This window comes from Somniosus microcephalus, chromosome 15 (assembly GCF_052327205.1).
Source record: "Somniosus microcephalus isolate GS21.2 chromosome 15, FLI_Smic_1.0, whole genome shotgun sequence".
NCBI lineage: Eukaryota > Metazoa > Chordata > Chondrichthyes > Squaliformes > Somniosidae > Somniosus > Somniosus microcephalus.
Window position 1 is genome coordinate 88,378,399 of NC_141001.1, and position 288,358 is coordinate 88,666,756.

The following is a 288,358-nucleotide window of genomic DNA, read 5'->3' on the forward strand; positions in this document are numbered from 1 at the left end:
ATCGCAGGCAAGGCCCCAGGTTCTCTACGGCCTCCCTGGACAGTAAACACACAGTAAACCACTATCGTACAGGACACTCTCCGTGGGCTGTATTAAAGAACAAAAAGACCTGCCCAGGCAGTGGGAAGGTTTCTTGAGAACTTCAATGGTCTGCTCAATGAGGGCTGTAGTTGAGCCATGGATCTAATTGTAGTGCAGTTCGGCAGTGAGTGTAGGATCTTGTAAGAAATCATAAGCCAATTTTGCAGGGAATAGCCCTTGTCCCCAAGCAGCCAGCCTCTCACTTGCTGTGGAGCCGAAGCGTGGGAGATGGAGGATGGGGGCAAGATAAAAGTATCATAGCAGCTGCAAGGAAAGTAGCCACAGACCTGCATGATGCGCTGTTAGTGATCACATGCCAATTGTATATTAATGGAGTGGAAGCCCTTGTGATTCTTGATGCAGCGGGATCATGTGAAGGAGCCCCGAAGGATGACATGGATGCGTCAATGACGCTGTGGATTTGGGAGAAACCTGTAATCTGTGAACCCCAGAACCCTGTCCTGCTGCTTCTGGTTGTCCTGGGGAAAAATGACGAAAGTGTTTGTTCTAGCAAACATGGCATCAATCACCTGCTTAACGTAAGCATGCACTGCAGATTGACTGATATTGCTGATATCCTGTATGGCAACTTGGAAGGAGCTGGAGGCAAAGAAGTTGAGAGCTGTAGTGACCTTGACTGCAACAGGCAATGCAGCACTAGCTGTGGGATTTGGTTGTAGGTTTTGTTCAGGTGGTACAGCTCTATGACAGCCTCCCTAGATAAGCATAGCCTCCTTGAGTACTGCTCCTCAGGGAACTGCAGGTATGTTGTCCTAGACGTATACACTCATTTATGAGACTAAAGATTCATGCAAGCATGCTTCCCTCGATTTGGTTTCCCTGCTTGCTCTTTCCTCCTGCAGCTGCTCCTCTTCTTTATCCTCCAGCCAGAGTGGAATTACCAAAAGGACTTGCATGATGAAAAAAATGAAATGCCAGAAGTCCTTTAAGAGTTCAGAACATTGTATAACCACTACAAGTATTTAAAAATAGTCAAAGTAGAATCTAAACACTATCTAATACAAGCAAAATATCTCCCAGAACTTTACAGCTTTTTAGAAGATCCCTTTTGATACCACCGGAAATGGCTGTCTCCCAACTAGTAGCGCCCAGGGTTTGTGGAAATGTTGAGGAAGTGGCAGTAGCAATGCAGCTAGAGATTGAAAATGGTGCCTTAAGTGTTTTTGACTTTGATTTGCATATATTAATGAGGCACCTGCCTGTTTCCAGAGGGAGCTCTGACTGTCTAAATCAAGATCTGCCCAAAAATGGAGATGCTAAGAAACCAGTTGTGGTGTATGTAACCTGTTCCACCTTAAGAGAACTTAAACCTGTTCCACCTTAAGAGATGTACTACTTTCTCTGGCTGCTGTATACGTAATACCGGTGGTGACCACCGGTATATAAGCACTGTGTAGTAAGATTGTATTTAGTATAGTCCTGACCTCCAACCAGTAAAGACCTGTTGAACTTTAATCTTGTAGTCTGTGTGTTATTAATTACAACTAGAACACACAGACTTTACAGTGGTGACGAGTCAGATTCTTACCCTGCGGCAGTTATATCCACGGCGGCTTCGTCCACAGAATGGACGTCGAAGAGAGGCTTCCACCCTCATCACCCTGCTGGAAGACACGTCGCGCGGCAGACATCGAGAAACCAGAGTGCAGAAGACATCCTGAACTCGAAGCCTTCATCAGCGGCTGTCAGCTATCTTCTTTCTACCTCGGTAGTGGGTAAGCCGGGCAGCGACGCGAACAGAAAGTCGGCCGCGTTGGCTGTACAGACGGGGAGGGAAGACGGAGGAATAAGGGCGGTGAGATCGATCGCGACCGGAGATAAGGGCCGGGCCACATTCGGGCCGAAAGGCGCAGCGCGGGGACATCGATCGCGGCTGGTGATAAGGGCCGGGCCGCATTCGGGCTAAAAAGGCGCAGCGTCTGGGGGCAACTGAAGGCACGAGAGCCGCGGTGAAGCGGAGACAGCGTCGGGGGACGGGTGAAGACCGCCAAGCGCGGGAAAACCGCCATTTTGTAGGCGGAGGACGAAGACAAGAGCGCGGAAGCCGCCATCTTGGATAAAAATAAAAATTAATTAAATTGCAACGATGCCTAAACATGGGAACATTAATACCTTTGATAGCGACATCGAAGATTGGGCTATGTATGTAGAACGCATACAAAATTATTGTAAAGCAAATAAAATCCCAGATGAAGAGAAAGCACTAACATTATTAAACTTAATGGGTGCAAAGACATACGGGCAATTGAAACACCTTTTATCACCAGATGAACCGGCGGATAAGACGTTCGAGGAGATTGTTACTGTCCTGAAAAATCACCTAAACCCCACGCCGCTGATGCTAGCGGAACGATTTAAATTTTACAGCAGAAGGCAGCTGAAGGATGAAAGCAATGCTGAATATTTAATGGAATTGCGTAAGCTAGCAAAGTACTGTCAATTTGGAACGAGACTGACAGAGGCGCTACGAGATAAATTTGTGTGTGGTTTATTAAAAGAAGATACACAAAAGCGATTGCTCGAGGAGAATGAGCTGACGCTTGAGAAAGCGGTCACTATGGCAGCAGCACACGAAGCCGCAGCGAGAGGCACGGCAGTAATGCAGCTATGGTCACCGGAACTCAGTACAAATAAATTGGGTTTGAGTACTGTAAAATGTTATTGTTGCGGAAAGACAACGCACGATCAGAACCAGTGTTGGTTTAAAAACCAAGAATACAGAACGTGTGGCAGGCTTGGCCACATAGCTAAAGTATGCCGGTCAGGAAAGAAGACCAGCAACAAAAAGTCACCGCAAGGAAAATACATAAAGGTACACAAGGTGACAAAGAACAGTTCGACCGAACAGAAGTCAGATTCAGACGCTAGCAGTAATGAACTGGGTAGCTTAAGAGTACACAACGTTGGTAAGGATGCAGATCTCCAGACAATTTGGGTCACCCTTCAGATAGCAGGAGTCCAAGTAAAGATGGAATTGGACACTGGATCGGCATTGACGGTCATGAATAAGAAAGATTACAAAAGGTTATTCCAACATATTCCCCTCCGGGATACGGAGATTATATTGAAAACATACACGGGGCAAAGAGTGTACCCCATCGGAAAGATAGAGGTAAAGGTGGTCCACAAGGGCGAAGAAAGCCAAGTAATGGACTTATATGTGCTACCTGAAGGAGGTCCACCACTACTGGGACGGGAGTGGATTAGGAAAATGAATATGGACTGGCACTCCTTGAAGGCACTAACGGTAGATTCCGGGGAAACAGATGTCAAACCTAAACGATTGTCCAGAATATTGGATGATGCTAAAGAGGTGTTCCAGCAGGGACTGGGAACACTGAGAGGAATTACGGCAAACATCAAGATTGATGAACATGCACACCCAAAATTTTTTAAAGCCAGACCGGTACCCTATGCAATACGACCTGCTGTAGAAGCGGAACTGGAAGCGCTAGAACATTCAGGTGTACTGTCTAAGGTAGATTGGAGTGAGTGGGCTACGCCCATTGTTCCCGTTACAAAACGTCCTTCGAGCAACAAGCCAGGAGAACCAGGGAAGGTTCACATCTGTGGAGATTTCAAAATCACCGTTAATCCGGTGCTTCACACGGTGCAGTATCCGCTTCCGCGGATTGAGGATATTTTTGCTTCGTTGTCTGGCGGGAAACACTTCACCAAGATAGACCTGGCGCAGGCGTACTTGCAGATGGAGGTTGAAGAAGAGTCACGCCAATACCTCACGATCAACACGCATCGAGGTTTGTACCGGTACAATAGGCTGGTTTTTGGAGTGGCATCGGCTCCAGCAATTTGGCAGAGGGCCATGGAGCAGGTATTACAGGGAATTCCAGGCACACAATGTTACCTGGATGATATTCTGATTACAGGTGATGGTGATGAAGAACACCTCGCAAACTTGGAACTGGTGCTCAACAGACTGAAAGAGTATGGACTTAGAGTTAATCGGCAGAAATGTGAGTTCTTCCAGAAGCGGATCTCGTACTGTGGTCATGTCATTGACCGGGAGGGGCTTCATAAGTCTCCTGACAAGATAGAGGCAGTTGTAAAGGCTCCCGCTCCGGATAATGTCTCTCAGTTGAGGTCGTTTCTAGGATTGATTAACTATTACCATAAATTTCTACCAAATCTATCCATGGTACTGCACCCGCTAAACGCTCTTTTACAGAAGGGGGTACCATGGGAATGGAGCGAAAACTGTAAGAAGGCATTTCGCAAAAGCAAAGAATTGATCACCTCAGAGGAAGTGTTGGCTCACTTCAACCCGACACTGCCTATTCGGTTGGCTTGTGATGCTTCTCCATATGGTATTGGGGCAGTACTCTCACACAAGTTGCCAAATGGCACGGAAAGGCCAGTCGCGTTTGCATCCAGATCATTGACCTCCGCTGAGCGCAACTATGCGCAGATCGATAGGGAGGCTCTCAGCCTTGTATGGGGAGTGAAGAAGTTTAATCATTACCTGCAGGGCCAAAAATTCACACTTCTGACAGACCATCAGCTGTTGGTATCCATTTTTAACCCTAAGAAGGGTGTTTCAGTGATGACAGCACAGCGTCTCCAGAAATGGTCCCTTTTCCTAGGGGCACATCAATATCAAATAGAATTCAAAGGTACGAAGCAGCATGGCAATGCTGATGGGCTGTTGCGCCTGCCATTACCTGAAGAAGAAGAAATGACGAAAGTTGACCCTGTTGAGTTATTTCATTTGACCATCATCGAGTGTTTACCAGTCACCAATGCAAGTATTGAAAGAGAAACCAGGAACGACCCGACACTGTCCAGAGTCTACGAGGTGACAGTGAAAGGATGGCCAACACGTGGTGATCCTCTGTTACCGGCATTCTCGGCAAGGCGAGACCAGCTGTCCGTCTGCCATGGTACTTTGATGTACGGGACAAGAGTGATTATTCCTCCCAAGTTAAGGGAAAGAGTTCTAAAAGAACTGCATGAAGGTCATCTGGGGGGAGTTAAGATGAAAAGTCTTGCTAGGGCTTATGTATGGTGGCCGGGTATTGACCAACAGATAGAGGAGTTGACGAAAAGCTGCGCTGGGTGCCAAAAAGTGCAAAATGCACCTCCGATCGCACCACTACACCCATGGGAATGGCCTTCAGCCCCATGGCAACGCGTACATATTGACTTTGCTGGTCCATTCATGGACTCCATGTTCCTAATTGCGGTGGACGCACATTCCAAATGGCCAGAAGTGATCAAGATGAATACCACTACTTCAGAAAAGACAATTGCGGTGTTAAGAACAATATTCGCAAGGAACGGATTGCCAGAATAGATCTGTTCGGACAACGGACCACAGTTCGTGTCGGAAGAATTCCAAAAATTCTTAAAGAAGAATGGGGTGAAACATTATACCTCTGCCCCATATCATCCGGCGACAAACGGGTTGGCCGAGAGATTTGTCCAAACATTCAAAAAGGCAATAAAGGCCATGAACGATGACCAGATTCCGCTGCAGCACAAGGTGGACAATTTCCTAATGGCGTATCGAAACACCGCTCATGCAGTGACTAACCAAAGTCCTGCCATGATGTTTTATAACAGGAGGTTGCGGTCCAGGTTGGACTTGTTAAAACCAAATGTGCGGAGGGAAGTGGAAAACAAACAGTTCCGGCATATTAATAACAAGTCCACTCGAAGTTTCGAAGTAGGACAACCAGTGTTGGCAAGGGGCTATGGAAACAAAAAATGGCAGTCCGGAACAATTCGGGCCAGACAAGGACCTCTGATGTACACAGTAGATATTGGTAACAATGTGATAAGGCGTCATGCGGATCAACTGGTAGAATCAAGAGCAAGGGTCGAACCCATGGTTGCGACAGAGACAACTGTGGAAGACGTTAATGAACCTGAAGCATCTACCTCGGCAGGGACTGTACCTGATGATGACGTCCAATACATAGGAAACCAACAAGAAGAGTCACCTCAGCAACAAGAATCAGAGACCACTGAAAGGCGTTATCCAGACCGAATCAGAAGGCCTCCTGAGACTGAACCTTTGAACTGTTTATACCTGAAGTTATATATGTATATATGTTATGATGTTATGTTAAATGGGGATATGACTATTAAGCTAAAAAGGGAGGATTGTGGTGTATGTAACCTGTTCCACCTTAAGAGAACTTAAGCCTGTTCCACCTTAAGAGATGTACTACTTTCTCTGGCTGCTGTATACGTAATACCGGTGCTGACCACCGGTATATAAGCACTGTGTAGTAAGATTGTATTTAGTATAGTCCTGACCTCCAACCAGTAAAGACCTGTTGAACTTTAATCTTGTAGTCTGTGTGTTATTAATTACAACTAGAACACACAGACTTTACAGTGGTAAGTCAGTGGGGTGGATTTTAACTTACACTGCCGGGCAGAAAACTGGCGGTGGCAGATTGGCTGCCTATTATACACTCCACCCGATTTTCCTTTCCGTTGAATTCAATTTTGGTTCCGCTACCATCCATTTTTAGGCGTAAATAGGCATTAGCGAGATGGAAATTGGCCCCAGGAAGTCAAGACCACATGTAGTTTTCAGGTGAGGCAGGCTTTGACATCAAGCGATAATTGGACCAGGTGTATGCCGGATGTAATTCAGTTCCCATTTTAAACTTATGCATTCTGTCCTTACTTTTGTATATTTCATTTTATGCTATTAGTTACAGTTAAATAGCAAAGCCTAATACAAGCAAAATATCTCCCAAAACTTGCAGCTTTTTAGCTGAGAGCAGCTGAGCCAGGGCCCCTTTAGTACAGGGGATTTATTTGATGAGTGCATTTGGATTGTTCAGCCATTACTATAGCTCATGCAGCAAAGTCTATTGTTTTCAAAAGAGTAGCTTGTTTGCTTGTGTGGGTTAGTTCAAAGCATTTGCATTTTTACATTGACAAATCCTAACAATGATCTAATAGATCATACTGCCCACTGCGTAAATGTCTGAAATGCCATGTTTTCAATGTAAGACTGTAGCAAATACAGTGTTGAACAGCTATCCATGTTTTTGTTTAAACTTTAATGGATTTTTTTTGCAATCACGATTGTAGTTTTAGAAGAACAACATAATAACAAAATATGTTAACATAGTTCTTTCCTCTTACTTTTTTTTAATTGTGTGCTCCGAAGAATAGTTTTATTTCACACAGATGGATCCAGTGTAAAGCTACCTCTGTACACCAGCAATGTGTCTCAGCCCCAACCTCAGACGAGCACCCCGAGTGCAGGGTTGTTCAATCTTTTTTATCTTCGTGGGTTGCATAGGTGCATACAATGGAGCGACAGGAGTCACCTATAAAGTTTAAATCCATGTTCTTCTAATATGCATATACAGGTAGACTATCCTTTATCCGCACTTCCGAAAACCTCTAAGTTTTTTCGTGGAGCGTAAGTCGTGCGCACGACATGACCCGAGTGGCGCCAAACATGACAGGAGTGGTCCGGGAGCTCTGCCTTTCCCTGTGAGCAGGGCAGAGGGTCACAGAGTTCCCTCCTGGGTAGGAGATTGCAGGCCGAGCCGGGCAGTGTGAAGGAGGTACCGGGAGAGTGAACCCAACAATACAGCAGCCCGTCCGATAGCTGCAGCGGCCCGTCCAATAGTCTTTTCTTCCCCCCCCCCCCCCCGACCTGATTTGTGGGCCAGCTTAGTGTAGGAGTCAGCCGATATCCGGCTTTCCCACAACTGGCGGCGGCAGTCGAGCCCCAGACCCCCGCTAAGTCAAGGAATTCAGATACGGAGCAGGGGGAGCCGGAAACCTCGATCTAACGGCAGAAATCAGCAGCCGTTTTGTTAGGTTTTTTTTCTTCCCCTAGCATTTTTTTTAAACAGTCAGGCTGTGGAAAGAGTCTCTGTAGCTTAGCAACAGCTTCAGAGATGCTTCCAAGGCAGGGCCCGAGTGTTTACAAGCTGTTGCTAAGCAACAGTGTTTGTTGTCAGATACGGAGATGAAAACCTTCTGAAATCCGAAAACCGAAACACAGCTGGTCCCAAGGTTTTCGGATAAAGGATAGTCTACCTGTACTGTTAACAGATCTTGATGTTCTGATTGAAGATTTCTGCACCAATGAGGCAATGCTGTTAAGAACAGCTCTCAAACTCCAAGCGCACAAAATTCAAGTAGGACAAACCAACAAGAAATATATGCACATATAGGGCTGAGTTTCGAGATGGACTGCCAGGTCTCGGGAGCTGCATGTTGCACACAGGCCACAATTTGGACATCCCTGCCCTAATGCATCAGAGTGAGATTTTTCCGTTCCCCACACCAGCCATCCTGCAGCCACTCTAAGTGATGTGGATACTTTAGTGCCAACTAGTGCTGAATAAGGGATTTTTGTTGTTGCTGTGGACCGATGCACGAAAGCCCTGCAATTGAGGTATTGGCTTTACATTCTTGTGAGCCTTTGGCAAGTGCTTGCTGTAACTAAGAATAACTCACTAGTGCTGCACAGCCTACCTGCAAAAAAATTATACAACAAACCTTATACCAAGACAAAGCCCAATTTCCAGCATGCACCGCTCCACTGCATTCCCATTGATTCCCAATGGCAGCTGATGCTATCATGAGTATCAGAACAATGACTGTCCGGAGGCATTCTGAAATGTCGCTGCAGTACAAGCAAAATTGGACACGTGTCCATTTGTAACTCATAAGTTTCCTTTTAGTTTTCTTTTCCTCAGTTCCCTGGCCTCCTTGAACAATGCATAACTTGTAGTTGAGAGTGGTAAGTTGGCCTGCTCATAAGCTTCCATCAATGTTGCACTGAGCCACCACTATCGGGTGCACGAGAGAATGGCAATGGAGGATAAAGAATCTAGGGAAGAGATAGAAGAGGCATTACTACACATATTTAATAATTCGTTAGAAAAAGGTGTAGTGCCAGAAGACTGGCGGATAGCTAATGTAATACCTATATTCAAGAAGGGGGATAGAACATGTCCAGGGAATTATAGACCAGTCAGCTTAACATCGGTGGTAGGAAAAATAATGGAATCCCTACTAAAGGAGAAAATAGAAGAACATCTAGCAACCAAAAATACAATAAGGGAGTCAGCATGGATTTCAAAAGGGGAAGTCTTGCTTGACCAACCTCATTGCATTTTTTGAAGAGGTGACAGAGAGAGTAGACAATGGTAATGCAGTCGATGTAATTTATCTAGATCTTCAAAAGGCATTCAATAAGGTACCCCATAATAGACTGATGAACAAGGCCAGGGAATGTGGAGTCAAGAGCCAAGTAGCAGAATGGATAGCCAGTTGGCTTCAAGACAGAAAGCAGAGAGTTGGAGTAAAGGGTAGCTATTCACAGTGGCAGAAGGTGGGTAGTGGTGTTCCACAAGGATCAGTGCTGGGACCACTGTTGTTTACAATTTACATTAATGATTTAGACTTTGGAATCAAAAACACAATTTCTAAATTTGTGGAGGACACCAAATTGGGAGGGAATAGTCAATACTGAGGAGGACTGCAACAAATTACAGGAGGACGTTAATAAACTTGCAGAATGGGCATATAATTGGCAAATGAAGTTCAACACAGATAAATGTGAGATATTACATTTTGGTAGGAATAATAGGGAGGTCACATTACTTGGAGGATGCGAGTCTAGGTGGGGTAGAGGAACAAAGGGATCTCGGAGTACAAATACACAAATCACTAAAAGTTGCAACACAGGTTAGTAAGGCCATAAAAAAAGCAAACCAAGCACTAGGGTTTATTTCTAGAGGGCTAGAATTGAAAAGTAGGGAAGTTATTGCTAAACCTGTATTGAACCTTGGTTAGACCACACTTAGAGTACTGCGTACAGTTCTGGTCGCCATATTATAAAAAGGATATAGAGGCACTGGAGAGGGTGCAGAGAAGATTTACAAGGATGATACCAGAAATACATATCAGGAAAGGATGAACAGGCTGGGTCTCTTTACTCTTGATAAAGAAGGCTGAGGAGTGACCTAATAGAGGTCTTTAAAATTATGAAAGGTTTTGATAGAGTGGATACAGAGAGAATGTTTCCACTTGTGGGGAAGAGCATAACTAGAGGCCAGCAATAGAAGATAGTCACCAAGAAATCCAATGGGGAATTCAGAAGAAACGTCTTTGCCCAAAGAGTGGTGAGAATGTGGAACTCGCTACCACAGGGAGTGGTTGAAGCGAATAGTATAGATGCATTTAAGGGGAGGTTAGACAAGCATATGAGGGAGAAGGGAATACAGAGTTAGGCTGATAGATTTAGATGAGGAAAGATGGGAGGAGGCTCGAGTGGAGCATAAACGCCGGCATAGACTGGTTGGGCTGAATGACCTGTTTCTGTGCTGAATATCCCATGTAATTCTACAATTCCTCCCACCGCATGGCACCTGATATTCACACTGAAAAGCATCTGTGATTGGGATCTCAAAAGTGTGGGCATGGTGCCCGTGTAACCAACTGGCCTGATGCAGTTCATTGGTACCCCAGTGCATTGCAGCATTCAGCCCTATTCTTTTTAACTTTTAACCATACCAGTCACACAAGACTCATATGTATGCTGCATAAATAGTATACTACATATGAAGTTTTTGAATACCATATTTATTGCACTTGTGAAAGACATCATAGAATCTTAGAATATTACACTTCAGAAGATCATTCAGCCCATCAAATTGCCACTAAATAATGTGATACCCAAAATTGTAACAGTACCCCAACTGTGGCTGAATTAAGGTCTCATACAAGTTAAACATTACCTCCTTTGTTTTGTATTCTATGCCTCTGGATTCTGTTTGGATTTCTATTATTGCCTTAGCTACTTTAATGATCTATGTGTTTTCACAATGAGATCCCTATACGCGATGTAAAACTTTACCATTTAGGACGTATGGGTCTGAAAATTTGCAGCCATTCTGGCTATCTTAGGTAAGAGAATGGTTGAAGGCCAGAGGTTAGATGAGGTGCCAGATACCAGTTTCCCAATCAGTTTTCACGGGGCCTTAAGAACATAGGATTTAAGAGCAGGAGTTGGCCATACGGCTCCTCGAGCCTGCTCCACCATTCAATAAGATCATGGCTGATCATCGACCTCAACTCCACTTTCCCGCCCAATCTCCATATCCCTTGATTCCCCTAGAGTCCAAAAATCTATCGATCTCAGCCTTGAATATACTCAAAGACTCAGCATCCACAGCCCTCTGGGGCAGAGAATTCCAAAGATTCCCAACCCTCTGAGTGAAGAAGTTCCTCATCATCTCGGTCTTAAATGGCCTACCCCTTATCCTGAGACGATGTCCCCAAGTTCTAGACACTCCAGCCAGGGGAAACAACCTCTCAGCATCTACCCTGTCAATCCCCATCAGAATCTTGTATGTTCCAATGAGATCACCTCTCATTCTTTTAAACTCCAGAGAGTATAGGCCCATTCTGCACAATCTCTCATCATAGGACAGCCCTCTCATCCTAGGAATCAATCTAGTGAACCTTCATTGCACCGCCTCCAAGGTAAGTATATCCTTCCTTAGATAAGGAGACCAAAACTGTGCACAGTACTTCAGGTATGGTCTCACCAAGGCCGTGTACAATTGTAGCAAGACTTCCTTACTCTTATACTCCAATCCCCTTGCAATAAAGGCCAACATGCCATTTGCCTTCCTTATTGCTTGCTGTACCTGCATGCTAGCTTTCTGTGTTTCTTGCACGAGGACACCCAAATCTCTCTGAACACCAACATTTAAAAGTTTCTCACCATTTAAAAAATATTGTTTTTTTATTCTTCCTACCAAAGTGAATAACCTCACATTTCCCCACATCTGCCACCTTACTGCCCTACCCACCTAGCTTTGTATCATCAGCACTCTTGGATATATTACACTCGACCCCTTCATCTAGGTCATTAATATAGACTGTAGATAGCTGAGGCCCCAGCACTGATCCTTGTGGCACTTCACTAGTTACAGCCTGCCAACCTGAAAAAGAGCCGTTTATCCCTACTCTCTGTTTTCTGTCCATTAACCAATCCTCTATCCATGCTACTATATTACCCCCAACCCCATGAGCCCTTATCTTGTGTAATAACCTTTTATGTGGCACCTTAGCAAATGCCTTTTGAAAATCCAAATATACTACATCCAGTGGTTCCCCTTTATCTACCCTGCTAGTTACATCCTCAAAAAACTCTAATAAATTTGTCAAACACGATTTCCCTTTCATAAAACCATGTTGACTCTGCCTAATCATGCTATAATTTTCTAAGTGCCCTGATACCACTTCCTTAACAATGGATTTCAGCATTTTCCCGACGACTGATGTTAGGCTAACTGGCCTGTAGTTCCCTGTTTTCTTTCTCCGCCTTTCTTGAATAGAGGTGTTATATTTGCTCCCTTCCAATCCGCTGGGACTGTTCTAAAATCTAGGGAAATTTTGGAAGATCAAAATTAGGGTTGCAAAGGGGTGGAAAGTTTCCGGTGAATTTCCGGAAATTTTCCACGGGAAGTTTAGCTTGGGAATTTTGCCCAAAAAAGCACATGCTAGCATAATATTGTTTTTTTTGTATTTCTTTCTTTTTTTTCCCACAGGTCCTCTCTTAAAATTACTAACAGAGATGGAATCTTAATTATTAAGGAATTTCTTAATCAATATATGTTTATCTTCTTACTTGGCTTGTTTTAATAATTACAAGTTTTGTGTGTGACTGTGAACAAATGTGTCCTGATTGGTTGGATGAGTGGATGAGCGATTAGCTCCCTCTATTTGTAATATTTGCATATCGAATTGTGATTGGCCTGCAGGCATCTGTAAGACTGCTATCGTTTTTTTAAGATCCAGGTTAGGGGTCCTGAGGGAAGTCATTTTGATTTCTGCTGATGTTGTGATGATGCAGTAAGTAAATCAGACTTTATACCAAATAAACCAGTTACTTGTTGAACTCTGTTGTCCTTCAATTTAAAATATACAAAATAATACACTATTGGTGATGTAGCGTCGTGTGTGTACAGGTTATGCTTCCATCACATGGAGCATCAGCAAAAATGTACTCACCCTGTTGCAATCGTGCTGATCGACCGCAGTTCGACACAGAGATGAATGCCCTTTATTTCTCTGCATAGAACAATGCCATGTTTACCGTCGGATGTGTGGAAGCATTTTACCCCAGGCATTAAAGATGGAAAGACTGTGTACATGTGCAAACACTGTAGAAAGCCATATGTAAAGAATGCCACAAAGATGCAGCAGCATTTATCCAAATACAACAACTTCACTCAAAGCTCACAGCAGTCAGCCCAGAGTTCCTCTGCTTCCATTCAAGAAGATGATGGTTCTCATTCAGCATCAGGCTCCTTATCATCAGCAACTCTTGGCCCACTTGGAAGGTTCTTTGATACAATGGATAACCATAGCCAGAAGAATGCAAATGAGTGCCTTGCTCGAGCTGTATATGCAACAGGCTAACCCCTCATGCTCACAGCCAATGTGTACTGGAAGAGATTTTTCAATGTTATTCGCCCTGCATACTGTCCTCCCACCAGACATGCTTTGTCTACTTATTTGCTGGAGGCTGAGTATAACAGAGTCCAAGGAAAGCTGAAAGAAACGATAGCGATGGCAGACTGTGTTGCAGTTATCTCAGATGGGTGGTCAAATGTATGAGGGGAGGGCATCATAAACGACATCGTCTCCACTCCTCTCCCAGTGTTCTTCAAGAGCACAGACACGAAGGACAACAGACACATACATTGCTGATGAGCTGAAAGCGGTCATCAACGATCTTGGATCACAAAAGGTCTTTGCAGTAGTTACTGACAGTGCTGCGAATATGAAGGCTGCTTGGGCTCAAGTGGAGGAGGCCTACCCTCATATTACGTCTATTGGGTGCGCAGCTCATGGGCTTAACCTGCTCCTCAAGGACATCATGGGTTTGAGAACCATGGAAGCACTGTACAAGAGAGCCAAGCAAGTTGTTAAGTATGTCAGGGGAAAACAGGTAGTTGCAGCAACCTACAACTCCAAGCAAATGACAAAGAACAAGAACACCACACTGAAGCTGCCCAACAACACTAGATGGGGTGGTGTTGTCATAATGTACAACAGCCTTCTGGAGGGTAAGGAGTCGCTGCAAGAAATGGCAATATCCCAGTCTGGGGATATGGAAACCACCATCAAGAAAATACTGCTGGATGATGTGTTTTGGGAGAGAGTGGTTAGCAGCCTTAAACTACTCTCACCAGTAGCATCTGCAATTGCTCAGATTGAAGGAGATGACGCTGTCTTGTCAGATGTTCTCAGGCTTTTTACTGATTTAAAAGAACAAATCAGCATTGCCCTACCCACATCCCTGCTGCTCAAAGCAGAGGAGAAGGCAATTGTTCAATTCATACAGACGCGTCAAGAATTTTGTGTCAAGCCGATTCATGCTGCAGCATACATGCTGGACCCAAAGCATGTTGGGAGACCAATACTTTCTGGAGAACAGATCAACAGCGCTTACAGTGTGATTTCTACCCCCTCACACCATCGCAATCTGGATGTGGGCAAAGTTCTGGGAAGTCTGGCAAAGTTCTCTACCAAGCAAGGTCTTTGGAATGGGGATGGGATATGGGAATCATGCAAGCATATCAGTGCACATACCTGGTGGAAGGGACTTTGTGCATCTGAGGCCCTGTCACCTATTGCATCGGTGATACTCCAAATCCCACCTTCATCAGCGGCCTCTGAACGAAACTGGTCACTTTTTGGGAATACGCATACAAAGGTGCGCAACAGGCTGACTAACAAGAGAGTGGAGAAACTGGTGGCTATCCGGGCGAACCTACAACTTATTGAGCCAGATACAGAAGTGTCCACCACACAGCTAGACACTGACACAGAGGAGGAAATGGACACATCAGAGAATCAGGAGGAGCAATGAGGAGTAGAAGACTCAAAGGGACAAAATAAGGACAAATTACAGGCTAAATAAGCTGACGCTCTTTTTATTTTATTTTAGATGGGTCTTTTTTGTGGGGGTTCAATAAAGTTCAAAATTATAACCTAAATAAAGTTTTGAAAGCCTGTTTTTATTTGTATGGAACAGTATGTCTATTTTGACGACAAAGATAATATAAGGGTCAGAGACAAAAACCATCTGTGCAAAAAAACTCAAAATTCCCATAAATTCCCGAAAATTCCCATGGAAAGTTTCCTCTTTTAAAAATTTCCAGAATTTTGCAACCCTAATCAAAATCAATGCATCCACTATCTCTTCAGTCACCTCTTTTAGAACTCTAGGATGTAGGCCGTCAGGTCGAGGGGATTTGTCGGTTTTTAGTCCCATTAGTTTCTCTAGTACTTTTTCTCTACTTATATTAATTACATTAAATTCCTCACCCTCATTAGACCCTTGGTGCCCCACCATTTTTGGTATGCATTTTGTATCTTCTAATGTGAAGACAGATACAAAATATTTGTTTAATGTTTCTGCCATTTCCTTATTCCCCATAATAATTTCTCCTGTCTCAGCCTCTAAGGAACCAACATTTACTTTTGCTACTCTCTTCCTTTTTACATACTTGTAGAAGCTCTTACAATCTGCTTTTATATTTCTTGCTAGTTTTTTGTCATATTCTATTTTTTCCCTTTTTATAAATTTTTTGGTCATCCTTTGCTGGTTTCTGAAACTCTCCCAATCCTCAGGCTTACTACTATTCTTCGCGACATTATAAGTTTCTTCTTTCAATCTAATGCTATCCTTAACTTCTTTGGTTAGCCACGGATGGATCACTTTTTCCGTGGTGTTTTTGTTTCTCAATGGAATGTATTTTTGTTGAGAATTATGAAACATTTCTTTAAATGTTAGCCACTGCTTATCTACCGCCATATATTTAATTTATTTTTCCAATCTACCTTAGCCAACTCGCCCCATACTTATGTAATTGGATTTATTTAAGTTTAAGACACTAGTTTTGGACTTCAGCAAGTCACTACCGAATTTAATGTGAAATTCTATCATATTATGATCACTCTACCCTAGAGGATCCTTTACTATGAGATTGCTAATTAACCCTGTCTCATTACACAATACAAGATCTAAAATAGCCTGTTCCTTGGTTGGTTCCATGACGTATTGTTCTAGGAAACTGTCCCGAATGTATTCCATGAACTTGTCCTCCAGACTACCTTTGCCAATTTGATTAGTCCAGTCTATATGAAGATTAAAGTCCCCCACGATTATTGCATTACCTTTGTTGCAAGCTCCTACTATTTCTAGATTCATATTCTGTCCAACGGTATAGCTTCTGTTAGGGGGCCTAGATACTACTCCCACCTGGTTATTCCTTATCTCCACCCATACTGATTCTACTTCCTGATCTTCCGAGCCAAGATACTTTCTCTCTACTGTCCTTATGTCATCCTTTATTATCAGGGCTACCCACCTCCCCACCCCCCCACCTCCTTTTCCATTCTGCCAGTCTTTTGGAAACGTCAAGTACCCTGGAACATTTAGTTCCCAACCTTGGTCACCTTGCAACCACGTCACTGTAATGGCTATTGGATCAAACCCATTTATCTGTATTTGTGCCACTAATTCATCTATCTTGTCACAAATGCTTCGTGCATTCAGATAAATAGTCTTTAATGTAATTTTTTTTTACCATTATTCCCTGCTTTGGCCTTATTCTCTGCTGCACTGCTACCATTAAACTCTCTGTCCGTTCCTGTCACACTCTGCTTATTTTTATCCAAATCGCTACACTGCTCTATTGCCTTGACCGTTCTCTCTAGATTGCTACATTTCCCCTCACCTGACCCCTCCTCCCTTTTTTATTTTAAAGCCCTATCTACAGACCTAGTTATTCGATTCGTCAGGATGCTGGTCCCAGCTCGGTTTTAGTGGAGCCCATCCCGACGGAACAGCTCCCTCTTTCCCCAGTACTGGTGCCAGTGTCCCATGAATTGAAACCCCTTCTTCCCACACCACTCTTTGAGCCACGTATTTAACTCTCTGATCTGCTTGACCCTATGCCAATTTTCGCGTGGCTCAAGTAGTAATCCAGAGATTATTACCCTTGAAGTTCTGCTTATTAATTTAGACCCTAGCTTCTCAAGCTACCTCAGCAGAACCTCATTCTTAATTCTACCCATGTCGTTGATTCCTACATGGATCACAACTGGATCCGAGCAGGCAACAAAGCCTTCGGGACTCTCTTTCGCGGCTGCAGAGAACAATATCTATCCCCCTGACTATACTATCCCCTACCACTACCCTTTCTTCTCCCCCCACTTGGATGGCCCCTTGTACCACTGTGCTGTGGTCAGTTTACCCATCCTTCCTGCAGTCCTTTTCCTCATCCATACAGGTAGCAAGTATCTTGTACCTGTTGGACAAGGTCAAGGGTGGAGGCTCCTCCATCACTACATCCTGGGTCCCCATACCTGCCTGACTCGCAGTCACACCCTCCACTGACCACTGACGAACTCTAAAGTATTACTTAACCTAAAGGGTGTGACTGCCTCCTGGAACAAAGTGCTACCACTGCTTTAATTCAGGTCCGCTCTTTATCCTCTTGCCACTGCTTTAATTCAGGTCTATTCTCGGGTCGCTCTTTATCCTCTCGCCGCTGCCGCTGCTTTAATTCAGCTCCGCTCTCGGGCTGCTCTTTACCCTCTCGCCGCTGCTTTAATTCAGGTCCGCTCTCGGGCCGCTCTTTATCCTCTTGCTGCTGCCATTGCTTTAATTCAGGTCCACACTCGGGCCGCTCTTTATCCTCTCGCCCTGCTTTAATTCAGGTCTGCTCTTTATCCTCTCACCGCTGCCTTAATTCAGGTCCACCCTCGGGCCGTTCTTTATCCTCTCGCCTTGTTTGGGCTAGAACCTCCATCCATCCCAAACAAGGATACAGACATCAGCGGGATTGTGGCTGGTGAAAAGGAACTACCATCTCCGAGGCCAGGGGTTCCCTCATCCTCAGCCTGAGAATCCACTGCCAGGGTAGAATAAATGAAGGCAGATGTACTGGCCTGCTGGCCAGCATATGTTTGACCCTCCTAGGGGTCCTTAACCCCTAAAGATCTTTAAAAAGAATTTAGAAAACAGCTTGGTACCTCTTTCCCCGGGATTCCTGGCCTCCACTGGTGGGTGCCCGAGATGCATCCCTAATGCTATTGACATTTAAATGAACAAACTTCTCCTGACCCACCGGCCAGAACCAGAGGTTCCTGGTAGGTGTATTGCGCCACTTAGGCTGAGATGCCACTGCAGCAGATTTTCGGGGCCTGTTTCCTCTCATTCTTACTTCCAAAATGTATTACTTCACAATTTTTTACACTGAATTCCATCAGCCTCCTATCTGCTATCCTGAAAGCCTGTCTATATTCTCCTGCACAATCAGATTGTTTTTCCCAATCTTCAATTGCGCATACCACCCAATTTGGTTTCATTAGCTGGTTTTAATATTGTTTCACAATTCCTATTTTAACAGATAACAGTAACAGTATAACACATGAATGTTATCACTCACAACTATGATACGTGTCAGTTGAGCAATCTTCTTCACTCAAGATTTAAGCATTGTATTCATAATCTGGATCTGTTTATAATTTAAGAAGACTGAAACTAGTTTTTAGTTGGTAAATGGAATAAAAAGGGTATCTGTTCTTTCTGAAGGATCGCTTGACTTTGTTCTTTACAGAAAATTAGATCAGTTAACGCATTTTAAAGCATTAAATCACCAAGAGTGGCTTGGCAGCACCACTACTGAGTGAGCTGGCCAAGTCCTGAAGGACATAGCTGTCAGACTGGGCCTGTGGCTGGTGATGAGAGAGCCAACACGAGGGAAAAACCTACTTGACTTTGTCCTCACCAATCTATCTTCCGCAGACGCATCTGTCCATGACAGTATTGGTCGGAGTGACCACCACACAAGCCTTGTGGAAACTAAGTCCAGTCTTCACACTGAGGACACCCTCCATCTTGTTGTGTGGCATTACCACCGTGCTAAATGGGATAGATTCAGAACAGATCTAGCAGCTCAAAACTGGGCATCCATGAGGCACTGTGGGCCATCAGCAGCAGAATTGTATTCCTCCACAATCTGTAACCCCATGGCCCGGCATATTCCTCATTCTACCATTACCACCAAGCTCAATGAGGAGTGTAGAAGAGGAAGCCAGGAGCAGCACCAGGCGTGCCTAAAAATGAGGTGCCAACCTGGGGAAGCAGCAACTCAGGACTACATGCATGCTAAACAGCAGAAGCAGCATGCTATAAACAGGACTAAGCCATCCCACAATCAATAGATGAGATCAAAGCTCTGCAGTCCTGCCACATCCATAGAGTCATAACAGCACAGAAGGAGGCCATTCGGCCCATCGAGTCTGTGCCGGCTCTCTGTAGAGCAATCCAGTCAGTCCCATTCCCCCGCTCTATCCCTGTAGCCCTGCAAGTTTATTTCCCTCAAGTGCCTATCCAGTCTCCCCTTGAAAACATTGAGTGTCTCCGCTTCCACCACTTCCGTCAGTAGCGAATTCCAGGTCATCACCACTCGCTGCGTAAAAAAGTTTTTCCTCACATCCCCCCCTGTATCTCTTGCCCAAAACCTTAAATCTGTGTCCCCTCGTCCGTGTACCATCAACTAGTGGGAACAGCCTTTCCCCGTCTAGCCTATCCAAACCCATCATAATCTTGTACACCTCAACCTCCTTTGCTCTAATGAAAACGAATCCAGCTTCTCCAACCTGTCCTTGTAACTAAGATCACCATCCTCGGAACCATTCTGGTAAATCTCTTCTGCACCCTCTCAAGGGCCTTCACATCCTTCCTAAAGTGTGGTGACCAGAACTGGACGCAATACTCCAGTTGTGGCCGAACCAGCACTTTATAAAGGTTCAGCATAACTTCTCTACTTTTGTACTCAATACCTCTATTTATGAAGCCCAAGATCCCATATGCTTTGTTAAGCACTCTCTCAATATGTCCTGCCACCTTCAGGGACTTATGCACATTAACTCCCAGGTCCCTCTGTCCCTGCACACTCTTTAAAACTGTGCCATTAAGTATATATTGCCTCTCCCTGTTCCTTCTGCCAAAATGCATCACCTCACACTTCTCTGTATTAAATTCCATCTGCCACATGTCTGCCCATTCTGCTAGCCTTTCTATGTCCTGTTGCAGTCGATTGATATCATCATCACTGTTTGCCACACCCCCAAGTTTAGTGTCATCGGCATATTTAGAAATTCTACTCTGTATTTCAATATCCAGGTCATTTATATATCAAAAAAAAAGTGGCCCCAGCACTGACCCTTGGGGAACACCACTGTCTACCATCCTCCAGTCTGAAAAACAGCCATTTACCACAACTTACTGTTTTCTGTCCTTAAGCCAATTCCTTATCCAAGCTGCCACTGACCCACCTATTCCATGAGCCTCAATTTTGTTAACCAGCCTTCTATATGGTACTTTGTCAAACACCTTCCAAAAATCCATGTAGACAACATCCATTGCATTCCCTTCATCAATCCTCTTTGTTACTTCATCAAAAAATTCAATTAGATTAGTCAAACACAATCTGCCTTTTACAAATCTGTGTTGGCCCTCCTTAATTTTTTCCTTGATTATTGTTTCTAAAACTTTACCCACCACTGATGTTAAACTGACTGGCCTGTAGTCTAGGATTGTCTTTACACCCTTCCTTGAACAATGGTGTCACATTTCCACTTTCCAATCCTTAGGCATCTCCCCCGCATCTAGGGAAGATTGGAAAGTTATGGCAAGCCCTTCCGTTATCTCCTCCCCCAATTCCTTAGCAACCTGGGATGCAAGCCATCTGGACCAGGCGGCTTGTACACTCTAAGCATACCCAGCCTTTCTAATATATCCTGTCTATTAATTTTCACCCCTTCCATTTCTTCTACCTTTTCCACTTCTACCGATATTTTGTCAGCATCCACCTCCTTAGTAAACACCGATACATAGTGCTCATTGAGTATCCTAGCCTTGCCCTGCACCTCTAAGCATATATCACCTTCTTTGTCTCTAATAGACCCCACCCCGCCTCTTACTACCCGCTTATTGTTTACATGCTGGTAGAAGATTTTTGGGTTCCCTTTTATGTTAACCGCCATTCTACTCTCATATTCTCTCTTTGCCAATCTTATTTTCATCTTCATATCCCCGCTCAACTTATTGTATTTGGTCTGGTTCTCCCTTGAAAAATTCACCTGACATGCATCTTACACCCTCTTTTTTTGTTTCATCATCTTCTCTATCTCTCTCGTCATGCAAGGAGCCCTTGCTTTGGTTCCCTTACCCTTCCCTCTTGTTGGAATGTGCCTAGCCTGTACTTGGAACATCTCCTCCTTAAAGGTCACCCATTGTTCCGTTACAGTTTTTCCTGTCAGTCTTTGGTTCCATTTTACCCTGGCTAGATCCTTTTGCATTCCATTGAAGTTAGCCCTATTCCAGTTTAGAAGTTCCATTCTAGATTGTTCCTTGCTCCTCTCAATTGCTAATCTACATCTTGTGATACGATGGTCACTCGTAGCCAAGTGTTCTCCCACAGACACTTGGTCGACCTGGCCCATCTCATTCCCAAGCACCAGATCCAGCAATGTCTCCTTCTTAGTTGGGCCAAGAACATACTGGTCAAGGAAATTCTCCTGAACACATTTCAGAAATTCCTCCCCCTCCTTTCCCTTTACCCTAGCATTATCCCAATCGATATTTGGGTAATTAAAGTCCCCCAATATCACCACTCTATAGCTCTTGCATATCTTTGCGATTTACCTGCAGATTTGCTCCTCTACCTCCCTCTCACTATTTGGAGGCCTATAGAATACCCCCAATAGCGTGATCATACCCTTTTTGCTCCTCAACTCTAACCAAATGGATTCTACATAGATACATAGAGATAGGAACAGGAGTAGGCCATTCGGCCCTTCGAGCCTGCTCCGCCATTCAATGAGATCATGGCTGATCTTCGTCTGAGATCATAGCTGATCTTACCAGTTCAGTACCCCGTCCCCGCCTTTTCTCCGTAACCCTTAATCCCCTTAGCCTTCAGAAATATATCCAATTCTCTCTTGAAAATATTTATTGAATTAGCCTTCACAGCCCTCTGTGGCAGGGAATTCCACAGGCTCACCACTCTTTGAGTGAAGAAATTCTTCCTCATCTCTGTTTTAAATGATTTGCCCGCTATTTTTAGACTGTGGCCCCTGGTTCTGTGCTCCCCGGCCATTGGAAACATTCTCTCTGAATTCAGCCTGTCCAGGCCTGCCATAATTTTATATGTTTCGATGAGATCCCCTCTCAATCTTCTAAACTCCAGTGAGTACAAGCCCAAACTATTTAATCTCTCTTCGTAGGTCATTCCCGCCATTCCAGGTATCAGCCTGGTGAATCGCCGTTGCACTCTTTCCATGGCAAGAACATCCTTCCGCAGATGGGGCGACCAAAACTGTACACAATACTCCAGATGCGGTCTCACCAGCACCTTGTACAGCTGTAGTAAGGTATCCCTATTCCTATACTCGAACCCCCTTGATATGAAGGCCAACATACCATTTGCCTTCTTAATCGCCTGTTGCACCTGCATGCTCTCCTTCAGTGACTGGTGCACAAGAACACCCAGGTCCCTCTGCACTTCCCCATCTCCCAATCTATTGCCATTTAGATAATAATCTACCCTCCTGTTTTTACCCCCAAAGTGGATAACCTCGCATTTATCCACATTATAGTGCATCTGCCACGTATCCGCCCATTCCCCCAACCTGTCCAAATCACACTGTAGCCTCCTGACATCCTCATCAGAGCCCACCCCTCCTCCTAGTTTAGTGTCGTCAGCGAATTTGGAAATATTGCATCCAATTCCCTGATCCAGATCATTTATATATATTGTGAACAGCTGGGGTCCCAGGACAGATCCTTGCGGCACCCCGCTGGTCACTGCCTGCCACTCCGAAAACGAGCCGTTTATTCCAACTCTCTGTTTTCTATCCGCCAGCCAGTTCTCTATCCACGTTAATACTTTGCCCCCAATCCCATGAGCCTTAATTTTGCATGATAATCTTTTGTGTGGAACCTTATCGAAGGCTTTCTGGAAGTCAAGGTACACCACATCCACTGGCTCTCCCCCATCTATTCTACCAGTTACCTCCTCAAAAAATTCCAGCAGATTAGTCAAACACGATTTACCCTTTGTAAATCCATGTTGACTCTGTCCGATCCTTTCCCCATTTGTCAAGTGCTCCGCTATTTTATCCTTAATAATGGACTCTAGCATTTTGCCCACAACCGATGTAAAGCTTACTGGTCTATAATTCCCTGCTTTCTCTCTACCCCCCTTTTTAAATATTGGGGTAACATTAGCTACCCTCCAATCCACGGGTACTGTTCCCGAGTCAATGGAGTTCCGGAAGATGATCCTTAGAGCATCTGCTATCTCCAGGGCCACCTCCTTAAGTACCCTAGGATGTAGTTTATCAGGCCCTGGGGATTTGTCGGCCTTCAGTCCCCTCAACTTACCCAACACCATATCCCTAGAGATACTAATTTCTGTCAGCTCCTCCCTCTCATTAGTCCCTATGTTTGCCGATATTCCTGGGAGGTTATTTGTGTCCTCCTTTGTGAATACAGAACCAAAGTATGAGTTTAATTGGTCTGCCATTTCCTTATTCTCCATTATATATTCTCCCGAATCGGACTGCAAGGGACCGACTTGGGATTTTACCAGTCTTTTCCTCCTGATATACCGATAAAAGCTTTTGCAGTCTGTCTTTATGTTTGCTGCAAGTTTACTTTCGTATTCTATTTTCCCCTTCCTGATTAATCCCTTTGTCCTCTTCTGCTGTATCCTGTACTGCCCCCAATCTTCCGGTCTGGTGCTTTTTTTTGCCAGTTGATATGCCCTTTTTTTTGATTTTATGCTGTCCCTAATTTCCCTCGTTATCCACGGTTGAGTCACCTTTTTAGGTTTATTTTTATGCCAAACCGGTATAAACATGTTCTGGAATTCTTCCATTCTATCTTTGAATGCTTGCCATTGTCTATCCACTGTCAATCCCCCCAGAAACACCACCCAATCAATCTTACCCAATTCCCGTCTCATACCCTCGTAATTCCCTTTATTTAAGTTCTGGACCTTAGTCTCTGATTCAATTTCCTCACTCTCCATCTCGACTGAGAGCTCGATCATATTATGATCGCTCTGACCCAAGGGGCCTCGTACAAGAAGATTGGTGATAAGTCCCTTCTCATTGCACAATACCCAGTCTAAAATGGCCTGATCTCGAGTCGGCTCCTCGACATATTGGTCCAGATAACCGTCCCGAAAACATTCCAGGAATTCCTCCTCCTCAGAATTTTTACTAATTTGGGTAGTCCAATCAATATGTAAATTAAAGTCACCCATGATGACAGCTGTGCTCTTATCGCACGCTTCTCTAATTTCCCTTTTTATGCCTTCCCTCACCTCCATATTACTATTTGGAGGCCTATATATCACACCCACTAACGTTTTCCTCCCCTTGCTATTTCTCATTTCTACCCATACAGATTCCGTTTCATCCGAGTTAATATCCTTCCTTTCCATTGCATTAATCCCCTCCTTGTCCCCTCAAGAACATCCTCCCTTTCCAACACTACAATGTCTTCCTTAATCAGCAGTACCACCCCACCTCCCTTTATTCCTTCCCTATCTTTTTGAACACCGTGTACCCTTGAATATTAAGTACCTAATCCTCACCATTTTTAAGCCACGTTTCCGTTATTGCCACATCATATTGCCACACGGCTAATTGTGCTTGTAGCTCACCAACCTTATTCATCACACTTTGAGTGTTTACGTACATGCATTCTAAACCCATTTTTGAATTTTTTGTAGTCTTTCTTAGTCTGCTCCTATCTAATATGGTACTACTTCTGCCTCCAGCACGACCTTCCCCTCCAGTGCCATCCAACACTCACTCTTCCATGCACCCCATTTCTCCCCTCCATTCCTACATGCTGGTGCCCATCCCCCTGCCAAGCTAGTTTAAACCCTCCCCAACAGCACAAGCAAACCTCCCCGCAAGAATATTGGTCCCGGCTCTGTTGAGGTGTAACCCATCTGGCTTGTACAGGTCCCACCTTCCCCAGAAATGGTCCCAATGCCTCAGGAATCTAAAGCCCTCCCTCCTGCACCATCTCTCCAGCCACGCGTTCATCAGTTCTTTCCTCCTATTCCTGTATTCACAAGCACGTGGCACCGGGAGTAATCCGGAGATTACTACCTTGGAGGTCCTGCTTTTTAATCTCTTTCCTAGCTCCCTATAGTCTGCCTGCAGGACCTCATCCCTCTATCTGCCTATGTTGTTGGTACTGATATGGACAATGACCTCTGGCTATTCACCCTCCCCCCTCAGAGTGTCCTGCAGCCACTCAGTGACATCCTTGACCCTGGCACCAGGGAGGCAACATACCATCCTGGAGTCATGTCTGCATCCACAGAAACGCCTATCTGTTCCCCTAACCAATAAATCCCCTATCACTATTGCTCTTCCACTTATCTTCTCTCCCCCCACTGTGCAGCTGAGCCACCCGTGGTGCCGTGGCCTTGGCTCTAGCTGCTCTCCCCAGAGAAGCCATCAATCCCACCAGTTTCCAGAACTGTGAACCGGTTAGCAAGCGAGATGCACTCTGGGGATTCCTGCCTGGTCCTCCTTCTCTGTCTGGTGGTTACCCATTCCCTCTCTGCCTGCACATTCTGAGGCTGTGGGGTGACCACTTCTAGAAACGTGCTTTCCAAGTATTTCTCAGCCTCGCAGATGCACTGTAGTGACTCCAGCTGCCGCTTAAGCTCCAAAACCCAGAGCTCGAGTTGCTGCAGTTGGCAACACTTCCTGCATACCTGGTCGTCCAGGCCACAAGAAGCGTCCAGGATATCGCATATGGCACAGGATGTGCAAATCACGGGACTGAGCTGCCCTGCCTCTATTTACCAGACTACAGAGGTAATTTAGCAGAAATAAACTTAACAAGAAACACTCAACAGCTACCCACCAATCCGCACCTCCCTCTATTAGAGAGGCTATGAACTACTTAGCCGAAATATACTGAAAACAGAACAAAAACAAGCTTACCACAAATACTCACCATAGTATAAAATTTAGAGCCAGACCTTTCAGGAGTGAAATTAGAAAACACTTCTATACACAAAGGGTGGTAGTAAGTTTGGAACATTCTTCTGCAAACAGCAATTGATGCTAGATCAATTGTTAATTTTAAATCAGAGATTGGCAGCTTTTTATTAACCAAGGGATATGGGTCAAAGGCGGGTATATGGAGTTAGGTTACAAATCAGCCATGATCTCATTGAATAACGGAACAGGCTGGAGGGGCTAAATGGCCTACTGCTGTTCTTTATGTTCCGTTTGGGAGAGGTGGATTTTCCAACAGGAGTTACTACATAGCCATTAGGAGTAGGAACACCAGCCATTTTTCGTTCTCTCTCTCTTTCCCTCCCTGGATTAAGGATCGAGAGGGCTGAGTTGTTACCCGGGTGAAATCAGTGAAAGGACCGAACCCTTGCAACGTTTCAATGCACCTGTCAGAGCCAATACTGGGCGCGCTCTGACTTGAGGCCCGATGTCACCACCCGCCCTTGCACAGAGTCCTGCCCCCAAACGCCGCGCCGATAGGCTAGCTAACGCGGCAGGCCGGATTTTGATTGGCTGCCCTAGGCGTCAATCTAAGCAACCTCTACCGGCGGGTTTCTGGCGAATTTAAATTGGACCAATTAGAAAACCGCTTACGGATGTCGTTAGCGACCAATCGGGCTAGGCGTTGTTTGTGGGGTGAGCGATAGAAATTTCAAATGCGCTCTTACATTAACGGTTTAGAGAAACGGCGAAAGGTTGGTTTCTGAAAAAAAAACGTTGCGAAGCTCCCTCTGGACACGGGCCGGACGGCGACATCAATAGTGGATGCGATCGCTGAGCCCTAACCGGATAGGTAAGCTCCAGTGATCGGCGGGGGAAGCTTGGTGTGTATATCAATATTTATTATCTGAAACGTAATGAAGAAAGGTGAACTCCATTTTCCCTCCTGTTGAAGCGGGCTGTGAACACAATGAAGCCCGAAGCCGGTTCTGGGCCCGGATTCCCTGTCCTTTCTCCGCAGTCACGAGTAGCGGAGAAGCGTCGTAGCTTCTTGCAGCGATTGCGTTGTTTAGCGCGCAGGGAGGGTGAGTGGGTTTGGGCTTGTGTTTGCGGGGGGGTTGATATTTACACCGCCGTTTAAGTGTCTTTGGGCGGTTTGTGTTTCGGGGGTGGGGAAGGAAGGGGGCGCCGGTTCTGACAGCGGTGGTTATTGGACGGTTTATTTTTTTATTTACACACACACACACACACACACCGACGGCAGCTGAATTACCGGAGGAAATGATGGTTGAACGACCCCCGGGGGTTGGGGGCTAATGGCCGGGGGCGGATGGAGGGGGGAAGAGTGGCTGGATGCCGGAGCTGGGACTGTTCAATCGGTGAATGTGTGTGTGAGAGAGAGAGAGAGCCCCAGCCCTCGGCGCCTCCCTTTAACCGGAGACTTCTAACTGCTGTGTTGGTGCCACCGGGCGGACCGGCCTCTGAGGCCTTGGCCGCTGTGCGCGGACGGACGTTCGCTGCGTCAGGTCACCGGGCTGGCGGAAAGGGAAGCTGTGGCGGCCTCTCCCCCTGACGGTGTGCTGTTATGGGTGGGTTTGGAGCGACCTGCCCGGCTCGTTGACACTGCTTTCCTGCTGTTTTGTATCTTCCCAACCGCGGCGGTTTCCTTTTTGTGGGCGGCTCTTTTATTGTTTAATAAAAGGCCAGGATCAGGAGAGTCAGACTTGCGTGTTGCCAGACCTGCTCCTGGCTAACAGCAACGCAGTCAACGCCGTTTCCAACGTTTTTTATATATACAATGGTTCAGTTTCTCGCGATCACTTTTTTTTTAAAAACATGTTTACATTGTAGCCAGGTAGTTCTTGCCGCATCTCCGCCTGCCCATTGGTATTGGTAATTCATATTTTGACAGCCGGATAGGAATGTGACAAAAGGCGATGCATTTTAAATGCCTCCTGCACAGATCTGATTGGTGTAAACTGCAGCCGCTTTCCATTTTTATTTGCACTTGTTTTGGATTATGTTGCTTTATGTTGCTTTTTTATTGTATGGTTAAACAAGAGGTGAGCGACGTTTGCTCGGGGTCTAGGTCTGTGTTTGGTCGACATGAGCTTTCCTCTGATGAAACTTTTTGGGGAAATTCCTTGATTGTATCGGCTTTAACAGATAAATATTGAAATGAGGATCAAGCTTTGATGCATAAATGATAACTTAACCGGTTAGACTTTTTCTTTTAAAGCGATTTCATTAATGGGCTGGATTTTGTTCTGAGCAGTGAACGAAATGTTGCTAGCTGTCGGTTGGACTTTCACTTGCCCATAAGCTTTCTATGGGCTATTACACGGAAAGTTCCTGCCAACCAGCCATCCAAAAAGCGCAGCGCCCTCTACATCTGGGACCTGTGTGAACAGGACAAGCAACTGTGTGGCTCTTTAACGAATGAGATTGAAGAATTGTTAATGTGCAGGGCATGAACCAGGAAGTGTATGTTGGGATGTAGATTTCAATGTCAAATCAGGTACAGAAAGTGCAGAAGGAAAGAAAGCTTGGATTAAGAGAAATAAGAGACAGTTTAAAAAAGAAATCTCCAACAACAAATGAAGGAATGAGACTCTACACTTGTAAAAGTAGATTTTCAGTGCCTAAGAGGTTGTTTGGCAGTAATTAAGACTTATCACGATGCTAAAAGATACTTAGACTGGAATGGACAAGCCCTAACCGTGACAATTTTAGTCTGTATCTAATGAGGTAAGTACAGCAACTTGATGCTGTTCAATAGATTTGAATGGTGTCAGACAGCGAGATTCTGTGTTTGGGAAGCTTTTGGAGGAACATTGCACCTCGGATAGCAGCTTCCCGATTTCCACGTTTAACAGTGCATGTGTGTTCGCAGGAAGTTGCTGTTGGATTTGCGCACAAATTACGGTGAGCGCCATTAACCTCACTGTTAATTTTTATAGCAAAATCTGTCCCATTTTCAGTTCTGTAGATCAGTAGTTAACACTATTCAGAACCAAAACTGCTGTTTTGCGGCAGGATGCATGAAATGGATGCTACATACAATGATGTTGCATGTTGTGTGGAAAGGCGAGGCTTGTCCAAGTACACAGGAATGCAAAACCCTTATTCACTTGACCTTTTTTAGGTTCGTGTTTGATTTAATAAAAAAAAATAAAAAAAATTTCTGGTCGTGAATGTTAGCCAGATTTGAAATTGTGCGCAACTAAAACAAATGAATATGTAGTTTCTCGTACACAATTTAAATTTCCCACCCTCGTGGGCAATAACGTTACTTGTTTTCCCTATGCTTTATTTCTGATGGGAAGGCATTGTGCATGTGTATTTCAATATGCTTCTAATTATTTTTGGATTAAGTATTAAAATGCAACTTCTATCACATTTTGATTCTGCTGTGAGGGTCGTCTCTTTTTCTATTCTGATTTTAGTAGTAAATAAGCAAGTGCTAGGCTAGATGTTTAACAACTTAGTGTTAGGGGGACTAAATACGTGGGGTTACGGAGATAGGGTGGGATATATGTTGGTGTAGGGGTTACGGGGATAGGGTGGGATATGTGTCGGTGCAGGCTCGATGGGCCGAAATGGCCTCTATCTGCACTGATTTCTGTGAAATCTGTGAAAACCAAAAGCATTGTACTGTGCTAATACATTTTTTAAGCTTCTTGTTTCATCATGTTTTCTTAAAAAATTTAATACTTGCTATCAATTATCTTTTAAAGAAGCCATGAACCTTGAATATTATATAAAAACACAATTACAGCTTTATATTTGGGTAAATAAGGAATTGTGCAGAATTTCTATATTAAAGTTCACTTGTGTAATGTGTTGGAATACTGTGCTGCTGATGGAACTGCACTAGTCCACAAAATAATGTGTTGGCAAATTTCATCTTGATGAACTAAATGTTACTGAACTCTGTTGTCTTTACTGGACACTTTCTTTATATATGCAACAGTTCCCTCTTGGTTTCTAGCCCACTATCATATTGGCCCAGAAATTCAGGTCGGGGGCTTCCTGCGGGTGCAAGCTCCCGACCTGCACTTACCTAGCGCGCCGGCCGTTGAGGCCTGGGCCTGCGTGCATTTGTGGCCCGCTCCAGCTCCCGGCGCGCTGTGCTTGCGTGATCCAGCGGCGTAGTTAGTGCGATGCGTCGGCTGGGATCACGTGAGCACTGGGCAACCATTCGGAGGATGGAAAAGTCCATTCATGAGTTTGACAGAAAGAACTGTCAAACTCATGAAAACTCTAGGCGCCCAAAACAGTACTTAACCTTAAACTAAATTTGAAAAAAAATCTCACTGTTTAAATCAACTATAAATAACTATTTTAAACAATAATTTAAATTTTTGAAAAAAATAATTTTATAAAAAATCGGGGCTAAAAATACACTTACCTTACTGTAAAGTATTTAAAAATAATAAACCTGTGGAAAAAATGTTCTAATTTTAATTAATTGACCACTTACCTTTTAAAATGAAGTCCTTACGTCTGCTTTTTAAATGTGCAAAATGTAGAGGCCTTCACGCACAGGCAAACCTGTATATTTAAAAAAAAAGGCGGAAGTTCAACGCGCACGCGCAGACTCCTGCGCGCACACGTTCGACCTCTGAACCCCTTTGTTCAGAGGATCGGAAATGCCGGCTTCCCGCACATGCGTAGTGCATGCAAGAAACCGGCACTTCCATCGGGTCCACGCGTGGGTACTCCGTCCGTACTCATGCGTTGGGACCCGAATTTCTGGGCCAATGTGTACAACTGGCGCGGCCACCCCCTAAAGGAACCATGTACCACCCTGCAAACATTTGAGAGATTTCATAAATTCCAGTGTTACTGTTCAAGCTTTCTCTCAACACCTTTATCTTGTGCTCACAGTAAAAAGATGGTTCCCATAAGTACACCAAGACCACTGTGACATGCAACCGAAGACATTATAGTGGCTATCATTTAAAATTATTCTTTTTAATCAAGTTCGTCACAAAGAACAATCGACATGTGGAATGGACTGCCAGTTACAGTAGTGGAGATAAAAGTCCTGGACCATTTAAGAAACAAATGCAGCAATTGGGTGGGAGGGGGTGGACTGGACTGTAGGTTCTTTCTGGATGGATCAATAAAGATGGGCTGAATGGCCTTCCTAATTGCAAGTATTTTGTGATCTTGAGTGGCTTACTCACAAATTAGGAATGTTACATATTTAACAACATAGTTACATTTCCCCATTAAAAGTGTATTTTGCCATTTAATACCTTCAATAAAATTTTTACTTCCATAAGCCTGGGTTTTTAACTGGGTATATTAACCATACGACTATTCGAAAGAGCTTTCACCCACATCTGTATCGTTTTCAGAACACCAACTTGCATTTATATAGTGCCTGTAACATAGTAAAACGTCCCACGACTCTTCACAGGAATGTAATCAGACAAAAATTTGACACTGAGCCAAAACTATTAGGACATGACTAAACGCTTAGTCAAAGAGAGAGGTTTTCAGCAGCGTCTTAAAGGGAGAGAGAGAGAGAGAGGAAAGCGGATTGGAGAGAGAATTCCAGAGCTTGGGGCCTAGATGGCTGAAGGCACAGTCACCAATGGTGGAACGAAGGAAGTGGAGGTGGTTACAGAGATGGGGAGGTACGAGACCATTGAAGGATTGAAACACAAGGATGAGAATTTTAAATTGGAGGTGTTGGTGGACTGGGAGCCAGTGTAGGTTAGTGAGCCCAAGGGTGATGTGTGAAAGGGATTTGAGATGGGCAGCAGAGTTCAAGTTTAAGGAGGGTGGAAGATGGGCGGCCTGCTTGGAGAGCATTGGAATAGTTGAGTCTGGAGATAACAGAAGCATGGATGAGGGCAGATGCAGTGGTGGGCTATGTTAGAGGTGGAAGTAGGCTGTCTTTGTGATGATGATGCAGTGGGGTTGGAAGCTTCGCCCCGGGTCAAATAGGATGCCGAGATTGACAACAGTCTGGTTCAACCAGACAGTGGCTAGGGAGGGAGAGTGGAGTCGGTGACTAGAGAACCGAGATTATGACGGAGAATTCCCAATGTTTAATTGGAGGAAATTTTGGCTCATCTAAGACTGGATGTTTGACACGCAGTCTGACAACACAAAGTGGGGGAGTGTGTGCGGGGGAGGTTTGCGATAGGTAGTGATGAGCTCGAGCTGGGTATCGTCTGCATACTTGAACCTGACCTTGTCTTTGGATAATCTTGCTGAGGGGTAGCATGTAGAGGAGAAATAGGGGGTGGTTGATTGCCCCTGGAGTACCCCAAGAATCTATGGTGCGGGGGCAGGAAGAGGAGCCATTGCGGGAGATTCTCTGGCTATGACTGGACAGGTGAGAGTGGAACCAAGTGTGGGCATTCCCACTCAACTGGACAACTGAGAGGCATTTGGAGGAGGATAGTGTGGTCAACCGTGTCAAAAGGCTGCAGACAGTTTGAGAAGGATGAGAAGTGATAGTGCAGTACGATCACAGTCACAGCAATGTAATTTGCGACTTTAGAACTTTCCAACGTGAAGCCTGTGCAGCCATATTTTACGGTTGCCTCGTCATGTGAAGATTTGAGTTTCTTTGCTTTTTCCAAAAGACTTTAAAACAAACTGGCACTTGAATTCTGCAAGTTTTGTTTTTATTTACTTGGTGACAGGATGGGGGTGATCATGCTGGCAAGATTGCATTTATTTCTCATCCTTAGTTGCCATGAGATGAGGTTGGATCATCTCCTTGCTACAGTTCTTGTGATGCTAGAATATTGGCCCAGCAGTGATGAAAGAATGGTGACTACCCAGACTGGAACTTGAAGTTGATGGTATTCCTGTGATGTTGCCTGTCTAAAGAGCTGGGGAGGTGCTGTTAAAGTAATCTTGGTGAGTGTCTGCAGTACACCCTGTAGATAATACACCCGCATTGGACTAATCAGTCATCTGCAAACTCATTTTTAATGTGGAAGCAAGTCATCCTCGGTTCCGAGGGACTGCCTAAGAAGAGAAGATGATAATACTGCAGCCCAAATGTGTTTGGGTGTATAAGAGGTGGATATTGATTTCAGTGGATGGGATGCCAATTAGATGGACTGCTATGTCCTGAATGGTCTTGTGCTTCTTGAGTGTTACAGCTGCACTTATCCATGTGTGTGGTGAGTTATAGAACTTGAGCCTTCTAGATAGTAGAGACATTGAGGGCTCAGGAGTAATGTTCCCTTTAACTGGTCCATTCACATTTTCGCACATGCGCGGTTTCTTCCCTGTAGAAGCCAGTGAGCGGCTTGCGTGGGACCTCCAGATCTCTGCGCAGCTTAGCGGGAACGTTGGTCAAGAGGTGAACCGGCCACGTTAGTGATTTTTTTTAGGAGACCACCACAACAACAACAACAACAACTTGTATTTATATAGCGCCTTTAAGGTAGTAAAACGTCCCAAGGCACTGCTCAGGAGTATTGTAAGACACAAAATTTGATACCGAGCCACATAGGATAAATTAGGGCAGGTGACCAAAAGCTTGGTGAAAGAGGTAGGTTTTAAGGAGTGTCTTAAAGGAGGAAAGAGAGGTAGCGAGATGGACAGGGGATGGGGCTGAAGGAGATTGGAGATAGGAAGCATTTAATGAAGTAGCTAATGAACAATTAACCCCTCTGCCTCCCAGAAGAGGGATTTGATAACCCATGCTTCTGAGTTGTACTCCCCAGATAAGGTTGTAAGCACCTTTTTATCGGTAAAATTGTCTTAATTTCAATAAAACCAATTATTTAGAGAAGTGTTTCGGTCTTGGTTTAATCTTGCCTCTTGTACCCTAAAAAAGTTAAATTCTAGTGGTCGGGGCTTGGACCACTCGTTGTAAAGTACCCGGCCCCTCTCCTCTTGTAGCTATGGTGTTGATGGGGCTGACCCACTTAAGCTTCTAGCCATGGAGACTTCCATGATATTGACGGTGGGAGACTTGGCATTGATGGGGCTGTTGAAGGTCAGGGAGAGGTTATTGCAACGCGTTGGAGAATATCATTGACTGGCACTTGCGTGGTACAAATTCTGCTGCTCATAGACAATACCTGTGATTGCAGTTCTCAAGTCCTCGAACATGTTCGAACACCTCCCAAATCCGTGCCCATCTTTCCCACAATTCCATGTTTGAATCCCTCCAATCAGGTTTCCGCCCTTGTCACAGTACAGAAATGGCTCTCCTCAAAGTCACAAATGACATCCTTTGTGACTGTGACGAAGGTAAACTATCCCTCCTCATCCTTCTTGACTTATCTGCAGCCTTTGACACGGTTGACCACTCCATCCTTCTCCAACGCCTTTCCACCGTCGTCCAGCTGGGTGGGACTGCATTCACCTGGTTCCACTCTTATCTAGCAATCCTAATCCTGCATTGGTACCTCTGGTGTCCCCCAAGGATCTATCCTTGGCCCCCTCCTATTTCTCATCTACATGTTGCCTCTTGGCGACATCATATAAAAACATAGCATCCGTTTCCACATGTACACTGACGACACCCAGCTCTACCTCACTACCTCTTCTCTTAACCACTCCATGGTGTCTAAATTGTCAGACTCCTGGTCCCACAAGCAGTTCTGGATGAGCAAAAATGTTCTCCATTGGGGAGACTGAAGCCATTGTTTTTGGTCCCCGCCACAAACTCCGTTCCCTAGCCACTGACTCCATCCCACTTGTTAACATCTGTCTGAGGCTGAACCACACTGTTTGCAACCTTGGTGTCATATTTATAGAGTCTTAACGGCACAGAAGGAGACCATTCGGCCCATCTAGTCCATGCCAGCTCTCTGTAGAGCAATCCAGTCAGTCCCATTCCCCCGCTCTATCCCTGTAGCCCTGCAAGTTTATTTCCCTCAAGTGCCTATCCAGTCTCCCCTTGAAAACATTGAGTGTCTCCGCTTCCACCACTTCTGTCGGCAGCGAGTTCCAGGTCCTCCCCACTCGCTGCGTAAAAAAGTTTTCCCTCGCATCCCCCCTGTATCTCTTGCCCAAAACCTAAAATCTGTGTCCTCTGGTCCTTGTACCGTCAACTCTTGGGAACAGCCTTTCCCCGTTTAGCCTAGCCAAACCCGTCATAATCCTTGACCCTGACATGAGCTTCCAACTACATATCCGCAGCATAACAAAGACCGCCTACTTTCACCTCCGGAACATCGCCCATCTCTGCCCCTGCCTCAGCTCATCCGCTGCTGAAACCCTCGTCCATGCCTTTGGTACCTTTAGAGTTGACTATTCCAGCGCACTCCTGGCTGGCCTCCCACATTCCACCCTACGTAAACTTGGGCCATCCAAAACTCAACTGCCTGTGTCCTAACTCGCACCAAATCCCGTTCGCCCATCACCCCTGTGCTCACTGACCTACATTGGCTCCTGGTTAAGCAGCGCCTTGATTTCAAAATTCTCATCCTTGTTTTCAAATCCCTCCATGGCCTTGCCCCTTCCTATCTCTGATCTCCTTCAGCCCCACAACCCCCCCCCCCCCCCCCCGAGATATCTGCGCTTCTCTAATGCTGCCCTCTTGAGCATCCCTGATTTATAATTGCTCAAACTTTGGTGGCTGTGCCTTCTGTTGCCTGGGCCCTAAGCTCTGGAATTCCCTGCCTAAACCTGTCCACCTTGCTACCTCTCTTTCCTCCTTTAAGACACTCCTTAAAAACCTACCTTTGACCAAGCAGTTACCCCACTATTCAAAAAAGGTGGTAGAGAAAAAGCAGGGAATTATAGACCGGTAATCCTGACATCAGTAGTGGGGAAAATGCTGGAGTCCGTTATAAAAGATGTAATAGCAGAGCACTTGGAAAGCAGTGACGGGATCGGACAAAGTCAACATGGATTTATAAAAGGTAAATCGTGCTTGACTAATCTACTGGAATTTTTTGAGGATATAACTGGTAAAATAGATAAGGGAGAACCAGTGGATGTGGTGTATTTGGACTTTCAGAAGGCTTTCGATAAGGTCCCGCATAAGAGATTAGCGTGCAAAATTAAGGCACATGGGATTGGGGGCAAGGTATTGACTTGGACAGAGAACTGGTTGGCAGACAGAAAGCAAAGAGTTGGAATAAACGGGTCGTTTTCCGAGTGGCAGGCAGTGACTAGTGGGGTACCGCAAGGATCGGTCCTAGGACCCCAGCTGTTCACAATATATATTAATGATCTGGACGAGGGAATTGGATGTAATATCTCCAAATTTGCAGACGACACAAAGTTGGGTGGGTGGGTATACTGTGAGGAGGATGTCGTGAAACTCCAGTACGATTTGGGCAGAAACATGGCAAATGCACTATAATGTGGATAAATGTGAGGTTATCCACTTTGGTGGCAAAAACAGGAAGGCAGATTATTATTTGAATGGCAATAGATTGGGAGAAGGGGAAGTGCAGAGAGACCTGGGTGTTCTTGTGCACCAGTCGCTGAAGGCAAGCATGCAGGTGCAGCAGGCGGTTAAGAAGGCAAATGGTATGTTGGCCTTCGTAGCAAGAGGGTTCGAGTACAGGAACAAGGATGTCTTGCTGCAGTTGTGTAGGGCCTTGGTGAGACTGCACCTTGAGTATTGTGTGCAGTTTTGGTTGCCTTATCTGAGGAAGGATGTTCTTGCCATGGAGGGAGTGCAGCGAAGATTCACCAGGCTGATGCCTGGGATGGCAGGAATGACGTATGAGGAGAGATTGTGTCGATTGGGCTTATACTCACTGGAGTTTAGAAGATTTGAGAGGGGATCTCATCGAAACCTATAAAATTCTGTCAGGCCTGGACAGACTAGATGCAGGAAGGATGTTCCCGATGGCCGGGGAGTCCAGAACCAGGGGTCATAGTCTAAGGATAAGGGGTAAGCCATTTAGGACTGAGATGAGGAGGAATTTCTTCACCCAGAGAGTGGTGAACCTGTGGAATTCTCTGCCACAGAGGGCGGTGGAGGCCAGTTCATTAAATATATTCAAGAAGGAGTTGGATATATTTCTTAAGGCTAAAGGGATATGGGGAGAAGGCAGGGACAAGGTACTGAATTTGGATGATCAGCCATGATCTCATTGAATGGCGGAGCAGGCTCGAGGGGCCGAATGGCCTACTCCTGCTCCTATCCTATCTTCTAAGCTTTTGGTCACCTGCCCTAATTTATCCTTCTGTGGATTGGTGTCAAATTTTTGTCTTAAAATACTCCTGTGCAGCGCCTTGGGACGTTTTACTACGTTAAAGGTGCTATATAAATACAAGTAGTTGTTTTAATCAACCAAAAATGTTCAATGAAATGCATTTCTCTTAGTCACTTTATTGCTGCTGAAGTTTAAAACAAAAGAAGTTTTTGAGGCTTAAAGAATTTTTAAAATAAAAATGTAACTACATGAGCTTTTGAGCATTGAGGCAATTTTTGTTTATGGAAATGTTGATTTAAAGATTGTATGTTAAGAAATTCTCGTAGTACACTAAAGGATAAGTTTTCTGTTTCTGTGCTCCTGGTACATCTTTGGGCCACGTTAGTGAAATGCACATTTTTGTATGATTCTTTGTTAATTAATTTTAAGTGGGAATTTTTACCTTTTTTAAATGCTTTAAGGCAAGAATGTAAGACCAAAGCCAGTAAACAATGGTCACAGCAGGGTGGGGGAGATGGAATACTTGAGGCACAAAAAGGGCAGCGGACAGGTTGGGGAGGTTTGGGTCCCATTCTTCTGGGTCGCTCCCTCTCAAGACGGCACCTCCCCAATATCCCTTCAACTCCGCCCTCATGCTCAGAAACCCCTTTGTAGCCTTGCTTTCGCTCTACCTTTCCCTTTTGGTGCACTCAATCCCTAGATCACATTCAGTGTTCTTTGACCCCAGAGCCTCCCTCTCCAGATTTCCTGTTAGCCTGCTGTGCCGTCCTAGACCCTGAAGCACCCCTTGAAAATACTGCTGTGATCTGAGACCCCCATCCAGTACTGCCAGAATCAGTCCCCACCTTCTGGATTCTTCCAGATCCCCGAGCTGCCCCAATGCTGACAAGTCCGTGTCCTCTGTAGTATCATGTGCATAACGCCCCTGTTCTTTATATTTAAAAAAATCCTCTGGCTCCTTCTGAGTAATGTCATAAAAGATCTGCTAGTAACTATATAAATTGCTTCTGGTTGCTTAAAATGGGTACCAGCTACTGCAGAAGTAAACTGTTTCAAGCCAGTTACAGTATATAGTTATATTTTAAACTTCTGATCTGTGGTTTGACTGAGAATGTGTTGCATAAAAGTACATGTAGAATTGAGAACTCGTACTGCTTTGCAGTTGTCCTGCAACTGGATCACACAGGAATCAGATCATGGTGGATTTTGTGGCTAAATGGAGGAGGTGGGGGGGAGGAATGTATAATAGGCTTTATCCCAGGGAACACAGTGGGAAGTCCGCTGGTGTTAATGCTGCAGTGAATGCTGTTTTGGATAGTAATGTTTGTTTATTTCTCCAGGTTGCTGTTTAGTGAGCACATTACCCAAGCACCATGGGGGATGAATGCGAGTGGATGAAATTGCCGATTGACCAGAAGTGTGAGCATAAGGTATGTGTAAGATGTTATTTTAAGTTGCAAGTATAATTGGAAAGATTGTTAGTAAATATTTGCAGAGGAATAATAGTAAATATTTGTAGAGGAATAATAATTAAAGCTCATCAACTTTAACCAGATCTGAGGTAAGTAATCTAGCACAAGTTTTCATTGAAAGCCATAAAAGTAAATGTTTACTGGGCTCCACATAACTTGGGAGCATCAAACTTTTATTTATATAGATAATTCATGGTTTGCTTTACCCACAGCATTTTGAGATACAGTATCTGTACACTTCACCCTAACTCTTGCAATTTGTTGGCTGTGCCATGCTAGTGAATCACAACAACAGAATTTTTGGGCATCCTTGATTGCTGCCGCCTCAGACATATAGCGCTACGTAATGGTGTTACTTTGATAAAGGTTTGTTTGCAGAGAAATTGGAGCTTTTTTGGTTACTGACTTGCCAAGTGGATGTAACTAAATGTAACAATCCAGTAATTTAAATTGCTGTTCATCTTCACTTGTTCATTTCCTGGGGCAAGTTAGATGGAACTCTTCAATCCAACAACCGCTTACATTTCTATAATGCCTTTAACATGGAAAGGCGATTTATATAAATGCAGACTGGAGTGGCAATAGATTGGAGTTAGAGAAGGGATTTGGTAATGAGGTGGGCTTGTTGGTTTTTCTTGTTTTGCCAGTTACCAGACCTTTTTTTTTAGGTTCCCAACCCCATTGTCTTTTCAAGGCAAAATGCTTGGTCTGTCCAATAACTGAAAATCTCCTGATTACTTCAGCCAGTGGTAATTGAAGCTAATGCTGAAGTTCCAGTGGAATTGTCAATTTGTTGGTTTGAAATAGAAAGTGAAAATTAACTGAGCTGCTCTATAAACCTTTGAGTGTTGGTGGGAAATGAGCAATTATCCTGCACTCTCAACAATGGAGCTTTTAAATGGTGCAGCCCTCTGTTAAAATCTTTGTACTGAAGAAGCTTCAAAACAGGTCAAAATAAAGTTGGGCTGAGTGAACTGCTCCGCTCCCCAAATGCTTAATTTTTAAAACACTTGGTAATATGCTAAAGAGATGAGAAGGTTTGATGTAATGTGTGCACCGAGTTATCTGATATTAGCATTTGAGGCACTGAGATCGATTGACCCTGGGCTGGCGGGGAAGAAGTTTTTTTCCTGATTGTTCTATATGATTTGCAAGCATGACTTTAATTGCCAATATAAACTGGAATTTTGTAATAGAACTTGGTCAAAGAAATTGGAACTAGGGAATTTCATACAAGATTGCTTTTTGAGCTGATTAAATCTAGGACTTCACTAAGGGTAACTCGCATTTAAATCTGGTCACAAGTTATCAGACATTTATTAAGCATGGATACAAAATTGGCTACGGGGCAGAGAGTAGTGGCGAACAGTTTTTAGACTGGAGGGAGGTATGCGAAGGTGTTCCCCATGAGTCAGTATTCGGACCACTGCTCTTTTGATCTATAATAATGACCTGGACTTGGGTATAAGGGGCATCATTTCAAAGTTTGCCGATGACATGAAACTTGGAAATACAGTAAACAGTGAGGAGGATGGTAACAGCCTTCAGGAGGGCATAGACAGACTGGTGAAATGGGCAGACACATGGCAGCTGAAATTTAATGCAGAAAAGTGTGAAGTGATGCATTTTGGTAGGAAGAAAGTGGAGAGGCAATGTGAACTAAATGGTACAATTTTAAAGGGGGTGCAGGAACAGAGACCTGGGTGTATGTACGCAAATCTTCAAAGGTAGCAGGACAAGTTCAAAATAAAGTTAGACAAGAAGGCTGTTAAATTTTTTTTTTTTTTTAATTAAATAAATAAATTTAAGAGTACAAAAGCAAGGAAGTAATGCTAAACCTTACACTGGTTAGGTCCCAGCTGGAGTACTGTGGGCACACTTTAGGAAGGATGTTGAAGCCTTAGAGAGGGTACTGAAGAGATTTGCTAGAATCGTACAAGGAATGAGGGACTCCTTACAACAAAGAAGGTTAAGAGGAGATTTGATAGTGGTGTTCAAAATCTTGAACGGTTTCGAAAGAGTAAGGTGAACCTATTTTTAGTGGCAGATGGGCTGGTAACCAGTGGACATAGATTTGAAGTGATTGGCAAAAGAACTAGAGGTGACATAAAACATTTTTTAACACAGCGAGTTGGATGGTACTTGAAGTGGAAACATTTGCTGAGCTATGGGAAAGAGCAGGGACCAAGGCATGATAGGCTGAATGGCCTCCTGTGCTGTATCATTCTAGATTAGTGATATCCGGATACGACTGAGCACACTGGATACAGCAAAGGCTATGGGCCCCGACAACATCCCAGCTATCGTGCTGAAGACTTGTGCTTCAGAACTAGCCGTGCCTCTAGCCAAGCTGTTCCAGTACAGCTACAACACTGGCATCTATCCGACAATGTGGAAAACTGCCCAGGTATGTCCTGTCCACAAAAAGCGGGACAAATCCAACCTGGCCAATTACTGCCCCATCAGTCTACTCAATCATCAGCAAAATGATGGAAGGTGTCATCGAAAGTGCTATCAAGCGGCACTTACTCACCAATAACCTGCTCACTGATGCCCAGTTTGGGTTCTGCGAAGACCACTCGGCTCCCGACCTCATTACAGCCTTGGTCTAAACATGGACAAAGGAGCTGAATTCCAGAGGTGAGATAAGAGTGACTGCCCTTGACATCAAGGCAGATTTGACCAAGTGTGGCATCAAGGAGCCCTAGTAAAACTGAAGTCAATGGGAATCGAAGGGAAAATGCTCCACTGGCTGGAGTCATACCTAGCACAAAGGAAGGTGGTTGAAGGTCAATCATCACAGCCCCAGGACATCGCTGCAGGAGTTCCTCAGGATAGTGTCCTAGGCCCAACCATCTTCAGCTGCTTCATCAATGACCTTCCCTCCAACATAAGGTCAGAAATGGGGATGTTCGCTGATGACTGCAGTGTGTTCAGTGCCATTCACAACTCCTCAAATAATGAAGCAGTCCATGCCTGCATGCAACAAGACCTGGACGACGTTCAGGCTTGGGCTGATAAGTGGCAGGTAACATTCGTGCCACAGAAGTGCCAGGCAATGACTATCTCCAACAAGCGAGCGTCTAACCACCTCCCCATGTCATTCAACGGCATTGCCATCGCCGAATCCCCCACTATCAACATCTGGGGGTCACCATTAACCAGAAACTTAACTGGACCAGCCACATAAATACTGTGGCAACAAGAGCAGGTCAAAGGCTAGGTATTCTGCGGCGAGTGTCTTCCCCTCCCTGACTCCCCTAAGCCTTTCCACCATCTACAAGGGACAAGTAAAGAGTGTGATGGAATACTCTCCACTTGCCTGGATGAGTGCAGCTCCAACAACACTCAAGAAGCTCGACACCATCCAGGACAAAGCAGCCAGCTTGATTGGCACCCCATCCACCACCTTAAATATTCACTTCCTCCACCACTGGCGTACTGTGGTTGCAGTGTGTACCATCTACAAGATGCACTGCAGCAACTCGCCAAGGCTTCGGCAGCACCTTCCAAACCTGTGACCTTTTCCACCTAGAAGGACAAGGGCAGCAGGTGCATGGAAACACCACCACCTCCAAGTTCCCTTGCAAGTAACACACCATCCTGACTTAGAAGTATGTCGCTGGGTCAAAATCCTGGAACTCCCTCCCTAACAACACCGTGGGAGTACCTTCACCACACTGACTGCAGCGGTTCAAGAAGGCGGCTCACCACCACCTTCTTGAGGGCAATTAAGGATGGGCAATCAATGCTGGCCTTGCCAGTGACTCCCACATCCCATAAAACGAATAAAAAAAATTAGTGATGATGTGATTTGGTAAGGACCAGGACTTTTTTTTTTGAAAAGGTAGAATTTAAAAGAATGAGATAAATTAAATGAAATTACAGGAAACTTTGTGATATCCGGCACCGACGGGACCGAGCTGTTGCCAATCTATCAAAACTGCTGGACATACCAGCGTTAATGTTGAAGCATACGGAGGTTTTCATCTCCGTATCTGACAACAAACACTGTTGCTTAGCAGCAGCTTCTAAACAGTCGGCCCGTACCTTGGCAGCGTCTCTGTAGCTTAGCAACAGCTTCAGAGAGACTTTCCAGAGCCTGACTGTTTGTTTGGAAAAAAAACCTAACAAAACGGCTCCTGATTTCTGCCAGTAGATCGAGGTTTCTGGACATACAACCTCCGGATAAACCAAAGTCTCCTGTAACTGGGAATATTGTTGAAAGATCTATAAAAATGGACCACCATTAAGAAAAAGATCTTTAAACTAATGAGTATCTAAGATGACAACTGTAGATTGGAAAAAATACCATTTGTTAACTGAGTTTTGCTGTATTAGGGCAAGACTAAGCCCCTGTGATTTTATTTGCAGTATTTAAAAGCTGATCAAAATCACACCAGATGGCCTGAAATTTCTGTTACCTATGCCACCCTATATGTAAATTTGAAACCTATTTCTATGAATTTGCCTGATGACTCTACAAGGTGTGAACTTTACCTGCTCCAGTTGTGCTGTCATGAGCTGTTTCAACGACTGTCTGATGAATTGGGAGTTCCAGTTGGAAAGTCTCGGGTTAATTTTGCGCACAATTTTGGGGACATTCGGTCAAAATGCTTTTTTTTAGTTGAATTAAGAAACAAATCGGCAGACAGTGGATGAACTATGAGTTTGAAAAGCTATATAAAGCTTATAGGGGAGGGGGCGAAAGGGAGGGGTGTGAAACTGTTGAGGGAATATAAGCATTTTGTGTAAGGGGTCAAAGATGATTTCTGACTGTCGAATGCTGGAAATCGCTGCTCATCCAAAATTAGACAAACAGTCTGACGACACAGGCAGTGGAGGGGTTGAGAACGGTGGTGGGGAAGGTAGAGCTGGGTGCTGTCAGCATACATGTGGAAACTGATGTCGCCAACATGCAAGGGATGAGACGGCCAAGGATAGATCCTTGGGGGATTCCAGAGATAATGGGTGGAAAGTACCCTCCTTATCTCTGTGTAATCTCCTTCAGCCACGCCCCCCCACCAACGGAGATATCTGCGCTCTTCTAATTTTGCCCTCTCGAGCATCCCTGATTATAGCCGCTCAAACATTGGTGGCTTCTGCTGCCTAGGCCCTAAGCTCTGGAATTCCCTGCCTAAACCTCTCCACCTCTCTTTCCTCCTTCAGATGCTCCTGGTCACCTGCCCCAATTTCTCCTTATGTGGCTGGTGTCAAATTCTTTGTCTTATAATACTCCTGTGAAGCGCCTTGGGACGTTTTACTACATTAAAGGCGTTCTATAAATCCTTGTTGTCGTTGCCGCCGCTGCCTAAATGTTGGAGACAGTGTCTATCAGATAGGTAAGAGTGGAACCAAGCGAGGGCAGTCCCATTGAGCAGGAGAACAGAGGAGAGGCATTGCAAGAAGATGGTGTGGTTGACTGTGTCAAAGGCTTCAGAAAATGAGGATGGCTTTTAATGCACCACAGCTGCAGAGGATGGCAGTTGTGACTTCAGTTGGGGCTCTTTCAGTGCTGTGGTGGCACATAAGCCTGATTACAGAGATTCAGATATATGGTATTAATGGAACGATATATGGTATTAATGGAACGATGGACAGGTATTTGGGAAGTGACGACATGTTCAAGGACTTTGGAGAGGAATTGGAGGTTGGTGATGGGGCGGTTTTAAAAAATATGCAAGTATCGATAAGTGACCATAAAGCTGTTTTTGTTGTAAAAACCAAACTGGTTCACTAATCTTTTTAAGGAAGGAAATCTGCTATCCTTTCCCAGCCTATGTGTGACTCCAGTGCCACACTAACGTGGTTGACTCTTAACTGCCCTCTGAAGTGGCCTAGCAAGCTATTCAGTTGCATGAAACTGCACCACCATCTCATGGCAACAAATGCAGGCCATGCCAGCAACACCCACATCCTGAGAATGAATAAAATAAGATTGCCAGGGCAGAGGATAGGAGGGGGGATAATGAATATGGTTTTGAAAGGGAGGGGCCAGTACCTGAGGAGAGTGAGCTATAGAATCTCTCTTAGCATGGGGGCCAGGAAGGGAAATTGAGTGGTTAGCAGTTTCATGGGAATGGGTCAAGGGAACAGGAGGCAAGTCTCTGAAAAGATGAGGGGAGATGGGAGAGAAACTAGAGAAAGATGGTGGGTTCTCGGTTAGGCCTGGGGGAGCCTTTGAGGAAGTTTGGCTTGCTGACGAGTGAAGGGGTGGGAAGTATGAGGTGCAGATAAATCTCAATCTTTGTGACAAGGAAGGCCATGAGCTCCTTGCACTTGTTAGAGGGGGCAAGGGAAGAGGTGTTTCAGAAGATGTTGGTAGTGGAGGGGAAAAAAAACCTGGGTTATCTGGTGGTTTTGGCAGCAGAGTCAGGCCTGATGTGGTCCAGCCAGATCTGGTGATGGATGGCTGAACCAGTTGTACACTAGAAAAACTCAACTCTGTGCCCCTTGGATGTGGATGTGGAGGAGGGAAGATCAGGTTCATACCAGGGGAATGATCAGGAATTGAGAGAGTGAAGATTTTATTGGGACCAGGGGCATCGAAGGTGGAGATGAGGAAGTCGTTGATGACCACTGCGGAAGTATTGTGCTGGATAGAAGGTGCAAGGCTAGGAAATTGGCAACTTGAAAGTGCAATTGTAAGTGACTTGGGAGAATTTTTTCCATGGGAAGATGCAGAAGGAAGTGGGGTTGGAAGGCAGTAGGGGATGTGGATGATTAGGAACACAAAGTGGCCAGAGATGGTCTCAACATTGATCGAGATGGCAAGAACGAGGTGGTGGTGATTATGGATGAGAGTTTCTATGGAGAGGTTTAGGGATGACAGGAGGGCAGTGAAATCAGAGGCAGGAGGGTGAGGTGAGTTGAGGTGAAGATTAAAATCAGAGGCTAAAGAGTTGTTCATGCAGAGGCTGAGAGGATATGATGAGATGCTTGGGGAAAGGTGAGGTAGAGAACAAGGATTTTAAAGAAGCAAGAGGGGTAGATCAAAGTGAGGTGAATAAAGAAGGTACTATAATGGTGGGGGAAGAGACCATGGTTTGATTTAGTGATGAGGGCCACAATGTTACTGTGGGTACATGGTATGGCAGAGATTAGGATGAATATATCCTTGTTGTAAACTGAGGACAGGGAGGAGGTTATATAAGTGTTCCAAGTTAAAGTCTGATACTCAGTTTGGATGAAGTTGACTTCTAGATGGAGTGGAGGCAGCTTGGAGCATCGATGAATCAATGTCCAGATTTGGAGAGGCAGTGAATCCAGGAGGTGTTCAAGAGGCAAAGCATCAGTCTGCATGCTGCTGTCTGTTCAGTGGAAAGTGGGCCAAGTAGAAGTGAAGAGATGATCATGAAAAGGTTGATCAGGGGTCCAGTGGAGTTGTCTAGTGGCCTTGGGTGTTTGGTGCCCTTCAGTGGGTGTCTGCAGAGGAGCAAGGGGTAATGGGAGTGAAACCCAAGAGCATTGAAGTCCAGGGAGCCATGGGAAGGTGGAAGGCAAGTGCACAAGGTCAGTGCAAATGAGGGAACTGGTCTGAGAAACGGCTGTATGGAGCACTCCAGATCGGGACCAGCGGTAGGGGATTGAGGAGCCGATCCAACCAGTACAGCGAAGGGTGATTGTGAGAGTTCTGATCTGAGTGGAGTCAGTGGCCATGGAAAGCAGTTAGGCATAGATCATTCAGCAAGGGAGCAGAATCCAGAGATCGTTAAGGGAACAGGAACAGATTAAAGCTAGTTCAGTGTAAGAGTGAAAAATTCCAAGCAGAACAGGTTAAAAAAAATAAAAATAAATGAAGAACCTTCGGAAGCAGACCAGGTACAGGAGTAAAGGCAGTCCAGCAGAAAATGTATGTGAGAAAACTTGTAATTAAAATCCTCAGAAACTGAAAAGTGTAATGTCAGGATGACGGGTTAGGGCGGGAGGAGGAGTGAGAAGGGAGCGGAAGAATGGAATGGTGCCTTCGAGGGAACCAGACTTTGACCACATTTTCTAATCTACATAAATTAACTGGATACTGAAACTAACAGTAAACTTGTCATTTGTTGACACTAAAATAAGGATAGTAGTAAAGAAAGGATACAAAAGGTAAGGGCTGCATGAAGGATAAGAGTAATTTTAATCGAGATAGGTTCAGTTATGCAATTGGACAGTCAAATACTGATGAATGTAAAATACTGAATCAAAAGCAATGTGGGTGGTCACCGACGAATGGAATAGAGTTAAGATAAAATCTTGGAAAGGGATCTGGAGCTAATAGATGCTTTAATGTGTGTGTGCGTCTTGAGTTTACAATTTAGTTGTCAGGCCCCACTGGAGGATTGTGTTCAGTTTCGTCACCAGGCTACCAAAAAAAGCACACGTGCATTGAAAAAGTACCTATAGCAACAAGACTGATTCCTGTGTAAGGGGATGAACTACAAGGGAAGATTAGAGACGCTTTAATGGGAAGGAGAACATGGGGAAATATTTTGTTCAAAGTACTGTCCCCTTGTATAATAGAAAGTAACAACAGATTTTTTACGAAGATATTTTCATTACTGATTATGATGTGGTTCCCATCTGCTGTGATAAAAAAAAGTGAAGAACTGTCAGGAGGGTCGGTAGCCAGGGGATACAGATTTAAGATAATTGGCAAAAAAGCCAGAGGGGCGATGGGATTTTTTTTACGTAACAGGTTATGATCTGGGATGCACTACTTGAAAGGGTGGTTGAAATAGATTCAGTGGTAACTTTCAAAAGGGAATTGGATATATACTTGAAATGGAGAAATTTGCATGGCTGTGGGGAACGAGCAGGGGAATGGGACTAATTGGATGGCTCTTCAAAGAGCCGGCACAGACAGGATGGACCAATACAGCATCTTCTGTGCTGTATGATTCTATGATTCAATCGTGGGGAGTGTCTTTGAGTGGTTCTATTGCAAAAAGGTGGGGTGCGAATGCGAGCAGGGGGATGGGACTGGACGGGTTGGTGGGAACAATGATCAGATCGACCAGCCTAATTGCTCCACATCAGGAAATAACATTACAGGAGCAGCCGAACGGCATTTTAAATGTTTTAAAGCAGTGAAATGGACAGTTATTTTGTACTAAAGAGATGTACTTTCAATACACTTTCCTCTTGTGCTTTGCAGTCTAAAAAACAGTTGAGGGGCCTCATTGAAATATTAAATGGTATAGATAAATTAAACAGATTACCTCTTCAAAGTGAAACAGTAAAGTAGATTTATAGAGAGCATAAATTAGTGCAAAATTTAAAAATTGATTTCAGGAAGGCCTTTTTAAAAATTAATGTTTGGAATGGCCTGCCGGTCAGTGTAGTACAAAAAAACATTGGGATTCAAGTTGGTAGTAATGTAAGCATTGGGAGATTAGAGGGTTGAATTTCAACGGACCAAATGACCTTTCCTGACCCATGTTCTTATGACCTGCTGGCAAGCACATGAATGTTGAGTGAGGATAGGATGCGAGTCAACAGTGATGCTCATGAAAAACTTGTGGAGTGGCCACTTGGGTGATGTACTGTCGTGCTCCTACAGGCTGTGGAACTATGGATAAAAGATAATGGGCCAGAGCTTCGGGTCTCCACGGGTGAGTACGCGCTGGGTCCTCGCGCATAGGCCCAATGAAAGTGGCGGTTTCGTGCCTGCACTGCGCATGCGCAGGAAGCCGGAACTTCCGTTCCCTTAAAGGAAGGGGTTCGCGGGTCGAACACGTGCATCGGAGAGGCCACGCGTACGCCTGGAACTCCTGTTTTTTTTCCCGGAAGGGTAAGTCTCCAGCAGCTACGCTTATAAAAAGCGGTCGCAAGACTTGCTTTTAACAAGGTAAGTGGTGAATTAAGTAAAATTAAAACATTTTTTCCACACGTTTATTATTTTTAAATACTTTAAAGAAAGATACGTTTATTTTTAGCCCCGTTAGAAACTAATTTTTTCAAAAATTTAAATTATTTAGTTATTTTAAAAATGTGATTTAAAATTTTTTTATTTGAAGTTTATGTTTTGTGGCTGAATTGTATTCAGATTTGACAGGTCAAATCTATGAATACAGATTCCCTGCTACCATTGGCTCTCCATGGCCCACATGATCCCAGGGGACACTTCGAACTAACTGCGCCCCTGGGATACGCAAGCGCTGCGCGCCGGCAGTTGGAGCAGGCCCAGGATCTGAATCCCACGCGGGCCCACAGCACAACGGCCGGCGCGCTAGGTAAGTGCAGCTCGGAGGCTTGCACCCGTGGGAAGCCTCCGACCCGAATTTCTGGATCGATGAGAAGGAGGTGGGTGGCAAGAGAAATGAGTACAATGTAGGTAATATTACTTATACTGTTGTGGATGCTAACTGAATATATGAAAACCAAAAATGTGTTTCAGGTCTGGAAAGCTAGATTGAATGGCTATGAAGAAGCTGCCAAGCTGTTTCAGAAGATTCAAGATGAAAAAAGCCCAGAATGGTCAAAATATTTAGGATTAATCAAAAAATTTGTAACGGATTCAAATGTAGTAGCTCAGCTGAAAGGACTGGAAGCAGCACTTGCCTATGTAGAAAATGCTCATGTAGCAGGAAGGTAAGTTCTTAAAAATCCACTGGAGTCGTTTTTAATCCTTAAATCGATAGTTTACAGAAACTCACTGCAAATGCATGCTTACAAATGTTTGAGTTACATATTTACTTGTATGAGATTTTGTTACTTGCATTTTGGGATTTTTGATATATCCTATTTAGGATGGGTTTGAACTTGGTAGATGAAACCAGCAGAATTAACCACATATTTAACCTATCGTGTCAACATACTTGCATAATGTGAGAGTTAAATTAGAGTATCAAAGGATGCAACCTCCAAGATATTTTGGAATAGTCCATATTCCTGCATCTGATGAATTTGTTGAACTTGTTAGCTACTTCCTGGCACTGTTCTATATGTGGAAAATGTTAATTCGAAGTGTTTCTTTCTTTGACAATGTTGAAGGCTTATCTAAGTTCAATTATAGTTAAGCGTACCAATGCCTTTTACAGTGGTCGGGTATCTTTTAAAATGTAATGTTTTAGCACGGCAGATCAAACACTGATCAACTTGTATTTTGTTTATTGATGTATTTTGCGGTAGGCATTACCTTTTCTGCTTGAAATAAACTGTTTGCCACACTATTTTCTGCGAGGGGAGGGGGTGGAGTGGAGAGAATCTTTGGTAACCCCATTACAAAGTGACTTGGGAAGTATGCCTTGTGGTTTCCAGTTGGACCTACTAGATATATTAAGGCTAAAGGGATATGGGGAGAAGGCAGGGACAGGGTACTGAATTTGGATGATCAGCCATGATCTCATTGAATGGCGGAGCAGGCTTGAGGGGCCGAATGGTCTACTCCTGCTCCTATCTTCTATGTTTCTATGTAAAGGTAGAATGTATTGTTGTGCTTTAAAGAAAGAAAGTACTTCCATTTATACAAGAATCTTTCAGCACCTCAGAATATTGCAAAGCACTTCCAAGTACCTTTTTGAAGTGTAGTCACTGTTGTAATGTAGGGAATGTGGCATCTAATTGGCACACTACAAAATCCCACCAGGAGCAATAAAATAAATGACCAAATAATCTTGTTTATTATGGTGTTGATTGAAGGATAAGTGTTGGACAGGATATGAGGGAACTTTCCTGCTCTTCTCTTGAATAGTGCATAGGTGTTTTATGTCCACCTGAGAGGACAGACTAAGTTTAACTTCTCATCAGAAAGTTGGACCTCTGTGTCTCAGCACTACCAATTGCAATTGTAAAGTTGTTTGGCTCCTTTTGAGAGTATCTAACTAATTATTGCCTCTTGTAATTTCAGAACGACTGGCGAAGTGGTGTCAGGAGTTGTAAATAAAGTATTTAACCAACCAAAAGCCAGAGCCAAGGAGCTGGGGATAGAAATATGTCTAATGTACATAGAACTAGAAAAGACAGAGCCTGTTCAAGAGGAGCTACTTAAAGGACTGGACAACAAAAACCCCAAGATTGTTGTAGCCTGCATAGAAACGATAAGGAAGGCACTTGGGTAACTATAGGATGTATTTTACTCTATGCTTTGGCTTATAACTGTAGAAATTTTTGTCCCAGGGAAAAGTGAACTTTTTTCTTGAAGGTACCCACTTGTTTAAAAGTCTTTAAATTCTCGTTAGTCTGCCTGTTGCCTTAAATCAGAAGTAGTCATTCTTTGCCTTAGTTCAATCGTGTGACATATAATATCTAGGGATAAATGATGTAAAATTGTTGCCAATCTAAACCACATTTTATCTGTCTTGATCAAAATCCAAGATAATTACACACACAATTTAACTTTTTCTATTTCTGTTTTAGTGAATTTGGTTCAAAAATAGTACCACTCAAGCCAATTGTCAAGGTCTTGCCAAAATTATTTGAATCTAGAGAAAAAGCGGTTCGAGATGAAGCCAAATTATTGGCAGTGGAAGTCTACAAGTGGATTCGTGATGCCTTGCGACCACCACTGCAAAGTATTAATTCTGTGCAGGTATATTGCATTCATGTATATTTTTTGTTAATTTTATACAGTAGCACTTATAATTGGTGCATCACAACAGCTCAATGTTGAAGGAGATCAGAATTCAGGCATTTTTTTTCCTCAGTTGAAAGAACTTGAAGAAGAATGGGTTAAATTGCCAACTACAGCTCCCAGACAGACCCGTTTTTTGCGCTCTCAACAAGATCTCAAAAGCAAGTTTGAGCAGCATCAAGCAGTAGGTGGCGATGAAGAAGGTCAGTGAAGTACATTGATCAAAGAAAATCTGAGTAAATTCATTACAAAACAAAGACTTGCATTTTATATAGGGCCTTTCACGACCACCTGATGTACCAAAGTGCTTTACAGCCAATGAAGTACTTTTTGAAGTGTAGTCACTGTTGTAATGTAGTATTTTGCTCAAATTCAGGATCTTTTTTAAGCCTTTCATGCTGCAGTTCTTGACTTTTCTAGACGAAACTGAAGCTTGGCACCAGTTTTATCAAAAGTTCCATTTGGTCAATAAAACACTAATCTAAGCTACACTGGTATAGCATCTAGGAACGATCTGGAAAGTGCATGATATGTAGATGTTTGGAAAAACCAGATCCGGCTCTGCTTTCCACTCAACAGCTTTCTGGCATTTAGTCTAGACTCACAGGTAAAGATAGGCCACATGGATACTAGTAGCTGGATATTGCTTATGGAATCACATTTCCTAAGTGTCTGCTTTTGAAAGATAGGATTCGGGAGAAGGAAATATTTGGCCAAGAGGAAACTATTTTTGATGTCCCAGGTGGCATATTTTCTTAATATGCGAGGACACCCAAATCTCTGAACACCAACATTTAAAAGTTTCTCACCATTTAAAAAATATTCTGTTTTTCTATTCTTCCTACCAAGTGAATAACCTCACATTTCCCTACATTATACTCCATCTGCCACCTTGCTGCTCTACCCACCTAGCTTTGTATCATCAGCACTCTTGGATATATTCCACTCTGTTCCTTCATCTAGGTCATTAATATAAATTGTAAATAGCTGAGGCCCCAGCAGTGACCCTTGTGGCATCTTTACAAGTAGCAGCCTGCCAACCTGAAAATGATTCGTTTATTCCTACTCCGTTTTCTGTCCGTTAACCAGCCCTCTATCCATCCATGCTAATATATTACCCCAAGCTCTTGAGCCCTTCTCTTGTGTAACAACCTTTCGTGTGCTACTTTATCGAATACCTTCTGAAAATCCAAATATACTACATCCAGTGGTTCCCCTTTATCTACCCTGCTAGTTACATCCTCAAAAAACTCTAAAATTTGTCAAACATGATTTCCCTTTCATAAAACCATGTTGACTCTGCCTAATCATGTTATGATTTTCTAAGTGATGAACAAAACTAAATTTATACTCGTAACTTTATACTGATGCATGTCTAAATTCAGCTTGGGTGCCAAGCATTTTTAATTTGTGTCGGAGAGTTTAGAAAACTTGTTACGCATTTGCGCCAGCCTAAACTTCGTGTTTGTTTGACAATGCAACCAAGATGGAGGCGGAAAGTGTAACGGACAACAACCAAGTAGTAAATTGTGAAGTTTCGGTTGGGGCAGAGGGTGTATTCAAGGCCAGATGTTCACTAGATTTGCCGTGACAAGTGGGGCTGTGTTTGGGTTGATAAAGGAGAAGAGTTAGAATGAGCTTTTGCAGGTACATGTATGTGTGCTAGGTCACTTTTTTTTAGGGGTGTGCACTTTCAGTGGAGGAAGGGTAGAGAAGTGTCTTGTTAGCTGTATCTGAGCAATTTTGCTGGAATGTGGGTAGAATTTTTGCTGTGATTTGGGGAGAGAGAATTTGTGCTTTAATATGAATAAAGGAAAATAGATAACTATTGGAAGGCTAACAAATGCAGAAAGTTTATTACCTTGAGTACTAAAATGGAGTACGCTAGCAGAGTGGTTATTTTACTGGAATAGTAATCCAAAGGCCCGGACTGATGATGCAGAGACGTGAGTTCAAATCCCACCATGGCAGTTGGGCAATTTTAAATTCAGTTGATTAAGTCAATCTGGAATAAAAAGCTAGTGTCAGTAATGGTGACCATGAAACTGCTAGATTGTTGTAAAACCCCATCTGGTTCACTAATGTCCTTGGGGAAGGAAATCTGCTGTCCTTACCTGGTCTGACCTATGACTCCAGACCCACAGCAATGTGGTTGCTCTCTGAAATGGCCGAGCAAGCCATTCGGTACTACAGTGGTTCAAGAAGGTGACTCACCACCACCTTCTCGAGGGCAATTGGGGATGGGCAATAAATGCTAGCCTTGCCAGCATGCCCACATTGTGAACGAATTAAAAAAAAAAAAAAAAGGCCCAGTCGCAGCTTAGACGACAGATTTGACGTAATCAAAAGATGCAATAAATTTTAGTGTAAAGATGCCGTATGCTTTTCTTCACAGATGATGAGGAAGGTGAAGCCCCTGTTGTGGATGCTTATGAACTTTTAGAGCCTGTTGAGATTCTTTTAAAGCTTCCTAAAGATTTCTATGATAAAATTGTAAGTAAACTCAAATTGCTGTCTACACTTCTACATTGTCAGAATTGTAGCTTCCTTCATCATTTAATAAGTGTAGTTTGAGTAATATGTGAGGGAGTATTTTTCATTACAGTTTCTATTGCTAATATTCATCTGTTTTATATAGTGTCAGAAATCTATACAATTACAGTATTTTACAATTTAAAACATTTTATCTATCAAGTAAACTCTATAGTTTGAGATCAGCAGAGTGATGGTGTTCAGTATTTTCTTTGTGGATTGATGTTTTACACTTTTACTCTAGTCACTCTGTAAAGGGCATTAACTTTTTTTGTAATGCAGCTACTTTTTCTCCAACTGCCCCCCATTGAATCTAGCAATACTAGAGGATCACTGATCTTTTCTAAATTGATAGTATTTTATCTCCACTCATTCTTTCATCTTGAGGGCTATGAGCACTTTATTCCTCCTGAAGTCAGGCAAAGGTTAAAAGACTACTCAGCCTGGAGTATCTAGTTTTGCAGAGGAATGAAAGCTGCAGCCTCTACAGTGTGGTTCAAATTGGGGACTGAGCAGATTTGGGGAACTGTTTGTGTCCTCCCACTTGGGGCTAATTCTCTTTCATGTGCACCTTGTAAATGGAGTCTAGTTGTAGTCTGCTTAGCAAATACGTTTTAAAAGATTTGGCAGGTTAGTAGATACAGTACTTTGCTTGAAATTAAATAAATTTATTGGTCACTATTTGTGATTTTAATATAGGTTATGGTTGAGGAATATTGCTTCAAACTAATTATTAAAAAAAAAAAAAAAAAATGCCTTGTAAAAGCGAATTACAAAGTGTTCAGAGATTTGTGAATTTATTGGATATCTGATCAGTTGGAGAGAATCCGTGTCAGCATTTTGTTTAAACTAACTGGGGAATTTTTGGACCAAGTAGTTCTGAATGTGTTGAACCTTGAAACTGTTCTAACAGTTCAGAAAGTTATAACTGCAAACTGCATCCAACAACAATCTGACATTGATAACTGGCTATCAGTACATCTTAACAAATTGATTACTTTTAATATGTTAGCTGTTAGCTGTGTACTGATCAAACTAAACTGGTGACTTTTTCCCCCTTTAATTAAAATAGGAGGCCAAAAAGTGGCAGGAGCGGAAAGAAGCCCTGGAAGCCCTTGAGGTGCTTGTGAAAATCCCGAAGCTAGAATCTGGAGATTATGCAGATGTTGTGAGAGCACTTAAAAAGGTAACTCTATACGTGGCAAACTTGATTCAGTCTTGTGACAAATTGTGCATAAATGTTAACTGTGCTTCAGTGTACAACATTTAACATTTCTGTTGTCAAAAACCACCTCTTGCCCATACAATTTCTACTTCCTTCACTCATGCTGGTTTATGGGCAAAGAAAAGGACTTATTTTAGAATCTTGGGCTCCATGCCAGTGAACTCTAGTTATTGAGCATGAATTTTGGAGAAGTAACATGATAGCCACAGTTTATTGGACTACGGTCCACCCACAGATGTGAGAATCATTAGTACATTTTTGTTCAAAGGTTGCCCTTTTAACTCTTAACTCTTTTTTCTAAGTGATTTTAAATAGTTTTTCAGTACCTTTTCAGGTCTTGCAAGCTCAACTTTGTATCCTGGGGAAATTTCTTTGGCAAGTCTGGTTTCTGCCAGGTGAATTTCAGCTGGTTGAGCAGCCTTATTTGGCATAGAAGTTCTTGTGGTGGGATTACAAATATTAGCTCAGTTTCACATTTTAACCTGTGGTAGGAGGTGTTGCTCCATACCATTTGGCACTTCAGTCTGTTAATTTTCTTTTGTTACATAAGATATACGGCACAGAAACAGGCCATTTGCCCCAGCCAGTCCTTGCCAGTGTTTATGCTCCACTTGAGCCTCCTCCCATCTTTCCTCATCTAAGTCTATCAGCATAACCCTCTATTACCTTCCTCACTTAAATGCATCTATACTATTGGCTTCAACCACTCCCTGTGGTAGCGAGTTCTACATTTGCACCACTCTTTGGGTAAAGAAGTTTCTTCTGAATTCCCTATTGGATTTCTTGGTGACTACCTTACATTGATGGCCTCTAGTTATGCTCTTCCCCACAAGTGGAAACATTCTCTCTCTATCCACTCTTATTAAAACCGTTCATAATTTTAAAGACATCTATTAGGTCACCCTTCAGCCTTTTTAAGAGAAAAGAGACCCAGCCTGTTTATCCTTTCCTGATGTGTATACCCTTGCATTTCTGGTGTCATCCTTGTAAATCTTCTCTGCACCCTATCCAGTGCCTCTATATCCTTTTTATAATATGGCGACCAGAACTGCACGCAGTACTCAAGTGTGGTCTAACCAAGGTTCAATACAAGTTTAGCATAACTTCACTACTTTTCAATTCTATCCCTCTAGAAATGAACCCTAGTGCTTGGTTTGCATTTTTAATAGCCTTGCTAACCTGTGGCACAACTTTTAGTGATTTGTGTATTTGTACTCCGAGATCCACTTGTTCCTCTACCCCTCCTAGACTTGCACCCTCCAAGTGATGTGACCTCCCTATTATTCCTACCAAAATGTAATACCTCACATTTGTCTGTTAGACTTCATTTGCCCATCCTGCAATTTTATTAATGTCCTCCTGTAATTTGTTGCAGTCCTCCTCAGTATTGAGTATTCTCCTCTCTCTCCTTTTTTCCCCCCCCCCCCCCCACCCAAAAAAAAAATTGGTGTCATCTGCAAATTTAGAAATTGTGTTTTTGATTCCAAAGTTTAAATTAATGTAAATTGTGAACAGCAGTGATCCAAGCACTGATCCTTGTGGAACACCACAACCCACCTTCTGCCACTGTGAATAGCTACCCTTTACTCCCACTCTCTGCTTTCTGTCTTGAAGCCAGCTAGCAATCCATTCTACTTGTCCCCTGACTCCGCATTCTCTGACCTTGTTCATCAGTTTATTATGGGGTACCTTATCGAAGGCCTTTTGAAAATCTAGATAAATTGCGTTGTCTACTGTTGCCTCCAAGAAATTCAATAAGGTTGGTCAAGTGAGATTTTCCCTTTTGAAACCCATGCTGACTATTCACTATTATACTTTTAGTTTCTAGATGTTCTTCTGTTCTCTCCTTTAATAGGGATTCCATTATTTTTCCTATCACCGATGTTAAGCTGACTGGTCTATAATTCCCTGGTCATGTTGTATCCCCCTTGAATATAGGTATTGCGTTAGCTATCTGCCAGTCTTCTGGCACTACACCTTTTTCTAACTAATTATTAAATATGTATAGTAATGCCTCTACTATCTCTTCCCTAGATTCTTTTAAAATGTGTGGATGCAATCCATCTAGACCAGGAGTTTTATCCTCTTTTTGAGTTTGATTAGTTTATTTAATATATCCCCTTTTTTATTTTAAATGCATTTATCTCATTACTCATCTCCTCATTCAATATCCTGTCCACCTGTTCTATCTCCCTGGTAAATACCAAAGCGAAATAATGATTTAATATTTCTGCCATCTCCCTATCGTTACCTGTGGTATTGTCCTGTCCATCCCTTAATGGCGCTATTCCCATCCCAACCTTTTTATTGATGTGCCTGTAAAATATTTTACTATTTTGTTTTATGCTCCTTGATAATTTAGTTTCATAGTTCCTCTGCCTTCCTAATTGTTTTTTGACTTCTCTCCTAATCCCTTCGTATTCTCTCTCATCATGCACTCCTCTGCTGTCTACGTACTTAATGTATGCCCCTTTCCTTATGTCTTTATTCATCCATGGAGTCTCATTAGTGTTTAGTTTGTTTCCTTTTTGCGGAATATATTTTTCCTGCACTGTTGAACACCGTTTTAAATGTTTCCCATTGTCGTTCTACATTGTTGTTTGCCAATATTGTTGCTCATTTTATCTTCCCAAGTTCTATTCTCAGCCCCTCAATCAGCTTTTCTCCAATCTATTAACTTGGTTTTTGTCATTATGTCCTTCTCTGTTGTCATCTTAAAGCATATTATGGTCACTATTGCCGATATGCTCCCCTACTTTTACTTCTCTTATCTGCTCTGGTTCATTCCCCATAACTAGATCCAATAGCGAATCCTCCCTTGGGCTTTTTACATATTGGGTTAGAAAGGAGTCCTGTAGACATTGTAGGAACTCCATTCCCTTTACCTACCTCTTCTGTCCAATTAATATCTGGGTAGTTGAAATCCCCTATGATTATTATCCTATGTTTTTACTAATTTCTCTAATTTGTCTGTAGTTCTTCCTCCACCTCCCTTCCACTATTAGGTGGTCTGTATACTACACCTAATTAGTGTGATTGATCCTTTATTATCTTTTATCTTTTCATATGGATTCTGTTTTTGTCTTGCTGATATCCATGTCCCTTTTTCCTACTGCCATTGTTATCCCTAATAAATACAGCTACTCCACCTCCCTTTTTTTTCTTTCTCTAGCTTTTCTAAATATGTTGTACCCTGCAATGTTTAATTCCCATTCCTGATTTTTCTGTAGCCATGTCTCAGTAATCCCTACTATGTCTGTTTCCTCCCAAAGCAAGATTGCCTCCAGCTCTCCTGTTTTATTTCAGACACTGTATTGCTGTACAGACAGTTTAACTCATTTTAATAGGATTTCTTCTCTCCTTGTTTAACCATTTTTTTAGACTCCTGTTCTATAACTCTTTGCTCCCTTGCTGTCAATGTCCTCCCTTACGTTATTCTTTCCAAAGCTCACTTTTCCTGTTTTGTTTATATTTAGGCTGCTTACGTTTCTTGTAGATCCCTCCCTCCTCCTTACTAGTTTAAAGCCTTTGCCACCTCCCTATTTACCCTTTCCACTAGGATATGGGTCCCATCCCGGTTCAGGTGGAGCCTGTCTCATCTTTCTTGCTTTTGCGCTTCCTTCCTTCTATGCCAATTTGCACGTGGCTCGGGCAGTAACCCAGAGATTGTTACCCTCGAGGTCCTGCTTTTTAATTTCGAGCCTATCCAACATGAACCATGACAACTGGATTTAGCCCCTCCCTTTCCAAGTTCCTCTCTAGCTGCCATGAGATATCTGTTACCCTGGTACCGGAAGGCAACACACCCTTTGGGATTCTCGTTCATGGCTGCAGAGGACGCTATCTTTCCCCCTAATTATAGAGCACCCCGGTACCTATTGGACAGGACCAGTGTCTGCGGGACCTCCTTCTCGACCCGCTACCCGGCTCCCTAACAGTCACACCCTCCCCTTCCTGAATTTGATTTCCTCTGCGGTGTGAATATATTTTGGGTAAACCTGTCCAGAAATTCCTCCCCCTCCCTTGTGTCGGTGTGTCTCCAACTCTCACTCCAGCTCCGTTACTCTGAGCCGGAGAGATTTGAGATGAAGACATCTCCTGCAGATGTGTTTGCTCGGGACTGTCGCTGTCCACAAACTCCCACATACTGCAGTCCAGACACACAACCTGCCATGCCATATCTTAGACTAGCCTTATTTTATTTTATTAGTCTTTATTCAACGACTATTTATAGTTATATTATAGTTTAACTAGTTAAGCTATAAATTTAATAAAGTTATAGTTTCCCGCACCTAGTTTAAAACACTATCCTAGGTTAGAGAGGAAAAGAAACCTTAATACTCTCCAACCAATCATCTACCTGCTGTCCTGTGACGTCACTCTTCGTTTTTTGGGGAAATTGTCGACGGTTCCGCCGCTCCTGATGTCTCCAATCAGGTCGGCGCTGTTTCCCCCCGCTGCTTTATTCTCCGCTCCTGGTGTCTCCTTGTGGGTAAGTTCACTGAGCCTAGGCATTGTGGGTACGTTCACTGATGCTGGGCATTGTGGGTAAGTTTCTGGCTTATTGCTCAATGATAAGTGCGTCCATCTCCCAATAGAGTCAAACTAAATGGATGGTCGTTTGCATTCCCTATTGGTGCCTGTTGCACACTGTCTTTTAAGCTTGGCCAAGGGCCACTCGACACTGCGCTTTTACCTCCTGGACAGACTTAGCTTCAATTTTGAGTATATCAACAAAGCTACAACATGGAGTTTTCCCTATATCTGTTCACTGCATTACTGCATATTTCTAAAAAGTGCAGATTTAAGGTATCAGGACCTCTGTCCATTGTTACTCTTTCAACCATTTGTGACCCATGCGGATCAGTAGGATAAGCTTTTCAAATGTGATCCCTCAAATACGAACGTATGAAAATAAAAGACCGGGCAAGTCCCAGCTGGTCCATTAAGCTTGCCCCATACAGTCATGGTGCAATTTATGCACACCATGATGCCCCACCTCCCAATCAGCCATCTAATCTCCTGGGAGAGGTATTTTCATCTTGGGTTAGAAGTAATCATGCTTGCTAGTAAATATATTGTCTTGTACAGTTCTGAATACTGAAGTTTTTTTTAATTTGAACTCTCCCTTCTAGGTTATTGGAAAGGACTCCAATGTACTGCTTGTGGCTCTGGGTGCAAAATGTCTTGCTGGTCTAGCTACTGGACTCCGGAAGAAGTTCCAGTCCTATGCTACACATGTAAGTTTCAAATAATGTGGAACTAATGAACAAATATTAACTTTGTTACATGTAGAAAATGTACACTGGAATTTTGCTTGCTTGTTATGCTACTGTACAAAGTGAGTTTTATTGCTGATTCCTTAGGATTGAGAAAGATGCTGATGAGTGGCATTGAGTTCTATGGCGTATTAATCTGTTTCTGATGATGTTTGATGGAGGAATGTTGGTTAGGACCCTAGAAGAGTTTCCTGCTCTTTGTATAGTGCCATGGGATCTTTAATATCCATCTGAACATGCATTTTCCAGTCAGATAGAGATTAGGAATTGATCTTGTGACTGACTTTCCTTCCACCCATCCCCACCAAATCTACTGTGCCTCCTCCTCTTCACCCTAGTGTCCCTCCTGCCACATTGGTTGAGATCAGCTGACTCCATATAAATCCAGAATTGAATTTGGAACCTTACTGGCTCAAAATGATGCATTTGATTCATTTTAAGTTGCATTATTTAAAAAAAAAAAGAAACTTTTTATTACTAATGTTCATAGTTCAAAACCTCTGAGTTGTGTATTATATGGATTTATTCAATCTTTTCAGGTGGTGTCAACGCTTCTGGAAAAGTTTAAAGAGAAGAAACCTCAAGTAGTTCAGGCTTTGCAAGAAGCTATTGATGCTGTTTTTCTCACAGTAAGCTCAGAATTGGTACTCGTTTGGAATTTTGCTTTTGAAGCGCTTGTGGCAAAATGTTTAAAAATTGATCATTTCAGTGGCAAATTAGACAAAATGTATATTACAGTTTGATGCTAAAATATAGCATATAATAGTGTCTGTAGAACTTATCTTTTGGTTGATCCCAAACTTTCTGAAAAATGTGACTGTTTGCTTTCTCTGCAACCCCCTCTTTTCTCCCCCCCCCCCCCCACCAAAAAAAAGGCTTTGGGTATGGCCATTGTTCCCTTTAAGTTGCAGGGCCGTGCAGTGCACTGGAGCTCCCTCATAGCAGGCTCACCGGCTTTTAAATGGGAAATACAGTGCATGTGCTGCATCTTGAATGGGCAGCGCAGCCCCTTAAAGGGACCGCGCACCCAACAAATTAACATAGATAGGAGTAGGCCATTCGGCCCCTCGAGCCTGTTCCGCCATTTAATGAGATCATCCAAATTCAGTACCCTGTTCCTGCTTTCTCCCCATATCCTAATCGATCCAATCTCTCATATATCATTCCTGCCATCCCAGGAATCAGTCTGGTGAATCTTCGCTGCACACTCTCCATGGCAAGAACATCCTTCCTCAAATAAGGCGACCAAAACTGCACACAATACTCAAGGTGTGGTCTCGCCAAGGCCCTGTACAACTGCAGCAAGACATCCTTGCTCCTGTACTCTCATCCTCTCACTATGAAGGCCAACATACCATTTGCCTTCTTAACCGCCTGCTGCACCCGCATGCTTACCTTCAGCGACTGGTGCACAAGGACACCCAGGCCTCGTTGCACTTCCCCTTCTCCCAATCTATTGCCGTTCAGATAATAATCTGTCTCCCTGTTTTTGCCACCGAAGTGGATAACCTCGCATTTATCCACATATAATCACCCAACCTGTCCAAATCATCCTGGAGTTTCTCGGCATCCTCCTCACAGCACACACGCCCACCCAGCTTTGTGTTGTCTGCAAACTTGGAGATATTACATCTAGTTCCCTCGTCTAGATCATTAATATATATTGTGAATAGCTGGGGCCCCTTGCACCAATCCCTGCGGTACCTCACTAGTCACTGCCTGCCACTCGGAAAAAGATCCGTTTATTCCAACTCTTTGCTTCCTGTCTGCCAACCAGTACCCAAGTCAATACCTTACCCCCAGTCCCATGTGCTTTAACTTTACACGCTAATCTCTTATGCGGGACCTTATCGAAAGCGTTCTGAAAGTCCAAATACATCACATCCACTGGTTCTCCCTTATCTATTCTACCAGTTACATCCTTGGATCTTATACCTAATTTCTCTTGTTAGCTATGGTTGAGTCACCTATGCCAAACAGGGATGAAAAAATTCTGTAGTTCATCCATGCGATCTTTAAATGTTTGCCATTGCCTATCCACTGTCAATCCATCCTAGCCAACTCGTGCCTCATACCATCGTAGTTCCTTTATTTAAATTCAGGACCCTAGTTTCTGAGTCAACTACTTCACTCTCCATTTAAATGAAGAATTCTATCATATTATGATCGCTCCTCCCCAAGGGCATTAAAGGCAACATTAGTTATGGCTGTCCAATTGGGTGTCACTGCAACATTAACTGGCTAACTGGATTCTCTTAGTCATAGACTTCTTCTCCATTATGTACTTGATATTGTCCCAAATTTAAAAAAAAATTATACTTCTGTGCAGTGTTATTTGGAGCTAGCCTAGATTGGGATTGAAAGTTTTATTAAAAAGAGTTGGGTCGTTTCAGTGCAATTCTAATTTAGAACTGTAATTACCAATTTAAGGCAACAAGCATGACTAATGTGGAAAATATTATGCCTATGCAGTAGGGTGCTTTTTCAGAATTTGGATCAATTAGCACCTTGCTCTAATGTGCTAATTGACCTTGAAGTGCTTGATCATGACTCTAAATGAAAAATGGGCTCTGTCTAACACTTGTGTGTCCACCTTGAGCATAGATTCAACCCCTAAAAATCCAAACTTCAAAGGTCCACTTACACAGAAAGTGTCATCTTCATTCCAGTATCAGTAGCTTTACAAATCCAAAAATTCCTACAGTACGGTGATCATGACATTCAAGTTTTGCTAGCATAGTGAAATCACTTGTCCATTGCATTTGCACCATCATAATTTTCATAGGTCGTTTAACTTAATTTTCAAAGTTTACAGCTGGTGTCTATATTAGAGCAGAACTCTAACACTAAATGTAGTGCTGTCTGCATTATTGAAATTACTATACTTGGTGCTAGTAAAAGGTATTCTGTTCACCAAATTCCATTCAAATTTGAGATGAGAGAAATATTCTACTAAAATGGGTTTTTAAGAATTTAATTGCAGTAATAAGTAATTATTTAACGATGCTTCGATTCAGACCACATTACAGAACCTAAGTGAGGATGTGCTGGCTGTAATGGATAACAAAAACCCATCAATCAAGCAACAAGCATCACTTTTCTTGGCAAGAAGTTTCCGTTGCTGTACTCCCTCCGCATTGCCAAAAGGTCTTTTAAAACCACTTTGTGCTGCATTGCTTAAGGTACGTAAGTGAGGATTGTGATGCTTATGGATCTACACCGTCAGATATGTGGTTTTGAATTTCTGTGTTTCCGGCTGCCTGTGTGCTAACTCGCACCAAGTCCCGTTCACCCATCACCCCTGTGCTCACTGACCTACGTTGGCTCCCGGTTAAGCAACGCCTCGATTTTCAAAATTCTCATCCTTGTTTTCAAATCCCTCCGTGACCTCTGCCCGCCCTATCTCTAATTTCCAACAGCTTCACGACCTCCCCCCCCCCCCGCCGAGATATCTGCGCTCCTCGAATTCTGGCCCCTTGAGCATCCCTGATTATAATTGCTCAACCATTGGTGGCCGTGCCTTCTGTTGCCGAGGCCCTCTGCTCTGGAATTCCCTGCCTAAACCTCTACCTATCGTTGCTCCTTTTAAGACGCTCCTTAAAACCTACCTCTTTGTCATCTGCCCTAATTTCTCCTTATGTGGCTCGGTGTCAAATTTTTGTCTTATAATGCTCCTGTGAAGCGCCTTGGGACGTTTTACTATGTTAAAGGTGCTATATAAATACAAGTTGTTGTTTCAAAACCTTGCTGTAATTGTTTGGTTAAGCAAACAAATGGAATGTTTTAATTCGAAAGATTAGTGAGCCTACAAGACTAATGCAATCTAATTCTTTACAGCAAATTAATGATTCTGCACTTGAGGTGAGGGATGCTGCCTTTGAAGCGCTAGGTACAGCTCTAAAGGTTGTTGGCGAGAAATTAATGAATCCTTTCCTCCTTGATGTTGATAAACTGAAACTTGACAAGGTGAGTCATTAAATAGGCGACTGAACTTGCAACTTGTTTTTCACATTTTGTAGTAAAAATCTTGTACAGGAAACTTTTTTTTATACGGGACCGACGTGGTGCCAGTTCATCAAAAATTCCAGATAACCAAAAGCTATAGTAAAAGATACGGAGCTGACAGCTCCGTATAAAGCAACAAACCCTGTTGCTTAGCAACAGGTTCAGAACAATGGCCACAAGTTCCAAGCGCCTCTGTAGCTTAGCAACAGCTGCAGCCACACCCTTGCACAGCAACAGATCGAGGAAGGCAAGTAATAAAACTTACTTGAACCTACTCCTGAATTTTGCCGGGTAACTGAGATTTCCGGTTATTTAGGTGCCGGTAAATCGAAAGTTTCTTGTATTCCAAAGATTAATTTCTAAACTAACATCAGATGTAAAACATTTGAAACATAGATAGGAGTAGGCCATTCAGCCCCTCGAGCCTTCTCCGCCATTTAATGAGATCACGGCTGATCATCCAAATTCAGTACCCGGTCCCTGCCTTCTCCCCATATCCCTTGATCCCTTTATCCTCAAGAAATATATCCGACTCCTTCTTGAATATATTTAATGAATTGGCCTCAACTGCCCTGTGTGACAGAGAATTCCACAGGTTCACCACTCTCTGTCCTAAATGGCTTACCCCTTATCCTTAGATTGTGACCCCTGGTTCTGGACTCCCCCGCCATCAGGAACATCCTTCCTGCATCTAGTCTGTCTAGTCCTGTTAGAATTTTATACGTTTCAATGAGATCCCCTCTCATTCTTCTAAACTCTAGCGAATATAAGCCTAATCGACCCAATCTCTCCTCATATGTCATTCCTGCCATCCCAGGTATCAGTCTGGTGAATCCGCTGCACTCTTTCCATGGCAAGAACATTGTTCCTCAGATAAGGCGAGCAAAACTGCACACGATACTCAAGGTGCGGTCTCACCAAGGCCCTGTACAACTGCAGCAAGACATCCTTGCTCCTGGACTCAAATCCTCTCGCTATGAAGGCCAACATACCATTTGCCTTCTTAACCGCCTGCTGCACCTGCATGCTTACCTTCAGCGACTGGTGCACAAGGAAACCCAGGTTTTGTTGCACTTCCCCTTTTCCCAATCTATTGCTGTTCAGATAATAATCTGTCTTCATGTTTTGGCCAGCGAAGTGGATAACCTCGCATTTATCCACATTGGGCAGATGCATGGCAAATGCAGTATAATCACCCAACCTGTCCAAATCGTACTGGAGTTTCTCTGCATCCTCCTCACAGCGCACACGCCCACCCAGGTTTGTGTCATCTGCAAACTTGGAGATATTACATCTAGTATATATATATATATATATTGTGAATAGCTGGGGTCCTAGCACCGATCCCTGCGGTACCCCACTAGTCATTGCCTGCCACTCGGAAAAAGAACCGTTTATTCCAACTCTTTGCTTCCCGTCTGCCAACCAGTTCTCTATCCAAGACAGTACCTTACCCCCAATCCCATGTGCTTTAACTTTACAAGCTAATCTCTTATGCGGGGCCTTATCGCAAGCCTTCTGAAAGTCCAAATACACCACATCCACTGGTTCTCCCTTATCTATTCTACCAGTTACATCCTCAAAAAATTCCAGTAGATTAGTCAAGCATGATTTACCTTTTGTAAATCCATGTTGACTTTGTCCGACCCTGTCACTGTTTTCAAGTGCTCTGCTATTACATCTTTTATAATGGACTCTAGCATTTTCCCCACTACCGATGTCAGCCTTATAATTCCCCATTTTCTCTCTACTACTCTTTTAAAATAGTGGGGTTACATTAGCTACCCTCCAATCCATGGGTACTGTTCCAGAGTATATCGAATTTTGGAAGATGACCAGCAATGCATCTACTATTTCTAGGGCCACTTCCTTAAGTACCCTAGGATGTAGATTATCAGGCCCTGGAGATTTATCGGCCTTCAATCCCGTCAATTTCCCTAACACCATTTCCCTACAAATACTGATTTCATTCAATTCCTCCCTCTCATTAGACCCTATGTTCCCCGACATCTCTGGGAGATTATTTGTGTCCTCCTTTGTGAAGACAGAACCAAAGTATGTATTTAATTGGTCTGCCATTTCTTTGTTCCCCATTATAAATTCCCCTGATTCTGACTGCAAGGGACCTACGCTTGACTTCAATATTTTTCTCTTCACATATCTATAGAAGCTTTTACAGTCAGTTTTTATGTTCCCTGCAAGCTTACTCTCATAATCTATTTTCCCCCTGTTAATGAATCCCTTTGTTGAATCCTAAACTGCTCCCAATCCTCAGGTTTGCTGCTTTTTCTGGCCAAATTTTATATGTCCTCTCCTTGGATCTAATGCTATCCCTAATTTCCCTTGTTAGCCACGGTTGAGTCACCTTTTTTGTTTTTTTATGCCAAACCGGGATGAACAAATTCTGTAGTTCATCCATGCGATCTTTAAATGTTTGCCATTGCCTATCCACCGTCAACCCTTTGAGTAACATTCCCTAATAAATCTTACCCAACTCGCGCCTTGTACCATCGTAGTTTCCTTTATTTAAATTCAGGACCCTAGTCTGAGTCAAGTACTTCACTCTCCATCTTAATGAAGAATTCGATCATATTATGATCGCTCCGCCCCAAGGGGCCTCGCACAACAAGATTGCTAATTAATCTTTTCTCATTACATAATACCCAGTCTAAGATGGCCTGATCTCTAGTTGGTTCCTCGACATATTGGTCCAGGAAACCATCCTGTATACACTCCAGGAATTCCTCCTCCACAGTATTGTTACTAATTTGGTTAGCCCAATCTATATGTAGATTAAAGTCACCCATGATAACTGCTGTGCCTTTATTGCACGCGTCTCTAATTTCCCGTTTAATGCCATTCCCAACCTCCGCATTACTGTTTGGGGGTCAGTATACAACTCCCATTAACGTTTTCTGCCCCTTGATATTTCACAGCTTTGCCCATACAGATTCCACATCATCAGAGCTAATATCCTTCCTTACTATTGTGTTAATCTCCTCTTTAACCAACACTTTGAAATTCTAATCTAATTTGTTTTCAATGGTTTACCTCTCTTAGAGAGATTTGGGGATGTGTGCAGTAACCCGTTCAGTTTTGTGCATTGAGGATATCTAATCTTGCTCTTCAATCAACGGCTATAGTTAGCCTCTGTGCGCGCACGTTTCAATGCAAAGCGCGTATTTAAATGCCTCCTTTTTTTACGCAGATTGTAGAAATATTCCATGCGGAGGCCCTGGGAAACACCTAATGGTGCCTGTCTCAATTCCTTTTTAGCACGTTCTTCATGCAGTCTATTCTAGGTGTTAGTATTTATTTGATAATTTCTTGCTTCCACAACTGTCACTGATTTAAATCTGATCTTTTCTTACATTTTGGGTAAAGAAAACAAAACAATTATATGTTTGCTTGCAGTTGACGCTTTTTTAAAATTTACGGGGAAAAAATGCTGCAAACTAGAAGGCCTACCTATAATATGAGCATTGCTACAATATATTTGGCTTTCCAACTGCCTCTTGCTATTCTAAAGTAATAAGCATGACTTCTACACTTAATTCCTTAAACATTTGCCCTAATTCAAAGGAACACTTTTTTTATTTAGAATTAATCAGGTATGTTCCAAATTCTATTGTTGTACCAATTTTTTTCCAAATGTTCTGCTAGGGCAAAAGAAGAATGTTGGTGTTTTAATTCCAAAAGATACTCTAAAAAAAATTTAATTAGTGAGTAAATAACAATTCAATAAACTAAAAAAAAATCTCTTGGGTTAAATAGATAAATAATTATGATAGGATCAGAGTCTAGAGTGATACGTATGGCATGCATGATGTGAACCTGCCTGGACTCGCGTGCCATGCAGGATGAATATATATGTATGAAGGTTACACTCCTCGAGCAGAAAGTTGCACAGCTTGAGAGTCAGTTGGACGCACTGCACCATTCGGGAGGGAGGAGGTTTTCTGGATTTATTCTAAGTTTTTTAAAATGTTAATGGAGAAAATATTGGGGTTTAAGATACACACATCTCCAGGATCTTACGGTTTCCACCCCAGAAGTAATAAAGAAATTATAAATGCATTAGTTATAATTTTGCAAGTGCTCTAGATTCAGGAATTGTGCCTTTTTTTTAGATTGAATTTACATTTGAAAATTTCCATTGTAAGGACGGAAGGAGCGAGAAACCAGATTACAGTACTATAGACCTATCTGTTTAATGTCAATTGTGGGGGAAGTTACTGGAACATGAGTTACTGAGCACTTGGACAAGTATGATCTTATCAAAGATTCAGCATGGTTTTCTGATGGATAGGTCATGTAGTTTAAGGTAGTCATGGAGAAGGACAAAGATGGATCGGAAATAAAGGTTCTAAATTGGGGGAAGGCTGATTTTAATATAAGGCAGGATCTGGCCAAAGTGGACTGGGATCAGCTACTTGTAGGAACATCCACATCAGAGCAGTGGGAGACTTTCAGAAAGGAAATAGAGAGAGTACAATGCCAACATGTTCCCATAAAGGTCAAGGTTGGGACCAACAAGCCCAGGGAACCCTTGATGTCAAAGGATATAAGAGAATGGATTAGGGAAAAAAAGGGAGACTTTTGGCAGATACAAAGGACTAAAAACAGTGGAAGCCCTAGAGGAGTATAGGAAGTACAGAGGGGTACTTAAAGAAATTAGGAGAACAAAGAGGGGGCATGAAAAAACACTGGCGGGCAAAATAAAGGAAAATCCCAAGGTGTTTTCTAAGTATATTAAGGGCAAGAGGATAACCAGGGAAAGAGTAGGGCCCATTAGGGACCAAAGTGGCAATCTGTGTGTAGAGCCGGAAGATGTGGGTGAAGTTTTAATAAATGAATATTTAGCATCTTGTGTTCACTATGGCGAAGGACGATGTAGGCATAGAAATCAGGCAGTGAGATTGTGATATACTTGAACAAGTTAGTATTGAGAGGGAGGAGGTGCTAGCGGTTTTAGCGGGCTTAAAAGTGGATAAATCCCCAGGCCCAGACGAAATGTATCCCAGGCTCCTGTGTGAGGCAAGGGAGGAGATTGCAGGGGCTCTGACACAAATTTTCAGAACCTCTCTGGCCACAGGGGAGGTGCCAGAGGACTGGAGGTCAGCTAACGTAGTACCATTATTCAAGAAGGGTAGTAGGGATAAACCAGGGAATTGCAGGCCAGTGAGCCTTGCACCAGTGGCAGGGAAATTATTGGAAAAAGTTCTGAGGGACATAATTAGTCTCCACTTGGAGAGGCAAGGATTAATCAACGATAGCCAGCATGGCTTTTTCAGGGGGGCGATCATGTCTAACCAATTTGATTGAATTTTTCGAGGGGGTGACTAGGTGTGTGGATGAGGGTAGTGCAGTTGATGTAGTCTACATGGACTTCAGTAAAGCTTTTGACAAAGTCCCGCATGGGAGACAGGTCAAGAAGGTAAGAGCCCATGGGATCCAGGGCAATTTGGCAGATTGGATCCAAAATTGGCTTAGTGGCAGGAGGCAGAGGGTGATGGTCGAAGGTTGTTTTTGTGACTGGAAGCCTGTGTCCAGTGGTGTACCGCAGGGATCGGTGCTGGGTCCTTTGTGGTTTGTAGTGTACATTAATGATTTAGATATGAATGTAGGAGGTATGATCAGTAAGTTTGCAGATGACACGAAAATTGGTGGAGTGGTAAATAGTGAGTAGGGAAGCCTCAGGCTACAGGACGATCTAGACGGGTTGGTCAGATGGGCAGAACAGTGGCAAATGGAATTTAACCCTGAAAAGTGTGAGGTGATGCATTTTGGGAGGACTAACAAGTCAAGGAATACACAATGAATGAATGGTAGGACCATAGGTAGGACAGAGGATCAGAGTGACCTTGGTGTGCATGTACATAGATCCCTGAAGGCAGCAGGACAGGTAGATAAGGTGGTTAAGAAGGCATATGGGATACTTGCCTTCATTAGCTGAGGCATAGAATATAATAGCAGGGAGGTTATGATGGAGCTGTATAAAATGCTAGTTAGGCCACAGCTGGAATACTGTGTGCAGTTCTGGTTGCCACACTATAGGAAGGATGTGATTGCATTGGAGCGGGTGCAGAGGAGATTCACCAGGATGTTACCTGGGCTGGAGCGCTTCAGCTATGAAGAGAGACTGGACAGGCTGGGGTTGTTTTCCTTGGAGCAGAGAAGGCTGAGGGGGGACCTGATTGTGTACAAAATTATGAGGGGCCTAGATAGTATTATGTCTGTGAATGATTGAGACATGGACAGCAGGAGTTGAACAAAACAAGTCTTTACTGATTGAAGTCAATCGGGAAACTGAAAACACAGAGGCTCACTAGCGCCTTTTATACAGGGGTGGTCACTGCCGGTACTGCAGTCTGAGACCAGTTATTCTCTTAAAGGTACATACACAACAATTCCTCCCCTTTTAGATAAACAGTACATAACATTCATTTAACAACTAAATGATAACATTCATTTAACAAAATGATAACTAATTACAATCACAATTACGGTTGCTAGATACATTGGTTAAGTTTAAGCAATTATAAGTTCAGTCTTTGAGGAGGCTTCCTGATTCTGTCTGGATAACGCCTCTTTGGGGTATCTGGTTCTTCTGGCAAGGTTGAGTCGGGATCAATGTCGTTGTTTGGTTCATCTGCTTCCAATATCACCGATTCTGTGGTAGCTGCAATTGGTACGTCGATTTCATTTCCAGGTGTATCAGATCGTGGTGTGGAGTTGACGTTTTCCAGTGACTCTAGAATCTGGTCAGCATGGCGTCTTACAATGCTCTCTCCAACGTCCACGGTATACATGAGAGGTCCTTGCCGTGTACAAATCGTTCCTGGCTGCCATTTCTCAGTGCGGTAGTCCCGGGCCAAAACTAGTTGACCTATCTTAAAACTCCTGGTCGGCCTTTCATTCATATTCTGAAACTGCCTGTTCTCCACATCTCTTCGGACGTTTGGCTTAACCAAATCCAAGCGGCATCGTAGTCTTTGATTGAAGAACATCATGGCTGGAGTTTGGTTGGTAACCGCATGTGTTGCATTCCGGTAGGCAAACAAGAAGTTATCCACCTTGTGTTGTAGGGGTATATCTTCATTACACATTGCCTTGATAGCCTTCTTGAATGTTTGAACAAACCTCTCGGCCAATCCATTAGTGGATGGATGATATGGGGCAGATGTGTAATGCTTAACACCATTGTTCTTTAAGAACCTCCAGAACACTTCAGAAACAAACTGTGGTCCATTGTCAGAGCAAATCTGTTCAGGCAGCCCATTCCTGGCGAATATGGTTCGTAAGACTGTGAGTTTTTTCCGTGGTGGTTGAGGACATTTTTATTACCTCTGGCCACTTTGTGCATCCACCGCAACTAAAAACATCGAGTCCATGAAGGGACCAGCAAAATCAATGTGCACCCTTTGCCATGGAGATGAGGGCCACTCCCATGGATGCAGAGGAGCTTGTGGTGGGGCGTTTTGGACCATCTGGCATCCTGCACAGCTCTTGGTCATCTCTTCGATTTCTCGATCGATTCCCGGCCACCACACAAACGCTCTGGCTAAGTTCTTCATTTTTACCCCACCCAGATGACCCTCCTGAAGCTCATTGAGCACTCTATCCGTCAACTTAGGTGGAATTACTACTCTGGATCCACACATCAAGGTTCCTCTGCACACTGACAGCTGTTCTCGGCGGGAATGCTGGCAGCAGTGGTTCGCCATGTGCTGGCCACCCCTTCACCGTTAAATCATAGACCCGTGATAGTGTCGGGTCATTCCGTGTTTCCTTTTCTATGTTTGCATTCGTCACGGAGACATTCGACTATGGTCGAGTGGAATAACTCCATTGGATCCACTGCAAGGTCGTCTTCTTCCACCGTCGGCAACGGTAGGTGTGACAATCCATCAGCATTCCCATGCTGTTTAGTTCCTTTGTACTCGATGTCATGTTGGTGTGCCCCTAGGAAAGGGGACCACCTCTGCAGCCGTTGTGCTGTCATTATCGGTACGCCCTCCTGAGGGTTGAAAATGGAGACAAGAGGTTGATGATCGGTTAGTAGAGTAAATTTTTGACCGTGCAGGTAGTGATTGAACTTCTTCACCCCCCACACCAGGCTGAGGGCCTCTCTGTCAATCTGGGCGTAGTTACGCTCGGCAGAAGTTAACGAGCGTGACGCAAAAGTTATCGGCCTCTCTAAACCATCAAGGAATTTATGTGACAGTACCGCCCCAATGCCGTAGGGAGACGCATCACACGCCAGTCTAATCGGCAGTGCTGGGTTGTAGTGAGCCAATACTTCTCTTGAAGTGATTAAGTCCTTACTCTTCTGAAAGGCCCGCTTACAATCATTGCTCCATTTCCATGCTACTCCCGTTCGTAGCAGGGCGTTCAGTGGGTGCAGAATTGTCGACAAATTTGGCAAAAACTTACGGTAGTAATTCACCAATCCGAGGAATGACCTCAGTTGCGACACATTTTCAGGCGCTGGGGCCTTAACAACCGCTTCAATTTTGTCAGGGGATTTGTGTAACCCCTCTTCATCAATCACGTGGCCACAATACGATATCTGTTTCTTAAAAAACTCGCACTTGGGGCGGTTGGCTCTTAGCCCATGTTCCCGTAGTCTAGTGAGCACCTGTTCTAGGTTGTTGAGGTGTTCACTGTCATCTTCACCACCTGTCGCTAGGATGTCGTCCAAGCAACACTGAGTCCCCGGAATCCCTTGCAGGACTTGTTCCATCGCTCTTTGCCATATCGCCGGAGCCGATGCTACTCCGAATACCAATCGATGATACTGGTAAAGACCTTTGTGAGTGTTTATCGTGAGATACTTCCTAGAGGATTCTTCAACCTCCATCTGCAAATATGCTTGTGCTAGGTCAATTTTTGTAAAACGCTTCCCTCCATACAGTGAGGCGAAGATGTCTTCTATCCTTGGAAGAGGATATTGTATGTGTGAAGGACTGGGTTCACCGTCGCCTTGAAATCCCCACAGATGCGAACCTTCCTTGGCTCCTCAGACTTATTGCTTAACGTTTTCTTCATGACAGGAACGATGGGTGTCGCCCACTCGCTCCAGTCGACCTTAGACAACACGCCTGCCTTCTCCAGATTCTCCAGCTCTGCCTCGACGGCTGGGCGAATTGCATATGGTACCGGTCTTGCTTTGAAAAACTTGGGAATTGCATTCTCTTTTTTATCGAGGCGGTTACGCCTTTAAGCGTGCCCAGTTCTTGTTGAAATACCTCTTTGGCATTAGCTAAGATTGTTGACAATCGTCCAGGAGTGACGTCGTCTTTTTTTCCGTCCACCGTCATTGCATGAATGGAGTGCCAATCTAAGCTTATCTTCCTGATCCATTCACGTCCCAATAACGGTGGTCCACCATTTTGCAGTATGTAGAGATACAATTTCCATATTTTCTTGCCGTTGTATTCGACAGGCACCCATATTTTTCCTCTGGGGTATACTTTTTGCCCGTATACGTCGTCAAGACGATGGATGTCTCTCGAGGGTATGTGTGAGAATAGCCACTCGTAGTCTTGTCGATTCATGACGGTTAGCGCTGATCCTGTATCCAATTCCATTTTAACTTGGGACCCTGCTATCGTGAGGGTGACCCAAATGGTTCGGTGATCCTCTTTTGCGATTACATTGTGAAGTTTGAGACACCTTAGTCTCCTGTTCCCGGATTCACTATCGCTCATCTGGTCTTCGGAACTACTGTCCGTCATCTTTTGTCCTTTCTTGTACGGTTCCTTAGTAGCCTTTTTGTTGTCACTGGTCTTCTTCCCAGACCTGCAAACTCGTGCAATGTGTCCCATCTTTCCGCATTGCCTGCATATTTTGTCTTTGGACCAGCAGTCCTTCTGGTCATGGTTAGTTCTGCCGCAGCGATAACATATTGCAAATCCCCGTGTCATTTCATGGGTGCCGTATTCCTGTGGCTTTTGTTGAATTTCCACAGCTCCCCTGGCTGCTGCTTCGTACGATACTGCCACGCCGAAAGCCTTATCTAGCGTCAGCTCTTTCTCTGAGAGTAACTTCTTCTGTGTTCCTTCACTCGGGAGTCCACAGACAAATTTGTCCTGTAGGGCATCTGCCAGTCCTGCTCCGAACTGGCAGTGCTTTGATAGCTTGTGTAGTTCCGTAAGGTACTCTGCATTGCTCTCATCTTTATGCTGAGTTCTCCTGTGGAATTTAAATCTTTGTGCTATCAACAGCGGTGCAGGGTTTAGGTGTCCTGTAGGACAGCAACAATTTCGTTAAAACTCTTCGCCTTCGGTTTGGCTGGAGTAATCAGGTCCCGCAATAGGCCGTACGTTCCAGCGCCCATTAAGTTTAGCAATACCGATGCCTTTTTCTCATCGGCTATTTCGTTTGCCTCGCAATATACCTCGACTCTTTCCACATACGTGGTCCAGTCCTCTATTGTATTATCAAAGGCAGTGATACAGCCAGTCTTCGGCATCTTGAAAATCTAAAATGGCGCCTCCCGCGCTTTGCCTTCTTCCCCGCTGTTGCTAGCGCTGCTTTCCGTGGTTCCCGTTGCAACCTGCAGCTGCTCGCGGTTTCTTGCGCGTTTTAATATTTTTTAAAATTATTTTTCCGTCGTGGAACAACCCTGTGGGACTCTTGCCTCCCTCTTCTCGGGTCTATACACAGCCCGGCTTCGTAGCACCGGCCGCGCCCTGTGTGCTCCACCCTCTCTCCTCTTCCCGACAACGCTGCTCAGCCCCGTTGCAAGCTACCCGCTCGAGTTCGCGAACGCCGCAGCCCAGGAAGGATCAGTGTACTACCTGCCACCAGCCCGATTAGCTGAAGCACCGTCGACAGGAATCAGGCCCCGCTTTCGACAGCTCCTCCAGCAATCTTCAACTCCGCTAACACAGGGGCGGATGCCCACGGTCGACGCCCGTTTCTACTGCTGCTTTCTTCCTTCTGGCCTCGACCTCTGCTCACTTTGCTGCAGGAATGGATCCCAGGAGGTGATGCAGACTGTAGGTAAGTTCGTATCTGCTCGTCGCCAGTATAATGTCCGTGAATGATTGAGACACGGACAGCAGGAGTTGAACAAAACAAGTCTTTACTGATTGAAGTCAATAGGGAAACTGAAAACACAGAGGCTCACTAGTGCCTTTTATACAGGGGTGGTTACTGCAGTCTGAGACCAGTTATTCTCTTAAAGGTACATACACAACAGATAGGGTAGATGGAAAGGAACTTTTCCCCTTAGTAGAGGGGTCAATAACCAGGGGGTATAGTTTCAAGGTAAAGGGCAGGAAGTTTAGTGGGGATGTGAGGAGAAACTTTTTCACCCAGAGGGTGGTTGGAATCTGGAACTCACTGCCTGAAAGGATGGTAGAGGCAGGAACCCTCAACATTCAAGAAGCATTTAGATGAGCACTTGAAATGCCATAGCGTACAAGACTACGGACCAAGTGCTGGAAAATGGGATTAGAATAGACAGGGCTTGATGGCCGGTGCGGACACGATGGGCCGAAGGGCCTCTTTCTGTGCTGTTTGAGTCTATGTCTGACTAATATAGATAAATTGTTTGAGTAAGCTATTGACATGGTCGAAAGGGGAGTATCATTGATCTCTATATGAACTTCCAGAAGGCATTTGATAAGGTTCCACATAAGAAATCTTTTAGCAAATCTACTTTTTTCTATGTAAAAGAGAGAGGGAGTTAATCACGGGGAAGTGTGAGGTCACCCACATTGGCTCCAAGAAAGAGAGATCAGAATATTCTCTTAATGGTGGGGGAACTAGGAACTGTAGGGAAGCAGTGATTTGGGTATTCATGTGCATAGTTTTCTAAAAGCTAGTGCACAAGTACAAAAAGTACTCAAAATGCTAATGCAATGTTGACTGTTTTCTTGAGGGGATTGGAATACTGAAGTGAAGTGATGCTTCAGTTGTACAGTGCCTTGGTCAGACTGGAGTATTGAGTTCAGGTTTGGATACCTAGGGGGAAAAATTTGGTAACTTCGCCCGGGCGCTACTCCTCCTCCTGTCTGGGGCGCTACCACTGAATATTGCGGCGCTACGTGCAACAGCACCACGCGCGTCGGCAGGTAGCTCTGCAGTATTGCAGGCCTCCCTCCCCTGATTTTAGCGGCGTGGCCTAGCGCTGCGTGCACTGGGGCCCTGCTGGAGTGCCGGGAAAGCTCAGCCCGAGGAGTGCCGGGCTGAGCAATCGCGGCTGGCGCCCCGAATGAAAGAGGGGAAGGGGGCAGGTACAGGCAGGTGACCAGAAAAAAAAAAAAATGGCAGCCCGACACCGCAGCTGCACAAATGCCACCCTGACCCTGATGGACATATCAGGGGCGGGTTGGAGGTGGGGACTGCTGCTTGTCTGGTCGATGTCCTGCCTCCAGCAATTTGTGGCCAACCCATGCTATTTTCCTTTGATTGACCTTGTTAAGCCTGCCCAGCAGGCAAATCAAGGGAAAGCCGGTTTTTACATTTTTGACAGATGAATTGTCATCGTTTTGACAGCTCTGTGAAGCTGTCAAACAGTGACGATCTCTGCAGTTTGATGAGGTCTTGCATGCAAGACCTCGTCAACCTTTTACAGAAATGAAATGTTGCATCTGAGAATGCATCGGCCATCACTCATCTTCAACACGGAGGTGCGAGACTCTCCGCATGGAAACCGACTGAAGCCTGCAGGAAGAAACAAAGGTAAGTACACCTTTAAAAACACTTGGCACTTACCTCAGATACTCTTGCACCCATCACTTTTGTACCCCCGCAGACCCAGTACTCACCTCGCTGGCGGGTTTTGGAGCCTTCAGGAAGCCCGCACTTGTGAGGGCAAAAAGGGGATAATCCTATTTTCTGCCTGTTAACAGGCAGTTAATAGGGTTTAATCCTTTCCTGACTCCAAGGAGACAAGACCCGGCACGGGACAGCTACCTGCCTCCTGGGAAGATGGCATGGAGGCGGGTTGAGGGCAGGTTTGCCACCCGCCCCCAAATTCTGCCATTTTCCCAGCAGTCCTGCCTCCCCAGGGCTGGCAAAATCACCCCCATCGTTCGGAGATCGGCCGCACCCCCTGACCTAAGTTTGCGGCCTGGGCGCTACCGACTAGCGCCGCTGCTAACCTCCTGCTGAATTTTGCTGGAGGCGTTAGCGACGTCACGCCCGGGCGCTTGGGGCTTTGCGCCCCTTTAGCACCTTCCGGGGGGTGCTAACGGGAGCTGCAAAGCAAAGTAATTCCCCCTCCCCCAATAACTCCTGAAAGATATTAGCCTTGTAGGGAGTACAGTGCAGATTCACCAGAATGAAATCGGGGCTCAAAGGGTTAAATTATAGGTTACATAAACTTTGTCTATATTCCCATGAGTTTAGAAGGTTGTGGGGTAATCTAATTGAGGTTTTTACAATTCTAGTGATAAAGGGATTCAGTCGGTAGATAGAGAAACTATTTCCTGTGGTGGGGGAATCCAGAACTTAATCTTAAAATTAGAGCAAGGCATTTAGGAGTGAGATCAGGAAGCACTTTGTCCACACAAAAGGTAATGGAAATCTGGAACACACTCTTTCTTCCATTTAATTCTTCATTTGATGTGCTAAAACTATTTGAGTTGTGCCGTTGTTTGGAATAGGGTCTTCTCTGGTGCTACATTGTGTATCTTAAACTTTGTGCTTCTTGATGTTGCAACGTAACTTGTCATTTCAGATTAAAGAATGTTCAGAAAAGGTAGAACTGGTTTATGGGAAAAAAGGTGGAGCTGGTGCATCAAAAGAAGTAAAGTCTGGACTGCCAGGGAAAGTTGGGCCATCTTCAAGCACTGGTGACAAAGTAGATGCTCCTACAACCAAAGCTGGTGGGCCATCAAAGAAAACTGCAGGCAAGGTAGGGTGTTTTAAAGGTTAGAATATGCTGTGTTTACTTGTACTAGCTATGTTAATTGTGTAATTAATTAAAATATATGTTGCACTTCTGATGTCCATGACATTTAGTGACTGTAACCAGATTTTGTGTATCTGCAAGAGTGCATCCTCATTTTGTACTCCTTATTGGATAGAGCTTGAATTTGAGTGTTTTATCTTGAATGCAGTAAACTTCAATGTGAAGAATGTGTCCATTTACTCTCTGCCATCCAGTTTTTATGTTTAAAAATGCTAGTGTAGTTTACAAGAACCTGTGTAGAATGAAGAAGATTCACCTTATTTAATTAACTAGCCATGCCTGCACCTCTGACTAGTGACTGTTAAATATGAAGGAATAGCTGAATATTTTAGTATTATGTTTAGTAATTTGTAACTGCTGCTTAAATAAACAAATTTAGCTATTTTAGGATGGCCTGTAGTTATTTAAGAATAATGTACCCTTTGTGTTCTGCAGCCTGTTGGGCCACCTAAAAAAGGTAAAGCAGCAGGGCCTGCTTCTACTGTAGGTGGGAAAGGAAGAAAAGGAGCAGAAGTTAAAGAGGTGGAGCCAGAGCTTACTGTAAGTATTAACTTCGGAATATATTTACACTTGAAATTTTGCTGCTTTGCCATAGATACTCTACAGTTTAACGTGGGAAAATGTTTTTAAATTTATGCAGAAAGCTAAATAGATTAAAGGTACTTTAATTGACAGTCGAATCCAATCTTGGTCAGATCTGGTCTCAAATGTTGCTTATTTTTGTTGCGGGGTAACTATTCTGTTCCACAAATAAGTAAAACTGCAAACTCTGGAAAGCGGATTCGGGGTTTGCTTTACAAGATCTGACAGTTATTTTACAAGGTCTAAGTGTGGCCAACAGCTGTGGGACTTTTGCTGTGGCCTCCAGGACCCTATTATGCTCACTGAAATGCAATTAAGAGCTGTACCTCAAAATCCTTTGGATATAGGGATTGGGACAGTGGGTCAAGAATGAGGTTACTGTATTTAGTTATCCTATTGACAACCAGAAACCGCTTTTGGAGTTGCCTTTTCTTGGAATGGGACTCTTGAACAAATGATTGCCAATAGGAAAGTTTTTAAGAGGCCCCAGCAAAAGACTTCCTGCTACACAGAAACGGGCCTATTCCTAGGAGTCCAATAGGAAATGAAGTACAGGATCCCAGGGCTAATGTACCCTCAATGCAGCAAATGGATATTGTCCAATGGACATGACTTAAGTTGGTTTTTATTTTGTGATGTGGTGTAGCATAGTACCAAAAAACAATGACTATTTTCATGATCGGTCTGTGACTGCACAGAATCAAAGTGCTGTACTTTAGACGAGTACTACACTAGACTTGTATTAGTTTGTGGTGATGTATTGTCATCCAGAGTTGTTCCCTTGTTTTTGTTTGTCCCCATAATCCAGGATTCTCAAAGGATTTCCAAAAATCTGCTCTCAATATTTTGACCGTTACAGTTAAAGTTGCTCCATCTCTTTTTTTTAAAGATTGAAGTGTGTGAAGAGAGAGCTGCAGCTGTGCTACCAGCCTCCTGCCTACAGCAACTCGACAGTAGCAATTGGAAGGAAAGGTTAGCCAGTATGGAGGAGTTCCAGAAGGTATCTAATATCAGTATTTAACAGACTTGAAATATGTTTTGTGTAAACTGGGGCAATGCCTAATTTTAACCAGGGCTTAATATTTGAAACAATGTAACCATTTGGTGAGAAATCAAGCTACATATTACAGGTAGACTATCCTTTATCCGAAAACCTTGGGACCAGCCGTGTTTCGGTTTTCGGAAAATTTCGGATTTCGGAAGGTATTTTATAAGACTGGGAAATTTGGCGGGGGTCAGGGTCCGCGGGGGGGTCGGTCGGGGTCCGCGGGGGGTCGTGCACACGACTTACGCTGACCCTCTGCTCAGCGTAAGTCGTGCGCCACTCTGGTCATGTCGTGCGCACGACTTACGCTGAACGAAAAAACCTTCTGTTTTCAGAGGGTTTCGGTTTTCGGAAGTTCGGACAAAAGGTAGTCTACCTATACTATGTATTAATGGATATAGTGTTGCCACTGTTCCATGTTCAGTTTTCACTTTTTTGAGCCTAACATGCTCGGCCTGCAATATGCCAACTTAACTAGTGATTTTGAAAACACTACTCTTCGCTTAAAATCATTTGGTGCAGGTGGCATTAGTTGCTAGTTAGTAAACAACTCCATTCATTAGTGCATTTATTACAAGAAAACTTCTGGATAATCTCCTACAAAGGCTTTATCTTTGACTAGTTTGAAAAATATGCAGTGACTGCTTGGCTGCTTACCTGATTGAAAGTGACAATTTTTATTTTGGATGTTGAATGATGGAACATAGAAAAATAGGAGCAGGAGTAGGCCATTCGGCCCTTCGAGCCTGCTCCGCCATTCAATATGATCATGGCTGATCTTCTATCTCAATACCATATTCCTGCTCTCTCCCCATACCCCTTGATGCCTTTTCCGTCTAGAAATCTATCTATCTCCTTCTTAAATATATTCAGTGACTTGGCCTCCACAGCCTTCTGTGGTAGAGAATTCCATAGGTTCACCACCCTCTGAGTGAAGAAATTTCTCCTTATCTTAGTCCTAAATGTCCGACCCCATATCCTGAGACTGTGACCCCTCGTTCTGGAGCCCCCAGCCAGGGGAAACATCCTCCCTGCATCCAGTCTGTCTAGCCCTGTCAGAATTTTATACGTTTCAATGAGATCCCCTCTCATTCTTCTAAACTCTCGTGAATACAGGCCTAGTCGACCCAATCTCTTCTCGTATGTCATTCCTGCCATCCCAGGAATCAGTCTGCTGAACCTTTGCTGCACTCCCTCTATGGCAAGTATATCCTTTCTTAGCTAAGGAGACCAAAACTGCACACAGTACTCCAGGTGTGGTCTTACCAAGACCCTGTATAACTGTAGTAAGACATCCTTGCTCCTGTACTCAATTCCTCTTGCAATGAAGGCCAACATACCATTTGCCTTCCTATCTGCTTGCTGCACCTGCATGTTTGCTCTCTGACTGGTGTACAAGGACACCCAGGTCCCTTTGTACATCAACATTTCCCAATCTATCACCATTTAAATAATGCTCTGCCTTTCTGTTTTTTATAACACAATGTTTGTAAAGTCTCCCAGTGGTAGTATGTTGGTGTTCCTTCATCTTTTTTGTAGTAGTTAATGGAAATTAGATTTGCTGTATAGTCAACATGTTTGTTCGGATGTTTGAAATTAAGTTTTAGGGACTCCGTGCCTCGTATTAAAAGCTGCACGTTACTTTAAAAATGCACACAATTTATTTGTAACTTGGCATACCCAATTACAACACTTGACAAGTTGTATCACATTATTTTGGGGATGGGTTATGGTGCAGAAGTTTAATAGAGGCAAATAAAGATGAAGATTCTGAATGGTGTGCATAATATTGAATAGGTTCCAAGTTTAATTATTGGAGGTGCGGTGTCATGACAAGCGCCCAGGTACATTTGCTGTGCTATTGCACAGTGGTTTGTGAGCTATGAATTTAATACTTTGCAGGAAGGATTAGGAGATAAAACCAGATTAGCAACATTGTTAAACAATTTGGCCCTTTTTAATTGGACACACAACTAATTTGTTTCTGTCTAGTCTATTACCAGTTTTGAAACAAACAAACATTCTAGATCAGAGATTTCCCAAACTGGTAGATGTGACTAAGTTATTGGGCTGTAACTCTAACTCTAACAGGTAATGCCTGCAATATGTATTGGCGCTGTAGCACTACCCACAACTCTCGGGCAGATCCCAACTTTGCTCTCTAAAGCTCAGGCATTTTCTGCTTAAAGGTATTTTCAATATTCTTCAAATGCTTCTTTCAGTTTAAGAAAAAATTGTTTGCCTTTTGGCTGATAACCTGTGCAGCATAAATTTGTCTTTTGAAGCGCTCATGAGGTATGGAATCCCCGCTGCCATAGGGAAATAAATAAATAGCAGCATGTCAGTGCCCTAACCACCCACCCTCGACTGCTTCAAAAATCCACTGTACTCCTGGCAATGTAACATCAGTGAAGTGGGAGTCGATTGGAGTAATTTACCAGCCAGTGAGTTCTAAATGATATGATTGAATTTTATATTAAAATCAAAAGTGTAAGGGAGTGGAATTAAAACGGCTAAAGTAACAGTATTCTGGGCTACCAGCTATATCTACACTACAATTAATTAAGCAAAATTTCTGTTTCTTCGAGGTGTGCGTAGGTTTGGTAGCTCAAAAAATGCTTACGGGTGATGTTTTGTAGGTAATTATTGTACATGAATATTTTTAGGATGAACACTTAATTTAGATGGCTACAATATTTTAGTACCCTCTAAGAATAATTGCTCATTTTGTAGATGCCACCATAAAACTGTGTTGTACTATTGGCCCAGAAATTCGGGTCGGGGGCTTCCCGCGGGTGTAAGCCCCCGACCTGCACTTAACTACCGCGCCGGCCGTTGTGCTGTGGGCCCGCGTGGGATTCAGATCCTGGGCCTGCTCCAACTGCTGGCGCGCAGTGCTTGGGTATCCCAGGGGCGCAGTTAGTTCGCTGTGTCCCCTGGGATCACGTGGGCAATGGTAGCAGGGAATGCTTCATTCATAAGTTTGACAGGAGGGCTGTCAAACTTAGAAATACTACGGGCCCCAAAGCATCACTAAATCTTCAAATACATTTTTTTTTTTAAATCACAACTTTTTTCCACAAAAATTTAATTTTAATTAATTCACCACTTACCTTGTAAAAAGCAGGCCTTGCGACTGCTTTTTAAATGTCTAACTTCTGCAGACTTACCCTCCCGGGAAAACCTGTATTTAAAAAAAAAACAAAAACGTAAGTTCGATGCGCACGTGTTCGACCTCTGAACCCCTTTCAGGGGAACGGAAGTGCCAGTTTCCCGCGCATGCGCAGTGCCTGCAGGAAACCGGCACTTCCATTGGGCTTACGGGTGAGTACCCCGTGCGTACTCGCCTGTGGAGACCCGAAGTTCTGGGCCAATATTTTGGTTACTTTTTTTTGAAATGTTAGAACGCTGTTTTCCCACCTTGTATGTCTAATCGGAAAAGCACCAAATGGGAATGATGAGTGTACTTTTGGTTGTATAAGACAAAGGATGCAGGACTGTTACAAATGGTAGTAGCAGGAATGTTACAAATGGTGGTAGAAACAATTTGAGCCAAAAAACTTAGTACAGAAGGTAAATATTTGCAAGCTTAAGATGGATGAGGAAGGCCACTTCGTGCTTTCTTTTGTTCAACCAGAAGGTTCCTACGATTTTCCTCTTTCTCTTCTTGACCCCCTCCCTGGGTTATAGCATTGAATTGTTAAATAATTCCTGGGATCTTGATTCCATGATTTACTGTGAAGTCCATTTCATGTGGTGTTCACTTTTTGTGGAAGAACTTCCTTACTTGAGTGTTAAATTTGCCTTTCATTGGCTTAAACCTAAATCCCCATGTCCTACTATTGCAATTTGGTTTGATGTAACTTTTGTTTGATTCTGTTTACTGTCTTGTATACCTCAAAGGTTGCCTCGTGGTTGTCACCTTTCAAAGCTGAAAATCCCAACTTTCTCTAGCCTTTCTTCATTTCACACGCCCCTCGCACGAGGAATCAGCCTTGGACTCTTCTCCTGAACTGCTTCTAGTATTTGAATATCTCCCTTGTGTTTCTGTGACCAGAACTAGACTCTGTATTCTGTGTGGTCTGACCAGAGCACTGTACAGTTTGACTATTGCCTCCTTTGGTTTGTAGTCTTTCAACTTCATCTGTGGTTATTTCAAGTCATTCATGGTGTATGTGTTGCCCATTTTTGTTTCTGTTCTATATGCAATTTGTATCTGCCATTGTTCTATCTATTTACATATTCTGTCCAATTCATTTTGTATTTTTTGAAGTGCCTCAATTATCTGCCCCTCTTAAATTTGCATAACCAAACTAACACATTTTTGAATCCAAATAATGTAAATCTGAAATGGTAGTAGTCCCAGTACCGATGCCTGGGGTTACCCCATTTAGAATTTTTTCTCGCCTCTTCCTCCCCGCCCCACTTTAATTTACCCTGATTACCCACTGTTTTGAGTTTAACTAGTAGATTTTCACATTGCCTTGACTGGATATTTTTTTAGTACATTGGTGACCTGCTTAATGTTCCTAGAAATATGTCTGGGCACTTTGTGGGAATTTTTGTTTCATAGTTCTGAATATTGCAACTAAGCAACTTGGGGCCGAGCCTTGGAAGATGTCTTGTTTTAAAGTATAACTTGTGCGTGTCTAGTTGAATTACCATTGGTGCTGATACCTTTTACATTCTGCAGGGAGTAGAAGTTACTGAGCAGAGAGAGATGCCTTGTCAGGCACTGGTGCGGATGCTAGCTAAAAAACCAGGCTGGAAGGAAACTAATTTCCAGGTATGATTACTTAAAATGCCCGCTGTATGTTGAATGAGTTGTGAATCTGTTTTTCTTTTTGGAAAATATTCGAGGAAGTATTTGAACTTTTTGGTGAATTAATGGAAGAGAAATGTCATACTGCAGAACATATATTTTTGTTTCTAATCTAGGCTGATACATAATTGCAGTACTGAGGGAGTGCTGCACTGCATGAGGTACTGTCATACAGAGATGTTCAAGCAAGGCCTTTGGCCTGCTCCCTCAGGTGGACACAAGATTTCCTGACACTGTAGAGCAGTGGAGTTCTCCCAGTGTCCTGGCCAACATTGCTCAAGTAACATTGCCAAAACCAATTATCTGTTGCAATTTAAACAAACCATGGCTGGCCTGTACTTCAACTCCATTTATCCACCTTTAATCCATATCCCTTGATACCTTTACCTAACAAAAGATCTGTGTTGAAATTTTCAGTTGACCGAGAGTTAGATTTCCATTACCCTTTAAAATCAGAGCCAGGCCATTCAAGAGAAGTTAGGAAATATTTCTTCAGAGTGGTAGAAGTGTGGAACTCTCTCCCACAAAAAGCAGATGTAAATAGTAAATTTAATAATTTTAAATGAGATTGATTTTTTTTTTTGCTAGACAAGGGTATAAAAGGATATGGAGCCATGGCAGGTGGATGGAGTTGAGATACAGACCAACCATGATCTCATTGAATGGCAGAATAGGTTTGAGCGGCTGACTAGCTTACTCCTGTTCCTATGTTCCTTTGTGGAATAAGTGCTTCCTAATTTCACTCCTAAATGGCCTAGCACTAATTTTAAGATTATGCTCGCCTGTTCTGGATTCTGCCACTAGAGGAAGTAGCTTCTCTACATCTACCCTATCGAATCTATATCATTTTAAAGACCTCAATTAGGTCATCCCATAGCATCTGTTTTGCACATGCTCTCCTGAAACCAGTAACTTGTTCCTACAGTTCCACAACTGGCAATCGTCCTCCAGTACTTTGCTCACGATGCTATTGTTCATTTGCGAGACACTATAGCTGGTGTTGGGCATTACAATTGCGCCCCTTACTGTCTCTGCTCAAAGCTGTCTAGTTGGTGGTGCTGGGTAGTAATCAGGAGCTGAAAGCCTAGCGCGCTCTCCCATTTTTCTCTTCTCTCCCCATCCCTTATCCATAAGTATTAATTTAGGTACTAAAAGATTACTGTCAGCTGTGAAACTTTGACTTTTACTGATGTATTTTGATAACTGAAACTATAAACAATTTCACTCTTTTTAGGTGATGCAAATGAAATTGTATATTGTTGCACTGATTGCCCAAAAAGGGAACTTTTCTAGAACATCTGCTGAGGTTGTGCTAGATGGGCTGGTTGACAAAATAGGAGATATCAAATGTGGCATGAAAGCAAAAGAAGCACTCACTGTGATAGCAGGAGCATGTTCCCTTCCCTGGACTGCTGAACAGGTTAGTAAAGACTGTAGTGTTCCTGACTAGTTTCAAGTAACTAATATAATCAAGTCAAAAGCAACATCAGAAATAAAAACAGAAAATGCTGGAAACACTTAGCAGGTCAGGCAACATCTGTGGAGAGAAAGAGAGTTAACGTTTCGGGCCAATAACCTTTCAATTGAATTGGGAGATGCTGCCGATGAACAGCTTTTAATCCAGTACAGAGCCACGGAAAAGGGCAAACACGAGAAGGGAAACCGAAATTGATGGTGAACAGTAAAAGAGACAAACGCATATCCCATCGGAGAGAAGAGCAGAACCTCCAAGGTGGGCATTCCTGGAAGAGAAGTGGCAGTGCATTAAACACTCAAACTAAAGCAAAATACTGTGGATTCTGGAAAATATAATTTGTGTATTGGGAGCTCCTTTTCAGCTGGAAACCTAGAAGGGGATGGGGCCAGAGTAAGAATAATCCCAGCTAGTATAGGACCCGAGTGAAGTTCGAATCAAGAACATACAGTTTAATTACTCTAGCTTTACAGGATCATTCACATACAAAGCTCCTGCTGAGCCACACTTCAATTCTTACTTAGCTGTGCAAGTTTTTCTTGGCATTGTTTCACCTAATTCTCAATTTCTGCTGCTTTCTCTGGTTATTAACGGTACACCTTGGGATAGAGTGGGGAATATTTCTTGACACTAAGTTATAATTTTTTTAAAGGGACATTGGCTAGTTTTCCTAATGGATGACCCCAAATCATAATTACTTGTGGGGAATGAACATTTAAAGAATAAGTAAGATTTAATGTTTAATACTCATACAAAAAGTTACATTTATATTGACTTTGTAATGTAAGTAATAGTTTACTTAAGTAAGATGATATTTAAATGCACATTTAAATGTAAATTGGATCTACTGTTAGCTGATTTAATGCGCAGAGTTGAAAATAAATCCCTGACAGTTATGTTTAAATTGTCTGCAGGTTGTTACTATGGCTTTTGCACAAAAAAATCCCAAAAATCAATCTGAAGTTCTAAACTGGTTGGCAAGCGCTATCAAGGAGTTTGGATTTGCTGGGTAAGTATCTTGAACTCTTAAGCTGCTTTGAGTAGATTTGCATTATGGCTGTTTCAACTGCTTGATCAATTTTTGAATTTTAGACTTGTCTGAGTACATTGTTCAATTTTTGAACACATCAAGTCAGATAATTGAATTTAACAATACTTTATAAAAAAATAAAAAAAAATTAAAAAATAAATAAATTATAGCTTTGCCTTAATATTGAGGCTATAAGTATTTTGATGGTACAGTATTACAATTCATTAGGAGCTTCAATAAGAAGGCTTTAATTCAAATATATGAAGTATTTGCGGAAAATCCTAACTTGTAGATTGCCAGTTCTCTTTTGGAATTGCTAAATCTTTTGTCAGTTTGTTAATTTTATTTTTTTTGCAGGCTAAATGTGAAGGCCTTCATCAGTAATGTGAAAACTGCTTTGGCTGCAACAAACCCTGTAAGTAGGGCTGTGTTCATGACCTGTTTTTTTTGTGTGTGTGTGTTGCAACACTTGCTTCTGAATTCTGACTCCTTCTACTATTTCTGTAGGCTGTACGAACATCTGCAGTCACTTTGTTGGGTGTGATGTACTTGTACATGGGAGCACCCTTACGAATGTTTTTTGAAGATGAGAAGCCAGCTTTGTTATCTCAAATTGATGCTGAGTTTGAGAAGGTAAATGTCACTTAACTATGGAGTCTTCCCATACTTGATATACTTGGTTTGCTGTCCTGCCTTATTCACTTGACTCTTATCTAAAGCAAGTTGAACACTCTTGATTGCAGCATACTAATTTAACATTGTGAATTAACATTGAGTTATTAACATGTTTTGTTTTTTGGTTAGATAATTAAACAAGCTGTTGTTTTAGTAGCAGCATCTAAAAGATCAACTAAATACTAACTTTAAAAAAAAATAGATTTGGGCTGTTCATAGGTCCTACATAGCATTTGCAAATCCTTTGTATTCACAGATGCAGGGGCAAACTCCTCCTGCTCCCGTTAGAAGAATTATTAAGCGTGATGCTGATGAAGATGAAGCAGCTGAAGAACAGGATGAGGAAGAAAATGGAAATGTTCAGGATCTCTTGCCAAGAACAGATATAAGGTCAGTTCATCATTATGAAGCTTCCTTTTTTTGCCATACTCCATTAGCTCTGGTCAAATTACATCTAGTAATCTGCTTCTTAAAGGCTTGATAGATTTTTATCCTGTTGATATCTGGGGTGGCTTTTCTGTGTGGATATAGATAACGTGAGGGGGAAGAACTTGATGCTAAGACATTCTAATTGAACTTTATTTTTAAATATACAGTGACAAGATTACTTCAGACCTTGTAGAAAAGCTGGGAGATAAAAACTGGAAGATCAGAAAGGAAGGATTGGATGAATTAAGTATAATTCTAAACGAGGCAAAACTTATTCAGCCAAATATTGGAGAACTTCCTGGAGTACTGAAAGGGCGGCTAAATGATTCAAATAAAATTCTGGTAAGTGGTCCGCCACGAGTAAATAATCATCTTGTCCATTGTGTTAGAAAGATGGATGTATTTGGCCATTATGAAGTTTAAAACCGACTGTTGTTAATTTTGCATTGAGTTTCCAACTTTCCAGCTATAATAATCTCCTGAGTTGGGAGGTTATTGTGATCATTTTGGAGTATTGCCTAAACAATCTTGAGAAACTTATTGTGTGGGGTAAGATGGGATAGACCTTTTCATTTTGAGCAGACTTGCTACTTTTTAAACTTGGGTGTAATATCTAGTGAAGATGTTCCTAACAAATATGCCAACTGTCTGTGGAGGTGCTGTTGGCTTGCCCTAATACTGCACCTGCTAAATCTGTAATTGGAGGGCAAGGGACCGATTTCTGTTAAACTTGCTGTAGAGGTAACCCAGTGCTGCAGGGAAGTCTTCCGGTTTTTCCCCGGATTCCCTCCATTCATTCCTGCCCTCAAGGTTGAGAATCCTGTACGGATGTCTTCTGATAGTTTCCAAAGTGACCACTATTCATGTAAGCTTGGACCTTCGGTAATTTGAGAGTAGGCTTCGCACATGTATACTTTCCTGGAATGATCACCGGATAAACAAGATTTTGAAATTAAATTTCTTGATCGAGAATAGAATATGCTCTTTGGATTGGCTTCTGCATTCTTCCAATAACCCTGCAAGTTTGTTGAGATGAAAAATATTTCAAGTTTACTACAGGAATCCAACAAGATGCAACATTTAAAATGTGCAGCATAAAAGAGAACTTTGACAATAACTGTATTGTTACTCTCTCCATGTGTAAACCATCTGTGTTCTCTGCATTTCTCCAGTGATGTTGCTGAGACATGTAACTTGGCAATGTGATGATGAGTACTTATCAGTGTGGATAAATTTTGATTTAAGTTAGAATATTAAACGCTGAATGAAACTGAAGTTGCAACAAAAGCTTGTGTTTTAGATCTTTTGAATGAAGGGCAACCTATATACTGTACTGTGGTAAATGCAGAGCTGTTTTAATATTGCCACTGAGGATTCAGAATGAACAATGACCTTAGCTGTAGATAGATTTCACATAAATGAATTTTTTTGTTGTTGCAAAAAGCTTCACAGATCTGAATTTGTTGCTTGATTCTCTTCAGGTTCAGCAAACGCTTATAATCTTACAGCTGATGGCCACGGCTATGGGGCCTAATATTCGGCAACATATAAAAATCCTGGGTATACCAATTATAACGGTGCTTGGTGACAGCAAGGTAAGAATTTAAAGATTAAATAAAAGCAGTTGTGATCATTCTGTTTCAAAATGCACTATGTTTATAACATTCACCAAAGTATTTTAGACCAGTTACATAGAATACACAGCACAGAAACAGGCCATTCTGCCTAACATTCCATGCTGGCGTTTATGCTCCACTCGAGCCTCCTCTCATCCTTTCTCAACTAACTCGATCAGCATTAACCCTTTATTCCCTTCTCCCTCATATGCTCATCTAGCCTCCCCTTAAATGCATCTGTACTATTTGTCTCAACCACTCCTGTGGTAACAAGTTCCACATTCTCGCCACTCTCTGGGTAAAGAAGTTTCTCTGAATTCCCTATTTGATTTCTTGGTGACTATCCTATATGGATGACAGAGTTTTACTCTTATATTCCTATATTGGGAATTGTTAATCATGTAATTATGTATATTTAGTGATAAAAGCTGCATGTATTATTGCATGACAAATAGTACATTGTAGGGACCAATTGTGTGACAACTCACCAGATAATTGAAATCCGGTTTATATTCTATGTTCACTTTATTTTTAATTTTGTTATTATACTTGCGTTCACATCACAACTTTGAAGTTGATAGAATTTATTTTGTTGCAGTTCAGGTTTCTGCCCACCACCCGCTATTACTGTTGCAATTCTGTTGTTAACCTGACTCAAATGCAAATTAATACTAATAATTTTGCAGCAATAATTTGCCTTTGCTGCAGGTTATGTTTACAGATTTTACATAAGCAAATTCTTAAGGTACTCCTTGTTTTTGCCAGAAAGATACAAATTACTGAACATACAATGATTTATTCTAGTATATAGCAAACTATTGGCAATCAATAGTGAACCTGGAATGAGAAATTACAACCATCTGTATGGCAGTCTCTGGCAGTGTGATTTACTCACTGCACTTTTTAAGAGAGCTTGTTTTTTCAACAGAATGTGGATCAGGTTTTCCAAACAGTTTCTCTTCCAACCAATTTGTATTAATCGTTGCAATTTCTCTGTCAATTTGTACTAGGTACTTTTTGCATGGTTAAAAACCTCAATGTCATGAACAAATAAAGGCCGTACAATATAGAAATGTCTTGGCTAATATTTATCCCTCAATCAGCATCGCTAAAACAGATTAACTGATTATCGCATTGCTGTTTGTGGGAGCTTGCTGTGTGCAAATTGGCTGCTGCGTTTCCTACATTACAACAGTGACTACACTTCAAAAATTACTTCATTGGCTGTAAAGTGCTTTGGGACGGCCTGAGGTCGTGAAAGGCGCTATATAAATGAAAGTCTTACTTTTTCTTTTCTCTTTATGCGATCTAAATCGATTTAAAATAAATGGGTTACCAATAGTGTTAAATAAAGCCAGTCAGTTAATCTATAATATGGCAACCAGAAATGTACGCTGTACTCAGTGTGGGCTAACCAAGGTTTGATACAAGTTTAACATAACTTCTCTACTTTTCAATTCTCTCCCTCTGGAAATAAACCCTAGTCCTTGGTTTGCTTTTGTTATGGCCTTATTAACCTGCATTGCTATTTTTAGTGATTTGTGGTATTTCTATTCTCGGATTCCTTTGCTTCTCTGCCCCATTTAGATTCTTATTTTCCAAGTACAGGAAACTTTGTGATATCTGGCACTGACGGGACCGGCGTGTTGCCGATCTATCAAAACTGCCGGACATACAAAGTTAATGTTGAAGCATACGGAGGTTTTCATCTCCGTATCTGACAATAAACACTGATGCTTAGCAACAGCTTCTAAAGTCGGCTGCAGCTGCAAGCGTCTCTAGCTGAAGCTGTTGCTATAGCTACAGACCTTGCAGTGGCTGACTTGGGGGGAAAAAAAGAACGAGATCTAAAAAAAAACTTACAGAAAATGGCTCCTGATTTTTGCCGTTGGATCGAGTATTCCGGACATACAACCTCCGGATAAACCAAAGTTTCCTGTAATATGTGACCTTATTTTTCTTAATAAAATGCAATACCTCACTTAGTGTTGAAATTCATTTGCCAATTATATACCCATTCTGCAAGTTTATTAATTGTTGTATCCATGTGTTAATGGAGACACGGAATGCAGGAGTTGGTTTACAGGTGTTTATTGAACAAAGTCTGGAGGTGAACTAAAAGATACAGGCTTATATAGCCCGAGCGGCCACTACCGGCATTACAGTACACAGGGGCTCTTAAAGGTACATACACCACAATTCCTCCCCTTTTAGACAGCCAGTACATAACATTTTAAGTAATCATTAATTAATATATTTACAAGAACAATAATCTACACATTTGCTGCAGTTAATCAATTATAACTCGGTCTCTCTGGAGGCTTCCTGACTCGGTCCGGATAACGCCTCGGTGGTGTAGTAGTTTTCGGTGGTGTAGTAGGTTCTTTTGGCAAGGTCGATTCGGCTTGAATGCCAGTGTCTGGTTCATCTGGTTCCAGTATCACCGGATCGGAGGTAGATACTATGGGTATCTCTGCTTCATCATTAGGCGTATAGAGTTGTGGAGTAGGTTGTCCTTTTTCGGATGTTTCTATGATCTGGTCAGCATGGCGCCTTATTATGCTTTCTCCAATGTCCACGGTATACATCAGCGGTCCTAGTCGTGTGCCAATAGTTCCAGGCTGCCATTTCTCGGTACGGTAGTCCCGGGCCAAAACTTGTTGACCTATCTGGAAGGTTCTAGTTGGCCTTTCATTCATGCCTTGAAATTGCCGGTTCTCTACGTCCCTTCTGATGTTTGGCTTGATCAAATCCAGCCGGCATCTTAGTCTTCTATTGAAAAACATCATGGCGGGAGTTTGGTTTGTAACCACGTGTTGCATTCCTGTATGCAAACAAGAAGTTATCTACCTTGTGTTGTAGATTTATGTCTTCTTTACCCATGGCCTTTATGGCCTTCTTGAAGGTCTGGACAAACCTTTCAGCTAATCCATTGGTGGCAGGATGGTATGGGGCGGACGTGTAGTGCTTAACCCCATTGTTTTTTTAAGATGTTCCTGAATTATTCGGACACAAATTGCGGTCCATTATCAGAACAGATCTGTTCAGGCAGCCCATTCCTGGCAAATATGGTCCTTAATACTGTGATGGTTTTTTCCGTGGTGGTGGAGGACATCTTTATTACCTCCGGCCACTTGGAGTGTGCATCAACCACGATTAAGAACATCGAGTCCATAAATGGACCAGCAAAGTTGATGTGTACCCTTTGCCATGGAGATGAGGGCCACTCCCATGGATGTAGAGGGGCTTGTGGTGGGGCGTTTTGGACCTTCTGGCATCCTAGACAGCTCTCGGTCATTTCTTCGATGTCTCCATCGATACCTGGCCACCACACAAACGTTCTGGCTAGGTTCTTCATTTTCACTCCACCCAGATGCCCCTCGTGAAGCTCCTTTAGCACTTTATCCTGGAGTTTGGGTGGAATCACCACTCTGGATCCACACATCAAGGTTCCTCGGCACACCGACAGCTGTTCTCTTTTTTGCGAGAATGCTGGCAACAGTGGTTCGCCATGTGCTGGCCATCCCTTCACCGTTAAATCGTAGACTCATGAGAGAGTCGGGTCATTTCTCGTTTCCTTTTCAATGGTAGAATTTGTTACTGGTAGACATTCCACTATGGTTGAGTGGAACATCTCCACTGGGTCCACTGTAGGTGCCTCTTCTACCGTTGGCAACGGTAGGCGCGATAAACCGTCAGCATTCCCATGCTGTTTTGATCTTTTGTATTCTATGTCATATTGGTGTGCCCCTAGGAAAAGGGACCACCTCTGTAGCCTTTGCGCTGTCATAATGGGAACGCCCTTTTTTAGGGTTGAATATGGAGACGAGGGGTTGGTCAGTCAACAAGGTAAATTTTTGTCCGTGTAGGTAATGGTTGAATTTCTTCACTCCCCATACCAGGCTGAGTGCTTCCCTGTCAATCTGGCCTTAGTTACGCTCAGCTGAGTTTAATGAGCGTGACGCAAAAGCTATCGGCCGCTCCGAGCCATCAGGGAATCTATGCGATAATACCGCTCCTACGCCGTAAGGGGATGCATCGCATGCCAGTCTGATTGGCAGTGATGGGTTGTAATGAGCCAACACTTCCTTGGACGTGATCAAGCCTTTGCATTTATGGAAGGCACGTTTACAGTCTTCGCTCCATTTCCAAATTACTCCCGTTTGTAGCAGTGCGTTAAGAGGGTGCAGAAGAGTTGACAAGTTCGGTAAAAATTTATGATAGTAATTTATCAATCCCAGGAACGACCTTAATTGTGAGACATTTTCAGGTGCTGGGGCTTTTATGACCGCTTCAATTTTTTCAGGTGACTTATGCAACCCTTCTTCGTTAATTATATGGCCACAATATGATATTTGTTTCTGGAAAAATTCGCACTTGGGGCGATTTGCTCGTAGGCCCCGTTCTCTCAGCCTAGTGAGCACCTGCTCCAAATTGGCAAGGTGCTCGTTGTCGTTTTCTCCTGTTACAAGGATGTCGCTGGAGCTGATGCTACTCCGAAAACCAGTCGATTGTACTGGTACAGGCCTTTGTGTGTGTTTATCGTGAGATACGTTTCCCTCCGGATAGTGAGGCGAAAATATCTTCTATCCTCGGAACTGTACCGTGTGAAGGACCGGGTTTACAGTCACCTTGAAGTCCCCACAGATGCAAATTTTTCTCTGTTCTTCAGATTTATCTTTATTCAACGTTTTCTTCATGACCGGGACGATGGGTGTTGCCCACTCGCTCCAATCTATCTTGGATAACACGCCTGCCTTTTCCAAATTCTCCAGCTCTGCTTCGACTGCTGGACGAATTGCGTATGGCACCGGCATTGCCTTAAAAAAAACTTGGGAATTGCCGCATCTTCCACTTTTATTGAGGCAGTGACGCCTTTCAAGGTTCCTAGTTCCTGTTGAAACACTTCTTTGGCGTTGGCCAAGATGTCTTTTAACCGTTCAGGTTTGACGTCATCATTTTTTTGCTTACTGGTCACCGTCAGTGCCTGAATGGAGTGCCAGTCTAAACGTATCTTCCTGATCCATTCACGTCCCAACAGCGGTGGACCACCATCTTGCAGAACGTATAAATACAATTTCTGTATTTCCTTGCCGTTGTATACAACAGGCACCCTTATTTTCCCTCTGGGGTATACTTTCTGCCCCGTATATGTCTTCAAGATAATGGATGTGTCTTTCAAAGGTATATGCGGAAATAGCCGCTCGTAATCCCGTCGACTTAAGACGGTCAGAGCTGATCCTGTATCTAGCTCCATTTTAACTGGGGACCCCGCTATCGTGAGGGTAACCCAAATGGTCTGGTAATCTTCTTTGGCAATTACATTATGTAATTTGAGACAGCTTAGTCTCTTGTTTCCGGAGTCGCTATCGCTCTTCTGGTCTTCGGAGCTACTGTCCGTCATCATTTGTACCTTTCTGTACTTTTCCTTATTGATTTTTTTTTCTGTCAGTGGATTTTTTGTTTCCAGATCGACATACACGTGCAATGTGTCCCATCTTTCCGCATTGCCTGCATGCTTTGTCCTTGAACCAGCAGTCCCTCTGGTCATGGGTGGATCTGCCGCAGCGATAGCATCTCTCAACCCCGTGTCATTTCATGGGTGCCGAAGTCCTGTGGCTTTTGCTGTATCTCTGCAGCTCCTCTTGCTGCTGCTTCGTATGATACAGCCACACTGAAAGCCTTGTCCAGTGTCAAATCTTTCTCAGAAAGTAGCCTTTTTTGTGTTCCTTCACTTAGGAGACCGCAGACGAATTTGTCTCGTAGAGAATCTGCCAGTCCTGCCCCGAATTGGCAGTGCTTTGATAGCTTTCTTAATTCGGTGAGGTAATCAGCGTTACTTTCATTCTTGTGCTGATTCCTCCTGAAGAATTTGAATCGTTCCGCTATCAGCAGCGGTGTTGGGTTTAAGTGCTCCTGTAGGGTATCAACAATCCCCTTAAAATTCTTGTCCATCGGTTTGGCTGGAGTGATTAAATTTCGTAACAGCCCGTATGTCCTTGCGCCCATCAGATTTAGAAGTACCAATGCCTTTTTATCATCCTCTACTTCATTCGCTGTGCAATATACCTCCACTCTTTCCACATATGTGGTCCAATCCTCTATATCACTATCGAAAGCAGTAATATTGCCAGTCTTAGGCATCCTGAAAATCAAAAATGGCACCTCCCGCGCTTTCCTTTCTTCCCTGCTGAGAAAAAATGGCGCCTCCCGCACTTTCCCGCCGCTGCTGACAACGCTGTTCTCCACAGTTTTTATTTACACAGATATTTTTTAATAGTTGGAGACTCATTCCCGCCGGACTCTCTGGGACTTTTCCCTCCCTCTGCTTGGTCCGAACGCCGACCTGCTTTGCAGCGCCGGCCGTCTCCCGAGTGCTCCACCCTCCGTCTGTTTGCCTCCGCCTTCCGACTCGCTGCTTGGCTCTGCTGCAGAGCCACCCGATCGAGCCCCAGCCCGCCGCCCAGGAAGGATTAGTGCAGTACCTGGCACCAGCCTGGCTAGCTGGTGAAACTGCAGTTTTTTTGTTGTTGTTTTTTTTTCTTCGACCTTCGTCTGAGGAATCGATCTCCTTGAGGTGCTGCCGAATTGCAGGTAAGTCCGTTTCCAATTCGTCGCCACTGTTGTATCTGTGTGTTAATGGAGACACGGAATGCAGGAGTTGGTTTACAGGTGTTTATTGAACAAAGTCTGGAGGTGAACTAAAAGATACAAGACACTATACAGGCTTATATAGCCCGAGTGGTCACTACCGGCATTACAGTACACAGGGGCTCTTAAAGGTACATACACCACAATTATGTTGTCTTGTAATTTGTTGCAGTCCTCCTCAGTATTGACTAGCCTCCCCCCCCCCCCCCCAAAAAAAAAAAAAATTGGTGTTCTCTGCAAATATAGAAATTGTGTTTGATAGCAAAGTCTAAATCATTGATATAAATTGTTAAGTGGTCCCAGCACTGACTGCTGTGGGACCTCACTTTCCATCTTCTGCCACTCTGAATAGGTCCCTTTGCCCCCTACTCTTTGCTTCCTATCTTGCAGCCAGCTAGCTATCCATACTGCTACTTGTCCCCTGACTCTGTATGCTCTGACCTATTCATTATTCTATTATGTGGTACCTTATCGAAGGCCGTTTCGAAATCTAGATAAATTACATCCACTGCATTACCCTTGTCTATTCTTTGTTACCTCATCAAAAAATTCAATGGCGTTGGTCAAGCAAGACTTGCCCTTTTGAAGTACATGCTGACTATTCATTATTGTATTTTTGGTTTCTAGATGTTTTACTATTTTCTCCTTTAGTAGGGATTCCATTAATTTTCCTACCACTGATGTTAAGCTGATTGGTTTATAGTTCCCTGAACATGTTCTACCTTGTGTATAGGCATATAATAACATTTGCTATCTGCCACTCCTATGGCACCGCACCCTTCTCTAATGAATTTTAAATATGTAATAGTGCCTCTGCTATCTCTTCTAGATTCTTTTAAAATGCATGGATGCAATCTGTATGGACCAGGGGTTATATCCTGAGCTTGATTAGTTTATTTAATATTTCTCTTATTTTAAATGCTGTTATATCCTTTCTAATCGCATCTTCTGATGTCATGTCCACCTGATCTGTGTACCTGGTAAATACTGAAGCAAAGTAATTTTTTAATATTTCTGCCATTTTGCTACTGCTGCCTGTGATTTTTATCCTGTCTATTTCTTAGTGGCCCTATTCCCATCCTGACTTTATTTCTGTGCCTGTAGAATATTTTATTATTTGTTTTAATGTTCCTTGATAATTCCATTTCATAGTCCTTCTTTGCCCTCCTCCTAATCTCTTCGTACTCTCCCTTGTCATGCTCTCCCCTGTTGTCCTGCACTTAGTGTATGCCTCTTTACATGCCATAATTTTTTCCCTCATGTCTTTATTCATCCATGGTGTTTCATTAGTATTTAGTTTGTTCTCGGTTTTTTTAGCGGAATATATTTTTCATGGACTCTATTCAACAGTTTTAAATGGTTGCCATTCTACATCATTGTTTGCTAATATTGCCCATTTTATTTTCCCAAGTTCTATTCTCAGCCCCACAAAATCTCCCTTTCTCCAATCTATTACTCTGGTCTTTGTCATACTGGTATATTTTTGAGATTAGTTTGAATGATGCATTTTAATAGCTGAAATATTTGAATTTTCCAATGATGGAAGCTTGTCATTTAAATCTATGAAATCAGTAACAATTTACATCAAGTAAATTGCTCCTTTTTCATTTTGCTTCTAAACCTGCCAATGCTTTCTGGATATTGCTAGCCTATTACATGGGTTGAGTTTGAGTCAGTTTGAGGTTTGCCCATTTCTAACAAGTATTTTCATGAGTTGCATTTCCTTTTTCGAGTTTATAGGCCAACTTTCTATTGGTGCAAAGGCGTTGGCTACTATTTGAGGGTCACTAAACACAAGTTGCAGAATTTATACCAGTTATGTTTGAGATCAGTTATTTTCAGGAAACAGTACTGTAGTTTGGCTAATTCTGAATGCAAGTTTGTACCATGACATGAAGGATTATTTGTTTCATCCAGATTAATGTTCGAGCGGCAGCTCTCACAACTTTGAATTCTTGGGTTGAGAAAACTGGTATGAAGGAATGGCTGGATGGCGAGGACCTTTCTGAGGAGCTGAAGAAGGAAAACCCTTTCCTCAGGCAGGAGGCAAGTTCAGGCTAGCTATTACCTTTTTTAATAAAACATTTATTTGACCAGAATACTTATTTTTTGTTTTCTGGTTAGTTGTTAGGTTGGCTGGCAGAGAAGTTACCAGCACTACGATCTGCGCCCTCTGACCTCATGCTTTGTTTGCCTCATCTGTATGCTTGCTTGGAAGACAGAAATGGCGATGTCCGAAAGAAGGCCCAAGATGCACTGCCAATTTTCATGATGCATCTTGGCTATGAAAAAATGGCTAAGGCTGCTGGCAAGTTAAAGGTATTGTATGCAATTCTTTAAAATGTAACTTGTGTGTATTTTCATGTGGGATTTATTCTGAAAATGCAACTCAACTGATCTAATACCCTTAGGCACTTGAACTTCTCAAAGAATCAGGTGGCCATGTCTTTCATTTCTGTCACTCATAAGCAGAGCTTTTGGGTAATTGAAACTGCTGCCTCTACTATTCCAATGCTCCCCTGGCTGACCTCCCACCTTGTACCCACCGTAAACTTGAGCTCATCCAAAACTCTGCTGTCCATATCCTAACTCACACCAAATCTTGCGCATCCCCGATTTTCATTGCTCCACCATTGGTGGCCGTGCCTTCAGCTGCCTAAGCCCCAAGTGCTGGAATTCCCTCCCTAAACCTCTCCGCCTCGCTACCTCTCCTTTTAAGATGCTCCTTAAACCTCTTTGACCAAGCTTTTGGTCACCATCCTAATATCTCCTTGCGTGGTTCCGTGTCAGATTTTTGTCTGATTACACTCCTGTGAAGAGTCGTGGGATGTTTTACTGTGTTAAAGGTGGTATATAAATGCAAGTTGTTGCTATTAAACTACCACAATCTAAATGTTTCTTGTAGGAATTCCTTTTTATGGGAGCCCATGTTCGATCCATCCTTTATGGTTCAGTTTCCAGATGGATCTAAGTTGGTGGGGGGGGAGGGAACAAATATGAATACTATCCTTTGAGTTTTGTGCCACGGCTCATTTCCTGCCATTAGCAGTAGTTCTGTTGCTGGCTCACTCGGGCAAGAAATATAGTTCAGTTAGATAGTTTAAGGTAATCCTTTCTTCAGGATCTTGGGTGTTCACCGTTCTGCTCAGTTAGCACAGAGAAGTTTCAAACTATATATTCATAGTAATTTTGTTTGAGCATCACCTGATGTTGCTTTGCACAGGGTCTGTGGATTTCATGAATACATGCACTTGAGATCAAAATTTATACATCTTGAGCGTCACTGTCAGTGATGAATAGCCACAAATGGCTATGTGTTGTGTACTGCAGTAGGTTCATGAATGGTTATGGCTGAAAAAATATCTGGGAAGATAGGTGGCATTGCTGAAAAAGTCAGAGCTTAAGTTAATTCCTTCATGAAATGATCTCCACACTAGAGAATTTCTTGGGAGATTGTGAAGGGGGTTTTGAAGAGATTAAATATGTAGTACTGATGCGTTGCCAGTTGGCGTCAGAATAACTTGCTGAAAATAACCAGAATGCCTTTTGGGATCATTGACCAGGAACTTGTAGAGGATTTCTGTGCAGTGCAGACAATACCACAGTGGTCTTTGTGGCACCAGTTGAGCGCTGTAATTCTTGAGTCAGTTATATTGGAATTTATTCCTCTAGTTTTAAAAAGTAACCTTATGACTTCTATAATATTTAAACTAAGTCTTATAAAAGGCTTTCAAAGATTGCTCAGCTGGTCGACCAGTGAAGCACTGATATGAAAGTTACCAAATGCTTCCCCTGTGGTGTACAGTAAATGGTCTCCATTAGTTGAGATCAGAAGTTCTGGTTATATATTTCTAATGTGTCATGACAGCAAGCACTTATTTCAAAACTAGAAACCGTTACAAAGAATTTGTTAACCTTTTGCTTTTGTTGAGATTTACTTCCATTTCATAGTTGAATTAAAGTTCAAATTTGGCTAATATCTTGGTTGATTTTTGCTCAGAGTACAGCAAGTCATCCAAATTTGGCTCTTAATACAATTTAAGTCATTTGAAATAGTTAATAGCAATGTTTTTCTGTCTTTTTTAAATATTTAAGTGTGAAATTCTGGGAGGAATGTAACTTGATCTTGTATTTTAATGAACATTCTGTTTTCTAGCCTCTCTGTCCCATCCGCTATTATTTTACATACTGTTAAATATGTTGTTTAGTTTGTAGTATCAGTATAACTATACACTGTACTTTCTTGCTTTCTACCTAAGCCTGCCTCAAAAGACCAAGTAATGGCAGCACTTGAGAAGGCCCAAGCCATCATGCCAGCTAAACCAGCAGCACCAGCTAAAGTGTCTTCAAAATCCAGTGCAGGTGCAGCCAGGCCACCTAGTGCAGGTAACAAACACTCGCTCCACCAATTACTTGTTGCTGAATTTAATAGTACTTTGTATTCCTATGCAAAATGTAACTTGATCTTGAATTTTAATGAACATTCTCTTTTCTAGCCTCTCTGCCCCATCCACTACTATTTTGCATACTGTTAAATATATTGTTTAGTGTGTAAACTCAATACATGCTTTTATTATTCCCTTGAAACACAGGGAATGACTTGTATGTATTGTGATGAATAGGATTTTTAATCAAAATTGCAATATCAGGAAGGGCCTTATTCTGATTTTTATAGCCATTAAACTTCATATTCTGTAGTTCAGTGCATGTCTTAAGCTTCCCAACCCCCGCCCCTATCATTTTTAAGAATATAAAAAAAATATCAAGAACAAGGAAAACTATTTGTCCTGTTGATCTCGCTCTAAGGCATCAGCTTTGTGTCCAACACCATTTTAAATTTTCCTGATTTTTATTCCACAACCTTGCCTAATAGATTACGTGTTTTCACCCTTTTGAATAATTGTGTTTCCCAAGATCGGTTCTTGTTAATAAATTTATTGGCTCTTGTCCTAGTTACCCTGAAGTAATATTGTGGGCCGCCTTATGCCACTTAAATACTTTGTTAACTTCAGTGAGGTTCCCCTTAATCTTCTGCATAGAGTTTAAGCTTCTCTAAATCTTTCCTTATTGCCTGTCTCCTTTGCAGTTGGGGTTGTTCTTGGTACTCCTCTGTGTACTCTCTGCAATGCATGTTATGCCCCTATTGAAATGTTTTGAGATTAGTCATTTAAACTGTCACCCCATTCTTCCTGTATCTAAACAGAATAAATATATCTAATTTGGTATAGCCTCTTCATTCAAATTTTGCAGTATGTTCTAAATATTTTGATTTGTTCAGGTTGCTGTACTATTAACTCGTGCATTAAACTGTTAACCGTATCATTTTATACATCTGTGTATCAACTTACTTTGCTAGCCTCCATGCGTGCACAGAGTGCAACCACAAATGATGATACAGATGTTGGTGTACTTAAAGCTGATAAGAAGATCAAAGCAATTGGAGCTACTGCCAAAGCCAAGGTAACTTTGTTTTTTAAATTAAATGTTGTATTAAGTATTTTTGGTTTTATTAATTGGGAGCCAGTTGACTTCCCCTGCTGGTGACTTCTTCCCCCTCCTCCCCTTCCTGCTCTTTCACGCACCCCCATGTTTCCCCCCGCCCCCCCCCCCCCCCCCCCCCCCCCACCAAACAAGAAAAAAAAACTGGTGTGTTGCGTTGCATGTTCCACTGTGGGAATCACTATGCTGTGGTGTGACTAGACTTTTGTCAAAGGCATTTGACAGAAGTTCCACAAAAAAGGCAATTAGTTAAACTTGAAGCATTAGAAATTCATGGTAAACAATGGGAATGGATAAGAAAGCGTAGAAATACCACAAATTCATTTTGTGGGGGGAGGAAGTACCGAGTAGGGTGCCCAAGTTTTACAAACTTTTACCAACGATCAGCTTTAAGTTCAATATTACAAACGCTAGAATTAGGACTGCGAGTGTTCTAATTGATACAAATTATCTAGATTCAGATAACTTGTTTTGACAGCCCCTTGAGATGCATCCCTTTTTTGATTTACCTTCAAGTTTTCCATTTAATGGATACTTTCAGTGGTCAATTGTACCCTCTTCCCTATGTAAACCTGTTTTTGATGCAATCTGTATTGTTTTTCATTTATATTCCATTAAAATCCATCTGCCTTTCTTTAGCCTATTTGTTTAATTGGCCTTGAGCTTGGACCAGTATTTTATGATCGTAAAACTAATTGGAACCTCATGATCCATTCCTGGAGGATTCTAGGTATTTAATTCCTTCTGTGAAAGCAGACCTCTACATATTAATTGAACCCAAAATGGCAGAATCTGGAATTTGCTCAGTCTTGAATACATTTAACATAACCACTATTTCCTGCTCTTACTCCATTTCCATTAAGGAGCTGTATAATTTGTTATACTGTTTTTAAAATAGCACCCTATGTGACTTAAAATGTGTTTGTACCCTAGTATCTACAATACTTTCCTGTAATAATTTTCTTATTAACTAACTTCTATTGATCTCTTACGGCTACTAGTGTAAGGTCTTAAATAGTTCGGTTTTCCTGCTGTTAGATTTTCTAGTTCTGCATCCCACTTGGTTTCAAGAACACACTTCAACCTACTTCCATGTAATGTGGCAGTGATCCTTATATATCTGCACGTGCTCTAGTTACTGAGCCTGAATCCACTTTCAACTCTTAACCTGCTGCTGGTGAGTGCAGTGATGAGGGAGCAGAAACTCTTAACTCCAAATCCAAATTGTAGGTGGAAGTTGAACTTCAATAAATGAAGATTCCAGTAATTATGCCTTTTTATCAGAAATAGGCATCCTGTTCCGTGAGATTTTATTGATATGAATCCACTGGCTTCACTTTTCCTCTTCCCCAAAAAACAGGTGGTTTGATCAGTTGATTTTGTACTTTATAGATACCAGTGTCTGAAGTGTTTTCCATTGTTAAACTTGTCCAAGATAGAGATAATTTTACAGGGAATAAATGGGCATGTTGTGACAAAATGTTAGTATTTTAAAATTTAATTGAAGCACATTTGTTCCCCTATTCATTACTTGTTGGATTTTCAAAATTCCTTCTTTTACTGTTAGGGAAAACAACATTGTTCACGCTAAACATTTAAGTTGCTAAGCGGGGTGGAGCACTCGTGTCTTAATTCCATTATTGTACCAAGTGTAATGTTATCCCATGCCTTAATTCCAAGTATGTTTTGTTTGTGCAAGGGTCAGTGGATGTAATGCTTTTGTTATGAATTGATCTTTACTTTTCCAGTCTGCACTTGGTAAGAAAGTGCCAAGTAAGCCAAATCTTAAGGATGATGATGATAAATCGGGACCAATCTTTATAATTACTCCCAATGCAAAAGAGCAAAGAATAAAGGATGAGCGAGCTTTAAAGGTGAGAGTTAGCACTATCTTTGTCTCCTTAATTTGAAGTTACTTTTAGGTATTGTACTTTAACAGTTCAAAATTACTTGCTCAAAATTACTTGCTCAGCTGTGTTGAACAGAATCGGCTTTGTAGAACATTCATGTGGATTGTTTTGGAACTCTTTTTTGCATGACTTACAAAATTCTACTTGGATATATGCCTAATAAAAGCTTACACCACTTGTTGAAATGTATGCTTGTTTACATTAGGTGTTGAAGTGGAACTTCACAACTCCCCGAGATGAGTATACAGAGCAGTTAAAAACTCAGATGTCTAGCTGTGTGGCTAAGTGGTTGCAAGATGAAATGTTTCATCCAGATTTTCATCATCACATTAAAGCTTTAATAGCCTTGCTGGAGGTAAGCAATTTATATTTTTTAAAAAAAAGCCTGATTTCAATATTAAATGTCAAGCCAAATTTTGAGTATATTTACATGCAACATTTGGAAGCTAGCTTAAATGTATTCATTTCAATTGGGGTTTGATCGGATGTTAAAGAACAACATTACAATGGCTTTCATTTTAAGGCTTTTTAAAGGAGTTGTGTTCAGGAATTGCCATTGTTCATTTTAGCATTGATTTGCTAACTTAAAAGGAAGGAAGTTTCTAGCAGATTAATGTTGCTTTTGTACCAGTACATAGTCATTTTAAATGTGCTCGTGCTGAGCAATGTGTAGATGTAGTTCCCATCTAAACTTAGCCTGAGCTAGTTTCGCAGTCACTTTTAGACCACCTCACTCCAGATCAGTCACTTGAGTTAGGAGGTGCTAAAGCAATCTTTCAAATTACTTGTTGGAATCTTTTTTTAATTACAGGAAACTGGTTTATCCGGAGGTTGTATGTCCGGAATACTCTATCTAATGGCAAAAATCAGGAGCCGTTTTCTAAGTTTTTTTAGTTCTTTTTTTCTCCTAGTCAGGCACTGCAAGGTCTGTAGCGATAGCAACAGCTTCAGCTAGAGACGCTTGCAGCTGCAGCCGACTCTTTAGAAGCTGTTGCTAAGCAACAGTGTTTGTTGTCAGATACGGAGATGAAAACCTCCGTATGCTTCAACATTAACTTTGTATGTCCGGCAGTTTTGATAGATCGGCAACACGCCGGTCCCGTCGGTGCCGGATATCACAAAGTTTCCTGTAAATACACTTTCTTCCCACTCCATTCCCCCCCCCCCCCCCCCCCTTTAGAAGGTGGTAATTTTTTGGTTACAGATTCATGGATGCTGCTGTGACTGATATTATCACCTAGTTCTCCATATCTGCCCCCTGGTTGAGTAATATATTTTTGAACTTTGCATGGGTTATTCCCAAAGCCTCGTTAACATCCATTAGCGGCAACCATGTAGGGAGCTGGCATTTTTTGAGTAATAAAAGTATTGTTGATGGTGCTTGTTAGAATGATCAGGTGCTGTGTGTTTGTTTCATGCAAATAGAGTATGTTGGCTTTGTTATAATTTGGGCTACATTTATTTTTTTCCTTGTGTTCACTGCAAAAGTCATTCAAGTATACTTAGTCGTCCAGAACAAAGTTAATTTTCAATGCCGGAGGTGTTGTTTGGCAGTAATTAAGGCTTATCAGGCTGTTAAAAGGGGTACTTTGACTGATATGGACAAGCCCATACTTTCTTTGGTGAGTTTAGTTCATATCTATCCTGCAAATACAAGAACTTCATGCCATTCAAAATGGGGAGCCAGACTGCGAGATGCCGTTTTTGTGCATTTCGGACAGCAACTTCTGGATTTTCACATTTAACTGCGCTCGTCTGAAGTTGCTGTCCAATTTGCACATAAATAATGGTGAGAGTCATTAGCCTTACTGTTAACTTTTACAGTAAATTCTGGCCCAATAATTCGGCCGTGTAAAGGAAGCTTTACTTTGTATTTGAATATGCTGTACTAGATCTGAAAATTTGTACTATATTCAGCATTGACTTTTCTCCCTTGAGCGCAAACATTCAAAGAAATATCTTTGGCAACTTGGTATAGATGAATGTGGTAATGGAGGGCTTCAGGAGGGAACAAACCACTTGGTTGTCGAAGAAGCTGCATTGAATGTTGAGGGGATTAAATATGCATAATGTTTCAGTTTGGCAAAGCCAAGTGAACAGGATCACCCTATGTTAAATGGTGCTTTAAAATGTAACTTATTTTCTCTTAGCATTTGGAAAATGAAACAGAGGGGACTGTTGCTTGCCTGGATCTCATTCTGAAGTGGCTAACCCTACGGTTTTTTGACACCAACACAACTGTATTGATGAAAGTCCTGGAGTACTTGAAACTAATATTTACAGTGCTGAGCAAAGAGGATTATCATTTAACTGAAAATGAGGCATCTTCGTTCATCCCGTACCTAATTAACAAGGTAAATTGCTGTGTAATTTTTAAATGGAATAAACCTCCATTGAAGATGGGCATTGATTAAAACAGTGATGAAGGATAAGGCTTTATAATGGTTTTGTCCGATAATGAAGTAGTCCATGTCCTCATGCAGCAGGACCTAGACAACATTCAGGCTTTGGCTGACGTGTGGTGCGAAAGTTACTTGCCACTTAAGTGCCAGGCAATGACTATCTCCAACAAACGAGAGTCTAACCACCTCCCCTTGACATTCAATTTGTATTACCATTGTTGAATCCCCCACCATCAACATCCTAGGGATCACCATTGACCAGAAACTTAACTGAACCAGCCACATAATTACTGTGGCTACAATAGCAGGTAAGAGGCTGGGTATTCTTGAGTGACTCACCTGACTCCACAGAGCCTTTCCACAACCTACAAGGCAGGAGTGTGATGGAATTACTTTCCACTTGCCTGGATGAGTGCAGCTTAACACTTGAAGCTCGAAGCTCAACACCATCCAGGACAAAGCCCGCTTGATTGGCACCCTATCCACACCTTAAACTTTCACTCCCTCCACCATCAGCGCACCATAGCTGCAGTGTGTACCATCTACAAGATGCACTGCAGCAACTCTCCAAGGCTTCTTCGACAACACCTCCGAAACCAGTGACCTCTACCACCTAGAAGGACAAGCAGCAGGTGCATGAGAACGCCACCACCTCCAAGTCACACACTATCCTGACTTGGAAAGATATTGGCATTCCTTCATCGTCTCTGGGTCAAAATCCTGGAACGCCCTACCTAACAGCACTGTGGGAGTACCTTCACCACACAACAACAACTTGCATTTATATAGCGCTTTTAATGTAGTAAAACATCCCAAGGCACTTCACACGGACTGCAGCGTTCAAGAAGGTGGCACACCCACCATCTCGAGGGCAATTGCAGATGGGTAATAAATAATGGTCTTGCCAATGACACCTGCATCCCGTGAATGAATAACAAAAATTAAAAATTCAACAGTTCTTGGGCAGGAGGGACCTGTTTAAGGTGGATCAGTTGCACCTTAACTGAGCTGGGTAAATGTCTTCGTGGGGAGGTTAACTAGTGCCCATCCCTCTGCCAAACTAATTTGGCAAGAGGGATGGGCACCAGGATAAAACATTTGAGAGGGGGGACAAATAGCACTGGTGTAAAGAATAGTTCAGAAATGGGAGGGATCAGGGGCAAATGTGGGAGGGATCAGGGGCAAATGTAAAGCAGTCTAAGATGGGTTTGGAGTGCAAGTGTGTAAATGCACATAACTAAAAGGGGTCTCATGATCTCAGTCAATTTGTCTTATTGTTTAATCTTTCTAAAGGTTCTTCCTTTGGAATTTGTGTCTTATCTCCCTGGTCCCTATCCTCCCTGGTACAATTGGTACTAGGCCTGGCCTTGTCCCCTTTCAATCATGAGGCCAGAGCTGTTCCGCTTCAGCCGGTCATTATCTCACTTTCATATAACACACTGCTCCATCCTGAGATGGATACCTTAACTAATTAATTTTATTCTATGTCTTTCTGTACTAATTAACTTTTAATTATCTTCACATAGTTCTGTTAAACAAACTCCCAATTCTACTGTAACATTGGTTATTAGTAATAATGGAAGAAACATAGGTTGGGCCTTCATTGGCCAAATTAAAGATACATTAATAAAGTCAAAACCCTAACTTACAAACAGACAGCTAGCCTGGCAGGGCAAGGCAATGCTATGCCTCATCTAATTTAACTGAAAACATTTTGTCTCAAAGTCTAATACAAGCCTCCAGAAAAACAAAACTTATGCAGTCCCAGTAAAACATAACTTGTACATTAACCCCTTGTCTCAAGCAGAAACACAATCATTTAAATACAGTATTATTTGCATCACAATTTTATCCGCATAACCATATACATTTTGGACGCCCCTGATTTCTAACAAAGAGTAGCTGTTATATTTGGGGTAAGTACTACAGAATCATTGGCACAATTTTTTTTAAAGGGCCAATCAGGTCCTTTGTAAAGGGGACTGATTTTCTGGTAATGCTTGCATTTTTGGCTAACACCCATGCCTGAACCCTCTGGCTAATGGCTGGTTAATGTAGGCATACTGGCTGCTTTGTATCAACTAGGCTGAGAATGCAGGGGCCATTTTTGGAGAAGATGGAAGTCCTGTCTGAAGTCCCCACAGAAACTACCAACAAAGGCTGAGACCTGCTGGATCCACGTCCTGATGCAATTTTTGGCACCTCCAAAGGACTTCCAGGGGACTTAACAGTGTGGCCATTAGCCCTGCAGATTAATAAAATATTTCTTTAACTCCAGTTGTTACTGGCCAGGATTGTATACTGACGACACTTTGGTTGCTGAGGTAGTTACTGACTTGCCTTTCTTTGACTGTCTAATAACCGTCTGGTCACACTCGTGCGGCACACTGAAGCTTTGTGCCGGCGACACCGACTGGAGGCGGCCGCTGTATGGTAACCGCCCCTCACTGCAGCTGTGTGATTGGCAGGTCAGTCTAGCCAATGACCTGCTTTTTGGGGGGGGGGGGGGGGGGGCCTTCACTTTGCACTGATTGGCCAGAGAACCCTGGTGTTGAGCCTGCAAATGCACGTCAATGGCTGGACAGGCCTGCCAATCACATGGCTGCCATTTGAGGTGTGGTTACCGCGCAGCTGCCTGCCTTGAGTCAGCGTCCCTGGCACTAAGCTTCAGTGTGCCACCCGTTTATTTAATTGCGCGGCCCAATCGAGGGCTGCACACACACGCACCTTAGGGGGAACAGTGGTAGTAACAGCGTAAAGTGCAAAGGGGGGAGAAATTCCTGAAATATGTATGAGAACAAGTTGTTGTCAGAAATATTTGTTTATTTTCTCCATGTTTAAAGGCTTTTCTGTCTTGGCGAAACTAAAAAAAAAAAAAAACCCAAATGGCTCCTTTTAACCTAAAGAGCGAGTTTGAATAGGACTGGTCGATGATTGTTGAAACGGAATATTTCTTTTTGAAAATTCATCATCTTTAATCTCCTAGTTAAACCAAGAGGTGCATGGAGTCAAACAATAGGTTACTTACTACACTTTGTTTAGATTAGCGGGATGGAGAATAGCCTGTGGATAATTTTTTTTTTCAATTTTAGGTTGGAGAACCAAAAGATCTCATTCGTAAAGATGTTCGATCCATTCTGAACATTATTTGCAAGGTCTATCCAGCTAGTAAAATGTTTAATTTTATTATGGAAGGACTGAAATCCAAAAATTCAAAACAACGAGCGGGTGAGTGTATATTATGCATTTTACTGTAGACGTTTTTTTTTTCCCCTATTCATTCCCCCTCCTTTTAAAACTGATGCTGAAGTAGGGTTCATGGGTTGCCAGCACCCATGTTTCTTCTTGAGCCTGGAGTGTTGGCAGTCTATTTCCCCACCAATGTGAATATCAAAGGGAGGGGAGGAAGAATATCCCAGCCAAAACTATTTGTGTCCAACCCCCCCCCCCCCACCCAGAAAAAAACAGGTGCCTCAGTGTGGTTCCTGGTCCATTTTATTTAAATTGCCTGGCCTCGTGAATCTTGACAGGGCGAGTCTCTTAAATTACTGGCACAGAGGAAGTTCTGTCCCCAGAGGGAGATGATGGCTTTTTGGGATACTTGAAGCTCGGTGGCAGGTGTAAATCGTACTAGCTAATTTTTGGTTAACTCTGCTGCTTTATTTTTCAGAATGTTTGGAAGAGCTGGGTGCTTTAATTGAAGTTTATGATTTGAATGTTTGCCAGCCAACTCCAGCCAAAGCGCTCAAAGAAATTGCAAGTCAGATTGGAGACCGAGACACGTCTGTCCGTAACGCTGCCTTAAATACAGTGGTTACTGTCTACAACATCTGTGGTGATCAAGTTTTTAAATTGATTGGGAATGTAAGTTTTTTTTGTTGCCAGTAGTGAGGAAGGACGTGAGTCTGGTTAAATAACTTCTACTGCTACTAAGTGCAGAAAGTAAAAACAAAATGGAAGTGAATGATGCAGTATTGTACAAATTTAAATGTTTCAAAATGAAACCAAATTTTTAATCAAAGCAATAAAGAAAGGTCAGTATGTACACTGTCCTACAAAAGAATATTTGCTCCCATCAGAAGTTCCAGCCATTGGGGTTTTGCCCCTGACTACACTATCATTATCTGGAGGGCGGGGTGCACGCAATTCTCAGATAGAGAAACCCCAGCATATATTCTGCTATAGCCCTTTATTATATGATGATTAGCAGTCCACCTCTGTGCCTTCTCTATCCCTTAATTCTTTTAATCATTGGCCCTCATGCCCAGCCTTAAGAATCTCCCTACCCATGATGCCACAAATCCTGACACTACTTGATTTTTCTACCCCATATGCCTACATTCAGCCAATATTTGTGATTTCAGCAGCCTTTTTTCATGTTTCTTGCTTAACTTTTAACTCCAGCTCCTATGCAGCATCAGATCTGCTATGTACACACTCCATCCATTCTGATCACTGCACTATATCTGGCTCCTTATTGGTGCACTGGAAAAGAGGTATTCTATCCACTTCTAACCATTTTTTGCACTGATCAATGATTTACCTTCCCACCCCAAACTACTTCCCTGGCCACTGTATCTACTGCTACTTCAAAGTGAATTGCTGCTGCCTTATTTTTCCAATTACTATCACTTATTTACTTTATGTCCTGCATCCTTAACCTCCAGTATCTGATTGTGGTGCCATTTGTGCACACTTGGTGAAGCACTTACTGGATGTTCTCATTAGTCACTCTCTCATTTACATACTATGTAATGAATGGAACTCACTACTCCCAGCCTAAAAGGTTCACTCTAGTTAGTGCATGTCTGAGATTTCCATTTATCAAAGTTAGCTCCATGATGCACTCCTTCTCCACAGTTTTCCACTCTATTAATGCTTGACTCTGAGTAGTAATTATAATCCAACACTCTTCATTGGCATGTTTTTAATATTTCCAGTTTTGACTGTTTAATTTCAGTATGCTGCACCATCTTGTCCACCTAATAAGATCCCCAAAAATTCTACCCCTTGCAGCTATTTGTTAGTAAATATGTAGAATAGGCCAAACTGAATATTAACCAGTCTGTTGAATAGTAGCTTTAATCAAGAGTGTATGTATGAATGATTTGTGGAATTATGCCAAGGATTCAGTGAGGATTGATAAAAGAACAAACTTGTGCATAAATACATCTGCAAATATTAGTGTCTTTTGCCCTCCAGATGTTATAATTAATTGGTTATGTAGCAAATAGGGTGGAAGACCAGTTGACCTGTTTTTAGTGTTGCTTTAGGCTAGGGCACCAGGCAAATGCTGTGCTCTTTAATTTAATGCCTGGGATTTTTTTAATGTCTAGCTATGGGTCTTCCATTTAATGTCTTATATCTTAAAAAGTGACAACAATGCAGCACACACTCAATACTGCATAGAAGTGTTGGCCTCAAAGTGTTCAAGTCCTGTAGTGGTGCTTGGAGTCCACAATTTTTGGACTCTGGAGAGCTAAGGCTCCGATCGTAACCACATCGCAACATAAACAGAGTGCATCGTAGAGTGGGGAGTTGAGAATTTGGTGAGCGGAGAAAGGAGCTGCACCTTTTTTAGCTAAATTATTTAAAATAAACCAAGGGAATTAATTACATAAAACTTTAAATATATAAAACAAGGTTAGATAGAGATAGTAGTACAGGATATGTGCAGCATCTGCAGCATGTGGGAGTTTGTGGTGAGCAGCATGACCCTCGGCAACCACATCTGCAGTAAGTGTCTGCAACTCATTGAACTTCGGCTCAGTTGATGAGCTCGAGTCCAAGGTGCAGACGTTGTGATGGAGGGGGAGAGTTACCTGGACATTTTGACTCGGGAGGCAGTCACACACCTTGGATTAGGCAGTGGTTTAGATTTGGTTAGTGGTCAGGGACAGGAAGATGTGACTGTGACTCGGGCAGGTAAGGGGACCGCAGATGATGTGGAGGAGCCTGAAGCATTTGGCGTTGTCCAGCAGTACGAGGTATTTGCTACCAATGTTCCCCCTAATTATAAATTTGGGTGCGGGGTCTCTAACGGGCTGTGCTACCCATTCAAAGTTTTGCGCATGTTCAAAATTTTACATTGGAAAAGCCAGTGGGTTGGAGGGTCGTGAATCTTTGGAATTCTCTTCCCCAGAGAGCTATGGAGGCTAGGTCATTGAATATATTTAAGGTGGAGATAGACAGATTTTTGAATGGGAAGGAAGTCCAGGGTTATGGGGAGCGGGCAGGGAAGTGGAGTTGAGGCCAAGATCAGATCAGCCATGAATGGCAGAGCAGGCTCGAGGGTCAAATGACCTACTCCTGCTCCTACATCTTATGTTCTATGTTCTCGGGAGTGCCGAAGGCTGTGTTGCCTACCCGGTGCCAGGGTTAAGGACACCTCCTTGTGGCTGGGGGAGGATCCAGTTGTTGTGGTCCACGTAGGAACCAACGACATAAATAGAACTAGTAATGATCTTCTGCTGAGGAGTTTGAGGTGGTAGGTACAAATTAAAAAACAGAACCTCAAAGGTAATAATCTCTGGATTACTACCTGAGCTACATGCAAATTGGCATAGGGATAAACCCATTAGAGGTCTAAATGCGTGGCTGAAAGAGTGGTGTGGGAGGCAAGGGTTTCCGCTCATGGGGAAAGAGGGAGCTGTTCGTTGGATGGACTCCACTTAAACTGAACTGGGACCAGTGTCCTGGTGAATCGAATAACTAAGGTGGTAGATAGGGCTTTAAACTAATAAGGGGGAGGGAGGGTTCAGATAAGCATAAATTTATAAGTCTGAAGAGAAAAGTCAAGGCTGTAGAGCAGAGCAGTGATTTGGGTAAAATCAAGCAGATTGTGTCAGGAAGGGACAGAGTTTAATAATGGTATTAGTGCATTAGTGACTAAGTGGAGTTGGTGTAGAATTTCAGCCATGATCTTTTGAACGGTAGAGCAGGCTCGATGGGCTGTATGGCCTTCTCCTGCTCCTATTTCTTACTGTCTCATAACTCCCAGGGCAAGAGTGCTACCAACTAAGCTTTGAAGAACTTTACCCCAGACCTCAAGTAGGTCGGATAGAATTCATGATATGGTTTGTACTTGTTCTGTGGAATGATTATGCTGGATGGGTTGATGACTTATTTTTGTTTGAAGATGGTACCTCCATTCACATTGTGCCTTATGACATCAAATCATCGTAGAAAATGTATATTTTTAGTGTTGGGCAGTTGAAAATCGCAAGTCAGTCCAAACTGATTAGGGTTTATTTAATCTTGGTAGAAGTGCCCAGTTTGTAACCCAGAAGTCTGATCAGGTATCAGTACACTTGATGAATTAATATTGGAGCAATGGATAAGATATCAGCAACAATTTGGGTTTTTCCTGAGGATGCTTCATTGCTCTTATTGGATGATTGGCTGCTGGCACAAGCGGGGCATTACAGTCTAGTCCCACAGTTTGTTTTTTGTCAACTTTCAAATGGTATCAACTTGACCAAATAGTTTTGAAGAGCATAACTGCTTTCATTTAGTGCTGATGGAGGTCTTCAAAATTTTCTCTTTCCTTCTCTGCTCCATACAGCCCTTCGCTATAGAAAGATTTATTTCTGTCCTTCCTACTATAAGTTTTTGCTTTTGAGTTGAACATTCTTAACTTGAGTCGTCATCATTGTTGACAACCTCAAGTTTGTTTGTACTGGTCGTAAGGTTCTTTGCAATGCCTATTCTAATTATTGTGCAGATTTTGTATTTATAAGTATCGGGTTATTTATACTCTAGACATTGAGTAATAAATTTATGGCAAGGAAAAGGCAATGGAACTGAATTTTGTGGATCTTTTTTCTTGGACTTCATCTCTGCTTTCTAATCCTAGCTTTCCGAGAAAGAGATGAGCATGTTAGAGGAAAGAATCAAACGATCTGCTAAGAAATCCTCAACAGTATCTTCAAAACAAGTGGAGGAGAAGACTCAGCGGCCACAAGGACTAAATCCAAATGCTACTGTGCCACGCAAGGGCTGTGAGGAAGTGCCATCCAAATTGAAGTATGCTTACAATCACTACTGTGTAATCTAAGTAGCAGTGTTTGCATGATCTGTCGGACTGAGTAATGGGGGTGATTACTAAGTGAGTGTGGTTTTAGGTCGATGTACCTTGGACAGAAAGCCAATCTAATAAGGAAAATCGAATGGCTGTTTGGCCTTTTCGGAGCTTTTAACAACTACGTGGCCTTCTCTACTTGAATAAACATACAAAGATGCCTCCAAGCAGCTGCAGTTTTGTCATTAGGCATGCATAGTTGTATGTTGCCCTCCATTAATCAGTTTTTAATGTAACATGATTTTTTTTATCCCCTTATTACTGCATAGATACTATGGATTTAAAGCTGCCTGCATGGTAAAGTTTAGCTCTCAATTACGATTCTTCAGATGTGATCCAAATTCATAAGTACTTAAGAATTAGGAGTAGGACTAGGCCATGAGGCCTTTCGAGCCTACCCCGCCATTCAATAAGATCATGGCTGATCTTCGACCTCGACTCCACTTTCCCGCCTGATCCCCATGTCCCTTGATTTCAAAAATCTATCTCTCAGCTTTGAATATACTCAGCGACTGAGCATCCACAGCCTTTGAGGTAGAGAATTCCAAAGATTCACAACCCTCTGAGTGAAGAAATTCCTCCTCATCTCAGTCTTAAATGGCTGACCCCTTATCCTGAGCCTATGCCCCCTGGTTCTAAATTCTCCAGCCAGGGGAAACAAGCACTCGGCATCTAAATTGTCAATTCCCCTCAGAATCTTCTATGTTTCAATGAGATCACCTCTCATTCTTCTAAACTCCAGAGAGTATAGACTCCTCTCTCCTCATAGGACAACTCTCTCAACCCAGGGATCAATCTAGTGAAATAACAGAAAATGCTGGAAACACTCAACAGGCCAGGCAGCATCTGTGGAGAGAAAAACAGAGTTAATGTTTCAGGTCTGTGACCCTTTGTCAGGCCTGAAACATTAACCTGTCTATATCCCTTTGCAGGCTCTTTGTGTCCTCCTCACAGCTTACTTTCCCACCTAGCTTTGTATCATCAGCAAACTTGGATAAATTGCACTTTGTCCCTTCTTCTAATTCATTAATATAGATTGTAAATAGCTGAGGCCCAAGCACTGATCCTTGCGGCACCCCTATAGTTACAGCCTGCTAACTGGAAAATGACGTGTTTATCTCTACTCTATTTTCTGTCAGTTAACCAATCCTCTACCACGCTAATATATTACTCCCAACCCCATGAGTCCTTATCTTGCATAGCAACCTTTTATGTGGCCCCTTATTGCATGCCTTTTGGAAATCCAAGTACACTACATCCACTGTTTCCCCTTATCTAACCTGTTAGTTATCTCCTCAAAACTCTAATAAATTTGTTAAACATGATTACCTTTCATAAAACCATGTTGACTCTGCACAATCATATTAAGATTTTCTAAGTGCCCTGTTACCACTTCCTTAATAATGGATTCCAGCATTTTCCTGATGACTGATGTCAGGCCAACTGGCCTGTAGTTCCCTGTTTTCTCTCCCTCCTTTCTTGAATAGTAAGGTTACATTTGGTACCTTCCAATCTGCTGAGAAGGTTCTAGAATCTAGGGAATTTTGGAAGGTCGCAACCAATGCATCCAGTATCTCCACAGCCACCTCTTTTAGAACCCTAGGATGTAGGCCATCACTCAGGGAATTTGTCGGCTTTTAATCCCATTAGTTCCTCGAGTACTTTTTCTCTACTGATATTAATTACTTCAAATTCCTCACTCTTATTAGCCTCTTGGTTCCCCACTATTTTTGGTATGCTTTTTGTGTCTTCTACTGTGAAGGCAGATACTAAATACAGGAAACTTTTTTTACTGGCACCTAAATAACCGGAAATCTCTTAACCGGCAAAATTCAGGAGTAGGTTCAGGTAAGTTTTACTTCATATTAGTGGCTGTGTAACTGGGGTTCCTGCACCTGTTGCCATGCAACAGGGACGCCTGGATCTGTGGCCGCGTAACTGGGGTTCCTGCACCTGTTGCCATGCAACAGAGACGCCTGGATCTGTGGCCGTGTATGGGGCTCTCGTACATTAGTAAGTATACCTCTCTGTGATCCGGACTTGTTGATCAACCGGCACCACGCCGGTCCCGGATAAGAGTTTCCTGTATTTGTTTAAAGTCTATGCTATTTCCTTATTCCCCATTATGATTTTTCCTGTCTCCGCCTCTAAGAGGTCAACGCTTACTTTTGCTACTCTTCCTTTTTATGAAGCTCTTAACAATCTGGTTTTTTTCTTGCTAGTTTACTCTCATTCTATTGTCTCGCTTTTAATTTTTTTTGTCATCCTTTGCTGGTTTCTAAAGCTCTCCCAATCCTCAGGCCTACTACTATTCTTCAGCATTATAAGCCTCTTCTTTTAATCTAATACTATTCTTAACTTCTTTAGTTAGCCACGAATGGATCACTTTTGCTGTGGGGTTTTTATTTCTGAGTGTAATGTATATTTGTTGAGAATTTGGAACATTCCTTTAAATGTTTGCCACTGCTTATCTACGGCTTAAAGCACCGCTAGAATTTAATCTGAAGTTACTGCTTCTCTTTCCAGCATTGACAAAGGTTAGGAGTGATTGTTCTACCGCATGGGTATCAAATAGGTCACCTTCTGGATCCCAGATCTGTCTTCTAGTCAGTGGGCGCTACTGAATTTACTGGCCACTACAAGAGGTCCACAATTACAAGGTGGAATGAATAATCCAGGCACTCTTTTTATTGCATTGACCTTATCAAGGAGAATGCTTCTGTCTTGTTGAGCTGAGGCATCTTGCACCTTTTATTCATGGTACTGTACATGAAGTATGATGAAATACGATTATTTTTCTTCATATAACTGAATATAAGTGGTCATCTGGTTTCCCACTACCTTAGTGTGTCCTTATTAAAGTTGCAAATTCTCCAATTTTCAGTTCTGACTTCTGTCTATGCAGGTAGGTCATTTTGTATTTAACTAGTGTTTGATGCTTTGCAGAAGCATTGAATTTTAGCAATAAATATCGAGACTCATTCTTGCTTTACATTCCCAATCATCTTAATTATGGATTTTTTAATGGAAGTCCTTGATAACCCAGTAATCTAGTAAAGGTATAAAGGTGGTTGGCTGGAGTTACCTTTGCATTGCACTGAAAGGAAAGTTTCATTTAGGATGTCATTGCTCATCCCTACCAGTTCAAAAAATGTTTGATTTGCTATTAGAATATATATTCATGTGAAAAGTAACTCTTATCTTGAGGTACGTGCTTTTTTTTTCTTTCTTCCCCACCCATTACTACCAGTTTTCTCCCCGACCTTTGAAACTGTTGATTTCTTGCCATGTTATGGTTCCATGGGGATTGGTTGACTTCAAGTACTTTGCAAAGAGGCAACCTTCTTGTCAGCCTTAACTGTATCTACAGGATATTAACTATGGCTGGATATGTTGGGTGGCGAAAATAGCAAATTGGCTTTTTCCCCCTTAACCTCCCTCCCAACCTAGAGGTGCTGATGCCAATTGTAGCACCCCAACTGTTGCTCTGGCTGAGATTACCCAATGCGGCACAAATCTGGATCAAACCTAGGACCTTCGTGGTTTGAAGGCGAGCACTTTTCATCCAAACATCTAGCACTTATACCACCTTTTTATGGCTTACAAGCATCATCTGCGGTAAGTGTCTGCGGCTCAAGGGAGGGAGAGAGTTACCTGGACCTTTTTGCTCCAGGAGGCAGCCACACCCCTTAGATTAAATACTTTAGAATTGACACGTGGTCAGGGACAGGAGGGTGTGACTGCGAGTGAGGCAGGTACAGGGATCCAGGAGGTAGTATTGCAGGAGCCTCGGTCCCTGCACTTGTCCAATAGATTCGAGGTTCTTGCAACCCTTGTGGACAATTGCGGGGAGGACGAGCAAATTGACCACGGCACCGTGGTACAGGAAGCCGTTCAAGTGGGGTGGGGGGAGTAAAAAAGGTGGATGTAGTAGGCAACAGTATAGTTAGGGGGATAGACACTCTTCTCTGCAGCCAGGAATATGAGTCCCAAAGGCTATGGTGCCAGGGTAAAGGACATCTCTGGGCTGGAGAAGAACTTTGAGTGGGAGGGGGAAGATCCAGTTGTCGTGGTCCACGTAGGTACCAACGACATAGGTAGGACAAAGAAAGAGGTTCTGCTGAGAGTTTGAGCAGCTAGGGGCTAAATTTAAAAAGAACCACAAAGGTCATAATTTCTGGATTATTACCGGAGCCACGAGCAAATTGACATAGGGTCCGTAGGATCAGGGCGATGAATGTGTGGGAGATTGGTGTGGGAGAAGTGGGTCTCAATTCGTGGGACACTGGCACCAGCACTGGGGAAAGAGAGCTGTTCCGTTGGGATGGACTACACCTGAACCATACTGGGACCAGAGTTCTAGCGAATCGAATAACTAGGGAGGTAGATAGGGCTTTAAACTAAATAAGGTGTGGTGGAGGGTTCACGGTGGAGAGAAATCTAGAATGCTAAAGAGAAAAGACAAGGAAGCAGTGCAGGAAGGTAAAGGTAACCAGATTGTGTCAGGAAGGGACAGAGCGTACAAACAAAGGCGTGCACTAACAAATAGGGTCCGGGTAAGAAAAAATGGTAAGACAAATAGGGCCACAGTGCAAAAAAAGTTAAGATTTCTAAAAATGTTAGACCAATCTCAAGGCACTTTATCTGAATGCACGAAGCATTCGTAATAAGGTAGACTAATTAACAGCGCAAATAGATGTAAATGGATATGATATAATTGCGATTACGGAGACATGGCTGCAGGGTGACCAAGGCTGGGAGCTGAATATTCTATATTTAGGAAGGACAGACAAAAAGGAAAAGGTGGTGGGATGGCGTTGTTAGTAAAGGATGAAATCGGAGCAACAGAGAGAAAGGATATTGACTCAGAAAATCAAGATGTAGAATCAGTTTGGGTGGAGCTAAGAAGCACCAAGGGGCAGAAAACATTGCTGGGAGTTGTCTATAGGCCTCCAAACAGCAGTGGTAATGTAGAGGATGGCATCAAACAAGAAATTAGAGATGCATGTAACAAGGGTACAACAGTAATACATAGAGACTGGCCAAACCAAATTAGCAATAATACTGTGGAGGATGAATTCCTGGAGTGTGTACGAGATGGTTTTTTTAGACCAGTATGTTGAGCCAACGAAGGAACAGGCTATCCTAGAATAAAGTATTGTGCAATGAGAAGGAATTAATAATCTTGTTGTGTGGGGTCCTTTAGGGAAGAGTGACCATAACGTGATAGAACTCTTCATTAAGATGAAAAGTGAAGAAGTCCAATCCGAAACTAGGGTCCTAAATCTAAACAAAGGAAACTACGAAGGTATGAAGAGTGAGTTGGCTATGATCTTGCTGCAGTTGTACAGGGCCTTGGTGAGACCGCACCTTGATTATTGTGTGCAGTTTTGGTCGCCTTATCTGAGGAAGGACGTTCTTGCCATGGAAGGAGTGCAGCGAAGATTCACCAGGCTGATACCTGGGATGGCAGGAATGACTTATGAGGAGAGATTGTGTCTATTGGGCTTATACTCACTGGAGTTTAGAAGATTGAGAGGATCTCATCGAAACCTATAAAATTCTGTCAGGCCTGGACAGACTAGATGCAGGAAGGATGTTTCTGATGGCCGGGGAGTCCAGAACCAGGGGTCATAGTCTAAGGATAAGGGGTAAGCCATTTAGGACGGAAATGAGGAGGAATTTCTTCACCCAGAGAGTGGTGAACCTGTGGAATTCTCTGCCACAGAGGGCGGTGGAGGCCAGTTCATTAAATATATTCAAGAAGGAGTTGGATATATTTCTTAAGGCTAAAGGGATATGGGGAGAAGGCAGGGACAGGGTACTGAATTTGTATGATCTCATTGAATGGCGGAGCAGGCTCGAGGGGCCGAATGGCCTACTCCTATCTTCTATGTTTCTATGATAGATTGGGGAGCTTCATTAAAAGGCATGACAGTGGATAGGCTAACATTTAAGGAACAAATGCCAGTGGATAGGCTAACATATTTAAGGAACAAATGCATGAATTGCAACAGTTATGCATTCCTTTCTGGCGCAAAAACACAAGGAAAAGCGGCCCAACCATGGCTAACAAAAGAAGTTAAGGATAGTATTAAATCCAAAGAGGAGTCATATAAAGTTGCCAGAAAAAGTAGCAAGCCTAAGGATTTGGAGCAGTTTAGAATTAAGCAAAAAAGGACCGAGATTGATTAAGAGGGGAAAAATAGAGTATGAGAGTAAATTTGCAAGGAACATAAAAGCTTCTACAAGTATGTAAAAAGAAAAAGATTAGTGAAGACAATGTAGGTCCCTTACAATCAGGAACGGGAGAATTTATAATGGGGAACAAGAAAATGGCAGAGCAATTAAACAAATACTTTGGTTCTGTCTTCACGGAAGAGGACAAACAACTTCCCAGAAATGCTAGGGAACCAAGGGTCTAGTGAGCAGGAGGAATGAAAGGAAATTGGTATTAGTAAAAAAAATAGTGCTGGAGAAATTCATGGGACTGAAAGCTGATAAATCCCCAGGGCCTGATAATCTGTATCCCAGAGTACTAAGAGGTAGCCATGGAAATAGTGGATGCATTGGTTGTCATCCCAAATTCTATAGATTATGGAACAGTTCCTGCAGATTGGAGGGTGGCAAATGTAACCCCACTATTTTAAAAAAAGGAGGGAGCGCGAAAATGAGGAACTACAGACCGGTTAGCCTAACATCAGTAGTAGGGAAAATGCTAGTCTATTATAAAGGATGTGATAACAGGACACTTTTTAAAAAAAAAAAAAAAAAAAAAAAATCTACAGGATTAGACAAAGTCAACATGGATTTATGAAAGGGAAATGGTGTTTGACAAACCTACTGGAGTTTTTTGAGGATGTAACTGGTAGAATAGATAAGGGAGAACCAGTGGATGTGATGTATTTGGATTTTCTGAAGGCCTTTGATAAAGTCCCACATAAGAGGTTAGTGTGCAAAATTAAAGCACATGGGATTGTGGGTAATATACTGGCATGGATTGAAAATTGGTTAACAGACAGGAAACAGAGTAGGAATAAATGGGTATTTTTCAGGGTGGCAGGCGGTGACTAGTGGGATACCGCAGGGATCAGTGCTTGGGCCCCAGCTATTCACAATATATATCAATGATTTGGATGAGGGAACCAAATGTAATATTTCCAAGTTTGCTGATGACACGAAACTAGGTGGGACAGTGAGTTGTGAGGAAGATGCAAAGAGGCTTCAAGGCGATTTAGATAAGTTGAGTGAGTGGGCAAATACATGACAGATGCAGTATAACGTGAATAAATGTGAAGTTATCCACTTCGGTAGGAAAAACAGAAAGGTAGTATTGTGTCTCAAGGGGTTTTATACCCTTACCTATATAACAATTAAGAAGGACTCCAGGGTGGAGAGTTTAGTTAACGGCCATTTTATTTACATGTGCTTCTTCACTCAATGCACTACATTTCCCATGGTGCATTGCAAATCACCTACGGTATCCCATGTGGGACAATTCTAATACACATCCAAAATACACAACATATTTCCTCCCCCTTAAAATAGAATGTCCACAAAACAGAATAACTGAAAATGACTATAACTTTGGAAGAGAAGGTAGACTGCCTCTACATTCCGCTAACCCTGGGGATTATTCTGCCCCATGCACTAACTGTAACTAAGGCGCTCTGGAGGCTGCCTTTCTCTTTGGGGGCAACGCCTACTCTCAGGAACAGGCTCTGGCTGGCTCTCCCATGACCCTGCAGGCGTGGCTTCCTTCCTCGATGGCACAAGAGTGGATGGTGCCACCGTCCGGGGTCGGACGACCAGTCCCTGCTGGAGCCCCCAGCAGGTCCTTGATCCTTTGTTTCTTGGGTTACCTGTGGCGACTGTCTTGGCAGTAACTGGTCTACATGCAGTCTCCATGTTCGGTCGTCTCTGGTGTGGACTCGGCATGAAACGGGGCCCGTCTTTTGAATGACCGTAGCCGGGACCCACCGCTCCGGGGTGGTGTAGTTACGCGCGAGGACTTTGCCCCCCACCACAAAGCGTCGTTCTTTGGACCTCTGAGCTCGTCTGCTGACTTGATCCTGCTGATTGGCGTGCACCACTGCTTCTGTGGACGTTGGCCTCAGCAGGTCAAGGCGTGTCCGTAGCTGCCTTCCCATGAGTAGGTAAGCAGGAGATGCTCCAGTCGTAGCATGAGGCGTGTTTCGGTATTTCAGCAAGAAAGCATTCAGGTGCTGCTTTAGAGGAGCATCACTTCTTGCCGCTTTCAACGCGCGTTTCAGCGTTCTGACAAATCTCTCTGCCAATCCATTCGTGGATGGATGATAAGGTGTGGAGAACGTGTGCTGGATTCCATTGCTCTTGAGGAACTCCTCCATCTCCTGGGATGTGAACTGTGTTCCATTGTCGGTTACGATCTGCTCCGGCAGACCAAATCGCCCGAACATCTCTGAGTCTCGATGGTTTTCTCCGTAGTGGTAGTGGACATTACTGCAACCTCCGGCCATTTGGAATGGGAGTCCACCGCGACCAGGAACATCGCTCCTTCCACTGGCCCCGCGAAGTCCAGATGGATCCGTTGCCACAGTGTTGCCGGCCATTCCCATGGATGCAGTGGCGCTGCTCTTGGCGTATCCCTGGTTGTCTCGCATGATGGGCATGATTTCGCTTCAACTTCAATTTCGTGATCCAGACCGGGCCACCAGAAGTAGCTTCGTGCCAGCCCCTTCATCCGGACAATACCACAATGTCCTGAGTGCAGCTCGTTGAGGACATGTTTCCGCAGCTTTGGTGGTATGATCGCTCGCATGCCCCAAAGGAGGCATTCTGACGTGACGGACAACGCCTTCCCTCTTGACAGGTAAGGTAGGAGCTCAGGTGGTGCGTCTGACACCTGTGATCCGTCTCCTCGCATCACCCGATCCAGCACCTTGGATAGCGTAGGGTCCACTCTGGTCTCTTTCTTGACCTGCCGGGCTGTGACCAGGGCATTGCTTACCATGTCAAAGTAGAAAATCTTCTGCTCACAGCCTTCAGAGGGCACCGGCAGCGGAAATCTTGACAATCCGTCCACATTGCCATGTGCTGCTGACCTCCGGTATTTGATGTTGTAATTGTGAGCGCATAACATCAGCGCTGCATCCTGCACGCTGCCAGGGAGGGTATTCCTGTGTGTGGACCAAAGATCGATGTCAGAGGACGATGATCTGTCAGCAAGGTAAATTTCCTTCTGAACAAGTAGTGATGGAACTTTTTGATTCCAAAGATGATGCCCAAAGCTGCTTTTTCGATCTGCGGGTATTTCACCTCCGCCTTGCTCAGGGACCTTGACGCGAATGCAATCGGCTTCTCTTCGCCTGAGGGAAAGATGTGGGACACGACCGCGCCGACGCCATAAGGCGACGCGTCACAGGCCAGCTGAATCTGCAACGACGGGTCCAAGTGCGTCAACACTCTGGGGTCAGTCAAAGCTGCTTTGGCTTTCTTGAATGCAGCTTCGCACTCCTTCGTCCACGCCCAGGCCTTGCCCTGACACAGCAACTCATGTAATGGCTTCAACAGTGATGCCAGCTGTGGAATAAACTTTCCGTAATAGTTCAGGAGACCTAAGAATGACCGCAGCTGGCCGACATTTGTAGGTGCAGGAGCGTCGGCAATGGCTTTCACTTTCGACGGTGCTGTGTGTAGGCCGTCCGCGTCGATGACATGGCCTAGGTACTCCACTGATGGCTTGAAAAATTAGCATTTGTCCTTGCGAACGCGTAAGCCATATTCTTCAAGTCTTCCCAGTGTCTTTGTCAGGTTCTGCAGATGCTCGTTGTCGTCCTTTCCTGTGACAAGGATATCGCCGAGATAACATTGTACCTCTGGAATGCTGCTTAAGATCTGGTCCATAGCCTGCTGAAACAAAGCTGGTGCTGACGTTATACCAAAGGGTAGGCGGCAGTACCTGTAAAGGCCCTTGTGGGTGGTGAGGTACTTCTGTGAGTCCTCTTCTACATGCATCTGCAAGTAGGCTTGGCATAGATCAATCTTGCTAAACTTCTGACAGCCTGCTAGACCCGCGAAAAGATCTTCAATGATGGGGAGGGGGTACTGTTCAGCTGAGAGCACAGGATTCACTGTTACTTTGAAATCTCCACATAAACGAACCGCGCCATCACTCTTCTTCACTGGTACCACGGGCGTGGCCCACTCACTGTGCGAAACCGGCACCAGGGCCCCTATCTTGACCAGACGCTCCAGGTCAGCCTCCACCTTTTGGTCTGAGGGCATAGGGAACGTTCCTGGCCTTCAGGAATCGTGGCTGGCTGTCGGGCTTCACCTTGAGTTTGACCGTAATCCCCTTCGTACTCCCCAATTCTCTGTCAAAGACAGCCGCATGCTTTGTCAACACTACTGCTAGCCCCGCCTCTTCGACTGACACCACATTCACTTTTTTCCAATCCAGATGAATTTTCTCCAACCATGGCCTGCCCATCAGGGATGGATAGCCGCCCTTGACCACGTAAACTGGCAGCATCACGGTTTGTCCATTTAAGCTCCACCTTGACCTCCGTCTTACCCAGCATTGGGACTGTTTCCCCAGTGTAGGTCTTTAAGATGAGCTTGGCCGGCGTCAGTGATAGGTGGTTCAGTTTTTCTTTGAATAGCTTCTCTGAAATCAAGGAGACAGCGGCCCCCGTATCCAGCTTCATTTTGACTGGTATTCCCTCTAGTAGTGGAGTGACTCCATAGCCTGATGAGCCTCCATTCACCGTTAACACATGAGTCTGTCACTGTCTTCCTGTTTTTCTTTCACCATGTGTAGGTTTTTCTTTTTAGAACGCCAGTTGGATGTGTTTCCTTTGTTTTTGTGTCTCTCTGTGTAGGATTGTTTGCTTTGCCCTTTACACACACGTTCAATGTGTCCTTTTCACATTTCTGACAGGTCAGGTCTTTACACCAGCAGTCAGATGGCTGATGACCTGACATTCCACATCTGTAACATTCTCTGGCGCCCCTTGCATGCTTATCCGGTGTAGCTGCTACCCTGTGCACTCTTGTTGCAGCCCCCAACAGCTGTGCATCTTTAGCTGCTAACTCCATAGACACAGCGAGCTCCACTGCTGATTTAAGTGTCAGTTTGTTAGTCGTGAGCAAGCGCTTCTGTGTTGCTTCACATCTTAATCCACACACAAACCTATCACGGACAGTGTCATTTAGAGTTTCACCAAACTCACAATGCTCAGTTAGCTTCTTTAGCACTGCAACATATTCGGCTATGGACTCGCCCTCCCCTTGGTTTCGTTTGTGAAACCTGAGCCTCTCGGCAATCAGCAGCGGCTTGGGTGCGAATGTGTTTCCAATACTTCCACAATCTGATCATATGTCTTAGCGCCGGGCTTATCCGGGTGCATCAAACTCCGTAACAAGCCAAATGTTTTTGTTCCGATCACACTGAGTAACGTAGTCACTTTCACGTCATCTTTAATGCCATTTGCAGTCGCGAAAAATCCGAAACGCTCTGTATAAGCACTCCATTGCTCCGCCGTTTCATCAAATGGTCCAAACGCTCCGGTTAGCATAGCCATTTTGTTTTCTCTTTTTTTTTCTCTACAGTCCTTTTCCTTTTTATTTTTACAGTCCTTTTCCTCCACTTTGTTTCACTGTATCGTTACTCTCCCCCTTATTTGTGTAACACACGAACCGCTACATTTACGAGGTGATTGCATCAGCACTAAACTGCGGGCGCGCCATTAAGAAAAGACAGGAACTTCTTACTTTAAACATCGCCGATTCCAGTGCAAAGCGATGCGCAAGTCCGTCGTCCTCGTCGCCAGTTTTATTGTGTCTCAAGGGGTTTTATACCCTTACCTATATAACAATTAAGAAGGACTCCGGGGTGGAGAGTTTAGTTAACGGCCATTTTATTTACAATGTGCTTCTTCACTCAATGCACTACATTTCCCATAGTGCATTGCAAATTACCACTACGGTATCCCATGTGGGACAATTCTAATACACATCCAAAATACACAACAGGTAGAGTATTATTTAAATGGTGATAGATTGGGAAATGTTGATGTACAAAGGGACCTGGGTGTACTTGTACATCAGTCACTGAAAGCAAACATGCAGATGCAGCAAGCAGTTAGGAAGGCAAATGGTATGTTGGCCTTCATTGCAAGAGGATTTGAGTACAGGAGCAAGGATGTCTTACTACAGTTGTACAGGGCCTTGGTGAGACCACACCTGGAGTACTGTGTGCAGTTTTGGTCTCCTTACCTAAGAGAGGATATATTTGCCATAGAGGGAGTGCAGCAAAGTTTCACCAGACTGATTCCTGGGATGGCAGGACTGTCGTATGAGGAGAGATTGGGTCGACTAGGCCTGTATTCACTAGAGTTTAGAAGAATGAGAGGGGATCTCATTGAAACGTATAAAATTCTGACGGGGCTAGACAGACTGGATGCAGGGAGGATGTTTCCCCTGGCTGTGAGGTCTAGAACGAGGGGTCACAGTCTCAGGATACGGGGTAGGACATTTTAGGACTGAGATGAGGAGAAATTTCTTCACTCAGGGTGGTGACCCTGTGGAATTCTCTACCACAGAAGGCTGTGGAGGCCAAGTCACTGAATATATTTAAGAAGGAAATAGATAGATTTCTAGACAGAAAAGGCATCAAGGGGTATGGGGAGAGAGAGGGAATATGGTATTGAGATAGAGGATCAACCATGATATTGAATGGCGGAGTAGGCTCGAAGGGCCTAATGGCCTACTCCTGCTCCTATTTTTCTATGTTTCTATATTCAAAAAGGGAGGGAGACAGAAAGCAGGGGAAACTACAGGCCAGTTAGCTTAACACCTGTCATAGGGAAGAAGTTAGAAGCTGCTATTAAAGACATTACAGCAGGGCACTTAGAAAAGTTCAAGGTAATCAGGCAGAGTCAACATGGTTTTGTGAGGGGGAACTCCTGTTTAACCAATTTATTGGAGTTCTTTGAGGAAGTAACCTGCGCTGTGGATAAAGGGGAACCGGTGGATGTACTGTATTTAGATTTCCAGAAGGCATTTGATAAGGTGCTATATCAAAGGTTATTGTGGGAAAATAAAAGCTCATGATGTAGGGCGTAACATTGGGATGGATAGAAGATTGGCTAGCTAATAGGAAACAGTAGGCATAAATGGGTCATTTTCTGATTGGCAAGATGTAACTAGTGGTGTGCCACGGGGATCATTGCTGGGGCCTCAACGTTTTACAATTTATATAAATGACTTGGATGAAGGGACCAAAGGTATGGTTGCTAAATTTGCTGATGACACAAGATAGGTAGGAAAGTAAATTGTGAAGAGGACATAAGGTTACAAAGGGATATAGATAGGTTAAGTAAGTGGGGAAAGATCTGGCAAATGGAGTATAATGTAGGAAAATGTGCAATTGTCCGTTTTGGCAGGAAGAATAAAAAAGAAGCATATCTAAATGGTGAGCGATTGCAGAGCTCTGAGATGCAGAGGGATCTGGGTGTCCTAGTGCATGAATCGCAAAAGGTTAGTATGCAGGTACAGCAAGTAATTGGGAAAGCTAATAGAATGTTATTGTTTATTGCAAGGGGAATTGAATACAAAAGTAGGGAGGTTATGCTTCAGTTATACAGGGCATTGATGAGACCACATCTGGAGTACTGTGTACAGTATTGGTCTCCTTATTTAAGGAAGGATGTAGATGCATTGGAAGCAGTTCAGCAAAGGTTTATTAGACTAATACCTGGAATGGGCGGGTTGTCTTATGAGGAAAGGTTGGACAGGCTAGGCTTGTATCCGCTGGAGTTTAGAAGAGTAAGAGGTGACTTGATTGAAACACATACGATCCTGAGGGGTCTTGACAGGGTGGATCTGGAGAGAATGTTTCCTCTTGTGGGAGAATCTAGAACTAGGGGTCACTGTTTAAAAATAGGGGGGTCACCCATTTAAGACAGATGAGGAGAAATTTCTTAGAGGGTTGTGAGTCTTTGGAAAACTCTTCCTCAGAGAGCAGTGGAAGCAGAGTCTTTGAATATTTTTACGGCAGAGGTAGATAGATTCTTGAAAAGCAAGGGGGTGAAAAGTAATCGGGTAGGCGGGAATGTGGAGTAATCAGATCAGCCATGATCTCGTTGAATGGCGGAGCAGGCTCGAGGGGCCGAGTGGCCTACTCCTGCTCCTAATTCGTATGCCAGGTGACATCTGCAGAGAGCAGAAGCTAGGGTTAATGTTCCGGTCTTGTGATCCTTTATCTGAACTTGGATAATGAACAGTTTTTTTTTCCAGTGAAGTTGGTTGAGCTTTAAGTATTGATCAGGACACAAGAACTTCCTTGCTGCTCTTAAAAGTAGTGCCATGGGATCTTTCCACCCACCTGAGAAGTTTAACGTCTCACCCGAAAGACAGCACCTCACACAATGCAGCACCCCTCAGTATTGCACTGAAGTGTCAACCTAGATTTTGTGCTTATCTCTGGAATGGGACTTAAATGCGCATCCTTCTGATTCAGTGGTGCAAGTGTTACCAACTGAGCCACAGCTGACATTTTGATTCTTTGTAGTCCCTTTTGAGCAGCCACAAATGAGCAGCTACAAACTGGTCTTATACTTGGCTTCTGCATTCAGCATGATAGTTCTTCTGAAACCAACAGAAATAGAAGACCGAGGTAATGGATAGCCACATAACCAGTAAAGGAACAGTGCTTTCAAGGGAGGTCACTTATCACTTGGAGGGCACGAGTCTAGGTGGGGTAAAGGAACAAAGGGATCTCGGAGTACAAATACACAAATCACTAAAAGTTGCGCCACAGGTTAGCAAGGCCATTAAAAATACAAACCAAGCACTAGGGTTTATTTCTAGAGGGATAGAATTGAAAAGTAGGGAAGTTATGCTAAACCTGTATCGAACCGCACTTGGAATACTGCGTGCAGTTTTGGTCGCCATATTATAAAAAGGATATAGAGGCACTGGAAGAGGGTGCAGAGAAGATTTACAAGGATGACACTAGAAATGCGAGGGTATACATATCGGGAAAGGATGAACAAGCTGGGTCTCTTGAGAAAAGGCTAAGGGGTGACCTTGTAGAGATCTATACATTTATGAAAGGTTTTGATAGTGGATACAGAGAGAATGTTTCCACTTGTGGGGAAGAGCACAACTAGAGGCCAGCAATAGAAGATAGTCACCAAGAAATCCAATAGGGAATTCAGAAGAAACTTCTTTACCCAAAAAGTGGTAAGAATGTGGAACTCGCTACCACAGGGAGTGTTTGAAGCAAATAGTATCTGCATTTAAGGGGAGGCTGGACAAACATGAGGGAGAAGGAAATAGTGTGTTATGCTGATGGATTTAGATGAGGAGAGACTGGAGGAGGCTCAAGTGGAGCATAAACACCGGCATGGACTGGTTGGGCCGAATGGCCTGTTTCTGTGCATATATCCAATGTAATGTAATTTTAAAGGTTAGTGTGAAGAAGTGTCTTATTTTTATTGAAACATAGGAACAGGAGTAAGCCATTAAGCCCCTTGACTTGAGCCTGCTCCACTGTTCTATTAGGTCATGGCTGATCTGTACCTCCGCTCCATATCCCTTGATAACCTGGCCTAACAAAAATCTATCGATCTTAGTCTTGACCGCTCCAATTATCCCAACATCTGCAGTCTTTTGGGGGAAGAGAATTCCAGATTTCTGCTACTCCAGTTGTAGAGGGTCTAATTGAGATTAGACACGTATAACTTTTTGCAATTACTTTTTTTTTTGAAGAATATTCATTTACCTGTTTAATGCTCAATAAAATTTGCCTCGTGGTTTATTGCCACTGTGGTAAACCACTGTTTGTATTCCACTGTGTACATGCCTGGACATGCCTCGGCTGACTCCTCCCACAAGTCCTAGTATAAAGGTGACTGCTCCCCAGCCCCTTTGTATTTCTGGACCGGTCGACCACTCGAGGCAGACCTTCATTCTTTTGTTAATAAAAGCCTTTAGTTACCCTCTTAACTCTCAGGCCTAGAAATTCAGTGCCCTTAGCACCGATTTTGCAGCGCTAGAGGGCCGAGCGCTGCAATTGGCGCCGGTTCCTAAATTGCCTGGGGCCCTTCCGCGGCGGTAGACCGGTAGCGCTGCGCCGGCACCGATGACTTCATCGGTGTGCGCAGCGTCCCGGTTGCCGTGGTAACCCGGCCCCAAGCCGAAATTCAGTTGCGGCCGCCTCGCCAGTGGCAGCCGCAACTAAGACTCCGGCAAACGAGTGCTGCCGGAGTCTGCGCCGGCGCTTTAAGGAGGCGCGGCGGCCGGCCGCTTTCCCACCGGCCGCCTGCCCGCAGCTCCCTCCCCGGACTTCTCCCCCCCCCCCCCCCCCGGAACAGATGCAAGCCCGGCACTTGTCCGAGGTGCCGGGCTCATTTTTGAGGAGATTTGCGCGGGCCGCGGCCGGGTGCAGGCAGCTCCTCCTTAACGGAAGGAGGAGGCCTGCACTTCCCGAGCCTGCCGCACCGCAGCGGGCGCCGCAGTGCCGGAATAGCGCCGCAATGCGGCGCGTTGCGCCAGTTTTCAGGCGCTAAAACCCTTCAGTAGCGCCGGCAGCCGTTTGGGCGCGGCGCTACTGAATTTTTGGCGCGCGCAAAGGGACTTAGCGCCAGCGCTAACTTCCGGCGCTAAAGCCCTGGCGCAGCGCAAACTCAATTTCTAGGCCTCAGTCTTTTATGAGTAATTGATAGCGCATCAATTTTATTAACAAAATTTTTATAATGGAGAAGATCCTCACACCAGCATGCCTGGACTTAGATCATCGGGAGGCGGACTCATCCACCAAGTTTACTCACTGGCTTAAGTGTTTCGAAAAATTCCTGACCGCCTCCGCAGCAATCCAATCGGACGAGGACAAACTGGATGTCCTGACCTCCAAAGTGAACCACCGAGTGTACTCGGTCATCCAAGACGCGACCTCGTAAGCGGACGCTATCAAGCTCCTCAAGGACCAGTACAAGCGCCCAGTGAACGAAGTGTACGCCAGGCACCTTCTGGGGAGTCGTAAACAACAACCTGGGGAATCGACCGTGGAATACCTTCAGGCACTGTCTGTGCTTGGCCGGGCCTGTGGTGGTAAGGATGTAAAGGCCGCCGTGTACACAGAGGAACTTACCCGGGACGCTTTTGTAGCGGGCCACAGATCCAATTACACCCGACAGCGACTGTTGGAGCAGAGTGACCTCGACCTCAACAAGGCCTCTGAACTTGCACTATCATTGGATGCAGCCTACCGGGGCATGGATGCCTACTCCTCTGCACCGTGGACGCCGCGGGGAATGACAGGCTGGGACACGGTAGGACCGCCTCATAGCGCCGTGCCACCCCAGCAACGGCCCAACTACCGCAGCAGTGCCCCAAGGCCAGACAGCAGTGCCCCAAGGCCAGAAATGCTACTTCTGTGGCCAGGCAAAACACCCCAGAGCGCGCTGCCCGGCGAAAAACGCGATCTGCTCGGGCTGCGGAAAGAAGGGACACTACGCTAACGTCTGCAGGGCCAAAGCCACCCCGAACCCCAGCAGTGCCGCGTGTGGGCCATGCGGGCCGCCATCTTGGGCCTCCCCGGCCATGTGCGAACCACCGGCACAGCAGCCATTTTGGACGCCTCCAGCCACATGGGGATCATGGACGCCGCCATCTTGGACGACAGCCGGAATGCAGCAGGCCCCCAACACCGCCTCCTCTGATACCCGCAGCGACACACCGACCCCTACACTGGCATCCGTTACACTGGACCAAGCGAGACCGCACCAGCTGGCCAGCTCCACAATGGACATTAAGGTAAATGGCCACGATACAATCTGCCTTTTTGACTCTGGGAGCACGGAGAGCTTCATCCACCCCGACACGGTGCGGCGTTGCTCTCTCCCAGTCCTGTCTGCGCACCAGCGGATTTCTATGGCCTCCGAGTCCCAGTCGGCGGACATCGGCGGCTACTGCGTAGTGACACTCGTAGTAGACGGGACCGTGTACGATCATTTTAAACTTCTGGTCCTGCCCGACCTCTGCGCTGCTGTCCTGCTGGGGTTAGATTTTCAGTGCCACCTTAAAAGTGTTACGATGGCGTACGGTGGACCCCTACCCCCCACTCGCAGCCAGCAGCTCCCAAATTGCCCGCCGCGCACCAGGTGCAGCCTCTCCACACTCAGAGTCACCCCCCCCCACTGTTTGCTAACCTCACCCCCGACTGTAAGCCCATCGCCACAAAGAGCAGGCGATACAGTGCCGGGGACAGGGTTTTCATTAAAACCGAAGTGGAGCGGCTCCTGAAGGAAGGGATTATTGAGGGCAGCACCAGCCCCTGGCGAGCCCAGGTTGTGGTCGTTAAGACCGGCGAGAAGCAGCGCCTGGTCATCGACTACAGCCAGACAATAAATCGCTACACCCTGCTGGACGCCTACCCACTCCCCCGCATAGCTGATATGGTCAACCAGATCGCGCAGTACCGCGTCTTCTCGACCATTGACCTGAAATCAGCATACCACCAGCTCCCTATCCGCCCTGAGGACCGCCAGTATACTGCCTTTGAGGCAAACGGCCGCCTCTATCACTTCCTTAGGGTTCCCTTTGGCGTCACCAACGGGGTCTCCGTCTTCCAAAGGGAGATGGACCGGATGGTAGATCAAAATGCGTTGCAGGCCACTTTCCCATATCTGGACAATGTGACCATCTGCGGCCGTGACTTGCAGGACCATGACGCAAACCTCGAAAAATTCCTCCGCACCGCCCAACTCCTGAACCTGACATTGAACAAGGAGAAGTGCATATTCCGCACAAACCGCCTCGCCATCCTTGGCTGTGTTGTGGAACACGGAGTCATCGGCCCCGACCCCGACCGGATGCGTCCCCTTATGGAACTCCCACTGCCCCACTGCCTCAAGGCCCTGAAGAGGTGCCTAGGGTTTTTCTCCTATTATGCCCAGTGGGTCCCCTACTATGCGGACAAGGCCCATCCACTGATCAAGTCCACCTCTTTTCCCTTGACGGCAGAGGCCCGCTTAGCCTTCCACCGTATCAAGGAAGACATTGCCAAAGCCACCATGCACGCAGTGGACGAATCCATCCCCTTCCAGGTGGAAAGCGACGCGTCCGACTTTGCCCTGGCCGCTACCCTCAATCAGGCGGGGAGACCCGTGGCCTTCTTTTCACGAACCCTCCAAGGCCCGGAGACCAGACACTCCGCTGTTGAGAAGGAGGCCCAGGCGATTGTGGAGGCTGTGCGTCATTGGAGGCACTACCTGGCCGGAAAACGATTTACCCTGCTCACTGACCAACGTTCAGTTGCTTTCATGTTTAACAACAAGCAGAGGGGCAAAATCAAAAATGACAAGATCTTGAGGTGGAGAATCGAACTTTCCACCTACAATTACGAAGTCTTGTACCGGCCCGGGAAGCTCAATGAACCCCCGGATGCGCTATCGCGTGGCACCTGCGCCAGCGCGCAGATCGATAGATTGCGGGCCCTCCACAATGACCTCTGCCACCCGGGGGTCACCAGGTTCTTCCACTTCATCAAGGCCCACAACCTGCCTTACTCTATTGAGGAGGTCAGGACCATGACCAGGAACTGCCAAGTCTGCGCTGAGTGCAAACCGCACTTTTATAGACCAGACAGGGCCCACCTGATAAAAGCCACTCGCCCCTTCGAGCGCCTGAGCGTTGATTTTAAAGGGCCTCTCCCCTCCTCCGACCGCAATGTGTACTTCCTCAATATTATTGATGAGTACTCCCGTTTCCCGTTCGCCATCCCCTGCCCGGACATGACCAGTGCCACGGTCATTAAATGTCTGAACGACCTCTTCACCCTGTTCGGTTTCCCCAGCTATATCCATAGCGACCGGGGCTCATTGTTTATGAGCGACGAACTCCGTCAGTACCTGCTAACTAGGGGCATTGCCACAAGCAGGACCACCAGTTACAACCCCCGGGGGAACGGACAGGTGGAAAGAGAAAATGCGACAGTTTGGAAGGCCGCCCTGCTAGCCTTAAAGTCTAGGGGCCTTCCAACCTCCCGCTGGCAGGATGTGCTCCCCGATGCGCTCCACTCTATTCGGTCACTGCCACTAACGCCACCCCTCATGAGAAAATGTTTGTCTTCCCGAGGAAGTCCACATCGGGGACATCGCTACCGCCATGGCTGACGTCCCCAGGGCCGGTCCTACTGAGAAGGCACGTGAGGACCCATAAAACGGACCCCCTGGTCGAGAGGGTCGACCTCCTCCACGCCAACCCCCAGTATGCTTACATTGCATACCCGGACGGGCGGGAGGACACAGTCTCCATAAGAGACCTTGCACCCTCGGGGGCCGCAGTAACTCACTACCACCGCCCTCCCCCCCCCACGATCCGATATCCAGCCCCAGCAGACGGCAGGCCTGGGCCCAGCGACCCGCTCGACATCTACGAGGACGACACGCCTGTGCCACAGCCTACGCGGGACTCGACGCCGGAAGCTCCACTACCCCTGCCGTTGCCACGCCGATCACAGCGGCAGACAAGATCTCCGGAGAGACTCCAATACACTAACTTTTAATACACTTCACCCCGCCGGACTCAATTTTAAACAAGGGGTGAATGTGGTAAACCACTGTTTGTATTCCACTGTGTACATGCCTGGACATGCCTCGGCTGACTCCTCCCACAAGTCCTAGTATAAAGGTGACTGCTCCCCAGCCCCTTTGTATTTCTGGACCGGTCGACCACTCGAGGCAGACCTTCATTCTTTTGTTAATAAAAGCCTTTAGTTACTCTCAACTCTCAGTCTTTTATGAGTAATTGATAGCGCATCAGCCACGCAGTCATTCTTTCACTTACCAAAGAGGGGATCATGTAATGGCACGTGCTATATTTCAGTCTTTTTGCTTCACTCCTGTTACAGTGGCTGTCTTCTGGGTTATGTGGAGGAATCTTTCAGTTTAGGATTGCTGTTGCAAGTTTTGCACATGAAATGTTATGGACAGTTTATTTACTTGGAGCAGTATAAGGTGTTGAAGCCTAATGTTGAATAATTTAGAATTCTACTTTTATTAACTACACTGAAGCAATTACTGCAAACCAGTGTGTTAAGGGCAGGATGCTGTTTCCTTTGCTTAACTTTTTTTTGTGCTTCATGTCTGTGTTGTTTTTATAATTGTGCTTAAACCTTTATTTTGTCTAAATCTGTCTTCTGACTTCTTTCACTGCATTTCCTTGGAAAGAATAATGTATCGAACCTATCGAATGTAAGTAAAACTTGTTCTTGGTTGACTGTGTACTGCTGTTGAACCAGGATACTGACCTTCATTCCCAACTATTATGGCAGTTCCTAAATTCTGTAAATTATTTTTATACAAGGGCAAAAAGTAGCTTGTATTTCCCAGAAACTTTCAGAAATATTAAAATTGTCCCGATATGTGCTGTATGTAAGTTCCAAGTACTGAATAAGCAACGAATGCACAATCTGGTGTAGCAGCAGAGCTAGTTGACCAGTATTATTTAAAGCCACTTTGACAGATTTAACTTGCTTTTAGAATTTATATTTTAAACACATAGCAAGGCCGTCTATGAAATGTACTTAATTCCTACAATGCTTATTTTGGATTTCTTCATGTTGGGGTGGCTTGTATTCAGTCAATATTATGGCTTAATTTTACTAAAGGGAGTGTATAGCTAAGCCGTATAGACCAGAAGTTCCCAGGTTTGCTTCCTAATCTGTGCTGAGCTAGCTGATCTCGGCCAGAATGTTTGTTTGAGTGCTACAATTTGCTTCCATGTCCCTGGGTGAAGGAGGAGAAAAATTACAGGAAACTTTCGATTTACCGGCACCTAAATAACCGGAAATCTCGGTTAACTGGCAAAATTCAGGAGTAGGTTCAGGTAACTTTTATTACTTGCCTTCCTCCATTTGTTGCTGTGCAAGGGTGTGGCTGCAGCTGTTGCTAAGCTACAGAGACGCTTGCAACTTGTGGCCATTGTTCTGAAGCTGTTGAGGGTTTGTTGCTCTCCGTATCTTTTACTATAGCTTTCAGTTATCCAGAATTTTTGATGAACTGGCACGACGTCGGTGCCGGATAAAAAATAGTTTCCTGTAGCTGGTGGTCCTGCTGCTAATTGCTGTCCATTGACACTTACTGGAAGGTACTTGTACATGGAAATTGCGTGAGGTCACTCGAGAGTCCACCAGTGCATGCCTGAAAGTGGCCTCTTGGGCAAGGTACCGGAAAGGAATTGGACCTTGTTGAGCCATAGCCCAACAGGTGTTAACATATGCGTGAAGAGGGGATAGAAGAAATTAAGTTTTTATAAAAGAAATGAGCTTTGTTCCAAATAGGTTGCAAAGTCTAAATTGGAGGAGTTTCCCGTTGTAAGGAAAATATTGAATGATTATTAGCAATTTTTGCATTAAAATATTTATTTCTTGCAGTCAAGCACGTTCCAATAATGCACACTCCACCTCTGAATCTACTCACACGATTCCAAGAGAGTTCCAGTTGGATCTCGATGAAATTGAAAATGACAACAATGCTGGTGGATGCGAATTACCGGATCTGGTGCAACATAAACTTGATGAGCTCTATGAACCAGTTTGCATTCCAGAACCAAAGTAAGTCACCAATATAATGTAAGGGAATTAAAACATAATTTGAAAGAAAAAATGAATAACTAATTGAGGATTTTGGTGGTGTTATGCTCTTTTTGGTATCTGTACTTGATCCATTAAATTCCATATTTTTCATTTGTTCATCCTTCTCTGATGAACAGATCATCACCTAAACAGTTGAATGTGTCCTTCAGCTACTAGCTTGTCCAGATCTTCCATCTCATTCACATCAGCCATTAATTCGATTTGGGTTATCACTATTTAATGGAGGACATTTTGCTCAAGCCTTTTCTTGTGCATACTTGAATCAATCATTCAGAATGCTATCTTTATCTTGCAGTAATCATCTCTCAGCCCCATTTTCATCTATTTATAAGCTTACACCTCTTTTATGCAAAAATAAATCTTGCTCTTCATGTTGAGCATATGCTTTTTCCTCCTATGTCCCTGTTTGCCTCTTTGGCCACCGTTTTAACATTGTAAGTTTATATTCATCCCAGTAACCCCCTTCAGCTACCTCTACATGTGTCTTTTTTTCCTCATTTCTGCTTTTTTTTTTGATCATCTGTTTAGGGTCATGTATGTTTAGTATAGGCTTGCTGATCCTAGGCATGCATTTATCTTGTGTGCTCAAGATTATGCTTTTAAGTGTGTTCTCTACTGAACTGTTGTACAATAAACCCTGCCAATCATCTTAAATTGTTCCATCTAAAATTAGTTCTTTTAAACATAGACACTGGCTCCTGGCCTTTAATAATACTTACTAATTCTGACTCTGAGTTGCTTGACTATTCCCAATTTATATTCGATTGCTTGCAGTTGCACGTTAAAATAGTTTTTTTTTGTTTACACATGCATTCACCGAGTAAGCTGACTGACTTCATTGTTCTGACTTGATGGTCTGTAACATAAGTCCTAGTGTTAGTTTTGTCCCTTTCAGAAAGAAAACTTGCATTTATATGGTCTTTCACAATCCCAGAACGTTCCAAATGCTTCACACCCATATTAAAGATATCCAACCTGATTAGTTTATTTTGTGTCTTTACGCCTCATACTGAAATGACTCTTAATCTTGTGTGTCTGACATATATAGGACTTTCCTGTTATTTTCTGAACACACTATATGACCACTATATTGTATTTATTACCATTCTCTGATGTAACCTATGTTTCAGATATTTAATACATTGTCTTTACCTACTGCTGCAACAACTCCTGTTTCTACATCTTATTTTTAATGCTTCTAGCATTCATATGTATATACATTTTATTGCAGATTTTACCTCCGTCTATGCCCCTTTATCCATGTTCCTGGTATCTTGTTATCGTATGTTTGAGTTTGCATCCATGCCTGCCTGTTAACTATCTTTCCTTCTACACACTTATCTGTGATCTGTTGTTCCCCCTGTCCTCCTCCTTCCACCATCCACCTGTCTGGTTTATGATTCTTAATTAGTTACCACTCATTGTTCCTGCTTAGTTCAGATGCAGCTTGTCTTTCCTGTAGATTTTTTTGTTGTTGTGGAAATATTCCCAGTTATCTTCCTGTCCAGTCATTCGCTCTTCTACAGAGTCTCTGATCACTCTTTATTTGTACCATATCTCCATATCCATGCACACAAAACACATTTCTTGCCTGCTAGAAAATTACTATCTAGTAATTTAAACACTGGTACTACCATACCAGCTTTGAGTAAAGCAAAAGATGGAATCGTTTGCACCATTGTCAATCACTTATTTACATTCATCATTTTTGAGGGAACTCCTCTCTTTTACTGGAAGTATACCTGAGAATGTTACTTTGCATTCCTTATGTTTAAGTTTTAAAAGAATCCTTGCACTTGAGACATAACCATATCTTATTTCTCCTTGTGTAAAATATCTCTATGTAAACCACCACCACTGAGTCCCTTCCTGTCTCCTTCAGTAATCCTTCTAACTTTCCCTTAGTGTGCACTGTTGGTGCCAGGGTCAAGGATGTCACTGCAGGACATTGAGGGGGGGAGGGTGAACAGCCAGAGGTCGTGGTCCATATTGGTACCAACAACATAGGTAGAAAGAGGGATGAGGTCCTGCAGGTAGATTTTAGGGAGCTAGGAAAGAGATTGAAAAGCAGGACCTCAAAGGAGGTAATCTCCGGATTACTCCCGGTGCCACGTGCTAGTGAGTACAAAAATTGGAGGTTAGAGCAGATGAATGCGTGGATGGAGGGCTTTAGATTCCTGAGGCTTAGGACCGTTTCTGTGGGAGGTGGGACCTGTACAAGCCGGACAGGTTGCACCTCCACAGAACCGGGACCAATATTCTCACGGAGGGGGGCGGGGTTTGCTGGTACTGTTGGGGAGGGTTTAAACTGGCTTGGCAGGGGGATGGGAACCAGAGAGTAGATTCAGAAGGGAGAGAAGCAAAGCTGGAAATGGAAGGCAGAAAATTAGTAAGTGAGTTTGGAAGGCAGAGGAAACAAAGGCTATAAAATAGACAACAAGGGAGTTTGGCAGTGCTAAATGGGATATACTTCAACGCAAGGAGTCTAGAATAAAGCAGACGAGCTGAGGGCACAGAAACACGTGGAAGTATGATATAGCTTTTACTGAGACATGACTGAAAGAAGGGCAGGAATGGCAGCTGAATCTTCTTGCTTACAGGGTTTTCAGATGAGGGAGAGCGGGATAAAAAAGATTGGGTGGTTGCAATATTAATTAAAGAAACAATTACAGCTGTGAGGAGGGATGATATCTTAAAGATCATCCAATGAGGCCATATGGGTTGAACTGAAAAACAAAAAAAGGGGCGCTTACACTGCTGGGATTGTAGTATAGATCCCCAAAAGTCAGAGGGAGATAGAAGAGCAACTATGTAGACAGATTTCTGAGGTGAGCAAAAATAGGGCAGTAATAATAGGGGATTTCAACTTCCCCAATATTAACTGGGATAAAATTAGTGTGAAAGGTATAGAGGGAGCTGAATTCTTAAAATGCAATCAAGAGAATTTTTTTAGCCAGTATGTAGCAAGCCCAACAAGAGAGGGGACTGTTCTGCACATAGTTTTATGGAATGAAGCTGGGCAGGTGGAAAGGGTATCAGTGGGAGAGCATATTGGTGGTGGTGATCATAATTCAGTTAGATTTAGGGTAGTTATGGAAAAGGACAAGGATAGACCAGGAATAAAAGTTCTCAATTGGGGAAAAGCTAATTTTGCTAAGCTGAGATGTGATTTAGCCAAAGTGGACTGGAGACAGAAACTTGAAGGTAAATCAGTGTCACAGCAGTGGGAGGCATTCAAAGAGGAGATGGGTGAGTGTTCAGAGAAAGTATGTTCCCTTAAAGAAAAAGGGTGGGACGAACAAATTTAGAGCTCCTTGGATGTCAAGTGGCATACGGGGTCAGATAAAGAAAAAAAGGGAAGCTTATGACATACTGAGGGCTCAATACTGCAGAAACCCTAGAAGAATATAAAGTGCAGGGGTGAAATTAAAAAGGAAACTAGGAAAGCAAAGAGAGAGAATGAAAAAATATTGGCAAGTAAAATCAAGTAAAACCCAAAGATGTTTTATAAATACATTCAGAGCAAAAGGATAACTAAAGTAAGAGTAGGGCCTATTAGGGACCATAAAGGTAACCTGTGTGTGGAGGCAGAAGATGTGGGTATGGTTCTGAATGAATACTTTGCATCTGTTTTCACAAGAGAGGGATGATGCAGACATTGCAATCAGGGAAGAGGAGTGTGAAATATCTACCTGTCCTGCTACCTATAGGGATCTGTGGGCATGCACTAAGGTCCCACTGATTCTCTGCACTTCTCAGTGCCCTACCATTTATTGTGTATTCCCTTGCCTTGTTAGCCCTCCCCAAATGCATTACCTCACACTTCTCCGGGTTGAATTCCATTTGCCACTGTTCTGCCCACCAGACCAATCCATTGATAGCTTCCTGCAGTTTACAGCTTTCTTCTTCATCAACCACATGGCCAATTTTTGTATCATCTGCAAACTTCTTAATCATGCTTCCTACATTCAAGTCCAAATCATTGATATATACCAGAAAAAGAATGGCAGAATCATCAACAGCTGCCATGTGGGGGAAAAAAATAGGGGCAGAGGTTATGGTCTGAAATTGTTGAACTTGATGAGTCCAGAAGGTTGTGAAGTGCCTAAGTGAAAGATGAGGTGCTGTTCCTCGAGCTACGTTGAGCTTCGTTGGAACAGTGGAAGAGCCTTAGGACGGAGAGGTCAGAATGGGGGTGAAGTGGAGAATTAAAGTGACAGGCAACCGGAAGTTCAGGGTCACGCTTACCGACTGAACGGAGGTGTTCCGCAAAGTGGTCACCCAATCTGCGTTTGGCCTCGCCAATGTAGAGGAGACCGCATCGTGAGCAGCGAATACCATATATTAAATTGCAAATAACAGAAAATGCTGGAAAAACTCAGCAGGCCAGGCAACATCTGTGGAGAGAGAAATAGTCAACGTTTCAGGTCGAAACCCTTTTTATATACTAAATTGCAAGTAGTACAAGTAAATTGCTGTTTCACCTGGAAGGAGTGTTTGGGGCCCTGGACAGTGGGAAGGGAGGAGATAAAAGGGCAGGTGTTGCATCCCCTGAAAAGATACGTTGAATGTGGAGACTGGTGGGGTGAAAGGTGAGGATGGGGGAACCCTGTTGTGGTTCTGGGAGGGAGGAAGGAGAAGGGGTGGGAGCAGAAGTGCAGGAAATAGAACGGACGTGGTTGAGGGCCAGGCCAACCATGGTAGAGGGGAAATCTTCGGTTGAGGAAAAAGGAAAACATCGGAAGCACTAGTATGGAAGGTGGCATCGTCTGAGCAAATGCGATGGAGAGTTTATACAGTGCTCATCACATTATTGTTTCCCTTAACTGGCAATTGAAATGGAAATACAGGAAACTTTGGTTTATCCGGAGGTTGTATGTCCGGAAACCTCGATCTACTGGCAGAAATCGGGAGCCGTTTTGTTAGGTTTTTTTCTTCTCGTGGCTTTGTTTTCAACAGTCGGGCTCTGGAAAGTCTCTCTGAAGCTGTTGCTAAGCTACAGAGATGCTTCCAAGGTACGGGCCGACTGTTTACAAGCTGTTGCTAAGCAACCGTGTTTGTTGTCAGATACGGAGATGAAAACCTCCGTATGCTTTAACATTAACTTTGTATGTCCGGCAGTTTTGATAGATTGGCAACAGCTCGGTCCCGTCGGTGCCGGATATAACAAAGTTTCCTGTAGTGCTATTTTATGTAACCTTAGCATGTGATTTCACAGAATATACCAAATTAGACTATACTGCTACTGTGTGTGGATAATTTGTATCATTCGAAGAGCAAAGACCCTACCAGGTAAATTCTTTCCAGTTTAATATCTGGAATTATGTACTACTCTAGTAATGCAGTCATTCCATCCTGGCCCTCTAAATCAATTCTTACATGCTGCTGAGACTTCTTGACTGCCTGTTACTACCTAGCAAGCTGAGGACCTTGGACAATACTGGGGACACTTTGCTACATCAATGGCAGCAAATTGTGCAAATTTAGATCAATCATTTAATTAAAAGCAAGCTGCACCACTGCCAAAACCCAATTGTTAGGAATGCTGTGCAATTTGATAGCATTGTGATTGGCTTTCTTTTTGAACTTCTTGCTGCTGCTTTGCCATATTCATCAAATGCCACTGAAGCCTATTGAAGATTTTTGAAGTGAGAAATGAATGCCAAAATATCAAAACGCCTTCAGGAGGTAGACGCTCTTGGTGCCTTGCATTCCATTGACCTGACTGTATTGGTAGTGCTCATAGGGTAACTATATAATGTGAAAATTAAAGCATCTTGTACATAAAGGTGACAAGTGGTGAGTGCAATTGCCAGCCACAAATAGCACACCAGATGTTCAGCTTGTTTGCAATTGTGCAATCTTATTTTGGGGTTGATGTGCAACATGAAAATTTTGATATAAATGTTTTAAGCTTCATCTTGAATTTTCTTAAATGTTTTCAGAAACCGCTCCGTTTCTCCACACTATGATGAGATACATGGCAACACTGATTCTACTATCAATTTTGTTGTGTCGCAGGTGGCAAGTAGTGATATTAACACTAGCATCCAGGCTCTTGCCCAGGTAAGAAATCAGTGTTTCCTGTGGGGGTGGCTATGTAACCATGCGAATATATGTAACATTCTTGCACTTGTTTATCTTTATTAATATCCATGCTGTTGGATAAAATGTTAAATTAAAATTCCGTCTGCATATTTGGATTTTAAAACTGTAATTGGATTACTGTCCTCCTAGACAGATAAGATCAAATGGGCCTATAAACTGCCTTCATCAATATCTTGTCACCTAAAGAATTTAGTACAATTGAAGTATGAAACCTTAAAGGGATTGACTGAAAGAGGAAGCTGTGGGTGATCGGGGAGTGATGTCAAGCTGAGGAGCTGTATTGAGAGGAGTGCCTAAGAAATTAATGGAAGGGCCTCTTCGGTTTCTAATCTGCATAAACAATCTGGATTCAGTTCAATACAAGTTGGCCAAATTTGCAAAGATACTAAACGGGGCAGGAGGGAGGGAAAGAGTACAATAGAGTCTGAAGCAGAACTACAGAAAAAATTGCAAGTGAACTAAACATGACAGAAGAATTTTTTAGACAAATACAAGTTTTAAGGTGTTGAATGTAGGAAGAAAAAAATGGAGCATAATGAATAGTGTAGAACTTACTGGGGGAAGTGACTGAGAATTATGGGAACAGTGATAAACAACACTTAACTTCAGTCATTCAGAACTGCACTCAACAAAGTGAACAATGCTAAACTATATTGTCACCTCAATAGAGTACAAGTCTGAGACTATTCTGAATTTATATATCTCATCAGGTCACGCATTCAGTTCTGGTCACCTGAGGCACAAGGGAAAAATCCAAGGACTGAATTATGAAGAAGCAGTAGGGGAAAACTTGGGGCTCTTAGTCTTGTAAGGAGGCAATAAGGGGGATGTTGGAGGTATACAAGATATTAAGTAGAATAGAAAAGATTAAGTCCTGGATAGGGTACAGAGGAGGTTTACCAGGATGATCGCAGGACTGAGGGAGTTCAGTTATGTGAGAGACTGGAGAAGTTGGGATTGTTCTCCTTTAGAGCAGAGAGGATTAAGGGAAGACCAATTAGAGGTATTCAAAATAATGAGGGGTTTTGATGAGCAAGTAGGGAGAAACTATTTCCTCTGGTAAGTAGGTTGGTAACCAGAGGTCATAGATTTAAAATAATTGGCAAAAGAACTGGAGGGGAAATGAGGAGAAATGTCTTCACACAGAGGGCTGTTCAGACCTGGATCACACTACCTGAAAGTGGTGGAATCTGATTCCATAATAACTTTCAATGGGCAATTGGACATGTACGTGAAGAGGACTAATTTGCAGGGTTATGGGGGGGAAAAGCTGGGGAGTGGGACTAATTGGCCAGCTCTTTCAAAGAACAGGCACGATGGGCCAAATAGCCACCTTCTGTACTGTAGGATTTTATGGTTCTATAAGTCATGTTGGTAAAGTGAGGATGCATTGTCTGTTGTATTCAGTTTCTTTTGCACAAATTAAGTACTCGTGCCTGGTTTTCAGATTGACGAAGTTTTGCGACAGGAGGATAAAGCTGATACCATGTCTGGTCACATTGACCAGTTTCTCATTGCAACCTTCATGCAACTTCGTTTAATTTATAACACGCACATGGCTGATGAAAAACTTAAGACTGAAATCCTGAAGCTTTATAGCTGTATCATTGGGAATATGATTACGGTATGGTTTCTAATGCCATTTTAAAATACTGTATTATGTTGTAAGACATTCATTTAATATGTCAAAACTATGATTTTTTTGGTGATAAAGCCGATTCTAAATTTATATTCTACAATTTTTTTATTGGACAGACTAGATGTTTGTTTGACTAGCAGTGAGTAATATGCACACAGCAAAAGCTAGGAATAAAAACATTAGTCAGCAAAGTAGTGAACATTATTGCAATAATAAACCTAAATCCCTAAAATCTAATGGGAATGAATATTCCAGTGGGGTATAGATCTGCTATATTTTACTTTTTAATGAATCAGGGCCTAGCGTATGTCTAGAATAAGAGTCTATTTAAATAGGAAATATATCTCACTTTTTGTGTAGTCTTTAATGGAGAACATGTGAGAGTGATGAGTTGCACCATTAAAGGAGTAGTTGTGCAGTGACATAGCTGCTCCTTTCTGAACCCTGAGGACTAAACTATGTGCACAGGGGCCATCTGACTCACAAATTGACACACTATAGAAACATTTCTATACAAAGTAGCAGGGTGGGTAGGTAAAATGTGTCCTGTTAAATTTAGTGCAAGATATATACCACTGGACTCTTGAGATGTGTTAACAATTTAGGGGTTGTGGGAAAGAGGAACACTTTCAGTTAACATCGTTTTCCTCCTCTTGGCCGAGACAAATGCTTGTATATTCCTCCTTTTTTTCCCTGTTCCGACGAAAGGTCTTCGACCTGAAACGTTAACTCTGTTTCTCTCTCCACGGATGCTGCCCTGGCCTGCTGTGTTTTTCCAGTGTTTTCTGTTGTTATTTCTTGTTTAGCATTAGTCTGACTTCATCAGAAATTAGACTGGGGATCCAAAGGAAAATTGAAGCACATGCATTTATTTTTAAAAGTATGGCATCCGCAGCAGAACAGGGATTTAGACCAACGATGAAGGAAAAAATTGAAATGAACACGAGAACCCTGGAAATGCCCAACAACATTGTCAATATCAAGTGAAAATCTTTTTCCTTAGGATAGATACTGTCTGAAATGGGAGAAAAAGTAATGCTGACTGTTTTTATAAGACTTTTCTATGATGAAATGAAGGTGACTACCAGTAACTAACATATTTGACTTGCCAAAGAAAGAGTGGGGGGGAGATGCTGCAAAGTGAAATGTGCTGGATGTTATACAAAAGTCCTTTCAGCCAGCCTCTGAAAAGGTATTCGGAAAAAAAGGTAAGTTTAAAAAAAAAAAAAAAAACAGCGCACGCTTGCATTATGATGGTACTGCTCACCATGCTGTCAGTGAGGAACTGATATCTGCTGAGCGTGGACTCAAACCCATGCTTGTACAGTAGTTGTCTTATGACTAGTGGCTGTCTTCCTGCACAAGGAGGAGAGGGAGGGAGGAGGTGGGATAATTAAGGTCTCTGACATTGAGATGACAAGCTTGGTGGTGGAAATTTTAAACTACAGGGGTAATTTTCACCTCACCCATCCGGTGGGGAATTGATTGGATTGGATCGGATCGGCCGCCTGTTTTACACCCAGGCGATTTTATTTTCCATTGACACAATTGCATCAGTTTCCCATGTATGTGTTCGGTGACCGACTTGGTGGTCTGTTGCCTAAGCCAGTCATGTATAGCACTCTAGAATATGGTTCACCTTTAACACCCTTTTGGTTTGGTCAGTAAGCCAAGGCTCTGCTGATCTATATCTAAGCTTTCTGGACTTGGATAAATGGGGTGTGTTCCAAAAAGGAGGTGGGAGAGAATATACATTTCATTAGGCTAACAGAAATTTAGTCAAAATAATAGGTGTCAATTATCCCCGACCAATCCCCACTTCCTTCCCGCTCTGTCCACATATTAGGGCAGGAAGGAAGTGGTATCCTGTCATAAATATGCAGATTGGGTCTGATTATCAGGACCTGATCTGCAGTATCAACCAGCAGCTTGAGCAGTGGGGCAGTTTCAGCTCCCCTATTAAGCAAAACCTGCCGGGAGCTGGATACTTGGCCAGAATAGGCCCATAAGGTACGTTTGAAGTTTATTTTTCAGGTTTGCTTGTGGGGCAGTAGTGTTTCTCCAGGCCTCGCAAGGAAGCAAAGGGTCTCCCTTGAACTGGGCTACCACTCCAGCCCCGATCGCAGCAAGACCCGGCACTGATTGCAGCTCTGTTCACAGCCCTAGAGCGTGGCCACATTACCAGCCCTTTTCCTCATGCTGATCGCGTTCCTGAACTCACTAACTGTCATAGACTGTCACTACGGTCCCCGGTTACGGCCATTGGTTGCTTGTCTGTGCTGCAACCTGCCTGCCAGCTAGGCTGCCAATCTGGCTGGCTGTCAGGCGGGTGACTGCATCATTTTATTTAAATGAGGCCCTGCTGTTGCTCGGCAAGGCCTCCATGTCCCCGGCCTTGCTGTGTTCTTAGCCGATTATGGCCCCCACCCCTCCCCCAACATCCTCCTCACCTCCCTGTAAATATCGGGGCCATAATTTCTCAGTAGCTTGGTTTAGATCTACAAAACATGGCAACTGCTTCCCATGTATGTCAGAAACACAGCTCCAGATGGAACGCTGGACTTCACAAGAAGTATAGAATATAAAAGCAAGGAACACTAGTTAGACCTCATTTTGTGTTGTGTTCAGTTTTGGGTGAAGAAAGTAACCTTGGAGAAAGTTCAGTAATAGTTCACTTGAGTGATACCTGGAATGATGAGAATGGGTAAGTGTTTTTAAATTACATTTTTCAGACGTGTCTCACTATTAAGAGTCAAACATTAGGGGAACAGAACATTAAGTGATTTTGAAAACTCAAGTTTAATTCTTAATTCTACCATCCTCCACATAGAAGGTTGTTTAATGTAACATTTTGTGTACTTAGCTGATGATCAAAAAAGAGAAGCAATCGCTTTTACGCAATCACTTTCTTTCCCCATATCTGCTAAGAATTTTTTGTCTCTCTTCAGTTGTTCCAAATAGAAACATTGGCCAAGGAGGCTTCTATGGGAGTTTTGAAGGATCTGATGCATGGATTAATATTATTGATGCTGGATTCACGCTTGGAAGACTTGGATGAAGGTCCACAGGTTATACGATCAGTCAATCTGCTGATGGTAAAAGTCTTGGAAAAATCAGATCCAACCAACATCTTGAGGTAAAGTGGGAAAGCTGAGTTGATTATGTGGCTACATTAAATTATGGACACTTGAGAATATCTTGAAGCCTGTCTCTTTTGGAACTTGGTTTAGGAATTATCACAAGGTGGTGTTGCATCTGATTGTGCTGGAACATATGTCACCTTTCACTCATGGTAAAGTTTAAGGTTAAACTTTAGCTAACTTTTTATACAGTGATGAAATTTCAATTTTAGTGAAGGACATCTGCAAAGGGACCCATTATGGATAAAAGACTTTTTGAAGTTTTAAGTGTTTTGTGAATGTTAGTGGAGGCCTTTCTGGAACATGGTAGTAACCTTAGGAAAATTTCATTGGTAGTAACTCAAGCCATTTCTAACAATGATCTTGGCCACATCATGAAGGGAAGATTCTAGATGAGTGCCACATGCTTTCTTATGGAGACTGCAAGAAATCTAGATCAGTTCCAGATCTACAGCAACACTGTCACCTGATTTTGGCATAGGCTGTCTGGCCCCTAGGGAAATGGGATTGAAAATGGTTGTTCATGACTAATTCAGAACAATGATGAAACTACTTAAGCTTTTAAACCAAACCATTTTTGATCAAAAATTCTGAAATGCAAATATCTTTGATAAATCAAATATGACTGGACCAGTTTTACTATATATTGACCATTTCTCAGTAATGTAAAATCACAGCAACTACATCAATGGTCCCTCAATCTATATGTCCATTGTACACAAGTGTTGAGTGTGCTGTCCATCTCAGTCCATGACGTCCACTGCTACAGTTCAGACTTTTCCCCTAACATTTTACTCCTTTAAATACTTAATTGGTTGCCATAAATGAAGTCTCCCATGAACTGAAACGCTGCTGTGTTCTGTCATAGTTGGATCAGTGGAAGGTCTAACAGATAACCCCAGATTACCAGTGATCACTGGCGAATGTACAAGATCCTGTCACATACTCCTTTCACCTCAGAAATCAACAAATATCGCACCACTAGACCCCTGCATACAGGCTAAATTTGTCGATATTTATTTAAAGCTAAAATACAAAAACACTGGCAAGATACTTCAGTGGAATAACCCAACTTCTACATCCTCAACCAAGTTAGTGGTTCTTTCAGCTTCTCTGAGCATGCTCTTAAAATGATTTGTCTCTGATACGTCACAAGATTTTACTGAGCTCTAACCATAAAGAGGAAATTGAAAAATGGCTAGGTGACTTGCCATCAATACACTTGGTTTCTGCTGTGGAAAGAGCCACTTTGAAGATATGTTTCAACAAGTGTCTAACCAGACGAACCTCGCAGTTCTTCCAACTTTCCCTCAATTACAGCTGACCTATTTTGACATGTTGTCTGCTTCAATCGTGAACTCAGTGCATTTCACTGTCTCAATACTTAATACAGAGAAGAAACTTTTTTTTTTTTTTTTTAAGTCTTACATTTAATCTTAAATATGTTTCCTTGTTCTAGATCTCATCCACTGGAAACAGTTGTATTTTGGGTGCATGAACTTTGTATATTAATAGCTACTAGTCATGATTACAAGGTAGTCTTTTAGAATCAGAGTTTTACAGCACAGGAAGAGGCCCTTCAGCCCATCATGTCCATGCTGGCCATCAAGCCCTGTCTATTCTAATCCCATTTTCCAGCACTTGGTCCGTAGCCTTGTATGCTATGGTGTTTCAAGTGCTCATCTAAATGCTTCTTGAATGTTGTGAGGGTTCCTGCCTCTACCACCCTTTCAGGCAGTGAGTTCCAGATTCCAACCATCCTCAAATCCCCTCTAAGCCTCCTGCCCCTTACCTTGAAACTATGCCCCCTAGTTATTGACCCCTCTACTAAGGGGAAAAGTTCCTTTCTATCTACCCTATCTGTGCTCCTCATAATTTTGTACACCTCAATCAGGTCCCCCCTCAGCCTTCTCTGCTCTAAGGAAAACAACCCCAGCCTGTCCAGTCTCTCTTCATAGCTGAAGCGCTCCAGCCTAGGTAACATCCTGGTGAATCTCCTCTGCACCCTCTCCAATGCAATTACATCCCTCCTATAGTATGGCGACCAGAACTGCACACAGTATTCCAGCTGTGGCCTAACTAGCGTTTTGTACAGCTCCATCATAACCTCCCTGCTCTTGCCTTCATTAGCCAAGGCATAGAATATAAGTATCCCATATGCCTTTTTAACCACCTTATCTAACTGTCCTGCTGCCTTCAGGGATTTATGTACATGCACACCAAGGTCCCTCTGTCCTTCCTGTGGTCCTACTATTCATTGTGTATTCCCTTGCCTTGTTAGTCCTCCCAAAATGCATCACCTCACACTTTTCAGGGTTAAATTCCATTTGCCACTGTTCTGCCCATCTAACCATCCTGTCTATTGTCCTGTAGCCTGAGGCTTCCCTCCTCGCTATTTACCACTCCACCAATTGTCATGTCATCTGCGAACTTACTGATCATACCTCCTACATTCATATCTAAATCATTAATGTACACTACAAACAGCAAAGGACCCAGTACCGATCCCTGTGGTACACCACTGGACACAGGCGTCCAGTCACAAAAACAACCTTTGACCATCACCCTCCGCCTCCTGCCACTAAGCCAATGTTGGATCCAATGTGCCAAATTGCCCTGGATCCCATGGGCTCTTACTTTCTTGACCAGTCTCCCATGTGGGACTTTGTTAAAAGCTTTACTGAAGTCCATGTAGACTACATCAGCTGCACTACCCTCATCCACACACCTAGTCGCCCCCATTCAAAATTCAATCAAATTGGTCCGACATGATCTCCCTCTGACAAAGCCATACTGACTATCCCTGATTAATCCCTGCCTCTCCAAGTGGAGATTAATTCTGTCCCTCAATTTTTTCCAATAATTTCCCTACCACTGATGTTAAGCTCGCTGGCCTGTAATTCCCTGGTTTATCCCTACTACCCTTCTTGAACAATGGTACTACGTTAGCTGTTCTCCAGTCCTCTGGCACCTCCCCTGTGGCAGGAGAGGTTCTGAAAATTTGTGTCAGAGCCCCTGCAATCTCCTCCCTTGCCTCACACAGGAGCCTGGGATACATCCCGTCAGGGCCTGGGGATTTATCCACTTTCAAGCCCGCTAAAACCGCTAGTACCCCCTCCCTCTTGATACTAATTTGTTCAAGTATATCCGAATCCCCCTGCCTGATTTCTATGCCCACATCGTCCTTCTCCATAGTGAACACAGATGCAAAATATTCATTTAAAACCTCACCTACATCTTCCAGCTTGACACACAGATTGCCACGTTGGTCCCTAATGGGCCCTACTCTTTCCCTGGTTATCCTCTTGCCCTTAATATACTTAGAAAATACCGTGGGATTTTCCTTTATTTTGCCCGCCAGTGTTTTTTCATGCCCCCTCTTCGCTCTCCTAATTTCTTTAAGTACCCCTCTGCACTTTCTATACTCCTAGGGCTTCCACTGTTTTTAGTCCTTTGTATCTGCCAAAAGCCTCCCTTTTTTTCCTAATCCATTCTTGTATATCCCTGGACATCCAGGGTTCCCTGGGTTTGTTGGTCCCACCCTTGACCTTTACAGGAGCATGTTGGTGTTGTACTCTCTTTCCTTTCTGAAACACTCCCACTGCTCTGATGTGGATTTTCCTACAAGTAGCTGATCCCAGTCCACTTTGGCCAGATCCTGCCTTATATTAAAATCAGCCTTCCCCCAATTTAAAACCTTTACTTCCGGTCCATCTTTGTCCTTTTCCATGACTACCTTAAATCTCTCCGAATTATGGTCACCATCACTAAAATGCTCTCCTACTGACACTTCTACCACTTGCCCGGCTACATTCCCTAGAATTAGGTCCAGTACCGCCCCCTCTCTTGTAGGACTTTCTACATGTTGGCTCAAAAAGCTCTCCTGGATGCACTTTAAGAATTCCGCACCTTCTAAGCCTTTCACACTCTGACTATCCCAGTTAATATTGGGGAAGTTGAAATCCTCTACTATTATTACCCTATTATTTCTACACTTCTCTGAGATTTGCCTGCATATCTGTTCCTCTATCTCCCCCTGACTGTTTGGGGGCCAATAGTACACTCCCAGCAAAGTGCTTGCCCCCTTTTTGTTTTTAAGTTCTATCCATATGGCCTCATTAGAGGAACCTGCTAAGATATCATCCCTCCTTACAGCAGTAATTGACTCCTTGATTAATATTGCAACACCCCCCTCTGTCTCGCCTGAAGATTCTATACCCTGGAATATTGAGCTGCCAGTCCTGCCCCTCCCTCAACCATATCTCTGTGATAGCAACAATATCATACTCCCATGTGTTCACCAACACCTTCAATTCACCTGCCTTACTCGCAAGACTCCTTGCATTAAAATAAATGCCATCCAGCCTTGCCATACTCCCTTGTGCCGTTACATATTTGCTCCGCCTTCCAGGCTGACTTGTTTTTTCCTCTCTCTTTGGCTGTGCATCACCCCCTACTATAGCTCCACTCTCTATCCCATCCCCCTGCCAGGTTAGTTTAACTCCCCCCCAACAGTACTAGCAAACCTCCCCGCAAGGATGTTGGTCCCATTCCGGTTCAGGTGCAACCCATCCGACTTGTACAGGTCCCACCTTCCCCAGAAGCTGACCCAGTGATCCAGGAAACTAAAGCCCTCCCTCCTGCACCAACTCTTTAGCCACGCATTCATCTGCTCTATCCTCCTAGTCCTATACTCACTACCATGTGGCACCGGGAGTAATCCAGAGATTACAACCTTTGAGGTCCTGCTTTTTAATCTGCTACCTAGCTCCCTAAATTCTTGTTGCAGGACCTCATCCCTCTTTCTACCCATGTCGTTGGTACCAAGATGAACCACGACCTCTGACTGTTCACCCTCCCCCTTCAGAATGCCCTGCAGCCGTTCAGTGACATCCTTGACCCTGGCACCAGGGAGGCAACATACTATCCTGGAGTCATGTCTGCGGCCACAGAAACGTCTATCTGTTCCCCTTACGATAGAATCCTCTATCACTATTGCTCTCCCACTCTCTTTCCTCCCCTCCTGTGCAGCTGAGCCAATCGTAGTGCCACGAACTTGGCTCTTGCTGCATTCTCCTGAGAAACTATCTTCCCCCATCAGCATCCAAAACGGAAAATCTGTCCGAGAGGGAGATGGACCCAGGGGACTCCTGCACTACCTTCCTAGTTCTTTTACTCTGTCTGGCAGTCACCTGTTTCCTGTCTGCCTGTGCACTCTTTACCTGCGGTGTGACCACCTCGTTAAATGCGCGATGCATGAAGATCTCAGCTTTGTGGATGCTCCACAATGACTCCAGCCGCAGCTCCAGCTCCGAAACACGGATTTCGAGTAGTTGCAGCTGGAGACACTTCCTGCACATGTGTTCGCCCTGGACACCTAAAGTGTCCCTGACTTCCCACATAGCACAGGAGGAGCACTCCCCGCAGCCGAACTGCCCTGCCATGTCCTACCCTTAATTTAAAGGAAGTAAATTAATGAATATTAAATACACTAGGGACATTGCTTCCCTTTAAACACTACTTACTCTAAACTAGAGACCTTGCTTTGACTGGACTGTAGAAATACTCACCAGGTCCTACTTGCCATTCCGCTCCTTCCCTGGTTATGTCGTCACTTTAGCGGTTTCGCAGTTGTGGTTGTTTGACTGCTCCCGCTCTCTGACTCTTTCCTTGGTGTAAAGTAAGAACCAATTTCCAACTCTCAGCACTCTGTTTAAACCGCACTCATTCTTATTTTGGAATTGAAATCTCTCTGCAAAGCTCCCTACCCTTTATCATCCATATCTGGCATATTGTTTGAGGAGCAATGATGACGATTGCTATGCTGTTCTACTTTATTGGGTAAATAGAAATGAATAATCAAGGAAGTCTAACTTGCACGTGGAAAAACTGGACGGTCATTTACTTGTGCCAAGGTTTGAAAGGGAAGAAACAATCCACTCATTTTGGAAACATTGATGACTTCTATGATGGGGGCAACTAAATGATAGAGCACCCTAATAATTAATGTAACATTTGTTGGAGGCAGGAGAAAGAAGGGTAAACCATTGAAGCATGGCTGTCCATTCAGATACTTTGTGGTTTTTTTAAAATAAGATCACATTTGTGTTTTTAAAAAAAAATAAGATCACATTTTTGCTATGTGCATTAAATAAATTTTTGAATTTACTGGAGTTTTGTGCATGATCATGCAGACTTTTAAAAGAAAACTTTCCTTTGCAGTTCCTTGATTGTGCTTCTACAGGATAGTCTTCTGGCTACAACAAATAACTCTCCAAAGTTTTCAGAGCTAGTTCTGAAGGTAATATGTTCTATTGGGTAACATCTTTCAAACATAAATTTGAACTGTTTTTGCTTTTAAAATTCTATACTTTCAAATTGGTTGAGTTCTGCCCGTTACATTTTTACAGTGTTTGTGGCGCATGATACGCCTTCTCCCGAATAATGTGAACATTATCAATGTTGACCGAATACTTTTGGACATTCACAACTTCATGCGAGTTTTCCCAAAGGAGAGATTAAAACAGATGAAGAGTGATCTTCCCATGAGAACACAGAAGACGTTGCTACATACGCTTTGCAAGTTATTGGGATCGAAGGTTTGCTGACTGATTCACTATTTACTGTTTAATGAAGTGATGCAGTTGCTGATCTCTCACAATATAGAGGTCATGTATTGCCTAGAGGTTTCCTGACATGCAAGCTAGAGTCTCTTTAGTTGTATGACTTACCATGGGTAAGATGGTGAGAAAATCAGACAAGGGAATCCTATTTGATTTCAGTTGGAGATGATGTGAACTTTCCTGCTTGTATATCATTTTCAGTTTTTAGAATGGACAGATATGTTATGTGGTTCAGTGTAGACCGGTTCGTTGAGTTTTTTTTCCTATAAATAGTCATTAAGGTAGCTTGAAGACTAACCGTACAGCAGCATTAGACACCACCACCTGGAGAAAGAGGAAAAAACACTCCCTCACTTGTAATGGATATGCTATTTTCACAGTTGAAGTCTCCCCTTGCCCATGGAATGAGACTTTTTTAAAGTATAGTTTGTGCATCGAGAAATGGGTTTCAACAATTTTAAAAGCTGAAATTGAGCTGCTTTAGTCTTCAATTTGTTAGCTAACGAGAGCGTGCTCTTGTTATTCCGAGTAGTTTGTTGTGACTAGACAATTAAATATTAACGCGAAGCACAGAATAACCAGATTTAGACGTGCACAAAATTCTATGGCGGTCAGTTACCTAAATCAGGGTAATGTGTTTTCCAGAAATGTGGGACAGTGCAGAGTTGAGTATCTGAGTGTAGACCTAATTTATTTTCTGTCTCTAAGCAGAAATATAATTATATCCACAACTGGGCTTTTTAAAACAACAACTTGTATTGATATAGCGCCTTTTAATGTAGTAAAACGCCCCAAGGGGTTTCACTGGAGCATTGTGAAACAAAATTTGACAGCTAGCAATATAAAGAAATATTAGGACATAGGATTAAAAAGTTGGTCAAAGAAAGACTTGCATTTATATAGTGCCTTTCATGACGACCGGATGTCTCAAAGTACTTTACAGCCAATGAAGTACTTCTGAAGTGGAGTCACTGTTGTAATGCGGGAAACGTAACAGCCAATTTGCGCACAGCAAGCTCCCACAAACAGCAGTGTGATAATGACCAGATAATCTATGTTTGGTGGTTGAGGGATAAGTATTGGCCAGGACACCGGGGATAACTTCCCTGCTCTTCGAAATAGTGCCATGGGATCTTTTACGTCCACCTGCGAGAGCAGACGGGTCCTCGGTTTAACGTCTCATCCAAAAGATGGCACCTTCGACAGTGCAGCACTCCCTCAGCACTGCACTGGAGTGTCAGCCTAGATTGTTGTGCTCAAGTCCCTGGAGTGGGACTTGAACCCACAACCTTCTGACTCGGAGGCGAGTGTGCTACCAACTGAGCCACAGCTGACAGAGGTAGGTTATAAGGAACATCTTAAAGGAAGAGGGAGGGGGTTTAGGGAGGGAATTCCAGATGTTGGGGCCCAGGCAGCTGAAGGCACGGCTGCCAGTGGTGGGGCGATTAAAATTAGGGATGCGCAAGTGGCCAGAATTGAAGAGCGCAGAGATAGAGAGGGCCAAGTCCATGGAGGGATTTTAAAATAATGATGAGAATTTTTTAAATAAGGTGTTGCTAGACCAGGAACCAATGTAGGTTAGCGAGCACAGGGGCGATGGGTGAATGGGTGCGAGTTAGGATACGGGCAGCAGAGTTTGGGATGAGCTCAAGTGTATGGAGGGTGGAAGATGGGAGGCGGGCCAGGAGAGCGTTGGAATAATCAAGTCTGGAGGTAACAAAGGCATGAATGAGGGTTTCAACAGCAAATGAGCTGAGGCAGGTGATGTTGGAGGTGGAAGTAGGTGGTCTTGGCGATGGAGTGGACATATGGTCGGAAGGTCATCTCGGGGTCATATACGACACCAAGGTTGCAACTGGTCTGGTTCAGTCTCAGATTGTGGATAGGGACTGAAGACGATGGCTTCCGTCTTCCCAATATTTAGCTGGAGGAAATTTTTGCTCGTCTGATGAGTAGTGATAAATCGGAAGCAGTGGAGGGGTCGAGAGAGGTGGTGGTGGAGTAGAGCTGGGTGTTGTCAGCGTACATGTGGAGCGTGTTTTTGGATGATGTCGCCGCAGTGACTATCTCCAAGAAGCAAGAGTCTAACCACTGCCTCTTGACATTCAACAGCATTACCATCGCTGAATTCCCTCACCATCAATACCCTGGGGGGTAATCATTGACCAGAAACTTAACTGGACCAGCCACATCAATACTGTGGTGACAAGAGCAGGTCAGAGGCTGGGTATTCTGTAGCGAGTGTCTCACCTCCTTACTCCCAAAGCCTTTCCACCATCTACAAGGCACAAGTAAGGAGTGTAATGGAATACTCTTCACTTGCCTGGATGAGTGCAGCTCCAACAACACTCCAGAAGCTTGACCATCCAGGACAAAGCAGCCCGCTTGATTGGCAACCCATCCACCACTTTATACATTCACTCCCTCCACCACTGGCGTACCGTGGCTGCAGTGCGTACCATCTACAAGATGCACTGCAGCAACTCGCCAAGGCTTCTTCAGCAGCACCTCCCAAACCCACGACCTCTACCACCTAGAAGCACAAGGGCAGCAGGCGCATGGGAACACCTTCACCTGCAAGTTCCCCTCCAAGTTACACACCATCCTGACTTGGAAATATATTGCTGTTCCTAGCTGGGTCAAAATCCTGGCACTCACTCCCTAACAGCACTGTGGGTGTACCTTCACCACACAGACTACAGTGGTTTAAGGCGGCAGGCCTTCACCACCACCTTCTCGATGGCAATTAAGGATGGACAATACGCCCACATCTCATGAACCAATATTTATTTAAAAAAACTGCAGCATGTAGATGAGAAATAGGAAAGGGCCAAGGGTTGCTCCTTGGGGGACTCCAGAGGTCAGAGAGGGAAGAAAAGTCATTTTCGGTGATTTTTTTTCTGGTTATGACTGGGTAGATAAGAATGGAAGCAGGCAAAGGCAGTCCCTCCCAGTTGGATGACGGAGGAGAGGTGTTGGAGGATGGTGTGGTCAACCGTGTCAAAGACTGCAGACAGGTAGAGAAGGATGAAGAGGGATAATTTACTACTGTCAGTCACATAGGATGTAATTTGTAATTTTGGTAATGGCTGCTGTGATTTTTTAACGAGTGGAGAATGCCACAACTCCAGTTATTTACTGCTTATATCTGGCAGACCTATTTCAGTTATTTAGGTGTAGCAAATGATCTTTTGCTGTGAGTAAGCCCCTTTTTTTTACTTCACCTGTCAGTGATGCGTTCATCTGTCGTGATGAATGTAAAAGTCCCTGCTCCCCAGGAGTGGAAAATCCAAAAGGTTAGATATCTTGCTGATGGATCTTGAGGTACTGGGTGGTGTACTGGATTTGTATATTGTCATTTCACTTCTGGAAGTCATATTTTGATGCTGCTTGGACTGATGGTATGAAAATCAAGTAGCTGGAAGGGTCCTATATGCAATGGATTTAAAATATCTTAACATAGTAGATGTAGGTCTTTAGCACAAGCTGTCCATAATTTGGCACTAAACTGACAATCTCAGTCAAAATGTAAGACTATTGGTGTGTGTGGGGCATCTGAGTTTATAGGGAATAACACCAGTGTAAACTGAAATAGGAGCTACATTTCAGGAAGGCATAATTTCACTGCGATTGGATGTGTAAGAGTCATGAAAGTTTAAGAAAGAAAATACTTTAAAATATTGGTTAAATAGTATAATAGTTAATTTACCTGACTGACATTATATTGAGAAACCCCCTATTTTCTTGCTCCAGTAGTATAGTCCGAGATACCCCCTTTATTCTTGCTACAATGGTACAGTCCTTAAGATTGTCACATGGTATCCAGCCATTTTACAGTCTAAGCCACGAGGCTGGAGAGAAGGTAAAAGGCTTTTGAGAGCTGGAGCAATACAGTTTTTGACCGTGTTCGTTTATACGTGTTTTGCTTTGTAATTCTGTTTGTAAGGTGTTATAGTAAACAGTTTAAAAGACAAAGCTACGTTTGGGAACGTTTTATTTCGACACGCGTCTACTCGTTGTTAAAAGCCTCAAAGCCTGGTGGCTGCATGTTTGGAAACTAAGAAGCGCCACTACAGGATGCTTCATATTGCTTTTTCAATGCAGGGTACTGGATTCTGGCTCATTCCTAGTTCCTAGAACTGACAATTAAGTTGCAACAAAACCCCTAAACAACTTTGTGGGATTTGTGATGCACACTTAGCTTGGATTGCTGATCAACTAACAGGCTGCAGTGTGTTGAGATGGAGGCAGGCATGTGGAACATAGTGTGATTGCAAACTCTGCTGTTCTTGTGTCTTTGCCTTCAAATGTAGCATCCATTCTTCAGGGACTGTGAACTTAGGCACATATCATCATGCAAACTGGCCAGAGCCAAATTTTCTTTAAGTCTGACATGTTGAAAATGTGTTTTTTTGATCTGCTGGCATGGAGCTGCCATGTCAAGGACGACAGCTGGGCTGGGATATAATGGTATTTTGTAGAGTTTGACTTTGGCGAGGTCAAGGAAAATTCTGCATAATCTTGCTCCAAGATGTGTTGGGTAGTGTGACTTGTACGTGGACTGTGGAGGAATGAGATTTCCTGTGCCATAATTTGTTGTGCACTTGTAGGGGGTGGCGTGTGCCCAGTCATCTCTGGCCCTGACTGTCTCTGAGCGGTTCGAATCGCTCCCACACCTCTGGGTTCCAGACACTGGACTTGTGTACAGGCGACGATACAGAAAATAGAGTAGACAAGTGGTTTTGGTGCAAGAAAACCGCAATTTTTATTAAAAGGCACAATAAAACACAATCTTGAGAATTACAGGCATATAAAAACAATACACTTATTTGGGAACGGGGAACACACGGCACATCGAGGGAACGGGGAACACATTAAAATCCCCTTACCCTTATCCCACCCCCAATACCTAACTAGATTAAGCTACGAAGGGCCAGGAATTCATGCTCGCCAATTCGAAACCTGTTGATTTAACTGGTCGTGGTTTTGGGGTTCACTCTTGTTGTCCTTTGGGGTCCGTTGTCGTCACGTGGTCACAGGGCGCGGCGATGGAGTTTGTGCAAAGCTCCCTCCTTTTCCTCCGTTAACGTCTTCGTTGGGTACTTTGTCGCGATGGGTCATCGTCTTCTGGCGGTTTGGTCGCCAACGATTTTATTACGGTTGGGGGCTCGGTTGGCAGTCTATATTGTCAATATGATTTTACTACCCATGCTTCGAATGCCAGCTTATTCATCAAACGCCAGCTTATAACTAGGCCGTTTGTCCCCCACCGCGTCTTTCCGCTGCCCTTCTCTGCCTTTATCGGTTTTACCGTTTTTCTCGTCTTGTCTGCCCGTTCGTGGCCCCGTATGTCCTGTGCGTACCCTATTCGGTTTCGTTCTCCTCCCCATGTTTGGCCCCCGGTGTTGTAATGGGCGTCCTCGGTGTCGGGAGCGAGTAAGAGGCGAGAGAGAGAGCGTGGTGGGCCTACAATTATACCCGGTTCTTCACCCCTTATCTGTGCGCCAAATCAGGTCAGTTCTTTGTCTAACTTTTGGCGGGCTCGTCTAAAATGATTACAGTCATTTACTTTAACGACTTCTGGGGCGGTTGTCTCCTTGTTTAATGGCTTCGATATCCTGGCTGTTATTTATGAAACTTAATCGGGTTTTCCTGGCTCGGTGGCCATGTTGATCTGTTACCGATTTATGTATGCAGAAACTTAATGGCCTCAAGATTAGGCCCATTCTGACTTGATCTGTTCCAAGATGAAGAATGCATATTCTGTGTTTACCTAGCTGTCTGGCTTTACAAAGTCTTTCACAGATCCATGCATGTTAGGTTTCGTTTCAGGGCCTGCCTTTTGCAGGGCCTTGCTTTTAAAATCCTGTTGGTTTTGGTCACGAGGTTTCAGAAGCCATTTTGGGTACCCTTTTTAATAACTTGTCCATACAGGGTCCCTTTATCCATAACTTTTGGGGAATGTGGGAATTTTGAGAACCCTACACACTTTTATAGTTGCCATTTGATCTGAACTCCAGGGCATAGCACCACTTTGTGTAAGGAATGAATGCATTACTTGCAGCTGAAAAGTTTCTTAAAAGGAAACATTCCAGTGTGTATCATTTATCTCCAATATAACCTTCATTCAGAGCAAGACTATGCCTAAAAGTGAAGAATTTCCTTTCTTAAACTGGTTAACCTTTTTGTGATGTAATGGTTCTGGCACTAAAATCAGACTTCTTTTGTTAATTTCTTTTCAATCCTACTGAAGGAAAGGATTATGGTGCTAACAGTCCCTCTGGACAGGTGCTGAGAATTCAAAAATCGGCACTGTTGATGCATTCTCATTGTGCGGGCAATATTTATTAGAATGAACAAGATAAAGGAAGGATTTGGACACTTCATATTTAGTATTACAATTTGAAAAGATTATGCAACACTTGTATTAGTGTGGGTAGAATTGGGAACTGGCAAGTTAAAATTATGCACAATGTTTAACATGTCTCAAATATTCTTTATTCCAGATTATGGATCATCTGACGCTGATTGAGAACAAGAATGAATCTGAGCTTGAGGCTTACCTGCGACGTGCCACTAAACAGTCAATGCCTTTGTCAGGTGGAAAGATTGATTCGGAAACAGAAAAGGGTGGTTCTACAATAGTATGTATCAAACTGGGAATAGGTAAAATTTGAGCAATTAAAACTTGATTATTGTGAATCTTAGTTTTTAAGGCAATTGAATTTAATTCTGCTCTTTGAATGTGTAAGAAGAATACTATAGCTGTATTGTAGAATATTTTAATTCTTCCTCCTTCATTCACCTGCTGAGCACATATTGGAGTTGCTGTTATCTTGGGGGTGGGCGAGGGGTAGAAGGAAAGTCATGGAATTGTCTAAGAAATTCATAGCTTTCCTTTGCCATTTTGGCCGGGTGATATTACCTCATTCTATTATGCAAGGCCTTGTTCTTAAAATTGCCTTCTCTTCTTTCCCTCTCCCTCTCTCTCTCTCTCTCTCTCCTTCCCCCCCCCCCCCCCCCTCTTCTGACCATGGTCTTAACTATTGAAGATTTGCACAAATTAATTATGGACAGATGATAAAGATTAGTTTTGTAATATATTTTTGGATTTTGTTTGGATGCAATGCTCTGAAAGTTTTGGCAACATTTCATGAGGGGGTGGGGGGAAGGGGGTGTATGTATCTTGTGGTTCTCTTGAAAGCGTACAAGTGTCAAATGGGGCAGCGTTTCCAGATCTGGAATTTTGACTTTGTTCCCTAAGGTCTTCAACTTTTGAGGACCTGGGAAAGATTGTTAAAAGTGGAATTGAGACACTGAATTCAAGACCGTGTATTGGAGCTTGGGAGGAATAAAGGGAAAGTTCAAAGAGCGGTGACCACAGTAGTGTTGACTAAAACTAGGTTTATAATGGTTGTGTTCAGAAGTTAGTGTGTGGTTTTGCATAAGCAAATCTTTGAATGTAGGAACAGGAGTAGGCCATTCAGCCCCTCAAGCCAGTTCTGCCATTCAATTAGATCATGGCTGATCTGTACTTCAACTCCATTTACCTGCCTTGGTTCCATATCCCTTAATATCCTTGACTAACAAAATCTGAAATTGTTGAACTCAATGAGTCTGGAAGGCTGTAAAGTGCCTAATCAAAAGATGAGGTGCTGTTCCTCAAGCTTCATTTGAACAGTGTAGGAGGCCAAGGATGGAAAGGTCGGACTGGGAGTGGAGCGGAGATTTAAAATGGCAAGCGACCGGAAGCTCAGGGTCACGCTTGTGGACTGAATGGTGGTGTTCAAAGCGATCACCCAATCTGCACTTGCTCTCCCCAATGTAGAGGAGACTGCATCGTGAGCAGCGAATACAGTATACTAAATTGAAAGAAGTATAAGTAAATCGCTGTTTCACCTGGAAAGAGTGTTTGGGGCCCTGGACGGTGGGAAGTTAGGAGATGAAAGGGCAGGTGTTGCATCTCCTGCGCTTGCATGGGAAGGTGCCATGGGAAGGGGAGCCTGGCTAAACTTGTTACATTGAGTAACTTCTCCTTTGACTCCTCTCGCTTGTTCCAAATAAAAGGTGTCGGTATGGGTGCCTGTATCAGCCAATTGTTAAGATACTTGAATAATTTCCTGTGTAGGTGTGTGTGTCTCAATCTTTGGGGGAGCCCTGGTTTTCAGTGGTTTCCCAAAGAATTAAGAAAAATGTGGAGATCAGGAAAATGTTAGTTTTGATCATTTATCTGTGCTGGGTTAGTTGATTTCAACCATTGTGCTGTGGTTAACCTCTGCGCCCATGTTAGGGAAAATCGTTCAGGGTTCCAACCTCGTCTGGCACCATGCCTTTGTGGAGAACATCAGCTTTGGCTCTAATGCTCTTTCTTTCTCTTCTCCCAACTCTAAATAGTTGATTTCCTGCCCATCCCTACTGCTAAGCATCACATGAAAATTGGCCACTTGGATGAGTTTCCAGTGTGCTTGACATCCCACGGAACTTCAGGAGCGTATATAATCGGGGTGGGGGGGTGGGTGCAGGAGGAAGCAAACCATATGTGCACAATGCCCTTGTAGAACATATTCTTTGATGTAGTTTACATTTTCAGAATGAGCTTTTTGCAAAGTGAGGAAATATTAACTGACCAAAATAGCAGCATAACACTGGAAACAATTTGCTGTTCACCCATAACCTGGGAAGATTTTACTATCAAGAAATTTGTAAAGGTTGAACTTTCAGAATAAGGAAGATGTATCTACCTATAGGTAATACAACATTCCCCAACAGTTCAGAACTTCAGTTGCATACATCTATAACACGGTCCTTTTTTATTTTCTAATTCATTGATGAAAGGAACTGTTGAGCAGTGAATAATGCTCAAATTTTAACCAATAACTATACTAATAGAACTTCAGTTTATAAAATCTAATTGATAAGCAAATATCAAGCAACTGATCTGTAGAATGCAGAACAAAATGACCCTTGGAATTGAGAGGGTATCCATTTCTGCAGAATTAATTTTATATGGTAAATTCCACAACTACTGAATCCTAAATTCCAAGTGCAACACACGTACTTAGAATTTAGATTTTTAAAAAGTAATGTTCTATGGTCAGTGTTGTAACTTCATATATTTCTTGTAGGAAGATAAAGAATCAAAAGCAAAGATAAGTGAAACCTTGGCAGAAATATTCAAGAAAATTGGATCCAAAGAAAACACAAGGGAGGCAAGTTTGAATTTTTTTGAATGTTCAAAAAAAATCCATAGATTTATTTCTTAATGCTGTAGTTAGTCTTCACATGCCACGGGCTTGAGTCGTGAAAGAAGTCTTTGACACTGCTGAAATGTTTCAGGACAAATCTGTGCTTCTGACTGCCATCTTTTGGTCCTTGCCAACTTTGTCCAAGATGAGCACTGATTAGTCAGAACTTGAAAATCGAAGAAGAGATTGAAGGATGAATTGTCCTTTGTTGTGCCTGGGCAGTACTTAGTTCCAAGACTGAGCCAGAAGGAAAGAAGGGCAGAGAGATGGTATTTCCTGGGGCTTCCCAAAGTATGTTGTTGGGCCAGCATTACAATGGAATTGAGGCAGGCTGGAGAGTTTCTAGCCCCCTGTTTCATTTTCCTCCTGTATGATTCTTAGGTGCCCTAATAGAGGGGCACATTAAAAAAAAATGGTTTTGCAGCTTATACTGAGTCCTCCACAGGTTGTAAGGTTTGTGGGGGGGCAGGAATCTGAAGATCAAATGCAGGGTTGTCCTGCTCTGGCACTACCAGGCACCTATCCTTTCCCCAGCCTCTAATATGCTCCAATTGGAGCCTCTGAGGAAAATCTATCCTAGATGCTGCCCTTTGGGACTGAAATGCAACTTATTTTGCTTAGGGAGAGCCAGCCTTTGGGTTTTGCATCTCATCATTGATGGGTCTTTAATCCCATTTTAAGGTGAACTTTACCTACTTTAGCATATGCTGCCCTGTTGAACTTTATTCCCCTGGCAATCACAATCTTAGGTGAAACACTTGGTGTCATGCATGATGTGGGTGGCTGCTTAACCCATGCAATGGGATGTCTGCTCAGGTGTAATGTCTTTTGGCCATGTATGCACCCAAGTCAAATCTGGCAGAATGTCAACTTTTTTAATGTTCATTTGTGTCTTGCAGTCAACCAGGCAGATGTTAATGGAGCCTGACAGCAGTTTAATTTTTTTTGGTTCATGTTTTGAAGCCTTCAGAAATGACCAGGCATTGTTGGATAGCATTAGCAGATGTCTTGGTGACCTGCCTGCACCCTCCGAATACTATGAAGAAAAATTTAATGTCCCCATTGGGATGGTACCAAAAAACCTACACCACATATTTATGGTCTATAGTTCTGCTATGTTGTCTGAAGTGTGTTTAATGACCATTGTAGAACTGGGTAATTGCAAGAGAGGTTTGTGGTATGTGGTGATAATGCTGAAATAATAATGAAGGTACAAGCTTTTCAGGTCCTTTACTTAAGTCACAACATCCCTGATTCATTTCAAGGAAACTACATATTACTGTCTTCTAACTCGCTGCGTTACAAGCTCTCAAAATGCACTTTGCATGCACTAAGAGTTTAATGTGCCATTTACACTGAATGTGAGCTGGCTGCAAAAATTTGGAAAATGAATAAGTGCCTATTATCTTGAGGAAATGGAAATTCTGGCTCCTTGTGTAGAAAAGCTTATGAATGTATGGCTTTTGAGAGTATAACTTTTTTAATGGGTGCAGATGCCTGCTACAAAATATTTCTAATGTGGTTTGTTGCCTTGAAATATCAAACCTGGTAAGTGAAGGCAACTTTAACTAGAAGTAGGACTTTATTATGAACCAGCTTTTAATAACGCTTGTAAAAAAATTATCTGACCAAATCTACATAGTATTCGATAATATTTACAGTACAGAAACAGGCCATTCGGCCCAACAGTCCACACAGGCCTCCCCCCCCCCCCCCCCCATGCTGCTTTATCTAACCCCATCGACTAATTCTTCTATTCCTTTCGCCCTCTTGTGTTTAGCTAGCTTCCCGTTAAATGCATCTGTGCTAGTCGCCTCAGCTACTCCTTGTGGGAACGAGTTCCACATTCTAACCACTCTGGATAAAAATGTTTTCCTGAATTTCCTATTGGATTTATTAATGGCTATCATATTTTTGGTGTCTAGTTCTGGTCTCCCTACAAGTGGCAACATCTTCTCTACATCTACCCTATCAAACCCGTTCATAATCTTAATGATCTCTATCAGGTCACCCCTCATCTTTTTTTCGAGAGAAAAGAAAGAGTCCCACCCTGTTCAATCTTTCCGGATAGGTATAACCTTTCAGTTCTGGTATCATCATAGGAAATCTTTTTGCACCTTCACCAGTGTTGTCCTTTTTTATAATTGAGACCAGAATTATTCACAGTACTCAAGTGTGGTCTAACGCAGGTTCTATACAAGTTTAACAAAACTTCTTTGTTTTCAATTTGTTCATTTAGAAATGAACCACTATGCTTTGTTTGCTTTTTTTATGGCCTTATTAACCTGTGTTGCTACTTTCAGTGATTTGTGTATCTGTACCCCCAGATCCCCCTGCTCCTCTACCCCATTTAGACACTTAATTTCCATGGTGTAGGTGGCCTCTTTATTCTTCCTACCAAAATGTACCACCTCACACTTGTCTATATTGAAGCTCATTTGGCAATTACACCCCTATTCTGCAAGTTTATTAATGTCTTCCTGTACTTTGTCACAGGTTCTCTATTAACTATACCCCCCAATTTGAGGTCATCTGCAAATTTTGAAATTCTACTTCCGATTGCAGAGTCCAGTTTATGTAAATAAGTACACAACAGTGGTCCCATCACTGATCTTTGTGGAACATCACTTCCCACCTTTGCCAGTCTGAGCAACTACCTTTAATCCTATCTCTACTGCAGAGCTAACATTGTTCCTCTCTCTGCACAGGGGTTAGCGGAGCTTTATGAGTACAGAAAGAAGTATTCAGATGCGGACATCGAGCCATTCTTGAGGAAATCTTCTCAGTTCTTTCAGAATTACATTGAAAGAGGTCTGCGGCTTGTGGAAAATGAGAGAGAAGGGAAAGGAAGGATATCTTCGTCGTCCAGTTCTGGTAGGACTAATGATTGAATGCAGTAAAAATTTGTGTTCACTTATTAAACAAAGGAAGAAATTATTAAGTAGTCTGAGCAATCAATTTGTCACCTTAATGTTAATTAACTTGGCTCAAACTTTGACATTCCTTCACTTAATTTTTTAAAAATGTGCATCTGTGAAACAGGTTATGGTCCTGTAGTTTTTCAAGTCAGGATTCAGATTTCATATTCTAGCCTACTTTTTGGCTGGTTAGTAACTAAACTTTAAAATCTCTATCTGGCTGCCACCTTTGTGAATTTTTGTGGAGGAAGGGTTGATTAAGGCAGATGTTACTCAATAAAGTCCCTCATTTATTAGAGAAAAGAAAGATCTTTTAAGCTTATTACTGTACAATTGTAGTATAACACAAATGTTCCATGCTCCAAATTCAAATTTTGGGACCTTTCACTATAATCACAACTTCTAAGTCTTGAACATTGAATTGGGAATTTTAAAAGCTGATGATCAAATGGTGAATGCATGCACTAATTACTACAAACATTAACTTTTTTAACTTCAAGGATTACTTCTTGGCGTCATCTCTTAGGATTTTTGAATGGCAAGCTCTGTCATGTATACTATATATCCACCCATCCAGCTAAGTCTGTTTCTGTTGCCTTGTGGATAAGTCAATTTTATGCATATATAATACTCGGTTTAACATTTAAATGCAATTGATCACTGCAATTCTGTACTGACTGCTGTTTGGGTGGAAGAGGAGGAGGGTTCCAGAAAAGCAGAAGATCATGTGGGCAATGGTAAATGAATCTGATTTAGTTTCATGCCACTCGAGCTGTGCATTTAAAAAAAAAAGAGCGAGCCCTGTTGATAGTAATTGGTCACTACATGTAACCCTTCAACCAGCTAATTAGAGGTCTCACCCCCGATAAGGGGAAAATCCTCGGGAAGCAATCAGTGGGTTGTTTTAATGCATCAGCTGGCTAATTTGAGCATCATTGGCAGAGGCCAGGGAACAGGTCAGTAGCCCTCTCCTGTAGTTAGTGCATGGCTGGTGAGATGTGAACAGGACAAGAGAAGAAACATAGAAACATAGAAGATAGGAGCAGGAGTAGGCCATTCGGCCCTTCGAGCCTGCTCCACCATTCAATGAGATCATGGCTGATCATCCAAATTCAGTACCCTGTCCCTGCCTTCTCCCCATATCCCTTGATCCCTTTAGCCTCAAGAAATATATCCAACTCTTTCTTGAATATATTTAATGAACTGGCCTCCACCGCCCTCTGTGGCAGAGAATTCCACAGGTTCACCACTCTCTGGGTGAAGAAATTCCTCCTCATTTCAGTCTTAAATGGCTTACCCCTTATCCCTAGACTATGACCCCTGGTTCTGGACTCCCAGGCCATCAGAAACATCCTTTCTGCATCTAGTCTGTCCAGACCTGACAGAATTTTATAGGTTTCGATGAGATCCCCTCTCAATCTTCTAAACTCCAGTGAGTATAAGCCCAACTGACACAATCTCTCCTCGTACGTCATTCCTGCCATCCCAGGTATCAGCCTGGTGAATCTTCACTGCACTCCCTCCATGGCAAGAACGTCCTTCCTCAGGTAAGGTGACCAAAACTGCACACAATACTCAAGGTGCAGTCTCACCAAGGCCCTGTACAACTGCGGCAAGACATCCTTGTTCTTGTACTTGAACCCTCTTGCTACGAAGGCCAACATACCATTTGCCTTCTTAACCGCCTGCTGCACCTGCATGCTTACCTTCAGCGACTGGTGCACAAGAACACCCAGGTCTCTTTGCACTTCCCCTTCTCCCAATCTATTGCCATTCAAATAATAATCTGCCTTCCTGTCATTGCCACCAAAGTGGATAACCTCACATTTATCCACATTATAGTGCATTTGCCATGTTTCTGCCCAATCACCCAACCTGTCCAAATCGTACTGGAGCTTCATGACATCCTCCTCACAGCATACCCTCCCACCCAGCTTTGTTTCGTCTGCAAATTTGGAGATATTACATCCAATTCCCTCATCCAGATCATTAATATATATTGTGAACAGCTGGGGTCCTAAGACCGATCCTTGTGGTACCTCACTAGTCACTGCCTGCCACTCGGAAAACGACCCGTTTATTCCAACTCTTTGCTTTCTGTCCGCCAACCAGTTCTCTATCCAAGTCAATACCTTGCCCCCAATCCCATGTGCCTTAATTTTGCACGCTAACCTCTTATGTGGGACCTTAACGAAAGCCTTCTGAAAGTCCAAATACACCACATCCAATGGTTCTTCCTTATCTATTTTACCAGTTACATCCTCAAAAAATTCCAGTAGATTAGTCAAGCATGATTTACTTTTTGTAAATCCATGTTGACTTTGTCCGATCCTGTCACTGCTTTCCAAGTGCTCTGCTATTACATCTTTTATAATGGACTCTAGCATTTTCCCCACTACCGATGTCAGGCTTACCGGTCTATAATTCCCCGCTTTTTCTCTGCCACCTTTTTTGAATAGTGGGGTAACATTAGCTAGCCTCCAATCCATGGGTACTGTTCCAGAGTCTATCGAGTTCTGGAAGATGACCAGCAATGCATCTACTATTTCTAGGGCCACTTCCTTAAGTACCCTGGGATGTAGATTATCAGGCCCTGGGGATTTATCAGCCTTCAGTCCCATCAATTTTCCTAACACCATTTCCCTACAAATACTGATTTCTTTCAGTTCCACCCTTTCATCAGACCCTATGTTCCACGGTATTTCTGGGAGGTTATTTGTGTCCTCCTTTGTGAAGACAGAACCAAAATATGTATTTAGTTGGTCTGCCATTTCTTTGCTCCCCATTATAAATTCCCCCGATTCTGACTGCAAGGGACCTACGCTTGACTTCACCAGTCTTTTTCTCTTTACATATCTATAAAAGCTTTTACAGTCAGTTTTTAATGTTCCCTGCAAGCTTACTCTCATATTCTATTTTCCCTTTCTTAATTAATCCCTTTGTCCTCCTTTGTTGAATCCTAAACTGCTCCCAATCCTCAGGATTATTGCTTTTTCTGGCCAATTTGTATGTCCTCTCCTTGGATCTTATGCTATCCCTAATTTCCCTTGTTAGCCACGGTTGAGTCACCTTTTTTGTTTTATTTTTATGCCAAACTGGGATGAACAACTTCTGTAGTTCATCCATTCGGTCTTTGAATGTTTGCCATTGCCTATCCACCGTCAACCCTTTTGAGTGCCATTCCCCAATCAATCCTACCCAACTCGCTCCTCAGACCATCGTTGTTTCCTTTATTTAAATTGAGGACCCTAGTTTCTGAGTCAACTACTTCATTCTCCATCTTAATGAAGAATTCGATCATATTATGATCGCTCCGACAAGGGGCCTCATACAACAAGATTGCTAATTAATCCTTTCTCGTTACATATTTAGAGGTAATACTTTCATCAGAGAAGTGTACATGCTTCCATTTAATATCTTGATATCTGCTCCCCTCTCTCAATCTCTGCCTCTCCCTCGATCTCTGCTCACTCTTCCTGCTCCCCCCCCTCCCCTCCTCACATTCGGGGGTCTTCATTCCCTTCTCCCAATTGAGATCTGTTTTTATCCCTAGTTCAGAGATGCACTCTCCTTGATGTTTGTTTGCCTGGTTTCAGCTGCTGTCTGAAGTTACTGCTACACTTCCCGACTCGTACTTCTGCCTTTCCAAGCTTTTGGCTTATTCACACTGGCGCGATTGAAACCCATCAGAAAATGGATTGGTGATGAGCTTACTAATTAGGAAGAGGCATTAAGGAGCAGAGCAGTAGCACTGTTGTCTTGCCTGCCAAATGCAGTAGTGCTCGAGGAGGGGTGGGGGGGAAGGGGGCGTGTTGGATTTCCAACCCATACCTTGAGAACGGACACGGTAGATTATCTCATTTTGTTTTGATCCTTGTTAACTTAATGGGTACTTGATTTATGTATTTAGCAGGGTTTTCATCACCTCCAGATGAGTTATCATATGTGGCAAGCTCCACTTCCATCCCTTCTGCAGGTAGTACTAATGGAGAAGAAGTCGGTCCAGCCGTTTACTTGGAAAGGTTAAAAATTCTGCGGCAACGTTGTGGCTTAGAAAATAATTCTAAGGTAATATGCATCTTTTTGACTAGCTTCTTCAGGTGTTTTACTATGTGTGTGTTGTAGAATGATCTATGAACAGTTGTTCTGGGACCTAATATTTTACCAATTTAGATTAGCACTGTGTGGAGCATGTAACGAATCTAATTCCAGTGCTTGATAAAACTCCCAACTTTTGCAGATCTTGTGAAGATCTTATAGATTGTATATTATGCTTCAATTATTATCCATCCTGTACTGTCATTGTAATAGTACCAGTATTCAGTTGAGCGTCACATGCTGTGGTATAAACATAAGTCATTTACTACTGTTCTGAGTTTTTTTTGGCTTATCAGCTCTTGCTGTCTAAGGATTGTAGAATTTTACAACATAAATAGGCATTTGGTCCATTTGAGTCTGTACTAGCAAACATCCTTGTGATTATGTATTTTTGATTTGTTCTTGATCACTTCCATCATTCTGTCTGTTATGCCATCTGAATCCCCTGTCCTTGTGTAGTTTAATTAGTACCCAAGAGCATGTTTCTCATGAACTGCCTAGTGCGTGCCCTATTTAAGTGCAGCCCATTGCTCCTGTACCAGGTCATTTTATTCCACCAAAAAATGTTATTGGCTAACTCTGTTTTGTTTCTCTTGTGCAAATAAAAGTAGATATAATCTCTTTCAATGCCATGATGGACATAGAGGAATGTTAAATGGCGAGAATAAGATGAGAGAAATGAGGAAAGAAGCTGAGCAACTGAAAGGGTGGAGGGGGGTGAAAGACACATGTAAAATAGTGAATGATATTAAGGAAGGGGGAAAAAGTAAAAACCACCTCAGATGCACCTCTTTTAGGTCTTTGCAGTGTTTGACAGAGGATACTACCCCAGGTGGTCCAGAAAGAATTGCCACCCACCCAGCAGGACATGCCTTGGTCCCTGCATTCTGCTCCAATCCAGCCATGCCCAACATGGGATAATCCAAGTAAATCCTTGTCAGTTCTTTAGGGGAGTCTGATGTATTGAAATTTCTCTGGCTTCTACAGACCCAGCTCAGCTGCATTAAATATTTAACTGTTGCCCAGTTAATGCTGCTGTTATAATCGCTGAATGAGACACCAGAAATGGCTAACTCAAACAGGAGGCGGCAGCTAATATGGGCACAGCTGTGTTGATGGCAATTAAGTTTTCCAGTTCTATAAGCAACTGCTTCAGAATTGTGAGCAATACTTTGCAGATTCCCACTGTCATAGGCAGAGTGGACATATCCTACAACCCTGAGATCCACTTCAGATCTCTTTGCTCTCTCCTTTTGATTTTGTTTTCTGGTTTTACTTGAATGACGATGTCTCCCAATGCATCCATTTGAGGGTATTATAAAAACCAATGAACAGCCTGAGACAGTGGCCGGGGAGGGGGGATTTATTGGGTTTATGGTGGGGGTTTCGATCTTCCCAATGTATAATAAACGCAGTATTTCGAACTTGGTGCATTTACACTATTTGCACCTTCGAACTCTAATAAGTTAGCTTATTTACTAATTAATAAATGTCCGGTAACCGGGATAAAAGTTCTTAATTTGTGGTAATAAGCCAATCGGAGACCAGTTGGTGACTGAGAACGGTAGACTGATTTACTCTTGCGCGCCCCCCCCCCCCCCCCAAAAAAAAATATTGCTATGTGATGTGTTTGGGGGAGAAGTAGCATGCGTTCTGGTAGTGACTTGTAGCGCAGCCTGATTTTTGGTGGTTGGGCGGGGGGAGAAGAATCAGGTGAATTCAAGCTCACATTTATGCTCCTCATCTTCCTCCCTCTGTTCTTTCCAGAGAGAGAGTTTCGTAAATCCAAATTTTAAACTGGCTAATGTGCGCGTAAGTTTTACTCCGTTTTGCTTTGGGGTTTATAGTAAAAATATAATTAGTTACACTTCCTCATCAAAAATGTAACTTGGTAGTTTAATGTTTCTATTTTCCTGTGTGTATTCCAATTAAATCTGAGTATGGCGCTGACGACCATCCTTTTCTCATCTATCTTGGTGCAGCATGAAGAAAGACAGCCTGCAACCTCACTTCTATCCAAACCAACAGTACCGACAGTTGCATCATCCTCTGAGCTGCTACACAATAAACTCACCCATCTTCGAGATTCACGAGAATACAACCAAGAACAGGAATCTCACCATCCACCAATGCAGACCAACAGTAACACGACCTCAGCAACTAATCTTGATGATCTGAAGAAAAGACTGGAACGAATAAAAAGCAGTCGCAAATAGATAGCCTGTGAATAGCGGTGCAATCATGAAGTTTCTTGAAATAGAAGGCCCCTTCATAACTGTTGGCCTCCTATTGACCTAGTATGTATAATTTTTTCTGTTTTATGTACAATACAGTGACTAACTATGTATTGTGACATAATTCATTCCTGTATATAGGCTTCTGGACTGCATTAACAACAAATACTAAGAACTGTTGTGCACTTGTGAACACTTTCAAACTGACACTTCTAGAACCAGTTAAACTTCTGTACTTCAGTTAGCTTCTCTAATGTTCTCTACTTACTTTCAAACTGAAGAACATCTGGGTAGTATCAGAGTAACTTGTTGGCTACTGTGTATTGCTCATTTCTCCATTTGAAACTTTAATTGCATCAGGTGATAAGATTGAGGCTCCAATAGCTTATTTCAGACCATGCTGCCTGTATTTTCGTTTTAACTAATGCAGCACCATCTATTAAATATTAAGAAAGTCTGTTATCTGACTAGCTCTGTCTGTTTAGTTCTTTTAGAAAGTTTAACTGTTGCTTGTTTTGTGTTTTTCCTCCCCTGTGATCAGCTCCACTTGAAATGTGTTGATTCTGTATGGAATCATGAAGCATGGCATGAGGTTATGAATATTTGAGTGTTTTTTTTAAATAAAGACAATTAAAAACAAAGATCTGTGTTACAATGTTAACCAAATTAAGCTGTATTTTAATTTAAAGAATTGTTAAAGCAATAACTTTTTCTTGTGGATAGTTGTAGCTTTTAAATTGGTACTTTTATAGCTAGGGCCCTGTGTAAGTCAAACTTTTTATAAATTTCATGGAAGGATCATGACCAGAAAGATTTCACAATTGGAAGACATTTTTCTCTCGGCACTGGGGAAGCATTACTAGAAACATAATAAATGATAAATATTTAAATCTGTTTGGGTTCCACTCATTGTTTTCCCACAAACCTGTTGAGATTTAATTTTCGGGGATTTGGGCCATTACTTTTGTGCAAGTCAATCAACTGATCACAATTCTACAAAGAATGGCAGAATCACAATCAACACTGTGAAGCCTCAATGCAACTAGGTAAGTTCATACAAATTTGTGCTTAAAAGATCAAATTTGTATTTTACAAGTGAGATTCATGTTTTTGATAACTTGTGTATCTGACTTACACTGGACCATACCTATAGCTACTAGCAATGTTTTAAAATGGGCATCTATAAATGGGCTTGGGAAGTTGATTTCCCAAAGAGCTTTGTATTTTGGAGTTTAAGGCATGTTATTTTTGAACTAGAACCTACTGGGATAGACAGACAGATCAATGGAAGCATGGAGACTTAAGTGGCCAGTGAAGACTACCTTCAGTACTTTTGTTGTAGGAGACAAACACTATGGTTGGATTTACTTTAATTTGCAGTACAGTTTGAATCTAATCAATCTGGATAATTACTGGTTGTGTATATTTTTATCCAGTTTTTTCTTGAGGTTGTGGAAGCACTTAAAATGGAATTCTTAAAGATTAAAAAAAAAAAATTCTTCTGTTCATCCACATCTCTCTCTGGCTTCTGGACATAGTACCCATTTTGTTCCTTGTTCTTGCTCTGTAGGGCATCACTCACTCATGCTTTTCCCCCACCCAATTCTCTCCGATCATGCCCACTACCTCTTCCTACCCCTTTTATTACAACGCATGCCTCTTTCCCTTTAAACTATCTGCGTCATCCCTGTTTCTTGCCTCCCCTTGCTCTGCTGTAACTTATCTCTCCATTCACTTTTTCCACGAGTAGGGAACTAGAGAAACTAGGGATGTTCTCCTTAGAGCAGAGAAGGTTAAGAGGAGATTTGAGAGGTGTTCAAAATCATGAAGGGTTTTGATAGAGTAAATAAGGAGCAGTTGTTTCCAGTGACAGAAGGGTCACTAACCAGAGGACACTGATTTAAGATAATTTGCAAAAGTTGACATGGGGGGGGGGGAGGAAATATGATCTGGAATGCACTGTCTGAAAGGGTGGTAGAAGCAGATTCAATAATAACTTTCAAAAGAGAATTGGATAAATACTTGAAAAGGAAAAATTTGCTGGGCCTATGGAGAGGAAAGTGGGACTAATTAGATAGTTCTTTCAAAGAACTGGCATAGGTATAATGGGCTGAATGGCTAGAGACAGCCAACTCTGCCCTTCCTGTCACTACCCTGAAACTTTGTTCTCTTAAAATTAACTAGAATGTGTAAAGAAACTGCCTGCCTATCTTCTCGCTGAGCTCTCACTTCCCTTTCTGTGCTCTCTTGTTAGAAATTAGAATCTCACAAGTGTAAGTGATTTGTGTTGACTTTTTCTGCATGTCAGCACAACACAAGTGATACTTAGTTGGCTTCAAGGCTCAACTTTGTAGTTACTCTTTAAAAATTGAAGTAAAATTAAATGATAGATGCACTCTTTCTGATTTGAAGTCTCTCAGCACAGTCATTTATCACAAAGGAAGAAATACTGGCATCGTAAATCCCCAAGTATCACTGTTTCCAAATAAGACTTTGACATCTGATACCGCAAAGGAAATCTCTGCTCCCAAGTTGCACAGAAAATTGAACAGGATTAAGAAACACAAGATTTGCTTTGTGTTCAACATCAGTATGATTTCAGGGAATATATTTTGGGGCCCTTCGGGTCCGACACAAATCTCCAGTATCGGCCATAACTTGGCAGGTTTGTTTGTAGGCTGATGTCAAAGTGATCGAGGACATCAGCCCACTTCTGCACAATGACAGCTTTCAATGTACCTATAGGGACAAAAGATTGAACTTTGTGTTTTGAGCATTCCTATTAGGAGTGCAAAAAATCATCAGAACCCTTATTAGCAGTCAAGGTTTTTATGCATATGATCACAGGTAATCTGAGGATCGCTTGTCTGCAACTTCCATATTTGATTTGGCTGGCAAGAATAATGAAAACTAGCAGAGCCCCCATGCTGTTGCTCACCGTGAAACAGGGTTACATTGTTTGCAAATGGGGCGCTACTGTTCTATTGGAAGCATTTAGAAGCAACTGGTAAATTCTTGCTAAAGATGATGCAAGTATTTTTTTAATTGGGTCCTGGAAAAAATATATTATCTTAGAAACCACACTCATTTATGGGGTGTAAACTGGAGCAGAGCTGGAGGAACATATCTGGCGGATTTCCAATCCTTGTTTCCTGCACTGGCAACTTGGGGGTAAGTCTTGCTGTTTCTTACAGGAAGCTGGTGTAAGTGCTTGATTGGTCTGTAGGTGGGCTCCACTATGCCTGATTCCAATAGTAATTGTGATTAAGAGATCCTGATGTCCCACCAGGTCTGTGGAGGTGTTGCTCCAATAGTGCTGCTGCTGAAGGCACATGCCCCACATTTGTAAATGATTCATGGATTTTGGATGGGATCATGCCAGGGGCAGACCAGCAGGTATAAGATCTACCCTGTTGTACTTCCAATGGAACTTCTGAAATTCCTAGGCTATAGTATTTTCCTTAACAATCTGCAAATGTGGGAATTTACTTCCTGCCCTAAAATGTAGCTGTTTATAGCAAATACTTAAATGCATGAAAACTTTTTTTGATACAGTTTTTCCCTCTGCTAAATAATCTCTGCAACCTTGCCTGTGTGCATGTTAGATCTTTTTGGCGAAACATTTTAAATTCTGCACTTTTATTCAGAAACTATTATTAGTCATTCCATAGCTTGCCACTTATGAGGAAATCACTGAGTACTATGTATAAAATTAATAAAAGAAAAGCAGATCTTAAGTATTTTGAATTGATCACAATGTAAAAATTATGCTATTCAATTTGGCTTTGTTTGAAATTCAATTTCTTACACCTGTGTAAGAATATAGTAACTTTTTTCAGAAATTATCATTTTTTGACTGCTTTTTAAAAAAAAAAAAAATTTCTGAAGGTTTTTATTCAGTAATTTTCTATTGATGTCAGAATGGAGAAAGGTAAGCTAATAAACAGGAAGCCTTGGTGTGCTTTTTGAATGGCCAGTCCTGTCAATAGGGTATGCAGGTACATGATGGGAGCCGTAGCCTACCAACTTGAATTTCTTCAGGTAATGATCTGAAAACTTGCATGAATTTTGGGCTTCCAATGAAATATTATTGTAGACAATTCAATCACAAAAATTCTGCAAGTATAAGAAAGATTAATTTTCTTGTAAATAGTTATCATGTTCAAACCTTTCCAGTTATAAATGCTTAGATTACTGGAGAAACTAAACTGATGGCCAAAAGATTATATCGCTGTTAGTTATGCGCAACTGCTGCAGCAACTTCAGGCAAGGACAGATGCATCATTAAAAATGCGGAAATAAACAAGTTGCTGTCGGGCGATGCGCTGCTCTGCTAAAAGCTTCGTGAGAACGGCATCTCGCTGACTGGCTCCCCATTCAAATGCATTAAGATCCACCTCTCCACTGTATTTAAATTGTCAGACTGCCTGTCCGACAGCCAGTACTGGATGAGCAGAAATTTCCTAAATATTGGGAAGACCGAAACCATTGTTTTCGGTCCCTGCCGCCAACTCCATCCCTCTCCCTGGCAAACTGCCTGAGGCTGAACTAGACTCTTCGCAACCTTGGTGTATTTGACCCAGAGATGAGTTTCCGACCACACATCCGTGCCATCACCAAGACTGCTTACTTCCACCTCTAACCGCCTGACTCTGACCCTGCCTCAGCTCGTGCTGCTGAAACATCCATCCATGCCTTTGTTACCTCCTAGACTTGACTATCCCAACGCACTCCTGGCCAGCCTCCCATCTTCCACCCTCCATGAACTTGAGCTCATCCAAAATTCTGCTGCCTGTATCCTAACTTGCACCAAGTCACGTTCACCCATCACCCCTGTACTCGCTGACTTACATTGGCCCCTGGTCCGGCAATGACTCTCTTTTTAAAATTCTCATCCTTTGTTTTCAAATTGCTCCATGGCCTCACCCCTCCTTATCTCTAACCTTTTCCAGCTCTACAACCCTCTGAGATCTCTACACTCCTCCAATTCTGACCTCTTGTGTACCCTCTTTTAAGTGCTCTACCATTGGCAGCTGTGCTTTCAGCTGCCTTGGCCCTAAATTTAGAATTCCCTCCCTAAACCCCTCTGCCTCTGCATCCCTCTCTCCTTTAAAATACTCCTTAAAAGCTACCTCTTTGACCAAGTTCTGCCCTAATATCCTTTTGTGTCTTGGTGTCAAATTTTGTTTGATAACACTCCTGTGAAATGCCTTAGGATGTTTTACGACATTGAAGGTGCTATATAAATGTAAGTTGTTGAGCAGTGTGAATTTCCTATATTTGCATAGTAGATGTGAAGTGAACTTGCCACAAAGTTTAGTCAAGCCATTTCAAGTCTCAATGCCCTTTTAATGATGTGATTTGTGTTAATTACTGCTAGTCAACTTCTGGCACTGAAAATGAACTATTACAAGTGTGGCGTCTCTGTCCTTCAGGTTTTCATTGTTGGAGATTTAAAATGACCTTTCTTGCCCTCACTTTAGTCTCTTTGGCTTCCTTCTCCATCCTCATGCTGTTAATTTCACAATTTTTGAAATTGGATTGAAATCTGTTTGGTTCAGGAGATGCACAGTTGGAGATCAACAGTTGCTTGCCAGATGCCTGTAGAAGGTGCCACACTGATTCTATCTCTCACTTCCAGCAACTTGCAGTACAAAATAGCGACATTCAACAGAAAAGGGCAAGTCTAACGGTGGGCACCATTCATTGCCCTCCTACAGGAAATTTTGGGCCATGGAGTGATTTTGCTTCTTTTTGTTGGCTGTTGCCGCTTGTTCATTTTTGATTTAAAGTTCTTTTGAACTTCATGATTGGTTTTCATTTCCTGTTTCCTTTCTTTCTCTTTCTTGCATGTTGATATGCTCAATTTGATTTGTTGGTGTTTAATAAATGAAATTTCATTCAATTATGCCTGCATGCAAAATTTACATATTGAAATAACACACTTAGCAGATAAAACGTGCATGCTTGTGTGTATTTAAGTTTGAGACACTCCTGTGTATGATCAATTCAAGCCCCATTAGATGATAAACCAAGAAACTATTCTTTCATCCAGTGAAGTTTTCACTTTCCATTCTTGCCGTTCTTTTAGCCCTAACTCTACCGTTCTCCACTTAGCAGTAGAATATGAGAGCGCAACAGATGGTAGTTTTTGAGCTTGTGATCAAAATTTGGAATTGCAGACTGTTTCACAAGAGGAACTGAGGATTCCAATTCCAAGATGGGAGAAAGTGAAGTAGCTTCACTTAAGGAAATAAAGCTTGGTAGTAGTGGTCTGGATGCATTCTTATTTTGTCAGCTTGTCATCCTCTACGCAACACTAAGTAATCTGTCTGATTGTAAGTATTTTGCAGGCATACAGAACAAACTTTTTTGTTTGTCAGCCCACAAAACCTAGAGATGAGATTGAAATGCAAGCCCTGATTTTCAGTTTTTTTAGTCTTTTCCTCTTTGATGCATTTTACATTTCTGTGATGTAATTTGCATACAATTTGCTACAGATTGTGTAATGCAAGAAATTGAATTGTTTTATCGCATGTGTGTGGAGGGTGGGTACATTTGCATAGCTGCTAGTATGTTGACTGAATATGTTGTCTTTATGTGAAGCAACTTTCATTAATGAGAAATTTAATCTGTGATCTTGAAATGCTATTAATGGAATTTAGTTGGAATTTTTTGGTAAGTACACTAAGCAGCCAGTTTAAACTTTTAGCTACCTGGCCTTTTGTAACTTACAAGATTACAGAAAAATTATGCTCTAAGCTTGTGGCTTTTCTAATAACTACTTGTAACAGGGCGACACATTCTGCTCTCGTTCCTTCTCAAACCTCAAATTTTAAAATGTACTAGTTGATCTCCAACGTCATTGCATGGGAGTTAAGGCCAAGTGCATTATTCCGGTCGAGCTGGATTAGAAGGCTGGGGATAACTGCACCCAGGTAAGTATGGGAGTGGTGGGGGTAAGAGGGAGAAACAGATCATGGGAAATTGGTGGATGGCCCTGGGTCAGGGTGATTCTCTTCTCACTGGGGGTGTGAGGGTAGTTTTTTCAGCTCATTGGGGAGGGGGGCGGGGATGGAATGGGAATACACAGGATTGCTGAGTCAGAGGAAAGGCTGGCAAATGTGCCTGGAGAGGATTGCTTGGTTACAGTGCAGGAAGACCATGGAAGGATCTGATGAGGTTGGAGTTTGGTGAGGATAGGGTGATGGGAATGTATGACCTTGCGCAAAAGAGAGGCATGGTTCCAGGTTTGACCTTGTAACATTTTAGCGCTTCCCTTAACCATCAGTCCCTTGCTCGTCACTTCCATGATCACTCCCGACTCTTACTCAGCTCTTGACCACTCTAAGACCCCCGTGACAGCCTAATGGTCACTGACAACCATCCACTGTTGGCTCTCCTCAGGCACTTCTTTGACTCCCAAGCCCACTTTCAAAACTGCTGTAATTACCCCACACAATAACACATGTAGTCATCTTCCAATTACTGATCTGTCTCCAACTTGCTATTCTCAGGTACTGGAACATATTGCTGCCACACAATTCAGTGCTCACCTCTTAACACTCTGTTCAAGTCGCTTTAACTGAGTTTCTGAGCTGCCCACAGCACTAAGATCACCTTGATCAAAGTCACCAATGACTCTGACTGTGACTATTACATTATTCCTCCCTGACTCCTATACGGCCTTTGATATGATTGACCCAAATGTCCTTTACCAATGCTCCTTCATAGCACTTCTTTTGTGATTCCAGTCCTACTGATATTGGGAAACGAGCATTAAATTTATTTTTGCACAAAGCACTTTCATGCATCTGCTCTCACATCATTGATATACAGACAAACCTCTTTACTATAAGCTCTACAGTTTTCATTATTTCTCCTGTCTTGAATGGATATATCCAGTGTGCCCCTAATTGCCATCAATAGCCCCTCCTATTTCTGATGTATAAATTTCCCTTTAACATCATCCATAAGCCTGGGACTGGCTTTATCTCTCCATTACTACTCTCTATCCCATACAATCATTGTACTGTCTGCCTACTTGTCCAACATCAAATTGTGGATGAGCAAGAATTTACTTAAACTCTGGATAAAACAAAACTATCCTGTTTGCCCTCTACACTCTAGCCTCTGATCCTCTGCCCACTCAATGCCAACCCAACAGTACATAGTCCCCAACTCCTATTCAACCATGAGCTGAGCTTCAAACCTCTCATCCAATTTATCATCAAAACTGTCAATTTCCACTTCTGAAACATTGCCCATCTCTGCACCTACCTCAACCCAACTGCTGTTGAAACCCTCATTCATACCCTTGTTCCTTTTGGATTTGACAGGTATTTAAAAAAAAAAAAACATGCAAGCTGGTAACATGCAGCCCAAATACAAAATAACTGAACTCTCACCTTCCACAGTTGCAAGTTGTACTAAGGCTTTTTTGTTATCATTACACCACAGTAGGAGACCCATTGAGCCCGTGCCGGCTCGCTGCAAAAGCACTTCAGCTAGTATCACTCCCCCGCCCTTTCCCTGTAGCCCAGCAATTTTTTTTTCCTTCAGGTACTTCTCCAATTCCCTTTTGAAAGCCACGATTGACTCTGCCTCCACCACCCTTTCAGGCAGTGTATTCCAGATCCTAACCACTCGCTACGTAAAAAAGTTTTTTCTCATGTCGCCTTTGGATCTTCTGCCAATCACCTTAAATCTGTCTCCTCTGGTTCTCGACCCTTCTGCCAATGGGAATAGTTTCTCTCTACTCTGTCTAGACCCCTCATGATTTTGAACACCTATCAAATCTCCACTCGATCTTCTCTGCTCTCAGGAGAACAACCCCATCTTCTCCAGTCTATCCGCATAACTGAAGTCCCTCATCCCTGGAACCATTTTTGTAAATCTTTTCTGCACCCTCTCTAAAGCCTTCACATCCTTCCTAATGTGCGGTGCCCAGAACTGGACACAATACTCCAGTTGAGGCCGAACAAGTATTTTATAAAGGTGGTTCATAACTTCCTTACTTTTGTACTCTATGCCTCTATTTATGAAGCCCAGGATCCCGTATGCTTTTTTAACTGCTTTCTCAACCTGGCCTGCCACCTTCAATGATTTGTGCACATATACCCCCAGGTCTCTCTCTTCCTGCACCCCCCTTTAGAATTGTACCCTTTCGTTTATATTGCCTCCTTGTTCTTCCTACCAAAATGTATCACTTCGCACTTTTCTGCGTTTTCATCTGCCACGTGTCTGCCCATTCTACCAGCCTTTCTATGTCCTCTTCAATCAAATCAACTTTTATTGTCATTGTTAGTGCACAAGTGCAGTACAACGAAATGTAGTCTATCCCTATCCTCCTCTCTGTTCCCTATACTTCCAAGTTTAATGTCATCTGCAAATTTTGAAATAGTCCAAGTCCATATATATCAAGAAAAGCAGTGGTCCTAGTACTGACCCCTGGAGAACACCACTGTATACTTTCCTCCAGTCTGAAAAACAATCGTTCACCACTACTCTCTGTTTCCTGTCACTTAGCCAATTTTGTATCCATGCTGCCACTGTCTCTTTAATCCATGGGCTTCAACTTTGCTGGCAAGCCTATTTGCTAGCGCTTTATCAAACTCCTTTTGGAAGTCCATGTACACCACATCAACCGCATTAAGGGAGGTAAAAAGCACGGAGTACTGCTTCAATAGAGTACTAAACTCGGGAATTTGGTGAGTGAGGGAAGTTGGTGAGGTGGGGGTGAGAGGTGCTGCATGATGCATAAAAAGATATAAACAGCTAGGGTTAAATTAGGACAATGGGCTAAGTTAGAATCTTACTAAATTTAATAAATTAAACAAGGTTATTACCTAGATTAAATACTATTAATAGACAATTGAGTATTTCAAAACTTGAAAACCTAATTAGTTAAATAAAATACAATAGAGACGGCAGGGCAGGTGATGTGTTGCAGCTGTACCATGTGGGAGCTGATGGACTCCAGTGTGATCCACAGCAACCACATCTGTAGTAAGTGTCAGCAGCTCGAGGAACTTGGCTCAGAGTTGATAAGCTGGAGTCCGAGCTTCGGACACTGCAATACATCAGGGAGGGAGAAAGTTACCTGGACACTTTGTTCAAGGAGGCAATCTCGCCCCTTAGGTTAAATATTTCAGATTTGGTCTGTGGTCAGGGACAGGAGGGTGTGACTACAAATGAGGCAGGAATGGGGATCCAGAAGGTAGCACTGGAGGAGACGGGCCTTGCACTTGTCCAACAGGTATGAGGTTCTTGCAGCCTGCGTGGACGAGAGCAGGGACTGCAGGGAGGATGAGCAAACTGACTACAGCACTCTGGTACAGAGGGCCATTCAAGTTGGGGGAGTAAAAAGGAATGTAGTAGTGGTAGGGGGCAGTATAGTTAGGGAGATACATACTGCTCTCTGCAGCCGAGAGCGTGAGTCCCGAAGGCTGGGTTGCCTGCCCGGTGCCAGGGTTAAGGACATCTCCTCAGGGCTGGAGAGGAACTTGGAGTGGGAGGGGAAGGATCCAGTTGTCATGGTCCACGTAGGTACCAACGACATAGGAAGGACTAAGGTTCTGCTGAAGGAGTTTGGGCAGCTAGGGGCTAAATTAAAGAGCAGAATCACAAAGGTAATAATCTCTGGATTACTACCCGAGCCATGAGCAAATTGGCATTGGGTCAATAAGAGCAGAGATTTGAATGCGTGGCTCAAGGATTGGTGTGGGAGAAATGGGTTTTGATTCATGGGGCACTGGCACCAATACTAGGGAAAGAGGGAGCTGTTCCGTTGGGACGGCTTCACTTGAAACGTGCCGGGACCAGTGTCCTGGTGAATCGACTAACTAGGGCTGTAGATAGGGCTTTAAACTAAATAGCGGGGGGGGAGGGATACGCTGAGCGGAAATTTTAAAAGTCAATGATAAATGAAAAGGCAAAAGTGCAGGGTAGCGATAGGGGTAATGATAACCAGAGTGTGACAGGAAGGGACAGAGCATACAAGCATAAGAGTACATGAGCAAATAGGCTCAGAGTAGGGAAAAATGGTAAAAAGACAAAATTACCTGAATGCATGCAGCATTTGTAACAAGATAGATGAATTGACGGCACAAATAGAAATAAATGGGTATGATCTGATGGCCATTACAGAGACGTGGTTGCAAGGTGACCAAGGCTGAGAACTGAATATTCAGGGGTATTTGACATTTCGGAAGGATAGGCAGAAAGGAAAAGGAGGTGGGGTAGCTCCGTTAATGAAGGATGAGATCAGTGCAGTAGTGAGAAATGATCTTTGCTTGGAAGATCAAGATGTAGAATCAGTTTGGGTGGAGATGAGAAATAAGGGAAAGAAGTCCCAGTGTCTTGGCCAACATTTATCCATCAACTAACTATCAAAATAGAGTAACTAGTCATTTATCTCTTGTTGGTGGGACCTTGGTATGTGCAAATTAGCTGCTGCATTTGCCCACAATAATGATTACATTTTAATAGTAATTCATTGGCTTGCAAAAGATATGACTGGGAATAATCCAGCAGGGGGAGCTATTGACAGCAAAAAGGGATAGAAGTGGAAAAGTTCTGCCAAGCTGGTAGTGTAGGTAACATTGAAGGGAAGTTAATATTCAGAAACCTGGGACACAAGCCATTATGTTAAGGTAGTGCAGGAAAGAATAGGTGAAAATCTGATGTCAAGAATTTGAGCAGTGTTATCAAGCTAGTGTTGTGATATTAACCAGCTACATAGCAAAAAAAGATATTTTACTGATAATTATCCATTTAGATCTTCTTGCAAGTGTATCATCAGTTAGCTCCACAGCACTCATGAGGGCTGCTGCTGGGCCCTCCCCTTCCCATGGAACTTACCTGAGGATTGCTGCCGGTGTGATTTGACTTTGAATTTGGAGGTGTTTAATATTTTAAGTATTTTAATCCAATATTTTAATAATCCAATTATATAATTTTAATGATTACTTAAAATGAGAACCTTTTGTGAATTCTAGATACAGATTTAAGGTAGTTGGTTAAAGGACCAAAGGCGATATTAGAAAAAACTTCTTTACACAGCGAATGATTAGCATCTGGAATGCACTGCCTGAAAGGGTGGTGGAGGCAGACTTAATCAAGGCTTTCAAAAGTGAGTTGGATAAGTGTACCTGAAGGAAAGAAATTTGAAGGGCTACAGGGAAATGGCAGGCGCCTGGGACTAGTTGAAGTGCTCGTGCAGAGAGCTGGCACGGGCTTGATGGGCCAAATGGCTGCCTACGTAACCATTCTACGATTGCTGGTTCAGTTATGCCAGCCAAGCCTGGGAGCAGTTGAATAGTTTAGGGTTTATCGATCCCCTTTTATGAACATCAACTAGGGACACACGTCTGCACACACTTCAATGGAAATAAAAATCAGGAGCGATGTAAAATCAGTTGCCGACTTGGTATTGTCTGTTTAACGCTATCACAAAAAGCCAAGATCTACCCCTTGCGTCCAAATCCCTTTTCAGCAACAGCTATCAAAAATGTTCAGGAATGCAATGACTTGACTGAGAACATCTAAATATTTGGAATACAGGTTTCAAAAGACAGAAATTGTTCTTTCAATAACTCATTGCTAATCTCTGCCATGCATATCCCGTACATAATTCATTCTTCATAACCTTAATGCAAGAACTCCGCAATCCACGATAGCAAAATACTGTGGATGCTCGAAATCCGAAATAACAGAAAACGCTGGAAAAATTTAGCAGGCCAGGACAGCATCCGCGGAGAGAGAAAGAGTTGGTGTTTCAGGTTGATGACCTTTCGTCAGCAATCCAACTTAGCATGATTGAGCCAACTGCATTAAATATGACAAATTGGCCAGAGAAGAGCAATGTACAATGTTGTCCCATCAATTTATAGTGGCTACGTAAAGGGTCTCCATGATTATTGCAATAGACATTAGGAACTTTCAAAGCTACATATTATGTCCGTGTATAATTGAGACACGGACTGCAGGAGTTGATTATAACAAGTCTTTACTGAATGGAGGCAACCTGGAAACTGAAACTACAGAAGCCTGCTAGGGCCTTTTATACAGGGGTGGTCACTGCCGGTACTGCAGTCTGAGACCAGTTATTCCCTTAAAGGTACATACACAACAATTCCTCCCCTTTTAGATAAACAGTACATAACATTCATTTAACAACTAAATAATAACTAATTACAATTACGGTTGCTAGATACATTGGTTGAAGTTAAGCAATTATAAGTTCAGTCTTTGAGGAGGCTTCCTGATTCTGTCTGGATAACGCCTCTTTGGGATATCAGGTTCTTCTGACAAGGTTGAGTCGGGATCAATGTCATTGGTTCGTCTGCTTCCAATATCACCGATTCGGCGGTAGATGCCATTGGTACTTCGGTTTCATCGCCAGGTGTATCAGATCGTGGTGTGGAGTTGACGTTTTCCAGTGACTCTAGAATCTGGTCAGCATAGCATCTTACAATGCTCTCTCCAACGTCCATGGTATACATTAGAGGTCCTTGCCGTGTACAGATCGTTCCTGGCTGCCATTTCTCTGTGCGGTAGTCCCGGGCCAAAACTGGTTGACCTATCTTAAAACTCCTGGTCGGCCTTTCATTCATATTCTGAAACTGCCTGTTCTCCACATCTCTTCTGACGTTTGGCTTAACCAAATCCAAGGGGCATCGTAGTCTTCAATTGAAGAACATCATGGCTGGAGTTTGGTTGGTAACCGCATGTGTCGCATTCCGGTAGGCAAACAAGAAGTTATCCACCTTGTGTTGTAGGGGTATATCTTCATTACACGTTGCCTTGATAGCCTTCTTGAATGTTTGAACAAACCTCTCGGCCAATCCATTAGTGGCTGGATGATATGGGGCGGATGTGTAATGCTTAACACCATTGTTCTTTAAAAACCTCCGGAACTCTTCAGACACAAACTGTGGTCCATTGTCAGAGCAAATCTGTTCAGGCAGCCCATTCCTGCTGAATATGGTTCGTAAGACTGTGATAGTTTTTTCTGTGGTGGTTGAGGACATTTTTATTACCTCTGGCCACTTTGAATGTGCATCCACCGCAATTAAAAACATCGAGTCCATAAAGGGACCAGCAAAATCAATGTGCACCCTTTGCCATGGAGATGAGGGCCACTCCCATGGATGTAGAGGGGCTTGTGGTGGGGCGTTTTGGAACTTCTGGCATCCTGTGCAGCTCTTGGTCATCTCTTCGATTTCTCTATCGATTCCCGGCCACCACACAAACGCTCTGGCTAAGTTTTTCATTTTTACCCCTCCCAGATGACCCTCATGAAGCTCATTGAGCACTCTATCCTTCAATTTGGGTGGAATTATTACTCTGGATCCACACATCAAGGTTCCTCTGCACACTGACAGCTGTTCTCTTCTCGGCGAGAATGCTGGCAGCAGTGGTTCGCCATGTGCTGGCCATCCCTTCACCGTTAAATCATAGACCCAGGAGAGTGTCGGGTCATTTCGTGTTTCCTCTTCTATGTTTGCATTCATCACAGGGAGACATTCGACTATAGTCGAGTGGAATAACTCCACTGGATCCACTGCCAGTTCTTCTTCCACCGTCGGTAACGGTAGGCGCGACAATCTATCAGCATTCCCATGCTGTTTAGTTCCTTTGTACTCGATGTCATATTGGTATGCCCCTAGGAAAAGGGACCACCTCTGCAGCCGTTGTGCCGTCATTATCGGTACGCCCTTCTGAGGGTTGAAAATGGAGACGAGAGGTTGATGATCAGTTAGTAGAGTAAATTTCTGACCGTGCAGGTAGTGATTGAACTTCTTCACCCCCCACACCAGGCTGAGGGCCTCTCTGTCAATCTGGGCGTAGTTATGCTCGGCTGAAGTTAACGAGCGTGACGCAAAAGCTATCGGCCTCTCTGAACCATCAAGGAATTTATGTGACAGTACCTCCCCAATGCCGTAGGGAGACGCATCACACGCCAGTCTTATCGGTAGTGATGGGTTGTAGTGAGCCAATACTTCTCTTGAAGTGATTAGGTCCTTACTCTTCTGAAAGGCCCGCTTACATTCATCGCTCCATTTCCATGCTACTCCCGTTCGTAGTAGGGCATTCAGTGGATGCAGAATTGTGGACAAATTCGGCAAAAACTTACGGTAGTAATTCACCAATCCGAGGAATGACCTCAGTTGCGACACATTTTCAGGCGCTGGAGCCTTAACTACTGCTTCAATTTTGTCAGGGGACTTATGCAACCCCTCTTCATCAATCACGTGGCCACAGTACGATATCTGTTTCTTAAAAAACTCGCACTTGGGGCGATTGGCTCGTAGCCCATGTTCACGTAGTCTAGTGAGCACCTGCTCTAGGTTGGCAAGGTGTTCACTGTCATCTTCACCTGTCACTAGGATGTCGTCCAAGCAACACTGAGTCCCCGGAATCCCTTGCAGGACTTGTTCCATCGCTCTTTGCCATATCGCCGGAGCTGATGCTACTCCGAATACCAGTCGATTATACTGAGTGTTTATCGTGAGATACTTCCTAGAGGATTCTTCAACCTCCATCTGCAAATATGCTTGTGCTAGGTCAATTTTTGTACAACGCTTCCCTCCAGATAGTGAGGCGAAGATATCTTCTATCCTTGGAAGAGGAAATTGTACTGTGTGAAGGACTGGGTTCACCGTCACCTTGAAGTCCCCACAGATGCGAACCTTCCTTGGCTCCTCAGACTTATTGTTTAACGTTTTCTTCATGACAGGAACGATGGGTATCACCCACTCGCTCCAGTCTACCTTAGATAACATGCCTGCATTCTTCAGATTCTCCAGCTCTGCCACGACGGCTGGGCGAATTGCATATGGTACCGGTCTTGCTTTGAAAAACTTGGGAATTGCATTCTCCTCTATTTTTCTTGAGGCAGTTACACCTTTCAGAGTGCCCAGTTCTTGTTGAAATACCTCTTTGGCGTCAGCTAAGATTGTTGACAATCGTCCAGGAGTGACATCGTCATCCTTTTTACCAGCCACCGTCAGTGCCTGAATGGAGTGCCAGTCTAAACTTATCTTTCTGATCCATTCACGTCCCAATAACGGTGGTCCACCATCTTGCAGAATGTAGAGATACAATTTCCATATTTTCTTGCCGTTGTATTCGACAGGCACCCTTATTTTTTCCTCAGGTATACTTTTTGCCCCGTATACGTCCTCAAGACAATGGATGTCTCTCTCAAGGGTATGTGTGAGAATAGCCACTCGTAGTCTCGTCGATTCATGACGGTTAGAGCTGATCCTGTATCCAATTCCATTTTGACTTGGGACCCTGCTATCGTGAGGGTGACCCAAATGGTTCGGTGATCCTCTTTTGCGATTACGTTGTGAAGTTTGAGACGGCTTAGTCTCTTGTTCCCGGATTCACTATCGCTCATCTGGTCTTCGGAACTACTGTCCGTCATCTTTTGTCCTTTCTTGTACGGTTCCTTAGTAGCCTTTTTGTTGTCGTTGGTCTTCTTCCCAGACCTGCAAACTCATGCAATGTGTCCCTGTGGTGTATGTAACCTGTTCCACCTTAAGAAAGGTACTACTTTCTTTGGCTGCTGTATACGTAATACCGGTGGTGACCACACCGGTATATAAGCACAGTGTAATAATATTGTATTCAGTTTAGTCCGACCTCCAACCAGTAAAAACTTGTTGAGTTTACTCTTGTGGTCTGTGTAGTAATTCTCACTATAACACACAGACTTAACAGTGGCGACGAGTCCGATTCTTACCCTGCTGCAGTAATTTCCACGACGACTTCGTCCACAGACAGGACGTCGAAGAGAGGTTTCCACCCTCATCACCTACGGGAAGACACGTCGAGCGGCAGGCATCGAGCAACCGGAGTGCAGAAGACATCCTGACCTCGAAGCCTCCATCAGCGACTGTCAGCTTCTTCTACTACCTCGTGGTGGGTAAGCCGGGCAGTGACGCGACAGAAAGTCAACCGCGTTGGCTGTACAGACGGGGCTGGGAAGACGGAGGAATAAGGGCGGTGAGGTCGATCGCGACCAGAGATACGGGCCGGGCCGCTTTCGAGCGAGAGGCGCAGCGCGGGACATCGATCGCGACCGGAGATAAGGGCCGCATTCGGGCTAAAGGCGCAGCGTCTGGGGAAACTGAAGGCGCGAGAGCCGCGGTGAAGCGGAGACAGCGTCGGGGGATGGGTGAAGACCGCCAAGCGCGGGAAAACCGCCATTTTGTGGGCGGAGGACGACGGCAAGAGCGGGAAGCCGCCATCTTAGATAACATTAAAAATACGATAAATTGCTACGATGCCTAAACATGGGAACATTAATGCCTTCGACAGTGATATAGAAGACTGGGCTATGTATGTAGAATGCGTACAAAACTATTGTAAGGCAAATAAAATTCCTGAGACAGATAAAGCACAAACATTACTAAACTTAATGGGTGCGAAGACATACGGGCAATTGAAACACCTGTTATCACCAGATGAACCGGCGGATAAGACGTTCGAACAGATTGTTACTGTCCTAAAAAATCATCTTAGCCCCACGCCGCTGATGCTAGCGGAACGATTTAAATTTTACGATAGAAGACAGCTGCAAAATGAAAGCAATGCTGAATATTTGATGGAATTACGTAAGCTAGCAAAATATTGTCAGTTTGGAACGGGACTGACAGAGGCACTTCAAGATAGATTTGTATGTGGTTTATTTAAACAGGATACACAAAGGCGACTGCTCGAGGAGAATGAGCTGTCTCTTGAGAAGGCGGTCACTATGGCAGCAGCACACGAGGCCGCAGCGAGAGGCACGGCAGTAATGCAGCTACGGCCACCGGAACTTGGTACAAACAAATTGGGTTTGAGTTCTGTCAAATGTTATCGTTGTGGAAAGACAACGCACGATCAGAACCAGTGTTGGTTTAAAAACCAAGAATGCAGAACGTGTGGCAGGCTTGGCCACATAGCTAAAGTATGCCGGTCAGGAAAGAAGACCAGCAATAAAAAGTCACCGCAAGGAAAATATGCAAAGGTACACAAGGTGACAAAGAACAGTTTGACCGAACAGAAGTCAGATTCAGACGCTAGCAGTAATGAACTGGACAGCTTAAGAATACACAACGTTGGTAAGGATACAGACCTCCAGACAATTTGGGTCACTCTTAAGATAGCAGGAGTCCAAGTAAAAATGGAATTGGACACTGGATCGGCATTGACGGTCATGAATAAGAAAGATTACAGAAGGTTATTCCAACATATTCCCTTACAGGATACGGAGATTATATTGAAAACGTACACTGGGCAAAGAGTGTACCCCATCGGAAAAATAGAGGTAGAAGCGGTCCACAAGGGCGAAGGAAGCCAAGTAATGGACTTATATGTGCTACCTGAAGGAGGTCCACCACTACTAGGACGGGAGTGGATTAGGAAAATGAATATGGACTGGCACTCCTTGAAAGCACTAACGGTAGATTCCGGGGAAACAGCTGTCAAACCTAAACGATTGTCCAGAATATTGGATGAGGCTAAAGAGGTGTTCCAGCCGGGGCTGGGAACACTGAGAGGAATTACGGCAAACATCAAGATTGATGAACATGCACAACCAAAATTTTTTAAAGCCAGACCGGTACCCTATGCAATACGACCTGCGGTTGAAGCGGAGCTGGAAGCACTAGAATGTTCAGGGGTACTGTCTAAAGTAGATTGGAGTGAGTGGGCTACGCCCATTGTTCCCGTTATGAAACGTCCTGCGAACAATAAGCCAGGAGATCCAGGGAAGGTTCGCATCTGTGGAGATTTCAAGATCACCGTTAATCCGGTGCTTCACGCGGTGCAGTATCCGCTTCCACGGATTGAGGATATTTTCGCTTCACTGTCTGGTGGGAGACACTTCACCAAGATAGACCTGGCGCAGGTGTACTTGCAGATGGAGGTTGAAGAAGAGTCACGCCAATACCTCACGATCAACACGCATCGAGGGTTGTACCAGTACAATAGGCTGGTTTTTGGTGTGGCATCGGCTCCAGCAATTTGGCAGCGGGCCATGGAGCAGGTATTACAGGGAATTCCAGGCACACAATGTTACCTGGACGACATTCTGATCACAGGTAATGGTGATGAACAGCATCTCGCTAACTTGGAACTGGTGCTCAACAGACTGAAAGAGTATGGACTTAGAGTAAATCGGCAGAAATGTGAGTTCTTCCAGAAGCGGATCTCGTACTGTGGTCATGTCATTGACCGGGAGGGGCTTCATAAGTCTCCTGACAAGATAGCGGCAGTTGTGAAGGCGCCCGCTCCAGAGAATGTCTCTCAGTTGAGGTCGTTTCTAGGATTAATTAACTATTACCATAAATTTCTGCCAAATCTATCCACGGTGCTGCATCCATTGAACGCTCTTTTACAGAAAGGGGTACCATGGGACTGGGGCGAAAACTGTAAGAAGGCATTTCGCAAAAGCAAAGAATTGATCACCTCAGAGGAAGTGTTGGCTCACTTCAACCCGACACTGCCTATTCGGTTGGCTTGTGATGCTTCTCCATATGGTATTGGGGCAGTACTCTCACATAAATTGCCAAATGGCACGGAAAGTCCAGTCGCGTTTGCATCCAGATCATTGACCTCCGCTGAGCGCAACTATGCGCAGATCAATAGGGAGGCCCTTAGCCTTGTATGGGGAGTGAAGAAGTTTAATCATTACCTACAGGGCCAAAAATTCACACTTCTGACGGACCATCAACCGTTGGTGTCCATTTTTAACCCTAAGAAGGGTGTTTCGGTGATGACAGCACAGCGTCTCCAGAGATGGTCTCTTTTCTTAGGGGCACATCAATATCAGATAGAATTCAAAGGTACGAAACAGCATAGCAATGCTGATGGCCTGTCGCGCCTGCCACTACCTGAAGATGAAGACACGACGGAAGTTGACCCTGTTGAGTTATTTCATTCGACCATTATCGAGTGTTTACCTGTCACCAACGCAAGTATTGAAAGAGAAACCAGGAACGACCCGACACTGTCCAGAGTCTACGAGGTGACAGTGAAAGGATGGCCAACACGGGGTGATCCTCTGTTACCGGCATTCTCGGCAAGGCGAGACCAGCTGTCCGTCTGCCATGGTACTTTGATGTACGGGACAAGAGTGATTATTCCTCCCAAGTTAAGGGAAAGAGTTTTAAAAGAAGTACATGAAGGTCATCTGGGGGGAGTTAAAATGAAAAGTCTTGCTAGGGCTTACGTATGGTGGCCGGGTATTGACCAACAGATTGAGGAGTTAACGAAAAGCTGCGCTGGGTGTCAAAAAGTGCAAAATGCACCTCCGATAGCACCGCTACACCCATGGGAATGGCCTTCAGCCCCATGGCAACGCGTACACATTGACTTTGCTGGTCCATTCATGGACTCCATGTTCCTAATCGCGGTGGACGCACATTCCAAATGGCCAGAAGCCATCAAGATGAATACCACTACTTCAGAAAAGACAATTGCGGTGTTAAGAACAATATTCGCAAGGAACGGATTGCCAGAACAGATCTGTTCAGACAACGGACCACAGTTTGTATCGGAAGAATTCCAACAATTCTTAAAGAAGAATGGAGTTAAACATTATACCTCTGCCCCATATCATCCGGCGACAAACGGGTTGGCTGAAAGATTTGTCCAGACATTCAAAAAGGCTATTAAGGCCATGAATGATGATCAGATTCCGCTGCAACACAAGGTCGATAAGTTCCTGATGTCATATAGAAACGCCGATCATGCTGTGACTAACCAAAGTCCTGCTATGATGTTTTATAACAGGAGGTTGCGGTCCAAGTTGGACTTGTTAAAACCAAATGTGCGGAGGGAAGTGGAAAACAAACAGTTTCGGCATATTAACAGCAAGACCACTCGAACTTTCGACGTAGGACAACCAGTGATGGCAAGGGGCTATGGAAACGAAAAATGGCAGTCCGGAACAATCCGGGCCAGACAAGGACCTCTGATGTACACCGTAGATATTGGTCATAATGTGATAAGGCGTCATGCGGATCAACTGGTAGAGTCAAGAGCAAGGGTCGAACCCATGGTTGTGACAGAGACAGCTGTGGAAGACGTTCATGAACCTGAAGCATCTACCTCGGCCGAGAATGTATTTGATGATGATGACACCCAATACATTGGCAACCAACTAGAGGAGGCACCTCAACAACAAGAATCAGAGACCACTGAAAGGCGTTATCCAAGCCGAATCAGAAAGCCTCCTGAGAGACTGAACCTTTGAACTGTTATACCTGAAGTTATATATGTATATATGTTATGTTTATTTGGGGATATGACTGTTAAGCTAAAAAGGGAGGATTGTGGTGTATGTAACCTGTTCCACCTTAAGAGAACTTAAGCCTGGTCCACCTTAAGAAAGGTACTACTTTCTTTGGCTGCTGTATACGTAATACCGGTGGTGACCACACCGGTATATAAGCACAGTGTAATAATATTGTATTCAGTTTAGTCCGACCTCCAACCAGTAAAAACCTGTTGAGTTTACTCTTGTGGTCTGTGTAGTAATTCTCACTATAACACACAGACTTAACAGTCCCATCTTTCCGCATTGCCTGCATATTTTGTCCTTGGAGCAGCAGTCCTTCTGGTCATGGTTTGTTCTGCCGCAGCGATAACATTTTGCAAATCCCCTGTCATTTCGTGGGAGCCATATTCCTGTGACTTTTGTTGTATTTCCGCAGCTCCCCTTGCTGCTGCTTCGTATGATACTGCCACGCTGAATGCCTTATCTAGCGTCAGCTCTTTCTCTGAGAGTAACCTCTTCTGGGTTCCTTCACTCAGGAGTCCACAGACAAATTTGTCCCGTAAGGTATCTGCCAGTCCTGCTCCGAACTGGCAGTGCTTTGATAGCTTGCGTAGTTCCGTAAGGTAATCAGCATTGCTCTCATTTTTATGTTGATTTCTCCTGTGGAATTTAAATCTTTCTGCTATCAGCAGCGGTGTAGGATTTAGGTGTTCCTGTAGGATAGCAACAATTTCGTTAAAACTCTTCGCCTTCGGTTTGGCTGGAGCAATCAGGTCCCGCAATAGGCCGTACGTTCTTGCGCCCATTAAATTTAGCAATACCGATGCCTTTTTCTCATCGGCTATTTCGTTTGCCTCGCAATATACCTCGACTCTTTCCACATACGTGGTCCAGTCTTCTATTGCATTATCGAAGGCAGTGATATCGCCAGTCTTTGGCATCTTGAAAATCTAAGATGGCGCCTCCCGCGCTTTGCCTTCATCTCCGATGGATCAAAATGGCGCCTCCCGCGCTTTTCCTTCTTCCCCGCCGAGTTAAGATGGCGCCTCCCGCGCTTTCCCGCCGCTGCCGCTGCTGCCAACGCTGTTGCTGGCGATTATATTTATTTTACTATCCTGTAATGGCGACGCCCTATGGTCTTCGCGCCTCCCCGATCGCTGCTGCCAACGCCGCTCTCCGCGGTATTTTTATTTTTCTATCGCGCTTCAATATTTGCTCTGTTAATTGAAGAACCGTTCCCGTCGTGGAGTGGACCCTCTGGGACACTTCCCTCCCTCTTCTTAGGTCCGAGCGTTGCCCGGCTTCGAAGCACCGGCCGCGCCCTGTGTGCTCCACCCTCTCTCTCTCTCCTTGCTTCCCGACTCGCTGCCCGGCCCCGTTGCAGAGCCACCCGATCGAGCCCCAGCCCGCTGCAGCCCAGGAAGAATCAGTGCACTACCTGCCACCAGCCCGACCAGCTGGGAAACCACAGACTGGAGAACCAAGCCTGGCTCTCGACAGTCTCTCCTGCACTCCCCAACTCGATGATTTGGAGGGTGGTTGCCCACGGTCGACGCCTGTTTCTCTAGTTTCTTTGGATTATTTTTTTTTTCTTTCTTCTGGCTTCGACCTTCAATAACGTCATCTGAGGTGCTGCCGAGTTGCAGGTAAGTTCGTTTCTTACTCGTCGCCAGTATTATGTCTGTGTATAATTGAGACACGGACTGCAGGAGTTGATTATAACAAGTCTTTACTGAATGGGGACAACCTGGAAACTGAAACTACAGAAGCCTGCTAGGGCCTTTTATACAGGGGTGGTCACTGCCGGTACTGCAGTCTGAGACCAGTTATTCCCTTAAAGGTACATACACAACAGATATCTCTCTAGCTCTATTATAAAGCCAAGTTAAAAAAAAATTACAAAATGTTTCTTCATTTATAGATTAAAAGCAAAAACAGTTGAGAACTCTTGGATAGCATTCTATAACAGTTCTATCTGCCAGCATCAGAACGGCAAATAAAAAGTACCTATATCATTAAAATGGTGTACTTAAAGTCTTGTCATTGGAGGTGATAACTGGCCAGGACTATCGTATGGATTGATGGCTGAAGATGGCGAATTGCAGATCCATGGCTGAGACTCGCATTTCATTCAGAATTACAAAAGTAATTTTTGGTTGGAGTAAATTATGTAACACCATCTTGTCGTTCAGATTAAATTAACAAATAAGACCAAAGCTCTTGCAACTTATGATGTCACTTGAATCGCTTGATTGTATTACATTCTTATAGCGCGCTATTTTTCTAGCCTATTGAAAGTTTCTGTAATTTTCATCAATGCACACTTTAATTAGACTAATATTCTGTTATACACAATTCTATAACAATTTCTAGTCTCTCTCACCCTTAGCTCACAATGTCTTCATTCATGTTAAAGAAACTGAAACTGTCAGCTGACTAAACAGACCACATCTGCTTCCCTTTCACTCTATAGATGTCACGCTGTAAGATTGTATCAGATTATTTTGGTTTCATTCAGTTAGTTATTCAGTGTTTAATTCGTTATGATGGATCACAAATGCAAATTTCCAACTGATTGGGTGAAAAAATACACCATCAAATTGGTTTTAACCAAAGCTTACAAATATGTTTTGATTTGTTTTTAATTATACATGATACAATATAAAATATGATCAATAACTTGGCCTATGGTATCTTAGTAATCAATGGTAATAAATAATCAATATTGGTATTCATATTTTAAATATCTATCATAATCTCATGTCTGCAAATGTACTTTGTAAACTTTTTATAAATTATGTGTCCAGATTTACAATGGTATGCTGCTTATTTAAACTTGTGTTGTACTACACCCTTCCATCAGTGGTGCTGCTGTACAGCCTTAATTTTCCACTTCCCCAGCTCTTCAGCCAATACAAGGGTAACTCATATGCTCTTCAACAACTCTGCTTCCCAAATTGACCTTTGTTTTGCTATGTAACTATAAATAATACAAATCAAAGTAGTATGTAAAACTAAGGACAGAAAATATGACTTTAAAATGGTGACTGAATTCCTCATCCCCACCCTCTAATCCCAGTTTCATCTGAAAATTACACTTGATCTTAACTCCTCATGAGCAATACTACGCAGGATCAACTAGTAATATATAAATGTTTTTTAAATGAGTCTGGAGAGCCACTTTGGTGGTGGGCAAGGGGAGCAAGCAAGCAACCAACTAGAAATAATGGGAAACCATTGGTGGTAAGCCATTAAAGTTCTCTGTGCAATGTAACAATATGAATAATCCTGTTAAGGGATGCCACATTCTGACTCATAAGCACGGGCTTGTTTTTGTAAGATTCCTACTTGGAAAAGAGTTGAAGCTAGAAAACTGTAGAGAGACTGGATGGCGTGGTTGTTTCCCTCATTCTCTGGCTTGCGAAGCGCAGTTGTGGTAATAGTTTATTAAAAACTGCCGCTCACTTTGGGCATAACAGTTGTAGATCTGGAAAATAGATTTTGTTTTGGGATTATTTAGCTGTAAAGAATATTTCTGATCTTATCCACCGTAAAAAGTATATCTGGAGCGTTTTTGAAGTAGCTTGGATAGTTGCTTCAGCTTTAACAATTTGCCATTGTACTGCTGGGTATGCACAGGTATGTAACACTCTGTATATTGGGAATGGTAGCACAGTGGTTATATTACTGGACTAGTAATCCAGAGGCCTGGACTAATGATCTGGAGACGTGAGTTCACATCCCAGCACGGCAACTGGGGAATTTAAATTTAAATAAATCTGGAATTAAAAAGCTAGTATCAGTAATGGTGACCATGAAACTATTGGATTGTAAAAACCCATCTGGTTCCCTAATGTCCTTTAGAGAAGGAAATCTGCTGTTCTGGCCTATATGTGACTCCAGACCCATAGCAATGTGGTTGACTCTTAACTGCTCTCTGAAATGGCCTAGCGAGTCACTCAGTTATACACAACTGCTATGAAAAACAATAAGAATAAAACCGGACGGACCACCCGGCATTGACCTCGGCACCGCGAAGAAGCACTGAGGGTAGCAAGGGCACAGAATATACTCTGGGTGGGGGAACTTCAATGTCCATCACCAAGAGTGGCTCGGTAGCACCACTACTGACCGAGCTGGCCGAGCCCTGAAGGGCACAGCTGCCAGACTGGGCCTGCAGCAGGTAATGAGAACCAACACTAGGGAAAAACCTACTTGACCTCATCCTCACCGATCTACCTGTCGCAGATGCATCTGTCCATAACAGTATTGGTAGCAGTGACCACCCCACAGTCATTGTGGAGATGAAGTCTCGTCTTCACACTGAGGACACCCTCAGATTGTGTGGCACTGCCACCGTGCTAAATGGGATAGATTCAGATCAGATCTAGCTGCTACAAAACTGGGCATCTGTGGGGCAGCAGCAGAATTGTATTCCACCACAATCTGTAATCTCATGGTCTCACTCTGCCATTACCATCAAGGCAGGGGGCCAACCCTGGTTCAATAAGGAGTGTACAGGAGCAGTACCAGGTGCACTTAAAAATGAGGTGGGAAGCTGCAACACAGGACTTCATGCATGCTAAACAGTGGAAGCAACATGCTATAGACAGGGCTAAGCAATCCCACAATCAACAGATCAGGTCAAAGTCCTGTCACATCCAGTCATGGATGGTGGTGGACCATTAAACAGCTAACGGGAGGAGGCTTCTTTGGCAGCATTTCCAAAAACCCGCGATCTCTACTACCTAGAAGGACAAGGGCAGCAGGCGCATGGGAATACAATCACCTCCAAGTTACACAACATCCTGACTTGGAAGTATATCGCTGTTCCTTCATTGTCGCTTGGTCAAAATCCTGGAACTCCCTCCCTAACCACACGGACTGCAGCGGTTCAAGAAGGCAGCTCACCACCACCTTCTCAAGGGTAATTAGGGATGGGCGATAAATGCTGGCCTTGCCACCAATGTCCACATCCCATGAACGAATAAAAAAAATACTTTGGCCCTTTCTGATAGATGGGACAGAAAACACGACATCATATTTCAGGCTAAGTTTAAAAATCAAATTAAGTTAAATTTATACAGAAGCAAGATATCAGTGGAGAAACAGACACACAGTGCTTAATTTACATTACTTTAAACTCTTAAACTAAAGTATTTGTATTTTTAAACTCTTTTCAGATTTCTTAAACATTTGATATTTCTTGCTTGACTCGACCTCCATGGAGTTCGGTCTCACAGCAGTGAAGTGGAATTACAGTTGAAACAAGTGAACTAAGCTATGGTGAAAGGCTGCAGTAAATACACTTGGTCCAGTCATCTTCTGACACCTCAGAACAAAAATGGCAACCTTTTTCAATAATAAATAAAAAATAAAAACAGAAGATGCTGGAAATACTCAGCAGGTCAGGCAGCATCTGTGGAGAGAGAAACAGAGTTAACGTTTCAGGTCGATGGCCTTTTTCAATAATCTAGTTATTAATCAATATTATATTTGTTACCCATGTGGATAGAAAGTGGAATCTGTCTTATTTTACTAGCTCAGATCTGAAAAACATAAGCCGATTGTGAATTCCAGCAGGCATGACACCTCCTTAAATGGTTGTGGTAATCCAGGCAATTAGCTATCATCTTCCCCCAATTCAGCATTGTAGACTTTAGCTACAGGCTCTCAAGTCAGAGGACAAAAGAAATGTCGACAGTATCAGAAGACAGTGGTGCAGGATGTGGCAGCTAGGCTCACTATTGTGACATTGCCCATAAAAACTGGGAAGAAGATTGTACTCCTTAATCTGTCACGGTCAGTATACTTAACAGTACCATTTTCCAAATAGATGGCCCAAGTATACGTGCAGCAACCACTTCCATATTTACTGCTAGCCTATGCCACGCTGCTCTTAATCTTGCAGCTCTCTGATTGTTTGCTATACACAGCCATGCTCCAGCAGAGCAAACATTGAAGGTGGGCATTGTTAAAATCACCTCTTCAAAGGGCTTCACCTGTAAAATTGCAACAAAACCTAGCTACATAATGCATTGTAACTAACTGACACAGGATGGCTGAAGATTGGGAATATGTCACTATGAATGTGCTCCTTTAACTTAGAAAAATGTTAGCACTGCTTGGTTTGCACAAGATGGCTCATAATGCAAGACAACAAATCTGAACTTTGAGACTGCAAAATTGTATGCACTTGATTCCTTTGGATTAAGCCACTATTGCCTTCAAGCTCTTTAAATATTTGTTACATAATGTGGCCCCTACTTTAATGAGGTATTTGCATAATATGTGCACTCTCTAGCTAACAATTTTTCCTTGTCACAAAAATGCATCCACATCGCATCAGTTGAGAAATGTAGGCAACAACTGCATGCCCAATTTGTGCCAGTGTAACTAACGATGCCAATCAGAAAATCTACTCTAATTAGCCATGTTGCTTTGAAGAAAAGTGACCAAAAAGAATGGAGGAATAATAATAAAAATCAAAGCTGAGAAGAAACATATACACTATTTGGAAAAGAGTGTTCATGGCAAAGTAACAAGATAAATATAAACTATGATCAGACTACAATTGCACCACGTGAATCTTGACAGAAATAATTTCAATCGTAGAATAGGTTTGGAATGTTATTGGCAAACTTGTTTTTTTCAATAAATCCGCAGTAATTCTAACTAGTTGCAAAATGAACAGAGCTCAAGCCTTGCCTGCAAGAAATCTGACAATTTCCAAAAGTTTTACGAAATGCAGGGATGTTCGGAAGTGAAACAAAGTTCTCCGTAAAGACCTTCTGCAGCATCGAGAATTGGACAGGCCATTACATTTAGCTGAAATACAGGCTATAATCAAACATGTAACCAGTAGGAAGTCCCGAGGGATGATGGAGTTAGTGTTAAATTTTACAAATGTTTTCTTTCAGAATTAAACCCATACTGTTCTATTCAGCTCATTAAATTTGGAAAGATGGCAGTTTACATCTGGAGAGTCTGTATAGCTCAAAAAGGGTAAGGAATGTGGAAGTATTTATCACTCCGTGATTACTGCACTACAAATATAAAGACAGTGAAAGAAGGCTTGGCACTTGACGTAGACAAGAAAAGGAGAACAATCATTGAACGTAAAACAACGAAAGCAAAGCATCCCAGTTAAAATATACTGTATATATATATATTTGACTTAAGACTGCAAAAGTCCTTTTGATTTGCATTGGTCATGTGAAAAGCCAAGATAAGTCATAAGTACCCGACCCACAAGACTAACTAGCTTTCTCACATAAGTGCACACATCAGTGTTTTACAGTTCATGTAGGAACTCAACTAATTTACCAGGACTAGGCCATTTTGTATGAAAATGTATTGTATCAATGGGACATTTTTTAAGGTGTCCCTGTTGTTAAGAATTGTGGCACAAGCCCTCATCTGTGCACTGGTTTGCTAACACGTTGTCAGTGGATCCCCTAATCATATTCCAATTTAAACCAACAACTTTTGATATTCTCATACTATTCCTTATGTGTACTAGTTCTGAACTAAAAATGTGCAAGGAATGTAACACGTCCAACACATAATTTGAGCCGTCGATTGTCTAATCATTAAATGCATTTTGAATCTAAAGATGACAGCTAAAAACTGAGGTGGCTTTTGAGATCAAAGGTTTTTGAAGCGACCTTTCATCCTTTGAGGGCTGCAGTTTGATTGCTATACTATACATTAAAAATTAAGTTCAGAAACGTATATTCACAGTTTACAAAATGTTCTGTGGTTGTCAACATCTGCTAAATTCTACTTTTCTAATGTTCAGCATTGCAAATGTACAGAAAATCACATTTGCAGATGTGAAATGATACAGAACATATGTATTTTACCATTTGGTATATTTCCCTGAGGCCTTTAATATTTTTGAGTCATGCATTTGTTAACTTTTTCATCATTTCAGTTGTTTAATTGTCGAAGATATCCAGATCTGCATTGTGGTAATCAGGATACAGAAATTGCAGAATTTTGGATTTTAGTTATTTTACGCAAGTAAGTAATATTCCTGCAAAAAAGTGCTTTAGCCACAATATGAAATCTCATTCGACAGACAAATCTTTTTGGTTTTTCAACAGATTGGTTGCAATGTAACATGGGAAAATTGTTTTTTATCTTATTTTTAAAAACATTTACATGATTTGGCTGTGGTCTATCTTGCAGTGAGATACTTTTTCAGAGGACGGTTTAACTATAAGGTAACTGCTATAATCATATGATCAGATTTCACACCAGAACATTGACTTCGACAGAAAAGGAGAAGCAGGCGGCTAGTTCGATATCGCCCCTATTACACCATCGCTGAAAGTGAAAATTCTCCCCCTTCAGTATTAGCCTTAGTATGATGTTTGGATGTTATTTGGCAGCCCAGTCCTGTAGCACCCTTCCCTAGTTCGATGCATAAAAGATGACTATGTCAACCTTTTATACGTGCGGCACTGAATTAATTGTAAGAACAGCACTGCTTTTGGAGGCAGGTTTTGTCCATTCAAATTTTTACAAAGTTTGCATTTCCACTATAGATGTGAGCAGGGAGGCAGAGGAATATTTGCCTATCTGTGTCTCTGCCTCCTTGATCATATCTATCTTTATTTTGGAAAAGTTAACATTGATTAGGATAGGTTAAAATTAATTATTAGATAAAAGTAAAATTTAATAAAGATAACACAAAGTAGGAGAAAATAGTGGAACTTCATATTTATTTTTAAATGTACTTTTGTAATATATCATTAATCCTACACCAATAACATTACTCCTGATATTTCAGTATTTAACTATAATACAGTATTGGGATTTGTTTCAAGGTCACAGGGGCCCAAAGAGCAATTTTAGGCCAGCTTTGGGACTCTCTCACTTGGAATATGCGAAGCCAGATTAATCTCTACCCCAAACCAAGATTTTTTTTCCCATTGAAGACAGAAAATAAAAATCTTAATAAACTTCACTTTTAAGAAGTGCTGAGATGGTATATCTGTACAAAGTGAGATTTTGTACTCTGTTTTGATGCAAGATCCAGGCTCTGCAATATTTTCAAGGATTATCTTGCCTGATGATGTTAATGGGAACTATTGGAAAATTGTTTTATCGTGAGAATTTCTTTTGTAGTTGTTAATGTTTTACTCCGTATGGACTTGAAAATCAGTGGTAAGTTTCATCTCCCTAAAGTATTAATGTGGTTGGACTCTTAATTCAACCTCTTACTGTAGCCTTGCTTTCTGGCATTCTTTAATTCAGTGGGGTCTGTTACTTTAATTTCATGTTTCAGCACCAGAACTAAAACTATTTCCCTTCATTCTTCAGTTCAGTGGGTCTTATTATAAACAGATTTCAGATAAATCTTAAATTGCTACATTTCTAATAAACTTGCTTCCTTCTGGAACTTTTTAAAGCATGTTAAAATGTTTCTTTTTATGAATATTCTCTCCCAGTCAGGGCCAGCCAGCAACATCGATCACATTGTTCCACCAAACCATATCACCTTTATTTTATTTTTGTGGTTTCATTACCAAATGGATAGAAGTGCCAAGTCTACATCATTGTTAAATACAATTTTGTTACTAGTTATTAAAATCAGGCCCTTGGGACGTTTAATTTAGTTGATCCCGTCAGTGGTGATTTTGGGCCATGCTGTGAGTTTACATTTATTTTCTGCAAGTCAGGAATACTCTTTAGAGAATGAAAAGCTGGTGAAGGACATATTCAGACATGTTAGCTGCGATGTACCATATTATGAACCTTAATAAATGTAATGGGAATAAATAACTCACCGTGCATTTGCATATACAAGTGTGTATTTATTTTGAAACTATGGCCTGGACGGTTTGGTACTGGACAGAAAAAAATTCTGCCACAGAAACCTAACATTGCTGTTTTAATAAAAATAAAGCTCCAGTGATTCCATGACGGACGTTCCCACTGTGTTCTGCCAGATTCGGACATCGTTCTTGATGCTCCATTATGTTATGTACCTGTCCAGATGTATGGAATCCAGTGAAGGTAATAGGTATTAATACAGCACTATTCTTTTGTGTATCCAAGTGTGCGTTCATTTTGAAACTATTAGCATGATTCTGTTTGCTATGCTGGATTCCCATCCCACCCAATGTTCTGCTGTCCTTTCCATCGGATGGCAGAAGCACCCACCTATTTGTCGGCAGGCGCATTCATTTAAGATGATAGAATATGGTACGGGTGAAGAACAAAAAGGGCCAATCACACTGCGAGGAGTGTACTATAGAGCCCCAAATAATCAGAGGGAGATAGAAGAGCAAATGTCTTGGCAAATTTCTGAGAAGAGCATAAACAATAGGGCAGTAATAGTTGGGGATTTCAACTATCCTAACATTAACTGGGATAGAATCAGTGTAAAAGATATAGAGGGCGCAGAATTCTTAAAATGCACTTAGGAGAACTTTTTTAGCCAGTACATAGCAAGCGCAACAAGGGAGGGGGCGGTTCTGGACTTAGTTTTAGGGAATGAAGCTGGGCAGGTGGAAGGGGTATCAGTGGGAGAGCATTTTGGTGGTGGTGATCATAATTCAGTTAGATTTAGTGTAGTTATGGAAAAGGACAAAGATAGACCAGGAGTAAAAGTTCTCAATTGAGGAAAGGACAATTGTACTAAACCGAGATGTGATTTAGCAAAAGTGGACTGGAAACAGCTACTTGAAGGTAAATCAGTGTCAGAGCAGTGGGAGGCATTCAAGAAGGAGATAGTGAGGGTTCAGTGCAAATATGTTCCCACAAAGAAAAAGGGTGCGACTTCCAAATCTATTGCCCCTGGATGTCAAGGAGCATACAGGGCAGAATAAGGCAAAAAGGGAAGCTTGTGTCAGATACCGAGAGCTCAATACTGCAGAAAGCCGAGAGAGGTATAGAAAGTGCAGGGGTGAAATTAAAAAGGAAATTAGGAAAGCAAAGAGAGGGCATGAAAAAATATTGGCAAGTAAAAGCAAGGAAAACCCAAAGATGTTTTATAAATACAAAAAGAGCAAGAGGATAACTAAGGAAAGAGTAGGGCCTATTAGAGACCAAAAAGGTAGCCTGTGTGTGGAGGCAGAAGATGTGGGTATGGTTCTGAATGAATATTTTGCATCTGTCTTCACAAAAGAAGGGGACGATGCAGACATTGTAGTTAAGAAGGAGGAGTGTGAAATATTGGCCCAGAAATTCAGGTCTCCACGGGTGAGTACGCACGGAGTACTCACCCGTAAGCCCAATGGAAGTGCCAGTTTCCTGCTTGCACTGCGCATGTGCGGGGAACCGGCACTTCCGTTCCCCTGAACGAAGAGGTTCAGAGGTCGAACGCGTGCGCAGGAGAGGTAGCGCGTGCGCATCGAACTTCGTTTTTTTTTGCAGGTTTTCCCAGGAGGGTAAGTCTCCAGAAGTTAGACATGTAAAAAGCAGGCGTAAGGCCTGCTTTTTACAAGGTAAGTGGTGAATTAATTAAAATTAAAACATTTTTTCCACAGGTTTATTATTTTTAAATACTTTAAAGCAAGGTAAGTTTATTTTTAGCCCCGTTAGAAAATAAAATTATTCTTTTCAAAAATTTAAATTATTGTTTAAAATAGTTATTTCATGTAATTTATAGTTTATTTAAAAAATGTGATTTTTAAAAATATTTTAAAAATAAAATATTTTATCATTGTTATGCCATATTTATTCCAATGTTGGGAGGACTCGTAAAAATCAACATTTCATTGTGCAGTACACACGTCTGCTGCATATATGACAAATACAATTGAATTGAATTGAATTGAAAGTGGGATTCGGCTGGATAGCTCTTTTTTGGCCCACACATTTTTGTCTCATTTGCGATTGGTGGTAATCCATATAAAATGGGCATCCAGGAATACTGGGGAAAAAGTGGAATCAAATTTGAAGAGATATTTCAAGCTTTGCAGAATTCTTATTTCAACACCGACTGGGGCATTTTTTTTGTGTGTATTTGCTCGTGTCAACTACTTTATCAAGTAACTTTTGCTGTGGGTCTACCATATTTTTTGCCAATTGCTGTGGGGCTACCATTTTTCTGACTTCTTTTTCAGACAAGGCACAATAGGTTTTCTGATGGAGCTTTCTCTCTACCATTGATTTTCTGGAAGAGGAGGAGCAGCAGCAATGGAGGGAAGCCAGGCTGGTGAGGCTTCAAGACGACTAGCACCGCCAGCAGTAGTCCCACCAGAGAGGATACAGGCAGAGGCACAACCATCTGCATTTGTTGGAGAAGTGGATGTCTGAAGACGATACAGAGGAGTAACCATTTGCTGGCTGCAAGGTTCATTTGTGCTGTCCTGGTACACTGCCACTGCTGGTTACTACATGAACGGACCTTTGCACATCTTCACTCCCCTTCTCACCACTAACATGCCATCATCTACCGAGCCTTCTCTGTTCTTTGTAAATCACACAGCTTCCATTCATTACATCAGATGAAAGCAACTTTCAAACCTTGGAAAGAACACTGTCTGCATGCAAAACAAATTAATGTAACCTCTTCTTATACAATTACCCAATATTTCTTTATACTAAGCTTCTTCTTGGTGCCAGCTGCCATGTGACTTCTTGTATCTAACCTTACGTTTCTCCTAGATTCTACCCGAGTGGCAAGAGTGTGTGTGTTGGTGGACTGCTGCAGTACATTCACAGGAAAGAAGGCCAAATAGTACCAATGAGATCAGTAAAGCTCTGTGGGATACTCATCTTGCTGAAGAAACAACCCTCTTTGATCTGGCACTCCAGGACTCTTTCAGTCTGAGCTTCCATGGTGGAATCATAGACTGTCCTTGGTGTCTATAACATGAGGACCTCTGGCGTAGATCTTCTTGGAGATGCCATATGCTCCAGGTTGGAGTGAAGTACTATGAAGCTATCCAGCATGGTGCTGTACCCAATGGCTAGTGCCATTCTTCATTTGACATGCCATCTGCAGCACACTGTGTGATGTGGCCGCCAATGCCTTTACACCACATGCTACTCCTTTTCATTCGTGCTTTGTGCCTCGCCAACTCCACTCTTATTTGGCTCACTCTCTAATTGCTGTAGGGTGGATGTCTTCATGTTTGTGTTTTCAAGGAGAGAGTGAGTGATAGCATCTTTTCCAAAGTGCCAACAGAGCTAGATGTCCTTTAGCCGTGCTCATCTTCCTCAGCTATGTCTAGAGGAAGAATGGGTTCATTATGGTGCCTCTTGTGCTTTGACGGTAAGCAATTTGAAACAATTAATGGAGTGTGAAGGGGAAGGCATGCATTGCACACTGCATTTTAGTAAGGTTGGCTGGATCCTATTCAATTAGAGGGTGAGAAGGTTGGATCTCAAACAAGCGTGCTAAGCTTGAATAAAGGAGACTATGAAGGTATGAGAGCGGAATTGAGTAGAGTGGATTGGGAAAATAGATTAAAGGGTAAGACGTTACATGATCAGTGGTGTACATTTAAGGAGTTATTTTACAACTTCCAAAAAAAATATATTCCACTGAGAAGAAAAGGGTGTAAAAGAAAAGACAGCCATCCGTGGCTAAGTAAAGAAATTAAGGATAGTATTCGACTAAAAACAAGGGCATATAAGGTAGCCAAATCTAGTGGGAGGATAGAGGATTGGGAAAACTTTAAAAGACAGCAAAAAATAACAAAAAAGATTGATTAAGAAAGGGAAGATAGATTATGAAAGTAAAGTAGCAAAAAATATAAAAACAGATAGTAAGAGTTTTTATAGTTATATAAAAAGAAAAAGGGTGGCTAAAGTAAATGTTGGTCCCTTAGAGGATGAGACCGGGAAATTAATGGTGGGAAATATGGAGATGGCAAAAACACTGAATGAATATTTTACATCAGTCTTTACAGTAGAAGACACTAAGAATATCCCAACACTGGACAAACAGGGGGCTAAAGGGGGGGAGGAGTTAAACACGATCAAAATCACTAAGGAAGTGGTACTCGGTAAAATAATGGGACTCAAGGCGGATAAATCACCTGGACCTGATGGCTTACATCCTAGGGTCTTGAGGGAAGTGGCGGTAGGGATTGTGGATGCATTGGTAATAATTTTCCAAAACTCCCTGGACTCGGCAAAGGTCCCGGCAGACTGGAAAACTGCTAATGTAACACCCTTATTTAATAAGGGCAGTAGACAGAAGGCTGGAAACTATAGACCGGTTAACCTAACATCTGTGGTAGGTAAAATTTTGGAGTCCATTATTAAGGAGACAGTAACAGGACATTTGGATAATCATAATTTAATAGGACAAAGTCAGCATGGTTTTATGAAGGGGAAGTCATGTTTGACAAATTTGCTGGAGTTCTTTGAGGAAGTAATGTATAGGGTGGATAAAGGGGAACCAGTGGACGTAGTGTATTCAGACTTCCAAAAGGCATTTGACAAGGTGCCACACAAAAGATTATTGCTTAAGATAAAAAATCACGGGATTGGGGGTAATATTCTGGCATAGATAGAGGATTGGCTATCTAACAGAAGGCAGAGAGTTGGGATAAATGGTTCATTCTCAGACTGGCAATCAGTAACTAGTGGTGTTCCGCAGGGGTCAGTGCTGGGTCCCCAACTCTTTACAATCTATATTAACGATTTGGAGGAGGGGACCGAATGTAACATTCAAAGTTTGCAGATGATACTAAGATGGGAGGGAAAGTAGTGAGTGAGGAGGACATAAAAAACCTGCAAGGGGACATCGACAGGCTAAGTAAGTGGGCAGAGATTTGGCAGATGGAATACAATACTGGAAAGTGTGAGGTTATGCACTTTGGCAGGAAAAATCATAGAGCAAGTTATTATCTTAATGGCAAGAAACTGGAAAGTACTGAAGTACAAAGGGATCTGGGGGTCCTGGTGCACGAAACTCAAAAGGCTAGTATGCAGGTGCAGCAAGTGATTAAGAAGGCCAATGGAATGTTGGCTTTCATTGCTAGGGGGATAGAATATAAAAATAGGGAGGTATTGCTTCAGTTGTACAAGGTATTGGTGAGACCGCACCTGGAATACTGCGTACAGTTTTGGTGTCCATACTTAAGAAAGGACATACTTGCTCTCGAGTCAGTACAAAGAAGGTTCACTCGGTTAATCCCGGGGATGAGGGGATGGACATATGAGGAGAGGTTGAGTAGATTGGGACTCTACTCATTGGAGTTCAGAAGAATGAGAGGCGATCTTCTTGAAACATATAGGATTGTGAAGGGGTTGGATCGGGTGGATGCGGGGAAGATGTTCCCGATGATGGGTGAAACTAGAACTAGGGGGCATAGTCTTAGAATAAGGGGCTGCTCTTTCAAAACTGAGATGAGGAGGAACTACTTCACTCAGAGGGTGGTAGGTCCATGGAATATGCTGCCCCAAAAAGCTGTAGAAGCTACATCATTACATAAATTTAAAACAGAAATAGACAGTTTCCTAGAAGTAAAGGGAATTAAGGGTTACGGGGAGCGGGCAGGAATTTGGACATGAGTCTAGGTTCGGATCGGTCATGGCCCTGTGGGTAGCGGAGCGGGCCCAGGGGCCGTGTAGCCTGATCCTGCTCCTATTTCGTGTGTCTAATTCTGTTAGATTCAGGAGATGGTTCTGTGATAGTGGATTGGCGGTTAGGATCAGATCAGCCATGATCTTATTGAATGGCGGAGCAGGCTCGAGGGGCCGATTGGCCTACTCCTGCTCCTATTTCTTATGTTCTTATGTTCTTATCCTCTTACCTTGCCAGATCTGGTAAAGTTATTTAACTTTTTACAGCACTGAATTGCCATAGGCGGGTTTATAGATTTAGTAACGACTGCACTGCCCACTGTTAAGTCTGTGTGTTATAGTGAGAATTACTACACAGACCACAAGAGTAAATTCAACAGGTCTTTACTGGTTGGAGGTCGGACTATACTGAATACAATATTATTACACTGTGCTTATATACCGGTGTGGTCACCACCGGTATTACGTATACAGCAGCCAAAGAAAGTAGTACCTTTCTTAAGGTGGACCAGGCTTAAGTTCTCTTAAGGTGGAACAGGTTACATACACCACAATCCTCCCTTTTTAGCTTAACAGTCATATCCCCAAATAAACATAACATATATACATATATAACTTCAGGTATAACAGTTCAAAGGTTCAGTCTCTCAGGAGGCTTTCTGATTCGGCTTGGATAACGCCTTTCAGTGGTCTCTGATTCTTGTTGTTGAGGTGCCTCCTCTAGTTGGTTGCCAATGTATTGGGTGTCATCATCATCAAATACATTCTCGGCCGAGGTAGATGCTTCAGGTTCATGAACGTCTTCCACAGCTGTCTCTGTCACAACCATGGGTTCGACCCTTGCTCTTGACTCTACCAGTTGATCCGCATGACGCCTTATCACATTATGACCAATATCTACGGTGTACATCAGAGGTCCTTGTCTGGCCCGGATTGTTCCGGACTGCCATTTTTCATTTCCATAGCCCCTTGCCATCACTGGTTGTCCTACGTCGAAAGTTCGAGTGGTCTTGCTGTTAATATGCCGAAACTGTTTGTTTTCCACTTCCCTCCGCACATTTGGTTTTAACAAGTCCAACTTGGACCGCAACCTCCTGTTATAAAACATCATAGCAGGACTTTGGTTAGTCACGGCATGATCGGCGTTTCTATATGACATCAGGAACTTATTGACCTTGTGTTGCAGCGGAATCTGATCATCATTCATGGCCTTAATAGCCTTTTTGAATGTCTGGACAAATCTTTCAGCCAACCCGTTTGTCGCCGGATGATATGGAGCAGAGGTATAATGTTTAACTCCATTCTTCTTTAAGAATTGTTGGAATTCTTCCGATACAAACTGTGGTCCGTTGTCCGAACAGATCTGTTCTGGCAATCCGTTCCTTGCGAATATTGTTCTTAACACCGCAATTGTCTTTTCTGAAGTAGTGGTATTCATCTTGATGACTTCTGGCCATTTGGAATGTGCGTCCACCGCGATTAGGAACATGGAGTCCATGAATGGACCAGCAAAGTCAATGTGTACGCGTTGCCATGGGGCTGAAGGCCATTCCCATGGGTGTAGCGGTGCTATCGGAGGTGCATTTTGCACTTTTTGACACCCAGCGCAGCTTTTCGTTAACTCCTCAATCTGTTGGTCAATACCAGGCCACCATACGTAAGCCCTAGCAAGACTTTTCATTTTAACTCCCCCCAGATGACCTTCATGTAGTTCTTTTAAAACTCTTTCCCTTAACTTGGGAGGAATAATCACTCTTGTCCCGTACATCAAAGTACCATGGCAGACGGACAGCTGGTCTCGCCTTGCCGAGAATGCCGGTAACAGAGGATCACCCCGTGTTGGCCATCCTTTCACTGTCACCTCGTAGACTCTGGACAGTGTCGGGTCGTTCCTGGTTTCTTTTTCAATACTTGCGTTGGTGACAGGTAAACACTCGATAATGGTCGAATGAAATAACTCAACAGGGTCAACTTCCGTCGTGTCTTCATCTTCAGGTAGTGGCAGGCGCGACAGGCCATCAGCATTACCATGCTGTTTCGTACCTTTGAATTCTATCTGATATTGATGTGCCCCTAAGAAAAGAGACCATCTCTGGAGACGCTGTGCTGTCATCACCGAAACACCCTTCTTAGGGTTAAAAATGGACACCAACGGTTGATGGTCCGTCAGAAGTGTGAATTTTTGGCCCTGTAGGTAATGATTAAACTTCTTCACTCCCCATACAAGGCTAAGGGCCTCCCTATCGATCTGCGCATAGTTGCGCTCAGCGGAGGTCAATGATCTGGATGCAAACGCGACTGGCCTTTCCGTGCCATTTGGCAATTTATGTGAGAGTACTGCCCCAATACCATATGGAGGAGCATCACAAGCCAACCGAATAGGCAGTGTCGGGTTGAAGTGAGCCAACACTTCCTCTGAGGTGATCAATTCTTTGCTTTTGCGAAATGCCTTCTTACAGTTTTCGCCCCAGTCCCATGGTACCCCTTTCTGTAAAAGAGCATTCAACGGATGCAGCACCGTGGATAGATTTGGCAGAAATTTATGGTAGTAGTTAATTAATCCTAGAAACGACCTCAACTGAGAGACATTCTCCGGAGCGGGAGCCTTTACAACTGCCGCTATCTTGTCAGGAGACATATGAAGCCCCTCCCGGTCAATGACATGACCACAGTACGAGATCCGCTTCTGGAAGAACTCACATTTCTGCCGATTTACCCTAAGTCCATACTCTTTCAGTCTGTTGAGCACCAGTTCCAAGTTAGCGAGATGCTGTTCATCACCATCACCTGTGATCAGAATGTCGTCCAGGTAACATTGTGTGCCTGGAATTCCCTGTAATACCTGCTCCATGGCCCTCTGCCAAATTGCTGGAGCCGATGCCACACCAAAAACCAACCTATTGTACCGGTACAACCCTCGATGCGTGTTGATCGTGAGGTATTGGCGTGACTCTTCTTCAACCTCCATCTGCAAGTACGCCTGCGCCAGGTCTATCTTGGTGAAGTGTTTCCCGCCAGACAGTGAAGCAAAAATATCCTCAATCCGTGGAAGCGGATACTGCACCGTGTGAAGCACCGGATTAACGGTGATCTTGAAATCTCCACAGATGCGAACCTTCCCTGGATCTCCTGGCTTATTGTTCGCAGGACGTTTCATAACGGGAACAATGGGCGTAGCCCACTCACTCCAATCTACTTTAGACAGTACCCCTGAACGTTCTAGTGCTTCCAGCTCCGCTTCAACCGCAGGTCGTATTGCATAGGGTACCGGTCTGGCTTTAAAAAATTTTGGTTGTGCATGCTCATCAATCTTGATGTTTGCCATAATTCCTCTCAGTGTTCCCAGTCCCGGCTGGAACACCTCTTTAGCCTCATCCAATATTCTGGACAATCGTTTAGGTTTGACAGCTGTTTCCCCGGAATCTACCGTTAGTGCTTTCAAGGAGTGCCAGTCCATATTCATTTTCCTAATCCACTCCCGTCCTAATATTGGTGGACCTCCTTCAGGTAGCACATATAAGTCCATTACTTGGCTTCCTTCGCCCTTGTGGACCACTTCTACCTCTATTTTTCCGATGGGGTACACTCTTTGCCCCGTGTACGTTTTCAATATAATCTCCATATCCTGTAAGGGAATATGTTGGAATAACCTTCTGTAATCTTTCTTATTCATGACCGTCAATGCTGATCCAGTGTCCAATTCCATTTTTACTTGGACTCCTGCTACCTTAAGAGTGACCCAAATTGTCTGGAGGTCTGTATCCTTACCAACGTTGTGTATTCTTAAGCTATCCAGTTCATTACTGCTAGCGTCTGAATCTGACTTCTGTTCAGTCAAACTGTTCTTTGTCACCTTGTGTACCTTTGCATATTTTCCTTGCGGTGACTTTTTATTGCTGGTCTTCTTTCCTGACCGGCATACTTTAGCTATGTGGCCAAACCTGCCACACGTTCTGCATTCTTGGTTTTTATACCAACACTGGTTCTGATCGCGCGTTGTCTTTCCACAACGATAACATTTGACAGAACTCAAACCCAATTTGTTTGTACCGAGTTCCGGTGGCCGTAGCTGCATTACTGCTGTGCCTCTCGCTGCGGCCTCGTGTGCTGCTGCCATAGTGACCGCCTTCTCGAGAGACAGCTCATTCTCCTCGAGCAGTCGCCTTTGTGTATCCTGTTTAAATAAACCACACACAAATCTATCTCGAAGTGCCTCTGTCAGTCCCGTTCCAAACTGACAATATTTTGCTAGCTTACGTAATTCCATCAAATATTCAGCATTGCTTTCATTTTGCAGCTGTCTTCTATCGTAAAATTTAAATCGTTCCGCTAGCATCAGCGGCGTGGGGCTAAGATGATTTTTTAGGACAGTAACAATCTGTTCGAACGTCTTATCCGCCGGTTCATCTGGTGATAACAGGTGTTTCAATTGCCCGTATGTCTTCGCACCCATTAAGTTTAGTAATGTTTGTGCTTTATCTGTCTCAGGAATTTTATTTGCCTTACAATAGTTTTGTGTGCATTCTACATACATAGCCCAGTCTTCTATATCACTGTCGAAGGCATTAATGTTCCCATGTTTAGGCACCGTAGCAATTTATCGTATTTTTAATGTTATCTAAGATGGCGGCTTCCCGCTCTTGCCGTCGTCCTCCGCCCACAAAATGGCGGTTTTCCCACGCTTGGCGGTCTTCACCCGTCCCCCGACGCTGTCTCCGCTTCACCGCGGCTCTCGCGCCTTCAGTTTCCCCAGACGCTGTGCCTTTAGCCCGAATGCGGCCCTTATCTCTGGTCGCGATCGATGTCCCGCGCTGCGCCTCTCGCTCGAAAGCGGCCCGGCCCTTATCTCTGGTCGCGATCGACCTCACCGCCCTTATTCCTCCATCTCCCCAGCCCCGTCTGTACAGCCAACGCGGTTGACTTTCTGTCGCGCCGCTGCCCGGCTTACCCACCACGAGGTAGTAGAAGAAGCTGACAGTCGCTGATGGAGGCTTCGAGGTCAGGATGTCTTCTGCACTCCAGTTGCTCGATGCCTGCCGCTCGACGTGTCTTCCCGTAGGTGATGAGGGTGGAAACCTCTCTTCGACGTCCTGTCTGTGGACGAAGTCGCCGTGGAAATTACTGCAGCAGGGTAAGAATCGGACTCGTCGCCACTGTTAAGTCTGTGTGTTATAGTGAGAATTACTACACAGACCACAAGAGTAAATTCAACAGGTCTTTACTGGTTGGAGGTCGGACTATACTGAATACAATATTATTACACTGTGCTTATATACCGGTGTGGTCACCACCGGTATTACGTATACAGCAGCCAAAGAAAGTAGTACCTTTCTTAAGGTGGACCAGGCTTAAGTTCTCTTAAGGTGGAACAGGTTACATACACCACACCCACCACTACCATTGGCCATATGTTCTCATTTTGGTCCGGTGCCACACCAAATTAAACAGGGTGTCGCGCCACTGTCTTAGTTCCCACATCTTTGTTAGAAAATCTCCGGGCTCTCTGCCTGTAGCAAGCCTCGCATACGTTGTTCACAGTCCTAAATGGATATTTTTTCCAACCAGAAATTCTTATGTGGGTGACATAGAAACATAGAAGATAGGAACAGGAGTAGGCCATTCGGCCCCTCGAGCCTTCTCCGCCATTTAAGGAGATCATGGCTAATCATCCAAATTCAGTACCCTGTCCCTGCTTTCTCCCCATATCCCTTGATCCCTTTGGCCTTAAGAAATATATCTAACTCCTTCTTGAATATATTTAATGAATTGGCCTCAACTGCCTTCTGTAGTAGAGAATTCCACAGGTTCACCACTCTCTGGGTGAAGAAATTCCTCCTCATCTCTGTCCTAAATGGCTTACCCCTTATCCTTAGACTGTGACCCCTGGTTCTGGACTCCCCCGCCATCGGGAACATCCTTCCTGCATCTAGTCTGCCCAGTCCTGTTAGAATTTTATAAGTTTCAATGAGATCCCCTCTCATTCTTCTAAACTCCAGCGAATAAAAGCCCAATCAACCCAATCTCTCCTCATACGTCATTCCTGCCATCCCAGGTATCAGTCTGGTGAATCTTCGCTGCACTCCCTCCATGGCAAGAACATCCTTCCTCAGAAAAGGTGAGAAAAACTGCACACAATACTCAAGGTGTGGTCTCACCAAGGCCCTGTACAACTGCAGCAAGACATCCTTGCTCCTGTACTCGAATCCTCTCGCTATGAAGGCCAACATACCATTTGTCTTCTTCACCGCCTGCTGCACCTGCATGCTTACCTTCAGCGACTGGTGCACAAGGACACCCAGGTCTCATTGCACTTCCCCTTCTCCCAATCTATTGCCGTTCCGCTAATAATCTGCCTTCCTGTATTTGCCACCAAAGTGGATAACCTCGCATTTATCCACATTATACTGCATCTGCCATGCATCTGCCCAATCACCCAACCTCTCCAAATCATACTGGAGTTCCTCGGCATCCTCCTCACCGCACACATGCCCACCCAGCTTTGTGTCGTCTGCAAACTTGAAGATATTACATCTAGTCCCCTCATCTAGACCATTAATATATATTGTGAATAGCTGGGGTCCTAGCACCGATCCCTGCGGTACCCCACTAGTCACTGCCTGCCACTCGGAAAAAGAGCCATTTATTCCAACTCTTTGCTTCCTGTCTGCCAACCAGTTCTCTTTCTAAGTCAGTACCTTACCCCCAATCCCATGTGCTTTAACTTTACCCGCTAATCTCTTATGTGGGACGTTATCGAAAGCCTTCTGAAAGTCCAAATACACCACATCCACTGGTTCTCCCTTATCTATTTTACCAGTTACATCCTCAAAAAATTCCAGTAGATTAGTCAAGCACGATTTACCTTTTGTAAATCCATGTTGACTTTGTCCGATCCTGTCACTGTTTTCCAAGTGCTCTGCTATTACATCTTTTAAAATGGACTCTAGCATTTTCCTCACTACCGATGTCAGGCTTACCAGTCTATAATTCCCCGTTTTCCCTCTTCCACCTTTTTTGAATAGTGGGGGAACATTAGCTACCCTCCAATCCATGGGAACTGTTCCAGAATCTATAGAATTTTGGAAGATGACCAGCAATGCATCTACTATTTCTAGGGCCACTTCCTCAAGTACCCTAGGATGTAGATTATCAGGCCCTGGGGATTTATCGGCCTTCAATCCTGTCAATTTCCCTAACACAATTTCCCTACAAATACTGATTTCATTTAGTTCCTCCCTCTCATTAGACCCTATGTTCCCCGACATCTCTGGGAGGTTATTTGTGTCCTCCTTTGTGAAGACAGAACCAAAATATGTATTTAATTGGTCTGCCATTTCTTTGTCCCCCATTATAAATTCCCCTGATTCTGACTGCAAGGGACCTATGCTTGACTTCACCAATCTTTTTCTCTTCACATATCTATAGAAGCTTTTACAGTCAGTTTTTATGCTCCCAGCAAGCTTACTCTCATACTATTTTCCCCCCTCTTAATTAATCCCTTTGTCCTCCTTTGACCCCTTCAATCTGCTGCAGTCTTTTAAACACTGCAGCTGCGTGCCAATTCCTGCTCTCCAAATGCCAAGTTCATAGTTAGAGGTATTAGTAATGCTGGGCCTTCACACGATTTTTAAAAAGTGGACCTAAGCAGGGATGCAATTTGGTCAAAATTACTATATATGTTTGGTGCTGCTCTGAGGATTACTTCTATTTAAAATTCAGGAAATGAATGAGTAGTTTAAAAACAACAGCCCTGTTAAATGGAAATCATGAGAAACTTGTGCCGAAAAATAGAAGGGGAAGACATAAACAAAAGTTGCTTTTATGTTGGCATCATTATAATTCAGAAATTGGGAGACTGAAGTTTGCGAGCCAGGTCCAGATTTTTATGCTGCTAAATCAATCTCCCTTATGTCAGTGACAGACGCATGACAAATTGGGTCGACAAATCTGGCAGCAGTATAAGGAAGCTAGACTTAACAGTGTTTTTGCCAGTTGACAACTCATGGAGACCAGTCTCCCAAAAATAATGCCAATATAAAGCAGCTAAAGAGCAAATGCAGGTTAGACCTGGCATTAGTGAGTTTAACGGAGAGGAAGATTTCAAAATAGTGCCACCGTTACCGATACCAGTAACAGTTCTGACGAAAGGTCATCGACCTGAAACATTAACTCTGTTTCTCTCTTCACAGATGCTGCCTGACCTGCTGAGTATCTCCAGCATTTTCTGTTTTTATTACAGATACCAGTACTCATTTTAATGCTGAGTTCCATTAAACTATTTGCCTTGCTGTGTTTTGTTCCATTGCTTCATTTTACATTATTTTCCCAAAGCTCCACCATGTTACTATTTTAAGTTCCATTTCCATGTTTTTCTTTTTGTATACATCAGCAGTCACACAGTTACTTTGTTTTATTTAGAAACCCAGTTGTATATATTCTAAAATTAGACTGACTTCATTATGTTATTTTTTCAGTACAAACATATAGCACAAATTTACATAATCAGGTCAAACTTACACTTCATCTTTTGTTTCTTAACTTGTCCCATTACCATCTCCTTTTGCCTTGCACCATCATCCCTTTAGTCTCTTAATCTCTCCTGCCTTCCATCCTATCACAGACCTTCCCTTTTCTTCTTTCCTCCCCTCCCCCTTTCCCTGCCCCTACACTTGCTTAAAAACCTGTTCCATCTCCAGCTTTTTCAAATTCTGACGAAGGGTCATCGACCTGAAACGTTAACTCTGTTTCTCTCTCCACAGATGCTGCCTGACCTGCTGAGTATCTCCAGCATTTTCTGTTTTTATTTCAAACATAACACTACCTGCCTGACGGAAAGTGGGTGGGTGAACAGTTTAAAATGAACAGGTTACTTAACTTCTTGAAATTTGAACTTTAGCACCATTTTCTATTTTAACCTACAGAGCTCTGTAGGGACATTTCACGTCAACAGGACCCTGGTTGCATTTTAACTGGGGCCTGAGCAGGGCAGTTGCCGCAGTTTCCCCGCCAGCCTAGAGGGAAGAGGCCCTCCAAGGTAAGTGCAAAACCTTCTCTGGGCCTAAGAGGAGCAGGCACATCCTGACCTGGACTCTCCACCTTCCGTCCTCCCGAAACCCCCTCCCTACAATTTACCCGCTTGCTGGCCAGCCTTCCCTCAGTGCCGGCCGGCAGCCTCTGGCTGCCTGAACTTCCTCTTTTAAATATATTAACTGAATACAACTGAACTCCAGTAATCTCTCACCATAATAGGATTTGTAATGAAGAATAATATGCCTACCAACTTTTAAAAGACAGCGTTAGAAAGTTAAGCTCATGATTTCAGGATAATCTTCAAGTCTATCACAGAGATACTATCATTTTGTGTTTGTACCCATTTCCTTCCGTTCCATTTTTCCAAAATGTATAAAATTAGGTATTTTAACTACTGTAAAGTATAGGGTTAGATTATTATACATGTCACTTATTATTAAGTTTTCTGTATCATGCTCTGCAACTCTGATGATAAATTCCAATGAAACATGGACCTTTCTCTTTCAGATGCTGATTGACGTGCAGTTCTTATCAGATTTCTGGCATTTGTGGTTATCTTTTGACCCCTATTCCACAGAGATACCAGTAGAAACTGTCAATGGGCTTGCACTGCAGTTGATTGTATTGTGTTATCGAAGCTTTGTAATCTTTATTTCATTGTCATCTGTCATGTATTTCATACATTTATGCTATAAATAAAAGCCACATCCTTTTATTGTTCTGGCGAGTCAAACTATAATCTAAGCCGTAAAGTCAGAATCAAGAATAGAAACATTTGGAACTGTGTACAATCTGCGGCTGGATTCAAAACTGCGAATTCAAATGTGAGTTGGTCAGTGTGTACAATTGTTTTCTGGGTTCCCCTCTCCCATAACCTAATATTAAAAAAGGGAATATGAGAGAATTTTTGAGACCTAATCTGATTTTAAACTGTTTTGTTATTTGACTAAGTCTTCAAGATGCCCAACAGCAGTTCTTCTTGTGTGGGTTGTGTGACTAAATCATTGAGGAAAACTCTTCATGGGAAGTACTGACTACAAAGCAGAAGCGTTTAAAAAAAATATTTGAGAGCTGCGACACTTTTCCCCCGACTATGTAACAACTGTGGGACCAAATCTATTTAAATAGAACAATTCAATAATGCAACATTATAGTGCTGAAGAAAAATAAAAATAGAGATATAAAAGAGAAATAAAGAATAAACCAAGGCTAGAAACAGAAAATAAAGTAATGAATGGTATACTTGCCAGTGCTATGTTTTCCTTGTTATAACTGAAACATGGTCAATTCTTGTTGAGAAGAATTGAGCATTATTTCTCAAGATTAACCTACTGATTTCTTTGCCAACTGTTTATATTCAAAAGATGTGCCTATCCCTCCACCACAGCAGACGTGGAGCCTTGCAGTCTCTTTGCTAAACCTTACGACATCCTACCTTATCTAGACAGAACTGAGGGGGCACTTTTGTAGAGCTTATAAAAGAGTTCCTTTGAATTTAACCAAAACTTCTTGACAGGGAAAGGCATCCCTATGATTTGCTGTGTTATTCATGGCACATTCAGTCAAAGAACAAAAAATGTATAGCTTCTGATGGGTTTGCTACTTTTTCATGTCCAAAATACATTTTTTTCAATTTGTTTGCATTTTACGTTAAACTCCACTTCTGTTCACCCATAATGTTTTTTGCAGAAAAGAAGATGTGATCACCCTAATAGGTCCTAATAGGTGAGCATATAGCGTTCAATCAGAGAAATAAGGAATCTTCACAGTAATTAAATGGAGAGCTGGCAGTGAATAAAAGATGATTCGGACCAGTAGTGTTTAGTTACATTTTAACTTGTGTGTTGCAAGAAACAATATTTTTGGCACAAATAATGGTTGCTTTTATGGGGACAAGTTACTGGTGGAAGAAATCATAAATCATCTTGAAAAAAATACAGCTTGTCTTCCCTGTGTCAAGCTTCCAAAATCAGTAGCTGCAGGATTTAGAGTAGCTTCATATTTAACTAGCCAGAAAGAGAGAAGGCCTCACTTAGAGCAATGGTTCTCAAACTATTTTGGTTGAAGGACCCCTTTACAAATGGATTAATAATTACAGACCCCCCCCCATCTAAATTATAATACTATAGAATACTCAAAACCTCTGCTAGATTCCCCCTCCTTAATCTTCTCTGTTCCAGTAAAAAGTCCTAATATTTTAAGCCTTTCTTCATAAGTAAAATCATGCTAGTTAATCTTAGCTACAGCATTCCTATGGCTCTAATATATTTCCTAATAATGCGGTGCCCAGAATTTAACACAATCCTCAACTCAGATTCGCTTGTGTAAAGGGTGGCACTGGGATAAGAAAGAAAATGAGAGCTGCAAATAAGTATAATCGAGCAGCAGAGCGAAATAAATACAGAAACAAGAGAGATTAAAAGAAGCACAAACTCTGCAAGGATACCTATTTTAAAAGTGACATTTGGCAAAATTAATAAACCTCCAAAAATGTATTTTATTTCAAAACGGTACTGACTGCACAAATTCTGGTGTGTAACACAAAGAATTCGACCCAACACAATCGTCGCTAAGCAAAAGGAAAAATATCTGTCATATTGGGCAGAAACAACAAAAACCCAAAGCAAACTCAATTGCTACTTGGCCCTAAACAGACAATACAACATAGCTGATTACCTGACCATGGTAAAGGATAACAAACTGAGAAGAACCTTGACAAGGTACAGACTTAGCGAACATAGCCTAGCAATCGAAAAAGGCAGACACAGGCAGACCAGGCTGCCAAGAGAAGACAGGATATGCTCTCACTGCAGTCAGGGAGTAGTTGAGACAGAGATGCACTTCCTCACAGCCTGTGGAAAATATCAGGGCATCAGAGAGAATTTCTACCAAAAATTCTCACAAATATGCCCTGAATTCAGAAATCTGACTGACAACCAAAAACTCCCATTCCTACTGGGGGAGGAGAGAAGCTGTGTAACACTGGCGGCACACTATGTTACAGCTTGCCATGAACAGAGGGACAACCAGTAAACTAAGACAAGAGTATATATAAACAAGGCGAATGTATATTTATAAAGTCAGGGATATACCTGTTTATACACTGTATGAATGGAACCGCGTTTATGTGTTCAACCATAAATGTATTTTGATGCTTTGGCAACATAAGATGTACCTTATCATGCCAATAAAGCGATTTGTATTGTATTGTATTGTGTGCTTATTTGCTTTGATTTCACAATAAATGTTTGCATCAATGCTGAAAAGAGATGGCGACTAACTGGTGCACTTTGTTTCGCTACCTTTGGAAGTGATATGCGATCATTGGTACACTGCACATTTCAATGAATTTGTGAGGTTTCAGAGATCGTTATTTCTCACCTTTCGCTTCACGGGAGTCAGGGATTTTCTTACTGAGCATAAGTGTTCAGATCAGATTACCAATGACATGAAGTAGTTTGAAGCAACCCCAGCACGTAGTTTATTTTTGTCCTCTATCTGCTATCAGCAAACCATTCCCAAGACCCTAATATATATTTGCACAGAGCCACCTGGTTTAAAGTACGACCAGAACTCTGCGTACATAAGATCCTCGGGAAGGCTGGGATTAGTGCACGAGCGGGAATGGGTGAAATCTTTGCTTAACGTTGGTTGCAGGAGCCTGTCGACCTGCTGCAGGAGATTCAAGCTGCCAATCCTCCAGACCAGCCCTATCAAAAATTGCCATTTGGATAAATCCTCTGCTCGGTAAGCACTTTCACATTGACCCCAGTTTGAGAACCACTGATGTAAAAGAGAAAGCATGCATCAAACTGACTCACAGAATTTTAATTAAGAACAAGGCTGAAATCTTTTCTCACTAAATTTAAGAATTATGGCACCAAATGATTTGACTGTCTTCACTTTCTTCTCAGTGCAGATTTCAATTGATTTTTAACATTATTAAGGCAATCAAAACAGTGATTATGTGTGGGACAAAACAAACAACAGGTACAAATTTTAAACAGCAGTCTATATATAAGACCATCTTGAGGAACCCTTGTATTCCAAATATCTCAATACACATGAAAAATATACATTTTATTATCTTGCAATCATTTTCCTTAAATGGTATCTTCAGTAGTTTATTTTTAAATGGTTTTAAATTAGTGTTTCTCATGAATTTGAAGGAAAAATGTGAAGAGGACATGCAACTCAAATGAAGCTTTATCACCCTGATCTACTTTGCAAAGAAATATTCAGTTTGGATCAAGATTTCTTGTGATTCTTGTTTTAAACGTCATGCATACCACAACAGAATTTAAATTAACAGACTTTATTGTGAAAAATCTGATATTTATGTCATGATTGGCATGTGAAGAATGACTGATGTACCAGATTAACAAAATATAACATGTCAATCAAGAAAGTGTGAAAGATCACTGTGTGCCTTAGCCATGATTATCCGCCTAGATGATAAATTCATTATAATGGGAAATAATTTCTAAATTCTTCCAGTTCATCGACCTGAAACGTTAACTCTGTTTCTCTCTCCACAGATGCTGCCTGACCTGCTGAGTATTTCCAGCATTTTCTGTTTTTATTTTACTTTACAATATTCCTTAGTCTGCTATTTTAATGGAGCTGTTAATCCATTTGTTTTAAAATAGCAGACAAGAAAAATAAAATGACTGTGATGATGGTGATTGCAGTTTTACTTAACTCAGATATAGAATGGTTGTTTACAAGTGAGCATGTGTAAGTTGAAATTGATGGGACATTGACTTTGTCTTTGGCAATGAGTCAAGAGCTCTCCTTGCACAGAATATACTTCCGGAGGAGGTGAAGGCTCCTTTCATGGCAATGTGGTAAACGTCATTAAAGCTTTTTGAGATTGACTCAAATGCAACAAAAACATTATTTTTCTTTGTACTCTCATTTTTTTCCATTTCTAAATTCTCAAATTTTTTCCAATTTCTATATTTTTATAATTAGCAAACAAAAGTGTTCAAAGAAAATGTAAAAAAAAATACAACTTTTTATTGTCCCTCAGATTTTTCTCCTGGGTTGCTCGCAGCAGTGTCCTGGAGATTAGTCTTTGGTTCCTGGAGAATCCTGGAGTGTCGGCAACCCCATGCAGGCCTGAAGCAAGAGGCCCGAGGATCAAGAGAAAATGGTCCTCGGGCCTCATTTGAATGATTAGGGCGAGCTGCCAGCACTGGTCTCACGTCCTTGCTCAACTTCAGGCTGTCTACTTTGCCGGCAGTGGCTCTTGGGTCGGTCCCAGGATGGGGTGTTGGCCGGGCTGCAGGGGGCGGGATGGGGGTGGTGCAATTGCGACTCCTGTGGAGTTGGTGTAGCTCTCCTGCTCCTCCTGGCTCCACAAGAAAGTGCTACTTTAAAAACCTATGGTTGGTGGCCATGGGGGCCGCTGAAGAATCCTGAGCCTGCCCTGTTCATAAGAAACATAAGAATTAGGAGCAGGAGTCGGCCATACGGCCCTTCGAGCCTGCTCCGCCATTCAATAAGATCATGGCTGATCTTCGACCTCAACTCCACTTTCCCGCCCGATCCCCCTTGATTCCCCATGAGTCCAAAAATCTAGCTATCTCAGCCTTGAATATACTCAACGATGTCTTCTCAAAGGGGTCCTTTAGCTTGGCATTAGGCTGCTGATTTACAAATTCAATGGTTTTTAGACCTGTTAAGCCTAATGCCCAGGACACCGAAAAAGTAGGCCACAAATTTGGCAGTGGGACCAACACTGCACAGATTGGGAACAGGCTGTCCCACTGCTAAATTGGCATGCCTTACACCTGTTTTATGTCCGAAAAATGGGGGCGACACATACCAATTTCTACCCCATCGTCTTTAATGCACATGCCTCAAATCATAACTCTATCCGCTGTAGACAGTAATATTTGAAGTTGCAGGGTTAAATATCTTTCTAAAGTATTCCACATGGTGATGGTCTGCAATTGATAAAAGACAAATATTATGTTTTGTTTCTTCGGCAATCCAATACTATTTCTTCACAACTGTAGTTTTTTTGTATTGGGGCAGAATTACATGAAACACAGGAGTGAACAGCTTTCGCATGATGGCCATATTTGTTCATGTGGAAATGTAAAATTTAGACCAGCTGGCCTTCAGTATGGTTTGAACATGAGTATAAGTTTAATTTTACTAAGTAAATACATCTTTAAAAGAATAACAGTAATTGAATTGTAGTGTAATTTTAACCTGTTGACTTTTTATTTAGCTGGACCTTGTTTTAATTCAAACTGTCTGAAATTATATATTCAATGTCATTTTCTTATGTCTGTTGCTAGCCATCAGGATGATGCGATTACCACAACTACCCCTGTACCCACAGGGAAAGAAACTAAAATGTTATATGAATAAAATACAAAAGACATTCGATGATGTTGTATTTGACAAATATAAAACATTGTTATAGTAAAGGGGTGTTTTATGTGGTTTCTCAATTAATTAGGAGGAATGTTTGTTCTACCAGAGGTTTGGGATATCAGGGCGATATAGTGAGGAGCTGCTGCAATACTTTAAATTTATTTAGTGAATTTATGGTATTTCAATAATTAAGATTTCTACTCTGCTCTTAACAATTCGCCACCAATTTGTAATAATGAAAAGCTTTTTTTGAATTCTAAATGCCAAAGGGATCTCTTCAGTATTTCACGAGTTTTCAGTTTTAATGGTGAAGGGTTACACCTGAAATGTTAACTTGTCTGTTCTCTCCTCTAGGGCCACTGCTTTTCTTGATATATATTAATGACAGGGCACAATTTCTAAATTTGCAGATGACACAAAACTTGGAAGTATAGTGAACAGTGAGGAGGATAGTGATAGACTTCAAGAGGACACAGACAGGCTGGTGGAATGGGCGGACACGTGGCAGATGAAATTTAACGCAGAAAAGTGCGAAGTGATACATTTTGGTAGGAAGAACGAGGAGAGGCAATATAAACTAAAGGCTATGATTCTAAAGGGGGTGCACAAACAGAGAGACCGGGGATATATGTGCACAAATCGTTGAAGATGGCAGGTTGTGGTTAAAAAAGCATACGGGATCCTGGGCTTCATAAATAGAGGCAGAGTACAATAGCAAGGAAGTTATGATGAACCTTTATAAAACCCTGGTTCGACCTCAACTGGAGTATTGTGTCCAATTCTGCGCTTTAGGAAGGATGTGAAGACCTTAGAGAGGGTGCAGAAAACATTTACAAGAGTGGTTCCAGGGATGAGGGACTTCAGTTACGTGGATAGACTGGAGAAGCTGGGGTTGTTCTCCTTAGAGCAGAGAAGAGTGAGAGGAGATTTGATAGAGGTTTTCAAAATCATGAGGGGTCTAGACAGAGTAGATAGAGAGAAACTTTTCCCATTGGCGGAAGGGTCGAGAACCAGAGGACACAGATTTAAGGTGATTGGCAGAAGAACCAAAGGCGACATGAGGAAAAACTTTTTTATGCAGCGAGTGGTTAGGATCTGGAATTCACTGCCTGAGAGGGTGGTGAAGGCAGACTCGATCGTGGCTTTCAAAAGGGAATTGGATAAGTACCTGAAGGGAAAAAAAATTGCAGGGCGGGGGAGTGGGACTAGATGAAGTGCTCTTGTAGGGAGCCAGCATGGGATCGACAGGCCGAATGGCCTCCTACTGTGCTGTAACCATTCTATGATTCTAGGTGCTGAACTTCCTGCTTGTGTTTCAGTTTTAATAGTTTATTCATGAATAATATTCTCTGCCAAGTGTCATGAACACCTATTAATGTGTTATTGGGAAGTTTAAATTGTAATATTGCTCACAATAAGTAGTATAGGGCACGGTGGCATAGTGGTTAGCACTGTTGCCTCACAGCGCCAGGGACCCGGGTTCAAATCTGGCCTCGGGCGACTGTCTGTGTGGAGTTTGCACATTTTCCCTGTGTCTGCGTGGGTTTTCTCTGGGTGCTCCGGTTTCCTCCCACAGTCCAAAGATGTGCGGATTTGGCTATGATAAATTGACCCTTAGTGTTAGGGGATTAAATACGTGGGGTTACGGGGATAGGGTGGGATATGTGTCGGTGCAGGCTCAATGGGCCGAAATGGCCTCTATCTGCACTGTGGGGATTCTGAGGGGAGATTTTCAACTTTTGGTGCAGAGGCAGTGCAGCTGGAGGTGCACATTGTAGCATGGGGTGGGGCAGGGGGAGGAAAGGACCTCCTGGCATTTTAATAATTAGCAGAGGTGACTGAGGAGAATACATAAGTCCAGGGAGGACAATTCCCTTTACATAGCCAACCTAGGAGGTAATATGAAAGGTGAAGCAAAGGAAGATTGTCAACTTTAGTTTCAAGGTGCACTCTTCTCAGAAGTTGGGTTGCATGGCAAGAAGCAGCAGGGTTGGTGAGTGCAGTTTCTACATTGAGGAGGTCCACAGCTCAGGTGTGGAAGGAGTTTAATACTTTGAAAAATGTTGCCAAAGTAAGTGCCCACCTGTTTTCAGTCCTATGGTAGGGCAACAACAATGTGGTTGACTTTTAACTGCCCTCTGAAGTGTCCAAGGGAGCCATTCAGTTCTATGAAACCACAACAGCGATTCAAGAAGGCGGCCCACCACCACTTTTTCAGGGCAACTAGGGCTGGACAATAAATGCCAGCCTTGCCTGCGACTCCTACATCCAGAGAATAAAAAACCTTACATTTTTTTAGTGCCTTTAATTTAGAGAAACATCCCAAGGCATTTCATAGGTGTGAATAAAAACAGATGCTAAGTCAAAGACGAGATTAGGAGGGGTGAACTCAAGCTGATCAGAGGTGGGTTTTAAGGATAGTCTTGAAGGAGGAAGCAGGAGTTGGAGAGGCAGAGAAGTTCTGCGAGGGAATGCCAGAGCATGGAGCATATGTGGCTGAAAGCACGTCCACCACTGGTGAGCGAAGGGAGGGGGTGCACAAGAGGTTGGAGCCAAAGGAATGGTTGTAGGACTGGAGCAGGTTACAGAGGTAGGGTGGGGCGAGGCCATAAATTTAATTATAAGGATGAGAATTGTAAATTCGAGGAAGCCTTTGGCACAGATGTTAGAAGTTTAAAGTGTTGAAAAAGTTAGCCAAGGTCAGTGAACTGAATGTACCTGTTTCCAATCCTATGGTGGAATGTGGCAACAACACATACCTTCACCTCAAACAGCTGCATCCTTACATTAGATGCAGACTGGTCATTCGAGAGCCTTTAGTCTTTTGCAAACAATCATAAAGCAGCCGATGTTCATGCATAGCACACCTTCCAAATTCCAAGCAAATTTCCTTCAGGTTGGAGGAGCGGCTAGCAATGAGTCACCTCCTTTCTGTTCTGGAGTTCCTTTTCCTGAAATCATAAATAGATTGATGAAATGGTGACTGTTTCATGGGCCCTGCCAATGCTATGCAATTGGCCACCCTGTTTCCCAAAGCAAGTGTGCAAGAACGTGCAGCAGCTTAGTGGCTATTGGTGGAAACCTACTTTTTCCTCATGATTTAGCATCACCACTGAATGGTCTGCTTAATATGTGAAAGGTGTGTCAAGCATGAATATGGTAGGCTTTGTGATTGTGTATGAAGTGCTAAAGGGTTCCCAAATGATCAGTGACTTAAGAAAACTACTAAGCGCTTGGTTTGAGTATAAAACAAGGCTTTAATCAACTGTTTCACAACCATGAGTTTCTAGTTACATCACTAGCTCCTGGTTACTAAAACGTCCTGAGCAAGCTGGGCCCACGCCCGAGTATTTATACTTTCCTTGGATGGCGCCACCAGCTGGCCGCCCAGTGTTATCTCATGAGTCATTTCTACATGAATGGTAAGATTCATGACAATCAGCACGCACAATGTGAAGATGCAGCTGGTTGAGGATGTTACCATGACCTCAACCAGGTACATTCAATGGACACTTACTTTGGCAAAGATATTCAATGCTTTGCATTTCTTTTGCATTTGAGCCAAAGATGATCATGTCTCAGAAACTGTGTTCACCTGCTTTGCTGCCTCTTCCCATGTAGTTCAGACAGCTGCCATCGCCCCTCCAAACCAAAGATATCAACCCTTTTCCACTTCACCTCTTGTAACATTACCTCCCAAACCCGCGACCTCTACCATCTAGAAGGACAAGGGCAGCAGGCGCATGGGAAACACCATTACCTCCAAGTCTCACACCATCCTGACTTGGAAATGCATCACAGTTCCTTCATCGTCGCTGGGTCAAAATCCTGGACCCTCTTCCCTAACAGCACTGTGGGAGTACCTTCACCACACGGACTGCAGCGGTTCAAGAAGGCGGCTCACCACCACCGTCTCAAGGGCAATTAGGGATGGGCAATAAATGCTGGCCTTGCCAGCGACGCCCACATCCCAGGACCAAATAAAAAAAATATTAGGGATGGGCAATAAATGCTGGCCTTGCCAACAGTGCCTGTATCTCATAAATGAATAAAAAAAACTCCAAGATACTCTGTAGAAGGAGCTGCTTTCTCTCCTCCCTGGACCCTTGTATTCTCCTCAGTCATTGCTATTACACCAGCAAAAGTAATTGTCAAATGCAGCACTTTCAAAGCACAGAACGTGCAGGTGCCCTGTGAAGGCACCGCAACAGCTGTTTTTTGCTGCTGTGTTGGATATTCCATCCTGTCCCCAGTCATCTATACTTCAAGCAGCTGGATCAATATGTGCTCAAAGGCCTGCAGAATTATTAAAATGAGGGAACCTCAGAAAACACCAGGAGATCCCCGACGCCTGGGATATGGTTGCAAAGTTCTGGGGGCACTGCTGCTGTGCCAAAAACAAAATATCTCCCCTAATATTCCAAATGTGGCCTCACCAGTGACTTGTACAAGGTTAGAATTTAATAAACCTCCTCAGTTTCAGCTGAGGAACATTTTGAAAAAATATTGCACATTAATGAACCCCTCAGCAATTCAATTAAGTTGGGAGTGGATTTCCAGCTCAGTTGGGAGTTTTAGTGCCCGAGCCAGGTTCCTTAATGTCCTGACCAATACACTGCAGACATATATGCATCCACTTTATCTTTAGAATCTTATGGCATTTACCATAGCCATGAAAGCTATAATTTCTGATTGTGCAGGCTGTATACAATGATAAGTAACATCACTAGAGTTAGTGCTCATTTCTGGGAATGTATTTTTGTCTGCTAAATCAAACAATGAGATTGGAGGAGACTGGTTTGTAGATAACTATCAATCTTTCTTTTTGCAGAAGACAGCAGGTAAAAATTGAAAATCTGGTTGATGACTCCTCTAGGGGATCCTTAAACCCCTGTACAAATCAGGTACATCTATTCACATTTCACCACCATATGTGTTATTGAAAGGGTATTTGACCTCTTAAAAGAATGCTTTTGATGTCTTGACACATCTGGTAATGTATTGCGACACAGGGAAGAGAAAGTCTGTAGCATTTTACCAGTATGTTGTATACTGGTAAAATGCCAGACCTTTACTTTAGACAAGATTCCCAACAATATGAATAATGATATGGACCTACACATCCCTAATCATTCAATTACAGAGAATGTCTAAAAGAAACTGATTTAAGATACTGGTATGCTGTGAGCATGGGAAGGTATAATTAAGACATTGACACCATTTTTCCCGCAAAACAAGTTTAAATGATGGGTTTTCTCTCTCACTGCTTCCCACACTGTGCAGCCCACTAGTGGATGTTTAGTTTACATATCTGCTTAAAATAACATAACAAAAAAAAAGAAAACATAGAAATTCTGTGGGCGTGCTAACTAACCTGAGTCTTGCTGGATCAATAAGGGCTGTTCTGTAGGACTTCCCACTGTTATATTCTTCCTGTAAGATACTATTAAATGTCTCTGGAGCACCATCTGGTGGTTCATGGGTGAGGTCACCATCTTCTCGTGTTTGCCATGGCAGACCAATCAGCTGAAGTAAAAAACAAGCCTGGAACATGGTATTTAAACATAGGTGATGGGATTCAACTTGGTTATAGTGCTCTGGACAGCACCAAATGAATTACCAGATTGCATTGACAGTGCCCAGCTTCTATTCATAAAGGGAATCATGTATCAGTAATTGTTTTTTCTGGAATATTAACTGGTCCTTCTTGTGGTCTTTTCTTGTTGTATTATGAATCAGAAGTCTGGGCAAACACTCTTTGCCTGGTCCTAGCCAGATTGAACACTCAGAAAAAACAGATGATGAGGTTCAATTTCTCCCTCATAGCCTTTATTTACTATCTCCTGCCAGATTCTAGTCTTGGCCCTAGAGAATAACTGGTTTTCACTTTGCCAAGCAACTTGGCTTCATTCGACAGTTAACTCCGCCACGAATAATCCTCCTGTTCACTGTATATCAGCTAATGTGTTAGTTTGGGGAAGATTCCTCATATATTCCAGTAATTCTTCCCGCAGGTTTTAAACCTGTCCAATGCTAGGTGTTTGCATCAGTCACACGTAGTTACACGGCCCTTCAGCACATGCTTTGAGATTATTGCACTTGCAAAAAATCAGAATTTTGATACAAAATAATTTATGACAAAATTGTGGGGGTAAAAACTATGGAGGGTCTGTGGAGCAATTAAAATATTAGTAAAGTTCATGAATAAATATTGGTACTTGGATACATGCTCCCTAAAATAGTGTGTAGAATTTACAATAACTTTTTAAAAAATTCCTCTGAATTATACCTTCTCTCCTATCATCTGCTCTCACTCTATTACTCATTTCTATAGAAATATTGCATTGCTTATATTTAAAATATAGTTGTTCAAACCCATATTTATCCAATCAACATAACTAAAGGTTACCTAAACCACAAAGAAGCCTATTCAGTCATTTCAAATAATTGCTATAGCTATATGTCAAGTAACAGTTAAATGAATTTTTTGAGTTGTGGTTTCAGTTAGAATGTGAAAATCTTTCATGGTTAGTGTTCTGTTTGAACTTATCATCTGTTTTCGTATAGTCTCAGCCACGGCTGATATTACTACAAGAATGAAGTCACTTTTGGTGCCAACAAGTTGAATTATTTGAGTTTAAAAAAGAATATTCCTTTTCCTCAGAGAGTTTTCAGCTCATGCTGGTCCTCACATGGACTGCAGGCTGCCCAGTCTGTGCCTGTATAAATCAGGTTCAAATAAAATAGTTTTACAGATCTGCTCGCCATGTGTGCTGATTGTTTGCTTTTTGTGGAGTTGACACTTTTCATTCTATTTTCAGCTCTGTCGCTGCTCTTACCCCCTCCTTTCAGCGTGTTATATTTGAAACGGCTTGACTCTCAAGTGCTCTTTCTACATACCCATAGTGAAAATTCATGTCTACCCATTGTACTCAAACAATTTCTCTTGGGCATACATTGCCAGCCTAGAAAATTGATTAATAGCATAAAAAGAGTGGACATAGCCTCAAAAAAGCTGAAAGAAGCTTTGGTTGTGACTTTACTTCTGCTCAAGGCAAAAATGACTTCTCCTGCAAAGGTTACAGATATTTTAACTGAGAATAAATAAGTTGTACAGATTTCAATACTGCTTTACAGTTTCTAATTCTTTCCATTGGAATTTAACTCTATACAACATAAAAACAGAACATGCTGGAAAAACTCAGCAGGTCAGGCAGCATCTGTGGAGAGAGAAACAGAGTTAACGTTTCAGGTCGATGACCTTTCCTCAAAACTGGAAAATGTTGGAGATGCAACAGATTTTTAAGCAAGTGCAGGGGCAGGGAAAAGGGGGAGGGGAGGAAAGAACAAAAGGGAAGGTCTGTGATAGGATGGATGGCAGGAGTGATTAAATGACAAAAGGGATGATGGTGCAAGGCAAAAGGAGATGGTAATGGGGCAAGTTAAGAAACAAAAGATGAATCTAGATGAGGTGTAAATGGGAATGGCAGAGTCATTAACAGCTGTCATGTGAAAAAAAATAGGGGCAGAAGTTATGGTCTGAAATTGTTGAACTCGATGTTGAGTCCAGAAGGTTTTAAAGTGCCTAATCGAAAGATGAGGTGCTGTTCCTCGAGCTTAAGTTGAGCTCTGTTGGAACAGCCTAAGCGTGACCCCGAGCTTCCAGTCACCTGTAACTTAAATTCTCTGCTCCATTCTCACTCGGACCTCTCCGTCCTTGGCCTCTTACACTGTTCCAACATCCCTTTTTTCTTTTAATCTCTCCTGCCTTCCACCCTATCACAGACCTTCCCTTTTGTTCTTTCCTCCCCTCCCCACTTTCCCTGGCTCCGTTACATCTCTAACGTTTTCCAGTTCTGACGAAGGGTCATCAACCTGAAACGTTAACTCTGTTTCTCTCTCCACAGATGCTGCCTGACCTGCTGAGTATTTCCAGCATTTTCTGTTTTTATTTCAGAATTTCAGCATTGCAGTATTTTGCTTTTGTCTATATACAATATGTTGATCTTCATCAATTCTTATTTTATTTCTGACGTAAATGAACACTATTGTTAACATTGTTTTGTTATTTTGTAGGTTGGATAAGACCATATTTTCTTCATCTGGATTTATTGAACACAACAGCATTCCATTGCACTTTGACTCTATTTGGCAACCAAATAAAATGCCATTGCAAGGATTCTCGTACATATTATTTGTGTTTTAGACTCTTCCTGATTGAACTCATACTCCACTCTGAGAGAATTTCTGCTATGTTGTAAGGCAAGGGAGAGTGCAATATTGACATGCGATAATTGCTCTTTGCTCCATTAACACATTTGGAAGAAAATCTTTTGTTGACTATTTTAGCGAAGTACACCCTTATCTCATTTCCCTTGAGGTCAAAGAGAACTGGAAAATGTAGATAATACCAAAACAGGAGGTATAGTTAATTCTTTAGAAGACCAGAGGAATATTGATGATATGGGGCAGGGATGGGTTAAAATGAGGCCGAGGCAATTCAATGTCAGTAAGTGTGAGGTGATGCAACAATTTTAATCTGAATGAAAGCAGGCTCAGTGCAGTGGATGAACAGAGAGATTCACAGGACATCAGATTGACAAACCTGTAACAAAAAAAAAGCTAGTGGAATTGTAGATTTTATCTCGTGGTATAGAATATAAAAGCTAAGCGGTAATAGTGAGCCTATATAAAACCTTAATAAGACCTCCGTTAGGGTACTGTATGCTATATTGGGCTCTACATCAGAGGAATGACGGTGAGGATTTAGGGCATTTACAATGCAGATTCACTGGGATGCTGTCAGGTATGAGGAAATACAAATGTGAAAAAACCTTGAAAAATTGGGACTTTTTTTCATTAGACACAGATTACGGGGGTGATATAAAAGTGTTTACATTTATGAAAGGAGGTGGCAGGGTAGATAGTAGTTAAGAATAAATAGATACAAGATTAAAAGTAAAAGATTTAGAACAGAGGGCAGGAGAATCATCTTTACACAGAGTTGTGAGTATGTGGACTTCACCTCCAGGTTCGTGGTTGAGACAGAAACTATGGATGAGAGATTGGTCTTGCGCTGTAAACTGGCGGGAAGTGGGCATCAGGCTGGCCCGAAGGGGAATGCCCATGATACCGGCGAGCTGTGGACGCCAGTTGGGTGTCCCGATGTAGCTCACTGATTAAGGCCATGGAAAATTTGTCTGGCTTCGAGGTGCAGCCATGTTAACTCCTGGGGGAGGAGAGAAAGAGGTGAACGGGAGGGCCGAGCGTAGGCCGGTAGCGACCCTCAGTATTGCTGTATAGCCATATTTTCTGCCTGTCTATTTTATCTCTTTTTTAATCCCACCTGTCTTTCCCAATCTTTATTTCGCTTTGTTTTCGTGATTTAAATCTAATTTATACTTCCTGCTTTATACGTCATGGTTTAGACACTGCAGCCGCGATTTTGCTGACCTCGGCGGGTCCATGGCGGGCGGCGTTGGTGGCGGGTCCCGACCCCGCTGCAAGCTCCAACCCGCTCTGTGAAATGAATTTCCCTTGATGGAGCTTGTTAAGCCCGCCCAGCGTGTTTCCTGGCCAATTAGAGGAAGCGGGTCTGGTGACGCCATTTGATGACGTGTCACCAGCCGGTTTCCTTAAAGGGAACATGACCAACTTTATTTTGACATTTGTGCTGTCAGTGTTGAGGTGCTGCAAACACTGACAATCACTGCACAGAGGTGCACGGCTGTACCCAGGCTCTCCCTGACTCCCCCCATATGCATGCTGTGACGTCCTCTTCCCTTCCCAGGGCGGATGAGACCTCCCCAGGAGATCAACACAGCCTGGTTGCTCATTGCACAGGAGGACACAAGCAGGGATGTGGTCAGGAGGACCTGGGTGCAGTGCCGCAAACGTTTCAATGATCTCAGTAGATCACAAAACGTTAGTACAAAGCCACAATCAACCTCATCCTGCTGTGCCTCTCATCACATCCCCATCACTCTGCCTTCCCTACCCTACTCCTGCACATCCTTACTCACACCAACTTACCTTGCACCTCCACCCATCCCGCTCTATCTATATTATCACATCCCTATCTCACTAGCCACCCTTCACACTCACCCTCATCCTAGTCCAAGCTTAACAACTAACAACACACAAGGGTAGGCACTTGGGTGTTTTATGTAATGTTCATGTAAAGTTTCTGTTAATGTGCTATTAAACATTGAAACCTTTATTTTCAACACTTTATGTTCTTCCCGCAATGGTGATGAGTGTGAAAGGAATGGCTTGGGCATTGTAGGGATACTTTATGGTGCTAGTGTGGGGTGGTGCCAACCTGGTGCATCATGTGGCAGCCAGGGTGTACAGCGTCAAGTGAAGTAAATGTGACCATGATGAGGCCATCCCTGGCCTCCCGGGCAGCAATGTGATCGGGTGCTGATGCCCTCTGTCCTGTGCAGCATCAGGTGATTGCGGAGAAGGTTGGTGTTGTTGTTGGTGCTGCTGGTGTGTCTGGTGCTGCTGGTGTTGGGGCTGATCGTGTGGGATGCTGAGGACCACTGTGAGACAGTATAAAGGGCACCCATGCTGATGGAATAGATGACAGGTGAAGTAGAGATGACAGAAGCAATCTGTCAATGGTGAGAGAGGTAATGAGGTCAGACTGGATGGAGACTTGTGTAAAGACTTGCAGCATGGTGAATCTGTTGTGGAAATGCAGTGAGGAAGAGCTTATGGCTGAGGGAAGATATCGCTGTAATGTGGGAGCTTTTACTTTACATTTGAAGCTGTCAACTCAACAGCTGATGCAATGGCCACTGAACTCCCGCCTCAGTTTGACAGATGTGGTCCATGACCAGCGTGGACTCCGTGGGCTGTCAAATGCAGAAGATGAGCTGAAAATCATTCTTAAATGGCTCTGAACAAGCCACTAATTACATGAATTGGGTCCCCCAACACTGCGTGTCGGGTCTGCTCAGCGCTGACAGACCCGACATTGGGAAAGGCGCGTGGCAGCGGGTTCACAGTGGGTTCCTGACATGCTGTGGAGAAAAAAACACTTTCCCACCCGACCCGCCACGCCACAGATCGTGCCCGCTGACCTCCCTCTCAAAATTCTGGCCTGCGTGTCTGTGAGGATTCTTCAATCCGGTTGAAGGGTCTCGCTGGTGCTTGTCCTGCTCACAGACGCCACAGATTCCCAGCAGAGAGCGCCGTGCTGGATTAGTGCAAATCTACATTGAGAAGCCTGAGATATCTTTGTGGGCAGCTGTCAACGAGGTGGACGGAGAGTGACGTTCCTTCGCCGTTGACTGCAAAATCCGAGCGAATGTTAATTCGAAATTACAGGAGGCAAATCTGTTTGGCAATCTGCCACTGACCAGGAGTCTCCATTATGGAGCAGGTTTAGTAAAAAAAATAAGTGAAGTGAAATCATGCTTGGTAATTCATTAATGTGTTTGTATGAAATTTCACTGGCTGCTATTTTAATAAAATTAGTTAATTGCTCAGCCTAAGCTGAGTCAGAGACAGAATGATTTATCTACTAGAAGGGAGAAAAACCTAAATGAGAAAAAAGACAGTGAGAAAAATGTGCTAGAGGTTAATAAGTTATACAAAAAGTGTAAATGTATTTTTCTGTTTATTGATTCAAGTCCGAGCAGTGATTGTCTCTCTGGGATGCCATTTCAGATCAAGGAGTTATTCTTCCTGCATGCCTGGATTGTGAAACTAAAGCCCAAAAAGTCAGTGCACAAAATTGCTCACAAGAACAAACCCTCCAAAAATAACTTACCTGTCTCACTCCCTTCAATCACTGTCAGAGAAAGTGTAAAGGCCTTGACGAAATGCTTGTAAATAGCAAGCATGGAACATAAAATAAAAAAATCCACACGTGTTCTCACCACAAATGACAAATTCGTTTTTCATTTTAAAGGGACAAATGTGAATCATCTAAAATTTGGACTTTGCCAACATAATTTCATTTGGACCTCTTTTTTAAAATTTAAAATTAAAAAATGTATTTCCCCCCAATTTTAAAGTTATTTTCTCTTTCTTCCACCAAGCACCTACACCTTCCTATGACCAAGAGGAGCAATTGGGGTGACATATTTCTGCCAATTGGACATTGAAGTAGAGGTACACAAGAATAATGCTGATTGATTTACCCTATAATTTTCTTTCTCTCCCTCCATAGAGGAAGCAATTCATGTCTAAGTAGACCACATCATGTGGAGATTGTGCAAGATTACCTACGTCCTAGTACTCCATGGTAGGACGAGAGTAATGTACTATGTGGCAGTTGGGTGCTTCCTAACTGTAGTTTCTATTTCAAAATAATTGGCTGCAACCCTATTGGTAGGCCAAGGTCAAGTATATACTGTGTCCTACAGGTTCTGACTCTAGTCATCAAGTTAATGATTGTTACATTGGCTGTCAACTGATGGAGTTATATGAAGCAGCACATGGGGACATCCCTGTAATAGCTGTCATTGACTTTAAGATGTATATTTTATTAATTGCCCAAAACAGTTCCTAAGTGTTTATAGAAAATTTATGGATGCATTATATTCAAACAATGGACATATGTTAGAATTCCTTGGCAGGATTTCTATTACCCTCCACTTTTCGCTATTTCCCTCCTGTTGAACAGTAAGATCTATTGAAAGAAAAATGATATTAAGAAAAGTGATTAGCAGCCAAGACTGATAGAACTTAATGTTTTTAATCTAATATTGAAGACAGAATCAGAAGTGGAATGTCCTAACTTAGCGCAAACACGGCGCTCATAGTATCCTGAGCAACACACAAAATGAGTTATTGAACTATAGACCAGCAATGATGTAGTATTAGTACTAGATAATTATTTTTAATTTGCATTTCTTGTTTAGGTTCTCCACAGTAGCTTTGCTCATCAACTTGAGAAGTCTGGATCATTCTTTGGGCTACTTCTTGATTGGCCAACAGGGGGCATGCTTCTGTCAGTAAGAGGAAGAAATCTCCCTGGCAGTGTTCCATTTAACAGCCGTGATGTGAATTAGTGAAGGTAAGAAACTGGAAATAGCAGTTAAAACTATGTTTTCAATTTGTTACCCTCTGGTTGTGAGTCTGTTGCTGGAGCTATTGAGAATCAAGCGCTCCACTTCCTTCCTGGAGCGCAACAGGCAGCAGGTGGGACGGTAGGTAAGCAGCGCTGCACAATGGGCCGAGCAGCACTGCCGCGTTGGAAGGCTCCTCTCCTCCCTTAAAGGAAAGGGCCATCGCTGCAGGCTCTGCAAGAGGAAAACTTACCTGGTCCCCGGCGGCAGCCGTGATCTGGCCTGATCAGCCCGATGCACTGCAGCAGAGTGCCGGGCTGATCGATCGCTGGCAAAGAGAAATGAAAAAATAAGAGAAACAGCATTTCACAATTTTTTCCACTTACCTCGGCCACCTCGCCTTTAAGTATCGCCCCCAAAGCGTCCGGCCTCCCGATGAACGCCTCCTGCAGCTGCCGGTGTTTTCGCCCAGCGATGCTGCAGGGGGCGAACCGAAGTTCGGGTCTGGGGCGCTCCCGGGGCGATGCGCACGGCAATGATCTCTGGGTGAAGGAGATCGGGGCGCAACGTCATACCGCCGCCGCAAACCTTTGCCAAATATAGCAGGAGTCGATAATGGGAGGTGCTTAGGAGGCCAATTTCTAGCCCATTAATATAAATTCAGCAAAACCCAATGAGAGAGAAAATGAGAAACACTTGTTTTTTAAACTTTATGAGGGGGAAAAAGTTATTTTTTTCTCAAGTTTTATTTGACAACAATGTAAGTGGGAAAAAATCTTTCGAGTTCAGGTATGTGCAGGAAACATTTTCAAACTCTTCAGAAGTGCAATATCAGTATTTGAATGTTATTGCTGTCTTTACATATTGCAAGATGTACTGTAGTTTTAGTAGAATCCTATCATTGTTAATAGGCAAAGGACAGAAATTCTGTGGATTTAAAAAAAAGAGTTTTTACTCCGTTTCATGATGGGCCCCATTCTGTTGTCAAACTAAAATGGCGTCAGTCATCAGAGACAGGCTGGAACATCTTTACGAAATTTACCTTTGATCTATGTCAGATTGTGCTTTGCTAACTGACATTGTCTACTCAAATATAAATACCTGTTGTCATTGTCAAATATCAGTAGTCTTTTGATGGAAAACTGAATGGGTAAATGGCACTTCTTCATGAATATTATTTCGTTGAATATTTGTCTGGGTCTTTTGTTAATTACATCTGGTAACCTTGTCAAATGTCACTGAGCACTAAATTACATTGTTACAAGAGTTTACAAACATTAATTTCATCCTCTATTCAGGACTATTTTCCCAATTCCCTTCCTTCTCCTTTAAAGGCATTGGGGGAGAAATTCAGTATCGCCCCGTTTGGGGCATGATTATCGGCCGGGTGCAAAGTTTAGTGCCTGGCACTAATTATCGCCTCCGATTGCAAACTTGGCTTTTATCGCCCCTGGAGGTGATTGGAGCGCTAAATCAGGCGCTGCACACCTGTCTTAAGGTGCAAAGGCCGAGGAGCGAGGCGCTAACTTAGAGTGCTGGCGAAGCTCATGTGATGTCAGTCAGCAATGGAACACAGACACACCGGCGCCGGCCAGTTCTTAAAGGGGAGGGTCGATCTTGCTCTCCATCCACAACCCTGCTCATTGCAGCTTTGAATGTCGGCCTGGAGAGACCTGTACATCAAATCTGTTGGAAAGAACAATGGAGAGGCCCAGGAAAGAGCTCAGAGTGCAGCCCCCATAGTCTCTTCTAAATCGATGCAAGGACGATCAAAAGAAAAAGAACCTGCAAAGTGCTGCTCAGTACCCAAAACTCCTCAGCACAGCTTTGAATATCTCCTGCAGTCTCTCTCTCTCACTCAGAATGTGTGGTGAAAAGATGTCGCTGACAAAAAAAGGCAGGAAGCGGTTGCCTTTAAATAGCGCTCCCCCAGTCCCTTCCCGACTGCAAAACACTCCTCTCAACCTGTTGTTGCTAGCGGCAGGCGGTAAGACAGGGGGCGCCACTCAATATCCGGTCCGGGGCGCTACCGGGGCGTTGTACGCTCAACTGACGTCACGATCTGCGGGCGCAGGAGATCGTGGTGGTAGTGTTTAGTGCCGGCTGATCTTGCTGACACCCACTTCCCCCGCTCCCCCCCCCACCGCCTCGGCTCCCAACCGTAACCAATGAGCTGCCTCTGGGGCACCAAAAGGCCCGCAGCTTGCAGGTACTATGCTAATTGTTAAGTCTGTGTGTCCCAGTTATGCTTATTATAAATCACTGGACACAGACCACAAGAATAACTTTAACAGGTCTTTACTATTCGGAGGTCAGGGCTGAACTGCCCAGCAAATCCCTACACAACACTTATATACCGGTGTGGTCACCACCGGTATTACAGTATACAGCAGCCAAGAGAAAGTAGTACATCTCTTAAGGTAGTTCTCTTAAGGTGGAACAGGTTACATACACCACAATCCTCCCTTTTTAGCTTAACAGTTATATCCCCATTTAACGTAACATAATTAACATATATATATACAACTTCATGCAAAACAGTTCAAAGATTCAGTCTCTGAGGAGGCCTCCTGATTCGAGTTGGATATCGCCTTTCAGGGGTCTCTGATTCTCGTTGCTGGGGTGACTCATCTAGTATTACATTTTCACCAATATCTACCGTGTACATCAGGGGTCCTTGTCTGGCCCGAATTGTTCCAGATTGCCATTTCTCGTTTTTATAGTCCCGGGCTAACACTGGTTGTCCTATTTCGAAACTCCGAGTGGTCTTGTTATTTATATGCTGGAACTGTTTGTTTTCAACTTCCCTCCGCACATTTGGTTTTAACAAGTCCAACCTGGACCGCAACCTCCTGTTATAGAACATCATGGCAGGACTTTGGTTTGTCACTGCATGAGTGGCGTTTCGATATGCCAGTAGGAATTTGTCCACCTTGTGTTGTAGTGGAATCTGATCTTCGCTCATGGCCTTTATTGCTTTTTTGAACGTTTGTACAAATCTCTCGGCCAACCTGTTTGTAGCCGGATGATATGGGGCAGAGGTATAATGTTTCACCCCATTCTTCTTCATGAATTTCTGGAATTCTTCTGACACGAACTGCGGTCCGTTGTCTGAACATATTTGTTCTGGCAATCCATTTCTTGCAAATATCGTTCTTAGCACTGCGATCGTCTTTTCCGAGGTAGTGGTAGTCATCTTAATCACTTCTGGCCATTTAGAATGTGCGTCCACCGCAATTAAAAACATGGAGTCCATGAATGGACCCGCAAAGTCAATATGTACACGTTGCCATGGGGTTGAAGGCCATTCCCATGGATGCAGCGGTGCAATCGGAGGTGCATTTTGCACTTTTTGGCACCCTGAGCAGCTTTTCGTCAGATCCTCTATCTGTTGGTCGATACCCGGCCACCACACATAAGCCCTAGCAAGGCTTTTCATCTTGACTCCCCCCAGATGACCTTCATGCAGTTCCTTTAGAACTCTCTCTCTTAACTTAGGAGGAATAATCACCCTTGTTCCATACATCAATGTTCCTTGACAGATGGACAGCTGTTCTCGTCTTGCTGAGAATGCCGGTAACAGTGGATCACCATGTGCTGGCCATCCCTTCACTGTCACTTCGTAGACCTGGGACAGTGTCGGGTCATTCCTGGTTTCTCTTTCAATACTTGCATTGGTGACTGGTAAACATTCGATGATGGTCGAGTGAAATAACTCAACAGGGTCAACCGTCGGTGCCTCCTCCTCTGTAGGTAGTGGCAGGCGCGACAGCCCATCAGCATTACCATGCTGCTTTGTACCTTTGAATTCGATCTGATATTGATGTGCCCCTAGGAAAAGGGACCATCTCTGGAGTCTCTGTGCTGTCATCACCGAAACATCCTTCTTAGGGTTAAAAATGGATACCAACGGCTGGTGGTCTGTCAGAAGCGTAAACTTTTGGCCCTGCAGGTAATGATTAAACTTTTTTACTCCCCACACAAGGCTGAGAGCCTCCCTATCTATCTGAGCATAGTTGCGCTCAGCGGAGGTCAATGATCTGGATGCGAACGCAACTGGCCTCTCCAGGCCATTTGGCAACTTGTGTGAGAGTACTGCCCCAATACCATATGGAGAAGCATCACAAGCCAAACGAATAGGCAGCGTTGGGTTGAAGTGAGCCAACACTTCCTCTGAGGTGATCAATGCCTTGCTTTTGCGAAAGGCCCTCTTACAGTCCTCGCTCCACTTCCATGGTACTCCTTTCTGCAAAAGAGCGTTCAGCGGGTGCAGCACCGTGGATAAATTTGGCAGAAACTTATGGTAATAGTTAATCAACCCTAGGAATGACCTCAACTGAGATACATTATCCGGAGCGGGAGCCTTCACAACGGCTTCGATCTTGTCAGGAGACTTATGAAGCCCCTCCTGGTCAATGACATGACCACAGTACGAGATCCGCTTCTGAAAGAACTCACATTTCTGGCGATTAACTCGAAGTCCATATTCTTTCAATCTGGTGAGCACCAGTTCCAAATTTGCAAGGTGTTCCTCGTCATCATCTCCTGTAATCAGAACATCGTCCAGGTAACATTGTGTGCCTGGAATTCCCTGTAATACCTGCTCCATGGCCCTCTGCCAAATTGCTGGAGCCGATGCCACTCCAAAAACCAGTCTATTATACCGGTACAAGCCTCTATGCGTGTTGATCGTGAGATACTGGCGTGACTCTTCCTCAACTTTTATCTGTAAGTACGCCTGCGCCAGGTCTATCCTGGTGAAGTGTTTCCCGCCAGACAACGAAGCGAAGATATCCTCAATCCGCGGAAGCGGATACTGCACCGTGTGAAGCACCGGATTAACAGTGATCTTGAAATCTCCACAGATGCGAACCTTCCCCGGTTCCCCCGGCTTGTTGCTCGATGAACGCTTCATGACAGGAACAATGGGCGTGGCCCACTCACTCCAGTCTACCTTAGACAGTACTCCTGAACGTTCTAGCCCTTCCAGCTCAGCTTCCACAGCAGGTCGTATCGCATAAGGTACTGGTCTGGCTTTGAAAAATTTCGGGTTTGCATGTTCTTCAACCTTGATGTTTGCCATAATTTCTCTCAGTGTTCCCAGTCCCCGTTGGAACACCTCTTTAGCATCGTCCAATATTCTGGACAATCGTTTAGGTTTGACATCTTTTTTACCGGAATCTACCGTTAGTGCTTTTAAGGAATGCCAGTCCATATTTATTTTCCTAATCCACTCCCGTCCCAGTAGTGGAGGACCTCCCTCAGGTAGCACATATAAGTCCATTCCTCGGCTTTCTTTGCCCTTGTGGACCACCTTTACCTCTGTCTTCCCGATGGGGTATACTCTTTGCCCCGTGTATGTTTTCAATACAATCTCCGTATCCCGTAGGGGAATATGTGGGAATAACCTTTTGTAATCTTGCTTATTCATGACCGTCAATGCCGATCCAGTGTCCAATTCCATCTTCACTTGGACTCCTGCTATCTGAAGTGTGACCCAGATTGTTTGGAGGTCTGCTTCATTACCAACATTGTGTACTCTTAGACTACCCAGTTCATTACTGCTGGAGTCTGAATTTGACTTCTGTTCGTTCGAACTGTTCTCTGTCACCTTGTGTACCTTTCTGTACTTTTCCTGCGGTGACTTTTTGTTGCTGGTCTTCTTTCCTGACCGGCATACTTTAGCTATGTGACCAAGCCTGCCACATTTTCTGCATTCCTGATTTTTGAACCAGCACTGGTTCTGATCGTGCGTTGTCTTTCCACAACGATAACATTTTACTGTACCCAAGACCATTTGATTGGTGCTGAGTTCCGGTGACCGTAGCTGCATTTCCGCAGTGCCTCTCGCTGCGGCTTCGTGCGATGCTGCAATAGTGACAGCTTTATCAAGCGTAAGATCATTCTCCTCAAGCAGTCGCTTTTGTGTTCCTACTTTTAACAATCCACACACAAATTTATCTCTCAGCGCATCTGCTAGTCCTGTTCCAAACTGACAGTACTTTGATAGCTTACGCAGTTCAATTAAAAATTCAGCGTTGCTTTCGTCTTTCAGCTGCGTTCTTCTGTAAAATTTAAATCGTTCCGCTATCATCAGCGGTGTGGGGTTTAAATAATTTTTCAGGGCAGTAACAATATTCGCGAAAGTCTGATCCGCCGGTTTATCTGGTGATAGAAGGTGCTTCAATAGCCCGTATGTCTTCGCACCCATTGAGCTTAATAAGGTTAGTGCTTTCTCATCATCTGGTACCTTATTTGCTTTACAATAAACTTCCATGCGTTCTACATACGTGGTCGAATCTTCGATATCGCTATCAAAGGTATTAATGTTCCCATGTTTAGGCATCCTTGCAAGTTTTTAAATTTTTCTTTTTCTCAAAATGGCGGCTTCCCGCGCTTGTCTTCTTCCCCCGCCTACTAAAATGGCGGCTCCTGCGTTTGCCTTCTTCCCCCACTGGCTGCAATGGCGATTGCCGTGCTGCTGCCATTCTCGCCTCCCCAGCGGTTCTCAATTCCCCGACGCTGCTTTTACTCCCCCGCGGTTCCCGTGGGCATTCACGCTTCCCCTGCTGTTGCGCCTCTCAGCCCCGCATGCAGCCTGGTCCTTTACACTGGCTGCATTTGAGTTCTCCGCGGCTCTCGTGCCTTAAGCTGCCCCAGTCGCTGCGCCTCTCGGCCTCGATTGCAGCCCGGCCCTTTTCACCGGCCGTGGTCGAGTTCTCCGCCCTTTTTCCTCCGTTTTCCCTCCCCCACTCCACAGTCAACGCGGCCGACTTTCTGCTCGTGTCGCTGATCGGCTTACCCACCACCGTGGTAGAAGGGATGATCACTGCCTGTCGCTGATGGAGGGCTTCGTGGTCAGAATTTTTCTTTTTAACCCGGGTTCTCGATGCCTCCCGTGCGATGGTGCTCAGCAGGATGATGAGGGCGGATGCCTCTTCTCAACGCCCGTTCTGAGAATGAAGCTGCCTTGGATGTAACTGCCGCAGGGTAAGATCGGACTCGTCGCCACTGTTAAGTCTGTGTGTCCCAGTTATGCTTATTATAAATCACTGGACACAGACCACAAGAATAACTTTAACAGGTCTTTACTATTCGGAGGTTAGGACTGAACTGCCCAGCAAATCCCTACACAACACTTATATACCGGTGTGGTCACCACCGGTATTACAGTATACAGCAGCCAAGAGAAAGTAGTACATCTCTTAAGGTAGTTCTCTTAAGGTGGAACAGGTTACATACACCACACTAATGAGGCCGCCAGACCAATTTGCCATGGTCCTGCTGCCGGCCTCATTAGGCGCACCAGGATCAAGTCCCAATTCAGGCGCAATTGAATTTCTAGGCCTAGGAATTGCTCTGTTTCAGTGGACTTCAGAGTTATAATTCCACTGTGTGATATTTCTAATGGATTGGTTAATGTATTGCTACATAATTCCTCCATTCGCTATTTTGACAGTCATTAACCTGCTGATTGAAATGTGTTAAGATAGTTTCATTAAAATAGTGAACAGAGAAATTTCAGGTAAGTACACTAACCAATGGGTTACAAGTGCAGCGCAGTAGAATTTCAACTCATTTGTGTTTGAAAACAAACTGAAGGAGAAACTAAGATGGTAATCAACTCAAATGGACACACTGTGATATATTTATTTTAAAATATAAGAATTATTTTGCCTCATATCTTCTGTATATTTCATTAAGTGGGAATAAATATTTAGTGATTTAGGTTGTGCAAGTCAGGCCTGGTGTGTTTTGAATAGGTTGAAGAGGTAGTGTGATTTTATATAAAATTCAGCATCCAATTTCCACTAACTGTTGTTAATTGTTGGCCCCATACTAAATCTCTGGTGAAGGCAGAAGTATCCCTGATTGCGAGGGGGGTGAGTTATGCTTGCAGGAAGGACTATGAACCAGTTTGAAAATGGTGCATTCAAGCGTCTGGGTTGTAATACGAGAGTTATTGTGCACCTTAGTTTTTAGCATTCTATAGATTCTAAATTACAATCTATAATTTAGCTCTGTTTCTTTCTTCATTTTGGTTTAAAAATGCAACATTTGTCCTGAACAGTTGCACTCACGTCAGAAACACTTATAGCCTTACACCAGACTAATTTGTGTAGTTGCTTTCATCTGACGATAATGACTACCTTCTTGAGTATTTATTTTAATTTGGGACTTGGAATAAAACAGCGTTTTTGATTCTTAGAAATATAATGCCACTACCAGCTGCATTAATGCAAGTATGGAGCCTGTCTGCATAGCCAGTTTCCACATATACACTGTTGCCTCCGAAAAGCATGAGCTGATCCCTGCAATTATACCAGGATAGCACCTGCTAGAGGACCTCCGCCACTGACCATGCCACAGTTAGCAATGCCAAGGGGATGTCCTTTAATTTGCATGCCCCTGGTGGACGCCTGTGCCATTAGGGATGCATGTAGGGCATCTGAAAATTCCAGGGAAGCCAGGAATCGCAGCCAAAGTTGACCTTCGGAGGAGTTGAAGGGTGCTAGCCCTCTCCTAACAGAGTGTTTCGGCCACCCATTAATAAGAGCTGAAATAATTGTTCTATCAGTAAACATGTTGGGGTGGGGGTGGGTGGTCCAGACTATGTCCTACTTAGGAACCTAGGAAGAGGAACAGGCCATTGAACCCCTCGAGCCTATTCCACCATTCAATGAGATCATGACTGATCTGACCTAACTTCCTTTGGCCCATATCCCTTAATACCTTTGGTTAACAAAAATCTGCCAATCTCAGATTTAAAATTAACAATTGCTTTGCATCAATTGCCGTTTGTGGAAGAAAGTTCAAAACTTCTACCAACCTTTGTGTGTAGAAGTGTTTCCTAATTTCACTCTTGAAAGGTCTGGCTCTAATTTTTAGACTATGCCCCCTCGTCCTAGAATCCCCAACCTGAAGAAATAGTTTCTCTCTATCTACCTTATTTGTTCCACCCTTTGAGCTGAACTTTGCCGGCGTTCAGAGGGTGGATTTGGAGGCGGGTCCGCTGTCAAAATGGCAGTGATTGACAGTGGGGCGGAAGTCCGCTCTGAACCCGCCTCCTTGTTAATTTCCCAAGTGCCGGCTCTGCCTGCGGTTTGCAGACCCGGCACTAAGTGATGGGTCAGGCAATTGAGATAATAAAGAAGCTGCTTAAAGCTATTTAAACAGCATTTTACCAGGTCCTAATAGAAACATAGAAGATAGGAGCAGGTGTAGGCCATTCGGCCCTTCGAGCCTGCTCCGCCATTCAATGAGATCATGGCTGATCATTCAAATTCAGTACCCTGTCCCTGCCTTCTCCCCATATCCCTTGATCCCTTTAGCCTTAAGAAATATATCCAACTCTTTCTTGAATATATTTAATGAACTGGCCTCCACCGCCCTCTGTGGCAGAGAATTCCATAGGTTCACCACTCTCTGGGTGAAGAAATTCCTCCTCATTTCAGTCCTAAATGGCTTACCCCTTATCCTTAGACTATGACCCCTGGTTCTGCACTCCCCGGCCATCAGGAACATCCTTCCTGCATCTAGTCTGTCCAGGCCTGACAGAATTTTATAGGTTTCGATGAGATCCCCTCTCAATCTTCTAAACTCCAGTGAGTATAAGCCCAATCGACACAATCTCTCCTCATATGTCATTCCTGCCATCCCAGGTATCAGCCTGGTGAATCTTTGCTGCACTCCCTCCATGGCAAGAATGTCCTTCCTCAGGTAAGGTGACCAAAACTGCACACAATACTCAAGGTGTGGTCTCACCAAGGCCCTGTACAACTGTAGCAAGACATCCTTGTTCCTGTACTCAAACCCTCTTGCTACGAAGGCCAACATACCATTTGCCTTCTTAACCGCCTGCTGCACCTGCATGCTTACCTTCAGTGACTGGTGTACAAGAACACCCAGGTCTCTTTGCACTTCCCCTTCTCCCAATCTATTGCCATTCAAATAATAATCTGCCTTCCTGTTTTTGCCACCAAAGTGGATAACCTCACATTTATTCACATTATAGTGCATTTGCCATGTTTCTGCCCAATCACCCAACCTGTCCAAATCGTACTGGAGTTTCACGACATCCTCCTCACAGCTTACCCTCCCACCCAGCTTTGTGTCGTCTGCAAATTTGGAGATATTACATCCAATTCCCTCATCCAGATCATTAATATATATTGTGAACAGCTGGGGTCCGAGGACCGATCAATGCGGTACCCCACTAGTCACTGCCTGCCACTCGGAAAACGACCCATTTATTCCAACTCTTTGCTTTCTGTCCGCCAACCAGTTCTCTATCCAAGTCAATACCTTGCCCCCAATCCCATGTGCCTTAATTTTGCATGCTAATCTCTTATGTGGGACCTTATCGAAAGCCTTCTGAAAGTTCAAATACACCACATCCACTAGTTCTCCCTTATCTATTTTTGCATGTTTTTTTACGAGGTTCCCGGTGCTTGGGGATCACGTCAGGTAAGTGTGTCGGGTCTCAATGACTCTCCATTGCTGTGAATAGTTGACAGGTGCAAAAGTGGTCTAAATCAACCATTTCACAGCTGTTCAATTTCCAATCATAGAAGCTGGAGCTGTCAGGATTTGGAATACACTTTTCAGCTTTATGGAGGTTTGAAGTGTTTGGAGCAAACTGTCTATCCAGTGTCACCTCCCTGGAGCAACCTCTCTCACCATTGACAGATCACTTCTGACATCTCACCTTCAGCTGTCATCTATTCTATCAGCCCTTGAAAAAATCTCATCCTGGTTCTCAGAATCCCACCACGATCAGCCCCAACACCAGAATCACCGGGCACACCAGCATCACTAGGAGCACCAACCTTCTCCGCAATCACCTGACGCTGCACAGGACAGAGGGGCATCAGCACCCGAGTACATTGCTGTCTGGGACAGCAGGGATGGTCTCACCATGGCCAGATTTACTTCACTTAACAACTTGGCTGCCACATGATGTGCCAGGTTGACACTGCCCCACACCAATACCATAAAGCATCCCTACAATGTCCAAGCCATTCCTTTCACACTCATCACCATTGCGGGGTGGGGGGGGGGGCGGGGGTGGTAGGTGGGTGGTACCATTATGTCTCACATTCACTGCAATTCACTAAGCCAGTTCCAAAGATACACACAGATCTGTCCAAGAAGGCAAAGTGTTGAAAATAAAGATTTCAATGTTTGACAACACAGTAACAGAAACTTTACATGAACAATGGTGATAACACCCAACTGCCTACCCTTGTGTGTTGTTAGTTGGTATGATTGGACAAACTGTAAGATTCGCAAAATTTGAACATTGTCCTATAAGGGTCTATTGGCAGAAAAGGCCTTAACTTTTAAAGACTGTTTTAAAAGAAGCCCAGAAAAAGGGACACACAAAATGGCCGCCAGACCCCGTGACCAGCTTTTGGGACGCTTTAAAATGGTTCCTGCAGTCCCCAGACAGCTTTTTGTGGATTCAGCCCACAGTAGGCTCTGGAAGGCAGTTTCAGGAAAAACGAAACCAGACAGAGCCCCATCCATATAGATTGGATGCAGATCCGATCAGATTGGCCTGTAGATAAAGGCCATCAAAATGTTTACCCAGACAAAGGGAAACAGTTTCATATTCATAGGGGGAACATCAAGCACCATTTAAGACATCAGAAGGACATTAAAGACAATACAGGGTCGTTCCAGACCAGAGATAGCAGTTACCGGCCATCCAGAAGATACTTTAAAAACAAAGACTACCCCGCTGTGCTACAAGCCCGCCAAAAGTTAAACAAAGACTAACCTTGATTTGGCGGGAGATAAGGGCTTCTTTGAGAAGTATAACTGGAGTCCCGGGGTAGCCATCGGGAGCTTTTTGCAGCTTGGAGTTTTTGCAGCTTTTTGGCAGCTTTTTTGAGCTAGCTTGCCTTTTCGAGAGCTGTGGAGGAACGTTGGTCCGGAGACTGGTTAAGAAGGTGATTCGAGTCTGCGTCCCGCCCCGGGGTAACCATCGGGAGATCATCGACAAACCCCGGGCCGTTGACGAGACAAAGGACAGCAGCCCTTCAGAAGAAACCTATCTGAAAATGGTAAACCAGCTGGGCTCTGCGAAGAAACCTATCTGACCATGGTCAAATAGGTGGTCTCCGTCCACTTCGACGTCCAGGCCTGCCAGCATCCAGACTGTCCGTGACCTTCACCTCGAGGAAGAAGAGAGAGTGTCGCAGCCCGCAGCGTTGACCACGTGGAGACAGGACGCCTGAGAGGATCAAAACGCAGACCTTTCAAAATCTTATACTTTCTCATTGGATTGGTGAGCATGTTTCTGTCCCCTCATAATCTGGTCTAGCTAGGCTTAGGGGGTGGGCATTTTGGGTATAATTAATTATGAGTTGTTATCCCTCGATGTTCCGTGTGTTTCCCCATTTCGAGATGACTTTTGTAAAGTATAACATGCCTGTATATATGTTGGCTAGTACTGTATTATGATTTGTTTTTTCCCTCCCATGTACCTTATTGGCTTACATTCAATTTGTTCCTTTATGCAATAAAATTTCTTTTCGTTTTCATTAAACCTGGTCTATAGAGTATTCTCTACATTGTAGTTCCTGCCTCAAAGTCCAGTGTATCGAACATAAGGGGCGAGTGGGTCGAACCACTCAAGGTTTTACTGTGCAAGAGAGCGAGGCCTCTAGAGAGAGAAACCTCGGCGATCTAAAAACCCCTTACAGTGTGAGGTGTGGCTAGTGAGATGGGGAAGTGATAATGTAGATAGAGAGGGATGGGTGGAGGTGCAAGGTAAGTTGGTGTGAGTAAGGATGTGCAGGAGTAGGGTAGGGAAGGCAGAGTGATGGGGATGTGATGAGAGGCACAGCAGGATGAGGTTGAGTGTGGCTTTGCAGTAACATTTAGTGATCTACTGAGATCATTGAAAGGTTTGTACCACTGCAGCCTGGTCCTCCTGATGACATCCCTGCTTGTGTCCTCCTGTGCAATGTGCAACCAGGCTGCGTTGATCTCCTGGGGAGGTCCCTTCCGCCCATTGGAAGGGAAGAGAACCTCCCTGCATGCTGTTGCTCCCTCCATAAGCATATGGAGGGTGTCATGGGAGAGCCTGGGTGCAGCCGTGCACCTTTGTGCAGTGCTTGTCAGTGTTTGCAGTACCTCAATGCTGCAGAACACTGACAGCACAATGGTCAAAATGATTGTTGACATGGCCCCTTTAAGGAAGCCGGCTGATGACACGTTATCAAATGACGTCATCAGACCCGCTTCCTAATAATTGGCCGGGAACCTCGCAGGGCGGGCTTAACAAGCTCCATCAAGGAAAAATCTTGTTGGAGGCCAGGATTAAGACAGATGCGGGGTCCCCACACGAACGTCAAATGCCACGGACCCGCCAAGGTTGGAAAAATCCAGCCCTTTGTGTGTAGAAGTGTTTCCTAATTTCACTCCTGAAAGGTCTGGCTCTAATTTATAGGCTATGCCCCCCAGTCCTAGAATCCCCAACCAGCGGAAATAGTTTCTCTCCATCTACCCTATCTGTTCCCCTTAATATCTTGAAAACTTCGATCAGATCACCCCTTAACCTTCTAAATTCTAGGGAATATAACCCTAATTTGTGTAATCGCTCCTCCTAATTTAACCTTGGAGTTCGGGTATCATTCTGGTAAACCTACACTGCACTCCCTCCAAGGGCAATATATCCTTCCTAAGGTCTGTTTCCCAGAACTGTTTACAGTACTCCAGGTGTGGTCTAACCAGGGTGTTGTATAGCTGCAGCATAACTTCTACCCCCTTGTATTCTAGTCCTCTAGATATAAAGGCCTTTTTGATTATTTTCTGTACCTGTTCATGACATTTTAATGATCTATGTACCTGGACCCACAAGCCTCTTTGGACCTCCACTGTTTTTAGCTTTTCACCATTTACAAAGTACCCTATTCTATCCTTTTTAGGTCCAAATTGGATGACCTCACATTTGCCTACATTGAAATTCATTTGCCACAGTTTTGCCCATTCACTTCATCTATCCCTTTGTAATTTTATGCTTCCATCTACACTGCCTACAATGCCACCTATCTTTGTGTCATTGGCAAATTTGGATATATGGCTTTCAATGCCATCATCTAAGATGTTAATAAATACTGTGAATAGTTGAGGCCTCAACACAGATCCCTGCAGGACACCACTAGTCACATCCTGTCAATTAGAGTACCTACCCATTATTCCTACTCTTTGTCCCCTGCCGTTCAGCCAATTTCCTAACCAAGTCAATAATTTTCCCTCAATTCCAAGGGCTTCTACCTTAGTTAACAGTTTCTTATGAGGAACTTTATCAAATGCCTTCTGGAAGTCCATATAAATAACATCCATAGACATTCCCCTGTCCACTACTTTAGTCACCTCCTCATAAAATTCAATCAGGTTTGTCAGGCATGACCTACCTTTCACAAATCCATGCTGGCTCTCTCTGATCAGCTGAAAATTTTCAAGGTGTTCAGTCACCCTATCCTTAATTATGGACTCTAGTAATTTCCCGACAACAGATGTTAGGCTAACTGGTCTATAATTCCCTGGTTTCCCTTTCTCGCCATTCTTAAATAGTGGAGTGACATGCGCAATTTTCCAATCTAAAGGAATGGTTCCTGAATCTAGAGAACTTTGGAAGATTATAGTTAGAGCATCTGCAATGTGCTCACCTACTTCCTTTAAAACCCTGGGATGAAAATCACCTGGTCCTGGGGATTTGTCACTCTTTAGTGCCATTATTTTTTTCATTACTGTTATTTTACTTACATTAATTTTATTGAGTCCCTGTCCCTGATGCAATACTAGTTTCCTTGGGATTTCCAGCATACTGCCCTCTTCTACTGTAAATACTGATGCAAAGTAATAATTCAACATGACTGCCATTTCTTTATTATCATTGACAATATCACCGCTTTTAGTTTTTAAGGGGCCAACATTGCTCCTGACTACCCTCCTTTTCCTAATATAAATTTAAAAATTCTTTGTGTTGATTTTGATACCCCTTGCAAGTTATTTTTCGTACTCCCTGTTTGTAGCTCTTACTTTGTGTTTTGTGACGCTTTGCTGTAATTTGTAGCTTTCCTATTTGCCAGAATCTGTGTTATTTTTTGCATTTTTATGTATTTATTCTTTTAGTTTTATGCTCTCCTTTACCTCTTTAGTCGTCCATTGGTTTTTTTTGGCAAGCAGAGCCCTTGCCCCTCAGGGGTATAAATTGGTTCTGTATCACATTCAATTCATTTTTGAACATCTCCCACTGATCTTCTGTCGTTTTACCAGTTAACAGATTTGTCTAGTTTAATGTGGACAGTTTCTGTCTCATCCCGTTGAAGTCAGCCTTATCTAAATCTAGAATCTTGGGGGGCGATTTTGCCAGCCCTGGGGAGGCGGGTATGGAGACGGGACTGCCGGGAAAATGGCAGAATTTGGGGGCAGGTGCCCAACCGGCCCCCAACCTGCCTTCATGCCATCTTCCCGGGAGGCAGGTAGCCGTCCCGTGCCAGGTAGTTAACAGGCAGAAAATAGGATTATCCCCTTTTTGCCCTCACAAGTGCGGGCTTCCCGAAGACTCTAAAACCCGCCAGCGAGGCGAGGCAAGTACTGGAATTGGGGGGGTGCAAAAGTGTTCTGTGAAGGTAAGTAATGGGTGCAAGAGTGTAGAGGTGAGTATCTGAGGTAAATGCAAAGTGTTACTAAAAGTGTACTTACCTTTGTTTCTTCCTGCAGGCTTCAGTCGATGTCTATACGGAGAGTCTTGGACCTTTGTGTTGCAGATGAGAGATGACCGTTGCATTCTCAGATGCAACAACCATCTCATTTCTGTAAAAGAAAGGAGTTTGATGAGGTCTTGAATTGTTACTGTTTGACAGCTTCACAGAGCTGTCAAATGATGACAATTCATCTGTCAGATGAAACATCATAAGTTGACGTGCTCTGCAACCGGCTTTCCCTTAATTGGCCTGCTAAGCCCGCTGGGCGGGCTTAACAAGGTCAATCAAGGGAAAATAGCGTGGGTTGGCCACAAATTGATGGAGGCGGGACATCAACCCACCAAGCAGCTGTCCCGCATTCACAAAATTGACCCCAAGTAACTGTTTTGCGTTTCTCCCTTTCAAATGCTACGTTGAACTCGATCATGTTATGATTGCGATTGAATAAATGTTCATACACCGTTAGGCTGTTAACTAAATCTGGCTCATTACTCATTACTAAATCTAATATGGCATGCCCCTTGTTGTAGAAAACTCTCTCTCTAGACACACTCTAGAAATTCACTACCTTTCTGACAGGCGCTAGTCTGCTTATCCCAATTTACATGAAATTTAAAATCCCCCATTAAAACCGCTCTGCCTCTGCTACACGCTTGTCTAATCTCTGCATTTATACAATCTAGCACTTCACAGCTGCTACCAGGGGGCCTATTCACACTTCCCACTACCGTCTTAAATCCTTTCCTATTTCTTAATTCTACCCATAAAGCCTCCACTGCCTGCTTACCTCTCATTATATCCTCTCTTATCATTGAAGTGATTTCATCCTTAATCACTAAGGCTACACCTTCCCCTCTACCATTTTCCCTATCTTTTCTGTAGACCTTAGAGACTGGTATATTTAGTTCCCAGTCCTAATCAACTTGCAGCCATGTCTCAGTAATGGCTACCATGTCATACCCTCCAGTTTGAATTTGCGCCTGCAGTTCATTCAATATACTCCATGCATTTGTAATAAGAACACTTATTTGGGCCACACACCCTAGCCTATCCTTCAGCTCTAATGTTTTACTCACATGTTTCTTATTTCTCCCTCCTGGTTTAATCACTTTACATCTTTTAGTTTTCCCTTTACCTGTAGTGCCTAAAGCACAATTTCTGACTGTTACTCTACTCTCTTCCCTTTCATTTGTTTTTGAACTATTATTTGTACTACAATTTTCACCTGAGCCCTCCCCCTCCCCCCATTTACTAGTTTAAAGTCCTTGTGACCGCCCGATTTATCCTTTCCGCTAGGACCCTGTTCCCAGCCCAGTTCAGGTGGAGCCCGTCCCAACGGTACAGTTCCTTCCTGTCCCAATACTGGTGCCAGTGCTGAATGAAGTGGAACCCCTCTTTCCTACACCACTCCTTTAACCACGTGTTATCCTCCCTAATCGGCTTATCCCTACGCCAATGTCCTAGGGCTGGACCCCCAAGGGGGGCTCCACAACTGCTATTTCTGAGATCAGTATGTCAACTTCTGGGCGTATTGGCTGGCCATCACCCAACCGGCTTTTCCTAGGCCAGGATGTGGGAACTCCTTATGTTGGGAATCCCCGGCGCAGTGCCAGCCCCGCTCCCTCCTTGTCAACAGCATTGCTAGGGATAGGTGGAGGCTCTGCCACCAACACAGGCCACAGGTAACTCCTGGGTGAGGCTGGGTCCTTATCTAGTTTGTGGCCCATCTTCCGTACTTCCGCCGGAGTTGAGGTGGGATTATGCCAGAAGAGCCCAGGATTTTCGGCCTCCTGGTGTTTATCTCTCTGCCTGTGCCATTAATTCTATTACTGTTTCTATCCACTCTAACTGTCTGTCCAACATTAAGGAATGAATCATAATTTCCTCTAGAAATATTAGTAAAATCAAAGCCATTCTCTTTGGGTTCTTCCAGCACCTGGGCTCTACCAAAGTGCTTGGCCACCATCTCAGACTGTGAATGGGCAAAGCCTTGGGCGCGTTTGGAGGCAGGCCTGTTGTGAAAATTGAAAAAATTGGGGGCGGGCTGGGAACCTGCCTCCATCCCGCCTCCACGCAACTTTGGGAAGTATTGGGTCAGCCACTCCCGAACTGACCCAACACCAAACGGCGGGACAGGTTGTTAAGGCAGTTAACAGGTCGTTAACGGCAGGATAATCCTCTTTTAAATGGCTGATCAGATTTTCGAGGTTTTCAGCATGCTGCCCGCCTTCATTAAAACACGTCTGGTGAATCGAGTCGGTTTGACCGAGGACCTGAATTGTTGGCAGCTGCTCGACCAGCTTAAAAGCGGTCCTGCAAACTCTCAGTCTTTCACATGCTACAACTTAGTGCTTTGAGGTTGTAATGATCAGTAACATGTCATTCTAGAATGGTACACTAGGTGGAGCTGTATGTTTAGTAAGGGGCTACCCACAAGGCAGTAGTCAAGATGGATGCCTGTACACTAGTCCACATGGCTGAATAAATGACTAGCTCAAGCTAGCTGTTCATAATGAAAACGTCTATTTATTTATGAACATAACATGGTACCAGGATTGGTAATATCTGCTGAATATTGTGAAACACGACATGGAGAATTTGAAGCCACCGGAGGGTTTGAAACTCACAGGGAATGTCGACTGCAATTGGTGGACTTTCAAACAACAATTCGAACTCTACATTGCCGCCATCAGGTTCAGTACGAAGCCAGACGCAAGGAAAATAGCGTTACTGCTCATGGTTGCAGGCCCGCAGGCGATAGAGGTATTTAATACATTTGTATTTGATCAAGAGGAGACAGAGAAAAAATGGACGATGTGCTAAAGAAGTTTGATACACATTGTTCTCCAAAAAAGAACGAGACCTATGAGAGGTACGTGTTCCATTCACGGACAGAGCAGCAAAATGAGACTTTTGATAGCTTTGTGACCGATCTGAAACTGAAAGCACAGACATGTAATTTCTCTGAGCTGAAATCATCCATGATTCGTGACCAGATTGTGTTTGGTATTCATGATAAAAAAAGTCAGGGAACGTTTGTTGAGAGAAACCGAACTAACATTGGAGGATGCTGTGAAAATATGCCATGCCAGTGAGCTAGCTCAACAGCACGCAAAGACTTTCAGTGAAATTAATAATAATGCGATTGTAATGAGTGACTGTGCTGCTGTCGGTGCTGTGCCCTACGAGGGGAAGAAACGTGGGCAGAACAGGAATGCAAAGCAATCGGAGGATGGAACTTTTAATTGTAAACGCTGTGGTTACCAGCACCAGCCAAGACAATGCCCAGCGTTTGGGAAAATGTGCACAAAATGTAATGGAAAGAATCACTTTGCCAAACAATGCTTTTCAAAAGTAAAAACAAAGAAAGGGCAACAAGTCAATGTGATTGAGGACACTGATTTAAGTGAGACATTTTTTGTAGGAATGGTGTCATATGACAATATCGAAAAGGATACAGAAAATGAGCAGCCCTCAGGAATGGTCAATGCTGAACATAAAGTTAATGCAGTAAAAGAGGACAAATGGATAATGTCACTGCAGGTAAATGGAGCATTAGTTACATTGAAACTAGACACTGGGGCAAAAGCAAACTTAATCAGTATGAGTGACATTAAAAATATGAAAGAAAAGCCCAAAATACAGAAAAAGTCAGTACTACTGAAGAACTATAATGGACAGAAAATAGATAGCTTAGGTGTATGCAGACTTAAAGTGACAGTCAAAGACAAAGTGCATCATCTCGTGTTTTCTGTTGTGGCTGAAGGACTTGGTTCACTATTAGGTGACAAAGCTTGTGAGGACTTAGAACTGGTCAAGAGAGTCTACCGTATAAACTGTGCCATAAGCAGACCAGATGACTCAGTGGATTCTGTAGTGAGTAATTTCCAGGATGTGTTCAAAGGATTTGGAGTTCTACCATTCACTTACAAGATCCAGCTAAAGGAGGATGCTCAGCCAGTGGTACATGCTCCACAGAGAGTTCCCGCACCCCTGCGTGACCGGCTCAAGAAAGAACTGGACAGAATGACCACGCTAGGAGTCATCAGGAAAGTCGAAGAGCCAACAGACTGGGTTAACTCCATGGTATGTGTAAAGAAAAAGAACAATGATCTAAGAATATGCATGGATCCAAAGGACTTAAATGCAAACATAAAACGTGAACACTACCAGATTCCCAAGCGAGAAGAAATCACCAGTGAAATGTCAGGTGCCAGATACTTCACAAAGCTCGATGCCTCAAGGATTTTGGCAACTAAAACTGGACGAAGAGAGCACCAAATACTGTACCTTCAACACACCATTTGGCAGGTATTGTTTCCTCAGAATGCCTTTTGGGATAATATCTGCATCTGAAATCTTTCATAGAGCGATGGAACACATAATTGAAGGTCTGGAAGGAGTTCGGGTCTATGTTGATGACATCATCATCTGGGGCTCCACACTGAAAGAACACAATGAGAGACTGACTAAAGTGCTACAGAGCATACGCCGGAATGGACTGAAGCTCAACAAGCCAAGTGTCAGTTTGGCATCCAGGAAGTCACTTTCCTAGGAGATAATCTATCTGGTAAAGGAATAGAGCTAGATATGGAAAAAGTAAACGCCATACTCAAAATGCCCCGACCCACTGACAAAAAAGGAGTGCTACGCATCATGGGGATGATAAACTTCATTGGAAAGTTCATTCCTAACTTGTCAGCCAAGACAGCCTGTCTGCGAGACCTGCTACATAAAACAAATGAGTTCGCATGGACAGAAAGACATGAACAAGAGTGGATGAACCTCAAAACAGTGCTGACAACCACACCTGTACTCACCTTCTTTGACAAAACAAAGAGAATCAAAGTGTCAACGGATGCATAAAAAGATGGCCTAGGCACGGTCTTGCTACAAGCAGGGGGTGAAGATTGGAAGCCTGTTGCCTATGCCTCCAGGTCTATGACTGACTCTGAGTGTTGATACGCCCAGGTTGAAAAGGAATGTCTAGGCTAGGTAGTTGGACTAGAAAAGTTCCATGGCTACATATATGGACTTCCCACCTTCACAGTTGAGACAGACCACTGCCCACTGGTTACCATCATTAAACAAAATCTGAATGAGATGTCTCCAAGGATTCAACGACTCATGATGAAGCTGCAAAGATATGACTTTGAACTGATCTACACACCAGGCAAACACATAGTGTTAGCAGATGCACTATCCTGAGCATCCACAATGAGTCATGTGAGCTCCACTGAGGAAGACGTGGATGTTCATGTGAGTATGGTCACTGCTGCGCTGCCCGTGTCAGACACAAAATCAAAGCAAATAGCAGAAGAAACAGTAAAGACAGTGTTACAAACAGTAATAGAGAACATTCATCATGGTTGGCCAAAAGGTTCCTGTCCAAAGTACTATCACATCAGGTCAGAGTTAAGTGTCGCAAGTGGACTATCACTAAAACAGAACAGAATAGTCATTCCACAGGCTCTACATCAAGACATGCTCAAAAGGATTCATGAGGGACACCTTGGAATTGTAAAATGCAAAAGGAGAGCAAGAGACACTGTTTATTGGCCTGGCATAAATAAGGACATTGAGAACATGATAGGCATATGTGAGACATGTCAGAAACACCAAAACAAACAAGCAAAGGAACCAATGATAGTAGCTGACTTACCAACAGCACCATGGCAAAAGGTTGGTATGGACCTCTTTCATTTGAATGGTAAAGACTATCTAATAGTGATTGACTACTATTCTAACTATCCCGAGATGGCGCTGCTCTCAAGCACATCAGGAAGCAGTGTCATAATGCATGTTAAATCCATCTTCGCCAGACATGGAATTCCCAGGATTGCCGTTAGCGACAATGGTCCGTGCTTCAACTGTAAGGAGTGGCAACAGTTTGCAGCACATTATGACTTTCAACACATCACATCCAGTCCTCTGTATGCTCAGTCGAATGGTAAGGCAGAGAAAGGTGTTCAAGTTCTCAAACAGCTACTGAAGAAAGCAACAGAAAGCAAGTCTGGTCCTTATCTCGCCCTGCTGAGCTACCGAGCCTCCCCTTTAGACTGTGGTTCTTCACCTGCTGAACTCCTAATGGGTCACAAGTTGCGCACCACGCTACCCTGCTGTGCAAAAGAAAAGCAGAGTAAGGAACTGAGACAGAGACTTCAACTGTTAAATCTGAAACAGAAATCACACTATGACAAGTCATCCAAAACTCTGAAACCATTGACAAGGGATGATGTTGTCAGGATTGAAGATCCAGATGCATGGAACAGGAAAGCTACAGTTCTTGAGGAAGTAGGACCAAGGTCATACACTGTTAGAACTGAGGAAGGACAGATTCTCAGGAGGAACCGCCGTTCCCTCCTGAAAACACAAGAAACTATCCAAGAGCAAATTGATGACAATGCCGCAACTGAATCTTGTCACTCACCACCAAAACAATCTAACACAAACACACATACAGGCTCTCATGAAAACACATCAGACTTACCCTGTGCTGCACACGTGCACACGTGAAGTAAAAAAGCCTGATAGACTTAATCTTTGAGTACAAAGAAAACTATAATAAAAGAATGAAAAGCTTAGATTTCATAAAGTAATGCTTTGAAAATGTGATGACTGTTGTGAAGATGTTTATGTCATTATGATTGATTGATATTGATTGATATTGATTTTGTTTAACCTCTAAGGAAGGGGGATGTAATGATCAGTAACATGTCATTCTAGAATGGTACACTAGGTGGAGCTGTATGTTTAGTAAGGGGCTACCCACAAGGCAGTAGTCAAGATGGATGCCTGTACACTAGTCCACATGGCTGAATAAATGACTAGCTCAAGCTAGCTGTTCATAATGAAAACGTCTATTTATTTATGAACATAACAGAGATTTGGGAGACATTTAGCAGCTCTACCAATCTTCTGAGTGTTGAGGCTGAATCCATCTGCTGTGTGACCTCCTTGGAATACCCTCTGGCCACTTTGGCTGAGCGCACACAACCTCCATTTCTCAACTGAGCTATATACCAGCGGGATGGGAACCATTTATATCCTCTCATCCCGGTTGTCAGATTTGGAGGAACAGCAGCCGTGGCAGCAGCGCAACCAGACACAGCAGGAGCGCCAACCTTCTCCTCACCCACCTGATGCTGCACAAGGCAGAGGGCATCAGCGCAGGGCTGCACCTCGCCGCACGAGATACCCCCAACACAGGGTTTACAGGCAGAGGATGAGCTTCCTCAACATGAGTGAGCTGCAGTGCCAAAGGAGGCTGAGACTTTTGCGAGAGGTAGTCGCTGACACCTGCGCAATGCTGCACCAACACCTGGAGCCCAGAGGAGTGTGTGGACACTCCTTACCAGTGGCTGTCAAAGTCACCACCACACTCAACATTTTTGCTTCGGGCTCCTTCCAGGGATCAGCAGCAGACATCAGCAGTATCTCCCAGTCGGCCGCACACACCTGCATCACGCAGGCTACTGATGCCCTCTTTGCAAAGTTGCACATTTACATCCACTTCTCCACGGATGAAGCAAGTGTAACTTCATGTGTAGTTGGCTTTGCAAATATGGCAGGCTTCCCAAGGGTGCAGGGCGTCGTCGACTGCACACCTGTGGCCTTAAGGGCACCCCATCACAACCCAGCTATATTTGTCAACCGCAAGGGCTTCCACTCCCTTAACGTCCAGCTGGTGTGTAACCACAGGAACATCATCATGCATGTTTGCGCCAAGTACCCTGGCAGTTGCCATGACTCCTCCATCCTGCGGCAGTCTACTGTGCCTCAGCTCTTCAATCTGCCAACCCAACTTTCCAGATGGCTACTTGGCACCAAGGACTATCGCCTGAAAAAGTGGCTCATGACACCAACAAGGAGGCCATCAAACGAGGCTGAGAAGTGGGCCACATTTTGACCTGAAGCACCATAGAGCAAACCATCGGCTTGTTCAAAATGCGATTCCGATGCCTTGACAGATCTGCTGGAGCCCTGCAGTATGCACCAGCCAGGGCGTCCAGAATCATCGTGGTCTGCTGTGCTCTGCACAACATCACACAGCAGCGTGGCTTAGCACTGCTTGAGGAAGAGGGGGAGGACAAGGACGAGGACGAGGAGGCACGCCTTGTGGGGCCAGATGTGGCCAAAGCAGCAGCACTTGAGCATATTGCTGGCCATCATGCAAGGGATGCACAGATTTGCGTAAGCTTAAGCTTCAGCCACAGGTGGCTGGCATATGGCTATGAATGTGTGGATGACATTCTTAAAACACCATACATCATCTCTCTAATAAATGGTGCTTTCCTATCACTCTCAGCATCATCATTACAAATGCAAGTCACCCTGAGGCCTCAATGTGTAACTTCCATTTCCCAGAACACATAGGCCAGACCTTCAACTGTTTGTCATTACATTCACAAAAGCATGACAATGCAAAATATTAAACAGAACCAAATACAACAGAACAAAACACCCAAGTGACTCCCCTTGTGACTATTTGTGCTTTATCGTCCTCTTACACATGCTTCTACGTGGTGCTTCCCCTGTGACCTCAGCAAATGTAGCAACTTTGATGCTGCGCCTGCTTAGGTGCCTTTGGTGGGCGTCCTCTGGGTTTGGGAGCCTGGGAGGGCTCCTCCACAGTTTGATCTTCCTGCAGCTGTTCAGGGGCTGAAATGGCTATCTCAGTTGGGTGTGCAATGTGGGTCTTTGAGTGAGGGCTCTGCAGTGGCATGGTTATGTGAGCATTTGGAGAGGAGCCCACACTTCCTTGTTGCCTGCCACCAACATCCCTCTCATGGGTCAGCCGCACTACAGTGCTAGCAAGTGGCTGGAGAGCATCTTGCTGCACATCAGGGGGGCCATGAGGACCTGTATCTGTACTGGTAGTCCTCATAACAAGGATGTCCATGAAGCTCTAGTGTCCCTTCAAAATAGTTGCCCATCTCTCCTCCATAGCTGACAATCTATTTAGAAGAGTCACCGTGTTTTCATTAATCTGGCGACTTATGTCCTCCATGGCGGTTGCCACCCTCTCCATGGTGGAACGTTCATGCGCCATTGCCACCACCAATGCAGTGCTCATGTTTGAGATGGACTCCTCCATTCTCTGCACACTCGCAGTTACCGTGGATGCAAACCCTCTCACAGACTCCTGCACTTGTTCCTGGAGTTCCAGCACCGCTCTCTTTCTGGATGGCCCCAGAGGCACAACGTCTGCATGCAGCTGAGCAGAGCTAGGAGAGTCCTGCGACCTCTGACGAGGACTCTCCACTGCTGTCACTGTCTCCACCATCTGCTGATGCTCACTTGTGAGCTGTGATACACCAGGTGACAACACTACTCTAAGTCACGAGGGCCCCGCCGAGGTGTGCGTCTCTGCGCTGGAGCTGGGTGCGCTGAGTCCTGGTGACGCTGCTCCCTCAGAGGCTACAGGTTCCTCTGAGGAGTCGTTTGGCTGTTCCTCTTGGACAGTGGGGAGGGGGATGTTCGATGGTCCTGTGGGAGAGTAAAGGCATGAGTTTGACATCTGATTTTGAGGTAGCAGACACATCCTTTTGTGCAGATGATACAAAGCGAATCTCTATGAACATCATATGCCATTGCAGTCAATCATTAAATGTCAATGAGAGGGGTGAAACTCTATCCTGTCACCAGCTTCGTCTAGTGCGTCCATCTCTCCATCGCCCACTTCCAGATCCTCGCCGCCTCCGACGATTTTGTGCGCAGCCTCCTCCTGTCTGAGCCCTCTCCCTCTTATTGTGGGCTATCTTTTCCTGCAATGAGGGACACAAGCAGAGTTTCAGCCAGAGTGATGGAGTGACTGTGAAGAATCCATAACATAGAAGCTTAGAGGGAGACCAAGATGGAGTGAGGTGCCAAGAGGAAGCTAGCTCCCTGTGCGTTGTTAGTTGTTGTCAATGCATAACAGTATGAGCGAGTCTAAGGGGTGCATAGGCAGGATGGTGAAGTGATTCAGTACAGAGAGAGAGATGGATAGGTAAGGGTGCAAGGGAAGGAAGGGTAAGGTGGGATGTGGAGGAGCAGGCTTACAAAACAGAGTGCTGGTGATGAGAAGAGAAGGGAAACAGATTGAAGGTAAGTGTGATGTGATACTCACTTTTGCTGATCGCAGAAGATCATTAAAGCGTTTTCTGCACTGGATCCATATGCGTGAACAAATGGAGCTTGCGCTGACCTCCTCAGCAATGCGCAGTCAGGCTGCCTTGGTTTGCTGAGGAGGCTTCCTCCGGCCATCCGCAGGGAACAGAATCTCCCTGCGCCCTCTGACAGCATCCACAAGAGCTTGGAGGGAGTCCTCAGTGAAGCGTGGTGCAGTCTTAGCTCTCGATGCACTCATTGTGGCCTTGCCAATTCCAGACTCCAGCAGAATCAAGGACTGAAAGGCTGAGGCTGCATGGGGCCCTTAAAAGCATCTGCATTAATGATGTCATCAGGGGTGACTAACAGACCCGATCCCAGTCATTGGACTGGCCAGCGCACACCACTCAACTCAAGGGGCCAATTAAGCTAAAATCGCAACTGGGGATCGGATGCAGCTGGCAGCGGGTCCGGACCCCGCCCACCAGGCAGCCCGACTCCATCCCGCCTCCTCCATTAAATTCGCAGCTTTGATGTCCTGCTTGACCTTCACCCCAACTTGTTTCCGCAGATCCAATCCGTCAGCAAGACCACTTTCCTTCACTTCTGAAATATTGCTTCTCGCTCCATCATTGCTGAAACCCTAAATCCATGTCTTTATCACCTCAATGCTTGACTTTTCCAACTCTCTTCTTGCTGGCCTCCACCATTTACAACTAATCCAGAATGCCAAAGCCAACGCCAACATCCTCCAATGCATTCCCATCATTCCATCCTTGCCAATTTCCACTGGCTTCCTCTACCCAAATGGATAAATTATAAAATCAATCCTCAGCCTCTTATTAAAATCCCCCTCTGGATTTGCATCACCCTATCTTTGGAAACCCCCCCCAGCTCGGCATCCCTGTATGCACTTCACTTCTCTGCTATTGGTTTATTCCTCATTCTCTGTTCTTTCTATTTCATGATCAGTGGCCTTTTCTTCAGCCAATATTTGTACTTACATGTTTATATAAGGAGATATGTTCTCTGTGCCCAGAATTTAAGATATAAAAATAGAAGAACTTAAGTCAGTATAAAATCAGTAAAAACCTTTTGGGCAACTGTGATGGCTCAAGAGCAATCTTTAAAACTTGGGGTTATTACATCGTACACTGTGATGGAATAGCTCAAATACATTTTACTGACAAGTGAATTGGCAGAAGTGCCTATCATTTTGTATTTTACTATATTGGTTACACTGGTTTAAAAGTCACATAGGGCAATTAATTGGCCATTAAGAAAAAGGACAATTATAACAATATTTATACAGATCAAACCATCAAGTTTCCAGCTCATAAAACCTGTCTAACCTCCCAGAGATGTCGGGAACATAGGGTCTAATGAGAGGGAGGAACGGAATGAAATCAGTATTTGTAGGGAAATGGCGTTAGGGAAATTGACAGGATTGAAGGTCGATAAATCCCCAGGGCCTGATAATCTACACCCTAGGGTGCTTAAGGAAGTGGCCCTAGAAATAGTAGATGCATTGCTGGTCATCTTCCAAAATTCTATAGACTCTGGAACAGTTCCCATAGATTGGAGGGTAGCTAATGTTACCCCACTATTTAAAAAAGGTGGTATAGAGAAAACGGGGAATTATAGACTGGTAAGCCTGACATCGGTAGTGGGGAAAATGCTAGAGTCCATTATAAAAGATGTAATAGCAGAGCATTTGGAAAATAGTGACCGGATCAGACAAAGTCAACATGGATTTACAAAAGGTAAATCGTGCTTGACTAATCTACTGGAATTTTTTGAGGATGTAACTGGTAGAATAGATAAGGGAGAACCAGTGGATGTGGTGTATTTGGACTTTTAGAAGGCTTTCGATAAGGTCCCACATAAGAGATTAGCGTATAAAGTTAAAGCACATGGGATTGGGGGTAAGGTACTGACTTGGATAGAGAACTGGTTAGCAGACAGGAAGCAAAGAGTTGGAATAAACGGGTCATTCTCCAAGTGGCAGGCAGTGACTAGTGGGGTACCACAGGGATCGGTCGTAGGACCCCAGCTATTCAGAATATATATAAAAGATCTACACGAGGGAATTGGATGTAATATCTCCAAGTTTGCAGACGACACAAAGCTGGGTGGGCGTGTGTGCTGTGAGGAGGATGCCGAGAAACTCCAGTATGATTTGGAGAGGTTGGGTGATTGGGCAGAAGCATGGCAGATGCAGTATAATGTGGATAAATGCGAGGTTATCCACTTTGGTGGCAAAAACAGGAAGACAGATTATTATCTGAACGGCAATAGATTGGGAGAAGGGACGTGAAACGAGACCTGGGTGTCCTTGTGCACCAGTCGCTGAAGGTAAGCATGCAGGTGCAGCAGGCGGTTAAGAAGGCAAATGGTATGTTGACCTTCATAGCGAGAGGGTTCGAGTACAGGAGCAAGGATGTCTTGCTGCAGTTGTACAAGGGCTTGGTGAGACCGCACCTTGAGTATTGTACGATAGCAGAATACTGCAGATGCTGGAAATCCGAAATAACAACAGAAAATGCTGGAAAAACTCAGCAGGCCAGGCAACATCCGTGGAGAGAAATTAGAATCGACGTTTCAGGTCTAACCCTTTTTCAAAGCTGGAAAGGAAATGAAATAGATCGAAAGGTAGGGCTGGGGAGGGAACAAAAGAAGTGAATAGACATTAAGAGGTATTCAAAATGAGACGAGATGGTGATAGGACTAGTAAAGAGACAAAAGACAGCTCAGATTAGGTGTGAACTGTACTGGCAGAATGAGAGACAGCTGCCATGTAAAAAAGAGGAGGGGGGGGAGGGAAAACCCAAAACAAAGGGGTGGAAAAAAAATGTTTTAAGTAAAAATGTGATAGGGGCCGAGGTTATGATCTGAGTATTGTGTGCAGTTTTGGTCACCTTATCTGAGGAAGGATGTTCTTGCCATGGAGGGAGTGCAGCGAAGATTCACCAGACTGATACCTGGGATGGCAAGAATGACGTATGAGGAGAGATTGAGTTGATTGGGCTTATATTCGCTGGAGTTTAGAAGAATGAGAGGGGATCTCATTGAAACTTATAACATTCTAACAGGACTAGACAGACTAGATGCAGGAAGGATGTTCCCAATGGCGGGGGAGTCCAGAACCAGGGGTCACAGTCTAAAGATAAGGGGTAAGCCATTTAGGACAGAGATGAGGAGGAATTTCTTCACCCAGAGAGTGGTGAACCTGTGGAATTCTCTACCACAGAAGGCAGTTGAGGCCAATTCATTAAATATATTCAAGAAGGAGTTAGATATATTTCTTAAGGCTAAAGGGATCAAGGGATATGGAGAGAAAGCAGGGGCAGGGTACTGAAATTGGATGATCTGCCATGATCTCATTAAATGGCAGAGCAGGCTCGAGGGGCCGAATGGCCTACTCCTGCTCCTATCTTCTATGTTTTTATGTTTCTAACAGTATAGCTGATGCATTGGATTTTATGGTAATTACAATATTTATACCAGCATTTTAGGGATCAATGACATTACAGTGTTTTAAATGAAATTTTAACTCTTACAGTGGTGTTGAGAAATTATATGATAAATCAAATCAACTTTTATTGTCATTGTTAGTGCACAAGTGCAGTACAACGAAATGTAGGCTTGCGGCTCCCGAGAGTGTACATTTTGATTAAGACATTTAAACATTCAACATACATTTGGCTTGTAATACATTAACATAAACATAACCATAATAAAGTGCATTGGCAGATGTGCAGGCTTTAGAGTTTATTTGTGGAGTTCAGTAGGATGACAGCCCTGGGAAAGAAGCTGTTCCTAAATCTGGTCGTACGGGTGCGAATGCATCTGTAGCGTCTCCCAGATGGCAGGAGGGCAAACAGACTGTGGCTGGGGTGGGTAGGGTCTTTGATGATGGACCGTGACCTCCGTAAACAGCGTTTCTGGTATATGTGCTCTATGGTCGGTAGCCGGGTGCCGGTAATGCGTTGGGCAGTTTTGACTACCCGCTGCAGGGCTTTCCGGTCATAGTAGCTACAGCTGCCATACCATACTGTGATACAGTTTGTCAGGATGCTCTCTATTGTGCAGCGGTAAAAGTTAGAGAGAATCAGGGGTGACAGGTTACATCCCTTCAGCCTCCTTAGGAAATATAGGCGCTGCTGCGCCTTCTTCACCAGAGAGGAGGTATTGAGGGACCAGGAGAGGTCTTCCGTGATGTGGACTCCGAGGAACTTAAAGCTGTCCACCCTTTCCACCGCAGCCCCATTGATGTAGTATAACAGTATATCAGTTTTGCTTGGGTGCACATATGAAAGGTAATTTGTGAGGCTCTATTGCTGGCACAGAGCCTCACTAAGCTATCCCTGTAATGTGCTGCAGACTTGGCCAGAATATGTTGATCTTGTATCCTTTTGAATCATCCAGTAGAAGCTGCTGACAGGCTACTATGGAGAATCTATTGAGTAGACTGTATATACTGGCAAAAATAAAACACTTAAATGTCACAGATTAAGTACCAGGCATTGATAAGACTATTGAAAAATCGGTAGAAAGCTCACTTTTGCCTGACTCTATCGTCACTTCTGCTATTTAACCATCTCCTGTTCGCCCCCTAATCACTTTACAGCTCATTTTTTTCTTATCTCATATATGTTGTCTCCCCCCCCACCCACTTTCCTTCGCTCTGCTCCTTCTTATAAGCTGTTCATCTGAAATATCTTCCCATTCTGATGAAGAGTTATGCCTGAACTGTCAATATTCAGCCTTACCTTACAGATACTGCTTGATGGGCTGAGGGTTTCCAACATTTTCTGTTTTTATTTCATGAAGCAGAATTAGACTGCAAAATGTACTGCGAATATCTCACCAAAAATGCAAGGATGACATTTCTGACTACAAAGAAACCCCACAATGTTTGTCCACAATTAAATCACCATTAAAGAAGCAGCCAATATGGTTGGTTGTGCATGAATCTGGTGCAGGGCACAGTAAAACAAGCCGTTAATAGTAAGGGGTCTTTTGATTTACAAATTTTAGTTAAAGTTGGGTTCCCATAAAAAAAAAAGATCTATTGCATGATGGTAATTCTAGTGGTGTTTTATTGGGTTCCAAATCAAAAGGTCAAAAACTAAAATACAATTCTTGACTGGCCTGTCCCAACAGGATGGCTTTTGACAGATCTTGATTATCCATTAGATGGAGCACTTTTTGTGCAGTAGTACGGTCCATCTCAGAAAAAAATGTCAGAAGCCATTATACCCCGTAGACAAGCTAACAATGGAACAACATCGATGATTGCTATGCAGACGTTTACAGTTTATACTTCTCACTCTCCTTGTTGGAGTGTGACAGTTGAAGAGGGAATTATACCCAGAAATATTTGCTGGCCTATATTCGCTGGAGTTTAGAAGAATGAGAGGTGATCTCATTAAAACATACAAAATTCTTACAGGGCTTAACAGGGTAGATGCAGGGAGGATGTTTCCCCTGGCTGGGGAGTCTAGAACCAGGGGTCACAGCCTCAGAATAAGGGGTTGGCCATTGAGGACTGAGACGAGGAGAAATTTCTTCACTCAGAGGGTGGTGAATCTTTGGAATTCTCTACCCCAGAGGGCTGTGGAGGCTCAGTCATTGGGTATATTCAAGGCAAAGATTGATAGATTTTTGGATATTAAGAGAATCAAGGGATATAGGGACAGTGTAGAAAAGTGGAGTTGAGGTAGAAGATCAGCCATGATCTTATTGAATGGCAGAGCAGGCTCGAAGGACCAAATGGCCTACTGCTGCTCCTAGTTCTTATGTTCTTATATTAACTTTTTTTTTAACATTTGTTCTAGGTCTATGTTCCTATATTAGGTGATATCTCGGCTTGAAAGGGAAGAGTTATTGTGGCAGGCTTGCGTGGATGGAATCACAGCTGAACTCTAGGGACTCCTTTTGGAGAAAAGCCATAGTTGAACTACCTCCACATGACCATGCACAACTTCAGAGGGAGTTTGCTTTGACTGACATCTTAAGGAAACTAGAGTGGAGGCCCCAGATGTTGTATACACAACACTTGAAGTAGACCGCTGTGCATTTGCTAAACTGAAATAGGCACCTTTAATCAGTCACAGTGAATTGTGGAAGCATATCCACTTTGGCCCCATGCAAACCTTGGAATGTACACTTTCTGGAGATTTTCCCAAGTTGCAAGTTTCATTTTACCTGTGGCTATTTTTAGTCTGTTTGCCCAGGCAGCTAAAGTTTTCTTTTGTCCCGCGTAATGCAGAGCTTAAAAGTGCTTTTGAAGTATCCTAAAGCAGATGAAAATTATACAGTGCTGCTTAAAGTAATGTTGCCTTCAGTGACAGACAAGTGAACTGAACTATGCCAATAATAGCTGCTGGTAGGAATGAGCAAACTATAAACCAAACTGGCCCAATGAAAACATGGTATAATTGCATTTTTTTTTCATGCCCATACTGGATGTGAGTGCTACATGAGGGGTAAATTCATAACATGCAACATACAGCTTCATATCCTGTAATGGTCAAAGGTCGAAAACCAAACGACTTTGTAGCACATAGTTTGCTATGGGTTGGGGTCAGACCCTGCTGCAGTGTCAACAAGACTGAGTGGGAGAAAGTAAGACAAATACAGAGACCAAAAGACTGAGTATCAGTAATGAGAGATTACAAGTCTGCCAGTTATACAGAGAGAGAGAAGGGGACAGAGAAAGTTATAGGAGAAGGTGGTTGAAGACACTATAGGCCCGATTTTCATGGTGCAGGAAGTGAATGGGCGGGGTCGAGGTGAGTGGTAAAGTGTCCTGACCCTGGCAGCGTGAGGCCTGGCCAACTTTAACCCCTGGCCCTCGTCTGCTTGCCCCCTGGCCAATTGCCTACCAGAAACCGACGGGAAGCAGTAGCTTTCAGAGAGACGGCACGGGGCGATGGGGAAAGGATCGAGGAATGGGACTGGATTGTCAGGTAGCAGGAGGACGCTGGCAAGGACCGAAGGAATGATCCTCAGTCATGGGGTTAGGGTTTCCAGAGGGCCTCACAATCAGGATGGGGGGAACTTGGGGCTGAGGAGGCCTAAACTTTCCTTTTGGTGCCTGGAGGAGCATTCCTGCTGCTCCTGCATGCACAAGGAAAGTTTTTCTTTTAAGTTTATTAACTTGCCTGTTTGGGCCTCTTCTAGCCCCTACCCTTCTTTCTGTTAGGCTCACCCGATGAGAAAGCCAGAGCAGTTTCCCCACCCCGGCCACTGGTTAAAATACAGTCAGGTCTCAAAGACATCATTGGAGCCCAACCTACGTATTTAAAGAAGGTTTCCAGTGGGTGTCCTTCTGGCCTGCTCAGAGGAGCATGTTAAAATGGAAGACTGCTAAATAAAAATTAGTTACTGTAGTGTATGTGCCTTTAAGAGCCCCATGTGTGCTGTAATGCCGGTAATGGCCACTCGGGCTATATAAGCCTGTATATTGTGTTATATCCGTTAGTACCCCCCAGACTTTGCTTAGTAAACACCTATGAACCAACTCCTGTCTTCAGTGTCTCTATCAACACACGGACACTACAGTGGCGACGAAGTGGAAACGGACTTACCTGCAATTCGGCAGCACCTCAAGGACATCGATTCCTCGGGCATCCAGAAGACTCAAGAAAGTGAAAGAAGCTGTGGTTTCACCAGCTGGCCAAGCTGGTGGCAGGTACTGCGCTAATCCTTCCTGGGCGTCAGGCTGGGGCTCCAGCGGCTGGCTCTACAGCTGGGACAAGCAGCAAAATCGGAGGCAAGCAATAACAGACGGGGAGGGAGCACTCGGGAGATGGCCGGCGCTGCAAGCAGGTCGGCGTTCAGGCCTAGAGAGAAAGTCCGGCGGGAACGAGTCTCCAACTGTAAATTTAAAAAAAAGAAAAAAAAAGAACGGAAACCGCGGGAAACAGCGTTGTCATCGGCAGCAGCGGCAGGAAAGCACGGGAAGCGCCATATCTTTTCTGCAGAAAAGAAAGAAAAGCGCGGGAAGCGCCATATCTTTTCTAAAATGCCTAAGTCTGGCAATATTGATGCTTTTGATAGCGAAATAGAGGATTGGACCACATATGTGGAAAGAGTAGAGGTATATTGCACTGCAAATGGAATAGAAGATGAAAAAAAAGCTTCAGTACTGCTGAATCTAATGGGCGCAAAGGCATACGGGCTGTTACGAAATTTAATCACTCCAGCCAAACCAAAGGACAAGGATCTTAAAGAAATTGTTGATACCCTGCAGGAGCACTTAAACCCAACACCGCTGCTGATAGCGGAACGATTCAAATTCTTCAAGAGAAATCAACACAAGAATGAAAGTAACGCTGATTACCTCACCGAATTAAGAAAGCTATCAAAATACTGCCAATTCGGGGCAGGACTAGCAGATTATCTTCGAGACAAATTCGTCTGCGGTCTCTTAAGTGAAGGAACACAGAAAAGGCTGCTTTCTGAAAAAGATTTAACACTGGACAAGGCTTTCAGTATGGCTGTATCATACGAAGCAGCAGCAAGAGGAGCTGCAGAGATACAACAAAAGACACAGGACTTCGGCACCCATGAAATGACACAGGGTTTCGAAAGATGTTATCACTGCGGCAGATCCACCCATAACCAGAGGGACTGCTGGTTCAAGGGCAAAGCATGCAGGCAATGCGGAAAGATTGGACACATTGCACGGGTATGCCGATCTGGACAAAATAAATCCATAGACAGAAAAAAAATCAATAAAGAAAAGTACAGAAAAGGTACAAATGATGACGGACAGTAGCTCCGAAGACCAGAAGAGCGATAGCGACTCCGAAAAGAAGAGACTAAGCTGTCTCAAATTACATAATGTAATCGCCAAAGATGATTACCAGGCCATTTGGGTTACCCTCACGATAGCAGGGTCTCCAGTTAAAATGGAGCTAGATACAGGATCAGCTCTGACCGTAATAAATCGACGGGATTACGAGAGGCTATTTCCGCATATACCTTTAAAAGACACATCCATTATCTTAAAAACATATACGGGGCAGAAAGTATACCCCAAAGGAAAAATAAGGGTGCCTGTTGTATACAACGGCAAGGAAATACAAAAGTTGTATTTATACATTCTACAAGATGGTGGCCCACCGCTGTTACGACGTGAATGGATCAGGAAAATACGTTTAGACTGGCACTCCATTCAGGCACTGACAGTGACCAGTAAGAAAAAATAATGATGATGACATCATACCTGAACGATTAAAAGGCATCTTGGCCAACGCCAAAGAAGTGTTTCAAGAGAAACTAGGAACCTTGAAAGGCATCACCGCCTCAATAAAAGTGGAAGATGCAGCAATTCCCAAGTTTTTTAAAGCAAGACCAGTGCCATACGCAATTCGTCCAGCAGTCGAGGCAGAGCTGGAGAATTTGGAAAATGCAGGCGTATTATCCAAAATAGATTGGAGCGAGTGGGCAACACCCATCGTTCCAGTCATGAAGAAAGCATTGAATAATAATAAATCTGAAGAACAGAGAAAAATTCGCATCTGTGGAGACTTCAAGGTGACGGTAAACCCGGTCCTTCACACGGTACAGTATCCTCTTCCGAGGATAGAAGATATTTTCGCCTCACTATCCGGAGGGATATGTTTCACCAAAATTGACTTGGCATAGGCATATCTACAGATGGAGGTTGAAGAGGCCTCTAAAAAAATATCTCACGATAAATACACACAAAGGTCTGTACCAGTACAATCGACTAGTTTTCGGAGTAGCATCCGCTCCAGCTATCTGGCAAAGAGCTATGGAGCAAATCCTCCAAGGGATTCCGGGTACTCAATGCTACCTGGGCGACATCCTTGTAACAGGAGAAAATGACAACGAGCACCTTGCCAATTTGGAGCTGGTGCTCACTAGGCTGAGAGAACGGGGCCTACGAGCAAATCGCCCCAAGTGCGAATTTTTCCGAAATCAAATATCATATTGTGGCCACATAATAAATAAGGAAGGGTTGCATAAGTCACCTGAAAAAATTGAAGCGGTCATAAAAGCCCCAGCTCCTGAAAATGTTTCACAATTAAGGTCGTTCCTGGGATTAATAAATTACTATCATAAATTTTTACCGAACTTATCAACTCTTCTACACCCTCTTAATGAACTGCTACAAACAGGAGTAATTTGGAAATGGAACGAAGACTGTAAACGTGCCTTCCATAAATGCAAAGACTTAATCACATCCGAAGAAGTTTTGGCTCATTACAACCCATCACTGCCAATCAGACTGGCGTGCGATGCATCCCCTTACGGCATAGGAGCAGTATTATCGCATAAATTCCCTGATGGCTCGGAACGGCCGATAGCTTTTGCGTCACGCTCATTGAACTCAGCTGAGCGTAACTATGCCCAAATCGACAGGGAAGCACTCAGCCTGGTATGGGGAGTGAAGAAATTCAACCATTACCTACACGGACAAAGATTTACCTTGTTGACTGACCATCAACCCCTCATCTCCATATTCAATCCTAAAAAGGGTGTTCCCATTATGACAGCGCAAAGGCTACAGAGGTGGTCCCTTTTTCTAGGGGCACACCAATACAACATAGAATACAAAGGATCAAAACAGTATGGGAATGCTGATGGTTTATCGCGCCTACCGTTGCCAACGATAGAAGAGGCACCTACAGTAGACCCAGTGGAGATGTTCCACTCTACCATAGTGGAATGTCTACCAGTAACAAATTCTGCCATTGAAAGGGAGACAAGAAATGACCCGACTCTCTCACAGGTCTACGATTTAACAGTGAAGGGATGGCCAGCACATGGCGAGCCACTGTTGCCAGCATTCTCGCAGAGAAGAGAACAGCTGTCGGTGTGCCGAGGAACCTTGATGTGTGGATCCAGAGTGGTGATTTCACCCAAACTCCAGGATAAAGTGCTAAAGGAGCTTCACGAGGGGCATCTGGGTGGAGTGAAAATGAAGAACCTAGCCAGGGCGTTTGTATGGTGGCCAGGTATCGATGGAGACATCGAAGAAATGACCAAGAGCTGCCTAGGATGCCAGAAGGTCCAAAACGCTCCACCACAAGCCCCTCTACATCCATGGGAGTGGCCCTCATCTCCCTGGCAAAGGGTACATATCGACTTTGCTGGTCCATTTATGGACCCAATGTTCTTAATCGCGGCTGATGCACACTCCAAGTGGCCGGAGGTAATAAAGATGTCCTCCACCACCACGGAAAAAACCATCACAGTATTAAGGACCATATTTGCCAGGAATGGGCTGCCGGAACAGATCTGTTCTGATAATGGACCGCAATTTGTGTCCGAAGAATTCAGGAAGTTCTTAAAAAACAATGGGGTTAAGCACTACACGTCCGCCCCATACCATCCCGCCACCAATGGATTGGCTGAAAGGTTTGTCCAGACCTTCAAGAAGGCCATAAAGGCCATGGGTAATGAAGACATAAAACTTCAGCACAAGGTGGATAACTTCTTGTTCGCATACAGGAATGCAACACATATGGTTACCAACCAAACTCCCGCCATGATGTTCTTCAATAGAAACCTAAGATGCCGGCTGGATTTGGTCAAGCCCAACATCAGAAGGGACGTGGAGAACCGGCAGTTTCAAGGCATGAATGAAAGGCCAGCTAGAACCTTCCAGATAGGTCAACAAGTTTTGGCCCGGGACTACCGTACCGAGAAATGGCAGCATGGAACTATCTGCACACGACTAGGACCACTGATGTATACCGTGGACATCGGAGAAAGCATAATAAGGCGCCATGCTGACCAAATCATAGAGTCATCCGAAAAGGGACAACCTACACCACAACTCTATACGCCTAACGATGATGTAGAGATACCCATATCTACCTCCGATCCAGTGATACTGGAACCCGATGAACCCGACACTGGCATTCAAGCTGAATCGGCCTTGCCGAAGGAACCTGCTACACCACCAGAAACTACTACACCACCGAGGCGTTATCCGGACCGAGTCAGGAAGCCTCCTGAGAGACTGACTTATAATTAATTAACTACAGCAATGTGTATATTATTTTTCTTATAACATGTAATTAATAATTACTTAAAATATGATGTACCGGCTAGCTAAAAGGGGAGGAATTGTAGTGTATGTGCCTTTAAGAGCCCCATGTGTGCTGTAATGCTGGTAATGGCCACTCGGGCTATATAAGCCTGTATATTGTGTTATATCTGTTAGTACCCCCCCAGACTTTGCTTAGTAAACACCTATGAACCAACTCCTGTCTTCAGTGTCTCTATCAACACACGGACACTACAGTTACCAATGTATTTGGAAATAGGCCCATGATACCATATAATTAAATCATGTCCATTTTGTAAATTTGCAGTAAACACCAATCAAGCATATAGCTCCTACTGCCTTGTATTCTTCAAGGATTTAGGGTCACAAACGAAGTCATATGACATTGAATTGGCCATTATATGTTCAGTGCCCATTGAAAACAGAAGGTCCAATTTTAAATCCGAACTAGTTTTGGGTGAGTGAGAAACTCACCTGCTACTCCAGAAATGAGGTCTGGGGTATTTTAACTCCCTGGCCTTATTTAAATCCTGCCGGCCAATTTAGCTTTGTCAAGGAACACCATAATCTTATCATGCCAATTTATGATTTGCTGGGAGTATTCTAGCCCCTTCTGAGAATTAAGGCTGGATTTTAAGGAGGAAGGCAGGTTGGGGGCCGGGGGGGGGGGGGGTGCTCCAAGGTGGTTGGAAAACCCAGGAGGCCGGGTTTCCCACAGGCCCTGCTGACTTTAATGGGGCAGGGCCTGATTTGCATGCGAGGCCTCGGTTTCCCGCCCGCAGCCGGACAGATTGAGAGGCTGGCTGGCTGAGGGTGGGCAGGCCTGCGGCACTAGGCCACACAGAGGAGGGAGGGAGGGAGGGATCGCATGGGGGCTGGAGGCTGGCTGGAGAAGCACAGTGATGGAGCACGAGGGGATAGGGTGGGGGAGGCCTTATGGAGACATCGGAGGCCTGTGGGGGGGGGGGGGTGATCGGAGGCCTGTGGGGGGGGGGTGATCGGAGGCCTGGAGGGGGGGGGGTCTCCAATTGCAGGGGATGGGTTAGGCAGGGACCCTGGATCCAGGAGGTAGGTATAAAGGCACTTACCTCCTGGATGCAGCAGTCCCCACCTTGCTGTAACTGTGTGTAAATTGTATAAATCCCGTCCAGATGCAGTAAAAAACAAAATGGAGATTAAAAAAGAAGCTTCCTGCCTCATTATAATATTTAAATTGACATCCTGCCTCCTGGGAGCGGGTTGGTCTCCCGCCTCCATTAAAACCGGAAGTGGATGGGTTGGAGGCGGGTTCAGGTCGGGAATCCCATTTTTAACAATTTAACTACCCTCACGTCCCCAACCCACCCATTTTTTTCAGATTAAAATTCCCCCCTGTATGTTTGCGATGTCCGCAAATGGATGCGATGTCTCCACTATCAACACGGAGAAGGACTCTCCGGACTCAGGTCATCCATTTTCTTTAGAAATCATTGACTTCTTCCTGACTATAACTAGAAATCTAGCAATGAGTACTCTCTGTTCTCGACAGTGTCAGAATACATAGCTGCTGACACTGGGGCTGTGCACATGAAGGAATCATAAATCAACTCAATTTGTGCCAACTAATTTGTCAGCTTGTTTTTTGAATGTAATATGCATTCTAATTAATTAAATGATACAATAGTGTAGGGTGATTTATGCCTTATCTATAGTCATCAAGGTTAAGCAATTTAAAATTTGAATAAAATTAACATGTTTTAACATAAAGGAGCTGCTTTTCTATTTATATATCATTAATAAATCCTGGAAACCAGTCCCTAAACTGATCATTAAATTTTGTTTGTAGCAAATCTCATGCGGCAGTCGGTCGCGAGCCAATTAGGGCATTAGGCCCTGATTTACATAAGCCTAACACCAGTTTCAGTTCCTCCCTAACCAATATGGCGTGGTGTACTTCCAATGGGGACCGAGTGTTCTCACGGCCTACACCATGTTGGGTCCTGCGGCACTCTATTTCGGGCGAAAAACAGGCACCGCTACATCGAATTTCTAGGTCCATATTGAAAAGCTGAGAGATTTTTTTTCCTAATTTTTCTCTTCTATTTTTTCATCTTACCCTTCATCTCCTTATCACGGCAACTTAAGTTGCGGTATAACTAACAGATGGTTGTGACTCACCAGTATCTCATCCAAGTGGCCACTGAGTGAGCTTGAGCAGTGAGTGTTGGCAAGCTAATCAAATCCTGCCATTGTCAAACATCCACATATCTGCTTTATCCATAGTGGTCACTAAACAGTGGCCTGGAATGAGAACCGTGGCTGATTTTTATTTTTATTCCCCTCCCTCCCAAGCCTAGAAACAATAAACCCAGTTGTGGTACATCCACTGTACTCCAGGTGGAGATCAAATCTGGGTCCTTTCTGGTCAGCACCACACCCTATGGTACATTCACTCACTGTGCCACTGAATGGGAGATCATTTATAACACTGTTTTACAGACTTAGAATTTGCCATCATATAGACAGACTTGTGTAATGAATTCCTTTTCTATAGGCCTGATTGGTCAGGAGTGACAACTTATAAGAGAAGAAATTATATGGAGAATACAAAATAAGCTTTGAAAATTGATCTTTTCAGGGATGGTTTTAAAATAATTCCACTCTATGGTACATATAGGGCCGGATTTTCCGATCCCCACAGGTGCGTACGAGGTGTGTACGCGCCCGTAGGGGCCGCGCAAGTGCCGGATTCGGGCATGCGAAGCGCACACGCTGAAACCCGGCACTTGCGATCTATCAAGAATTCTCTTGACAGATCCTCGGCCTGCTCAAGGAAAGTACCTCTGCAGGTGGAGAGTCGGGCTTTTTGCACAACTTCCGCCCGCTGAATGTCTGTCAAATTCATACGCCTGGTAAAAGTAGGCATAAGGCCTGCTTTTACCAGCTTAAGAGTTTTAAAAAATAGAAAAATGAAATTTTACCATTCATTTATAGATTAAAAATACTCTTCAAAAAGGTAAGTTTATTTTTAGCCCCGTAAAAACATTAAATTTTTCCCCCAAAATTAAACTTTTGTTTAAAATATTTAATTAAATGGGATTTTAATTCATTTTAAATATGTAATTTAAAAAAAAATGTATTTAATGTGTTGGTGTATATTTTAGGTGATCCCCATTCATTCCTTTGACAGTTCCGTACATACAGAACTGTCAAAAGTATGAATGGGGATTCCCTTCTTCCATTGGTTGGGCCGGCCCATGTGATCCCAGAACCGCTTGTGCCCCTGGGATACGTGGGGCTCTGCCCGCACGGACCTGGAGAGGCCCAGGATCGCAAGCCGCTATTCTTCCCTGGGCACCAGGTAAATTCGTAGACATTTTGCAGGTCGGAGGCGTCCGCCCGCGGGAAACCTCCGATCGCAAATGTTGGCCCATAATGGTATTTTGCATAAGTGTGCTAAATGCTGATTCTGTGTAAGTCCAGCTTTTTTAAAGTATTCATTGGATGTGGGTGTCGCTAGCAAGGCCAGCATTGCTCATTCCTAATTTCCCTTGAGAAGGTGGTGGTGAGCCCTCTTCTTGAACCGCTGCAGCCATTAATAAATAGACATTCTTATTATGAACACAGCTAGTTTTTGCTAGACACTTTTATTGAGCACATGTGGACTAGGTACAGTATCTGTAGAGGCTTCTATCTTGACTGCTGCCTTGTGGGTAGCCTAGTGCCTCATGGGTAATGTAGTCTTAATATACATACAGCTGGGTAGTGTAGTCTTATACATACAGCTATATACAGCTCTACACAGCTCTATGGCTCCACCTAGTGTCCACTATAGAATGACATGTTATTGATCATTACATCCCCCTTTCTTCGAGGTTTAACAAAATCAATATCAATCAACTTTCAAGAAAACAATAAAGATAATATCAGTAACACTTTTGTTAGTGCTCTATAAACATAAACATTTTCAAAACAGTCAACACATTTTCAAAGCTTTACATTGTACTCAAAGATTAAGTCTATCAGGCTTTTTTACTTCACGTGTGGATCTTCTCAACACGGGTAAGTCTGATGTGTCTTCATGAGATTGTTCTGGCGGTGAATGACAAGATGCAGTTGTGGCATTGTCATCAATCTGCTCTTGTATAGATCGAGGTCTCCTTGCGATCTTTGCTTGGAGAGGGTTTCAGTGTTTCCTTCACTCTTCATGCCATAACTCTCAATGTAGTCAATGCACTCTCGAAAAACTGCTGGCAGCTGGATCCCATCATACAGCATAGTCCTCTCAGCAGCCTCGGCTAATGGAACACCAAAGATTGGCCTGAGGGAAGAAGGAGTATCCACCGGAACTGCTTCCTGCTCTGGTGCAGGCTTCTTCTTTTTCTTTTTCTCTTTCCACTGCTTAACAACATCTGCTGCGGTTATATCTTTGGACTTTTTCTCCTTGTGTTTTTCCTCTTTGTGCTTTTCTTCCTTTGGCTTCCCTTTGACCTTAAAGTCTTTTTCTTTCTTCTTGGAGAAACTAGGCTTTTTGAAGACATGGATACCCTTTGGCCTTTTCATCCTTGATGGGCTCTCTGCTTCATCACCTGAGTCATCTGGTCTGCTTATGGCACAGTTTATACTGTAGCCTCTCTTGACCAGTTCTAAGTCTTCACAAGCTTTGTCACCTAGTATCGAATCAAGTCTTTCAGCCACAACAGAAAACATGAGATGATGCACTTTGTCTTTGACTGTCACTTTAAGTCTGCATACACCTAAGCTATCTATTTTCTGTCCATTATAGTCCTTCAGTAGTACTGACTTTTTCTGTATTTTGGGCTTTTCTTTCATATTGTTAATGTCACTCATACTGATTAAGTTTGCTTTTGCCCCAGTGTCTAGTTTCAAGGTAACTAATGCTCCATTTACCTGCAGTGGGATCATCCATTTGTCCTCTGTTACTGCATTAACTTTATGTTCAGCATTGTCCATTTCTGAGGGCTGCACATTTTCTGTATCCTTTTTGATATTGTCACAGGACACCATTCCTACAAAAAATGTCTCACTTAAATCAGTGTCCTCAATTACATTAACTCGTTGCCCTTTCTTAGTTTGTACTTTTGAAAAGCATTGTTTGGCAAAGTGATTCTTTCCATTACACTTTGTGCACATTTTTCCAAACGCTGGGCATTGTCTTAACTGGTGTTTGTAACCACAGCGTTTAGAATTAAAAATTTCATCCCCCAATTGCTTTTCATTTCTGTTCTGCCCATGTTTCTTCGCCTTGTAGGACACAGCACCGACAGCAGCATTATTACTCATTACAATCGCATCATTATTGATTTCACTGAAAGTCTTCGCGTGCTTTCGAGCTAGCTCGCTGGCTTGGCATATTTTCACTGCATTTTCCAAATTTAGTTCGGTTTCTCTCAACAGAAGTTCCCTGACTTTTTTATCATGAATACCAAACACAATCTGGTCATGAATCATGGATGCTTTGAGCTCAGAGAAATTACATGTCTGTGCTTTCAGTTTCAGATCAGTTATAAAGCTATCAAAAGTCTTATTTTGCTGCTGTGTCCGAGAACAGAAGATGTATCTTTCATAGATCTCATTCTTTTTGGGAGAGCAATGTGCATCAAATTTTTTTAGCACATCTTCTAATTTTTCTCTGTTCTCCTCTGGATTAAATACAAATGTATTAAATACCTCTATCGCCTGTGGGTCTGCAACCGTAAGCAGCAACGCTATCTTCCTTGCGTCTGTCTTCGTACCGAATCCGATGGCTGCAATGTAGAGTTCGAATTGGTGTTTAAATGTCTGCCAATTGTAGTCGATGTTTCCTGTGAGTTTCAAACGCTCTGGTGACTTCAAATTCTCCATGTCGCTTTTCACAATTTTCAGCAGATCTTCACCATCCTGGTACCATCTTATGTTCATTAATAAATAGACATTCTTATTATGAACACTGCTAGCTTTTGCTAGATGCTTTATTGAGCACATGTGGACTAGGTACAGTATCTGTAGAGGCTTCCATCTTGACTGCTGCCTTGTGGGTAGCCTAGTGCCTCATGGGTAATGTAGTCTTAATATACATACAGCTGGGTGGTGTAGTCTTATACATACAGCTATATACAGCTCTACGCAGCTCTACGGCTCCACCTAGTGTCCACTATAGAATGACATGTTATTGATCATTACAGTTTGGTACAACTGAGTGGCTTGTTAGGCCATTTCAGAGGGCAGTTAAGAGTCAACCACATTGCTGTGGGTCTGGAGTCACATATAGGCCAGACCAGGTAAGGATGGCAGATTTCCTTCCCTAAAGGACATTAGTGAACCAGATGGGATTTATAACATTCTGATAGTTTCATGGTCACCATTACTGATACTAGCTTTTTAAAAAAAAAATTCTAGATTTATTTCATTAACTGAATTTAAACTCCACAGCTGCCGGTGGTGGGATTTGAACTTATGTCACTGGATCACTAGTCCAGCTACCGTACCTTGTAATGTCCTGCATAAACACTTGTGCTATTAAACCTGTTATTAAGTGTAATCAGCATAGAAATATAGGGGGAGAAATTGGGTATTGCCCCATTTGGGGCGCAATTATCGGTCGGGCACAAAGATTAGCACCCGGCGCAAATTATCGCCGCCGACTGCAAAATTCGCCTCTCTCGCCCCTGGAGGTGATTGGAGCGCTAAATCAGGCGCTTCACATCTGTTTTAAGGCGCAAAGGCCAAGGAGCGAGGCGCTAACTCACAGCGCTGGTGAAGCTCATGTGATGCCAGTCAGCAATGGAACACAGACACACTGGCACCGGCCAATTATTAAAGGGGAGTTCTGATGAATGGTCATCGACCTGAAACGTTAACTCTGTTTCTCTCTTCACAGATGCTGTTTGACCTGCTGAGTTTCTCTCGCGTTTTCTGTTTTTATCTTAAAGGGGAGGGTTTATCTTGGTCTCCATCCACATCCTGTTCATTGCAGCCTTGAGTCTCAGCCTGGAGAGACCTGTACATCAAATCTGCTGGAAAGAACAATGGAGAGTCCCAGGGAAAGAGCTCAGAGTGCAGCCCCCACAGTCTCTTCTAAATAGACACAAGGAAGGGCAAATCAAAATGAACCTGCAAAGTGCTGCTCAGTATGCAAAACTCCTTCACACAGTGTAGAATCTCTCCAGAAGTCTCTCTCTTTCTCTCTCAGAATGCATGGTGCAAAAATGTCACCAACAAAAAAAGGCAGGAAGCAGTCGCCTTTAAATAGTGCTCCCCCAGTCCCTTCCCGACTGCAAAACGCTCCCCTCAACCTGTCGTTGCTAGCGGCAGGTGTTAAGGCAGGGGGCGCCACTCAATTTCCAGTCCGGAGTGCTACCGGGGCATTGCGCACTCGACTGACGTCATGATCTGCCAGCGCAGGAGATCGTGGCGGTAGTGTTTAGCGCCGCTGCAAAATGTCCGGTCAATTTCACGAGAGGCGCAGATATTGCCACGCCCGGGCGCTAGTTGGTTTGCGCCCCACTTAGCGCCCTCTTAAGGCGCTAACGGGTGGCGCTACCAACTGAATTTTTCCCCCATAGAAACATAGAAGATAGGAGCAGGAGTAGGCCATTCGGCCCCTCGAGCCCGCTCCGCCATTTTAATGAGATCATGGCTGATCATCCAAACTCAGTACCCTGTCCCTGCTTTCTCCCCATATCCCTTGGTCCCTTTAGCCTTAAGAAGTATATCTAACTCCTTCTTGAATATATTTAATGAATTGGCCTCAAGTGCCTTCTGTAGTAGAGAATTCCACAGGTTCACCACTCTCTGGGTGAAGAAATTCCTCCTCATCTCAGTCCTAAATGGCTTACCACTTATCCTTAGACTGTGACCCCTGGTGCTGGACTCCCTCGCCATCGGGAACATCCTTCCTGCATCTAGTCTGTCTAGTCCTGTTAGAATTTTAAAAGTTTCAATGAGATCCCCTCTCATTCTTCTAAACTCCAGCGAGTATAAGCCCAATCGACCCAATCTCTTCTCATACGTCATTCCTGCCATCCCAGGTATCAGTCTGGTGAATCTTCGCTGCACTCCCTCCATGGCAAGGACATCCTTCCTCAGATAAGGTGACCAAAACTGCACACAATACTCAAGGTGTGGTCTCACCAAGGCCCTGTACAACTGCAGCAAGACATCCTTGTTCCTGTACTCGAACAGGACAGCAGAACAAGGTTAATGGCCAGCCTTACTGTACTTTAATTCTACTATATTTGTAGAGATGTAATGAATAACTAGTGGAGCTAGTTTTCTTAGGAAAGCAACAGACTAATTCACAATTAGTGCACATTGTTGCTGAACTTATTTCTTATCGTGGCAATTTCATAAGTTCTAAGACCACAATGGAAAACTATTCAAGGGCAAAATGGCTAACTTTTTTGGAGGCACAATGTTTGCTTCCAAGGTTTTTCAGCTGCAAAAGATACTGCTTTCTGGAGTTGCATGTATCTCGATTGGATGTAATGTAAAGAGGCTATTGTGTTGCAAGAATTAATAGTGGAACTTTAAAAAAAAAATCCAGTCCAAACTTTTCTTATGCTATCAATTTGTCTGCTACCATCCTAGCTCCATGTATCGCAGTGTTTGTACACCTGCCAGCTTTCACCACCAAACAGAACCCACAATTCTCGAAACATGTTCAGCAGTGTTATAAATTCTAGCCTGGAACGCAACGCCGAGCCATGAGACAGTGAGATTGCACCCACACCGTCTACCCAATGCTTAATTGGGAATTATTCCATTTATTTATAACAGACATGTACAGAGCCAAACTCTACTCAGTTTCAAGCTAATTTCTAAAGGGGCACAGCCAGAGGTCGAGTCAGGACATGTGAAACCCAAACTGAACCCAGTGAATCCAGTATATAACCGCAGTGAGGTAGGATTCCCTGTGGGGGACATTTTCTATAGTATCTAGTTTCTATAATAGAAGAAATTGAAACTGGATAATGCATGTCTGTTTTAGGATATTTAGACCTATACATATTTTGCTTTGACCTTATTTGGTTTAAGTTTTGTACATTCCAAAAGTCTGGTATTTCAACCTGATCATAGCTGAGGCTCTTCTGAAGCCAAAATAGGTAAATAAACATTTGAGATGTCCATAATATTTACCTGTCTCATTATTCTCATTTTTCTGCCTCGCACAGTTGTGTGGGATTGTACCAGTACTCTTGTGATTTTAACATTTTTTGTTCGGTAAACTGGTTAAAGATTCATTAAATATACAGTAATTATTTAAATCTTTCAACAAGAAGTCTACTTTTCTTGGGAAGGAAACAAACTAATTCACAATTATTATTTGCTGTACTCATTTATTATGGTGGCAATTCTGTAACATCGAAGACCTCAACAGAAAACTATTCAAGGGCAAAATGGCTAACTTTCAGTAGGCACAAGTGTTGCTTCCAAAGTTTTTCAGTGGCATGTAGCTTGATTGGATTTAATGTAAGGGAGCAGTGTGCTACAAGCGCAGAAAATATTTTTAGAAATATTCTCAATGGAGCTGGATACACAAGCCTAGAAATGACTGGTGCTGATCTGAATGGGTGAATTTTTAATGCCATCAGATGACGTTCCCTTGTACCTTATTTTAACACAGGCTAACGCTAAACTGTAAGAAATGTAATATTTAAAAATATTAATTTATGGAGTGTTTGAATTAACTTGTACCCTGTCAGTTGTGGATTTTTCCAGTGCATTGAAAACTAAGGCTGCAGGAAGCTGGGAGTTAATCCTAACTTCAGACTGATTTTTTTTTTCTCTCTGAGATACTAGTAAATGTTTTCTTAAGGACAAAAGAAAGGCACCCTGGGGCAATGAAATAGCATCCTTCTACTGTCTCAGAGGGAGAGTAGCGTGTTCTAATTGTCCTGTCTCCAAGTTCTCTCAGGCCACACTTCATGGTTTTGGCCACGACACTGTCACCTCCCTCCCTCATCACCGTGATGATGGAATTTGGAAAGTCAGTAGTGGGAGAAGCTGATTAAGGGGAGCTGTGTGGTGGAGTTTGTTTGGTAAACTACCATTTCTGGACTTTACCTTCTGAGTGAAACCAAAATATAACGGAGGACCACATTTCAAGTTTGGTCCAGAGTTTTCTGTGTGCTAGCCAGGCTATGGGTAAAAAGAGTGATTCGTCATTTGTAATAATGCACTAAAAGGATGCTAAGATATGAGCTGGTATTATTAGCCCAGTAGCACTGATGTTACTTATTGCTTTGTTGAATGGTCAAGATTGTGTACTGCTGCAAAGTACCTGGCAATTCTTCCTGAACAAAGTCATTAAAGCAATGGCCCTCACCTTTCTCCATCTTTACCTTGCTGGTTAAAGACTCAGAGCATGGTAAAAAATCCTGATAGCAAAGCAGCATCATATTATGAGATGTGGCATTTGTCATTGCTAAATCATATCACTGCATTTTATTATTAGTGTGACAAAGTGGTGCAAACCATTCATTTATCTATCTCCTTCAAACTATAATTGAACTTTTACAATGTGCATACTGAGTGCATGAAAATTGCATTTCATACTGAATATAGTATTACCATACATTTTTGTATGTAATGATATTTTATACAACACATCTGAATTATCCACGGCATTATTATATTGTTGGATGATTTTTAAACTGGATGTGTTGATACTTTGCAGTCTTGCTTTTTATAGAAGTAACAGTTTTGAATGTGAGCTCATAACTTAATGTTTGTTTCTATCTCCACACTGCTCCCACCACCACCACCACCGTGCCCAATTGTTCTGCAGTTTTTGATGGATTCTTATGATTAAACGTCAAAAGTGCCTTCTCCATCCTTAATGAGCAATTTTCATTACCACACGTTTTTAACATGAGAGCAAGAGTCAGAGAATTGGTAAGATTGGAAGTCCATTACCACTTGCGACCAGTCTTGCTCCCCATTTGCACTTTTTCATTAAAGTTAACACCCAAATGAAAATATGGCCTTTAGAGATATGGACTGGAACTAGAATGGAAAGACCGTGTGGTTTCAAAACCATTAGAACTTGCATGGTTCCTATGGAAAGAATTTTCATTCTGCTTCTAATTGCAGAATTTCTTTTGCTTGAGTGCCGCTCTGTGCACATCTTATTTTCATTGCGATTGGTTTCTGTGTGCAGTCATTTGTCTTTGCAAAAGCAGCCTTCCTTATGTCTGCTGCAAAACATTGAACAGCTTTTTAAAAAAAAAAAGTATTATTAACAGTCGGAGAGCTAAATTATTGAAAGCTTTCTAGGATGGGATGGCATTGTTTCTGAATAAGACAATACTTCCTGGAACTTATTTTGTGAAAAGGAGAGGTAAAATTATGGCATTTATTTTTCTGTGGCACTGTATACAATCTGATTAATAAGCTTGATTCAGTGAGGGTAGAAAGATATTTGGGTTGTAAAGGGTATAATAAATTAACTGTAAAGCTGCAAAAAAATATTTTCTAATGGTGCTTTCAATAATAAATTAAACCTATAAAAGTCTATTTTGCTTTTGTGGAGTTATTTGGTCTTTGCAGACTGTGTTTTAATGATTTCTGGAATCATTAAATGGTCCAAAATCTGTAACACTGATTGCTTTCGTGACTTCAGATATGCTTCTCTCTTGCTGCTATTCCAGACAATTTGTTAACAGACCTCTCATAGGGGTACGTTTTCTCTGGGTGTAAAAGTTTAAAATAAATGTAAACATGAGTAAACAGGTAAGCAAGACTGGCAGTGAATCAAAATGGGTGAAAAAGGCATCTGCTATCACCTGTAAAAGAGCTGAAAGGCAACTAATGAAAAAAAAAAGTTGCTGAGTGCTTGTTAAGAACTGTGAAAGCCTTGATGAAATTGTGCAGCTTGGCGGAGGGGAATAAAGATGAAAATTGAATTCTAAACTCCTGCTCAATTAGTCATACAAATGCCTGGGAAACATTTGAGGTTAGTGCAGATAAACCTACTGTAGTTCTCCAAGGTTTGTTACTGCTATTAGTTTTTTGGTGGGCTTTTGGTCCCAAGTCTAAAAAATAAAATTCAATATTAAGGAAAAAGAATAATCTTTTTGATTTTATCTATAATATATTTTATGCTTTTTTAA

The 288,358-nt window shown here is 43.3% G+C and overlaps 1 protein-coding gene and 1 non-coding gene across 7 annotated transcripts; both read left to right on the plus strand.

Moving 5' to 3' along the window:
* The first annotated feature begins 26,872 nt into the window (after nt 1–26,872).
* ckap5 (cytoskeleton associated protein 5) lies at nt 26,873–174,070 on the plus strand. Of its 6 annotated transcripts, none has more exons than XM_086008098.1 (46): nt 26,873–27,061; nt 38,657–38,746; nt 49,170–49,363; nt 50,622–50,828; nt 51,131–51,302; nt 51,418–51,547; nt 53,740–53,837; nt 54,949–55,062; nt 60,237–60,341; nt 60,920–61,009; nt 63,398–63,562; nt 64,218–64,346; nt 78,082–78,258; nt 78,751–78,855; nt 79,787–79,897; nt 84,636–84,728; nt 85,999–86,184; nt 87,153–87,247; nt 87,626–87,683; nt 87,776–87,901; nt 88,200–88,333; nt 88,540–88,714; nt 89,854–89,967; nt 98,557–98,685; nt 98,764–98,958; nt 100,899–101,025; nt 101,996–102,099; nt 103,887–104,012; nt 104,254–104,403; nt 106,199–106,402; nt 109,543–109,678; nt 110,121–110,314; nt 114,306–114,475; nt 135,749–135,772; nt 136,954–137,133; nt 143,121–143,241; nt 144,731–144,907; nt 147,871–148,058; nt 154,285–154,363; nt 154,473–154,661; nt 161,192–161,329; nt 163,811–163,894; nt 164,830–165,000; nt 166,639–166,804; nt 170,762–170,916; nt 172,929–174,070. In XM_086008098.1, the coding sequence occupies exons 2-46, from the start codon at nt 38,690–38,692 to the stop codon at nt 173,160–173,162; spliced, it is 6,276 nt and encodes a 2,091-aa protein (XP_085864224.1). In that variant the 5' UTR covers nt 26,873–27,061; nt 38,657–38,689; the 3' UTR covers nt 173,163–174,070. The 6 variants fall into 6 exon arrangements, with proteins under 6 accessions (XP_085864224.1, XP_085864223.1, XP_085864226.1 ...); XM_086008097.1 differs by having other exon boundaries at nt 26,874–27,061; nt 170,759–170,916; XM_086008100.1 differs by lacking the exon at nt 135,749–135,772 and having other exon boundaries at nt 26,874–27,061; nt 170,759–170,916.
* On the plus strand, nt 145,299–145,407 carry LOC147107069 (small nucleolar RNA SNORD67). The gene has a single exon (XR_015081280.1). It is a non-coding gene; the product is annotated as a small nucleolar RNA SNORD67 (small nucleolar RNA).
* Nucleotides 174,071–288,358: the final 114,288 nt, after the last annotated feature.

Excerpts from the sequence above, each read along its gene's own strand:
- ckap5 (XM_086008097.1), top strand. The coding sequence starts at position 38,690 with ATGGGGGATGAATGCGAGTGGATGAAATTGCCGATTGACCAGAAGTGT. Across the intron at positions 86,185-87,152 it reads TTCCCTGGACTGCTGAACAG|GTTGTTACTATGGCTTTTGC; the intron begins GTTAGTAAAGAC and ends AATTGTCTGCAG. Across the intron at positions 104,013-104,253 it reads AGGATGAGCGAGCTTTAAAG|GTGTTGAAGTGGAACTTCAC; the intron begins GTGAGAGTTAGC and ends TGTTTACATTAG.